Source organism: Falco biarmicus, chromosome 3 (genome assembly GCF_023638135.1).
Source record: "Falco biarmicus isolate bFalBia1 chromosome 3, bFalBia1.pri, whole genome shotgun sequence".
In the NCBI taxonomy this organism is placed as follows: Eukaryota; Metazoa; Chordata; class Aves; order Falconiformes; family Falconidae; genus Falco; species Falco biarmicus.
The window spans coordinates 98,725,826-98,998,248 of NC_079290.1; the positions used below are offsets into that span (position 1 = coordinate 98,725,826).

Sequence of the window (272,423 nt, forward strand, 5' to 3'; positions counted from 1 at the left end):
ATCCTATGAAGTGTATTTCCTCTTGCCCAAGCTCTGTCTCGCCTCTTCCTATGAGCCAGGTATGACATGTCACTGAGTCACATCTCACTTCAGCTGTACAACATCTTCAGCAGCTTTTGGTCCCACCTCTTCAGCCTGTTCTCCTTGATCAGACAAGGGAAGTGGGACAGCGAGCCAGCCCATACCCACTGCTGCTCTTCCTGCTGGGCCTCCCGTGTGCCAGGCTGGGCTCTGCACACAGCTTGGCCTTGGGCTGACCAGGCTGCTTGGAGGCACCTAACAGCTCATACGGGACCACAGGGACTTGTACTGAATTGCATCAAGTAAAGGAGTTCTCGCTGCAGGCAGAGGCTTTAGAGAGCAAAAGCATGCTTTGAACAATGTGCTGTCTTTAGAAGCCAAATATGTACTGAAAGAAATCACTAAAAGCAAAAAAAACCCCCACAAATCATACTACGTAAAATGGCATAGATTTAAATTTCCTATACAGTGAGTTTAAAGTAAATATCTCATGCCTGTAAAAATACTGGAAGATATTATAAAGGTTTCAAAGTCAAGCACCCATGGTAATAAGAAACACATTAATTTGGATTAAGCTTTGCAGCTTTAATTCCTTCCCTTTGAGTGCACTTGCATCCTGGCAGTCTTCGTTTGTTTGATCACAAGTAACTTTTTCCTGAATGCAGAATGCTTGATGAAGCAGGAACTGGTTCATCTGTTTTTGTCAAATGTGCTAGAATGGGAGCAATGTCCTCCAGGTACCTGTCTTTCTCCATTAAATGCTGACAGAACCGAGGTGAGAACTTAGGTGAGATAGCTAACGCGCTGGTCAGTGAAGTAATTCCTGCTTCTAGTACAGAACGCTCTTACTGGGTGTACTAGATTTGTTCCCAGTAAAGCTCACCACCAGCTGATCCACAGCCAGTGCAACCCTTCCTCAGAGAGAAAGTGCCGTGCTTAACGGCTTCTGGTATGCTTCTGCTGCGTGGCACTCATGGCTGAGAGGCCTGTGTGGCCCAGGAACCTTCTGTCAATCAGAACTGAAACACGTCTCTCTATGCACCAGTTCATACCTTTCTGCAGTCTGGCAACCACTTTTGAAAATGCATTTTCAGGTTCTTCAGAGTCTCAAATGAACTTTATTTTAGCATGTACTTACATCTAAAAATCCAGGCTGGTTGGTGCAGCGAACATGAAAACTGTAGCTTAATTAAACTAAGGATAGAGTTTTCATGTGATTTGTATTGCTCTCACTAATGAACTAGTTCTCCAACACAGCTTCATGCTATTGTTACTGTTAGAGAAAATGACCTTCTCTACAACATACAGCTTCCTCCAGACGGCACTTTTGTAAGGGTTAGGTTGGAGCTGGGGATAAATGCTACCTGCCATACGAATTCAACATGGCACTTCAGCAAACCTGCAAGTTGCCAGAACTATGCTGTCAGCAAGTCCGGCAGCTAACTGCAAGACACTATATAAAAGGAGGCGTTCACATTCACAGAGTTTAGGCAAAGTTGCCTGGCACATCAACAACATAACATATTGTCCAAAAGAAATAAGGAGTCTCTGAGATGATGACGTAATATTCACTGGAAGAAATAAGGAGTCTCTAACAGGATGATGTAACATATTCACTAGAAGAAATAAGGAGTCTCTAACAAGCAAGTTTATCCTAGAACTCCAACCCACAGACCATTAAAATTCAGCAAACTACTTGTTTATCAAAACCTTCCTTTAATTACCAAGAACTAGCCAAGTGTGACAAATCCACGGCAACACCAAATTGTTAGTTTCCTGCAATCTTTATGTTTAGAAATAAATTCCTTTCTACCATGAGATTTAACCTAGGTGGGCCTAGGAGTACAAGAAGCATTTGCCTGTTAGCAAGCATTATGATACATTAGCAGTAAGTTAGTAATATAAAATAGAGAGCTTTTTGAGATGGAAAAGATTTGCACTCCACACTTTTCCACAACCTTCCTCAAAATATACCCAATATATTAAATATGAGGGGATCCGTACATACAGATTACTGTTTGTTCCTCTGCAAAGCCGTAACACAGAAAAGAATGCTGTCAGGTCAAATCAAATAGGTGTTGCTGATTTTCATTATTTCATTGCAAATCCTTCAATACTTGTTTCAGCTGCCAAAGTCAAGGGACTGCAGTAAGAATCCCAGCTTTGTATTTTTTAAGCAAGATTTTAATTCTTCTGTATGGCAAAAGATTGTAAATATGAAAGGAAGGTCTCCTAAAAGCTCAGAAACCAGATGGCAAATAACCAGCCACCTACCCATCCTCTCTAAATGTCTTATTTTTAAGCAAATGGGCTTTTAAGCCAACTTCATTTGTGGGTGGGCATTGACTCATGAGTTTTGAACACTTACTGTGGCACTGCAAATCTGGCTCAAAACTTACATTTTATGTTTCAAAAAGCACTGCTGAAAATGTTTTTAAAGCAACAGAAATGCTTGCATTCCAATTAGTTCTTAGGCTATCCAAATCAAATAATGTATTTTCAAACCACTCAAGCGTTCCCTTACGTTGTTACTAGTCAAAACACAGCAGAAAGCTGTTAGCGGATCAGTTGCAGGAGGTTTTAAGAAGAGTTTAAGCAAGTGCCTGTCAGGAATGCTCACAGGATAGCTGGTCTAGCCGTGGAGGGGAAGAGGAAGGCAGATAACCTCTCGGTCTTTCTCAGCATTTTGATTCCTAGAAAGGAAAACTGACTTTATTAGTAAGACACTTCCAAAGGGGGAAGCACCATGCAGCTGTAACAAATCAGTGACAATGCTGTGGCTTTTATATAGTAAAGACTTCCATATTGTACTCTCTGGCATCCTCACACAGGTAAGTTCATAAGGTAAGTTAAAAGAATTTGCCAAGTAGATAAGATTCAGTCATTTTTAAGCTGATCAAATAATATCGTTGATGACAGAGGTTAGCATAGGCGTGGCTTGGCGAACAACAATAATTGCTGATCGTATAATAATAATGTACTAGAACAGGAAGCTATTCTTCCTTCAAGCCTCTGAGCATACCCATTGCAATCATGACAGCATATATAATGGCACGTTAATCTTAAAAACAATCACCTGCAAAATCATGACCTTGTTTGAAATATTTTAATTGCTCTGTCATGCAAGTATTCCCTACGGTTACTATGACTGAACAAAGTTAGAAAAACACTGCATTTTGTCAGACGATATGCTTTGTAGATGCATGTTTTTTGTACTCTTAATATAAAAGGAGGTAACTGTCTGCACATCCTACAGGCTTCTGGTATATTTAATATATTCTATAAATTACAACATATGATCAGTCCTGTACAGTAAAATACTACTGTCTAACAAGGGCAGCAGATTTGCAGGATTTCAGATTTCAGCAGATATTGAGTATTTGAGGCTAACTTGTTTCCCTGGAACAGATTTGAAAGAGGCAAGCTGCAGATTGACAGGAGGACTGGAAGCAGCTACAATAACTAAAAATTATTAAACTCAGTGTTTTCACCTGACAGTTTCACATTCCTAATGTCCATTTTAAATCTACTTCTGACACTAAGATTAGCATGTGGAACGTTTGAATTTGTAGGTGTGAGAGATGCAGAAAGGAAAAAAATATTATATGTAAACATGTATTTTGCTGAAGAGCCAAGTGAGCCAAAGAAAAAAGCATGACGAAACTCCATCTGCGTGCAGTTCCTGGAGCCTTACTCATCTTACTTCCTGATTCTCCTTTTTGGCCTCCTTTCCCTTAGGGCCCTCCCACCTCTATAAACACTATAACAATAATTATCCCATCAGTGGAGACTTAAACATTCTTGACATCCTAACATCTAACAAGCACAGGACGTTTCACAAAGGCCTAGCCTGGCTTTCAAGAAGTGGGTCAGCTTGACACATCCCATGTGTTTCTGAAAGCCTGCAGTCTTTGAGCTTGCTCATCTATGGTAATGGGCACCCTACCAATGCACAGACTGGAAACAAAACACTGCCTAGGGTCTGCCAGAGAACTTTAAAATGTTTATTGAAAGCACGTAACTTTTAGATTTCCATCCTAAACATGATGTGGAGGATGTCCGATGGTGCCCAGCCACACAGCAGTTTCCATACTCTGCAGTTTTGTGACCCGCCTGCCCCTCGTTAGTTAAAAGGGTACTGGAACTCTTCCAGCTGCTCGAAGGAGTCAGGATGCTGATGCACCCAGCCAGGGCAAGGGGAAAAGCAGCACAGAGTTCTTCAGTCCGTTAGTCCAAGGAGGCTGGATGATTGGCTCTTTTCTTCTTTCTTCTCTTCCTGTCCTTCAACCTTACTTCACTTGGTTACATACCACAAAGGGATTTTTTCAGTCCAGGCTGATCTGGCCAAACAAACTCTTTTACTGTAGCAATTCTGGCCACTGTGATTTTGGTTTTTTTTTCAGTCAGCCTTCAATGTTTTTTCTTATATTTCAACATTTAGATCATGCCAACTTGCTTCCACCCTCGGCAGAAATTCATGATGACTCAGAAATGGATCTTGACCCGCTAGCTGAGAATCCCTTCTCTAATAGTGTTATGGTTTGATATCTGTTTTCACAAAAGGAATAAACCAATGTGTCTTATCATATTTTCTATCCTGCCCCCATATAAACTTGTCTTCTAAATAAAACACATTCTATTCAGCTTGGAGGGCATTTTATTTCTGTGCTCATTTTGACATTTTAGTTAGAATACGATGCTTGCACAGTAGTCCAGACAGTGGAGACTATAAAATCTTCTATTTATGATCTATCCTGATGAACAGATTTTCAGTTCTTTTAAAACCACCTTGTAATACTGGGCAAAAACCCGCACCCTATGCACCAGAAAATGACCAAAAATAATTGCCCTTCATTGTGGAAAGAGGATATGGTAAAGAGCTATGAATAACTTTGGAAGAAAAGCATGAAGTTAACTATGAATGAACTTTAAACTCATTAACAAAATGCAAAGAATTTCAAAGAAACAGGACTATAGAGATTAAATTTGGTGAGATTTTGTACAAAAAGTGGACCATACTTCTACAAACCTTGGGGTCCCCATAGACTACAGTGCCCACGTACATACCAGAAAGGTAAGAAAAGAATACAGCTCCCACTGTGTACACACGCTGGTGTTCAAGTATCAAAACTAAATAGAGGATTGTTTTTTATATATATATATATATATGTAAACACCACAGCTGAAGCATTGGCAAGCAAGAGATTTCTAATCACTCTTGGTCTAAGATAGGCACAGGTATAGTTGACTTGTATAACAAAATTATTTCTATTAGCCCACTGCTCAGTTTTATAAAAGCAGAAGCAATGTGTTAAGTGTGAGCAGCAACATAGTAATACTGTAAATTGGAACTTGATCACCATTTGATTCAACCAAGTTAATAGCTGGTGATGGTCTATAATTCACACATGATTCATTTTGGCAAGCCTTTCATTTGTCAGTTCATCAAGCCCATCCTATATAAAAGCAATTAAGTTAGCAGTGAGAAAAACCCAAAGTCCAAATGGCAAAGGGCTTGACAAAAAAATCCTCCAGCTTGTTGGAAGATATCTGTCCTTAACACTGTTGGAATATCACAACTTAACTACTCAGTAGTTTTCTTTTCTTATTAGGACCAGTAATTCAGCACAGTAAGTACAACAGTAAATAACACACTGCTGATTTCCAAGCAGCTTCTTGAAGCAGGGAAAATTAATTCCAAAACAGTTACAAAGAAACTATGCGCTGGAAAAACTTAATCAGGAGAAATACTAAACGAAGAATGGCAGCCACCATCACTACAAAGGGAAGGTATTAGATTTCAGACAGACAGTGCCTGGAAATTGTCAGGCTGGCAGCCGTAGCACACGCATTAAATTCACGTGTGACCAGGGGGCTTGGTCCTACCAAGGGAACAAAGGACATGCACAGAAATAGACTCCCAAGGAGAATCCTGCCTCTGTTTTTTGATGACAGCCAGAATGCTATTGGCATCACTAGCACAGATGGCCATAGCCCACTTACACACTCTTAATGAAAAGAGAGAGCAGCCAACACAGGATCCAGGAGTTAAACTAACCTCAGCAATGTTGAACCATGTAGAACGCTCCGTTGTGAGAAGAGGATGTGCTTGTGCAATCAGGAGAGCTTTATTCTTACCCATGCTGCCTGGAAGGTGTCAGGGGCTGCTCTCCCCTCTCCTCTAGCTCTGAGTTTCCCTGAGGAGAGCTGACAGGCATACCAACAGTGAGCTGATGCCCATGCAGCACATCTGCCGGGAGGGCCTGGGTCATGGAGTGACAGTCACTTTAAACCCCGTGTCTGACACGTTGACACCCTGTTGATATGTTCAACAAGAAGCCAAACACCCTCAGTTGCTGGAATGCTTGGATTGCGTTTTCTTTGGTTGAACTGGTCGCTAAAAGTAAACATAAATAAAACCTAAGCATATAGAAGAAAATCTCTGATATGGAATTAGGCCTAACAAGGCTTTTCTGCAAAGCGAAAGAACTTTTAGCTGATCCATCTACTGAAATTCTTTGAAAGTGTCAACAAAAGCCCCACCTGAAAACCAAAGAGATTTTGGTGGGCTAGTTAATGTTTTACAGTGTTTCAAAAGGCCTTTGATTAAATCCCTGAGCCAGAGACGACTCAAGCAGCTAAGTACTCACTGGGCAAAAAGTACTATCACAGCTCAGAAACTGGGGATGGAAAACAAAGAGCAGAATTCAACAGCGAGCTTCTGCGATGGCGGAAGGTTAATGACAGCCTGCTTCAGGGCTCTGTAGCAAGTCTCATATTGTTGCTGTATTTACCACTGATCTAGAAAGAGGGCTGTATTGTGAGAGTAAAATTTGCAGCTGTCATAATTATTTCAGTTAAGCAAGACAAGAGGGGACTGTGACGATGAGGAAGTCGTAACAAAATAGAATGGATTATGTAATGGTGAATATTAAGTTCAATATTGAAAACGCAAAATAATGCATGTTAGAGGGGAACACGAGTACTGCTTCTAAATCTGACAAGTTCCAATACATTTACATCAATTGAAAAGCAGAAACTGGGCATTTACGTAAATATCTATGTGCTATCTCTAATCCTCACAAAGTCAGAAAACAAATAAGCTAATAGAACACAGAAGGAATAAGTAACATATTGGTTAACACCAAGTATTATAATACCTCTACATAAAGGAATTTATTTTCTCCCCTGGCATAGTCTACAGTATATCCTACCTCAGAAAAAGTTATGTGGATGAGTCTGTCTGGGGCCATGTTTGGGGGGAAAGGCTTTTATAAAAAAACGTTTTGATAATTTGGATTATTTATCCTAGGAAGGTTGTAAATGATGGGATAAAAGCAATCAGAGTAGTGAATAACATCAAAAATTAAGCATGGAAACACCTGCTCTCCCATTTTACTGTAGAAGAAATAGGAACTTGATTGTGGCAATCTCAAAATGGATGACATGAAATATTTTTGCAGGAATGATGAGTGAGCCATAGATTCAGGAAGCAGCTATGGCAGAAATTTTGTTGACATTTGAAAAAAGTTAAGACACCTCTACAGTTTTGAACATAAACACATCTGCCGAAGTTTATGTTCATATTAACTCTAAACTACTAAGCTTCATATTTTACAACAACCTCTAGGTATTAGGAAGCAAAATTAGATCTAATGTGAGATAGCCTACCAACGCCAGGGTAATTGACCCTTGGGCATGATTCAACATGTGTTTTGACATCCATCCTAGGTATTTCTACTCCTGTATAGTTTGCAGTTCCTTTTGACAGGGTATTTTTAGATAATTGCATTTTGTCCAGCCATAGATGCTACTAAACATCACAGATCAGTCTCGTGCGGCAGGATATTTTGGTGACTATAGGTGAGAAACGTTTAGCTTGTTAAAAGCTTTTGTGAGTGTCACACCTGCATTACCTCACCAGCCATTTCACAGAGGTGAAGCATTATGAACCTGCTCTATTTCCTGCTTCTGTACCTGTTCTCCAACACGCAGCTGGCCATGGTTTGCGAAGTGCCCAATGTTTCAGGTCCCAGACCTGTCCGTGAAATTCCCTTCCTCTCCTGATGTTTTCAAAGTCACTGCTTGCCTGTCTGTAGATGCATCTCTTTCATTGCCGCCATGCGAAAGCACCAGCACAGGCAGTTTATTTATGATTAATCAATGACATTAAGTGCAGGCAAAAATACTCCCCTAAAGCACAAACCAAAGGAGGAAAAAAGACCCCGAACACAGTTCTGCTCCCCCCGTCCTCGCCAGCGGAGACACTCCCAAGCTTTCCCCTCTCCCGCGGGCCACCCCGCCCGGCTCCCGGCGGCCCTTCCCCTCGCCATCGTGCCCTAGCGGGGGCGGGCCGCCGAGGCGAGCCGGGCCTGACAGGAGCCAGCCTCCCAGACAGCTCCGAGCGCCAGACCGGGCCGGTCGCCATCTATTTTCTGTCCCCGCCGTTCCCGCCCCTTCACCTCAGCGCAACCGCCTCGCGCCCCGGCGCGCGCCGCCCGCCCGCCCAACGCGCCCGGCCTCGCACCCGCTGAGGGGTGGAGACCCCGCCCCTTTCTCCCCCCCCGCCAGCGCTGGAGGAGGAGGAGGAGGAGAAGGAAGAGGAGGAGGAAGGGCAGGCAGAGGAGGAGGAGGAGGAGAAGGAAGAGGAGGAGGAAGGGCAGGCGGGGCCGGGCCGGGCCCCGGGCTCAGCTGACGGGGCGACGCACGGCGGCGCCTCGCGCCGGGGCTGGGCAGAGAGCGCGCGCGCGCGGGACCGGGAGCGTGTAGGGGAGGGGGGGAGCCCAGCTCTGCCGCGGCGCCTGGCGCGCGCTCTCCGGCCGCCTCGCTTCCGCCAGGCGCGCGGCGCCGCTGCTCTCCCCGCCTCACTCGCTCCCTCCGCCCCGCGGCTCCCTCAGCTCAGCCCGGCCCGGCTCCGCGGCTTCCCCCGCTCCCATCGGGCCGCTCTACGGGCCGCCACCGCTGTCGTCACCGCCCCCCCGGCACCCCGCCCCCCTCCGAGACAGCTCCGGTTGGGGGTGACCCGCCGGCGGACACCTCGCTCCGCAGCGCCCGGGCCTGCCCGTCGCTCCGCCCCGGGCCCGTCCGGTGACAGTCGCGACCGCGGGAGGTGGCGGCGGAGGAGGAGGAGGCCGGAGCCGGGATGTCCGGGCAACAACAGCCGCCGCCGCCGCAGCTCCCCTTGGCCGCCGCCGCTCCCCCGCCGGCGCCGGGGATCCCCTCCGCTGGGGCCGCCAGCCCCGGCCCCGCACCGGCCGCCGCGCTCCTGCTCCACCCGCCGCCGCCGCCGCCGGCCACCGCTGCGCCGCCGCCACCCGCCGCCGGCGGCAGCGGGCCCGCAGCGACGGGGGGCGGCGGTACCGGCGCGGCGCTGGGCCTGTCGGTGGGGAGCGGCACCGGCGCCCCGGCGTCGTTCCCGCACGGCGACCCGGCCCTGAACGAGCAGGAGAAGGAGCTGAAGCGGCGGCTGAAGAGGCTCTACCCGGCCGTGGACGAGCAGGAGACGCCGTTGCCCCGTTCCTGGAGCCCGAAGGACAAATTCAGTTACATCGGCCTCTCCCAGAACAACCTGCGGGTGCACTACAAAGGTGAGGGCCGGCCCGGGCCGCCGCGACCCCCGGTGCCCCGGCGGGGTGCGGGGACCCTCCCCGGGCCGGGGGCAGCGGCCCGACCCCTCCGTCGGGCAGTGGGCACAGGAGTAACAATAACAGGAAATAACACACGCTCCTCTCCCGCTTTCTTCTCCTTCTCTGCTTTCTGATCCCCTAAATCGCCCGCAGCGTGGAGAGAAGGGGCTTGTTTTTCCTTATTTCAGCTTTATTTTCTGTCCTTTCCCCTCCCCCCGTTTCTGTCGCGGTGTGGGGAGCGGGGGGGCGGTGGGGGGCAAGGGGCCGCCCCCGCCTCCTTATGCTTCTGGAGTGGGCATTATGTAAACTCGGAGACTTCCCTCTGGATTCAGGTATCGCCACGAGATTTGGGTCTGAGGCAGGAGAATAAAGGAGAATCGACATGACGTGTCCTGTTTATGGTAATGCGGGAGAAAAGAAGTGGCTTTTTTTTTTTTTTTTTTCCTTCTGTCTAGGAGAGCAAGGGTTAAATGGAGTTAAGAGCAGCAAGCGTTAAGCTATTAAACACGGAAATGACGGGAGGGGAAAGCTCAGAGAAAAACAGGGTTTATTTTTAAACTGTGAAAAATAGAATTAAAGTCATTGGTATTAAACTGTTGTACAGCCTATGGAGTGATTTGAGGGAAGGAATGACAACAAGACTCACATTAATAAAGGTGACTTTATAACTTTCTGCCTAAAGTTACCGATCTTAAATGGTAAAAATCAGACTGTGCTTTTGTATAAATCAGCAAGAGGCGAGAGAAGAAAAACTTGTGGTGATTGTTATGAAATGTCATAAAACCTGGAAACATAAGCGTACACTCTGACCTGAAAAAACACAGACACATCTGGTGTTCTAGGCCCAAGTCCTAAAGTAGAAATGTGGATTCAAAACCACTTCTGAGTTGGCTGTGAAGAACTGGATCTGACAAAAGTCTGTAGTCAAATGAATGTAATGGGAGAGGAAAAAAACAACCTTGCAATTACCCTTTCTCAGAATTTACAGTGGGAGAAATTCAAGTGAAATCTCGATGAACATGTTACTGTTTAATCGGAGGAGGAAAACGGCAACACAAACACATGGCAGGATTTGGCTGCCATGAAAGGATTAAATGTACTCTGAGACTTTTTTTTTTTCAGTAGAGAGGCTTTATTATTACATACAAAATACTCTGTCAAAAATGCTAAATTTAATGCACCATACAAAGATAATAAAGGAGGTTGATGACTACAGAGCAGGTTTCTGGGAGGCACTGAGTGATTTAAGGACATGTAATTTAATACTCAACTCTGAATTTCCTGACTTTTGTGCAGTGTTTTATGACCTTGTATTTTTAGAAGCATTTTGTATTTTCTGGTGTTTAGTGGCAGCGGGTTGGGATTTTTTTGGTTTTTTTATAAGATGATCATAGCTTTATGGCCATCAAGTTCTGCTGGTTTGTTTTGCTTTGACCAACTCTTTGCTCATGAACTGGAATTTAGAGGTGGAACTTCTCTGGTCTGTCAGTCTAACTGTAAAAGTACATTTTCAAACTTTCTTTGGGCTATCCCTGTTTTTCCTCACTTTTCTCCTTTGCCTTAGCATTAAAAAAAATCCATTACCTCAAAGAAACCACAAGAGGCTCAGCATGTTTCTGAAGCACAGGTAGCATAGGAGATACTGTGGATACTCTGCTAGAAGTCATAAAGCACGCTTAGTAAGTTATAATAATAAAATACCTTTAGCTCTGAAATAATAGTAAGTGATTAAAGTTGAAGAATTCCTAGATCAGCCCAGAGGACTGGAAATGAGAGGTGCCCATATAACATGCCTACACTTTTCTTTCTTCTAACTGCAAGTGGGAGTGAATGGTTTCTTAAGTGGCCCATCTTCTCTTCCTGGTAATTTAATGAAGGTGGCTGCTAGGGCAGCCCCATGCCTATGTTACCAGCTGGCACCTGGAGTTGCTAACTGGACTAAGCAATGAACGGTGTCAGGGCATTCCTACCTTGAGAAGTGTGTGGGGGGAAACAGTCTAAAACATCTGCCTTTTCTCCTTCCTGGATCCTTCAGCCCTGAGAATACAATAAAAGGGAAGAAAATGAGGCGGCTCAATGAGGATACTAAGGGAAGATAGCAAGTAAGAATGTGCTTAGCACTGTGAAATGTTTCTGCAAATCAGTTGCAAATAAAGGTCTCAAAAGAAAGCATTCAAAATATCTTGTGGAATATTGGCATTTACAGCGGTTCTGAAGTTATCTCAGTAGTCACGGTAGATGTTTTTGTTGAAAGGAAATTTGAATCTCACATTGAGTGTGGATAAAGATCTGTTGTATTCTTGACCAAAATACTCAGGGAAGGGAGACAAGACAGGCCTGTCCAAAGAAGCCAGTAATGAAAAGCAAGTCTTACTGTTTCCTATTACTGTAGTATAGGTACCTTGTACACTTATGCTTTCTCTGCTGCCTCTGTAGATTTCTGGCTCTAGAGCTGTGTTTCTGGAGTAATTTCCTCCTTGTCTGTGACTGATAGGAGGTGGAAGGTTTAACATCAGAGCTTTCCTTCCACCCTGGAGGTGTTGTGGATTCATGTCTCTGCAAAAAATGTGTGGGGAAACAACTGGAGCAAAAGCTTTCAAAGTAATTTTTTCATATAACTAGCTTCATAATTTTAAGGTGCTGATGCATTGTGAGCAGTGCTATTTTTGTTTCATTGGTCTGTGAGAGACATGATGGTGTTCTCTCTGTAATTTTGAAGATTCCTTTCATTTTCTTGCATGCCAGTGGACAACTTGCATGGCAACACAAGCTGCAGTAGAGGTCTCTTTCTACCCATTGCAGCTGTGGTGCCTGGTGTACTGTGTTTCTGGACTTTTAAGCTTTTTGCAAGCATCCTAGAGAGTGCTTAAAAAAATCAAAACTGCCACAAAACCAGTCACTGAGTAAGTGGTGGAGGTTTAAAGAAAGGAGTACAGTCCAGCATCAGGATAACAGCTCTTTAAATATAGTTGGGGTCAACAGAACCCAAGGGTCAGAGCTCTTTTGTGTTATCTCTCAGAATCATAGCATTACTTACAAGAGGAAAGCAGACGTGGGAGGTGGTTGAAGGCAAGATGCATTGATTGCTGTGTTGTTAGCAGCAAGGCTAATTTCTTTCCCCAGTGACCTATTCTGTTGCACTTTTACACATTCTGACTCTTGATTAGGATTCTTTGTCAAAATCTGGATATGGAATACATATATGTTGGCACTAGTGACACTGTAATATATTAAAAGCCTATACCCGAGGGTATTTCTGTTTTTCAGATGGACAGACCTACATTTCTGTCTTGCTGTCAGTTAGCTGTGCAAGCTGATAGAAAGCGAACACTGTCCTAGTGACTGTTGTTCATGGTATACATATGTAAGGGAGACATGAAAAATGATATCAGAAAAAATCTGTCATTTCACTTAATTGTAATGTTAACAGCTCTGAGATGTAGGTAAGTGGTAAAGAAAGCATAAAGGTTCGCGCAAGTGTGTGTGACATGTAAAGCAGTTGCACAAAATATGTCGCTGTTAAGGTAGGACTTTAAAAATATTCCCATGTTTCTAAAATACTCAGAATTAACACATGGATCCTGTTGAAAAACAGGGATTTCATAAATGCCGTATGTAATATGAATGTTCCACTAGACAGACAAGTTCAGTTTCCATCAGATAATAATCTGTTATGTAGTATAAGGAAATAAAAATACCGACTCAATGCATGAAGGGAACTATATACAGAATTAGGTGAACAGACTAAATGGTCAGTGTTAAAATCATGGAAAGTTCTATAGAAATTTCACATAAGTTAGTCTTGTGACAATTGCCCAAAGAAAGCTGAGGAAAGTTATGCAATTTTGAGTAAGCTGCCATTGCGTGAACTTTCTCTGATGTATTGCAGGCCAGGAAATCTTAGCCAGACACTTATTTACAATGCAGTTGCCTTTGAACTGTGTCTAGTGCCAAACTAAAAAAAAACCAAAACAACCAAAAGCCATCTGGTGCAAACTATGCATTCCGATTTCTATAACAAACAGAAGAGAATTCTATAGTAATAGTTCTGTGTTGTCATTCAGTGATAGAAGGATGGTGTCAGTTTTTTTGGCAGAAAATACTTGAAATACATTCAGTACAGTACAGTATGCCTGTTTTGGACACTTTGTAGCTCTGAGATGTCTTGTTGCTTCAAACTGGGGAAGAAGTTGAAGTAAAACTAGTAATTTTTGCACGCCTTCTTTTTTTTCTTGTCTCAGTGAAACTTTCCTAATGAATTCAACAGAAGATTAGGCCTTGATTATTTTATTTTTGGCACTGTGAGCAAGTCCTTGAACCACCTGTTGGAAATAACCGCAGTTCAGCTTATGTAAACTTCATTTAAGGATTTGAACTGTATAAACACTTTTACTTTTGTCTAGGTAGACACTTCCGTAGACTTCTTTTGGACTATGCCGTGCATATGCATTACACACATTTATGTTCGAAGATTATATTTTTGGAGGCTAAAATGGCCTCTCCAAAAACGGTTTTACCTGAATTGGCTTTTTTCAAGTAGGTGGAATTCAAATTTTGGTTCATTTCAGTTTATTTTTGCTAAGGGGCTGATCATACTACTTTTAGTAAAAGCAATCAGTGTGAATTACTGCTTAAAAAAAAAATAAAGCTTTACTCCTTAAGCATGGTCAGCTCATGGTTAAACACTTTCAATGAAAGCCAAGTCAAAACCAATTCTGCTAATTGAACTGACCTATGATCTGATTTACAGTGTGAAGTTGAAGACTTGTACACCTGTTTTCCCTTCTCTGCCCCAATATATCTGTTTGCAGAATTCTTTTTTTAATGCTGAAAATGATTGAATTTTTTGTGTTAAATAGTACATACTTTAAAAGTATTGGTTTAAATACTTTAACTATAGCTTGTTGCTATGAAAGAGGTCTGTTTTGGGGAATGTAGGGCAGTGTTTGTGTGATCTGCTTAGGGCGTTTAGAACCTTCGATGCAGAAGTTCAGAGCTGGGTGTCAAAAGTGCCTTTTTATTCACAAGCAAGGAAGTGGGGACTCAGGTTACCAAAGAATGTGGCAGCAGTATATAATGCTAAGGTAATAGGCCACTCAGGTTAGTGTCCCATCAGTGACAGTGGCCATAAGTGAGAGCCTACAGAAAAATCTAAAACCATGCTGGGCATACATGGTGCATCCCCTCTCAGTTTCCAGCCATTTTAAGCTAAAGGTAGTTTCTCAGTTAACTTCTGTTCTAGAGGCTTGCCCAGCATCCACTTTAGCATCGGTAAAAGCCTTTGATAAGAAATTTGCAGTTCAGCTACCTGTTCTGTAAAGACCTTCTTTATTGTTTTAATGCTGTCGGATAACTAGTGTTTCTTGACTCCTCAGGTAATCAGCTGTAGCTTGGTAGTACTGAAAGTCTCAACTAGCATGTTGAGACAGTGTACAGGTATTTGGAATATTTGAAAGTGGTTAACTGCTTGGTGCTGTTGAATTTGCTGTTAGAAATAATAACTGTATCTTAACTACGAATGAAAGCAGCATACTCCAGTAGTAAAATGGGATTCACAGGAGATTATATTAAAAGGACAGCAGTTCTAAATTTAGGGTGTCTTCTGTTTTAATGGGATGAAAGTAGTTTTGGGCACTGACTTCCCAAAGCGTGTTGCTTCACCACATGAAGTGTTTGGCAATACTGGTAAGGTATCCTGTTACTTCTGCCCCTGTGTCGACCTCTTATTTGCAGTGTGACAGCTGTGTGTGGCTGTGTTGTGAACCGGAGCAGGGAACTGATCTGCTGCTTTAAAAAATCTGGTAGGTTTCTTAAACCCAGTCAGCTAATCAATCTGGCTTGTGGTATGTCCTTGCAAATAGCTGCCTGGATTGGGGAGAGGGTGGGAGAAGGGGACTGGTTTCAGAAAGAGATGCTAAGAATACCTTGTATTGGTATTATTTCCAAACACTTTAGATTGTGATTTCACAAAACAAAGTCTGCTGGGTAATAGATGTACATTTTCAATAATATTTGGCTAGTTCCTACTACTTTAGTCGTCTCTGTGGAAGACTTGCCCAAATAAGGCGCCTGACTCAGACTGAAACTACACAGATTGTCAAGTGCATAGAGTAACCAAGGGAACTTCTTCGCAGTCTATTTTAAAGTGAAAACCTAAGGACATTTAAAAACAGTGTCTTTCCTTCCCCTCCTCCCCCAACAAATGCATCATTTAATCAGAACTATCTGCATTTAAGAGATCTCTCAAGAGTTTAATGTTCTGCCCATGAAGTTTTGGGTGCCTTTTAGCTGAAGGATTTCTGCACGCTTAGGAATGATAATCTGATTTATAGTAGCTTAATGGTGAGCTACCAGCACTTGAAAACCAAGAAAACCTATGGAAGCTCTAAGGTTATGTACTTGGTTATTCGCTTCATTGACACAGCCCAAAAATAAATAGCAATCGAGGGCTCAGTTGTACAGATGTGAGGTGTTAGCTCTTTTAGGGTTCATATCACAAGCCTTTTTCAGAGACAAAGCTGATTGTGCCCTCTGGGGCTGCAGGGGCCGGCTGTTTGCTAACTTGAGCAGGTTGAAAAGGAATACTGTACCTCAGACATAATTTAAAAGTGGTGAACAATAAAACATGTGTGCTGGCTGGTGTATGGAGGAGTAAATTACTGGTTTTTCCTCATGTGAGACTTTTGAAAACAACATGCAGAAGGTAGGTAATAATATTGTAAAACCTATGAGGTGATAAAAGGATCTTTGTATAAAATGTGTTTAGTAATGACATAATGAAGTGAGCAATGCGTCTGCACCCAGGAAAGTAAGATGATGGGCTAGTTGCCTGAAGTTAGTAACACACTGAGGTGAACTAGTTGCATCAGAAAAACTTTGTAGGTTAAACCTCTTCTCAGTGAGTGAAGAATTCGTGCTGTGCTAGCAAGGTTTGAATGCAAGTGTGACTGCGATGAAATGGAGAGCTCTTCTTGGCTGAGTAGTTGCCATTTGGTAAGAGATGGTTGGTGCTAGCTTTACAGGCAGGTAAGCGTTCACTGTTCTGTCACCGTTTACACTAGAGGGCTCTGTGGTTAGAGGTTCAAGTAGTGTAGGTCAGCTTTCCGTGATCCTGCTGGCTGGCAGCGCTGTCATTTAACTGCATTCTTCCTTGCTGTGTGACCCCGACCTGCTGCACACGAGATGTGATTAATCTGTGCCTGAGCAATAATTCCAGTGCTAATGCTGCTGGAAGGAGTGAGGGCTTTTTGGTTGCATTTTTTGTTTGGCTGGTTTTTTGGCATATGCAGATCAATTGCTATGCAGGTGCAGTAGGCCTCCCTGTCTGGACTGGAGGTGACAGCTGGAGTGCTGCAGCCCAAGTGATTCGCACAGCACACTCAAAACAGTCATCTCTTTTATTCATGCCTCAGATCCACACAGAAGGTGGGCATTGGATCTATGTGAATTATTCTTATGACAATGACAATCTGTTCCTGGTTGCCATCTTGTTGAAATACCGCTTGCCAGGATCCAATATACTTTCCACCTTGCTCTCTTTTTTTTTATTTTTTATTTTATTTTTTAAACTCTGTCCTGTGACCCCATGTGTAACTTTCACACAACAGTTGAGGGATTTTTGGTGTGCCTGGGAGAGGCTGAGCTTGCTTGAACAGGCTGTTGCCAAAACAAGTCATCTGGCCAAAAGCCTGCTTCCAGGTTGCCTTTGGAACAAAGGGCTGTGCAGAGGGTGACACATGCAGGAGAGTTAGTCATAGTGGAATGGAAGTGGCTCTTGGGTTTAGGTTGAATGTCCCTAGACAGCTTAACAGAGCTGGCATTGGGCATTCTGATGGCAGAGCTGATACATAGTGAGCCTTACAAGAAAAAGGAGTAGGAGCTGCATTAGCTCAGTTACAGGCTGTACCACTAATGGTGTCCTGAAATAACATTCAGCACGTGGAAATGAATTATGAGTTGTATTTTCTATATAATGACGGATGTTTACTCTGAAGGACATTAGAATTGAAGTATCGTAAATAACTTGACAATTCAGAGTGCTAAGCAGTAGAAAAAACTCTGTTATATCATGTTTCAGTCTGTACAAATGAATAAGCCCTGTGCATTTGAGAAATCATACAGTTCTTTCAAACCCAGGTGGACTTTTATCAATTTTGTTACTGTGATGAAACTTTTTTCTAGTTTCCCTTCAAATAATTGTAGAACCTTTTAGAACAGTATATCCAGAACTTCTCATAGCATGCTCAGTGGCAATGCAGGTGCCTACAATGAAAACTTAGTGTTGGGGGAAATATTCTTGCATAAAAATGAGACTGATTAGAACATTGTATATTGTTTGCTCATTACATAAGCCTTCTGTTTTGAATAGTCAGTATGTATACTTTTGAGTCATCTTCTGCAATTATCTAAAATACATTTTTGTTGTGTTTTGAATGCAATTGTTTTTCAGGTCATGGAAAAACTCCAAAAGATGCTGCTTCTGTTCGAGCTACACATCCTATACCTGCAGCCTGTGGCATATACTATTTCGAAGTTAAAATTGTCAGTAAGGGAAGAGATGGGTAAGCATTGAGTGCATTATTAATTAATTAATTAATTATTACTTGAAATACTATCTCACATTATCTTTCAGTCAACAGATCTTTTTGGTATCAAACTTATTTCCATCTTTTTCCACGTTTTGTAGAGCTGAATCCTTATTCACGAGAAGTTGCACTCTGATATTTGCTTGTTTTAAAGGAGTTGATTGTGGTATTTATTGCCCACAAATCAGTCTACACAGTAAATACTGTAACAGCATCTTCTCATTTTCTCTTGACAGAGAAATTAGGGTTTGGATGATAATACTTTGACCCTGTTCTTACATCTAAAGGTGATGGTTTTTGACTGTATGGCTTTACAGACTTTCATGGGTTTTTTAGGAAGTTTTTAGGGTATGCAGCAGTCCAACTTACCTCCTCAGTGCAGTCTTTTCCTGGAGGTCAGATCAATTTTAAAATGGAAAGTTGTTCTTAAGGCTATTTGTTGAACAGTAATAGGAATGAGGGGGAATGTTCTGAATAGGTGCCTGGGAATCCGTCACCCTATGGAAAGAACAAGAGTTGATGAGTGAGTGCAGCTGCTGCTTCCCAGAATCCATCTGAGTTATGAATCTGTTGAAGCGCAGGTGATACCATGCTTTTAAGTCTACTGAGGCAGATAGAATCTCACCTGGGAATGTCCTGAAGTGCTAATGAAATCTGTGCTAGGCCACTTTAATTCCTCTTCATCTATCACTGCTTTTGGCAGAGGCTGTGTTTTAAACCCGAGATATTATGTTGCCTATGTAGGACTACATAAGCCATATTTCTTTCAAATATGCTGTAGTATATACTGCGGTTCTACTTTAGGGTTCTAGTCAGGATTGAATGTCCTTGTCCTAGGTACTGTACAGGCACGTTGCAGATACTTATGTCCTGTAGTGAACATAAATCTCGAGAGAAAAGAGCTATGTTGTAGCTCTTTGGATGAAGTTCAGTACCTTTGTTTTTCCTTTGTCTGTCTTGCTGCTGTTTGTTTCTTTCATTCTCCCAGTGTTCTGTAAGCCCTCTGTAAGTCAGAAGTATTACAAACTTTTTGTTTTGCTTATAGTATTACAGAGAAACTTTGAAAGAATAGCTTCTCAGTACTGCTGCTGCCTTGTAGGGGCATTTATGAGTTTATCGGCTCTGTTTCCAAAAATTATCTCTGGGAGATTTCTTTGCTATGAAAAGCTTACGTCTGTAGTTGCTTCTGGCACACTATGAAGACCTCATTATTTTAAAATCAAGACAATAGAAATTAGTGTTTCAAGTAATGTTTTACTATTGATTTTAGGAACATGTTTTGTGGGTTTTTTTAATTCCTGAAACATTTTTTAAAAATTGCCCTGCTGCTGTCAGGGAAAGATTCTTACTGTGGTTTGCTAGTGATGCACATGTCTCTTCCTGAAATGTATTTTTGTCTGCTTAGTTTGGAAGCTAGTTTTTTTTGAAGTGATGGATTTCAAAAAGTGTCCATGGGTGTCATTTTACATAGCTCCTCTAACGTTTTACCTTAGACCTCTTTGTGTTGCTTTTTAGTAATTTCTAATTCAGTAGGCCACTCAGGGCAATCCTACAAAAGTAGAAAACACCTTTGAGTAACGTGTTTCAAGGTTTTGTCATTTAAATGGTTATTTGTGAGGTGTATGTAACTAAGACTTGTGAAGTTGTTTGCTGAGATTGCTTTAAAAAAATGGAGGGGTACTTTTTTCACTTAATGATAATACATACTTCCTTGTCCTTGTTTCAGCCTTGCGACCTTTTCTTAGTGTCACTTTATAAAACATTAGCTGCATAATGAGCTGAAGTGTTGACTTTTTTCATTGCATAAGCTAGTATGGATGCTGGGGAATACTGTGCACAGAGCCAAAGCCAAATCTGGCCTAGCTGCTAAAGAGCAGGGGATGACTTGTGGAGCCTTGCTGGATATAATGTGTCTATCTCTAGATCCTGTTTTCAGGTCCGAGAGGTCTTTGACTAGATACTGTGTGAATCTCTTGCAGTTCATGTTACACTGTGTTCTAACTAAGAAAATGTTTCTGTAGTAAGTAAACTGGGGAGTTTAATGCAGACATAGACAAGTAGGTCTATAGAAACCAGTTTGTGTCTGATAGGGTTTATTAGTTCTTTCTCACTGCCTGTTGCATTTCACCTGGCTTGCTCCAAGTATATTTTTACCATTTTTTTTTTTTTCTTCTTAGCATCTGGCAATAGGAACAGAGTTCAGGAAAACTGTAGAGGACCAGCATGTAACTAATAGTGTCAATTAGTTAAAATTGCTTACTGTTGCAAAAGCATCTATTCTCAAGGCATGAGCCTAGCTGCAGAAGCACTACAGCTGTATTTTACAGTACTGTTTAAAATAAATCTTGGACTACCCGAGGCAACTCAGATAACTGTCTGCAAGCTGAAGTACAGCTTTCAACTTTCATAAATGTCAATGGATAATTTAATGGTGTTTGGAGTTCCCTTTGATAGTAGCCTTTACTACTTACATATTTTTTTATTTCTGGTAAACTCAGCTTAAAGTATTTAGTCCATGTACTGTGTTACATGGGCAAGTATAACAGCATTCTTGCTTGTGTGGTCTATGTAGCATGACTTGCCTCAAATCATCAAAACTCTTCACTAAAGACCTAGTTTAGGAGATTTAACTTTTTTGTGCTGCTGTAGCACTTGATGGCACTGCTCCTGGAATATGATCTTGGTGTATCTCAAAGTTGCTGGGCAGTCACAAAGATTATTCTCCCCCTCTGAAGGAGCACAGCTTTTTTATAGTATAGGGCATGGATATGGCATAGCTTGCCGTATGGCTTGTTGTAGCCATCTGTGTGCAAGAACAGCATTGGTTTTGTCACACTAATGACCTAGGTCATTACGTTTTTACATATTTGGGGAGTAACAGTTGAGTAGGAATCTGAAGGTGCATAATATACATTAGTTTTGCAGATGTTCATGATGATCAACTTCTAGGCATTATGGACACATTGGAGAAAGCACAAAACCAGGCTTACTGTGAAGTAAGGAATGGGTGTGGAGGTTGGTGTTGCAGAGCAGATAAACAGTGAAGTTGGTATTTGATACCTCATTGAGGGGTGATAGGGCTGTGCAGCAGCTGGTGGTAACAGATGAGAAAAAGGGAAGTGTGAATTAAAGTTAATAAAAGTAATAAGGTTGAAGTATCATTCAGACAAAAACTGCCTTAGTATTTGTACAGTGCTTGGCAATGAAGAGTCCCAAGATCTTTTGTGCACTGCTAAAGTACAGATATTTGAAATAATTATCTTAAATATTTAAAAATTCTTGTTAAAAGTGCTAACCGGCTGTCATATTGCTCTGTAAATAATTCTGTTGTTTTTTATTTCTTCAGTTTCCCTTAATATCATGTCTCCTTTTGCAATCTGAGGGCCTCTATGTATTTACATTCTGCTTTTATAGTATTTTTGTTTTGCTTTTTTTGGCTTTATGTGGAACATTGTGGACAGTGATGTGAGTGATTTGAGATCACGGTAGATGAGTAATGGGTGTAAGTGTGGGGAACAGTACCAAGGTGATGGTTAGAAAGCCTGGTAGGAAGGAGAGTGTTAACTGGAGTAAATGATATCTGCATCTCTATTGAAATCTCCAGTTAATTTAAAAATAAATAAATACATATATGTGTCAGTTAATGCAAAGTATTGCAGAAGTACTGTCAAAAATTCTGATGTAGTTGGGGAAGCTAAACATAGTTTTAGCTTTAAATTAAACCTTTGTAAGCTCTTAATGCAGCCCTCACTTTTAATTGATCTATCGAAGAACCAGAAGTAGTGTACGTGGGTTTTGTTCTGTAATTTCTTAATACAGATTCAAGGGAGTGAGTTAGGCATGGCATTGCCTTGTGCATACAACTCTATTTTTAGTTTCATCCAAATCTCTAGAATAGGAGCTAAATTAAAGCAAACTACAGTGGTGGTCTAGGAATGGGAATGAACAAGGGTGTGCTACATCCTATGGACCTGTTACTGTGATTTGGAGATATAAGCCTTAGTCTCTAAATTTGTTACAATACTATACTGTACCCTGCCTTCCCAAAAATGACCACCATGGTGGCCATTCTCTTAGCTAGGTAAGTGTACTAAATGAGACTTTTCCTAGTCTCTCTCAAATCTTTATTTCAGTCTTCTCATGCTGCTTTTTGCTCAGTTCAGTTGTGCTGGTCTACATAGCTAGGTCCTCTGGCTTTGTGTGAAGTGGTAATGCATCTGCCTTATAGCCCCACAGTTAATATTTCAGGTACCATTCAACGTTTCCCTCTTTCAGACAACTAAAGACACTTACATGATGTTGTCACAGTGTGTGTAAACTACAAGTCTGATAGCTTTGTGCTCTGTAATATCTCTTGGTTGAGGCTGTGAGCTTTGCTGTAGCCTTAGGTTGTATGTACTCTTTGGCATTTCATACTGGGCATAAGCATACTCCTGGTTCCACTTTACTGGGGGCTAGAAGCAAACTACCTTCCATTATTTCGTGTTATAAACAGCTTATGTGTATATGATTTACTGAGTGATCACCCATTTCTACATCAATTTCAGTCTTAGGCTTGTTGATTCTTGTAATGGATCTCTTCATTTCCAGTCAGGGCACTGGTTTTTGAATGTTTGTGATTCTTACTCTGAACTGTAGTTTGAAGACTTTGTGGTGATTTGGCCATGAGAAGAACCAGTCTCTGAACACTCAATATGTTCACATCCTTTGTCCCAGTTTGTGACTGCTTATGTCAGCTTCACGGTAAACCTGACTACCTCGTTCTCCAAAAGTTGACCTCAGGAGTGAGTGAGTTTTCAGCCTGGATTGTTCCCCAGTACAGCTGGTTTTGTATCGCTTCATGGGTAGCTATGGCAGCAAAAGAACTTAGGGCAGAAATGAGTATCTGGCCTCAGGAGGGTGGGAATGCTACTTTTGGTCATGGTACCAGTTTATGCCCACTTAATTTTGATTTAAATAAAGCTTTTTGTTTTCTTTTTAAATCTGTCACCAGGAGAGACTTCTTGTCTGTTTCCTTCCTGGGGAAAATGCCTTTATCCTTGGTGTCTTGAATTTCTGTCCATTCTTTATCTTATTCATTGATTTGTAAATACAATTACTAGCAATGGGCAAATGGTAGTAATGCCATTTACTTCTAGATAGCCTTTAGTGTGTTCAGAACAGCTAAGGAAGATGTATGCTTAAAATGCAAAATCCTCTAAGTGGATGTGCACTGCTATTTTTTTTAAAAGAAGAATGAAAGCAAGAATTGGAAGTGGTAAGCTATCTACAAGAAAATATGAAAACTAAGTTTAGAAAGGCTTTAGTCTGCTAGGAGATAATACTTAGTTTACACTTCTGAGCACGGTTGTTTAGTCTGTGGTGCGGTTGTACTGATGCAGATCTTCATGGGCATGCTTTATATTCCATGTGTAAGTTCTGCTAAATGTATGGCACTAAAATGTTACTACGGCAGCTCACGTAAGTAATCAGTATGCTTCTTGGTAGAGCAGTGTTAATAAGGCTCTAGACACCTGTTAGGTTATGGCTGGTTTTAACACTGGCTATACAATTGGTCATCTGTTGTTTTGGCAGTATCTTGTATTAGGTGTTGTGTAAGTGATGAAATGGGTGAAGAAATAAAAAAGGAAAAACTATCCAAAACAAAAATATCATGAGAATTAAGTTTGCATTTTTATGACACCCATGCCTATGGTTAAGCCTGAGCTCTTTTACTGCATTTGAATGATGCTTGTGGAATAAAAATGCTGTGTTGTCTTCTAAAGTATGTATGTGTAACTCTTTAAAAAGAAACCTACTTTTTTTATTGCAAATTCTGTTGCAGTAAGTTGGCTTTTCCTTTAGCATCCAGTATACCCATTTTCTTCTTCGCAACAAAAATGCGAACCAATAAACAAAATGTAGAACATTGTCAGTGGCTGTTTTGTCTTTGCACACTGCTATTCTAATACAAAAACTTTATGCAGTCTCTTAAGACCTATTTTTACAGTTTTGATATGTCCTCAGCAGTTGTTACAATAACAGGCATCTGTTACCACAACATGCAAACTTCACTCAGTTTCTGTTTACATACAAGTATGTCTTGGGGCTTTATTAGCAGAATACTTGTGTGCAGAGTAGAATCTGGTTAAGTGAAGTAGCTTTCTTGCATTGGTGTCTTCATTGGAATAGCAGCAGCTGCAAGAAGAGATTGGATCGTGAATCAGCAAGTGTATTTTTCCTTGAACTGTAGCAGTGCTTCATTTTTTTTACCGGAGTGTGGGAGACCAGGCATTTGACAGAAACTAACAGCAACTAAATGAGAATTACTTGAGGTTTGTGTTTAACTGGTCAGAAGTATGTGGAACTGGAACAAGAGAGTTTTATTTCTCTGTTGATGTTTTCTAGAAATCAAGATTTCTGATGTTAAAAGAAAATCAAGAGAATGTATTTAATTTCTTGGTCCTTGCCTCTTGCAGAATTTTTTCAGTTGCTTCCTTCTTATGAGGTTCATTGACATACAGCTTATAGATGATAATCTTACTGTAGCCTGGACTTAAGTTATCTTATTGTCTATGCAACTGTTCTGACAGTATGATCCAAAAAAAGGCTTTAGTGCTTAGGCAGGAGTGTCACAAGATTAAATTGTGCAACCTCAGAAAGCGAGAGGGATGTCAGTAAATGGGAATCTTTATAGAAACGTTACAGGAATCACAAGGAAAATGTTACAGAAATAACAGTTTCAAGCACTATGCAAGATGAGTGCCTGACTTTGTTTTGTTTTTCCTCTCTATGTAGAACTGGATTAATCTGAAACCTGGGTTTATCGTGTTCAAAGTACTGTTTCCTTGGAAACATTCCATAAAATTAAACTTGTTTTCAATTTGAAATGAAAGACTCAAACTGTCTATGGCATATTTTGAAACACTTAAATAGAGAAAAATTTAACAGCTCATTTCTTATTGTGATTGTGCAGACAATAAGGATCTTGGATTAGCATATTCCTACAAAATTTTAATGCAGAGTAATTATATCAAAGATGAAATTTAGATACCTTTTTATTGTGCTGTATTTCTGACCTTACAGTAGAGCATCAGTGAAGACAGTGCAGAAAACTGTAGGAGAACATTATTCAGACTTTTTATGTCCTTCCAGGTCAGTTGTGAAGGCCATTTTAGAAAATCAATTAGTCTTAAAATTCTTACAGTGTTGCAGTTTTTCCTACTTTTCTAAGCTACAAACTTGATAGTAAAACAAACCACCTGTTGTGTACGCCTTTTTTCAGTGTTAATTCTACTTTTCTTAATAGTCAATTTGAAACATTAGGATGTTTTCAGTTGCCTTATTTATGGGTGTAAATATCTGTTAGTGCTTGGACTTAGGCTCCTTACAGACATTATGGTAACTTAGGTTTTAACACCATGTGGTTGAAGTTATTTTCTTTAAGTGTATAGCATGTAGGTGATAAGATACCAGGTTATTTACTTGCATCATTACCAAAAGAGCTTGGATTTTGAAGCATGATGTAGCAGGTCCCCAGGTTAAACTGTCTTTAATAGAACATGTAGGCACAGTGAAAATCAGAAGGAATTTGGCACTCTGCAGATAGCAGGTTGCTAATGAAATCTCTGTCGTAGGGAGGCTATTATGTTGGTTGGGTTGAGGTTTTTTTGTTACTTAAAGGCTAATTTTTTTACTTGTCTTTACAATTACATAATGGAATATTTGTTGGTTTTTATTTTTAACTAGAGAAGTGGTTATTTAGTACTTAAATTTATCTTTAGCCACTAGTAAGCATTCAGAGGTACCTGTGATTTAGTATAGTTTTTGAGATTCTATATTCCTCTTTATGGAATGGGTGGCATAGGATGTAATTAACCTGAGTTCTGGTTATTTTCAGCTTCCATATTGAAAGATCTTCCACATACCTTCAATGCAGTGGCTAAGAGATCTAAAGGAACAGTTACACAATTCTGATTTTTATTTGAATCTTTTATAGGAACTTCAGGGTTTTTTTCTTTTTCCTTATGTTTTAGCAGTCTCCGGTTCTGTACCATGTCTTACTGCTATTTTTTCCTTCTATTTAGTTCTGGTTTTTTTATTTCTCACATTTAGTCTATTCAGGCAGCCAAGTAGAAACTTCGGGCTCCAGCAAAAAATGTGTATTTAGCTCTTTGACTGGAAAGATACTTGAGGAGAAAATAGTTATTCTGAGCTTGCTGCTGTTTATACATTTCACTGCAGAGAAGCCTAGGCTTCTCAGTCTGTTAATGGAAAAATATAGGTACCATTGTGCCTGTATTTTAGACATGGACTTGACTTTAGTTTTGTGTCAAAAAGTTGAATCTTCAGCAAATTTTAAACTCTGTACTTTTGTAGTATTCCTAAAAAGTCTGACATAGCTTGCAGTTGTGAACTGTAAACTAAAAGATAAGCCAAACATTAAAATGGTAACCTATGTCTTTAATGAACTGGGATAAGAATGAATTCAATTTGAAATTAAAATCAAGGGTATGTAAGATGCTGTTGCTTTCTTTGTCTGTAATACTAATTTGGCTGCACTTTAAATCAGTTTTCAACCATAGTTTCTTATTTCAGTCTCTCATGGGTTAATTTCATGTATTCCATGAGCGAGTTTACATGTTTGTAATCTTTGGAGCTCCTGTAAGACTTGAGCACTTTAGTGAGGTGATGAGTAGTAACCGGTGGGACCAAAATACCCACAGAGAGGGGATTTTTAGTGAAAAGGGTCCCAGGCCACTTCCTTCTGTCTGGTAAGTGATCCTCCCCCCACAGCAGCTGGGGATGTTTATGGGTGGGGGGCTGAGGTGGAGGCACTGTTCCTAGCTACCCATGGAAGTGGTGAGGGGGGTGGCTTCAGAACCACACCGTTATTCACCCTCTCCGGTCTCTTAAACCGTGCTGTGTCACAGCCGTTTTTGGAAGGGGCTACGTGTAGGCGTGAGCGTGCTGCTTGCTGGCGTTGACAGCTGTGTTTCCCTAGGCCCCTGTTACAGCATGGCATAGTCTGAGTGGGCCTGGTCCTCCCGTCTGTGGCTATCTCCTAGACCAAACCCATTTGTGTGGCAGGACAGCAGGAAATGCATCACGAACGGACTGAGGGCAGCCTGGACCTGTGTTGCACCCGGGTGCTAGCATGGGTGATTGCTGTGCCTCCCTGCTTTTTTATTGTGGGCTAAGAGGGGAAAACTGAAATACATAGCTCTGCCACTGTTCTCCTGATTCTGAGACACGTGATATGTGAACCTTAAGGAAGCAGGCAGGAGGGCAGTTTATGTCATTCTTCCCATTGAAGCAAGGCTTTTTGCAGACAATGACTCTGAACCTGAATATGGGCAAAGCTTCTTTAAAAAACAAACAAAAAAGTCTTTTGAAGCCTATGAAGCTTATAGGTGCCAGGAAAAGAAAAAAGTTACATGTAGTGGTCTGGCGTAAATACAACTCCTGTCTATGAATTTTAGAGCATCTAAAGCCTGTCTCTCATGGTACTGTTTCCCCCCTCATTTTATAGTGTACTGTATAGAGCTGAAGATGAGATGAGTTATCCATCAACTATAACAAATAATAAATTAGCTTAATTGTTGAGCCTTTAATTTTACTCACTTCCTAACCATAAATTGTAGACATTTTTTCCTTTTGAAAGATACCTATAGTGAATACCTATTTTTGTCTAATTTTACTTGAGTTTCTAGTAGTACTAAGTCTCCTTGATGAAATGGTGTTAACATTCCAAGTAGTTGTAAGTGAATCCCAGGGAAAAAATATATACTGCTGAACATTTGTTGTTGGTGAGAGATGGTGTCGGTGCGTAGTGCCTTCTACTTGTTGCCAGTGGGTAAAGAATCCTTGTTCCCAGCTGTATTACATACAGTGGGTCTGTGTTCACTGTTGTTACTGAGTTAAAGGGGAGGCTTGGAAGATACAGTATCTAAGGGAGGAAGAATAAAGGTGGTACCCAGATGTTATCTAGATGATGATTTTCTATCTAGCATTTTACATTTTTGTGTAACCTTAATTGTGTTTCTGCAAGAATACTGAAATGCAACTTTGATTGGGATGAAAGGATTTTTTAATATGACTCACATAGAAAGGCTTTTTCAGTCAGAGTTCTTTAAGTTATCTAAAATTATTTTTAAAAATAAATTTCCTTTCTTTAATATATTTTCCTTAACAGGAGACTTTATAAAAGCAGTTTTTCAGTTTTTACATGAGAATCCTTCATGCATCAAACTCCAGACCATGCTAATAATAATTCTGCCTTTATTATTTAAGACAAAATCAAGGGGTTTCCACTTGTTGCTTTCATTTGCAATTGTTTCGTTGAGTGCTACTGCAGTAATGCCTCGGTAGTCAGCAATACAGCAAAGACTAATCCTTTTGTTTGTTGCCCCTCGTTTCGGCTATTCATTATGTCTAAATGTATCTTGCCTATATGGTTCTGAGGTTCCATTTCATGCTGGTATGTTGGAGGGAGAGGAAGATGGTGTCATACATTAGAAATTATCAGAGGAGGGCTTTGTAAATATCAAACATAGAGGCAGCTAAGGTAACTGTTGGAAGTGATAAATAGAAAAAGCACAAAACTCAGTAAGTACACAAGCATATAATTTCGGAGATTTGCTGCTCAGTTTCCTTCCATGTGAAATTTATTTAAAATAGCAGATTAATCTGTATTTCCTAGTATAATAGTTGCTTAAAAATCACATTTTATGAGATGGGAATACTAAGGTAGTGTTTGTTGACTTAAACTATTTTCAAATTGGCACGGGTGAATGTGTTGTTTTTTTCATAATTTTATTATGCCATGACAAGTTTGTTAACTAATTTGAACTAGTGTCAAAATGAATGTTTTGATAAACCAGGAAATGTTAGGTTTAGGTGATTTTTGGATGCTTTTTTCAGTTGATGAAGGGGGTTTGGCTTATTTTGGGCAGGGGAAAAGCCAAGCTTTTCTTTATGCTCTTTTGCTTTTTCGATTTCTGTTGTCTTGGTCATGAAATGACCTTTGATTAAGAAACAGAAGCAAAATTGACTTCACAGACTTCAAGTAGTGTGATTTGGGTGGGGGTGGAGTGATTATTCATTTTAGTGCTCTGTTATTTGCTATTAAATTGTTAACAACTTACTGGACACTGACTTTATTAAAACTACCATTTGTAAGGCATACTTTTGGAGTTTATTGACCTAGTCATAACTTATTTAGACTTTTAGTATACTAAAAGTATTTTCCCTCTTCAGTTTGCCAACAGATTGTCAACAGCTAAGTAACGTTGCTGGTAAATTTCTCAAGATAGCATTCTGCTCTGTCATCCAGCCCCTTAATGTTTTAACGTGATCTTTTCATAAGTGCTGTGTGAGGATACATTTTGCTGCAGAAATAATGTATAGTTTTGCATGTGTTTTGTAAAATTACTTGTTCCAGATAGTCTGCAAAACATGATTAGGTGTGTTGAAGATGATGGAATTGGTATGTGTATAGCTTTACCACTACTTTCAAAATAAGGCATGGCCTTTGGTTTTCTTTATTCATGCTTTAAACTTTATGGCTAATATGAATATTCTCCATTGATAACCCAGGATGCCTAAGAGAGGAGCTGCCCTTACCTCCTGCAGGGACAGAATCTGTCTATATTAAACCATATATGCTAGGAATTGCTTTTCAGCTTCCTTGCTGTTATGCCACTATTAAATGCCACCCTCAGAAGCTTAATTGGTATATAATTAATTAGCACAGTGTTTCTTGGCAATATCCCACATATATATATATTTTTATAAGAGGCAGATAAATTTCTTTTGTTCTTTCATTTGCACAGTTACATGGGAATTGGGCTTTCGGCACAGGGTGTGAACATGAACAGACTACCAGGTATGTTTCACTATTTTTTATGTTTGATAAGTTAGTTACGTGTTTCTTAAAATATGCTTGACATTGATGGGAAGGTTCTGGTAAGCAACAGAGTGACACCTGTGTACAACCCAGGTTATCTGTTATCTGAGTTATGTAAAACTTGCAGCTAAAAAGTTTAGCTTTTACTGTACACGTGCTCCAGTACTACTTCCCTCAACTCTTAGTGTTATTTGTAACATTATGCAGGTACCTTTTAGCAAACAAATAAATGTTGATGTTTTCATCATGTGACCTGATAAATCTATAGATTACCTTGTGCTGTAAACTGAATTTCTAGCAATAAAGATGAACTACTATGATAAAGACTAGTATGATAAAGACTTTTCTGTCAAACATGACGTGAGCTCTCCTGCTGTCAGTTTCCATACCTTTCCAAACTTACTAGTAAGTTAAAAACTTACTACTACATGGTAGTAACTATGTAGCATAGTTTTAAGTTTTGACTGTTTCATTGACCTGCATGGTCAGGGATGCTGTCTTGTTACCAATTATCTGTAGTATTTCTGTATAATAAATGCTTGCACATTTGTACATGTTGGTTTTCTAAATAGATATTTAAATATGTAAGCAAACAAACAAAACAACAAAAAAACCTCCCAACTGATGTATTTTTAATTGTTGATATTAGTCAAATATAAAATCACGTTGAATTTGTCCTAGAGTATTTGTGTTCTCTTTGCATTGTTATTTGCTTGCCCAAATATTCTGGTGGAGATCCTTGGGATGGTTAAGATCCCAGTTAAGACTGTGAGCCCAGTGAAGGCTGATGAATTATTAGTGGGTGGCATTAAGTTTATTATGACTATGATTTAGGATGCATTGCAAATAATTATCAAAGATACTACTAATCAATGTAACTGCAGTAAATTGGGGTGTTTACTGAGAGATGCTTAGTGTGGTGCCAGCTGAAGCTACTGATCATACAGATTAAGGGCTTAAGTATGGAAAATACTTTCAAATTAACTTGTTAGGCAGCAGTTTGACAGAAGAAGAATAAACCCACAACCTTTTACTCTTTAAAAATAATTTGAGTTACCAGTATAAATTCCTAGTCAGAATGTGTGTGTATATATATGACAACTGGCTATTTTTGTTAAAGATTGTGCTTTATATTATTTTGTATAGGAATTTAATAGATCTGTTAAGAAGGTTTTGTTGTGCCTGAAGGTATACTCCCTTTTCTATGTGTTTTTGTGTAATACTGAATTGCAGTGTGGACAGATATTCTTAAATGAGCCCAGACTAAAATTGCTTGCTATGAATCTCATTGATTAGTGTAATGATACGAAGCTTCTTAACTGGTTCTGCAGCTTCTTCACCTGCAAAATTAGCACCATATTTGCATACATAATGACATGCCTACTGGCTGTGACTTTCACCTTTATTGATAATTTTTTCCTGTCTTTTTTGTTTTAAATTTTTAGGGGCAGCAAAGCTAGTGACACTGAAGTCTTGAGCTTCTGCTATTATGCAGAGACTGCTTGCTGCTGAATAGTCATTGAGAATAATCAGGAGTAGAAATGTGTTTCCCCAGAGATGCATGTTTGGGTTTTAGCCAGGAAGAATTTGATTATGACATATGGTAGCAATAGTTTTGCAAGATGAAAGGGAGAATACAGAATCATCACTTGCTTTGTTGGGACATATCAGATCTGCATATAGCTTTTCAGATTTCAGCATCGTAGCTGATTATTTTTTTGGTGTTGATAATTTTGTATGTTCACTTAAAGAGAAAAATGTGTTATCTGAAATTGCAGTACCTGTTATGTGCTACAAATGGAATTACCTGTTCAGCCATTTTGATAAAGAAGTTGTCGTTTTTTAAAATGAAACAGATTTGTTAGATATGTTAGAAAGCAGAAAGCTGAGGGCAGTAATTAACTGTGTTAACCTGGTTAGAATATTCTAACTTTGCCTAGTCTTTCCATTATTTCATAATAAAGGAAACAAATAAATTGCAAATGCTTTTGTCTCTAGGTTGGGATAAACATTCATATGGTTACCATGGAGATGATGGACATTCATTCTGTTCCTCTGGAACTGGACAACCCTACGGCCCAACGTTTACTACGGGTGATGTCATCGGTTGTTGTGTCAACCTCATTAATAATACCTGCTTCTACACAAAGAATGGACACAGCTTGGGTATGGAGAAACGTTGTCTTTCATGGTAACATTATGTCTGTAAGTCTGTTGTAAATATGAAACTCTCATCGTGTCAGGAGCAAAGTGAATAGTTCTTCTGATAGTCTCATAATCTATGTATGAATTCATTAAAGAGTTGGGAAGGATAACTTGTGTTCCGTTTGCACTAACACGCCTTGTGAGTTTGGAAGGATTTGTTGAGCATCTCATTCCACAGGACCTGCCTTTATGAACTCCACTACTAAATCCACAAATAATACCTGATGTTTAGAAGGTAATAGACAATAAGAGAATTGCAGAACTGCAGAACGGATATAGCTAAAATTCATTGCTGCTGTATAGGGGGATACCTAGCCTTCACTGAAACCTTACATTGGATGGGTGTTATTTTGAACGTGTTGGAGAACAGTGTATTTTGGATTCCCAGTCTGGAGTCATGCAGTGTTGGGCTAAAGCCATGCATTATATAAATTGTGCTAAAACTAAGTCCATTAAATTCTTGTGGTAAATTTTAGTATTATGCAATGCTGCAAGACAATTTTTGATTTTGAAGAAGTCAGGAGAGGGAGTAGAGTTAAAATTCTTTATACAGTATATATAATAATTCAGTTATTCAGTGAAATTTAATGAGCAAACATACAGAGTGTAACAAAAGAAGAGGAAAAACCTATTTCCTGCATTAAGGAGAGCAAAGGCCTGGGAAGAGATCTTGGAATTGTGCTTAGGGGAGTAGGAGTTTTAAGGGATGAAGCTCAGAAGGAAGAAATTAGGTTTTTGTCATGGGTGGAAATGTGATAAGAAGAGATACTATCTTGAAATGAAATAAGAGGTTGTTGAGATAGGGACTCTTGAAGTCACTGTTCTGTTTTCTCATATTGCCAAAAATGAGGAAGGTTTGGAAGGTACTAAGGGGAAGGACATGGTTTAAATTCTCCTTTTCTCTCAGAACAAGACTGCCTGTTTGCTCAGGCGCTGAGCAAACATCTAACTTTGGAGTTTTCCTGCCTCTACTCAGAGCAGGGCTTAGGTGCCTCCAGAGGTCGATTCCAAGTAATCATTTCTGTGATTCTGGTCTATCATCCCCCGATGTTACTTCTGAATTGTGTGAGTCTATATACCTGGACTTAATACCTTGACAGCTATGGCAGTGGGACGCTTGAACCACACACTGCATAGTTATTTATTTTGGCCCTGTTTCAGGTTAACATGTCAGAATGGAAGATAACAGGCTCAGGTTGTGTTTACCCAAATCTTTAACAGGGTTAAAGCTGAGAAGGGTAGTCTTACTCCCTTTTTGGGAACTAGTAACAGTGTGCCTGCAGGTAAGGTGGATCAGATTGATGAGCCACTAAACAGACACTGTTTTTCTGACTACCCTTATCACGTGCATGGAAGAGCTAAGAAGGGAGGAGCAGAACTTGCTCTTTCAGTGGAAGTCTTCAAGCAGACTGGATTAGTCTGACTGTTGAAACAACACTCCAAGTGATTAAAATCTGTTCAAAGAGAACAGAATGGCACAGGTGACAAGAGGCTAGTAAAATGTCATCTGTCATAGACAGAGTCTGACAAACACTTTATGGATTTCAGAAGGAAACCTGGCAGCTGTTCTGCTGTCGTGGGCTTTGCTAGCTTGAATTTCTGACAGAGGAAAAATGATTCTGTGTTTAGGGGAAGAAGAAATCAGAAATTTTGGCTGTGTTGCTAAGTAGTTGTTGCTGCTAGTTGTCGAGAATTCCTGTACGATCATGACTTGAAGGAGATTAATGTTTTTTCTCAGGCCCACAGATGCAGTCTAGAGTATTGGAAATCTCTGGCTTAGCCTGGGATTTGATGCTGCAAAAAGGGCTAAGCAATTATTTACGCAATTGTGAAATCCATCTTGCCTACTGCCGTGATTATTTTGGAAAAGGGTGAGCTGGATGTCAAAAATGTGCCAAACGGAGAAAGTAGTAATAGCTTAGAAAAAGTTAGGATGTAAACAGGTAATAAATAAAACAATAGCTTTAAGATATGATTGGAGGAGACAGATTCATTCTGTCTTTCTTTTGTATCAAAGATGGGTGTAAAGAATCCCAGATGCTCTTGAGATTTGAAATTTTGGTGAAAACTGAGAAGGAAAACGGGAATTTAGGACAAAAGATTAAAAGCTTTGTTTTAATCTTAAATTTGAAAAGACAGTGATGCAAAATAAATAAGAGTTTGAAGGCATAAGGGCATTTGAATCATTATGCAGTCATGAAAAAACCTGAATACTTGCAACAATAAAGGAAATTATGAAATACTGTTATCATTTGGGTGTCAGAAGGAGATTTCCTGATACTTATTTTTTTAACTGAACGCTCATCCCCACCCCCCACCCATATTGCGTAAAGTTCCTGAAGGGAAGAGGTCAGATTTTTCTCTAATCCTGAGACAGCAACATCACTGCCCTGGTCTTATGGGTAGATGAATGCTTGTAATTATATAACGAGATATTAATCTGTTCTGTTTGAAAACCAAAGCACCCTGGCATGGATTAGAGGGAAACATTTACCAGACTAGTTTGGGACATTATAGACATGTGCTGCTCGTGTAAGGATAATTCTACTTATGAAGAAAAGTAATAGCAAACAAGAAGGCACACCAATGAATCCTGGTGCTGCAGCATTGAGACATGCAAGTGAAAAAATATCTTCAGATACTCTTTTTTTTTTTTCCTCTTAATTTTAATCTGTAGCCAAGATTTTCGTAGTTTCTAATCTGCATATCTCTGAGGTTTCTAAATCTTACACCCCAAAACTGAGGGCCAGTTGAGTACTTTTGAATGACAGTTACTTTTGCCAAGTATTGCACTTTTATCACTCACGCACATCGTGGATGTCACGATACTTCACTGCTTATTTCTAAGATGGTTTGGGTGAGTTTTCTGAACATGCAATGATACACTTAAGAAAGTGAGGCCAGAATCCATACTTATGGAAATTAATCTTAATTTTCTTTTTGTTACAGGCATCGCTTTCACAGATTTACCGGTAAGATAAGTGCATTTTTGAACAGCTTTCCTTTATGTTATAAACAGCAGTTTCACATGTAACTTGGATTTACCTTACGCTTCTTGGAAATGCAATGATAATCTTCTTAACCTATTTAATATCAGATGTTTCTCCTCATTTCAGTAGTGATTTAGTTGAAGCAAAATGTTTTTGGTTTTTACACCGATCTTCACAGGGGTTTTCCTTTTCAGCTTTTTAACAGGCAGTTCTAATGGAAGTTTAGCAGAAAATAATACATACAAGTAGTTAGTACATACTTTATTTGACACATGCAGGCCTTACATGCAGGCTATAAGCTGTATTCAGCACAGTGCGTGTGTGTGCGTGTGTCAGGCTACTTCAGACGTGGTCACTATAACTCATTCTTGATGCCTCATTTTCAAAATCTTTCTCTATATTGTTCACTCCGTAAGATCAAACATATCAAATTTTTTGAAAGAAAGCTGCAGATACCTGAAGTCCAGTCAATTACATTGTACTTCCTTTAAAACTGTTATGAATATGTTCCCTGTGCTACTGGTACAGGCATGATGCTGCACTTACTTTGTTTCTTTCTCATCTGTTCGTTTCTGATTTATTTTGGTTAGGGTGCTGTGTGTGATGCACTTCCATCTGGCAGCTGCTCCGTTTGCAGTGGCCTTAGGATGCCGTATTAAGGAAATGAAGATTCCTAAGGAATAGGATACTAAGATAAATAGATCTTATTTATACTAAGGAATAATAAATATACTAAGGTACTAAGGAAAAATGAAGTCAGTAGCCTGGGGTGCCTCTCAGCCCCTGCCACTGGCTTTTTGGTCTCATTAAAAGATTTGAGATTTGTGCTTTCTTGGTTAGTCTAGACTAGCCTCTTGACTATGAGCAAGGTTTATTTAAAAAAAAAAAAAAAAAAAAAAAGTGGGTGTGTGTAGAAATGGGAGCAAGATCAGCTTGGGCATGGTTTTAACAACCAGAGTATTTTTCTTTAATTTCAGTGGGTTTGCTGGGCTTTAGTGTTCCTACCAATCTGCATATTGGTAACTTCTGATAGCTTTGACTTAATTAGCATGTGGTTCTGTAGACCAACATGCCATACCACCATTGATTGCGGTGTAAATACAATGTAGGTATATTTATAAGTAAAGAAAAACCAGCAACTATACCCCAACTGACTGCACTGCCGTTGCTGAGATGCTAGTTGCATTTAAGAAAGTTACTTTAATCCCACCAGGCAGAGTTTGTTTTTTCTCATATTTGGCATATTTCAAGTTTGCATGGAGACCTAATCTCTAAGCAGAAAATAAAACTGAGACAGCAATAAAGGCTTTAAAAATCTTTTTCTAGATACAAGTCCAGGAATTCACGAGAACTTCAATGCACTGTTACAGTTCTTTTTAGGTGCTACACTTGGACTTTGAGGCTAATGAGTTCTCTATCCTGTCAGTTCTTACTGCTAAGATTCACCCATGTTTTAAGTATTTCACCCCAAAAGGAAAATGGCCCACTTTGTAAGTTTAATTTTTGTTCTCTTTTTAAAAGAAACTTTAATCCTGGTCTTTAAAATAATTCAAAAAATGGTATTTGATATTTTGTGAAATTGAAACCAAAAGTTGTAAACTTTAGCACAGTTTAGAAAGTTTTACTAAAATTATCAGCAAGGCTTTCTTAATTCAAAATAAAAAAAATATGGCCACTGGGAATAAAATTAATCAGTCATTGTATTGCTGGAATCGTAGAAGTTGTTTTAACAGCTGGACAGATGATCCAGAGATATTTGCTTCTTCACACTACTAGTAGCATTGGGGATATTATTACAGAGATGGAAAAACAAACAAAGCGGGGAATTTAGAATAAGAGGAAAAAATAATTAAAAAATTTCTTGCAGCCAAACTTGTACCCTACAGTAGGGCTTCAAACACCAGGAGAGGTTGTGGATGCTAATTTTGGACAACACCCATTTGTATTTGATATTGAAGACTATATGCGAGAATGGAGAACCAAAATTCAAGCACAGATTGACAGATTTCCGATAGGAGATCGGGAAGGAGAGTGGCAAACAATGATTCAGAAGTAAGACTTTGAATATTGTTCATTTTAAAAAAATGTTAACAATTGCATGGTTTCAAAGATGTTTAAAACATTGTACCTGTTGTCTTATGCAAAACGTTACAGATAGTATTAAAAACTGGTACAAATAATTTTGTTAACAGGTTTGATAAACATGTATGAAATTGATCATGAATAGATGTTTGGGGAAGAGTTGTATACACCATTAATAATTAAGAGTTTATAATGATAAGCGTAAGCCTTCCATTCTGATTTGACCTATGTAATGTAGTTTGGGGAGTTTAGAAAAATTGCTGTGGTTGTAGTGGGCAGTTTTAATACTTTGGGCTCTGGAAATTTCCCTCCACATTCTCAGCCTTCGGCATGCCACGTTAAGTTGTGGGTTGTTAGTGTCTCAGTTGGAAAAACAGTGGTTGTGGCTTTGCATTTTTTATTTCTTCAGTGAAAACAAAGAAAAAGCATGCAGAATTTTCACTTCAGTGTATGTAATGGGCAAAAAAAAGAAATTTAATTAGCAGGTAATATTTTAACTGAGCCTGCCTTTAGATGATTAATGATTTTTATTATAATAAATAAAATAAAGAAATATTTATTAATTATTTTATTAAAAAATCGTAAAATGACACATCTTTTAAACTTTTTTCTGTGCAGTGTTTTGAAGAAGATACTACCTCTTAATTACTTTTGTCTGACTTGTACAGAAATTTCTGAGTTTCAAGTAGACTTCTTTTAATTCAGTCACATTTTTTTTCAGAAAAGGGTTTTTACACTCAAGAAGTTTTGGTTTTTTATCTGTATTTAATGAATGTTTCTGGGTTTTGTGTTTGTTTATTTTTAGAATGGTATCATCTTACTTAGTTCACCATGGATACTGTGCAACAGCAGAGGCATTCGCCAGATCCACAGACCAGACTGTGCTAGAAGAATTAGCTTCCATTAAAAATAGACAAAGTAAGGCTGGAAAGCACGTTACATCCTTTTTTCCTCCCTTAAACAAATATTACGTAAAACTTTATCTTACGCATCACTGTAGAATTTCCTTTCAGGACCACTCCATAGTACGGTTCTTTGCTGTCATGTAAAGTTACACACGTATGAACAGCGGGTTAACGCTTTGGAACTTGTTTGATGTAGCAGAATGTGGTACATTACCTGTTGTCTTTCTCTTGAATGGAAAATTGTGATCTGTCTCAAACAACTGTGTGTAATGTCTCTAAACGAGTGTTTGTGAGAGCTAATGGTCAGTCACAAACAGGAATATAAAACTTAGTCTTGGCAAACATTTAGACTTTTTATCTTAAGTGTGAAAAGGGGTAGAGATTAGGGAATGCTTTATAAGTTAAATCAAATTTGAGTTTTCCTGCTTAACAGATGTGAGGGGGAAGAGGACAAGGAGAACTAACAGCAGTTCAGTTCTGACTTGCTGTGGCAGTGCTGTTTGGCAGCCTGATTTAAAAACACCTTCCCCGTTCATTTAAATCCCTGCTCAGTGAACACAAGCATTTGTGTGACTGCATGCCGTACCAGATGGGGGAACTGCTCTGGCTGAAAAATAGCCCGTTCGTTGGGCAGTTTCTCATTTGGATCGATTTCTCTGTTGGTGCGGTAAGACCTGTGAGGCTGTTTGCGACTTGTGCCAGGTTACAGCAACAGAAGCATCAATTAAAGCAGGGACTGTTGTGGAAAGGTTTAGTCAACTGTAACCTGACTGGAAGTATGTCTTGTAGGTGAGAAAGACTAAATTTTGTTTTTTATTAGTCCAAATTGAACCTATGGGAGTGGGATGCAATTTGGATGTTCTTGGGTGACGATAGTTTGGTATGTGCTTATTTATAAAGGTGTGAAAATGACAAATCACAGAAGAGTGTCTGCAATCTTAAGCTAGCTCTAAATGTGCAATCTGAGTACAAAGTAGTTGTATGCTGGCAATAAATAAAAATACAGAGTACTCATTTAGATATATGTAGGTGGAGTGCAGTTCTTAAATTTTCCTGTTGAACATTTTAAGGAAGCATGATCTTTCTTTACACTATTTTTTTCTAAGAGGAAAACACCTTGTTGATTGATGGTTGCAGTGTCTTTTAATCGTTAATTTACATGTATGAATCCGTAAGCTGTCCATTTAACTGATGTTGGTTTTGGTGAACAGAAATTCAGAAACTGGTTTTGGCAGGATGAATGGAGAACCCATTGAAACAACATAACAGCTGTATCCAAGTTTACTAGAAAAAAATCCTAATCTCTTATTTGTTTTTTGGTGAACAGGAATTCAGAAATTGGTTTTAGCAGGAAGAATGGGAGAAGCCATTGAAACAACACAACAGTTGTATCCAAGTTTACTAGAAAGAAATCCTAATCTCTTATTTGCATTAAAGTGAGTCTTCAAATTATACAGATGTGTGTTTATAGATGGCACAGTACCTTCTGAGACAAGACAGTTACTCATTTAAAGCTTTCACAGAAGTTTAAACAAAGTTAAGCAGCGTTTTTTAGAAAATGTGTATACTGCACTTTTTTTATGCTATATTATTTGCTACATGTTTAACTAGGTTTTGTCATCGAGGTCCTGTTTTGCAGCATAATTCACATCTTGCTGTAGACTTGTTCTCTAGAACTAAGTTTTGTAATTTTTTGAATAAATTTTAATCGGTTTGGGTGTCAAGTAAAACTTAAAATGTAAACTGATATAGTATCATCACATTCAAGATGGTCAAGAGCCCTGTTGGCATAAGTTGGTCTGTTCCTCCAAATGGGTGACTGACTTTAAAGACCAGTTTAAATGAGCTGTTTCACTCCATGTCACTTTACTAGAAACCTGTGGCTAATACTGTGCAAATTCCATAATTCCAGAGAGATCTCTTGGCTTCCCAGGCACACAATAGTCACCTTCGTTCTGGCATTTTTACTTGCCAGCTGCGCTGATCTTCCAGAATTTTGTATCACGTTGTAGTGTTTGAATGCAGGAAAAAAAACTGTTATCTCCTGTAAGAACAAAGCACTTTAAGTTTCATGTTCAGTTAAGTAACTTGGAATGTGTTTGAAGTCTGTCACGTTCAAGTGCTGAACAGAATTCATGTGATAGTACTGCAGACTTACCACAGAATTCACAAAATGAGAACATTTTGATCAAAGACTTCACTCGATAACGTCACCTGTATGTTATCTTTTTCTCAATCTGTCTTTCTAAATTTTGCCTGCTCTATTGAGGCTATCTAAGCCTAAAAACATAAAGCAGTAGTTCTCAGCTTCCTTAAAGTCCATAGTAAAACCTCCTTATCTAAAATAAAATTGACAAAGAGCAACAGCCTCTAAAGGGAAGGTTTGTATCTGAGCTTGCTTTTCAGACCGTTTTCTAGTGCAAATGTTTAATGTTAAGTTACCGTTTAATGTCAAACTCTGTTCTCATTTACTTTGAGAGAAATGATAGACGTGACAACGTAACGACATATCCTTCTCAAGAAATAACCTTGCCCCTGCCAATAAAACCAAACAGTTAAACCAAGAAAATATAGCTTCTCTAAACTTTGAAGACTTATTGACAAAGTCTGTCCTCAGAGGACAATATTCCTGTTCTCCTCCCTCACAAATTTTGTAATTGCGTATTTTTGGCTGAATACTCCAAAGCTTATTGATGATTGGGTTACTGACATCCAGCATTTTGTTGAGTCAGACTCTTTGTATATTTAACACTAAAATTAAATCGTTGGTAAATTGAAATGTGAAAATTGTTTTATTAGCTTAACTTTTTTGCCTTTTGTTTAGGGTGCGCCAGTTTATAGAGATGGTGAATGGTACGGACAGTGAAGTGCGGTGTTTGGGAGGCCACAGTCCAAAATCTCAAGACAGTTACCCTGTTAGCCCACGATCATTCAGTAGTCCTAGCATGAGTCCCAGCCATGGAATGAATATTCACAATTTGGCAACAGGCAAAGGGAGCGGCACACACTTTTCTGGTAAGTTGGTGTGGAAGATAGAGTACATAGATTTGGATCCACCACACCGTGCAGATGATTTTTATTTTTTTTTTCAGTTAAGTATTGGGAGACCTTACAAATACTCACAGCCTGACAATTTGTTTCACTGGAGAGTTGATACTGAATACTTTGTATAGTTTTAATGATTAAAATATGTGATTCTCAGTCACTGGGAAAGGGAGAGTATATAAATAGAATCAAACCTTTTTTGCACGTGCTCTTGGTTTTACTAAGGGTTTGCAAATTAGTTTGCCACTGATTTCTAAAGAAATACTTGTTTCTGGGAGGTGAAAGGTTCTGACAAAAAATTCTGTCCTTTCAATTATAATATATGGCTTGGGCAAAATGGTTTAAATCCAGTAAGTGGTGTATACGATCAATCTCCTGTGGTGTTTAATGGAGTAGTAGGAACAGCTGCTTTTGTGTAGGAAATGCCAGGAGCTAGGTGGTGGGGTTAGGTAAAAGACTTCCTGCTGGCAGCCAAATTTCAGTCTGCGCGGTTGAAACAGTTGTGAGAAGTGTCGAGGTGGTGGGAAACCTTCGGAGCTGCCCCATGCTTGTGGGGAGACTCCCGCACCCTCCAAAGCACCCCTGCAGGGAAGGTCTTGGGCATGTTAAAATGGTACGTGAACATGTCATCTTTGAACCCAAGATTCTGAAGGTAGTAGAGGCTGTCAGTTTTCACTTTTGTTTCATTCTTAAATCCAAACTGGCGCTGACTGGGGACTTTTTATTTCTCTTGGTGGGGTTGAGTAGGAAGTCAGTGTAGCCAGGCCACCGGCACCCCTGCTGCCCCTGGAAAGGCAGTGGCTTCACCTTTCTTCCCTCTGTGCCAAGGCAATGCTATCGTGTGTGAGTGGAGATCTGCTTAGGTTTTCTGTTCTGCAGGTGGGATGTCTTGCAGAAAGTACCTCAGACTTCCTAATCTTGAAAGGAAAGGCACCACTTAATCAGCAAGTTGATGAATGTATTATTAGAATTGCGGTTTGGGATTTCCTGAATGGCCACAACTGTTTTGTTTATAATAAACCCTTCCTGTGACCTCTTTCTTACTTAGAAGATACTAGGGAGCTCCAGCTTTTGGGCTTGACAGAACTGGCAATTACATGTTTGCTTCAAAGAGTAGTTTCTCGATTGGGTTTTAGAAGGGTCAGAAGAGATTTTAGCCAAGACATCATAATTTCACAACATGGTGTAATTTTATTTAGCAAAGCAAATATTAACAATTAAAATAATTATACGGGGGAGGGAGGGAGGTTGTATTTATGTGTAGCAACATGTATTTTCAGCACTGAATTTTACTGCGTATTTATCGAGAGAATTATGTGATTAGGAATGAGTAAGATGTGTGTCTGCTTCCATTCATAAAGATTACAATGGCCTAGAAAAGATTTTCAGGTCTTTCAGAAACAGTGTATCAGTTCTAAAAAAAAAATATTATACCTTGATGCAGTTTTCTGGGTTACTGATGGCTAGGTACACCTGAAAAGCCTTCACAGGTGTGTGTTGGTACTTGTTAATGATGCTGAACTTCTGCAATGTAGAAGCCTTAAAGGTTCAAATACCTGAAATACGGAGGCTGAGTATGTTGGTTTATCTGTTTGGCAAATCGAGCGTTTCCTGACCAGGAACAATTAAGTGATACTTACTTCACTTCTATAAATCGGTACTTACAAATAAGTTTGTAGATGATGACAATTATTAAAACTTTCTTTCAGGGTTTGAAAGTAGTTGCAGTAATGGAGTAATATCGAATAAAGCGCATCAATCATACTGTCACAGTAAACACACGACTACCAGCTTGAATGTACCAGAGCTGAACAACATAAATGTATCAAGATCACAGCAGGTTAACAGCTATTCCAGGTGAACAAACTTCAGATGCTTCTAACTGACGTGAAGGCTTGTGTTGTCCATGTGTTTGTATTGCAGAGAAGAGTGTTCAGTGGGATTTGATGTGATTTTTTTTTTTTTTCCTTAAGGACAGTTAAAACATCCAGTGTAAGGGGCCAACAGCTTGTGATCACCCTAGTGTGATCTGGTTTTAACTGCTCAAGCTCAGTAGACTGTTTTCTTGTGTTTGGTTAAAGAAATGCAATGGACAAAAATAAATTACCTGGCTTATAGCTATTTATGGCCAGTTTTGAAGCTGTATAGTGAAGATTAACTAGCTCTCTGGCACTTGAGATTTTAATTTAAGCCACTGACATTGATTTAAGCATGTTGCCTGTAGGTAGTGAAAGGTTTTTTAGATACTCTGTTTGTGGCAGTATCTGCAAAGTAAACACAATTGAGATGCATATGAAATGTGAACTCCCCTCCACTGCACACACAAGAGCTGTTTGCCTTCTCCAATCACTGTCCCTTGTGCAAACACATTCAATTCAGAGCATGAAAATGGATGTATTAACCAGGGTTAACAGGGTTATTCATAACCAGTAAATACTCAGCTCTGGGTTGCACAGATGCAGCAGAACCTGACTTGATGTGAAATATATAACAGGACTCAGCTGGGCTGTCCAAAATGGATTCCCAGAACTCCCAAGGGGGATGCGATGATGTGGTGGTGATAACAAAAAAATATTTCAGTTGGATGGTGACGATAGGGGGGGACGAGTAACATTTTTTAACTTCATGATTTGTGTTTGCGTCAGCAATTGGCTCTGCCAAAAAGTCTGGCAGTGTCCGAGCAACTTTGAGATTTGTCACAGGAGGAGGACAATTCCTTGGCTGCAGTGTTGCCCACTCAGAGAGGCCTTTCCGCAAAGGAAGCTGAGTATTTCTGGTTACGTGGAAGCAAGATATTAAACTTTTAAATTGAATCTCTCTGGTCCTGAGAGAGCGTTTAGGTTGCCATTCTCCATGGCGAAACAGAACAGATTCGGATGTAACTGTCTGCAAAGCTCAGTCCCCAAAGCCGCGCTGGCATTTTCTGAAAGTGCTTCTGTGACCCGCTGCGAGCAAAGTGGTGTGAGGAGTTACATGCTCTGAATTTGCCCCTAGTATCTCTCTTCAGTGTCTTGGTTTACTCAGTATTTGCTTGGGGTTATTCTTCTTTTGCCTTGTCATTCTACTGAGAGTAAATGACAGATGAAGGCTTTTTTGGAATCCATTTACCTAAATATGATAGTCTTAAAGTAGGCTATATATTGAGTTAACTGTGGGGTTTTTTTAAAGAAGTGGGAATAGTATATTTTCTCAACGCCTTTTCTCCAGCTCTGTGTATGTAGATACCCAAACAAGGTAAGAACTTTTTGGTGTGTATTTAGAAAGTGTTATACTAACTCCTGATAATGGTGGACATGTTTAATTTTTCAGCATCTGAAACTTGTTTCAGTGGATGCTGATGCTAGTTGAGAGCGCCTTACAACCTCCCTGGTGCTCTGGTATCGCCAGTTGCTGTGGGAAAAACTTGGTAATATTTAAAAGCAGCTTTTCAGTAGCCAAGATGAGAAAGTACTGTGCTGAAGTTGTGAAGAAGAGAACACAAAGTACTTCAATGCAAGTAAAACTTTTATTTATTATTCTCTTTTCAGCAATGATGTAGACATGGAAACAGATCACTACTCCAATGGAGTTGCTGAGACTTCATCCAATGGCTTCCTAAATGGTAGTTCTAAACATGATCACGAAATGGAAGAATGTGACACAGAAATGGGTCTGCAGTGATATTTCTTACATTTTTATTAAGTGATGGCAACAAGGTTATGTTTTTACTTGCAATGCTTCCCAACTTGAAAATTAGGGGTATTAGTTCAAATCTTAATATTTTTTTTGGCTTGTTTTGCTATTAGATGTAAATTTTATAACCACTGATTTAGGTGGTCCAGTGTCAGTGTGAGAACAGGGGAAACTGGCGACTCGTGGATATTGAAATTAGCATCATTTCTAAGGAAGTACCCTTGAGAAGAAACATGCTTCTTCTCAAGAAGCAGTAGCATGCCTGGGTTCGGCTTGGCAGGTTGCTTCTCCCTCTTCCCCTAGTCCTCTTGCCATTCGTGGTTCTCATGGCACTCAACAGTAAGAGTGGAAACTCCAGATCACTTACATTGAAGAATGCAAAGTGCTAGTATTAAATGCTCAAGAAAAGAGCTGTATTTGGGAACTGAGATGTAAAAAACCAAGCAAGTTTTCCACCCAAAAAATACCCCGTTTCACATAATTGTGGTCTAACAAATAACTTCTACTTAACCTGTTTTTTTATACTGGTTGTACCTGTTGACATTAGTGACAAACGAATATTTAAATTCCCTCTGATGGCCAGCACACCATAAAAAGATCCTGTCCCCACCCAGTAAGGGCGGTCAGGTCATGTCGGTGCAGAGGGGCTGGGGCCGGGGCAGCGGTTGTTGCTGCTGCCCACCTCCCAGGGAGTGGAGGAATCCAGCCCAGCCGGTTCTGCAGTTGCAGAACTGTCTTCTCAAACCATAATGTGTCAGTTAATAATGTTTAAATGAAATGTGACACTTGGGAGGTCCCTGGTAAGCCTGGAGGATGCAGTGATACCCAGAGCCATCTGTGACCGCTGCAGAGCTGGGGGGGACGTGCTGCTGCTGACCACGCAGCTTTGCTGGTAAACACCAGATAACTGTTGCAAAGCAGCTCTAATTCTGCTCCAGCCCCGGAGGCGGGAGATGCGGATCGCCAGGCTGTTTTCCCTGCGTTACGTTCTGTAACTGGATAATAACAAGGCCTCGCTTCTTTACTCTCTTTGCAGCCTTTTCCACAGAGGCTGGCTGTGTCAGACAAGAAGCGGCTGCACAGGGCGCAGAGTTGTTTGTGGTGGTTGTTTTTTAATGTAGTTGTTTTCTGTCTTTGGAAAATGATGTCCTAGGTTGGGCTGCAGCTCACAACAAACACCGCTGCTTGAAGACTTGTGGGTGCTTCACCTTTGTAAAAAAGAAATGTGGCTCCTCAACCTACATTGTTTACCCTTCCCCACCCCCACCCCCCACCTGGTTTGAGTTTGGTGGGTTTTTTGCTTTTTGAGATATGAAGTATATACTCCTTAGTGTATGTAATGTTAAGTAGGTAGACTTTTTCCAGAGGTGATATCTAAGAGAGAAAAAAAAAAAAAGTGGCCACTTACAAATCCTTGTTTGAAATACTGGTCGAAACACATAGCATAGGTCAAAACAGAGAGCAATATTAAAATCAGAAGAATGATTTTGTAATTCAAGTGTACGTCCAAATTTTGATTTGGAACTCAATTCCGTTGCTGAAAAAAAGCGAGGAATGGATAAATGCCCCTCCCCCCTTTTTTTTTACAGGTTGCTTTAGTTGTAAATTTAAAAAAAAGAAGGCAGAACTTTCAGAGATGCCAAGGGTTGATTTACTGTTCATAAACTGCATTAATATATTTTAAAATCACTCTTGGGGGGGAATATTGTAGAAACAAAAAGAAACCAATTGTAGGGTTTGGCTTGATTACCAAATGTAACAAAATGTCCAAATTATTAAACTAATACATTCTACAAGGAGTATGAACGGTCTAAGTGACCATCTTGTGGCAACACCCACGGTGGCTGTTGGGGCAGTTCAGGGGTTTTAACCCCCTAATTAGCAGTTCCAGATTCAGTTCCAGCACTTCAGAAGTGCAACACCAAAGCATTACCAAGGTAGAACTGCGTTGACAACTGCTTATTTTTGTCGTTAATAAACTCCCATAAAATTTTAGGGTAGAACTTGGTTTATAGTCAGTTTAAAATTAACCATTGCAAAATAAACAGCGTGTGTAGACAGCCTTTGCTGTTAGTTAACTAAGTCTCTTTAACGTTCCTTAAGGAGCAGCTCAGCAGTGCTCGGTGTAGAACATTGTGGCAAGGTCTCTGCCCCCAGGGGCTTGCTTTCTGGGAAGGAGGTGTCTTCTGGGTGAAATCAGTGCAGATTCTCTAGGTCCATAGATCTGTTACTGTCCGCCCTGCTAGCGGTGATGATGACGATATCGTTTTTGCAGAAGTAGATTCAAGTCAGTTAAGACGTCAGCTATGTGGTGGCAGCCAAGCGGCGATTGAAAGAATGATCCATTTTGGAAGAGAATTGCAAGCAATGAGCGAGCAGCTAAGAAGAGAATGTGGCAAAAACACAGCAAATAAGAAAATGCTCAAGGTATGTGTGATCTTGGAATTGTGGGGGTGTTCAGGTGAACAACCGTGCCGCCCAGCAGCTTTCCGCAGCACGCGGCGCTGCAATACTGCTGGGCTTTATCTTCTGCCATTTTTAAAATTCTGTGTGTGTCTGAGAACAGTATTCTGCTCTTGGCTCCTGTCTTGCGCACACAGCGTGTTCGCAGGGAAGGTAATTTCATACTGTAAGACAATTGAAACCAGAGGTGAATTTAGCACTTCCCTCTCATTTCTGACCATGTAGCTTGGCCTTGCGAGCCAAAGTGCCACTTTCAGCTCTTGTGATCCATGAACCGCAAGGAAGAGGATTGATACAGGTGCCTGAAATGTGCTCTTGTTAGTACTCTGCGTCTTGCTCAGTTCACCTTGGTTTGAGAATGCTCTGGAAAAAATTCCCCTGCCAAAGACTGAATGCGTGCAATTTTCAGTGTTTTCTCCTTCCCCATCGCTTCCTAAAACACCTCTAACTTTTTTTCTTCCTGGTGGGCAAAACACTGCTTGCTCAAAATGGCACAGGTCCTGCTACAGTTTTTTATCCTTTTGTATTGATGAAGGACACTGACAGTCACCTTTTAATGAATCCCTGAATCAAAATAATGGGTGAAGAAAGTAGCCCTCGTTTTCGCGAGTGCAGTGTAGCTGTGAGATACAGCGAACGTCATCTTTCCGCAGGACGCCTTCAGTTTACTGGCGTATTCAGATCCCTGGAGCAGCCCTGTGGGGAATCAGCTTGACCCGATACAAAGAGAACCTGTGTGCTCTGTACTTAATAGTGCAATACTCGGTGAGTAGGGCCTGGCGGGCTGCACGGTGGTGCGGAGCGCCTCGTGTCCCGCTTGGGGCTGGGTGGCTGACCCAGTCCAGCCGCGATGGGGTACGCTCTTGGTAAAAGGGGCGGGTTAACGGAGCGGGTGTCGTCACCCTTCTGGTGCAAAGCGAATCCGGGCCAGCTCAGCAGCGGTGCTGTGCCAGGGGGTTGGAAACGTCACCTTGTTCCTGCTCTGTCTTGCTGCAGGAGCAAGAGAGACATCTGGGCAGAGTGGTTGAAGCAAGCCGAGCGGTTGTCAGTGTTCAGCGTGTTGCTCTGAAATTAATCGGGCATTTTCACTGCCCCTGTGGTGCTTTTTCAGAGACTCACAACCTGCCAAAGCAGCCGCCGCTCGCCCTGGCGATGGGACAGGCGTCGCAGTGTCTAGGATTGATGGCTCGATCGGGGATCGGATCCTGCGCCTTCGCCACAGTGGAAGACTACCTCCACTAGCTATGCATTGGAAGGTCCGAAAGGTGGGGTGGCATGCTCCACGCGGAAGGTAGACCAGCTCGGCTGACTGGAATTTGGAATTTTAATTATGTACTAAGGACAAGTCTGTTGCTTTATGTTGCTTCCTAGTTTACAGCATGATGCAAATGATTTCTAACTTAGTGTTAGGAGAAAACTTCCATCTTTAAAACCTCTTAGACAACTAAGAGTTGAAACTATCACTGATAATGTCAGACATCTGGATTGACAAGTACTGATCCTTGAAATGATTGTCCAAAACAAACCAAAAATCCTGCTACCTTGTGGTGGGACGGAAGAGGAGATGTGGATGTTTTAGCATGTGGGTGATGTAAACGTCGAGCAGGATGACTTGCCAACCTCCACCCCCATTGTTACATAGTTCAATCAGTGTAATTTGCAAAATGCATAAACACCTGATGGTTTGGATATATAGTGTTGATGGGAAGAAATGATATTTTTTAATGTGTACTGTAAAACTTGAATTACTCAGGAGCTGAGTGAATATGTTTGTTGCTACTTACAATCCCAACCTGTTGATCTTAGTAGTTTTTTGTTTTAACATGGTCTTTTCAACTTTGTTTCCTTGTTTAACTACAGACAGCTTCTGTTGTGTAGACTCACCAGTTTAACTGTTGTATTATAACAGTATTACATGTCAACAGTGTGGTTATGACCTATTTATATAAAAACCAAATATTTAGTCAATTTACAGTCTTAATTTAATCTTTGTACACCTTGCATTTTTAAAAGTGCTTAAATAGTACTATATTGCAATAAAATGTAGTGATATCATAATTAACCAGCCATTAAAAACTTACTTCGACATACACGGTAGCAGGGACTTGTATGCTACGTCTTCGTGGTTCCTGAGGGAGCTCATTCAGCGCTCCCTGAAAATGGGGCTGGGGGGGAAATGTATCTTATTTTTCAAAAGCAATCGTCGGGCTGCACAGGGCGTCCTGCGGTGTGAGCGGAGTTGATGACTGAGGCATTAAGGATCCAGCCTTTCTTTAGAGATGCGACTGAACAGCCTGCAGTAACCGACTGCTGTGAGAGTAAGTGAAGCACCCAGAGCCGTAAGTACAACGTCGTTCATCTTTATTCTCTGCAAGGGAGCTCCCTCACGGAGGCAGCTCTACATGCCTGGGGGAAACACCAGCTGTTGTCAATGAGTATTAAGGATAGAGTTGCTTCCCCAGCCACTCCGCGACTGGGGAGGGAACAGGGAAGTCTGCTGGGATGCAGCCTGGTGCCTTCCGGGGGCTTGAGCTGGAAGCCGAGCGGTGATGGAGAAGTGGGGGAAACACCTTTGCCGTGTTCAGTAACAGTCAATAGCACCTTCTGAAGAAGCTGTCCTCATACTCAGTTTTTCATGTGTGCTGCGAGCCAACGCTTTTTAAACCTTGCTGCTCTTTCCTTTTTTTCTTGCCCTTGAAAGAAAAAAGCTGTCGGTTGCTGTTTCCTTAGCCCGGCTATGGCAGAAGCAGCAGCGCACTGATCACTGCGCATTTCAGAACAAAGCTGCCTGGGCCACTGACAAAGCCCCGTCACCTCACAGACCATGGGCGCCTTCCATGACGGAGGAGCAGCGCGTGGCTATAACCGGTGTGTGTCAAGTCTGTCCCCGTTTGTCTCTGTAGGGACATTTTTTAATGGGGAGAAACAGGCGCTATTTCCCTGCGCTCACACAGCAGGTCCAGCATCTTGGCAGCCCTGCTTTACGTTCTACCTGTCTGAAATTGTTTCCAACAGCTCAGAGGTTGTTAGAACAACAGTTAGTATTTATTTCTACAGATAAACATGTTGTTTCTTAATGTACGAAAAAGGAAGAAATTTTTTCCAAGCTGTGTGTCACGGAGCGCTCGCCGCACCCACTCGGGCTGTAGCGCGCTGCTGCCCTGCCCCAGCTCAGCTTCTGCAAGTTGGGAGCGAGATCCAGCCCTCCCAGGGGAACCGTGCTGGTGCTTTTAAAGTGTATACGTAAACCCATGCACAAAGTAGTACCTAGTCTGACTTTTCTGTACTCACCCCAAGATTTGTCCACAAACTGAACTGCTGCGCTCTTAACTGGTTTTTTCTTGTTTTCAAGGGAAAAAAACTCATTTGCTGAAACAGAGATGAGTGTTAATTACCAAGCTTAACCCAGGCAAACGCAGATGCAGGACCCCCCTGAGGACACTGCTTACCCTGTGCCCGGTTGGCATGTGGGCCGTAGAGCTGCGCCTTTACGAAGTCCAAGGCGAGCTGTTGGTGGAGGCCTGTAAAACTCTGATCTTTTAAGCGCACAGCTGTATAGTTTCCTTTTGACCTAGTTAAATAAGGAGATGTAAATCCCTGGAGCGCCCTTACAGACCCAGAAGGGGCCCGTGCTTTGCTACTCAAGCACAAGAGCAGCCAGTGCTGGTTTCTGACGCTCGGCCAAGCTGTGCAGCGGTATTAACAAAAAAATCAGACCAAGACTCTCAAGCTGTCCTCATGGCTTTGCGCCCCACGCAGTCCCTTGGGACCCCTGAACTAGTCCTACCAGAGGGTGCAGTTCCTCTGTAGGGACAGCAGGGACAAGAAACGGGGGAAGGAAAAGACAACTGAAAGGGAGGAGTAACACGGTGGCTACTGCTGTGCTTGTGGCTGCCCAGTTACATATACAGGATACAGAAGGACTATTTCTCATACAAATTTTGTGTGTGTGTAATATATATAAAAAAATATAACACTTAAAGGCACCATTAGCACATAAATACACTTTCTGAGAGGAGGAGCAACGGCAATGTGAAGGGAGCACTGTGAAGGGAGCACTGCACAGCTGCTGCGCTGCCCCCTCCCCCCCCCCGTGCAGGCAGGAGCACCCCCAATGTACCTGGCACCCTTTCCTTGCTTCTCTTTCTTCACCTGCCTTTGGTCTTGGCCTTGTCTCTGCTTCACAGCCCCACCTCCACTCTGTTTACCTACAATAAATTGAATAGATAACAGAAAAAAATTCCCAAATGTTACAAATTAAGAGCTGTAAGTGAGAGGAACAGGAATGAGATGAGTTCAGCTGTGAAAAGGTGAGGGGTCTTCTGTTAACAGGCATTTTTCAGCAGCTCTGACCAGTAAGAGGTGCTCTGAGAGGGTGGGCAGAGCCTGCCTTGGGGGAGCCCCGCAAAGTCCTGCTGGGCAGCCTGCCCCTGCCCTTCCCTTGGCATCAACACCAAAACCGGGATTCAGCACAGGACAAAACCTCAACACAACAGAGCAGCCACAAGTAACACACGAAGGGGAGCGCTGCTGCGGATTCGTCCTCAAAGTACTTTGGAGGCTTGAGTATTCAAGGCACTGTCCTGAGCCCATCTTGTTTGTGCCAAAACAGTAATAAAAGGAAGAAAAAGTAGCAGTTACACCATCCAGCTACATAATTATGTAAGGAATAGATGAGAGAATTGTTTTAAAAAAAAAAACCACATATTTTTTACAAGTACAGAGGGCTAGAAACCAGCAGTCATGGATGCTCCAGACTCTTCAATTTTCAGAATTAGAAAAAGTTACCTCATTTTTTACAGATGCTATTAAATCACAGCATGATGTGTAAAGTATCACGGCAACTAACAACTCTATCCAGGAATAGCCTTTATAATTTAAAGGCTAAGTATTCATCTCCCTCACGTAATCCTGGCTTTTCTGACACCTGCCCTTTGTTTCCTTAAACACCTCGGGCTCTTTCAACTGAAACCACTGTACAGCAGACCATTTCTGTACAAGGCACAGGACTCAGATTAAACGTGGCTTTAGATTTTTCCTCAGATACTTTTCCTTGGCAATGATCTGTTCAGTCAGTTCAGGTTTTGGACTTCCAGAAGAGCTCTGCACAGGAGCGCTGCCCCGCTGCTTCTCCAGCACAGAGATGCAATCCTGAGGGATTGGGAGAGCACCACACCACCAGTGCAAGCTGCAACATACGTACCTCGCTCAGCTGCCGCAGCCTGCTCATCAGGCCTGTGGGCCAAGAAGGCAAGAGGTTATTCCAACTCACACCCCCCTCTTTCACTCAAAGCCACAAACGCTCCGGCCTCAAGCCCAACCCCACACACACCAGGGCCCACCCGGAGGGGCCATACAGGCTCACCTGTGCTCACCGGGATGGTGGGGTGGCCGTGGCTGGTGCCCACCAAGCCACTCAGCAGAATGAGGGGGGGAAAACAAGATGGCAAACACCCCAAAACTTGTGGGTCAAGATAAAGGCAGTTTAATGAAGCAACAGCCAAAGTTGTGGAAGTGAAGGAAAACAGAAGAAGTTCTTTTCTACTTCCCATGAGAGGTGATGTCCGGCCGCTTCCTGGGAAACAGGGCTTCAGTGTGTGCAGCGGATGCTCCGGAATATGGACATGGTAAATGACGAACGCTCCCCCTCCTCCCTGCTCTGAGCTTTTATATCCGAGCAGGCTGCAATGGCCCTTTGGCCACCCTGGGTCAGCTGTCCTGGCTGTGTCCGTCCCCTCCGCCCCGAGAGCTTGCCCACCTCCCGGTGAGGGGGGCTGGAGCCAGCCCTGAGGCCGTGTGAGCGCTGCCCGGCAGGAGCCAAAGCGCTGCGGTGCTGCCACTGCCTCCCCTGCGACTGGTACCAGCACAGCGCTGCTGGGGGCTCCGCCAGCCCCCCCCCCCGCGCCCCTCCCCCCCCCCCGCGCCCCTCCCCCCCCCCGCTCACCCCCTCACCCTGCGGGCGGCGCGGCGGCGGCCAGCTCCTGCAGCACGGCCTCGGGCAGCAGCTTGCGCTTCTGCGGGGAGAGAGGGGGTCAGCGGAGGTCGGGGGACGTCAGTGCGAGGGGTGCGGGCCGGGCCCCCCTACCTTCTGCTCCGCGAACAGCTCCTGCCGCCGCCGCCGCTTCTCCTTCAGCAGCTCCCGGTGCCTGCGGGGAGGCGGGAGGCGCCGTCAGCGTGGCCCCGGGGCTGGGCTGGGGCGGGGTAGGGGTGGAAGGGTCCGTACCTCCGGGCCGCCTCCCCCACGCGCTTCCGCTCGGTCTGGGCCGCCTCCCGTGCCGCGCCGAAGGCCACCTCCTCCGGGGCCTCGTCCTCCGAGGAGGCCGGGCCCAGCAGCGCCGCCGCCTTCCCCCGCCGCGCCATGGCCGCGCGCCGCCCGCCCCGCCCCCTGACCCGGCAGCGCTCCGCCGCCTTCCGGCCACGCCCCCCGCGGCCCCGGCCCGCCCCCGCCGCGCGCGCAGACACAGAGGAGGGGCGAGGGGGGGCGGAGCCCTGGGGCGCGGCGGGACCGGCCGCCCGTTTATTGCCCGGTGTGGGGGGACGGGACGGGACGGGACACACAGACATGGAACGGGGGAGGGGCGGGGCACACAGGCACGGCCCGGGGGAGCCCCCCGGCCCCCGCGGCGCTCAGGCGATGATCTCGGTCGGGTGGCGCGCCAGCGCCGGCGGCAGCGTGCTCCCGCAGGGGCCCGGGAAGTGAAACCTGCAAGGAAGCAGCCGGCTGAAGGGGCGGGCGGGCAGCCCCCGTCCACCCCCGGCACCGGGCATAGCGTTCCCCCAACCCCCGGCACCGGGCAGCGCCCCCCACCCCCCCCCCCCCCGCACCGGGCATAGCGTTCCCCCAACCCCCGGCACCGGGCAGCGCCCCCCACCCCCCCCCCCCCCCGCACCGGGCATAGCGTTCCCCCAACCCCCGGCACCGGGCAGCGCCCCCCAAACCCCGCACCGGGCAAAGCGTCACCCCCCACCTCCGCACCGGCACCGGGCAGCGCCCCGCACTCCCCACGCATCCGAGGGTGGGGGTCGGTGTCGGGGCCGCGCTGCCGCTTCCCGGTGGGCCGAGGCACGCCTGCACCCTCGGGGTGGGCCGGTCCCCCGGCAGCCCAGCGCCCGCCCGCACAACCCGCCTCTGAAGCACGGGGGCCGCGCGCCCCAAACAGCGTTTGCTTCAAACTCCCCCCACGCGTTGGGCGTTTTTAACGGAAGACGGAGCCGAACGGCCTCACCTGAACCTGCTGGTGGCGGGCGTAGCTTCCGTGTTGAACTCCGCCACCGGCACTCCCCGGGCGGACACCTGAGGGGCGAACATCGCGGCAGGGTACACCACCGAGGAGGTCCCCACCTGCAGGGCCAGGGGACACAACCACAGGTGGGGCAAGGCCGGCAGTTAACGGGCAAACCCGACCAACCCGCAAGGTGAGGACCCCCCCGGCATGCTGGATGGGCACAACCGCTAAAGCTCGGAGGATCCCTAACAGAAATGAAACCAAACCAGGATCTATATTCAGCGTCGCTGTATATATAGTTACTTAGTATAGCATAAGAACTGGGATTTTTTCCTTTGAGGCAACCCAAAGAAGCCCATTTGTGGATTATAACGGTACGTCAAAAAAAAAAAAAATATCCCAGAAACACAAAATGGCAGACTTCGCCATCAGGAAAACAAAACAAGATGTTCCTTCTGTTACTTGACATCATTCTGTGAAGGGTACACAATATTCTGGGCGAGTGCTTTGGTCAGCAATCCGGAACCTACATGGCACGTAAATAACCTCACAAAAAAAGCAGCACATGCTAACAGCTAGCTACCTTCTTAAAGCATTTTTTTTTAACTGAGCATCAAAATAATCATATAATCACTGCTTGAGAAATTCAACAGCTAAACGGTATTAGCCAGCCTCTAACACTCGAGCTGCTAACAGCCGTGCACACCAAACGCAGACTGCAGACGCCAGCTGAGCAAGATGCACCATGCCAAACCCACTGATTTCCAAGCACTACATGTAGATTTTCAAACTTCACAGTCTTCTACTATTTTACACTTGACACTAAGGAGTCCCTCCAGGGCTTTCAGTTCCCTCAGGGAAGCAGAGATGCATCTCCTTTACCCAGGAGGTACAGCTCCAGCATGGCTTCCCTGCCGGTTACGAGGCACGGTAACAAAAGCGTCACTCACTACCAAGCAGAGGTCGCAGATGTCAAGCTCCTTCTCAACCTCTGTGAGGATGTCAGGATCCAGGGTTTCGCCAAACCACACAACGTGGGGACGGAGGAGCCCGTTGCAGCCATCCTCCTCACACCTGTTCAAAGATCACAAAGGGACAGCGTTATGCTGCTGATGCAGACGCTTCAAGCTGCAACACGGCACAGCAGTTTTCATTCTCATCTGGGCTCCTCACCTGCCCTCACCTTTCTCCCTTTTCTTTCGCAGCCCTCCCCCCACCTTCCTCCACCGCGTGCGGGACTGGAGGCAGCTGATGCCGTGCTGCACACGTGTTGGACGTACACACACGCTGCCTGCTCACACCGAATGGGTTGCTGAACAGTTGTTCATCTCAAGATACTTAATCGTGTCTTCCCCTTAACTGAGCTTCTGAAATCCATGAAACATAAACCATAGCGTGTGCTACAGACCTCGGCCTCCATCAACTTTAAAAAAAATGGCCAACAGGTTTTTAAGGAGAAAGTGAACTGCAAGGCAGAAGCATCGCATTAGCCTCTTCTCCTTAGGAACCATAGGAAAACTTTGGTGGCTTCTCGCACCTGCAGCTAGCTACGGCAAAGTTCCAGCCGTTGTAAAAAAAGCACTGTGGCACACTGAGTGCCTGGCAAAGGACTACGCAGTGGTTGTACCCAGACTAACAGAAGGTGGCACCTGCAAAATAACAAAATGTTTACTGTGTAGGACATCATGCAAATCTCCTACTACTCCACTTACTACAAAACCCATGAATTTTGGCATGCTTCAGCTTGATGCTCAAGTACACAAGCATGCAATCCCTTTAGCATCATGGTAAACTTCTAGGACACACTCCTGTTGTCCACCATAACTTTAGACTCTGTTCTCTGGGGCAAAGTCCCATGCTTTTTCTCCTGTAGAATGTCTCTGCGTCCTTCCAAAACTAGGTGAGCAGTAACATAAGCCTCTGAGATGCACAAAGCATGAAGAGGTAACAGCGAAAAACAAAGCAATCCATACGTACTGAGGAAGGTCTTCAACTGGAATCACGGCGTCTTCTGTTTCAGGATCTGGAGCCCTGAAGTTACAAAATGGAAATACATATTCAATTGTACAAAGTACGCTTTATACATTAATAAAAACAGCATTCTCTAAAGCACATTCTCCAATCAAGGAATCTTTGCAACTTCAGCCAACTTCAACACCTACTACAACCCCGAAATACCACATACAGGGCGGGCAGACATTTGTCCAGAATAACCCCAGAGCTAAGCAGCTGGAACAAGCTGGTCAAAGTCTGTCAAAGGCACAACAAATATTTATGTAGCTATCTGGTGAAATGTAAAGGGAAAAAAACCCTAAAAATCTATGAGCATATGCCTGTCCTGTCCCCTTGCCCCCCTTTTTTTTAATGGCAAAAGAGGATGGCTAGAAAAAGGACTGACTGATTCTTCTGCAACTTTTTAGGTTGCAGAAATCCTGGTAACTGATGCTTCCCTCCTGATTGTGTCACACATCTGTACATTAAAGACCTGTAATCACGAGAATCTTATTGATGACTTGAAGGACAAAAGCTACTAGGTGCTCAAGAGATGCAGAAAAGGACAAGAAATGTATCAGGTGATGACAGTCCAATTATAAGGAATACGCATCTGGTTTAATAAAAAACCTGGAAGGTGAAGGAGATGGGAGTAAACACACATTGTCAAGGAGTACAGTTAGTTGATGTCCAATATAAGAGTTTCAGACCATCTGAAATAGTTCTAATTAAAACATATATAATGATGTGCTAACTTAGAGGTTAGCAGTTACTCATTCACAGGACTGATGCACCAGAAGGCTGCGCTGCCAGCCAGCCAGAGCTGGGCAGGCTGGAGAGCTGGGCAGAGAGGAACCTCATGGAGTTCAACCAAGGCAAGTGTCGGGTCCTGCCCCTGGGCAGGGACAGCCCCACGCACCAGCACGGGCTGGGCTGGCCTGCTGGGGGGCAGCTCTGCGGGGAAGGGCCTGGGAGTGCTGGGGGGCAGCAGTGTGCCCAGGTGGCCAAGGGACTGGTGGGATCCTGCGGGGCATGAGGAGGAGCGTGGAGGGGATCCTGCCCTCTGCTCTGCCCTGGTGAGGCACATCTGGAGTGCTGGGTCCAGTGCTGGGCTCCCCAGTTCAGGAGACAGGGAACTGCTGGGGAGGGTCCAGCAGAGTCTGTGAAGATGATGAGGGGTCTGGAGCACCTCCCTGACGAGGAAAGGCTGAGCGAGCTGGGCCTTTGCAGCCTGGAGAAGACTGACAGGGGATCTTGTCAAGGTCTACAAATATTTTAAGGGCGAGTGCCAAGAGCATGGGGCCGGGCTCTTTTCAGTGGTGCCAGTGACAGGACAAAGGGCAACAGGCACAAACCGCAACATGAGAAGTTCCATCTGAACATGAGGAAAAACTTTCCCTTGAGGGTGCCAGAGCACTGAACAGGCTGCCCAGAGAGGTTGCGGAGGCTCCTTCCCTGGAGACATTCAAAACCTGCCTGGACGTGACTGTGCAACCTGCTCCAGGTGACCCTGCTTGAGCAGGGGGTTGGACAGAATGATCTCCAGAGGTCCCTTCCAATCCCAACCAGTCTGTGATTCTGTGAGTTATGGTATCATGGGCTCTCACTGAAGTCACCAAGCAGTACACTCGCCTTTCAAAACAGTTGTGTAAAATTTAAGCAGTAATACTATTAAAGTAAAACGAGGTGGTTGGCTGAAACTCCTGTATGCTCCTAAAATGGCCCCTTTTCTACAAGAGCAAAGTAGAAAATACAGAGAGTTTACGAGGCAGACGTATTACCCTTTCCCAGCCAACGCAGGGCATATTGGACTCTTGTAATTCGCAGCTATGTTTCCACAGTTGGTGCATCGAGTTTTAAATAAACTACCTGAAACACAAAGAGGAAACACCAGGCAGGGATGAAGCGATTTCTCCGAGGCACGGCTGTACAAGGAAGTTGTTGTGTTCATCCTAGACGGCCTTTATTTGACTTTGAAGATTATACCTTGTGGGTAGCTTACTACAGGAACTTTAACAGCCAAGTGCTGAAAACTGGCAGCATTATGAACGAAATGCTGTTTACACAGCACTTACACATGCTTTTGTTCAGCAACCCAAGGTGAGCAGCATCACAATAACTGCACAGACCAGGCCCAGCTAAGACAGACACAAGCCTTCCAGCTAAAAGGCTGCAGTGAACAACAGCAACAGCCTCTCTAAGCTACGATTTATCGCCTTGTTCTACGTCACAACGTGAATAATACACAGCCTCCTAACAATATTTCAGAGGAAATTCATTATTTAAAGTATCACCGAGGGAGATGTTTTCCATTTATTTCCATTTATTGCTTTTCCCCCTAAATCAGAAATGTATTCTTAAAAAAAAAAAAAATACTCGTTAACACTGTTTTGTTTTACGCAAAACTCCTCAAGCCCAAGACTTTTGTAGCAGTAGTAATGTGCTGTAGAGATGTGCAATATTACCAAGACTTTAAAATAGTTTCTTTTTGTAAAGAAGGAGGACAATCAAAATTAAACTATACCCAAGGCTTTATCCTTGGATCCACAACTGCAAACAACTTCGTGCAGCTCTCCTGGGTCCAGATCACAAAGTAGCGGTACGAAATCCCATTTAAACCTCTTGTGATACTTAAGTTAAAAAGCATTATACTGCTGGATGGGACTGTGTCCTGGGAGACCTCCGCCCTGTGGCAGGGCCTGTGGAGTGGAGAAAGGAGGAGTGGGGGCACCTCAAAGGATGGGGAAGGGCCTCCCCACCCTCGTTCTTTCCACACCTGTATATTTCCTCAGACCAAAAGCCCCACTGACCCCCACCCACTGCACCTGCCTTGTGCTCCTCTGGCATTTGCACAAGAGGGCAGGAGCGAGGAATGCCACTAACAACAGTGAAGACAGAGGGAATGCCAGTGGGTGTAGGAGAGAAAGGCAAGGAAATCTCATTCATTGCCAGCCCCTTCTTCCTCCTGTAGCCAAGGACTGCACAGGTGGGTCTTTAAAGGACAGGACAGGGCACAGGGAAAGCACCGGGGCTCGTCAGACTGGTCTCGCTGGTACACCCTTTACTGGCAGCAATACTGGTCTGGCACGACCACTACCACACAGTGGAAGTCCTCATAGATTATTTTCTCCTCTTCTAAGCAAGATCAGCAAACGTCAATATCCACATGCACTCAAGTGGATCCAAGGCAAAACTAAGCAAGCAGGAAGGGAGAACCAGTTCCTGTGTACTGTCAGAATCCATTAAAAAAGAAAGATGAGAAAGAGAGGCTGTGAAGTACCCAAAACAACTTCTGAAAGACAACAGGGTGATACTGCAAATAACCTGATGTGGGTTTCTATCATTTGAAAGACAGATTTCTTTTCTCCCAGTACTTATCCCGCTCTCTCTTCTCCCCGCCCAGCTTTGCTGGCCTGCAGCAGCCAGGTAAGCTGATTCTTACCATGAATTTCTAAGAGGTGCTTTGTGCCTGCCTTTCTGTGCAGCTCATCAATATTCTGAGTAATGACCACAACGCTCCTTCCTTGCTTGCTCAGTCGCCTTTCGCACTCTGCAATGGCAACATGTGCAGGATTTGGATGTTTACTCAACATCACTTCCCGGCGGTAATGGTAAAATTCCCATACACGAGAAGGGTTTCGTGCAAAAGCCTCCGGAGTAGCCAGCTCCTGGAAAAGACATTAACAATTCATTCCACCAACAAAAGGACAAGACAATCCCCTCCCCAGGCTGAAGCCTGCTGCCATTGACACTGCTACCAGCATAACAAGATCATCAAAAGATGATTAATTATAACCAGATGCAGTTGACAAGAATATAGCTCGATAGTCCTTATGCAGATGACAAATCTAAAGTATCTTATCAAATGAGGAAATAATATCAGTAGTGTGGTACATGGCTTGACATAGTACACTCAGACCTTATTCTGTGCTGCCCTACTGAACTATTTGGAATTTAGTACATCACAAAGATGAGATATTTCAATGCACACGATTTTTAGCATTCAAAACTCTCTTTTCCACACCAGCCATAAAACTCAGCATCATGTGGATATATTTCCTTCACTAGCAATTTCTTTTCTGCCTTAACTTAATCATAACACAAGCCAAATTACAGCCATTGTCAAAACCAAAGTCTAACGCCTTGTCTTTTATGTGCCGGTAAAATCTAAGCTATACTTTTCACAACAACTTTAAATTTTGCCTTATCTTTTTTTAAAACATGGAGTAGCTCAGTCTAATGCTTCAATGCACACTTCTACGGATATAAAACCACCAAATGCAAGCTTTCTGATGCAGAAGAGCCAGGCATTTATACACACCCATGCTCTGTTTGAATTGACAGTCGCCGAAAGAAAAAACGCATCTTTAGATTTGAACCATCTTGAAAAACTCATCCCTCTGACTCCTTTACAACTTCTTCAAATCTTACATGAATGCTGCCATTAAAAACCATAATGAAAGCAAACATGATTGCAGTGTTTGGGACAGCAGTTACTGACAGTATAACAGTTACCTGGAACATCTGCGGCACCATGCAGGGTCAGACTCACAAGGCACCTATACAACTCACACATTTCGGTGCTCACCGCTGCACCACTGCACCCCACAGTGTCTGCTTCCACCTCCTCTCCCACCCCAGGGGCTCCCAGCACTGGCACGATCACACCAGCAAGAGAGAGTTTGTGGGAGAGTTCAAGCCTACGAGGAACCCTGCCCCCAAACAAACAAAAATCCTAAACCATTTTTAAAGAGTATTATAAGAAAGCGAGATTAAAACAACTAGGTGTTTTGGTAGAAGTTTCTTCAGAGTTTGAAACAGGAAAGGCCCCACGAGGTAGGAAAACAGCGAGGGTGTCAAAAGATGAGCAAACAGCTAAGCTGCAAGGCAGCAAGAAAACAAGGAAGATAGAAAGACCCAGAGCTATCTGCAAGAACACTGTTTTTCCCGAACAACCAATAAACCAAATGACAGAGAAGAAGAAGGGGCAGCTGCGCAAAGCAGGCCCCCAGGGCACGAGGGAGAGCTGCAGGCACAGCTGCAGGGAGAGCATGTTCTGTCCCTACCACAGCACTTCCACCTTCAAAGGTACCGTCCTCTGACCCCTCTCGCTCAGCTGCCCGATGGGCAGAGCAGCACAGCGACGCAGAGAGCAGCACAGCGACGCAGCTATGCAGCTGCTGCCACCAGTACCTACCTGGGCTTGCCACTTTCTCCAGAAACCTCCAGCCCCTCTGAAAGTAGGAACTCCACTCTCCGCACTGACGCCGGCTCCTGTGATAATGGCTATATGCTTCGCTTTGGCAAACACTTCTCGAAAATCGGCCATATCTGTGTGTGAGAAGAAAAAAACAAATGACCATTCAAATGCTTATACTTTTATTTAAGAGGCCATACAGACAGTGCTGGCAAAATTATGCATCCAGAAATGGCTTCCATGTACACCTCCCGCGACTTTAACTTCAGAATACTAATTTGTTTCTGTATATTAGAATTTGACAGGCAATTCCTGGAGATCCTCAAAAACGTATGTGAGCAAGCTCAGTAGGCCAGCATATATTAAACCATGACTATACTCAATATTTGAAAGACAGAGCATTATACCAAAACCCCACACTAGATGCTACCCCGATAACAACTGTTGCCAACACCAGCCAGGCACTGTTTGCTTCCTAACTGTAAGGTAAGAACCTGAGAAAAAAAAATTATTTACATTTAGCTACAAAGTATCACCTTCAAAATTAAGGTAATTTGGGAAAATACATTTCCTTCTGAGGCATCTTGCCCATTTTCTAGGTTTGCAATTGCATTTTCTATTTTTGAATGTATGTTCCCTCCATTTTTCCCTGCGTGGTAAAGTAACTGGGAAAAAGATGGGAAATCTCCTTTGTGGTTTTCTACAAGTCAAAACAAGATTAAAAAGGAACAGGTTAACCACAGAGAGAGACAAATTCTCTTCCAGTTTACCTCAGATACTAATTTTAAAGCAACATATCTTAGAATCACAGAACGGCTGAGGTGGGAAAGGACCTCTGGAGATCATCCAGTCCAAACCCGCTGCCTAAGCAGAGTCAGCCACAGCAGATCATCCAGGAGCATGTCTAGTCAGGTGGGTTTTGAGTTTTTCCCAGGATGGAGACTCCACCACCTCTTTCTGCACAACCCATTCCAGTGTGTGACCATCCTCACAGTAAAGGAAAGAAAAAAAAAAAGAAAAGAAAAAGTGTTTTCTTGTGTTCAGATGGAATCTTGTGTGTTTTCATTTGTGTCCATTGCCTCTTGTCCTGTCACTGGGCACTACTGAGAAGAGTCTGCCTTGTCTTTGTTCCCTCCCACCAGATGTGTTTATGCATTGACAAGATGCCCCCAAGCCTGGTCTCCTCCAGGCTGAAGAGCCCCGGCTCTCCCAGCCTCTCCTCATATGCCAGATGCCCCAAGTCATTAATCACCTCTGTAGCCTTTTGCTGGACTCTCCAGTACGCCTGTGTCTCTCTCATACTGGGGAGCCCAGCACTGGACCCAGCACTCCAGGTGTGTCTCACCAGGACTGAGCAGAGGGGACAATGTCTACCAGGGCCCTCAATGTCTTTTCTGCGGAGCTGCATTCCAGCAGGTTGGCCCCAGCCTGTCCTGGCGCCTGCGGTTATTCCTTGCCAGGGCAGGACCTGGCACCATCATCCATTTGCTGAAATTCAGGAGATTCCTCCCAGCCTACGTCCCCAGCCTCTCAAGGTCCCTCCGGGTGGCAGCATGACCCTCTGGTGTATCAGCCAGTCCTCCCAGCTTTGTATCTAGATACTTGCTGAGGGGGTACACTGTGCCCCATCATCGAGCTGATTAACAAAGATGTTAAACGCTACTGGCCCCATTACTGACTCCTACAATATGACCCTAGTGACTTGCCTCTAGGTGAACTTAGAGCTGCCGATCACAACCCTAACCTTCACAATTTACTATGTGGTTCATTTTGGGGTGGGGTTTTTTGGTTGGGTGGGTGGGTTTTTTTAACCAGAGGCAGGTAAGTTTTGACGAGGAGAGTCAGTCTTTGGAAAAGTCCCAAGACCCACTGGGCAGAGAACACTATGATTCTGATGCCCCATCTGCTGTCATACACCAGACCTCACAAGCTCTTGAATTTGTGAAGAACAGGCCAACAGTCCCCTTGGTCTGGTCTCCCGGCTCTGACAGCAGCTGAACACTGATGCTCAAAGCAGAGAAAACAAGTGCATCTTGGCTACCCAGCTGCCAGGGGTTTCGTTGTTCCACCTGTGCCGTTCTGCCTGCCGATCTTGAGTTAAGGCGCATCCTCAAATTAAAAAACAAAACCAAAACACACCCCACCTCACCCCCCAAACAGAGAGAGAGTATTTACTACCGCTTGAGCGAACAGTCTGCCTGGGGTTACCCAATATCCCGCTACTCAGTTGTTACAAATGCTCGAGGTCCTCCATAATTCTTGTACAAAGAAATAAGGAGCGACTTTTATTACCCATTAGGATTATGAAAAGGAAATGCAATTAACTAGCGCATGTTAATGTGCATCAATTATAAGTGCTAAAACCATGCTACCAGGCAATCGTCCTGACTATGCCAGGGTTTTGGGAACTACATGTAATACAGGCATAGAAGACAAATTTTAGCAGCTGGGGGGGGGGGGAAATCCACTTTTCACTCTTCTAAACATTTTGAATTAAACTATAGACTTCACCTATGACACGAAACCTTCTAAAATTTCAAATTAGCTTGAAAACCCACCTGGGGTACTAAAGCAAACAAACAGATATCTTACTTGAACTGGGACGAGCCATTTCCCAGCAAAACTTCTGTTTCTTTGAAGAGGCAGCCTTAAATCCAGAATACACTTGGGAAACCAGCCTTCTAGAGGTAAATTGAACGAGACTCATCAGCATCCCTCGAAAGTATTTCACCTGCAAAGAAATAAATTAAATGCCAGAGGCCTGTTCAGGGACCAAGCTCCCTGTAAGGAAACCTCTGTAAAATAAAGATGAAAGTATTATTCCTTGTTTTCTCCCACATCTTGACCTCCCCCACACACACCGCAAAGCACAGCCACCGCAAACCCAAGCCCCTCCAACCGGGATGACTGGTTTTACCTGGTTATACAAACCAAAGCCCACCGAGCCCTTAAAATAACATTTGCTAAGGCACAAAACGGTACCGTGACGGATTATTTTCTTAAATAACTGAACCTCCACCATAGCGTCTGACGGAAAAACAACTCGCAGGAAGCCGGCGGGCAGTTTCAGGGGCAGGGTTGGCCCGGGGTGCTGAGCTGAAGCGAGCGGCCACCTCACGGAGGCCTGAGGAGAACCGCGCCGGCGGAGGGAGACGCGCTGAGGGGGGGGGAAGGGGGGGCGGCGTCCCCCCCCCCCCCCCTCAGCGCGTCTCCCTCCGCCGGCGCGGTTCCCCTCAGGCCTTCCCTACGTCCGCGGGTTCGCGGCCCGCCGGGTGTCCTTACCTCAGCGGCGGCGACCGCGGCTGTAAGACGCGGAGGGCCGAGGCGTGCGGCGCCTCACGTCCCGCCCTGGGTTTCCTGAGGGGGCGGCCCTGGCTGCGCTCCGCCCTCGGTCACTGAGGTACGTGAGGAAGAGGGTGGTGTGGAGGGAGGGGAGGGATGGAGGCAGCGCAGCTCTCCCAGCGGGGAGCTTTCCCTACTTGGAGGTCTCAGGGAATGGCGCTAGGAGAACGTATTAGGTTAAATTATACATAGGTCGGGAAAAGCTGGATGTGTTTTCGAGTACCGCCTGTCTGCGGCCCACCTAGGTTGGGAAAAGCTGGATGTTTTTTCTAGTACCATCAGCCAGAGGCCCATCCTTAGGCATCCACAGTTTACGTGTTCACCCTCAAAAGTCCTGGACGCTGCTTTACTAGCACGTCTCTGACAGCTTACACTTTCCACGGTTTTTTTATGAGGAAAGCTGTTGTTAAGATTGTTTTCCAGCAGAAACATGCCAGCAACCACTTTACTCCAGCCTTTTCCCCTCCACCCTTCCCCAACAACTCACCAGTCCTTTTCACTCAGCCTGAGATTTGACGTTTTCTCCTTCCAGTTCCATCAATTGCCAGCTACACAGATGAAGAGGTCCCCAATGGACGTACCCATGCTGGGGGAGGTCAGTCCCACCACACTGAGCTCCCAGTTCCAACCTGGCCACCCTGGGGAGCCAGTGACTCCGGGGCTGGGGGACAGAACACCCACGGGGGCTCCCAGCCAGCTCCCCTGGCACCTCACTGCTTCATGGCATTTATCACTTAGACCACAACAGCAGGGAAAACCCTGCTGCTGCAAGCACAAAGCAAGCCTTTTGTGGGGGAACATCCAGCAGGACTGATTAAACGCTCTGCTTCTGCTTGTTGGACTGTACCAGCTCTGGCTGAATCTCCATAAAGGCATATATGCTTGAAAAAAACCCCACATAATAAATTCAGAAAACAAGATGGATGGCCAGTATCATCTTACTTAACACTGTAACAATCCTGATAGTGAAAATCAGGTAATTCTGTCTGGGCTGCAGGGAGATGACAGGATTGTTTTGGCAGGTCAGACAATCAAGAGATTGGCTCTGCCCTGCGTTACTCAGTGTTATGACTGGGGTTGATTTGTTGGTTTTTTAATTCAAGGTCTTAGTATGGATTGTACATCCTGCTTATTAGACAGTGTATTTTAGACTCTGGTTAAGATTAATATTAAACAAACTCCCAAACAATTAAAAGCAATGTGCAGTTGGACTATAACCATGGGGTTTTTCCACCGATTAACAAAGTTCAAGATGGCAAATGACTAGTCTGACATTGCTAGCAAACAGAAAGTGCTTCTGTTTATGTGCCAGAATTTTGAGGAGCACAAAAAGTAAAATGATTGCATTTTCACATTACCTCATTAGATATGCTCCTTCCAACTTCAAATAAATTCAGGGCAGGGCATGTTAACAGGCAAGGTTTGCTAAAGTACATCTCCTTTAATAGTAACAGAAGTCATGATAGCACAGCTTATGCAAAGCAGGTACAGCACAAAACTAGGTTGGCTTGTTTTGGTTTCTTTGGTGTGTACCGATTGTACACCCCAAGAAGCACAACTATCCCAGTGTTTCTGAAGCAGTCAATCAATCGTGCATTCTGTATTCTCAAAGGTCTAAAACCATGAAAAGCCTAGCTCAACTGATGCTAACCTGGTCTAAATACCGATTCTTTGCCATCAGAAAATGGCCACATTTTCTTTCCAAATTGTTTGTCATGGCCTTGGACAAATATGTTTATGCAAATATGTGAGCATGAGTTTTCTTAAAAGCTGTATAAAAAATATGAAAGTGACATCTAAGATTAACTTCAAGACAGTGGTGCTGGGTGCACAGCTGGCTGTGTTCCATGATCATCTCTGCCTGATAAAAAACTTCTACATAAAATGTTTTCTTCTATTACAGCAATTTCCTCCAGCAGCAGTACCATTAATGCATTGGGTGCATTATGAAGATCCAGAAGCATGAAACATTCTGCAAAGACATTCATTCCACCAAAATCAATTAACACATACAAATCCTGCCTCAGAAGAGCCAAAACCTACGTCAAGGGCAAGTACATTGACCTCATGCCCCTTCCTTTCACTACTCCCACAGCACGTTACCCTTCCAGCTGCCGTGTTGTACGCGGCTGAGGCATTTACATATTTAGCAATGGGTATGCCTTGTCCGTCTTCCAGGAACTTGTCCTGTCTCCCCTTGACCCACATAATGTCATTCCCTGGCAGGAGTTCCCCCTCCAAGCTCCGCTCCCTCTCCTAGGCGGGACAGGGAAAGCAGCTGTGAGGAACACGTATCCACAGGGGCTGCTGTTCTCCTCTTACGCTTCCTGAATCAGTCAGTGTTAAAACAGGTTAAGTACCATCCAGTCTTCCACTTGAGTCGTATTGTCCTTCAGCGTTTTTACAAAGTACTTTGCATCTGAGTACCATCACCTAGACACAGCTTACTATTTGACCGTGAAACCTGATTGTACCAAATACAAGCAAAACGTCGTTTTGTTTTTAAATCCCAAGTAAACAGTCTGTATTCTAACACACAATAGGTCTGTACCAATTAAATACAGTATGGCAGTATATAAATTACAGTTCTTTACAGTAAATAGTAAAATACAAGAGTCCACTTACTGTACACAACAATCAAAGAAAGAACAGCAGCTTTTCAGTAAGGTCCCAGGTATCTCAATCATTCACTTGCTAAGAAACAAAGAAGAACAGATACAGCAGGCCATTCACTTCACTCATTTTTACCATGTTACTTTACAAAATATCCAGAACGCTTGTACAGGCATCTACAGTATCTACATGTGGAACAACCTTCTTAGGAATTCATGAGCACCAGACACAAATCCCTCCATCATTCCCATTATTAAAATAAAACTTTACAGATTAAAATTACTTTAGCAGGTTCTATTTCATCTCAATAATAACCAGCAAGTAACAAGTGCAAAGTCTGCAATCATGATCCATTTACTGCTTCTTTGTTTCCCCATTCCCCACCTCCCCCCCCCCCCCCCCCCCAAAAAAAAAAAACAAACCACAAAACCCCAAACCCCAAAATGTTGTCCTCTCACACCCTTGCAGTAATACTGTTTTCTGCAGTCAAGCTGCCCGGCTGGCTTATGTTAACACGTGAAATGCCAGACATACAGCTTCAGGCATTGTTAGTCATTTCCATCCAATGCCAAGTCAGCACAGTGGCAGGCCTCTAGGAAGACAAGAAATACGAAGCAGTTGGATATTTCAGTGTGCTTAAACACGGAACATAAGGCTGCATGGTGCCCAGTGACTAAAAGAAATGTGGCACCAAGTTATCAGTTAAAACATTTACAATAGAAAGATATAAACAGCAAATGTGTCAGTCTAAAACAAGTTCTTTGGTAATTAAGAACAGCAAACCATAGTTGTTGTTTCTCTCCCCCCCCCCCCCCAAATATGGATTTACATCCTGGTTTTTCCACAATAAAATATTTTTTGTTGTTTAAAATATATCTCCCAAGTTGTTGCGTAACAAATAGTCCAGTACCTCAGTTATCTACAGATCAGCTTTAACTGTATTTTAGTGTGCAGCCACATCTGCCCACTGGCAGACAAACTATAGATACACATTCATATATATATAATATATATATTATTTATAAAAAAATTAGAGAATGAAGTCAAGGACTCTAGAGAATACACATTCCATATGGACAGATTAAAATGTACAATAGCTTCAAAAATCCATAAAGTTTTCTACACAGGGATGCGTGTAGTAAGTGCAAAAATACTGCAGTTTAGTTAATCCAAGATTTCCTGTTCTCCTGTTTCCTGGAAAAAGCAGAAGCTGCTGCATCTCCTGAATGGCAGAGGACTTCTCCTCCTGTTTTAGGAGCGGATGATGAGCCTTGAAGCACAGAACTTCTCCGTTTCTCCGAAGTGGAAGATGCCTGAGACCGTGAAGTGCTACTCCACTTCCTTGCAGGAGCTGGTGCTTTGCTGAGGCGCCCAGGACGAACAAAGACGCCGTGTCGTGGTTTGCAGTGGAAGTACTCTCTGCCTCTTACAACTCCATCATGCTTCCCTTCAATGAAAATAAACACACAGAATTAATTGTTGGTACTTTCATTAGCACATACAATTGTAGTGTTGCAGTGTGAATACCTTTGTTTATCTCTCAAATAATCAAGATTGTCAGTGCTGAGTGACAGAGCCAGGTGCACACACCAGGTGCTAGGGAGAGCAAAACCTCGAAAGGAGGGCTCCAATTGTGACCAAAAAGATGACTTCCTGAACTATTGTTTTGTCAACTAGCAGTTTAAAAAGTCAAACATTTGTTCATTTCACAAAATAAACTATCCTCAGAACCAATTGCTTACAAAGCCTAAACCTCAGCTCCCAGCAGATCTCTAGTACCAGTGTTACTATCTATGAAACTACTAAAAACATTTTTAGAAGATTGGAAGCATCTCTGGAGGAGCTGATTTTTTCTGACCCCTCCAAATTGAAGTTACAGAAAACCTGTGTTTTGTAATTAAGCTTTCCCCAGTGGAAAAAAAAAAATCAAAACTAAAACCTCTGAAAGCTACAGACACCAAACCAATTTGACAAGCGATGCCCACTATTAGTACTGCCCACGAACATGCACACTGATTTAAAAAAAAAAGAAATCTGCCAATTTTGGGCTTTGCTTGTTTTTCTGATCTATGAAAACAGATGGGTACAAAAAGAACTACCACAACATGCCAAAGTATTACTCTGCATACAGCCAGAAGAACAGGGCTTTAAGACAGTTAAAAATTAATCAAAGCATCCCTATAAACAGGAAGCCTAGAACTGGGCGTAGCAGGTACCAAGCTGCCGTGAAATTGGAGGCACTTTCCAGGACTGAACAGCATTATGATTGTAGTGCAACTTTAAAAATAGATCACACTAGCTGCATAGATAACCCAGAGTATATTTAGTCTTACCCAGCTGAACATTGAGTTCCACTCCAACCCAGATGCCAGCTGAAAAATCCACCGTTCCAACGTATCTCACCGTGCCCATCTTATTACTTCCAACACAGACTTGTTCACCCACGGCCATCCAGCTAGGCAAGACGTGGGCTTGATCTGCAGAAGCACCTTCTTCACAATCGGAACCATCCAAGTGGTCCTTCCCAATGAAATCGTCTATGGAAGTATCAGGATAAGCCTCGTGGCCTTTTACCAGTGCAGAACAAAAAGGGCTTTCCACAGCACCTGCAAGCCGGTCACCGACTGCTGCGGCAGAGCTCAGCTGGCCCACGTGTGCGCTCTGCTCCTTGTCAGTGCCTTGGGGTAACTCCAAGGCGCTCACTCCGTTAGAGGAGACGAGGGAACACGACTGCGGAGCTGTCGAATGGTCAAAGTCTTTTCCATCTTCAACGCCCATGAACTCTGTAAAGGAGTGATCCTCCAGAATGTCCGTTGTGTGCTCAACTGTTGCTTCACGTGCTGAAAACTCAATTATACGACAGGTATTTTTGCTGTCTGAGGAACTTAAAGCTGAAAACGATCCAGCGGTGGGTAACTGCTGAGAGTCTCTGTCAGTGGCATCGAGGGACAGTGGTACTTGTTCCGTTAAGGCACTGTTTTCTTTCAGTGGTAACACAGATAACTTTTCTCTCGCTAACTCCTTTTCTGACTCTCGACATTCCTTGTTCGAAGAAGATCTTAAATCATGTGCAAGAGATGATCCTGAGGGATCATTAGAGTCCAGCTCCTTCGTGTGACTGGCTAGCTGGTCTGTGCTATCACTACAGGGAACAAGCATGTCAGACAGAGTAGCATTAGAGGCACTGTGGGAAAAGTAGCCACTAGTAATACTGCTAGTGGTGGGGCTGCGGGATACCTCTTTCTCAAGAACACGTGAACTCATGAAGTCTGATTTAGAAGAAAACCACTCCCTGTTCTCCAGGCTAGCATTGTAAACACTGAAGTCAGCAAACTCCTCCGGTATGTAAGGCCGGAAATTTTGAAAACTTTGTGGACTTATCAGCTTCTTATTAATGGCCTCCAACTCACTGTCTTCCTCCTCTGAGTCCTGCAAAAGAAGGGAGAGTGGCATGGGATTAGGAACCTATGACAGTAAAGTTTTAAAAATAAACTAACCTTCCTTGATTTTTTCCCTTTCTGAATGTGAAGAATTATATACCTTTAATATTCTTCAACTGAATGGAAGACACTTATAAAAAGAGCTGCTGGGAACATATCCTGCCTACACTGAGCTATTCAATTTTTAGAAAATAAAGATAAATTCTAAGTATTTCAGTAAAATATAAAGCAATAGAGTTTGGTATAAGGAAAGCTCACAACATGAAGAAGTTGTATGTTGGCATATTTTCATCATACTCAAGATTTTTAAAGCCATGTACTATAAACTCCCCCCCTCAACCCCACCCTGGTTTAGACTAATTAAACCAATTAAAGGTATTCTATAGAGCTAATTGACCACCTAACAAGATAAACATATGAATGGAAGCAGCCTTACAGGGTGTCCACTGCAATCCCAATTATTGAAAACTATCCTGCACAACAGGATTTTCTGTTAATCTGATACCAGCGAAGCTAAATATTTCTGCTTACCCCTGACTATCACACCTGAACATGTTCAGGATGTTTGAAAATAAAGGCAAAAGGATCATGTACTACAGTGAATTTTCAAGGAAGCATTTGTATGCAGGGAAATAAGCATCATTAATCAACCTGGCGGAATTTGGAGGTACATCCCTGAATTTCCCTTTGCTAACGAGCGTGATGCACTGTGACCAGCCCACAAACGTGGCTTTCGGAGTCCACCTGAGGACTTCAGTCTGTCAAGACGCAGCCGAGAAAAACCCCAGCAACATGGTTAGGCTGCTCCCCCCAGCACAGAAAATACTGCAGGCAGGACTCCACATGCATGCTTTTTGAAGTACTTGATTTTTCATATAAATATATGCATGTATTTATATATATGCATATATAAACATACGTATATAGATACACAAACCTGTATTAAAAACACATACATATTAAAAATGGTTAGTTCACAGCAAATTCCTATGGGAAAGAATAGTATTTTCAGAAAAATGGAAACTGCTGCAGTACTTAAGTTTAGAGGAACTCGGGCACCTATTATTTCTCAATTCCTTTATCTGCATCATGTATTTCAGCTACTGATCAAGGCAGATCCTGTGTGATATCTGAAATAGTTCAATGCTTTCAGACACCTGCCATGAATCACCAATGGTAAAGGAAAAGCACAACACCTAAGCAGGTGACCAACGAATGAGAATACACCAAGTTTAAGATAAACAACCTCTTGAAAATGTTTCCTATACGTCATAATAGCCAAGACTGCTCAAATAACTTCGTACAACAAAGCTTCAAATACACAGACAGCAAACAGGTTTGTTCAGTTTGCACGTGTCAGAATAATCACAGAATTGTTGAGGTTGGAAGGCACCTCTGGAGATCATTTAGTCCACCCCCCTTGCTCAAGCAGGGTCAGCCAGAGCACATTGTCCAGGACTGTGTCCAGTCAGGTGAGTTTTGAGATCTCCAAGGATGGAGGTTCTATAACCTCTCTGCACAACCCATTCCAGCATTTGACCATCCTCACAGTAAAAAAACATATGTTGTGTTCAGATGGAATCTCATGTGTTTTAATTTGTGTCCATCGCCCCATGTTTTAATTTGTGTCCATCACCCCACATCCTGCCGCTGGGCACTACTGAGAAGAGTCTGCCTTGTGTTCTGTTGGGTGGTTTTATGCACTGATAAGATGTCCCCCCGAGCTTGGTCTCCTCCAGGCTGAACAGTCCCAGCTCTCCTCATACATCAGATGCTTCAAGCTATTAATCATCTTTGTGGCCCTGCACTGGACTCACTTCAGTAATTCCTATCTTTCTTGTACCAAGGAGCCCAGAAATGGACACAATACTCCAGACACAGCCTCACTAGTGCCGAGTAGAGAGCAAGGATCACCTCCTTCAACCTGCTGGCGATGTCCAGTATACTGTTGGCCTTCTCTGCTGCAAGGGTGCACTGCTGGCTCACGGCCAGCTTGCTGCCCATGAGGACCCCAAGACACTTCTAGGCACAGCTGCTCTCCAGCTGGACAGCCCCCAACGTGTACTGGTACCTGGCGTTATTTCTCCCCAGACGCAAGACACTGCATTTCCCCTTGTTGAACTTCATGAGCTTCCTCTCTGCCCAGTTCTCCAGCTTGTTGAGGTCCCTCTGAATAGTAGCACAACCTTCTGGTTTCATCTGTAAACTTGCTGGGGGGAGGCTCTGTCCAATCACCCAGGTCACTAATGAAGGTGCTGGAACAGTACTGGCCCTGGTACCGAGCCCTGGTGTAGACCGTTGCGTTACCAGCCTCCAACAGGACTTTGCACCTCAGAACACAGCCTCTGGGCCCAGGTGTTCAGCCAGCTGTTAATCCACTCTCCACCTGTCTAACCTGTACTTTGTCGGCCCATCCATGATGTTGTTATAGGAGACAGTGTCAAACGCTTTACTAAAGTGAAGGTAAACAACATCCTCTGCTCCCTCCTCATCCACCAAGCTAGTCACCTTACTGTGGAGGGCCACTGAGGTTGGTCAAGTGTGACTCCCCTTTTGTAAATCCATGCTGACTAGTCCCAACCACCTTCTTGTCCTTCATGGGTTTGGAAATGCTTTCTGGAAAGGTACTCTCCATCACCTTCCCAGAGACAGAAGTGAGGCTGTCCAGTCTGTAGTTAGCTGGATCTTTCTTCTTTGTCCTTCTTGAAGACAGGAGAGATACATTTGCTCTCTTCCAGTCTTCAGGTACCTCTCCCTATTGCTATGACATTCAAAGACAATTGAGAGTGGCCTAATAACAGTATCAGCAGCCAGCTCCCTCAGCACTGTGGGTATGATTAGTTAAACAAACATGCAGTTTGCTTAACTGCTCCCCACCCTGGAGGTACTCTACCAGGGCAAGTCATCTTTGTTCCACACTTTCTCTTGGGTCTCAGGGGCATGGGATCCCTGAAGGCTAGTTTTACATATAAAGGTTAAAAGTAAAGACGGCACTGGGTATGTTGGCCTTCTCCAAGTCATTTATGACCAGTTCCCCTGCCCTATTCAGCAGTGCAATTAACTAAAACATCCTCATAGGTATATATTAGAAAATCCATGCTTATGTAACAAGCTCTTTCTCCCAGCCTGGAGGTGGTGGTGGTTTTTTTTCCTAGTTTTTATTTGTTTGAATTGTAAAAAGAACTGTAAAAATGTTGTAAATGACTCCACTCTCCTTTCATCCTCCATTTTTTGAAGTGATCACTACTTGCTATGACCCTTATCTATAATAAGGTCTCATTTTCATTCCTACCACGTTCAAGCTCATAGCAGACATAATTCAGTCATATTACCCATGCAGAACGGCCTCTTAAGCTGAATCAAGATTTCCAGTACTATTAAAATTCACGTTGGCAGAGCAATCAGTATCTGAAGAAGATGCTTCTACTTGGGTAAGTATATCTGACAAATCCAACCAGATTTCAATTATTAATATTTGTTCAAGTAAAGGCTTGGCATCCTTTGCTTACTAGTTTTTACAGCTCTACTTCAGAGTTATTTCTCAAACAAAATTTGGATGAAGGCTTTATTTTGCAATTATATATTTCTCTGAAAAGGAGTATTATGAAAAGTCACGTAAGACTATTGAGAATGATTTATATTATTGAAGATCTTGTTCTTTACCTCTGAAATCTACAGGTAGTCCCTTTAAAATTGAAGGACAACATTAATAGCCACTTTACTGAGACTATGAATACCCTTCTCCAAGCACTGAAGCATTATACAAAATGTCTTTTTTGCATATTAGAGTATACCTGTTGCTTGTCTGTGAGGGACCTTTTCTTAATCATTCTGCTTACTCCTTCCCTTTCACCATTATTGCTCATGCAAAAGTAAGTTTTGCCCTATGCAGAAACTTGTAGTCTGCTGCTTCTAAAATATTACAAACTCTGGTGTTTATCAAATACAGTGGGTTTAAGATACTACATGAACTCCAAATCGATAAGCATTTAATGATTTCTACTTGATACTACCTAAACATCCACTTGAAACCACACCCAGAGTTCTTTGTTTCCCCTCTGCAAGATTCCTCATTCAACTGAAAGAAAAAAAATTTCTTAGTACACACAGGGCCCCTTTTCAGGTTCAGGCTGGGTAAGAGTCACTGTAACTGAGAAATGGCTCTGCAGACACACAGACATTGGTGACTTGATAAGGAAAAGTCAAACAACTAACCACATTGTCAGCTGTGTGTCATTTCAGGTTTATCTATCATCATAAACACAAAAGGTAAGGTACAAAGAACCAGTCTTATTACTAGAACATGGGTTGTAAAGAATGCTGTAACTAGGTGATGAGACATCACCTTGTGACAGACAAAAGATGCCCCATGTGGGGACAAGAAATATTTCCTTTCAAAGCCTCTCTTGAGCCTCCTGACTAGGAAATTCCAGAAACAAAGCAATTTCAGGGTTCTTCAAATTCCTGCGGATGTAAGATGTGGGGGGGGGGAAAGAAGGAAGTCACCTTGTACTGCTCAGGCTATTGGTAAGAAATGAAGATAAAATCCTTGAAAAATTGTTAAAGAAACTGCAGCCACTTCCCTGGGAAGTAACATAAAGACTATAATGAAAAATAGATTTAAGAAGGGGTAACAGAAAGAATGTGCCAGCAACAACTAAGGAGACAAGACCATATATCAAGATTTAGCGATTTCAGAAGCAAAGTAAGCAAGAACGCAGAGCAGCTTCTCTATACTTGCTTTGAAATAAAGATAATGCATAGTTAAAGTATCTCAGTTTTCAAACTCCTAGATTATACCTCCCAAATAACCTCAGAGATGTTAGTCCCCATTTTACTAATTTAAAAATCAGTAGTATTTATTTAATAGTCGTTGTACCACCAGTGCTTCAATTTTCATTGAAGCAGTTTTCATAGGAGGATTTGCTCTTAAGCCAAACCCCCCTTAGATGTGTTAATTACAGGCAGTATTCAAATACTTTCAATATGAAAACATTTCATCTGACCTTAACATAATTCCACTGTACTTGCATATTACACCAAACATGCCCTTACGTCATGCTGTTCAGCAATAGTTGCGGTATTAAATGCATGTGGAAGTACTGTCTGAAATTTTAGGTTGAATGCTCTGTTTCAGGGCAACTGAATAAAGGTATTTTTTGTTAACTGCTCCCCCCCCTTTGACAGATGTGTTTTGAATATTCAAGAAGAGTAAAGAACAGATCCCAGAGAAAAATGAGAAAAAGACCAAACATCATTCTTACGCCTACTTTGATGCAGAACATCAGTCTAGTTGATCTTGCTAGCTTCCTGCATGTTTAGTCACTTTTAATTCTACAGCATTTTTTATATGTTGTAAGATGCAAGTAAGCATCACACCAGAAGCAACACCAATCATCCAGTGATTAATTAGGAGTATGAGGCTCTGTACCTTGGTGTGATCATTTACAATATTAATTAATACTGTGTAAACTTCACTTTCCATCAGATAAAGAGGAACAGTCAGCTAAGTTTCACGTGGAGCAGTGACGCTGCCCTAGTGTAATCTCTGAATTCATTCTGAGAGCACTATTCACCCAAATATGTGAAATATATACTCTGTCCTAGTTAAAACATAGACTTGCTCCAGCTCTGAAAAATGAGAGGCAGCCTAGGAAGCCTACATCTTACAAAGGCTTCCTTCCTAAAGGGATAAAAAAAAGCCAGAAGCCATTCTTTGATAAACTCAATGCCATAAGCTAGCAAGGCTATGTAAAATAGCTGTCACAACGTCCTCCCCACTAGCGGCTGCTAGTTCTTGCCTGCCACCCCCAGTATCTTACTCAAGTGTCCATAAGGTGATCAGACAGTGCAGTAAATCCAAATGAAATACAGCTCCATAGTAGTCTAGCCATCAGCTGGATGGATCAGTTCCCTTGATGTGACTTACTATGCAACTGACCAAAACGCTATGTTGATGCAAGGGAGACGTCAGTGCAAAAGTGTAGAAGCAAGCAGCTGAGAACTGAAAGAACAAGCTCTTTTCAGGGCCCTGTTGGCTACAGCAGCTTTACGGTATTCAACAAATTAGTTCCATTCTAATTGGAAAAGCCTCATGCAGGATGTTGCCCTTTTCCAGCTCAGAAAGCTTCTGCTTATCTGTGGAAAGCAGCACAGGCAAATGCCTCAGTTAATTCAGGGCATGCGAGGGGTGGAACCCTGATTTACTCAAGGGATTAAAACTGCCCTCAAGTTGCTACAGAAAATTCTGTAACGATTTAGTTTCCAAGGGATGTTTTTCAACATGCTAGAAGATTCTGTCTTCCAAATACCTTCATACTATTTGTATCGGTAACTCAGTGTGAGTCACCATGTCAGCTACCTTATGGAAAATTAACATGACTGAAAATAAAACAGCTGCTTCTCAAAACCAGCAGCCAAGCTTCAAATATATACAATAGAACACTCAGGATACTTTGGTATAACAACCTACAAAACAGCATTAAAAATCCAGACCAGATTTTTTAATGGCTCAGCTATATGGTAGGAATGAAAATAACCGTCGAATAGGAAGAATCCATCACTAGTACTTTGTGGTGAGAGGCCTATAATACTTATGGGAAATAATTTGAAGTTTCTGAATTTTAAATCTAAAGCTCTGATTAAAGCAAGTATTTACAGCCATGTTCCACAGCCCAAAACCAGAGTCCATCATACAGCAGAAACGATGATACAACTTTTGTTGAAGCAGCAGTGAGAAAAGGATTTTTGGCAGGTGAAGATTAAAATAAAAGCCCTCCACCTCAATTCACCACTTGAATTATGACGAAGACAGGCTGCAGATTAATTAAGAGCACCAATCTTTAGTCATATTACTTCCACATCAGGCAATGAGAAGCTTTTTATAGTGTGCCCAGCACCTAAATGCATGGTTACTTACACCAAATGGGATCATTCCATTTACTCTGGGGTATAGTCACAAAATCTGGGTAACATACAAGGTATATTAGAGTGACAACAACATGGTTCATTAAACCACCCTTTACCTGAACATTTCTGCCCTGTAAAAACTAAAGCCTCCCCTCTCCCGCCCCACCCCACAAGACAAATCATATATGAATATTAAAAAAAAAAACGAACAACCCAAAACAAAACAAAAAAAACCCAAAACGTAAAAACCCAGCTGTTAGTTCCACTGACAGATCGCATTTGCAAGCCAGGCAAGCAACTGTTCATTATAACAATTACTTACAATCAATTATATCCACATGCTACCACACCCACCTACACACCATGACACACCTGCTGCGGCAGCATAAGCACTTTAAGCCCACCACCAAACGGTCCTGAGCCCACCACCAGGCCTCGTAACAGAAACCGGTACAAAACTTACAATCTTTTCCTCACGTACGCTATTACTTTCTACGGGCATGCTGCTGGCATTGCTTCCTGCAGGCACAACGCAGCCAGCGCAATGCACCCGAGACGAAGGCATGCTCTGAAAAGGTTAAGACACACAACGTATCACACAAGCCACGACTCTGACCACAGCGCTAAACGTGTGCAGGTTAGAAAGGCGTTAAGACATGACGAAACACCCGTGCTGGCCATACAGACATTAAAATTCAAGTTAATAGGTAGAGAAACTGATATAGCAGAGTTTAATGTTGAGGAATAAAAGTCAGAATTAACACCATGCTAGAACACTGTTTCACAGAATTACGTTTTACAGTATCTTGTTGGAGAAAAAAAATGCAGGTTACTGTTATTTTAAAATAGAAGTACCTTGCAAAGGAGAATACTTACCAAGAAGTGAAAAAAACCCCTACAAGACCCTTGTGTTTCAGGTAAAAACCAAAACTCCAAAACCCCACCACATATAAAGAACAGCCTAATTAATTTTACCAGAGAATTACAAAACTCTCTTGCAACAGATGCACGCTGCAATTTGTCAAGTACACAAAATCACTTGATCTCCTTCAAAAAACACAAACAACAGGTGGTTTTCAAAGATTACCTCTTGACTAAGCAGAGGTCGGCTTTCAAGCGGGGTCTTCCTTTTATGTTCCTCTTTCACTGGCATTAAGGGCTTGAAAAACTTTGGTGGCTGAGGAGAAAATGCTTTAAAAGGGCTGGCCATTAAAGCATGGGAATTCTCTGCTACAACACCTAGGTAAAAAGGCAAAAATACTGTAATTCAGCTCTTCATATCTTGACTGCAATAGCATAATTCCAAAAAACTGAAGGTTAAGCCATGCGTTTGGCAAGTTGCTGGCTACAGAAAAATGTCAGTATTTTGGTATTTAACCACCAGCCCAAGCACAAGATAACACAGAGCTCAACAAGAGGAGATTACGCCCTTCTGAGAAGTCCGGAAACAGAAGGAAAGCAAAGAATAACAGTTTCTGCCCCTCTGTTCTGAGGCTCCAATATTTCTCTTTTATATTTCAGTCATAAAAACAGTGGGAAGTGTCCTTGAAAGTGGAACTGACAGCTCTTTGTTTCCTGTGCCTCACCTGGGTTCACAACACTGCAATTCTGCCCTGGTACCAAGCCACTAATCCTGCACAGCCAGGATGATCAAAAAGGAAGTTACAGGCAAGGAAGCAATGAATAAATTCTCAGTCCCACTTTATTGCAGCAGTATCTCTACCTGTATTGCCTGATCAAGAAGAATGTGTTATCATTTGACTTGACAAAAAGAAGGCACCTGCGACACACTGACATGGCAGAGCAAATATCCAAATCAATAATGAACCTGCAAAAGGACCCTTCCCCACTTTAACAAAAGCACCTTATTTTTCAAATTCATAAAAATAACAGCAGTTCCTTTTTGTCTCTTTTTTTTTAATTTATTTTTTCCCCTCCTACTGTTGTGATTCATGTTTAGCTTGTTCTTCCGCTCTCCTCTTGGCTTTTTGGACACCCTCAACTTCCCATCCTTTCCTGGATGTCTTCATGCATTTCTCCCTTTCTCCCCTACTTCCACATTATGTTCAGCTGCGAAAGCAAGCAGCTAGATAATGCATTTAGTAGGAAAAGAGCACTGATAATTTAATTCTCTGTTTAATGCAGTAATTAAAAAAACACAAAAACTATCATTACATATATACTTTAAAGACTCACCGCTGCCATCTTTGCTCTTGCGAGGTGACTCCCTGGGTAAAGTACCATAACATGATACATCCTGATAACTGGAACAACAGTCAGATATATCTAGGTGACTTTCAGACCAACCCTAAGAAAAAAAAATACATAAATACGCATGCTGATACAGAGAAACCTGGAAAAATTAATAGGTAAACTCAAAAGCAGGTTTTTTTCTTTTAAAAAAAACAAAAGAAACCTGAAGGAATGTCAACTTACTGACTTAAGAGAGTTTTCCTGTCTCACATAAATGGATTCTTTATAAGCTAATTAGCTTTTCAGTGAGGTATATTGTTTCACTGTAACTTCCCCCCTCTTAAATCAGTTTTTACAATTCTAATATGAAGAGCAGAGAACAAGGTTTAATTAAAGATAATAGGTAATTAGTGCAGCACTCTGAAGTTACATTATGTATACATACCATTAAAAATATGTTTTCCTTTTTTTTCTCTCAAATGCTCAAATACATCTTGCTTCAAAGAGGGGGGGTAAAAAAATCTGAGAACGTGCAGCATTTGTTGTCATGTTTACATACCTTATCATCTTCATCACAGGCAGAAAGATCTAGTCGGCTACAGGATACCTACAGAACACCGACAGACAGAATGACAAAATGTCTATTTTTAGTTATAAAATGCAATGCCTTGAGGAGACACTGTGATCATTTGGTCCTAACAACTTCTCCATTACATCTTTTAGATAAGGTTATTTATAGGGACAGCTGTTTGTGCTGTATGAACAGGTGACAGCAGAACACATGAAACGCACACAAAATGGAAACTCTCTCTTCACACTATGAAAAAATTTAAAGGGATTTTGAAGAAAGTAATCTGATTCAGGGCAGATTATGCTAAACTACTTCCAAAACCATCAAAACAAATATCCTTATCAGAAGAGTTTCGCCCAACCCTCCCACTTCCCTGCCAGCTCTGTTGCCTGCTGGGATGGACAGCTGTGGGCAGGGGTTTCAAGTGCCTCGTGACAGCTTCCCTACAGGTTGGTTAGTCCTCGCTCAGAATAATCATTACTGTATCCCATTGTGCAAGCATCACATCAGCACACAAACAGCACCCCCTGCCCATTAGTACTAATTTACCAGAGGATAAAGAGTCCTTACGTTGTGGACATTTGGAGTGCTGATGCTTCTGCGGATGTTCCTCGCCTTGGTGGAGAGTGCCTCTTTGACTGTGACTGCCTGTGTAAAGAAAAGAACATGCTAAAACAATGCCATGGTCTCCTCGTGAGAAATGATCATGCAGGATAGAAACTTTTTTCCCCAGTGCGGCTAACAGCAGCAAACAGGGCTTGCATTTACAAAATCTTCATTTGCATGTACAACCACCAAAATCTGTAGCTGAAATTAATTTGCTGGCCTTTGTCTGTTCAGGTTCCTAGTACTACACCGTTGTTAGCTATAGCTACTACACCCACCACTACTGGAATTCTATATTTCACTGAAGTAACTCAGTCTTACGTTTATCTGTCCAACGTTCTCTATCAAAACCCAAACTGAAAAAAAAGCAACACTTAGTATTTTTAAAAGATCAATCATCTCTACTTGAAATCTCATGATCCAGTTCAAAAGGTGCAAGAAGTGTCTTTTCCTTGCCTGTCTTAGTCGTTCAAGGCCCAGAATGTTCTCCACTTGCAGCACACCACGGGTGTATTTCTCAATGTACGTTTCACCATCAGACGTGCCCTCATTCTCACTCCTTGCGGCCATCAGTGCTAAGGTCTCCCGATCCTCAATTTCTTCTGTAGCCTAAATTACAAGTTAGACTATTGAAGTTTTTAAAAATTAAAGCCTATTGTTTTTGATGTATTGATTCACTTCTTTAGACCTTCTCAATCCAGAAATTAATTTGGATCTATAATCCTTAACTTTATCAGTAATCCTAAATCAATGATCCAGAACTTCTCAATATAGATGTAAATGATGCTGAACTAGGAAGAGGTCATGTTCAGAAGTTTTGCACATTTGCTGTAGTCAACGTACTTCTAGAAACAATGCTTATATAACCTGAAATCACAGACATTAAGGATTAATTAATGACAACTCCCTAAGCAAGTAAATGCAACTTCCTTCCCAAATCTTAGATATGCCATGCGATTTATCTGGAGTTTAAAATTTAAGTACTGCTGCACAAAAGTGACAGCTATATGGTGACAAGAGTATGTTTTCATTTGTCCAGTTTGTGTACCTTTAAAATAAATTTTATTGTACATTTACAATTTGTGCAAGCTTTTTCTATAAAGATCAATTTATACTCCTGCGAACTCATTTTCCCAGCTATTCTGTTTTCACTGGCCTGAACATTTCCAAGTAACGTCTACAATCTTCTTGCAGACACTAACGTGATTTCAACAATAGCTCTACTACAAGAACTCAGTTAAACACAGTAGAAGAGAAAATAAAAACCCCACAGGTTTCCACTGTTTAAAGATAAACATTATCTCCTCACTGAACTTCGGTATATACACTTTGGCAAGCCGCCTCATACCAGCAAAGCAGGACATTTACTTCCCCATCGGTATCACCCACTGCGGTAAGTCATTATGTTTGTTTTGGTGAATTTGCCAGAGAAATACAGTACACCTTACCTTCGGTATATTGGATACTATTTCATATGTCACTCCACAGGCATAATATATATTTTTCAAAGATATTCTCCTTTTCAGGCTCTGGGTAAAACTCTAGGAAAAAAATGTAATTTTCAATTATTGTTTTGCTAATGATTATTTATGACATCATGACAAGAAATAAAAGACCACAATGCAAAAATGTATTTTACCACAAAAGCACATTTTTCAGGACCATAATTTAGCAAGTTCCTTTTTAGCATTAACAATAAAGTACTCTTTACATCCCTATGCTCAGTATACAATGCTACTAAGTTCAATCAGTAACAGTTTTTTCCTGTTTTGCGCTGATGCTCTCTCCTCGTGTAACAGCGAGACTGCAGCTGTATGTCTCTGATGTACAGACACCATCTTTTCTCATTTTGTCAGCCACCTGTTAAACAGGTAGAAAATTCCTTTTGCAATAGCAAAGCATAACTCTGCTTTCTAGCCACAACTGAAACAGTAACCAGAGTTTTCACTGCTGTAATTACAAGCTTAACATGCTTCAGTGTCAGGTTAGTTAGCCTTTACATCGCTAACTTAACTTTCACCTAATAAGGGATTTTAGATACACTAAACTAGCAAAGGACACTATGCCAAACACAAAAAGGCATGGAATTCAGCTGCTTAGCAAGTTGCTTAGTAGTACAACAGCTGGTTTGTGCTCCTCCCCCTATTTGCAATGCAAAAAACTGAAGCAATTCTGAAATATGTTCTAGGTCTCATCTGGGAAACAGAAAGGAACATCATTTCAGAGAGCAGCTCATTGTCTAAACTGATGAAGCAGCAAAGCAAGGGGAACAGCAACCACTCGTGGCCAAAGGAAACACCCTACCCAAAATCACCATGTTAAAGGGGGTAGCATGGCCACATTTGGGTAGTGCTGGGAAACAAACCTAGTCTATAATTGACAGAGAAAGTCGCAAAGAGGAAGAAAAAAGAAAAAAAAGATCTGTTGTGTTTACACGAACATTTGAAGGCTCCAAAGATGCTTTCAGGAGCAGAATGCCTACAGTCACCCGGTACTAGAGAATCTACCACAAACTTCCAGAATCAAAGAACGTTTCAAGTTGTATAGACAAGAAGGTAAACTTATTTTTTGTTGCAACAGGAGCACCTGTTGCATTTTGAACCAGGCTGAAAAATGGACACTTCAAAGGAATTAACCAGAAGCACACAGTTTCACTGCAACCTATAAAGATCTATTTTACATTTGTCTTTCGAGAGAATTAGAGACCAAACTTATATAAAATGAAGCAAGCAGCTAAGAAAACACATTAATAAAATTAACGCTATGAAATAAAATTAATAAAAAATTACATATACATTTTTTACCTGCTTATTATAAATATTGGCTGCGATCCTTTTGCGTAATACCAGTTCCATTGCAGCAGGATGGCTGAGCTGCACAGTAGTCTTCACTATTAAGTAAATTCTCTCATTTTGAGGTGTTACTCTATTCAGGTGCACTGAATCATGGACAGAAGAGTCCCAAGCAGCAGTGGCTGAAACCTACAAAGACAAAAGAAGTGGAGGAAGGAAAGGGAAATCAAAGATTCAACTGGTATAATCTGCAATGATGTGACATGGAATAAGACAGTTCTTCAATGAGAGAAAAAACAAGCATCACTGAACAAAGTGGAGTCAAACCTCCTTTCCATAGTAAGGAATTTATCAAAAGAAGCACAAAAGAGGTGGTAAGATATTGGGGAAAACAACTGCCAGCACGATCCCTGCACTGTGCAAACTCTGCCCCAAAAGCATGTCTTCACACAGCTGGAGACAGAAAGGAAAGCAGAAGCAGCACTGGAGGTGCTTATTATTCCTTATAACAAATCCTATTCCATCTGTATTAAAAGTTTATTAAATTCAGCGTCAAATCTCCCGTCTGTGTTTGATTAGGTTATAAGGTCCCACACAGAATAAACATGCTCCCATCCTTAAGAACATCTTTTGCCTTCCTCCTGCCTGCTCCCCAACTTCGGTGTCCCATTTATTCTGGAAATGGTCTTTAAAGCAATGGCCTGAGCTGGTGCAGTACATGGAAGAAATGAGCTAAAGCCATTACAAAATGGGTTCAGAACCATTCATTTCCAACAATTCCCAAACTTTATATTTAAAAAGTAATTGTGTACTATAAAGGAATAAGTTTTATTGAAATATTAAGATTTGCCTAGTGTGCACAATAAACAAAGTAGTTTTCTCTGAAGAATCAAGAGCCTGCACGAGGAATGATGAAAGGGTGAGGAAGGAAGAAAAAGGGATTTTGAGTCAGGCAGCTGGATTATTCTTTTGCCAAGAAAAGCTAAGACTTGTCACCTCTGAATCAAGGCAGAAGAGCTAACAAGTCATATCCTCTTAAATTCTAAGGTAATAGGCCAGAAAATCAAGGCAGCACTAAATACCAACAGTACTTGTAAGACAGAAAGATAGTAATAATGATTAAATATATACAAGTAGAAAATAAAACATACAAAGAAAGTGTTAACATAAGCTGCAGTTGTCAAGAAGGAGGCTAGCTAACAATTTACCTCATCATCACTGTGTTTTATGATCGGCAGATAAAAGAATGGACTCCCATGCTCCTTTGGTAGTATTGAGTTAACTCCTGATGCATGGGGACCTATAAGTTGTTCATTGGCACTGAGGTCATCAGCTAATGAAACAAATGTGCAAAGAATGAAATAGTTTTATATCGAAGGATATTAATATAGAAAGGCAAAGTTGTAATACAAAGCTGTAATAAAGTCCTACTCATACTTCATAATACATTTAATCCTAATAAATCTTATTACGAGACATTATTTTGAAGACTATTTCAGCATACAAAAGAAGGGAAATAAAATTAAGCTAAGACTCAGCCTGAACACATTCTCACATAACCTAAACAGAATTCAGAACTATTTATCGGTATTCATCACATCAACGTACCCAGCTGGAATATTTCTGATTTATCCACCTGTCAGCCTAACCAGCTCATCTCTTATTTAACTCACTTCTAATGTATCAGGGAATCTTTAAATTGAGAACAGCAGTTCTGGCTACATTAGGCTTTTAGCTAAACAAACAAACAAACAAAAACAAAACAAAAAGAACAAAATCCCCCAAAAAACCAACAGCAACAACAAAGAGTTGTACAATGATCCATCAATGTGTTCAAATATCCTGTTTGATCTTCTGTCTGTTAATCTCTGCTGATAATGAAAAAACAAAAAAACATTCCTTGTCAGCACAGATGAAGGGAAGAGTGCGTATAATTTTCCAAAAGCAGCTTCTAAAGCAGGTATTTATGTGCTGCCTATGTAACCACGTCTAGTAGCCCACTGCAGTGCTGGATGTGACAAGGCCTGTGGATTCTCTTCTGCTTTATGTCCAAGTTTATACTTACAGACTTGCTTCCTAAACAGCCTTTGGATGTGGTGCTAATTCTAGCCTCTCGTTGCTTACGGTGTGTATCTGTGTCTTAAGAATGTAAATGAATAGGCTTCTCACACTAAAAACTAAATATCTTCACAGGGAGAACATCTAGATTCTCTACCAAAACGCTTGTTGTAGCGCTAACACGTTCTTCATTACTCAGCTGTTTAAGACTCTACAGATACCTCAGTGGAAGGAGGTCTGAAAGCACTGGAAGTTTTTCCATCAGTGCTTTGATGACATGTGGATTTGTACATCAAAAAGTTTACCGGATTTTCTTATCAGCTGTTCAATTTAAACTAAGCTTGCTCTCTTACGCTATTTTCTGTTTTACAACCTACCCTTGTACTCAGATGTTCCCCAATTTTTATCTTTATTTTAATATAGTTATGTTTAATTATTCCACATACAGAATCAGAAGAAAAAACATTTTGCAAGCCATATCAGACAGTGTCATTGCCAGGACTTGTTTGAGTTCTTAAGCCATTTCAGATTCACTCTTCCATTTACCAATATTGATTGATTCAAACTCATTCCCCAGATCCAAGTTTCTGTTACAACATACCGTTTAAATCAAGGAAGAGGACAGGTATATGTGTTTCCATTCCTGCAGGTGGAATCCTGAAACAAAACAAACTGCTGTCAACATGGAAGGCAAATTCATACCTAAGCTAATTTGGACAAACAGATCTCCATGCAAGGTTCATTAACTGTAACCAGTGAGTAAAGCTGTCAACTTCTTGATGGCAAATATGAACGCCTATGTTGCACAGGCAATATTTTGTTTATCTACACATGCAGCTAAATGTAGCGCTTTGCCAAAACTTCATTCACACTGCCGAGCACATTCAGTTGCTGTGAAGATGAGAGTTTGAAACATCCTGTTCTGTTTCTTATGAAGTTAACTGACTGTAGTCATCTCATACATAAAGCTTAGCAACCTTTCAAACAACCAGATACGTAACTACTGGCAAGGCATAGTCTTTATATCAATAAATACACTTTTAGCTATATGACCACAGCTTGCTTCAGGCGGATAAGGGGAAAAAACGGGAGGAAAGAATATCACTACATCATTTACCCAATGAAGGAGAGATATTGGGTATTATCAGAGATTCAATGTACACTTGATTAGAGCTGTATTTCTTGTCCACACTTTCCCAAATCTAACATGTTGCAGTCCTCACTTTTGCATGTCAATTCAACTGATTTTAGTTAAAACACAGATTTGAATGAAATTAAAAGAAATGTTAGAAATTCAAATGAAACAGAAGAGAACACATCCTCTGAAATCAGAATTTCTTTGCTCTCCACCCCTTATCAAATGAAATTATCGCGTTCTACTATTCATTTTTGAGCCACTCTTTTTTCTGAAAGGTGTCAAACTACAGGATAATTTTCTCAGAATTTTGTAAAACTGTTGAATACTACGTTAAATTCAAAAGCCATCTCAAAGCTACTCTATGTAATATGCTAACTAAGCCAACCTTTCTAACATTCAAACCAGCGCCTGACCTTCTAGCCTTCTGCCAACTGAGTGTAATTGGTAGTATTACAGGAAAATGTAGAAAGCTCTAAAACATCCTCAGATTTTTACCTTGTAGTGTGCAATGCTCATGTAGAAAACGCTAACCACTCCAACAGTTTTTCTGAACATACCAATTTGCGGGGGCACCGGGAATTCCACTGCCTGGTGCTGGAACAAACACCGCATTCCTCTCTTCTGTCAGCCCTACCCACTGTTCCACCAGCCGGGCTTCTCGTTCTATGTCATCCTCAGATTTTTCTACAGTGAAAGAGAACAGTATTGTATATGAAGTACATTTTTCACGGTCTAAGCAATAAATTACTTATAACAGGGACTTTTAAGCCTCAAACCTTGTTTATTGCTGATCTTTTGAATCTGCTCATCTAAGTATTCTCTGCGTTTTATCAATGCATCAGACCACCTTTCGCGTACACAGTTTAAATCTTCTTCCTAGCGTGGAAAGAGAAAAAAAGTTATTAGGCTATGCGGTTAAGATTAAGCAGTGAATTCTGTGATCATTTTATCAGAATTAAGATGAAACAGCTTGCATGATGCAGAAAACTTTTTTCCCCAAGTGACATGCACAGTGATTAAGTACCTCATCACCCACGAATGGAAGCTTATTTGCTTTTAAGTCTCAGATTCCAACAGGAGGAAAAGAAAATGTGACTGCCTCAGTTGCTGAACAGAATTATATACCACAAGTGAATTACTCACAGAAGTGGCAATCAAACTTTTTAACAGCATGTGGAATAGGAAAAACAGGTATCATCAGTTGACTGTAAGTTCTCCTGAAGATTAGACAGGTCAGTACGCCCTCAAACCTGCCCAAAATTCCATTGCCAGCAGCTGCTATCAGTGCAATTAAAAGATTTCTCATGCAAACAAAACCCATCATGCAATCATGCTTTGTGGTATCACAGAAAATCTGGTTTGTTCTTCTCTGTGATATGTCAGGAAGCGCATAAACAGCCCGCAAGAAGTTAGTACCTTAATTGATACTTTTGAGATTGCTTTAAAACCTAACACATTATCCTAGTAAGGGATGTCAGCGTTCTCATCTAACTGGTTTTACTTCTGTAAGGCTGCCTATTAGAAATAATTCTCCCACGCAGAAGTCTGAAAGGTACTTTACTGTTTTAGGCACTTTCTCTTCTGCCCGTCATCACCTTTTAAATCTCTTCTGTTATATTGTCTAAACTGTGACTGCCTTATATTTATCACCCAAAACACCTGGCTCAAGGTTTGGTTTTGTGCAGATAAGAGAAATTGCTTCACTGAAGCTTCTGTATTCCCACTCACATCCTCCCCTCTCTCTCCCACAAGATTTTCAGAAAACTGCACAACATAAAAGGTAAGAGTGTTTTCTTTAGAAAACAAACAAAAAATCCTGTGCTCCTAATTTGGTTGGGAAAGATGCCTGCAGCTGCAGGTGGTTGCTCTTTTCCCTATTATATTCACTGGAAACTGTTTTCATTCTAAATTAAAGTTTCTAAGCTTTTATTCACATAGCAATTCATGTAGCCAGTTAGGAGAGCCGACTGCTGAGTTCTAGAGAAGAGAGCACACTGCAAGAGTACAACGTCACGAGATAAACTGAAATAGCAGTGGTTTATAGCCCAGGTAGCCTCTTTAATGCACAGCACATATCTATTTCAAAGCTGATTTTGCTTGCTCAAGTACGCTTGTTCATTTGAAAGTTGCTGGCTATTAGCATTAGCTGTGCCCCATGCCACAGGATTGACAGCAACAGCAGCAATACCTGGTAACTATCCATATCACCACCATCATCCTCCTCCTTCTGGTAGGAGAAAATAAATTTTGTAAAACACAAAAAAACCATGCATTTCTCTCAACAGAAACTCACAGAAACACCCCAAAACATGAACACAAACATTTCTGCCACAAACTTATAACACGTTAAAATTACAACATTCAAATAACCAAAGTCTTATTAACAGGTAGAAATAGATTCTTCTTCCCCACTACAGACTACAGCAGCTCAGCCATGATTTGAGTGTTAGTGAATCTATTTATTAAAGAACCAAAACCCCACGGAATACAGTGCCAGAAAAAGGACAGAATCAAGGTTTATAGTTTCATCTGTATTTACTTTACTTGTGGTTCTAAAGGTAACCCTTCTGACAAAAGCACCTTGCTTCTGTGGGTGGCCCATTCCACTTACTCCTTGCCATCACTGTTAAAAATCATGCTTTATTTCCAATATGAATTTATCCAGTATCAGATTGAAGTCATTCATATTTCTTAAGGACTTTTTCTGCTACATGAAATTGCCCTTTCACATTTAGTGATGGCTATTCTTGATTCTGCTCAAATAAAACCTCAGTCCTTTTTAAAAAGGTAAATAGTATCTCATTAAGACATTTTCTCTGCTAATATTCATTTCTTTCTGCTTTTCCCCTTCTCAACTTCTGCCATCCCTATAAGGGAGGGAAGCATGGCACTAGGAATCTAGTATTGGTCACCTCTATACAGAAAGGTAAAAACAACTTTCATATTCCTGGTGCCTTGTGTATATCCAAATAACACACTTGGTACTGTATCATTATACACTGAGTTATAAACAAAAAAAGAAGCAGATTTAGCACCATATGCTCACATTATATGTATTAACCTCAAACGTGTGTATAACTGCAAAAAAACATACCATGTACCAGTGTGCTAAGGTCCCTTTTGGAATTATATTGGGTTGGCTCTAGAACAGCAAAACCAAACCAAACTGAAGTGAACAACTGAACCGTCTCACCTGGTAGCTGTCCAAGCCCCTTTGCAGTTTGGTTGATCTGGCAGTCACACCACCTATAGAGACTGAAAGAATTGCTTCTACCATGAGAGGCAATGTTCCTGAATGTTGTACGGGTTTCACTGTCACCTGAACTCTGCGAGAATGTCCCTGAACAGGCAATGAAGAGAGAGAAAGAGAGAAAAAAAAAATATCAGAAACTAAGAATAAAAGTAAGAATCAACTTAAGCATGAGTAAGAAGACAGGGAAAAGATACATACCTGCCTAAGCTGGAAAATTCCCCCTGTGTTTACATCTTTTGCCTGATGGAGTTCAACTGCAGTATATTCTCCCATCTCATTCAATTCTTGTATGGAAATCCACATTTCTATTCTTCGAGTTACTTCATTCCACCTAAAAAGACATCCCCACAAAAACTAATGGTTGCCTCACCAAAGTATATTTTTGTGCACCACAAGTATTAGAAAGCCTTTGGAAAGCTGATGGAAGCATTCATGTATAATTTATTTGTACCTGTCTCTCAGCGTCCTAGTTTTAGCATGAAGAGAATCAACTTCCCAAACGGAGCTGCCATTGCCAGTGCATCTGTGACCCCACACCTCAATAGCAAGAGCTCCTTCTGAAATGAACTCCAAAAACTCCTCTGTGACGTTCACCACATAGTCCTGGCAATGAAAAAAAAAAAAATAAATCACATCCAATCAAATGAAATCTCAACTAGTTTGTAAGGACACACCCAACAACTAACTACCTGCATGGTAAAACCATACAGTTTGGATCACAAAGCTTGACTCTGGGCAAGAAAGTTGTGAAACTTCTCAGCAATTCCTGATTCTGCATACTGCATTTCATGCTTTGAAAATTTCTGTAAAAACAGTGTTAGAGCCCTAATGATTTTCTTAAAGTCACTGAACTTACCAAACAGGTACATAATAAATGTCATTACATAAACTACATTTTTCCCCATGCATTAAAGATGACATCTGAATTTAAGCGACCACTAATTAGAAGATTTTTTTCATTTTGTTGTATTTTGAAGAAGTGACGAAGTGAAATATTATGGCATGCTAAAATATAGTCAAAAGTCATTAGTTATATGACTTGATTCCTTCCTCCTTTCCCCAACAAAACAAGGCTCAGAGTCTAAACAGATTATCTCAAACATACCATCCTACCGGTAACACTATTTCATAATAGCAGTAGTTACCTTACAGTGAGAGAAGGTCACTGTAAAATGAGCATCTTTGCTCTGAGGTGAAGGCACATCTGGATCCACCACTGGTGCCGCTACGGTTGACTTGCATTGATCCCAAAATGTATATTGACAAAAGACAAAGTTGGAAAGATTAGGTGGCAGTCCGGTTGCTTCTTTTATTTTCACCTGAGGAGACAAACCAGACGTTGTCATAAATACGACTGTTTCTTCTTCAACTGTAAATTGTTTAAGCTCCAAGTATTTAATCCAAAAGTACCAACAGCCAAGAAGAATTTTTAAAGGACTCCTCCAATCGCTTAGTAAGGATGTTCCTATTTAGGAAACCTGTATTTTGCATATACAGAAATACAGATGCAAGGAAAACATATATCTAACTTGCCCACCCATGTACGTGTTTTCTTTGAGGAAGCTGATAAACTCAAGTGGAGAATGAAGCACTTGTGACAGAAGAAATGAAATCCAGACGCCACCCACAGATACTACATTAGATGATCAAACAAACAGTAGAGATGGTTACACAGAAAAACTGTTTCCCCTTCTGCGTCTGCCAAGGACAGCCCTTGTAACTTCAGTATTTGTGACACAGACCTGTGTATACTAGAAACTAATGCAAATTAATTCAGCCACTGGCAACCACAGACTGACCTACACTGAACTGTAAGAAAAGAAATCTCTCTTTTCTCTTCAGAGAATTTTAAGCAAGCAATAGCCTACAGAGCTTAGTACTTCACATCAGACTGACCACATAGTTACAAAGCCTTGAAACTTAACTTCACCATGTGTTCCCACTTACCCTGCAGGACAGCTTTTTTGCTCTGTGAATAATTTCTCCATTGTTATCCATGACTTCCAGACTCCCACTCTCGCTGGAGTTCTCTGACGAGTCATCTCCTTCTACTACACGTTCTGGGACAGACCCAGTGACTCGCATTACTTCAACATGCAACCGTCCTGCAACCTAAGGCAAGACAAATACTAAGAACCTGTGCACAAAGGACATAAAGGCATTAAGATGGTAGACACCTAACTCCAGGCGTGCAAAGGCAGAACTGAACAGCTCTCAACCACCAAATGAAAAGCAACAATGTCAAAAAAGAGGAGAGAGGGAGGGGGAAAAAAATATTTGTACACAGAAACACTGGCCTTTTTAATTCATGCACCACAGAAAAGGTATACAGCGGCATGACCATACATCAGAACCATCACACGCTGGGTTTTGCTCAGTTACTGACATTGATACTGGGAATTTTATTTTAGTAGCTGGGCAATTGTAAACAGTTAAAACAGAAGACATACCTAGCAATTTGGAAAACACTTACTCACTGGGAAACAAGACAATAAGCATCATTTGCTTGTTAGGACACCAGTGTACATTCAGTGTCCCTGCAGGAAGCCCCGCAGCCCGCCCCAGTGCTGCCGGGCGTTACCTCTCCCTGCTGGCTGATGATGGGCACAGCATACTGCAGCTTAACATCATAGAAAAGGCACTCCAAAAACACGTTGGCGACGCCAATTAAGTTGTGGTTCTCTTGCGCTTCGTAAAAAGGGTCACCTCTTTTGCCAATCAGCTTCCTTATCTGTTTTAAAGATCATACAAGTTATGTCAAAACCCCGTACGCTGGTTACACAAAATCAAATAACCATGTAGTAGAAGATGATGGCACAAAAAATTAAGTCTTTTAATTTAATCACTACTCATCTTTTCTGTCCCTTCCTGTTACACAAGTAGAAAGAGACTAGAAGCATATCACAAATCTGAAATGAAATCTCTGAAATGAGACTTTATACCATCCTTTCTTCACTATGGGATATAATAAAATGATGTTCTATATTTTTAGTGATGTCAAGACAAAGCAGATTTTACCATGAGCAAGCACAGTCGCCATTGATTTCAAGAAGTTTCACCTTACTTTCCTGCTCTGTTTACACTTCTTAAATGACAAGACAAATCATCCCCCGGCTGAATAGCTGGTCTGGCTGCTGGGTATCACTACAAGGGCAAACGGGAAGGTGCAGGATGACTCCCACTTAAGTGTTCTTATGACTCCCATAGGGCTGAGTTCACATCTGCAGCGTTTTCTATGCAAGTACCTCATACACAGCCACAAAGAATTCATGCAGATTTTTAGCACGATATGCACTCCTCAGTGGACTGGTTTGCTCCTTCCCTTCTCCTCCTCCTTCATCTTCAACACATGCATTTGACCTACGTGTTTCTATGTAGCACATAGAACACATGCATTACGGACAACATAGGTCATGGCAAGGACGATCCTGGCTCAGGCAGACACAATATATTCAAAGGATGCGCTATCAGTTCTTACTAAAGTCAGCAGCAAAATCATCGTTGTCTCCAATGGGCTTGACCTCCCCTGTGTTATGATTTTAGAGATTCCCATTGTCCCGTCCAAGGCATGTAACAAAGGTACAACAGCTGTTCAAACATATTTGAGAATGATTCTTGATACACGTAATTTAGGTGCTCCGTATCAGCCACAAGACAGCAAGATATACTTCCTATGCACTTCTACCTGGATACTCAGAGGACATCTGGAACGCCAAATCTCACGTCTATCTCTCGCCAGTAAACAAACAAGCTTCTGAAAAGTCTCATGCTTATTTGCCAAGGCTAAAATACTTAAATTCTCAGGAAATACCACCTAGTTTTAATGGAAATACTGACGTAGACTTCAATTGATTCCTTCACTGCTTTGAGTTTGGGGGACATACAAATGAAATCAGAGAATATTTCATATTTTAAGATCAAGTGTTACCTCACTAATATGTTCTTTACCTTGAGTGTATCTAAGCAGCATCCACAATTTAATAGTTCTATTTCTGAATCAGGCTTGCTGTTTCCATTCGGAGCTGGGGCTTATCTGCATGGCACCTATATGATTCCAGGTAAACACATGCTCTCTTAGTGGTGCCATGAGTCACTTCTGCAGCACAATTATATATAATCTCAGCACACTTACATCTGAGAATGCAAGCGAGGATAGGACACAGCTGTGTTTTATTATTCATGGGAATTTTGAATATTTAGTATTAGTCATAATTTTGGGGGGTTTTGTTGTTGGGGAGGTTTTTGGGGTTGGCATTTGTTTTGTTTTATTTTCTTTTTAAAAAGCCACAATATCATACCTTTTCATATGTAGAGTCATGGCACTTGATCTGTACATCATACTAAAAGGGGTTAAAAGAAAACAAATGCTTTTCATTCCAATCCCTTTCAGAAAACATAAACAATACCTCAGGAATTTTCTCCTTCCACTCTTGATAGAGGTCTCTCATGTCAATCAATTTGTTCTCTAGTTTCTCAATAGTCCACACTTGAGTACCTTTTCCTTTTCTTCTCACTTGAATAGCAGGCTCGCTTACTATTGCACCCCTCTAAATCAGAGGAAAAAATAATCACTGCAGGAAAGGTGCAAGTAAGTAGTTTAACTCTCTACTCAAACTGCATTCCTAAAAAAAACAAAATACAGAACATACAGCTTCTCTCGGCATGCCAGCCATACTCTCTCTGTCCTAAAACGCAGCATCCCCTATACATGTCAGAGGACCCAGACCTCTTTGTCCTTCCCAGACAAGTACCATTCACACAGGAACAGTGACATACTCAATCAAATCACTTCAGCATATTACCATAATTGCTGTCATTATATTCACAGCAGCACTACAACTACAAAGCCCTTAAGATAAAAAAATTGTAGGCATCTGTAACAAAATCCAGTAATTTTTGCAAACATAATTAAAATACGGGTTTTACAGAAACAGAACACAAATGTCTGTTCACAAACTGCATGCACATGTGGTGATCATACACTTGAAAGAACAGCAAGAGCCATACTTAATGCTATGTTCCCATTTTTACTTATAAATTATTCACCTTCAATATACTGAAGTCAGGTAGCACCTGTATTTTGCCTATGCATAGTCTAACACAAGTAACAGTTTATGCCCTTAAGTTAGATGAATGTTATATATGTCTATGTATTTTAGATTAGCCATAAAACTACATTTTCCAGCACTCTTTGTCATCATTACCTTCTTGTTGGCACTGAGGTTTTCAGCAGGAATCTGAAGTGTTACTTGATAATCTGTTAGCTTACTCATTTCTTCTGCTAAGAAGTTTGCTTCTCTCACCAGTGTATTTGCCTTTACTATCTGCTCTCGAAGTTTAGCCAGGCTCTGTCGAAACAATTCATCCCTGTGGTGCAGTAGGTAACATGAAAAATACACAGAAACCTATTTCTATTATTGGAAAGCTGCAAATGGGGGATGCTAACAAAGTCTTTTCTGAAACAAGTTTATGAAGAAATGCTGTACAGCACTACATCACCAAACATGAAACAGTGTCAGACAATCTTATTGAGGAAAAGCAGTGATCATATATTAAGCAAATGTATTACTGTTGAGGTAAGACTAGCACAATAATGCCCCAGTGAAAGGGCACAGTACGATGGGAGCTGTTACAGTGATGATCTGTTAAAAGCCCTAGGGACATGCCTAATTTTCAAGAAATGAAATAATTGCAGATGTCTTTGTCTTGAATCTGGGATTCCTGTTCCACAGAAACTACCAGTCCCAACACGTGAGACTTCATCTTGATAAAACCCTCTTCCTTTAGACCATGATGTCGGAACCTGCAATCACTGCAAGCCACGGCTTTACATCACAGCTGGGGCTTTGCAGCACTACAGACCCCAGATCTCCTCCCATATACTTAAGTCACCTCAAGTGTACACATTTGGAAAAAAAAAAGAAGTTTTTTTGAAGTTCTGTATACCCAAAGTACCTTCTAAGGAATAGACGAAGGAGCACAGGTTAAAGCTTGTGCACTCTGTACAGTTAACAGTCTCTGGACAAATTCCAAAGAGGTTTCTAAGGCCTGTCTGAGCAAATCTCTTCTAACGTAACACCTGGCAAACCTGCTATGACACATACTGTACCTCCCCCTGTGATACTGAGATACACTCTCCCCTGGGATTCTTGTCTTTAACTTGCCTTTTACAAGTATCACAATTAGCAAATGTGAAGTCCCCCTTTCTGCCTGCCTTTGTCATCCCAACAGCGCTTGCTGCATCTCATCATCTGCATAACACCCACGATCACACTTCACACATTTCAGTGACCAGCACTCTCGTGGATGACTTTTTAGCTTTTCCATGCAAAGTCCTAGTGAAATACAGCCCATGTTGTGCACATACACTTCTCATTTCTACAAAACACTTTACATTACGGACAAGCAAGGACATTCATGGGCCTTGCTGTGAATACAGGCCAAGTTTCCCTATTTGCTTTTATTCAGACAAGCCTAGATCTTCTGTATATTCTTACAGCACAAACCACAAACTGGTAATACACCTTTCAGTCCCCAACGGAATTGTCCTTGAGTGGTTATCCTTTTTCTAAATATCCCAAAGAACAGCCTGAGTAATTCAAGTTGTGCTTTGGTATGGTACCAGGGAACCAGCAAAGTGGTAAACGACCAGCAGTGCTCGCAAGCAGCCCTGAATTTTAGTGCCTTCTTCAACATGCTAAAACACGCAGCTTTGTCTCTCTCACCTATCTGGCCTACATCTTCAACAGCGGTGGGTTTTGCTGGATCTTAAAGAGCTGCTGCTACCAGCAGATATTTCATCCACTTCCTCCGTATCTGCTCCCAGCATTACACAGAAAATTCCTTTCCCTCTGCCTCTTGCTTCTGTTATCCAGGCCGTCGGGATAAAATGAGCAACTCCAGGCCATGGAAGCGACACAGTCCGGACAGCTACAATTTTGGATTCACCAGAAAATGAAGGTAGAGTCAAGAATTACTCACTCAATGGTACTTAATACTGAGAGTACACTACGCCTGCAACCACTGCAAGACAGCTGCTGGCTTGAGAAGCAGAAGGCAGCTTTGATCTGTAAGTGCTGTAAGAGCCACGGGATTCAGCTACAGCCAGTCCCTTCCTTGATCCAGGAAACTGGCATCTGGCAAGCTTTTTGGGGAGGCTCCCACAACAACTGTAGCTAGGTTCTTGAGATAGGAATAGTTTAAGACTATAAGGAGGACTTAAGAGAAACTCAACCAATTATTATGGGTAGTCCTCATTACAGTTGTGTTTTTCTACATATATAGCTGTGCCAGCATCCTTCCAGAAACTTAAACAAAAAAAAAAAATATATTTTAGATAGGATTTCTTAATTCTTACTACACAAAACATATGACAAGCCTCATCAGGATATGAATCAAAGCAAATACCCACTGAAACTGAAATCCTGAAGCAATCTTTTAAGCCAAACAAGGGAAACATATCTGACATTCACAAGGAATCACTGCAAGTCTCCACAACATGCTGAACTAAACCTCTGGTCCAGTATACCACCACACCACCTCACCTCAACAAATTAAAATTGTTTAAAGTTAGGATGGGTTAATCTTATGCCAACAAGTTCTAACACCAGGTCAGGTATCATCTGTCTTTCCCACAGCCAGTGTAAAGCTGGAATAAACCATGCAATATGTTCTAGCTGATCTGATCTGACAGAACCACATGCCTACATCTGATACCCAACAAATTCACTTTGCTGGCTGATCTGGTAGAGCTCAGCTTCATGTGTGACAGTAACAGAGCAACAGCTAAATCTGCACTAATCAAATCCCATGCAATCCAGACACTTGGCTCTTTTGCATGTCCTTCACATCCTGTTTTTCCCTGCGTTTCTTGCTCTCTGGCCAGTTGCCTGGTACACACCACCCTCTCAGCACCATGTTGCTGTGCTTTCACAGCAGAAATCCCTGAAGTACTTTTTTCTGGTTTCTTACTTAAGAAGATTCAACTTTTTCCCCTTTTTTCAGATGCCCAAACCTCTTCTAGAACTATCAATAAATAAAAAGCTACCGAAGAGGATCTTCTGGAAGACAGGAAACCGATGATCCATTCTTCCGGAAAACTGCTTATTCAATGGCAGGGTCACCAAAACATTATCAGACTCCCTCCTGATCACTACAAAAAACATTCATTCTCCTCTTTTATACAATGCAACAAAGTACAGTCTTCAAGAAGTTCAACAGCTACATAGAGCAAAGCATTCACCTACGAAATCCAGAGGCAAAAACGCTTGCTCAAAGCACAGCTCCTACTAAGAAACATCTAACTACTGAGAAGAGAAGCCTGGCAGAACACTTAGCCATGATATCACTCCAGATTCTCTTTTTTTATGTCATGATGCGGTTATGGTGGCTGGTTAATTTTAAGTTGATCAATTACAATTTTTTTGCTCTCAAGAATGGGCAAGTTTTTTGCTACTTCCTTTTCCCCTCTGTTGCATGTTTTTAGAGGTATTGTTTCCCTTGCCAGTGAGCCCAGTTCTCATCTCTGCTACTCAATGGTTTCTTGATGGCCTTGTTAAACTCAAAGCAGTTCTGAGTAGCAATGATTCCAGCTAGGGTGTTTCTCATTTTGAACTCCTTCTGCAGCCCTAAGAGAGCCTGCAAATCCCAACCATGACTCTGCAATGCTTTACATTCTGTTCCCAATGATTCTGGTTTTAGCTCTTACAGGGCCAAACAATTATTTTAATTAAAGGTGAAACACAGTACTACTACTCCCTATATTTGCCACGGAAAACATTCTAGTCATCGCTGGTCAACAGTTTGTTATTTGTTTAGGGCTTTTTCCCAGGCCAAACTGAGCAGAAATTACAAAACAGAACCTTGCACAAAAAGTAAGCCAAAATCTGTTCTACTTCTGACACTCTGAATTTGAAAGCTGCAACACAATCTTGGCTATCTTTGTTTATAGACTCCTCTTGTACATGGAATTTGTTGGTTTTTTTTTTTAAATGGTGGAGAATAAAGCAAAAATAATCAGAATAGGAAAGAGCAGTCAAACTCGCTACATACAGAAAAAAATGCTGAGTGAATAATTAAGCTTCTGTTTTAAAAGAAAATAGATTAAAGAGAAACTTACAAGAAACGTTTTAGTACACTTAGTCATTCTTCCTGCTAAGTTAACCCAATGGCAGAATACTCATTTGTATGCCAAAAACTTAAATCACCTCAGTTGCTGCCCCTAGAACTTCTCTCCACGGGGCTGTCGTCCATCTCTCCCCAATGACACCAAGAGCAAGCTTCCCTCATTGCAAAGATGCAAACACACAGGTGCTGCTACAACTCTGCTCCCATCTCCCAGCCTGCACATCTCATGACGATCCTTCCCCAAGGCTGCATTCAGGTGCCGTGCTACTCCTTTGTAAGAGAGCTGCTCACCTCACAGCAAACAGCTCAAATGTGCTCTACTCTGCAGCTCCCAAATACACAGTTTTCTTCCAAAGCTGGGCTTACTTTTAGAAACACATACATACAACATATAAGGACTCCCATTTTCCGTATTTTTTTTTTTTTTTTTTTTTTTTTAGTTTTTTAGATTGCAAAATACTGTGCTCTCATATATTCCCAACACACAATATCCTTAGTGGAGTTCCTAAGTCTTAGCTGACAAATTCATCTTTGCACTATCCTTTCTTTCCCGAACTTAAACTATTAATTGCTATACCAAACATTTCAGAAGCACTTTTCAGTTTTTTTTAAACGAAACAAAAAAACCCTATACTGCTGATCAATAAAAGTTAAATTCTTATTTCATTTATGTGTTGAACAGGAAGATCTCGTACACACAATACACATCAGAACCTAGTCCTAAATGAAATGCTAACACTTTGGTGGAGGCAGACACTGTACTGCATGTCAACTCCACAAAAAAGTATTACCAGTTTCTGACAGACGGTTCAAACCTCATCTTTCAGCCTTTGTATTTCTTATTAAGTCCTTTGTTTTAACTCCAGTATTCTCACCTCTCTTCTGTCCAGAGATTTACTTTCTGCTGTGCAGTCTGAGCCGTGTAGGAGAGTCTGTCGCTGCCATGTTGATGCTGCCTCTCTGGGGAGAGCTGCTGCCGCAGCAGCTCTAGCTCACGTTCATACATCAGCCGCTGCTCCTCAAGAGCACTCCGCTTCTCTTCCAAGTACTGTTTCTCCAAGATCTGGACCACATTGTGTACTGGATCTAAAAGAAAAAAAAAAAAAAAAAAGGAGGGGCAGGGGGGAGAGAAAGTAAAACCCCAGAAGTAAGAAAATGCCATTTCAGCATTACAGAACACTCATTATTTATTTGGTAACAGCAATCAACATACCCCAGAATCTCTGCAAATGCAAGATACCCATTGCCCCCCAAAACAAAAGCCAAAATAATAAATATTGCATTAAATAGATAAATCTAAACAAGAAAAACATGGCATGCAAAGAGGCTAGAACAAAGGTTAAAACTGTTGTCTATTGCATATTTCAGTACTGTGAAGTTATATGTTCCAGAATCCCAGTAGGAAAAAAAGAATAGATGGAAAAGTGAACAAATTAATAAGAAAACAGCAAAATACAAGGGCAGATGATGTTAACCAGAAAAGGAAACTCCTTGAGGAAGTAAAAAGCAATTTACTTTCTCCATTTTGGCAGAGAATGAAACATGTTGGAGAGCTGCAGATGACAGCTGAGACAAATTGTCGGACTAGTCACGCATCGCATTTGCCAATGCACTTCACAGCACTGAAGCAGACAAAGTCAGTCCTGGAAGGGACTTTTGCGTTTACAAACCACATTTCATCTCAGTATCAACCCAGAACAAACATCCACGTAGATACTCTATCCTGAAACAATTGTCTGTGTCAATTGGCTATGGTTAAATCCACACTGCATTTGAATTAAAGAAACATTACTCTGTCTACTCCTGGGTTTAGGTCCAATGCCAGACTGTGCTCCTTCTATATACTACTGGTATATATCTGAAAGCTTAAATAGAGCAAAAAAAGTGGTTTGCAAGAGGACCATTCTAGATGAGTATCTGAGTGACAGCACATCACCAAACAGACTGCTGATTCTGTACATCAGAAGGGAAAGGGAGAGGAGTTCCACAGTTGGAGTGGTGGATTATTAGGGGAAGCAACATTGCAGCTCTAGGACATGCCAGGATTTTCCAATGCAAAAAACTTCAGCTTTAAAATAATTGTTTGTGATGTTGCTTCCACTCTGCAAATATTAAAAAAAAAAGAAAAAAAAAAAAAAAAAAAAGAAAAGATTTGCTGTGACTTTTTGGGATGCCAGTCTGCCACAAAGGAGAGAGAAAAATAAACCTTGATTTAACTACACTGCCCCACTTCAGAACTAGATGTGTGCTGCTCAAAAAAAACAACAAAACAAAAACCCCAACCAAAACCAAAACCCCCCAAAACCACATCAGTGTGATTTATTTATAAGCCATCCTGCCTTCACTACCAAACCCCAGACCTTTTAAAATTATGTGCAAGTTTTTATGACACTACAGTGTCACATGAACCAGAAGTTGGGTTACTATAGCATGCAATAGAGATTCACGTGGAAGGTTCTGTAGGGTTTTCATCACTAGTAGTGTATGCTGGGCACCAGGACACATGCATACACTCTCCCAAAAACCACATCCCCCGTAGCTTTGCAAACCAATGTAGCGTTGCTGTATTTAGTAACCTGTAACAACTTACTTTGTACTTAAAACTGAGACCAATTTTGTTAAAGAAACTAACTCACTGCAATTCAACAGATACTGCCATTGAGGCAAGTCATTTAATAAAAATAAAAAAAATCCTTCCTATTACAAATGCTAGAGAAGCAAACAGGATCTCCAGGGTTCTGTTGTTACAGTCAGTTTGTATTTGCCTCTCAGCATCCTTTTTTGAAATACTAAGATTGATGTAAAGCACATCTTTATTTTCAGCAGAAACTTCTGCAAGTTGCTGCTGTGGCCCTAGCCTTATCCATGCAAGAGACACTGGCTTCATACAAAGGCATCACAAAATACCACCACAATGGTAATTACAAAGCACAAAGTTAAAAACCAGTCAGGATAAACAGCAACCAAATAGCAAAACAGTGATGCATAAAAGCATCTTAAAATAACCAGAAATATTACTTTTTAGTACATGACATTCTCAGAAAGTTAGCTATTTTTAGCTTTTAAACAGACAGTGTAACAAAAACAACTGAACCAAGTTCTAATATTCTAGACCACAAACCAAATTATTAATGCTGATCTGCATCATTATTATCCTCCTAACTCCTTCAGATAATAACAAAATTACCTTCACATGCATAGGTTGCAATGCATAATCTCTAAAGCAGTTTTAATTATGTGCAAGAATGGTTGAGAAATCAGGTATTACCCAGAAGACTGAGAAGAGGCATGGAAGAAATTAAAAGCCCTCTATTGTGTTTGCAAACACAGGAAATGAATCTAAGGCTGACTCATTAAGACAAGACTTTCCTAAACGGCACAAAGAGCAGCTCCAAGTTCAGGGAGCAGATTTCCTTAATAAAAGTGATCTTTTCAGCCATCTAGATTTACAGGATCACAGCCACCACAGGATCAAATTATACCATGAAAAACATAATAACCTAGTCTAAATATAACCTTGTCTAAAACCACGCAATTTCAACGAAATCCACTACTGTTTGGAGAAAAAAAGATGGGTTATGCTTGTATTGAAATGCATAAAATGCAAAAAAAAAAAAAATCTACACTTTTCTAAAAGTCTTCATTTTAACTTTGGAAAGAGTTATAATGTGAATTATAAGCCATTTGGTTAGAAGATTAAAAATTAAACAATCATGTTTTTCACAATTCAAAAGAACTACAATAGTGTTTAAGTAAGATTTAAACACCATGTTCCACAACTTTGGATTTCTCATGCAAACTCAAATAAATTAGAGAAGATCCTACCCAGTGCCTGCCAAATGCACAGCAAATTCCACACAGTGTTACAAGTTCCAAGTCCCAACCCTTTACATATTTATGTGACAAGAGTTCAATGGCCCTGAAAAGACCATTCATATCCAGTTAATCCTCTGCAAAATGTTAGAACTGAACCAGAAGAATGTATTTTCTCGATAGGATGAACAGCATTTATTACCTCGCTGCAATGTCACTTAATTCACATCTGGAATCTGTCAATCCAGTAAAAACAATGCTAAACAAATTCCTTAAGATTTCATGTAAGCGCGTTTTTCTAAGCAAGCTAGACTGTTATGACACAGGCTGCTTTGCTAAGTTTCATCAAAATCCCCGCCCTGAGCTAGAACAGTTTAGTTTGCTTCAATGAGAAGCTGCCTAACCTTATCTCACTGTTTACTTAACCACTGCACAGTATACAAGAATAAAGTAAACTTCTTTGATGTGTTCTGTGTTTGACCAGCATCACAAATTAGCAGTGCAAAGCTGATCTGACAGAATCCCACAAAAAGTTAACATGCTGAAGTGAGGAAAGAATCTGGTTGTTTTCTTTACAGCTGTTTTCAAAGTTACACATTTTCCACTGAGCTTCTTTGGAGCCGGATGCAATATGCGACACTGTTGTACTGGTTACATGCCATAAAAACAAACGTGCTGCGCCCTGGAGAAGCTAGACTATTTATTTAAAGAGGGTTACTGTTTTCAAATAGATCAAGAGGGGAAAAAAAAAAACCAAAAACCCATACCAAAGTAATACCAAAACGTCTTGCTTTGGGCTGTATCAATACATGCCTATAAAATAATTATCTAGTAAAAATATTTAAATACCCCTTTATTCTATATGGATAATAGAATTAACAGTCTTCAGTTATTTCTTCTTCCTTACCCCTATTTATTTTTCATTTTAAGGAAGAATAAATAAATGGTATTGTAACAAAGCTGCCTGCCTTACTGTAACTTACTGCCTTACTTCTTACACAAGAAACCTGAAGCCAGTTAGAAAAAAAATCATGTATTTTAGCTATACCATTGGAAGAACATAAGCTGGAAGCACTATTAGGCTGGTCTTTTGACTCAGAGCTATGATCCTCACAGTCTCTTGTTTTGCCAGGGTTTTATCACTTACTACTCCAACTTAGTTACACAACACCTATGTGGGAGGGAGCAGCAGAGACAAGAAGCAGAATAATTTGTGATGCCTCTGAAACTGTGCAACATATATGACTGCTAACGTTTGCTGTGCATTAGGGAGGGGAGAGCGCTAATGCAACAGCAAGGTCTGTAGTGTTCTTCAGCAAAAGACACAGACAAAAACTGGCCTGGACCACAATCAAAAAAAGCCTACGAAACTAAAATGTAAAAACACTTGCAATATTGTGAAGAATCATTTCCATCAACTAGATAACACACACATGAAAACCCCAAAAATGCGCCCCCCCATTCAAAGAACACTGACTCATTGTAGACCGCTACAGTTTAGTCAAGCGCCCGGTTAGTGACAAGCAGATCAAGCATCAATTAATGCTTTCAAATTTCTCCAGCAGTCTCATGCATGAGCCAATCGAGTTCAAAACCTTTGTCCCAGTTTTGGCACAGATACGGGATGGTTTGAGGCCTTAAAACAGGCAACAGAATCTTCACAAGGGATGACAACACTGAAGGCCACCAGGATGGCAGATTCATCTGAAATTCATGTCCTGGTGTGAGTGAACCATAATGAGAGTATTTCTGTTATCAAACTGTAATTTCACATAAATTTAAATGACCTGACCCTGTAACTCACTCACACAAGCAATTCCCTTAAAATCAAACTGTAAAAAACCTGCAAACTACTGCTAGAGCATCAAGCATACAAAACCATTTTGCTGTACTCAACAGCAAAACAGAGAAAGTTAATAAGCAGACACAAAGAAAAAAGTAAATACTGGTTTTCAACGAGTAAACCATAGCAAACAATGGAAATACTGCAAAAATATGGAGAAAGGAGACTAGAAAGCAATGAAACACCATCTACTGTGTCTTCTTAGTCCGTGACCAGAACTCAAGGTATTCACCTCTCAAATTCTGTGTATTAAAAAACCTGTACAAAGCATTCAATAGTTTACCAAGTTTTTCAGAATATGTCATATGAACTATGACTTGCCTTCTAGAAATCATTAAAACACTGTATTGTTATACATATACCATACCGTTATTTTACATACTGTGTTTTATTATACTGTCCAAAAAAGGCATCACAATAGGTTTTAACAAAGATGAAATAAAATACTGGGAGTGATCAAGCATTAAAAAACACACTAGCTGCCATTTGACTATTGGCTTGTTATGAGTTCAGTGTTTTTCTACTAAAGTTAAAATAGTGTCAGTAATATTTGATACAAAAGGAAGGATGAAACTAACTGAGCCGTATCTGAAGCCCTCTTTTGTCTGCAGTTAACTTGCAAAACCAAGAGGTTTAGTAGGACTTGGATGATGATTTGACAGGCATGTGATTACAACTCCGCTGCACTATAAAGGACAGCAGATGTACAGATAAAACTGTGTGTCAGGGCATAAACCAACTACTAATATGTGCATGGATTTATACCCAGGTGCATATAATTATTTTAAGATACATTAAAAAAAAAAAAATGTACCTAGCTGTCGGTGGATGTATATGCCTAATGCTGTTTCAGTAAAATATCTTTTTCTGAAAATGCTCCAAAGGCCCTCAGAGCAAGTGTACCACTTGTTTTACCCAGAAATTAGGTTCCATGCTGAATGTGTTAGACAGTCCAAAAGAACTTTTTTATCTGGCAGTTGCCTTACCATTGCTATTCAGTGTTTTCATAATAACTTCCATTTGTGCAAACTCGTAGTTGTAGTCTGGTTCTGAAGAAGCTTCACTAGCTGCATCCAGATCATGCTCTCCCAATGATGCTTCTTTCTCAAGGTCTTTCAGCCAGTCTCGCCGTTTCCTCTTTGGTAAATTGATTCTGTGTAAAAATTGAAATTCAGTTTCTAAAAAGTTTAGGCAGAACACTGGAAGAAAAAAAAAATAGGCTGAACATAAAGAGGCTGAAATGTAAATATCAACTATTACCTAAAAAAGTGGTTGTTTCCCCATAATATTCTATCTCCATGCCATAACTGAGTGACAGAACATACCAGTGCACCATTTACACAGGATCTGAAAGAAGAAAATACGACTTCAGTGAAATCCTAAAACTGAAAGGTTGAAAAGTAACTACAAGATCTAGTTTCTCCCATCTACAGACAGTGATTTGTATCACATGATGCACAAATCTGCTACGTTCTCATTAAAGAATCAGTGGGAAAGTTACTGGTCTGGTTACTACTGTCAGAATTAAACACAAAGCACCTTTCCCCTCTAGCTTTAGCTGGTACAACTCTTCAGTAAACAGACAAGGTTGCTTTTAGTTGCAGTTTTCTTTAAATGCCCTTTTCCTGAACTGGGTCACTGCCTGTTTCTTATAAACAGCCTGTAAACTTGGATACATGCAAATCCCACTGATAAAGCTCTCCAAGATACAAGCTAGTCAACACAGTGTTGTAAAACATACTGTTAACATACTCGGCATTCAGGCATACGAAGACCCTCAGATTCAAGTTCCATTCCTTCAACAAATGGAGTCTCTATTATTAACAAGGGTTTATTTTTGTGAACATCTGGTGTGCTGCTATATTTGCATGTAGGTTTCTTTGTATTCAAGTATCAATCACAAAATGGGAAAAATGGATGCGTATGTGAGCCACGAAGTGGAACATTTTATTTGAAAGAGGAAAAAAACCTTTTCAGATGCAGTGTTCTGAATTCAGCTGTGTCTCTCAAGTAAGTCAACACAAACACATAAGCATTTGATTTAAAACCAGATTTTTATTCATTTTTTTAGTGAAGTTCTGGTAACTAGATTTCTGTTGACACTATCATCTTAAAAAAAAAGCCACTTAAGCATTGGAGATCAGGCATGAGTAAAACAAAATACGTTTTCTCCACTGACATGTGCCTTTGTTCTTGCCAGTCAATATGACCGATTTCCAGTACAGTAACTCTTATCAGCACAGGTCTGAATGCCATCTGGTTCAAATTTTGCACTGTAGGCTGCAGAAGAAAAATGCCAAGTGCTAAGAGGTATGTTACTGAAGGCAGAATGAAAGACATCAGGTTTTTTAAAAGGTGTCTCTCAAACTTTTGTTTCTCCTTCTAATTCTAATTTATACATTATTTAGATATTCAGATTTCAGAGAAGCAGCATGACTATTAACTAGGACAAAGGTACTGCTTATCACACACCACTGGCGATGAAGTGATGAAGACATTTACAATTCCATCCAGGAAGCCACAGTGCCCCCAAACTGAAAAATTATAAAATTACAGAAGTAGAAACAAAAGGAAAAATGTGACTGCATATTTACTAGATGCAACAGTAATTAAAGATTTAGAAAAGAATTTCAAGATCCTGAGATCTTTATAACACCTCTTTCTCACAAAATACTGAGCTTTACAGCAGGAACTACTCACGAGGCACAATTTAAACTCCCCCACCAAGCCACAGCCTACTACCCCACTGCACAGGTCAGGATAGCCAGCAGCATCTCGGGGATCTTATTACCACCCAGGATACAGCCAAGCAATGGCCCTTCATTCCTACCGAACACCTTCTTGCAATGGTTTATTCTCAGCCACACCACTGATAGCCTGCTATACTGCAGGGTGAGTGGGTGTCTACACGTGTAGGGAAATCTCAGTTGTATCACTAAATTTCACTTCTAAGTATCTTTTCATGTATTTAAGAATCTTAAACTTATGTTTAAGTCACCTATATTGAAGCTACTTATGGATCAGAACGAACATTCTTCTGACTATGCAGGATAAAAATGCATGCAAGTTATCTTCTGGTAAAGAAAAGCCAACACTCCCCTGGAAAGTGCTGCTGATCTTCCTTACCTTGCATTTTCTTTTGGTGTGAGTGTAACTTCTCCATCTAAAGCAATATCAATCTCACAGTGCTCTGGCTGGATTCCTATGCCAAAGAGCTGTATATCCTGAGAGGTATCTGCACCAACTCTTGTGTGATCCTAGAAAATAAGCTGTTACTAAGCAACAAGCAAACTATCATTGTTTATATAACTAAGAAAATATTGGCTAAAGCACTAAGACTGCACAATCTACGTGCTCTCTTTTGCTAAGCACTTCTGTAGAGCAGAAATGGTGCCACAGCAGATTTGAAGACTGTAAAGATCAGACACAAACTGTTCTTCTGCACTTTATCATCATATGATTTTAGATAAAGCAAAATAAAACAGTTGACAAGCAAATTCAAATTTTAAAATATTCTCTGACTATTCTTGCATACAAGCAATAACTACAAATTTATTATGAAAAAAACAAGCCGTGTCATATAGGCATGTATAATAGAGGTCAACATGGATAGTAGAACAAGGCGCACAGAGTTGGCTGCTTTTCAGAAAACAGTCGTAGCAACTCAACTAAACATACTAATCTCTACTGTAAATTCTGCTGATATGCTTTACTTTGCTGTTGTTAAGAGAAGTTGTGCTTTACTTGCTACTGTTCAAATGCAGAAGCCCTATCTCAGCCACTAAAGCAGAAAAGTAACTAGAAAAACAGACAGGATAGTTTTTTGTCTCTTACTGACAAGGAGCTCACATTTCCTTACAAACTTACTAGGTCTGTATTTGACAGTATTTCACTCTGATACGAGACTATGCTAAACAGAATGGTGTGAAAGCTAGTGGCATTAGGAAAATACATTTCTGTACATTTTTAACCAATTTTCCCCTCCCTTTCCCTTAAGCTTTTCTGTCATCAAAAACTATGTTTAGTCTTACTGATTACTACTAAACATCATCTTTCTATGATTAACTCATTGAGTATTTAAAGCAATCCTCAGTTCACTAACAAAAAGAAGCATCTGACATGAAGCTCTTGCTTCAAGTTGAGCGCAAAAGACAATTCCATTCACATCCTGTCTGGAAAAGCTAGAATTTTTCTCATCACTGGCACACACAGCACTTCTCCACTGTTGGCAATCAGGAGATAATCAGGAAAACAATGAAGCTGAACTGCACAGGGAGAACAAAAGCCTAGACAGTAGAAGGAAGCCTATCCTATTGTACTGCAACTAGTCTTAAAAGTATCTAAATAGACCCTGAATAAGCAATTGAGCCAAGAATTCAGAACAATAAACAAGCATTCCTTCATTCTGTTCACATTCTTACCTTTAAATAGTAAACCAAAAGCTCATTGAGCGCAGGATCCGCATTCAGGTTCACCAGGTAACACTTGTCATCCCCCACCTTGATACCTGAAGACTCAAGGGAAATCCCCATACTTTCTAGCTGTCTCTGCCTCTCCTGCAAGCACAAACCCAGGTTCATCTTGTCTGCGGCAATACGTAGAGACCAGTATAGCAAATAAATGAAAGCAGAACTAAAGCTGAACATGCACGTGCTGAGCATGCATTCTGTATATTGCTACCAGAAACAGAACTTAAGACATTGGTGAAGTACTGCATGTTTAACAGAATTTATTTTTACATACCAACAGTAAAAAGTTAGATCTAACCTTCAAACATGTGCTTGCCCAAAGTGGAACTTACTTACCTAAGCAGCCCTATTGATTTTATTAGGGCTACTTGTAACTAACACCATGATTTATGTTGTATAATCAGGCTTTGAATCTCTGTTAGTTAAAACCTTGTCTCAGTTGCAATTACAAGGATAATCATACTTATACATCATTTAGAAAATAGCATGCCACAGTTTAGGTTTATTCTTTTGTAGTATAATTATGAATACAGCTAAGGCATCTACTCAATCACACGTGTCTTTTGCTTTGCTTCAGTTTGGGGGCTAGGATTTTTTATTTGGCTCGTTGAGTTTGGTGTTTGGTTGGGGTTTTTTTTCTAATAAATTTAAACAGGGGTTGCACCAAAGCATGCCCTCTGAAACATTACGACTAGAAAGGGAAACCAACAATACTTGTTCTCCAAGCTATAGATCATGGAAATGATGGAAAACTGCACCGGAATTCAGAGGTCTTGTTTTAAGTACAGTAATGATAAATAACCATTAGTGAATGCATGTACACATTTTCGTACATATTTTCCTTCTCTGGTTAAAAAGTCACTAAAATAAAAAACAATTACTATCACCCAAAATTCTGATCCTTCTGGAATTCTTCATTTTCTTAGTCACTTCAAGGGAAAGATGTCCTAGACCCCACTGTGGTTTTATAAATAAATGAGCTGCCCAAATATATTTTGATGTTTTAATTTAAACTAAAATATTAACTTTTATCAATGATATAATGACACAAGCTATCATTATTCTAATGCAATTTAGACTTAAAAAGAACAAAAAAAAACCCCAACCCAAAACCAGAAATGAAAGGACAAAAGTCCAGAGGAATTTTAAATAGCTGGTGGGAAAGACAGCATAGTCCACTAAAGCTCATGCAATTCACCTGACTTGCACTATCTGGGTTTTTCACCTCAAAATTTCTGAAATACCTGTGCAATTTCTTCTGTTTTCCTTAGCTTTTCTTCCCAGGTGACTGTTAGCTCTTTTATTAGTTTTTCAGATTCTTCCAATTTTTCCTTCAGTTCTGGTGCCTTCATGGCCTAAAAGATAGAAAATTAGCAAAACCCCTCAGCTGCTCTTCCCACTGCACGAGGCAACTGAACACAGCAACTGAACATGAAATTCAACAAGCAGAGATTTCAGCTGTATCCCCAGTTTATTCATGGCAAAAGATGAACAAGCAGGTCACTTGCAAAGGAAGAGGACAGAATCAACATATAATGGGCCCAAATCTGAGACAGCTGAAGATCAACAGCTCCAGAGGCTAATGGTACCAACAAAATCTCTGGGCTTGTCCACTTAAGCTTCAGTGTCTGTATAAAAGTATATGAGTATTTAAGAAATTTAAATCTTAGCTGCCTGAACTTCAACTGCAAAGTCGTTCTTCCAACAGTAGTTTCAAATACAAATTACTCTCAATATTTAGCCTTCTGTTCTATCTTGGTTTCGTAAATGTACCTAGAGTTGCATTAAAGCTTTCAGACTGACCCTGTTGGTGACCTTCAAAGGCAGGCATGCTCTGGAGCTAACACAGGCTTCTCGTTTCACAACAAGAAACAAAAGCAAAGAGCTCGAATTTGCCCAGTGCAAAGTAACAATTCAACAGGCTGGCCTGTAACTCTATAGAACTGCTTTTAACCGAAGGTATAATAGAACAAACTTTGTTAAAAATTAGTAAGACTTTGGACACCTTCCTACTGATTGTGTTCAGCCTCAGCCTGCCAACATAATTAACAACGTGCTATAGTAATATTTTCCGATTTAAAATATGGGATCAGAAGAGATCTTTATTAATGAAAAAAGTGAATGGCTCCTTTTTCTCAAAGCAGATTTTCCCATTTCAGCCTGTAAGGAACTGTTCGTAATAGGAACACTATTCCTTAAATGAACATGAAGTTTAACCACCACACTAATTTACCCTCAGACACGCTTCTGTTCTTTTTCCACCAGTATTTTGTGTCTTGCCTGAAAAGTTCAACAGTATTTTCCTACAGTGCAGTGCCTAATTTCTCCAGGTATTACCAAGTAAACTATCCTACCCTGATCCTTTACTCTCTGATGGAATGTATAAATCTAAGGTAAGTAGCAATCACACAGTGTTAACTGTTAAGGCAGTAAAGCAAACGGCAGATGGTTTCAGTGTTGCATTTTTGACAATTTCTTATAGATTTTCACAAATGTCAAGGACACATGTTTTGTGATCTAATACCAGATTTAAGGCTTTTCACACTTTTCCATTTGACATCATAAAATTATATAGTCCACTAATGCAAAAAAAAAAAATCTGCTAATAAGTACACAATGAAGCTGTACTCTAGCTCTTATCTGTGCTGCATCAATTATTGCTTGACATGAAGTTCTTCAAGAACAGTCTATTGTGACAAGGGTCACCATCAGTACAATGCTGTCCCCGTTTAGAAGTTATTAAGAATAAGCAAACAGGTTGGATTTATTTCAGGAAACAAGGTTAATAAAAAAAAAAAGTGCAAGACTTCCTTTCCTCATTTTGTAAGAAAGCTAGTCTTCCAGCCAGCATTTGACATTTCCTTGGGAAACGCAGTTTACGTTGTACTGTGAATAATGTTACCTCAGCTTGGGAGAGCTGTTCTTTCAGTTTTTCAACTTCTTCACGTAATTCTCTGATGACCCGAGCATTTGGATCTTCATTCACCACTGCATGATTAACTATCCTTTTGGCTCTGTCTGCATATCTCAGAGTAGAGAGTGTTTCTTCATAGTTGTCTGCTGCTGGACTAATTGTGGCTATCATGGCAGTTTGGCTGTTTCCTCCCAAGTTGTCCTATAAAGTGCATCCACAGGAAGTTTGAGGGTTAAAAATTGCTCTGAGGCTACACAATGTCTTTAGAAAGATACTTAAAATACAAAGCTTAATATTCAGACACAAAAAGACACTCTGGATATAAACTAACCAGTATGATCCACAAACAGTTCCAGCCACCTCCACCAGCCTTGATACTGCTATAACTGATAATAGCCAAATAGGACTCTACATAGAATTAATACAAGATACACTTAGCTGTCCATATTATTCGGTGTAACTTATAGATATGTGAGCTCCTTAGCTCACTTCTTTAAAAAAAGAGAAGTCCACGTACACAGAGGTATGCTACAATGATCCTACAAACTATTAAGCTGCCATCTTGTGAATAAGGTGAACAGGAAATATTACCTTGAGAAGCCAAGTGAGTACAGAGTCTCTGTAAGGCACAAACTTGTTTTTCCCCTTCCCTGCTGCCTGGTCAGCAAGTGATGATATAACCAAACCCAGCGTTGAAAGGGATCTACGAAGGCAACAGAGTACAACAGCTTTAACACATATTCCAAACAGATTTAATAAAACACACACACAAAAAAAGATATTTGCTAAAGAGTTTAATTTTCGCTCCACAGAACTTCACGTCTGATTTTTAAAGTATCACAGAATAATTTAAGTTGGAAATGACCACAGGAAGTTGGCTAGCCCATTTCCCTGCTCCAAACAGGGCAATGTATTTATTACTTACACATTTGGAAGAAAAAAAATGGCTATCTACAGTGTTTTATCTAATCTGGTACTAAGACCAAGTTCCAGGAAAACTGAGACAAAGTTGAAATATTCAGGTATTTAAAATAGCTTTAGAAGTATATAAAGCAGACTGCTTCAGTACATGGAGAACCAGTGCCTTTGATCGGCCATCTAGGAACAATGTTTGAAGAGCACTGGCACAACAGACCACAACTGAACAACTCTCTAGCCATAAGGAGGTGTCCTCAAGACAAAGCCCGCTATGGCCCAGCAGAACTAGTCTGCCTGGTGAACAAGTAACTAACCAGCCATCACACAACAGAAGTCTCCTCATCAAAAGAGACTGACTAGGAGGTCTCCCCTGACAAATAGGTTGACTTACAACCGAGGTGCAGCCTCGCTAGCTTCTTGGGCAGGGAACAGACCAAACAATCGCCCAGTTACAAAAATGCCACAGAAGCATGAAAAAGAAAAGCCCCCGAATTGCTTAGCAGCAAGCCACATTGCAAACGCCACTCTAGAATCGTGAAGAAAATACAGATAACTCATTCATTTGGGTATATGTCCCACTTGTAACAACAGGGGCAACTGTATCAGCAAACTGCGCAAAGTATATGTGTATTATATTATCCAATTGTTACATAAGCCTATATAAAATTTTAAGTGACACCAGCGCTCTTAGGGCGAGTATGTTTAAGATAATGAGCTAATTCAGGAGCTTGAGAATATGAAACAGATGCCTAAAGGGTTTTCAAACAGCGCTGAAGACCAAGTGCATACCCATCCATCATACTCATGCCCAAATATCCAGCTACTCTCTGTAACTACCAAGGAAAACTCCAGCAGCGCTGCAATTAAATAGTCAAATAAATCTTTAATTGTACTGTTCCACTCCATCCTTTTGCATTTTCTTTTCAAAATAGTACTGCTTTACTACTCAGGCAGTGTTTCCACGGTATTTCTAACAGGGCCTTAGTGCCAAATGAAACTACCAGTGGTTCAGAAACAACATTTAGAAAACAACAAAAATGTTGCAGAAGATTATTTCAAGGAAGATATCTGAAGGTAAGGTAACAAGACCTATTACACGTGTCACAAAAGATGTCCCATACTGCATATAGCACAAAAGCGGTATGAAGATAGCATAGACCTGAAAGCAAAATAAAAAGAAATTTAAGGAGCAGCTAGGCAATCTGATGTCCGAAGAGAGTGTTCTGTTTTGTAAAACTGCCTGTAGGATAGCTTTCCAATTCACCTCTGAAAAATTCCCAGCAAAAAGGACAGTTTGGTTTAGTCTGTGACCTAAAGAAAAGCCTAACAACCTCTGAAAGCTTGCAGGGGGAGAGAGAATTGGTTCTTCCCTCCAGCCTCTGCTCTCCGTGGACGGAGATGACAGTGTGCTAAAGGTGCACGAGTGAGCAGTAGGATGCTGTACACTCCTCCGCAGCAACCTCCTACCGCGTAACTGAAAAGCACCACCAGCACACTTCCAACCCAGTCCACCTCCAAGGAGCTTAAAGTTAAAAAAAACCCACCCTGGTCTGTTTTCCTCCAGCTCCTCTTTCCCCCTTTAAATGAGGGGAAATGTGAAAACCAAAGCCAAAAACTGAGGGAGGGGCAAGAAAAGGACAGTCAGAAAGGAGACAGCGAGGACAGGGACCTGAAAAAGTCTGTCACTGAAAACTATTTCACAACAGGGCTGCAATACCAATTTGAGTTATGGGCACTGTATTTCAATAAACAGGAAATTATAAGCTACAGTTTAACACCGCACAATTAAAAGATGTGGTAATATTTCTGCTCCTTGTAAATACTGATTTTATTTTAAGACTGTTAACATCTGCAATAAAAGCCAAACCGGAGTCATTTATGTGTTCTGCTTGAGATTTCGTAATACAAAGCTGTTTAGAAGAATTAAGGAAAGCAGTAAAAGAACTTGCTGCCCAACAAAATAATTAAAGGATTCATCAGCTGCTTTGCTTCATGCTGAATGATGCATCAGAGATCCGTCATTACTTTGGTCCCATCTCACACTACTTTATATAATGAATCATTAGATAAAGTGTATGTGTGTGTATATATATATATATGGCACACAGCAGACTGAGACCGTTTAGAAGCAGCAGAGTGAACTTACGTGGTGCAAGAGCATGGGAAAATGCCATTTCTGCATGCTTTCTGCTCTCCCTGCCACTATTCCCCAGGCATGACCGGGCTGCCCTTGCTAGCGGTAGGAAGCCTGCACACTCCCACCACTTGCCTGAGTCAGCCAGGTTCACAGGGAACTTAAGTGACACCCATTCAAGCTACTCCTGTACAATTTACAACCAAATTCTTCACTGAGGAGAATCCACCTTTCTATTATTTAACTCTGGATACAAAAAAAATCTAAAAATCAGCTTGGAGCCAGACTCATCCCAACTCATTCCTTCCCCCCACCTGCCGCCCCGCTACATTTTAAAGGCTTCCCTTTGCATTCTCAAGTTAAAATGACAACAGCTATGATTTTACTATTCAGAGTTAAAATTGCAGCCCGCTCACAGAAAGAATTCTTCTTAGCCACTAATTGAGAGGCTGTTTATTCTGCTTCCTCCTCCTATTGTATTCTAGAAGTTCTTTGACTACACCACGGAGTCGGTAAGCACCCGCGCTTCTACGCTCGCTACGGGAACTAGCACATCCTGGGGAAAAACAAGCACACACAGCTTTCCTGTGAGGTACGGCAAGTCCCCCAAAACCCGTGAGCATAAAGTGCAGACACCCAGCACCTTCACCCAGGCAACACTGCATCAGCTCTGAGAAAAACCAGAAGCAACCTTTACTAAACTTTATCAAGATGTTAACAAAATGACACAACTCTCCGTTGTTTCAGTAAGTGGGAGAGAAATCCAACAACTCCCCTCTGCAACATGCTGTCCCGAGATAGGAAAGAGTGTTTACAACAGGATGAGTTGTGGGACCAAGGTGGCAGCTACCAAAGCCCGAGCCAGGTTTCATTAGAAATAAACAGCACAGAAACCCGTAGAGACTGTCTGAATGCTACACTACACTTTTGGTACGCACAGCTGAGTGTACATTTTCCCTGTGTTGTAAATACATAAACAGGTACACTATTTCCATATTCTTCTTCAAGGTAATAAACATAGCACAAGCTGCAAATTTCTTTGCCTGTTAATTTCAGCAGCTCCATTCTTGTTCTCATTAAACATAGCACATGCTAACAATACATGTTATTGCTTTTTAATAAAAGAATAAAAAAATAATTTAAAAAGCAAAAGGAGTTGACATGGTAAGGTATATGGCTTAAGTACATTGTATTACTCCAGAAAAGATCATAGAACAATTTGTGTTGAAAGAGACCTCAAAGAGCCACGGGCAGGGACACTTCCCACCAGCCCAGGCTGCTCCCAGCCCCGTCCAGCCTGGCCTTGGGCACTGCCAGGGATGGGGCGCCCACAGCTGCTCTGGGCAGCCTGGGCCAGTGCCTCCCCATTCACGGTGAACAAAATTATTGCCTTTCCCTAAAAAGTAAGGTGCACCACACCCAAAAGATGACTGTACACAATGTTCTCTGAAGAACTAGTCTGATAAAACATCTATACCAATGTTGAGGCTTCCGGTAAAAGTCAGTCCTCATCAAAGCTCCAAGTAACAGCAAAAATCTAACAGAAAGCACCAAGCACAGCACTAAGAATTCTCATTTGCCTACCAGTTCCAAAAGAGATTTTGAACAGAGAATGCTTAAGCAATACAGATTACACCATATAACAATTTAATTGATGAGAAAATGTAGAGCTGTCCACCTTCCTTTTTAAAGTATCTTTTACAGAAAAGTTTGGTGCTTGCATCTGAAATCCTGTATTGTCAAAGAGGTTCAGCATGGGCAAAACAACCTTCTCCTACAGCATCAGCATCACAGAAGTTTAACACTGAGTAAACGTCCTAATGGAAAAAAAAAAGGAAGTCTTTCTGTATCTATAGCTACACTTGTAATTTGTTAATAGCTGTTGGGAAAGTTGGCATTTGAATTCTTCCCCAAGAATTAGAAAGAAACATTTAATTTCACCTTTGTCTATGCAAAATACAAGTACAGTTTCTAGTAAAACCAATCTGAATTTTAACTAGTAACCTGCAGGTAAAGGTACAACACCTCCCATTAGGCAAACAGAACCACATCATTTTGTTTCACGAGGACTATACCAGCGTGGCTACCAATATGATGCATTAAACACAAAGTAGATTAGAAATTAAGCTAAAAAGAGCAAACATGTTTTAACTCCAAAAAGGGGTAATTTGAAATCACTTTATGTATGAATGCTGTTCAAACACACTTTGTGCTGTCATCGTTAACTTAAAACACCAAAACATTTTGTAACATTTTAAAATTAAATTGAAAAAGCAGTAGCTTTTACTGTAACAGCTGAACTCTTTCTTTCCCAGGAAAATTAGTATATTTAAGACAGCAGTAATAGTGTGCTGAATTCTTGCTTTTGGGAAATAACACAGTAATTACGGTAAAAAAGTGCCTTGAAACTTGTCATTGCTTGAGTACAAATGCCCAAGGCAATGCTAAACTAACACAGCTTCATTCTGATTTGGTTTTCTTAAACTGTGAATTATACCCTTACACATTTTAATACATGTTGGAACAAGGCCATTCAACTCTGCAACTCTGCATTCTTCCTTAAGCAAATGATGAGACAAACACATGAGCCTGGGGACAGGGTGTATAAATGAATCACAAAAGGTTCATTCTTAATTAAAGAGCGCTGCTGTCGCTTTTTCTAGATAAAATTCATACAACCCTCATTGAGTCAAGTATGAATCAAGTTCCCTATGTCAATGCAATGAAGCACATGGTGTCTAGCACAGAGCAGCCGAAAGAGCCATACTGGACTGTTTCTGATGAGCTCTATCATTTGAACTGACTTCTGACAAGCACACCAAGAGAGGAGGCCATGGAAACAACAGTGATTCTTAAAAGATTAAGCTTTGCAACCTGCGTATGCCCATGTCTTACTTGTTTATGTTGCTGCCTTCCTTTAGGCGTTCTCCTGCAGCTCCTGTTTTGGACACTCTCTCGCTCCCAGCCAAATCCACCAAGCTGACCTTGCTGACCTTCTCTCCAGAATTCTGCAGATGGGACATGAGAGAACAACAGCTAAGAAACACAAAGCGCTAACATGTGTGATGCTGGCACCATGAAACACTGTTCATAATAATGTGGGTTAAAGTATCAAATTAAAGATATGAAAGAAGGAATTTTCAGAGTTTTCATAGTCCTTTAAGAGTCACTCATATTTTTATAGTAGAGGGCTGAAGCTGTGTGGCAGCATCAATAACCTTACTAGCAGAGTAGGCCATTAAAACATACCGACTTCAGCACCAGTTAGGACGTAAAACCTAAGGTAGGTTTCATGGTGACAATATAATCTTAAAAAGTTAGCCACTGCTTTATCTGGTGGGCTTCCTCACTCTCCCAGGGTTCTCTCAATCTTACGGTCTTGCCAATATTACTTTGGACCCCACGGCATTAAAGGTGAAGCACAGCTATACAGATTAATGTATATGTAAGAGGAAGGAAGGAGACGAATTTACCACAATTTCATAAATGAATCAACAGAAATACATACACCAGAATGCAGGTCATAAAGTGTCTGAGTCACTATAATATTGAACACAGCATGAGAGCGGCTGCTTTCTTCATTCATGTTGGTTGCAGCAACTGTTCGTGATTTGTTTCCCTCAGACATCAGTGACTCAATATCCTAGAGCAAAAAGAAGAGTGAAAAGTGATGCTAGGATAAAAGCAAGTATTGTGCTTGCTGAACAAAATCCCCATCTAGATGGAAGGGTGTGTGTATGTGTGGGAGAGAGGAAGAAGGGAAGGTAGTAATGAGAAAATTCTTTGCACATTTTGAGATGCACTGATGCAGAGGGTGTGCAATTCCACAGCACAATGTTAAATCACACCTTAAATAAGTTAAATAAGTACTGTGCTTAAAAGCCCAGCAACTACAGTCAATGCACCTTCTCCTTATCTGTTACTGAAATATGCTGGCAACACACACACATTACAAATCATACTGTTTAATGACAGTAATCAGGTCAGCACAGATCTACTTACACAAATGAACACAATGCATCTCTTTACTGAACTGCGCTGTTACCATCTTCATTTAATTGGCTCAAAAGGTTACCTCACTTAGAGCCTGTACCTTCCTGCATATGTAAAAAGCAAGACTATGCCGAGTCTGACATGTGCGCTTGCTGAGTCTTCCAAGACAGTTTCATAAAATTCATCAGCCAAAAACTAGGTATGAACAAAATTTCCTAGAATTTGAACAAAGAAGGTGTGCTTTCAAATTCACCATAAAAGCTGCAAAAGCAGTTTTTATAACTTTATAATATACACAGATGCTTCAGAAAAACACTCATAAGAAAGTAAAACATTCCCACATAATACTACACAATGAATTATTTTTTTTAAAACATTTCCAAATCAGCTTCCTCATAAAAAGAGAGGCCTACGCCATTCATACAACTGCACTGCTTCAATTACTTCCATTGTAGCTACAGTAATTCAGTAATTCAGTGGCTTCTACAGTACTGATTTATTTGAAAGTATTTTGGTAACTCAAGTGGGCCAGATGCTGTCACGACTTCAATTATAAATTACATAAGCTATGTTGCACATCCTCATGCAATACACCTTGTCCTGGTTTCAGCTGGAATAGAGTTAGTATCCTTCTTGGTAGCTGGTGCAGTGCTGTGTTTTGGCTTTGGTGTGAGAATAATGTTGATAGCACACTGATGTTTTCAGTTGTTACCAGGTAATGTTTATACTAAGTCAAGGACTTTCCAGTTTCTCAGGCCCTGCCAGCGAGAGGGCTGGAGGGGCACAAGGAGTTGGGAGGGGACACAGCCAGGACAGCTGACCTGAAGCAGCCAAGGAGGTAGTCCATACCACGGGACATCATGCTGGGTATATAAACTGGGGGGGTTGGCCAGGCTGTGCCGATCGTTGCTCAGGGACCGGCTGGGCACCAGTCAGCAGGTGAGCAGTTGTACTGTGCATCACTTGTTTTCTTTTCTCCCTTCCCTTTGGATTTCATTCCTCTCCCCTTCTCCTTCCTTTTCATTGTAATTGTTGTAATTATTAGTATTGTTGGTTTTAATTTATTTTATTTATTAATTTTTTCTTATCTCAACCCTCGAGTTTTACATTCCTTCCTGATTCTCCTCCCCCTCCCTCGGGGGGACAGCGGGGGTGACAAAGCAGCTGCATGGTACCAGCTGGGGTTAAACCACAACACACCTGTATGAAATAGAAGGTTTTATTCAACAACAAAAATCAAAGTAATTCATGCTGGAAGACTTTATTCTTATTTTGGAAGCCTCATATCTCCTGTGTCAAGGAAACATTGTGTTCTTGGTGTATACTATATGCATTGAAAACTGCAGAATAGGTACCACTATTATATTTTTAACCAACATCAAGGCAAAGCCAATGCTTTTACGCGAAATAAATCCTCCTGAAGCAGTAGAAAAGACCTTTGCAATTGCCAGAGATCATAAACACTGAAGAACCAAAATGTCTGGATAGACACTAGTTTATCTCTTATAAGATGCCTATTGCTTATGTACACAGATGTTATTTACGAAGTTGTCATTGGTTTAGATTTACCTCAAAGTTTGTAACAGCCAGCTGAGACAGGCCATCTACATACGGTCCCAACACTTTGTGCTCTCGAACCTTAAGGGACTGCCGACTCCTATGGAACAAAGTAGACTTTATGCACAATCCACTAGTGTGAACTTTATCAAAACCCAAAAATTATACTATGAAATGATAAGAATCTTCTATATAGCAGAAGTCAGTTTATGTCTTTTAATTGTAACAGGAGGCAAAAAGTCTTCCAGATTTTTTTTTATGTCAAATTAAAAATAGACTCAAATTAATCTAACCGGTTTTAATCTACATACATGAACTGTTCCTAATGCATCCTTCCACCCCAGTATTTGTGGCTGGAACAAAAGGCTGAAAAGAATGTTGACAAAAAAGGAAACCAAAAATTCTTCCTTCCTCTCCCCAGCAATTTGCTAAAGCTTCAATTCTTTTCACATTTTTCCACACTTTATTGATACGCATCAAGTAACTCTCAAATCTACCTTTTTAAACTAACTTGCATACTTCTTCACCTAGGGCAATTATATTCAAGAATCAAAAATATACACCTCATGTATCAATGCTCAGCCTAAAACCCCCCTATCTAACTATTTCTCGTCTAGACACCTCCAAGCCAGAGAACCTAACCAGTACTTTTGTGTAGACAAAACTGAAAAGAGTGCCATGAGTATATTCTGAGGTGTTACCCTTCCACATTCAAAAAGCTCAACATCTAAACCATGAGAACCAAGTTGAAAATAAGCTTCAAACTCCTCCTAGTTGATGAAAATTGTTACCTGAATACAGTCCGGTTCATATGGCAAAACCACCCCAGAACTTCCCTGCACAGTCTTGCTTTCTGGTAGTACACTACTTCATACAGTATTTGTTTGCATCATTAAGATGGTATCCTAATTCTGAATTGATCCACACCAGTTACTACTTCATATACAAGATTTACCAGATCTTCTTTCTGGTGTTTGGTATCTAATCCTTTCTAAAAAAATCATACAAATATACATTCTGAACAAGCCTCAAGGATTTCCAGAAGTGATTTCTACTGTTACAGTTTCAGACAAAAATAAGGAAGCTGTGGGGGAGAGTGAAGCTACTCACCCTTTTGGGTCAAGCAGATCTCTGACTTTCTCATTGTAGATTTCCATATAGGACACTTCGACTTTAAAAGTATGAGATTCATTTTCTTCCACAGAGATTCTCTGAAATAAAGCACAACAGAGCCGTGGGATCAGACCCAGCTGCTCTGCATTGCCCATCATTGAAAAGGATTTTCCTGAACCTAAAGGAAAAAAGGAGAAGAAAATGCTTTAGAACGTAGTCTCTCTACTTATTTGTTCATGAAGCATGTTTTAATCCTCTTTGTTCTTCCAGAAGCGTGTATCAGAACAACATGACATGCTATTCCAGACAGACGGTACATTCTTTGGACTACACGGTACAGGTAAACAAAAAGAGAAATTATCTTAAAGGTTTCTTTGAGCAGGGCTGACTGAAGGAGCCTTCGGTATGAACTTCTCCTTTCAGGCTTTGAAAGTGGCCCTGGCAGGTAGTAACGAGGAACATATAAAGGAAGCTGCTTTAAGAACTTTACATCATCACTGGCTGTGCTAAATGTTTGACATTTAGCATGATATTTCAAAATACATTTTTAAACTATCATCTAGCTTAATATTTTTGTTCTTCTCACTTCCCATGTACACAAAAAGTGTTCTTCCCCTTTAGCACAGGAGACTCACCTGTCTGTCCATAGGCAAAAATACAAGCATTATATCCCTGAAAGGCCTTTTCAAGAATTCCTTCTCCAAGGCACTTGAACACCACTTCTTGACCTAGAAAAAAATTAAGTTTATTTTAAATTTAATAACAGACTGAAATTTACTAAAAACAAGAAAAAAAAAGGTTTGCAAATTATTTTTTACTATTGAGTGCACTGATGAACAAATTATTTCAACATACAACTGAATGACAAGTTCAAAGCTGTTGCCTGAAACGAGTGTAACAGCTACTGCTTCTGTGTTTAAATACATTGCTTTAATATTAATAAATAGATATTTTCCTGTGAAAGGAGCAGTTCTTCAAAAGGTAATATGTAAGCTGAATGCTTAGAGGAAACAGATGTCTAAATTTGATAATTAATATACATCCCTTAACCACAAACTATACCCAGAAGAGTTCTGTAACAGAATTGCAATGAAATCTATTAGCAAACTAGGATATTAGAGGTGCAACAAATATTATGCTAGAAATAGTAATAGTTGCTCTCTTGCAAACTGGCCTCAAGTTTCACCATAAGCTATTACAATTCACCCGGTGTCAAGGTGATGCTGGAACCAAGATAAAAGTATTCCAACGACATTCAGGGAGGAAATGCGTATTAGGAGGCTGTGAGACTTCAACAGAGCTGTGTGAGGATAATTCTGCCAAGTCCACCATTTTAAACACCAGCTGCAAAATTTCATAGTCTGAAAATTGTCTCCCAGTGCCGGGTAGATTTTAGATGTACTTCAACCTCTCAGACGAAGAAGAAAATAGGCATCATGGCTGTTTAATAGAAAAGCTCAGAATTTGTACACAAAAAGGGTCAATGGAATGTCTGCTTGGAGTTCTGATCACACAGAATCACAGCAGTTGTGTGTACATCCAAACCAAGCAGAGCTGAGCTAAGGACAGTATTTACACACCTTCTGATGTTTGGTTTAAACTTACATTCGCTGTCTGGCGACTTTCTGAACAGCTACGATCAGTTGCATCTCTCGTTTTGGTGAGTTAAGTTTCAGCAGTTGTCAGTTATAAGAAATTATTTTGTACAGTGGATGCACTAGTGACTTCCACAGTTCTCAAAATGGAACATACCGGCATTAAAAAAAAAATAATAAAATCTAGCTATACATTTATACATCACATGAGATTATTTATATTCCATGATCCCTAAGTAATTGGTAGCCCAGAAAATTCCTGCAGAACAGCCTGAGGAATGACTGTAGAATGATTTACAGGCATATAAATAGCACTAAAAAGTACTATATCACTTTTATTTTCCTTTAACCTATTTTCTCTTCTGCTCTAAAGGAAAAGCTAGTGCAGCGGTGCCCTATCAAATGTTCTTTGTGTATCTTTCCCGTTGAATTTCTAAAACTCTGAATACAGGAATTAAAACCAGAGGAGAATCTGCTGTACTCTGGAGTAACTCCATCTCCTTCCTCGTGCACATTCATTCACTTCTCATTCAACTTAGGATCATCTGGTTACTTCATAATATCTATGGTGAGAGAGCACTGTGGAAATAGCTACAGAGAAACGTTAAACTACTGAAGAACAAACGAAGAAAATTTATCAGTGGAAGTTTTTAATAACAATGTGGAACAGACAAAAATTTGCTTTCAAACCAGCTCCTGAGGACCCATTTTGAACCTACCAAAGAGGCAGGGAGCCACTTACCACCTTGCTGAGGCAAGAATGCAAAAATCAAGCAAAGATTGAAGCCGAGTATAATTATTAAGAGAAAAAAAGCACATATACTCTGCAATGATTATGAGTGGAGAATAAAACCATTTATCAGAAGAGGGACAAACTTGGATTACCCACTTCTAACCAGCAATAAACCAGTAACCTCTTCCATGTTTCCCAAGGAAAAGAGCAGATAGCAAGATGTTATAAAACTGCACAGTCATGATAACCGTAAGATGACCTACAAAATTCCCCACCGATAAATACCAGAGACAGAAGCCAGCCTGAATCTCCCAGGCAAAGCTGAATATTTTCTTTTCCAGAAGAAATTTAATTTTCGAACAGTCAACAAACAGAAAGTCGATCAGACAGTGATACATAACTCTAAAATGGTATTTTTATTACAGTTTTTAAGAGCTCATCAATACCACCACAGACAAATAGGTCATTAAAGAGCGATGTTCACAGTAACCAGTCGAAGTATCATGGGAGAAAATTTGTTTTGTTTTTAAGTGCACTCACAGAAAAGTACACAAGACGTTAAACTTCAATTATGGGTATTTTAATTCATTTGCTAATGCAGTGCCTTGTTGAGGGTAACAGCGTATCATCTGTGAGATTTTAATATTTTTCATTACAAAACCTCAATGCTTCCCCCATGAATTTTATTAGTGGGTTTGCAAACCGATTACAAAATCTGTATTACCCAGAATTATATCTATGTGCACTTATGGTCACAAGAAATAATCCATTTCCTTTGCCTACGCTACTGCATTTTTGCTTTGCTAAATAAACCTGCAATGCCTGCAAATAATACTTTTGCTTATTTACAGGTCTTTTCTTCCACAGATACCTAGTTTTTAAAGAGGTAAGCTGGGGGTTTGAAATTGACTTAATTTACAGAAAAAGGGAAAAATAGATGGGAAAAAAATTACTCAGTTAACAGAAATATTTCCCCTACACCAACATTTATTGCCTTTAACACTGCTAGGTGTGAAACGCTACTAACACACTGTTAGGGATGCTCTGCTAATCAAAATCCAAGAAACACTGGTGGATGCCCGCTCGGCTCTGAAGATGTACTGGAAAGCAACATCAAAACAAGACGGAAACCTTTTCTGCTTTCACCGGGCAGTTCTAACTGTCTTCATACCTTCAAGACATTATCTGAACATTCTGACAATTACAACTGCAAGCCTGATGCCAACATCCAGTTTCTCAGAAAGCCACTTCTAACAGCAGACTGACCCAAGAATCTTACCATCTACTCTTAGGACTGAGTATTTTCATGTGTTCAGCACTCTGACAGGCTCTTGACATTCTTCCATAAACATATAAACCAAGATAATAAACATTTATTTTATAGCAATAACCATACTAAAGATATTGATGATTTCTGCATTCAAAATTGTACCTGTGGCTTACCTGAAAGCTAAAGGAAACCCTTCCTCCTCTTAGGTTTACATTTTTAACCTACATATATTCCTGGAACTTTCTAATGCCATGCTTGTGCTATTACCATACATCAAGGGTGTTTAGTACAACACTTTGAAGTTAAAAGTTTTTTTCACTTTACCTACATTTCAATGGTAAAAATATAAAACGAAGTAAAGATAGAAAGATATGGCAATGCACAATTTAATAGTGGCTATTATTACTAACAACTCTAAAATAAAACCTTCACATTATCTATCCACAGAGCAGCATTTCAAAATCTTAGTTTGAATCTCTAAGCCAGCATGAATTATTAAAACATTTAAATTTGTAAAATATGAAAGATAATAAAAAAATCCCTGAAAATAAAAATAAATACATACCCTGACATGCAAAAATACAACATCGATAATTTTCAGAATGAGATATTTAAGTATTCTCTCCTACATCTCTATGCTCGTTCCCCTTTTCTTCCTCCCAAATCATCCCCTTACAGTTTCTGATGCCCCGCTCGGGAGATGTGAGGTGACAGCAATCTTAGGGAAACCTGCGTGTTGCAGAGGAATCCTAGGACATGTTCTCAGAATCTGCAGAATGAAGCTATTTACAAATAACGTTCAGACATTCTCAAGTTGGCTAGACTCGTGACAGCAGACGCAGAAGAGAAAGAAGAAAAGGGAGGGGAGGAAAAAAGGTCATACCCTTTCCAACAGAACTCCCTTTTGAAAAGGCAGTTAGCACTTAGTACCTTTCCTAAGACCTGCTCACTAGGGCCAGGCTCATTCAAGAGGTACTGCAACAAAAATTTGTTTCAGTGTCTGGTTTATAGATGTCTAGCATTTCTGGTTCACAACAACTTGTCGATCTGAAATAGGGCTAATTGTCTCATGGCAGCACAGATTAATTCAGCCAGGCTGTGACTGCAAGGTTATGACACATCTCTGTCCTGACACACCCCCCCTTACACAGCAGAAATTGCTAGAGCCAAGTAACAGCTTATGTTCAACACTGAAAAATCAACTCTCTTAATGGCTTAATCTCTAACCTAGAACACTTTAATAGGCAAATCTTGACAGAAATAAACTGCAGTTGCTTCCATGATCCAATAGCTAAAATAAAACTTGATCTGTGGAGATTAGAATTATTAAAAGCTCTGGAGATAAGAGTTTTAAAAGAATCTCCCTAAAATGGGAAGATGCCTACAGTTCACCTTAACAAGAACCTAACGGCACAACAGCTAGGATTGTCTGACTACTGCAGCCCAATGCTGCAGTACTGATAAAGCACTGGAGTCTTTAATGTTCAAAGCGTTAACCAACTAAAAGGTCTCCAGTGCTTCAAATTAGGTACTGCAACATCTATGTTTTAAGTGCCTGACCCATACAGCACTAAAATCATACAGAATAGCTAAGGTTCCCCCCAAATGCACAGGTCAGGTGTCAGCTGCATGACACAAAATTAAGTCCTATATACTATGTAGAGTCTCTTCATAAGGGAAAAAAAAAAAAAAAAGTCAAGGAAACAAAGGGATAGGTTTCTCCACTGTAACAGCTTAAATGTTAGTCAGAACTACAGACAGACGCTCATGTCTGCTCAAAATCCACCTCTTACGATGTCTCACGAGGGCAGAAGCATACAGTTCTTTAAGCCAATTGCCTGGTTCGTTTCCTGTTAAATCAGCCCCTGAAAGAGCAGTAGTCAGCATACGTATCGCCTATAAAATCAAAGCTTAGCCCAAAGACAAGTGTTTAGGCTTTCAGGACAACGCAGCCTGCAGAAACAGAGGTGAGATTTTAGGCCAAACGTGGTGCAGCTTAGGGAGTTTAAGAAAAATCCACGGACGAGTCAATATAGCATGGGGTCCTTGGAATGGACATGCCTAAGCGCTCAGTATTTATACCATCTCTCGAATGCTTCCCAAACTGAAGGGTTTCTTCCCTTCCTTTTAAAAACCCACTTCACTGCAGACTTCAACAGGCTCTTACTGTTGTCCAGGCTTGTAAAAATAATTCTTTGTTCTTATCTGTAAGAATTTCTCAATGTACTCCTCTTAACCAAAATGTCAAGCTGTTTTTTGTCTCTGTGAGTTTTCCAAGGCAAGCAGGTGTGTCCTTATCCACGAACTGACTCTTGACCCATTCAAGTCAAGAAACAGACAGCAATAAGAAGCTATTTTGCTTACTCTCAAAACGCCTGTCCTATAGCCTGTAAGGCAAAGCTCATCCCTTTTCCAGATCAAAGCAAACTCATTCTGTCCTACAACCAAATCCCCTCCCTCCTCAAAAATCTACTCCATTGAACTATTACTTTTTAAGCTGTTTTTTCTTCCTTTCTGATAAGTTTCCTATTCTTGCCAAATTCCCAACTATGTCTTCAGAATTAAACCATCAGAAAAAAGGTGCAAGAACAATCATGTGATGATCAGCACAAATTCAGTGGTTTGTAACCACTCCTTGCCTGGAACCACACAGCCACAAATGGTATGGAAACATGCTGCATCAGTATTCAGAGAACTACCTGCTAACTGGTTAGATTAAAGAAAACCAACAAACAAGCCAGAACAAAAAAAATACTACCCCCTCTTAATAACACTGATTATAAACACTTCATTTTCAGTCTTTACAGCAATTCAGAGGGCGGTCTGCATCTTGCAATCCCTAAGATGGGATACCAAGTTGTTAAAGAGCCTCCATCTCTTGCAGCATCTGAAACCAAAGTGCCTCTTCCACCAAGGTATTGTAAAGAGCTCACTCCCCTTCCGTGCTCCGGACTCCCTGCTGGTTTTGAGAGACACGGTCCCTGCAAGGACCGCTTCAAAGATGCCCTCTAGATGTTTTTTGTCACATTAAGGTTACCTTCACTGTTTCTGTTAATGATATTGCTAGATCACTTTAGAATTTTAGAACCTAATTTCCACTTCAGTGGAAAAAAAAAGAAAGTAAAAAAGCAGCTCTGCTTCCAACAGCAACAATCCCCATGTTTTCAAATGCTGGAAAAAGAAAGCAAGATTCAAACTGGAATAAGATCCCTCACACTTCCTGAACATGAGTTCAGAAAGAAAATCAGTACGTACAAAATAAGCCTCATGTTCAGCCAAAAAAAGTTGAAGATATCTCACAGAATAGTTTATTGTAAGAGAAAGAGATGCCTCATACCATTTCAGGGTCAACTCTGCTCCCCCACAGCCTGAAAATTGTTGCCAGTTGCCCATGCGATTAAGTTTATTCAAACAACAACCTCTCTCATGCAAAAACTATTAATAAGTGCTGGTAGTAGTACAGATCAATCAGCAAAGTGAAAAATGAAGCCAGACCATAATCATATATAATAGCTTCAAGTATCCTGTAACAAATGTAATTTCAAGGACAGCACAAACTTCAGTTTTGTTGACATTAAAAAAAAAAAATAACATGGAAGAGTTATCCATATAAGTCTGAATTCTGTGTTGACTTATGTTGTCTGTGGCACACACCATTCCCTGGGTTTTCCGATATCCCACATGTCAATCGACAAGACCTTTAACATAGCATAATATACACAACAATAGAACAATTCAACATAATGCAATATGAGCATGTTTTGGTTTTGTGCAGAGAGCCATGACTGACAGGGCAGTCTTGTTAAACGTCTCACTGTCACATCTTCCACTGTGTTTCTGTGATGCAGATAAAAAGGTTTTTCAGGTAATTAGATTTGTCTCACTGTTTTTATTTCAAGAATTTTACTTAAGCTTGAAGCTCATGTATTAACATATTTACAAGCACTCTGGACTTAGCTTTCAAGCTTTATACATGTTCCCTTCTAACTGTGCAACTAATCACTGCTCTTGCCAATGACGTTAAACTTTCGCATACACAGAGTTACTTCGGGCAGTGAGCATTTAATGCATCGGTCTAGCTTCTGGATCAGCATCCCCCTTCTGCAGTCCAGCATCCAACCAAGAAATTACAGTTTAGCTCAAAAACTCAGGCTGATGGATGACTCCTTTGGACTCTTGAAGCTTGTTAATTCTGTAACAGTCTCTGGACACAGATAGACAATTTGCAAGGTGTCTAGGACACGGGGCAAAGGAATTATCAAAAATCCCAAGCTAAACCAGTTACAATATTTTTCTGTTTAGTACAGTAATTCAGGACAAGCTGTGAAAAAGATTTAGGGTACCTTAATACTACAGATACATAAAAACTGAAATCTTGCCATTTTTGGCATTTGGTTTGTTGGCTCTGAAACAAGAAATGCTACTGTACTATAGAATACTATAGAACAGTATCACTTCATGCACAGGCAAGTGAACAAGTCAACAACCTAGTAACTTAGGCCTGAAACAATTTTATTTTGTTTTGTTTTTTACTTTTATTTTGATATTCTGCCAAATTCATTATGTTCTAGAACATGAGGGCTGGAAGTCACAAGTTAATTTCAAGACCATACAAAATAAAAAAGTAAAATCAGTGAAAGCATTGTGGGTTTTTTATATGCCCTGAAGCTCACATTCTTAACATATTTCTGAAAAAAACCCAAGGAAAACAGTTTTGGGGTTTTCTTCCCAGCAGGAACATTATCTGGAATGAGCAAAAGAACACCTTATAGCTTTCTGGCCAGTAAGAAAATGCAAGAGTTGTGGACAACAGCTTTCTAGCGTCCAGTCCAACACGACGTTCAACTGTATACAGATAATAAAACTTCAGCACTCAGATTAAGACAGATTCAATGCTAATTTCTGAAACAGGCCAGAGAAATCTAATTTTTATTCAAATTAAAAATATATCGACCTACAATCCCCCTGAATTCACCTGGAGATGGGTTAAACAGATAGAAACCAGTTTAACTGGTCAGGGGTGTTTCTCCAGTCTGTCTCTTCTCTACAAGTGGTCAGTACCACCGTGCACCCCACCAAAGGCGCAGCTCCCACCTGCACACGGGGCCAACATCTGGGTGCATAATATCGCCTCTTTCCTTGATAAGGAGATGGAGGCATGCGGGCACAAAAGCAGCTCTGCATGCTTTGACGGCTCTGCCTGCCTGAGCTATGCATACTGTCCAGTGCAGACACAGTTACCGAAAGATGAACAGACACAGAACTTTTTTTCCTGAAGAAACCCAGCTTCACTCAGGCAAGACAGACACACAGTGGAATCTATGATCCAGTGCAACCCCTATGGTTTCGGATTCGATACCAGAAGCTGCAGCAGTCAGCGATATATTTTAACAGAAGTATATGACAGTTAATTTATTAGACCACTGATCTCAAACTTTGATCTAATTAACCCTATCAACCTTCACGATTTCTTATGTGCCACAAAACTTCAATGTGAATAACTAAACAGAATGCTGCTTTTATTTCTCCTTTCCATGGGACCACAGCTTTGAAATGCCACTGTTCAGAGCTGTCTCCTTCAAAACTTAAAAAAAGTCCTCTTATAAAGCATGAATATGCTAATACACAAATCCTGTTATGAGAAAACTAACTACTGAGATTACAGTCTTGCCTGGATTATCCAGCTTTTGGGAGGAAGAAGTCACAAAGCTGATCACTCAAAAACATCAGGGGTCTGAATGACTGGACTATGAATGACTTAAGAGACCTGAAATAACCACACTGTCTGAGAAGAACATGTTTTATTCCTCTCTCATGCATGGGAATGCAGAGCATTGAAAACAGACATGCTTATCACTAGCATTAGTTGGAAATAATTCTGATGCAGAACTGAAATCTTGTTTTAAGTGACAGAAACAATCCTCGCAAAAGGCTCTTCCAGGGGATGAAAAAAGAACACTATAGCTTAGATGTAAAACCATTCCTCCTGAACAGTGTACTGGCCACCTTAAAGCTTTCATTCTTTTCAAACTAAGGCAGTAGCACTCATAAGACTCAAACCCTGAAAAAAATGAGTATTTTCTTCTGTGAAGCTGTCACTTAAGCACACAGTACAAAATGCAAAAAACCTCCACAAAAAAAAAGCCCCTAAGCTGTCATATGTTCTCAAATTATTTATACTGTCAAATGTTCAGAAAATTGTTTACCTGCATATTTTGTGGTGTTTGATTCATCCATGGACCAGAAGCAGTGATCAAAGGCAAACACCTGTAGAAGCACATAAGATGAAAATTAGGAACTCTGGCTACAAGACATTTCTCAAAGCAGTACAAATCCATGACTGTTTAACTGCAGTTAGGCTTACTGTTTCTATGGATCCTAAATCAGAACTGTAAAAAGGCTTCATCAGCAGGAATAATTTTGGGAAATCTTAATAGCTGCAGAACCACAACACTTCTTTTCTAGCTCCATTATACACAATACTGCTTACTGTATCCCTTATTACAGATTTCAAAGCACAGTCAAAACCCAATAATTTTCTCCACTCTTCTCCACGCACTAATGCTGACAAAAGTTTCTGCCAACAGTAATGAAACAGCACCAAAAAGACTCAATATACAGAATTTGGTGAGATGACTACTTAGCAGACATCAATATAAGATGCACAAAAGTTTTACCACATATTGGACTTCTAATGTTCAAAGAAGAGCATTACTACTTTCAAGCCCTATGAAGCAAATAAATAGTATCAGATCACCTGCCTAAAATAAAGAGTACAGTATTGGATCTCAGTAGAGGAAGCTCAAAAACTACAAATAGAAAATACAACTCTATTAAGCAAGCTATCAGAGCCTTCTCTCATGAAAAGACTAAATATCATTTTAGTCAAGACTTCTGGCTGAGTAGAAATTGAATGAAATTCGATGTTGTGCTCCTGAAATAGTGTCCTGTAAAACTACTTAACATGTTGGGATTTGATTTAAGTTACTTCTTTGCATTTCAGAGAGGTTAGTGTATTTTTATACACTATATTATATATATATAATATTTTTGTTTTGACAGCTTTATACGGCCACAAACACACTTCAAGCTGCAGTGTATTTTTTACATTTTACCATGGTAAACTGACTGTGGATGAGTTAGTGATACAGATTCTGTTTATATTTTTTCTTGGGGGGGGGGAGGAGGTCCCAAGAGATGGGGGAAAAAACCAAACAACCCTTCTCTATTAAAACTTTGCCTGGGCCAAGATTTTCTTTATCTGGTCCTCCAACAGCTGACCTCCTTAGTGAGACAAACCATGAAAGTCGATGTAGAGCAAGCGCCACAGGCTTTATTAGCAGAAACGCCAAATTCCCTGTGACACAAACCCTGAAGTGAAGAAAGAAGATGGATCATTTCCTTTTGGCTTTTGGGGATGTAGAACATCTTGGATTCCCTGCTATTGCAGAATTACTTTGCAATCTAATCTATATATTTATTGTAACCTAACTCTTCCCAAAATGACTGTTGCTGCAAATATTCCGGAGGATAAAACCAAGTGGCACAGTAACCTCACCTTCTTCTCCTTCCCCAAATTAATGCAGAACACATCAAATAGGCTGAGAGAAGACTCCATACTGAGACAACATTTAGCTTACAAGAGTGAAATGCGTTCTGGAATTCCCTTCTGAAGGGAAAACAAACAAACAACCCCCCCCATAATTCTAATAATCTAACAGGGAGGTCTGAGTCACCTCCTGCAGCACAAATAGAGCCAACATCATGAGTCAGAACATCCCCTGATGTGACTGAGTCCAAGATGTAGTTTTGCCACTGAACTGCAAGCAGAATGCAGGGGTTACTTCACCTTATCTTCAGATCTCCACATAAGCAGAGAGCATTTTAAATTACTTCTGTGCATTTGTTCATTGTGCTTCAAATCTGAGCATAAAAAACTCTGTCATTAATAAGAATGCTCTAACCCTTTTCCTAACTTTTCTAGTCCAAGAACTACTGCTTCTCTTCTCACATTCCACTTCTACAGAAGTTTTCCTCACAAGACTTGGTAACGATACCTAATTTTGCAGTGATCAAAAAGCAAGCAGTTCAATTATAAAAAAAACAACCAATCACCCAACTGTAAGGATCCAAATCTACCAGTTTCAAGTGGGAAGAATGGCTAAGCGCTGTCTGCAGTGGATCACACAGCCCGGTTAAAAAGGTTACTCAGCCATACATGCTCATGTGTAATGACTTAAATGTCAATACAGAAGTACTGCAGGCCAATTTAATCTATTGTCCTACACATTTTCCCCTTGGTTAACGTGGAAAATCATGACAGGATTGTTCAATGACTCCTAATTTAAACACTGATCTTGCAAAGAGACTTCAAAAATTAAAACATGTTCTCAGAGCCAAGTGTTTGTTACAGAAAAGCAGTTTTTATTTGGATTTTTTTTAAAGGTAAAAATTGGTCAGACTGATTTTGAAAAATTCAAAAATAGTTATGCAATAGAGGAAGAAAATGATATCTCAAGACAACCCAAATATAAATATAGCATTTTAGTATGTTTTTATACTAAACATAAAGTCAGGGCATGGACTTGGTTTATTTATAAAATTTGTTCTGGAAAACTGCCAAATCCTTCTAATAGAAGTAACAAGATTACTTTTTTTAAAAAAAAAAAAAAAGTCTCAGGCAAAAAAGTGGAAGCTGCTGGGGCATGCACTACCTGCAAAACATGTAGAGCAACTGCAGTAAAACTCCCCTCTCCATTAAAACAGGTGGACAAATGTTTAGAAGTTACTTTGGTGACGACAAAACAGCAACCTTGAACATTTGCAAAAACATTAATTTAAGGAAGCATCCAACCCAAGCGATTTTCAAGACAACTCAGACCTTTGGGAAAACAGATTCCAAATGCAAGAATTAACAGAATAAGAAATAAGGCATACAAGCGCAAGAAATTTGGTCCCAATCAGTGAGGCTCTTCCTCCACAAATACATAATGAAGGCATTTTATGGCCAAACCTGAACAGTGACCCCTTTGGTCATCTTTTCTGTACAAAGGTGACACTCCAGTTTATATTTTCCTGACCTGCAGAACGTGCAGTCCCAAGAAGAACGTGCAAGCATACTTGGGGTCAAGATACAGAACTTAAGTTATGATGAGTAAGAAAAATCCCTCTAAGTCTCATCTAAGATGCTCCCTTCCTTCTCCCACCTTCAGTGATTACTCTTCCTTGAAAATGAAAATGGTGCGTATTACTTTTGATAGGTATATGCCGAATAATAATTTTTTTAAATAATTTTTTTCTCCCTAAGATCCATTTCCCTGAAGAAGGTATTAAACCCTCTGTCATTACGACTATCAAAGCTATCAGAAACTGTTAATGCTGAAGTCTCAGACTCAGTAGCTAATTCTCAAACTGGGCATTACTGGGCACTGAAAGTGCCTATTTTGCTTTTTGAAGAAAGCAACAATCTTTACCAACTTATATCAAAACTGTGTCAACTAACTGTACCAAAACTGCTATTGAAATGTATTTGAACAGAGATCTGTGAGGGCGGCGAGGCGCTGGCCCAGGCTGCCCAGAGCAGCTGTGTGTGCCCCATCCCTGGCAGTGACCAAGGCCAGGCTGGATGGGGCTGGGAGCAGCCTGGGCTGGTGGGGGGTGTCCCTGCCCATGGCAGGGTGATGGGAACTAGGTGATCTTTAAAATTCCTTCCAACCCAAACCATTCTGTGATTCCATGATCTGTGACAAACAGAACTTTTTAAACTTCAAGCAACCTCTGCGAATTAATTTTGAAGTACATTTTGGAAAATCTATTCCATTTAGGCATTTTTAACATTAAAAGAAAAAAATGCAAATATTTTTTTGTTTGAAACTCAAAGTTTAAAATTGCTACCTGTATCTCCACTAAGATTTCTTGAACTTTCAGTTATTCTTCTAAGAATTTTGAGTAAGTCTCTGTGGCTCTGTGGATGAGTATTCCTGCTTTCCTACTGCTCTGATGTCAATCCCATAGCCGCTGTACCAGGAAGCTTAACGTATCTTCAGAAGGTAAGCAAAATGGGAAAACCACAGAAGACAGGTGTACACCTACTTCAAGTGTCTGCAGAGGCTGGCATTCAACCACAAGCAGACGTAAGTTCACACAGGTGTTGGCCAGTTCTCACAACCAGACCCAAAATTATTCTGGGCTTGTAAATTATAGCAGGAACTAACAAACAAGCATTAAAATTTTCTCATTTTTGTAAGATTCTATACTTCATAATTCAGCCTAGCTTCTCAAAGAGAAAGCTAGATAAAAGGAAGCTGCCAAGATCCTGCTAGATTAAGGTAATGGCTTCTAAACCAAAAACTTTGAGTGGAGCTAAGGGATCAGCTGGGTGGTTTTTTTTCCCCAGCTCTATTATTCCAGTGTTTAACATAGCATAGTATTTTCAGTGGTGGTGTGATGGTTGTAAAAAAGCTTGGACATTGCATTTTAGACATCTAGAAACAGTCAAATAACAGACAGAACTACAAGTAATGGAATGTGACTCACCAGGACGGATCTTGCCTAATTGGAAGTCCCCAGTGAAAATATAAGCTTGAGTATGTACTTGTATATTCATTAAAAGAATTCTAACTCACAAGCACAAACATAGAAAAATGGAGAGTTATGAGAAAAAATTAGCCAGGAGTGCTAGATCCTGGTACTAATGTATCCAGAGTCATTGTTAGCGTGCTCACTACCATAGATATAAGTTATGTAGGCCATTTCTAGGTTATAGAGAACAATACTTGCAGTGTTAATAACCATTAGAAATTAAAAAAAAGACTTGTTCTGGTAACCACAACCTTTCAGTAAAGAAAAGATACAGGGCTTTTTTTCAGATTTTTTTCAGCAAATACCTACAGCAGTTTAAAGACAGCTGTTGGTTATTATTTTGCCAAGGAGGCAGCTAAATGTTATGGCTATCACAGCAAAACAAAGTGATGCAGCTCTACACATCCACCACATCAGTGAAAAAATCTGGAATTTTGTCTCAAATTTACCTATACCCATAGCTTAAAATGATATTGCACATTTTAAACTAGAAGCCATTGTGCCTGACTGCTACACACCAGTAACTTCTCACAGAATCAGAAAACAGCCAAGAGTAACTCACATTTTAAATAGCCAAAACAATATTCTGCAGAACTAATTTTTATTAAAGCCCCTATAATCAATGGCTTGAAGAATCAATAATTTTAAGGGTTTATGCATGCAAGTATACTTCAGTGAACCACCTACAGGTAATGACCAACACACCCAATATTAGCTACTTGCCAGATTAAGACAAATGACATAATTAGTTTAGAAAGGAGTCTAATTTCACATTCATTATTAGTTGTTTTGAAGCCTAATCCTCAGTATAGACTAGAGTCTGAGGCTTCCAGCATTTAACAGTGCATTACCCAGACGGAACATAATCCCTAACATACTGTCTGAGTAGCTATAAACCACTGTGAATGCATAGCTAACATTCAATAGCCATTTCTATCTGACCCACAGATTGCCAATTAAGTATGTTTTGTTTTTACAAAAAAAAAAGGTATGCTGGACTGGTGCAGGTATCGCTTACGCAAGTCTCAGTGAAGCAGTCTGACTTGTAGAGTGACCTACAGGGCTACCTGGTTGCTAAAATAAAAGCAAGGGAGAACTGAGGAAGGGAAATCTTCATTCACCAGGCAGCTCTTCCTACACCCCTAGTACAACTGCTGATGGAGGTAAGTGGTAAAGCAGATACATTAGGAAATGGCAAACAAAGTCTACAGCAGTAAGCTTAATGTAAATGGAAGTCAGAGAACCCAGGGTGGGGTGGGGATGGAGCTGGTCACTGTATGACAGGCGCAAGACCTACCACAGGCCTGAAGAAGCACGGGCAGAAATCTGAGGGAGGCCTAGGGCACAGCTTGTAAATCTCAGCTCAGAATAGCCATTTTACCTTTGTCACAAAATTACACTAGAAGCCCAAGATTAGTAATATAGCTCACGTTAAAATAGAGTTTGTTCCATTCTTCCCTGCCTATTGGGAGTAACAATAGTAATACATGTCAGTTACTGAGATGCTGGCATCTTCTGACACTTAAAAAAATCATTCAAAACAATAGATATTTGAATTATATATTTAAATGCGCACACACATAAAATAGCTGTCTGAACCATAAAGTACATAGATATCCATGTAAGACAGATCTATGGATCAATATCCGTCCCAATTTCTCTTCCCAGAAGCCCTACAGAATGCTCTGCTACACCTGCAGAAGTCACGTCAGACTTGCACGCACTGCTTCTTGAAGATCTACAAACCAAAGAAAATAATGTAAAATAAAACCTTACTCAGAGCCAACTACAGCTTTCTGCTGTGAAAAGTACTATCCAAAAGAGACAGAAAGAATAAAGTTATCATTAGATTGCCAAAGCAAAATACCAATACAGTGTTTTGCATGTGCTGACAGGTAGTTCACGCAGTCCTTCCACCCCATCATTGCTACCAGCCCTGTACCAATACTGTATTTGTTATCCCAGTAAAGCTCCTTCTCTATCCTTGTCTCTCCCTTCCCTTGCATTCAAACACCACAGAGAACCTTTTCTAGACAAATTCCAGTGCACTTTGGCCACTTTTACACAAATTAATAAATTTTTGAATATCATCAATTACAAATAAGAAGAGTTTGTTTCTTACTAGATGTATTTTGCCATCTTTTAAAAACAGTATTTTAAGTCTTAAGTAGAATTATGTGCAATTAAATGTTTTACACACAATACTTATTTACTCTTTCAAATGTTTTTATGAATTCATTAAAATCATGGTTTGTTCTGGTCACAGCTTTATGTCATCTGCCTTGCCTGCATGTTAGTTGGATTAAAATGTATTCTTCTGTAATGAAGTCTTTAACTGAGAAGTATAAGGGATAGATTTTTTAAAAAAAGATGTGTTTTCCTTTATCAAAACTGTGTTGATCACATACTGTGGTAACACCCCCAACACTTCTGCATTGCTCAACATTTTCAAGCAGGTACAAATGCAAAAAGAAACAAAATACTTACCTTAGGTGGTTTTCTAGATGATTGGGAAAAAAATAAAAATAAATCGGCAGCGATGATGAGAAGCACGGATACACCATTCACATAAGGGGAAGGGAGGAAAGAAAAAGAAAAGAAACAGTGTCAGTGTACATCATCACTATAACCTGAATATTTTTTTGTAATCCACAATCCATTTAAGAATAATCAGATCAGAAGATATTTATGTAATATACCACAGATATTTTTTTTTAACCAGCAATTACTTTATTACTAATGCAGCCCCACATGAAAAAGAAAGGAAAATGTCAGATTCCTTATAGGTATAAAAATCTAACAGCACTGAGTTCCAGAAGGAAGACAAGCATCTGTTTTGTCATGGAACTCAAAACACCTTTGGTGGCAAACAAACTGAGCCTGCAAACTGGCAGACCAAGGTGCGAGGGTGAAGTCGTGCTGACTTTAGCAGTGCTACCTGCATGCAAGACCAAGGTAAGAGTCAAACAAATGTTTCTTGTAGGGATTACAGAAGTGTAAAGAAAAACAAACCTGTGTTTTCCCCAGCCACTGAAAACCTACGCAAAGCACAGGAAGCCAATGCAAAACCACCATTACCCTTCACACACAACTCCAATGCATGCTGACAGAAACAAAACAGAAACAACAATCCCCCAAACCAAAGACACCAGCTCAGAGTACTTTAACTTGTCCTTAAGTGCTTTTATGCTTATGCGGGCAGCCATATGGCCACAAAGTAAATAAATCAGTTCAGGGTTTTTTGGTGGGATTGGTTTCAACTGAGATTGCTGCCCTGTGTCACTGTGCAGCCCTGTGCTTGCTAATGCCAGTGCAAGAGAGGAAGCAAAAATATGGTGCAGAATTAGACTGACTTAGGCCATTCATGAAAATTACAACCTCAGGCATATGTCTAAATTACGTATTGACATAAGCCTGAAATGATACACAGAAGAAATTTCCACTTGCTCTTCCTATCAAGAAAAAAAAACACACAAATGTGGATGAAGAGAAAACACAACCAGAAAAGTCTACAGACAAAACAGCACAAGCAGAGAACACAGTAAGATAAGGAGATGGATTAAAGCTCTGTAACTACCCAGCAACTGACACACTACGCAAAAATCAGATACCACGAGGCTACGGCCTCAGTGCAGAACACACACGCTCTGACTCCAGCAAGGCAAAGGGGATAACACTTGGAGCAGTTCTCTTAGCAACCCACAACACAACAGCTCAGCAAAAAGACCTGAAAACACACAAACCCACAAACACATCTTACACAATTTTTTCTGCTTACTCTCAGCTCATACCTTAGATGGCACGTCTGTGTAAACTAGAATTTACATAGCTGGTACACGGTACTAGTCTAATGCAAATACACTTTACCTCTGAGCCAAACCACTCATGCATTGCAGCTTTACCCTGTCATTAACAATGGCTGCACAGGCTCAGCTCACTGCTAGCTCATGTCCAGGTGGCTCAAGAGCACATTCTGCACAAGTTCTATCTAATTGAAAAATTCATTTAGCTGTACCTTGAATATTTTTTACTTTAATAAATTTTCAGATGTGATGAAAGTCCAACGTTATTAGCTTGTCTAGCCAGAGTCCCAGCACCAGCTGTAAACTTCCAGCTCTACTTGGAAGAGAAGTTCCTATCCCAGGAAGTCATCCAAGTTTTTTTGGACAGCTTTTAAATACACTCGTGTCTTGAAAAATAATTCCAGAATACAACAGCTTTCCACAGTAATTCCTGATAGATTGCTGTACAAATTCAGCAGAAGCCCTAAACAGTTTAACTGATGTAAAAACCAACAGAATGTTAATCAACTGCTTCTTTCTGAGATCATTCTTAGAAACCCCAGTTGGAAAAGGTACAGAACATCACTGAAGTAAAGAAATGGTTTGACACATTTCTTAAGATATTTACTCCAGCAGTGTAAGCCACTACCTTTTAGGGAATTTCCTCTGATGCCTATTTTAAGAAAAGCATAATAGCAACTTTTTAAACTGCTGGTGGACAGCAGAGCTTCCCAGTTGGAAGCCAGATGTTCATCACCGATCTCCTGGATTTCAAAGCACAAGGAGCTGCTCCAAACTCTTTGGCTATTGAGACCAAACTAGGAACACCAAAAGTCACCTGCTAGCAACACCAGCACCAGTAAGATCAAGGGTTTCTGGAATAAGTCAGCTATATTGGCTCGCAAGATAGATTATTTTTTTTAAGCTATTTGGAAATTCCAGCTCACTGTAACCATTATCCTGGCAGTGATTCAGATGGAGACACTCCGAAACATTTGCTTCAATCAAAGAACCCAGACTAATAAAGAACTGATTACCATAAATCACATCTGTAGCAGCTTAAAGATATGCTATAAAACCTGCATTAGCCTCAATCAATTTTTCACGTAAGTTTTTGGTTTGCCTTTTTTTTATTATTATTAGTACATGCTTCATGGTTTCTTTCCTTCCCCAGAAGCCAGCAGTTTTCAGCTTCATAAATAATTGAGTTTGTCTCAATTTTTACCAGACACTGACCATGCAAATGTGATGATTTAGTGTCACAGCTGGGGCTGGGGAGGGAGGGACAACAGATCACGGAAATATAACAATTGGAATTTTTATTTCCCAGAATTTTTAATTCCATGTCTAGTCATCCATGGTGTCAACAACAACATGCAGGCACACCTTTTGAATGACAATAAAAATCTCCTCTAAAGTGGACAGTTCGTACACTTCAGGAAATTATCAGAGTTACCTAACCTTGTAATGCATCTACACCACAGCAGATTTTGGTTTAACCTGACGACGAGCATCTTCCATCTGCACACTCGGATGGAAGACTGACTTCTCTCACATGCCTAGAACTCAAAACCAAAGTAAATACCACCAACAGCCTGACAAATATTCTCACAGGTCAGAGGCAAAGTATGAATTTCAATGACCACAAAGAGCACTGAGCTTCTGAACTTCTTCCTGTCTTTGCCCTTAAGTCATTCTGACTTTGGTAAAATATCACTAGAATAATTTTCTACCTTTACTGAGCAGTATGCCTGCTGCAGCCACCTACTCAGGCTTTAACTTTCACTGCAGCACTAAGCCTCTCCTGTCCTGCTTGGCTAACACACATCAAGTTCACAGAGTGCATAGCCACCTGAAATCTCTATCCAGATGGAGAAAACTAGTTTCTAGAAAGCTCTGTGCTAATGCAAACTGCATTATTCCCTGTTGTCTCTTGCTAAAACTAAACTCATAATGCTTCTCACGTTTACTAAGAGAAGTGATTAGCAAAATGTCAGTTCTCATGTTCTGTGCTAGAACATGAATAAGAAGGCTTCTTGACGGCATCCATATTTTCTCTCTACCGTCCACCCACTGCCTGTGACAGCACACAAGGAGTGTGCTTTGCTAGTAGTTTAACAGCAGCAAAGGTTGTTTCTTCTTTTCCTCCCCACCCACCCCCACCCCACCCCCTCTTTTTTTTAAACTACCTACACTATTTCTCCTTCTCTGGAGACAAAACTCACCTTGACACGATTCTGTGCATGCTCTAGGCAAACTTGCTTTAGCAGGGAGGTCCCTTCCAACCCTGACCATTCTGTGACTTCATGGAAGCCTCCCTTTGTCACACAAAAAGTTAATATAAACTGGCATTACATATTCTGACTAGAAAACTAGGCCCATGCAATAGGAAGCCACAGAAGACACTCTTGCACTGCGAGCATCCAGAAGTAGACGATATTGCCATCAAAGACTTAATAATTTTCAGAACTTGCACCTGTTTTAGTCCCTTAGCAAGTGTTGTCAGCATTCCCAACCAAACGTCACTTCCACCAGAAGGAAGAACATTTTATACATCAAAAATCTTGAAAGAATTGTTTTTTCTTTTCCTTCCATATAATGTGGTTTCACCACCCCACCCATCCCCAATCAAGAAAGTCACCTTCAGGAGGGCCAAGGTACATTTAAAAATGAGAACGTAGGTGTACAATCAGGTACTTCACATTGAAGAAGACAAGGCATCTTTGAAAAACAGGTCTTAGATTCTTCAGAACAACATCCACACAGCCCAATTCATCCCCAATTCAGCTGTGCTAAGAAGCCAAGTAGGTCATAGTTGTACTATAATTAGTTCACATTTTGGAAAGTATTTGGTGAATTCTCTTCCTTTCTCACAACTAGTTAATGAAGATGAAGCAATAACAACTGGCTACATAAGCAACTGCACATAGTATCTAAACCAGATGATGAATGAACCACAGGACTTTGGCAGCTTGATCTTCTAAGCTGACTACACCAGAAATCATCAACTAAGACATCTGAGCTTGAAATACCTTTTTGCTCTTGTCACATGTCCAACCACAGCAAATTCATAGTACTCGCTGTTTTCCCTAATATATAATTAAGTATTTACATGTAGTGGCTATATAATCATCGATGTACTCCTCATGATCATGGGTCAAAATAATTACTACAAGCAACTACCAACACTAGAAAAGGGAGGGAAGCCTTCAGGTTTTTATATGATGAATTGAAAAATCAAATGCTCTTTCCTCTGTAAGCATAGAGTCGAGCACATTGAAAAGATCATCCCAACAGATAAAATCAGGTTTTTTTACATTCCGCTACTCCAGCATCTCTGGAATCTAAAGACCAGCTATTCAAAACAAATATTATAGTATTTTTTAAGTGGTTTTAAATTTTTTGTTATTTTTTTGGCATCAGGCTGCCCGACAACTCAGGCTGGGAATATCCCCAGCAGTGCATGTTTGCCTCACTCCAAGGCAGTGTGCAAGGGAACAAACCAGTGGTAGGACCATCATAATGGATCAAAGTAATTGTACTGTTTGTTTATCCAAATATATAAAGCTTTCAGAGTGGCTGCAGCACAGACAGCAGACATTGAGCACTACCCCCACAAACGGCGTAAATTATGTAGAAGCAAAGAGATGCTGTTTCTCCTATCTTTCACAGTACGGTCACACAGCTCTAGGACCCTTCGTTGTCTCATGGTTTATCACTGCAGGCTGATACATGAAGGCTTGATACCAAGCATCTTAAAGAGCATGCCTATATATTATTAATGGGCACTGTACTCAACAGAAGCACCTACCTAGAAAAAGATCGTGGTCTGTCACAGTTAACAGTTTCAGATGACAGTGTACCTCAAACTACTGGCAATACACGATTTTCTCTACAAAGAGCACAGAAAAAGAACATTTATTTGCCCATTTCCCCCTTCTGTTTTCTAAATGCAGTAGATCAAAGGAATGTCAGGGGCAATGCCCTTAAAGAGAACTGTGTCCCATCTTTGTGCTTGGCTGGGGCACCTCCTGTAGAGCTGACTAATGAACTGGGCATCACAGTTCAATACTAGGATTCCTGGAGGAGTTACTTTACATCCTGTATGAGCACACATACATACACAAATATAGATAATTAGTTATTTTATATTCTTGCATAAGGCATATCTGTTTAACCCTCCTACCCAGCAAGTCTGTTCTATAGATGACAAAATCCCTTGAAGGACAGCAAAAGAAAAACATTTTCACAAGCAAAGCAATTTGAAGAAGTGCCTGCCTAATAAAGTAGTAGCTCATGATAATCAAGAAACACCACCAGAAACAGATGCATACGATAAAAATGATAAAAATAACATCGCACTCTCACACTTTATGGAAACACTGTCTCAGGAAGCTGTGCTACTCATTGCAAACCCACCATATGGAAAGAGAGAAAAGTCAGACACTGAAATCAGAATGACAAATCCTGCAGTGCAAGTTAAGTAAAACAGACATTCAGTATAAGTAGTGACTTCCATGACACAAAAACCTAGAAAATGCCTGGATATTTCATGTAACAAGGTTCCACTCCAAGAACTTCTGTTCATTCACTACAGAAATGATAAACTAACTCCACCACCACCACCACCCCCCAAAAAAAAAGTTATGAAACCAACACAACCTCATTAAAATAAGTGAAAGGCATTATATTCTGACATTTACAAGATGGAAAACAGAAAGTGACAACTGCCCTGGAGTACCACAAGTCCCTAACTTGCCTTCAAATTATTTTTACTGCCCAAAGCATTATTATTTCAATGCCAGCAATTTTGACGTGAAGTTCAAGTGGTTCTAATCTTTACACAGAAGCCTTGGTGTTCATATAAAAACAACTTTTACTGACAGCCTGAAAAAGAGCTGATACCTGTCCTGCATGCAACAGCACGCCACTCTCAAATCAGCAATCAGCTTAGGAGAGCAGCCACCGCCCACAAGCAGAAAATGTTATCACTTTGCTAGAAAGTTCACTAAAAATATAGTAATTCTCTGTCTATTCTCCTACATAAAAATTAAAAAAAAAAACTCATTGCAGTTTGTTTCATTTTACTGAAAAGGCAAAAACTGACTAAAATTCTCATCCTGCTCTGCCATAAAAGAACTCAATCCTGAGAGCTGAGACCCCATCCAGAACTACCACATTAAATAATCTATTCTCCCCAAGTCTTTAGCCATACTCATTCAATACTTATCCAAGACTGTAGTTATTGTAATGAAAACCTGCTACACCTATTTAAGTACAGCATAACCACAATCAAAGTATATTAAGCTTGTTCTTATTAACATCTAACATAACAAAACAGCAAAGAAAGGCAAGTCTACCTAATGATTCCTATTAATGATAGTTATGCTACCAAATACCCCTGGTCCTTTTGAAACAGGTTCTTTTTCCCTCCTTTCCAATAAAACTGATTGCAAAAGAGTCTAAATAAGAAGATTTTTACTAACTAATCAGGATAAGGAAAAGAGGGAGGGGAAAAAAAAATCCAGTCTCTGAAGCCAAGCTCTATTAGTTCTTAAGACTAGTCTCGAACGAGTCTTAGCCTGAATGCAACGCAACGGCTGTCAGGGCAAACATACTGTAGTTCTGGAATGTATGTGGAAACACATTCTAGAAATGTTAGTAAAATTACTGTGGCATTTATTAGGCAACCGTTATTCTTAGCCTGTTGCATTTATTACTAGTGTTCTCGAGGAGAACACCACCCCAAGCATTAACTGGCATTTCAGCTCTGTGCCAGCTCTGTTGACTCTGACACCCACCCACCCAGTCACTTGGGTTAGCTACTTGCGCTATTAACTACCTCAGTAAGTCTCCAATGTTAACGGAAAACGTTCCCTTTCAACACTACTGCTCCCTAGAAACTCATTCAGAAATGCCATCTGTAAAAACCATCAAAACACTAAGCTGTAGTGAAGATATACCCCTTGTGCAGGTCATGTTCAAAGCTATTTGAAAAATATACTGCTATTTTATCACTGTATACAGCATTTATTGCAAGACAAACTGCTGGAAGAAGGGTTCGCCAGAGTCAAGAAGACGCTCAATATGAGTTATGCATCTTGCTCAACTTTATTAGTTTCTAACACTACTTATATAGAACCAATACATATGCACATTCGTAAAGCAGAAATATAATTGCTTAGTAGTCTCTAAATGCACATGGTTCTCACACCCCTAATTATCATGACTAAAATAAGCATTCTATCCATGTAGCTAATTGTGTTGCTGTGCTTCAGCCTTGTAGTTTGTTACTCCCTATTTTCCCATACCGGTCCCTATCTTTCTTGGCCCTGCACCTGCTTTCCCAGCAGCTGTAGCCTGTTACAGCCACGGCCTGTTGGCACAACATAATTACTTGGTCTCCGGATTCAAGAGTAGCTCAAGGCTACCTTTCTTGTTAACTTCAGCACAGCAACTTCAGTACAATTCTGATTACAGGCCTATTCTAATACCAGGCCTGGATTGTGCAGATCTTCAGAGATTCTAAGGCAATGCTTCTGCAGCCATTCTTCTACAACAAACCACCTTCAAATGTATCTGAAGGAAATCTGATAAGCAATACAGCAATTAATAAATTAAATTTGACTTTGTTAGTTTGCCTGGTCAAAATGCAAGCGTTACAATTTGCTACAGAGATACAAACAGCGAATAGCAGCTTCGCTGACGATGGTCAAGACAGAAGATCTCTAGTCAGTGGAAAGACTACAGGAAGGATGAACTGTAGATGTTATCTGAGTAACTGGATCTGAACCTTGGTTGTAACACCTTATCTCAGTATGTGGAAAAAAGAAAAAAATGAGAAAAAAATCACTTTTTGCTGAGCGGTAAGCATATTCTTTCTTATTCAATCAGCACAAGAATATAGTTAAGAAGTCACTGAAGGTGTTTGTGCAATGCACATGTTCAGGCTGGACAACAGGCAAGAACCCCCAAGTCTCACAGTCACATTCCTTTACCACAACAGGGAAAACTATCATTCAAATTTCATCTACTTTATGTTACTAATGAGATATCAGAAGAGATGCTAATCAGGCTTGACACTTCATCTTTTCACGCAGCTCTGCAAATGTATGTTAGCATTCTTTAGATTTAACAGTAGCACGAAAAAGTTGTCTGACATGCAGCAAAATTCACAAATCACTATTTCTGTTTCATCCTAGCTTATGTTTTTAGTGATGTGAATATTAAGTGAACTTGGAAAGAAAATACTGATTGTTAATTTGTATCAAAAAAAAAACTTTCCCCAGGTTTGATGGCAATACACATTGGCATAGCAATTTCCATCACTTCACTAAAAGTATGTTGCAGAAGAGAGTCTATCTCAGCTGGCTGCCACACCAGCTATTTTGGTGACTTTGAGAAGACATTATTTGCTTTAACAGACAGCATTAAAAACTGCTACCATTTGCCAGAAAGTGGACACTATGCAGAGAAAAATGAGGATGATTCATGGGATAAGAAAAGGTTATTGTATGGAACAATACACTAAGAATGTAAACTCACATCAGCTCTACATAAATAGACGAAGTGAGGAAGGTCTCCTGACTGTTGCAGGACTAACACCTAAAAGTACTGAGGAGACTTTATTCCTGTATAGCACTCATACAATTAAGATCTCTATAGAGATCTCTTCACTGATCTCTACAAAGCTTAGGCAGTAATCTAGGTAGCTCTAGTAACCTAGCATCCCGTGAAACGAACCACAAAAGTTACCCCAAAGGCTAGAAAAATTCTTCAGTGTATGCTCCAAGTTTATCAGTCAACAAAAGGAGAACTGCCAAGTCAGCTAACAATCTTCACTGAGAGAGGACATCAAGCACTAAGTTACTGAACCTAGCCGGCAAAAGCACAACCTGAACTCATTTCTAGGATCCAAGAATAGATAATTTCCAGCAGAGAAGGGTGGCAACTGCAATGGCACTCAGATTTTCCATGAGGGCTTCAGACAGATGGTAGATGCCTTCCTGGTAAGCACCAGAGAGGTAAACGTGTTACTGGGCTGAATACCTTGCCAGAGAACACCCCTATACAGCAGGGGCGGTGAAACCAACACATTTTAATGGACTCCCCCTTCCCCAGTAAGCCGTGAATTTGTGATGGTTTGTATAAACATTATGTTGCTTTGAGCCACAAACATTTCCTTCTTTTACAGCAAAGCTTACAGGCCAGACCTCCCTAGCAGGCATGATGTTACGCATGTAGTTAAACATGCACTTGGCAGTAATGACAACCACCTCCTCACCACGTGCCACGCAGTAAGGCATAAATGGGAGGAGTGACAAACACTCCGGACTTCTTTGCAACCACTACAACTAGCACTGTGGAAAAATAAACAAGATCCGTAAATTTTACCGGACTGAAAAATGATATACACACCACTTATGTACAACAAAATCGGAAATATTTAGACCTGTAGCAACAATAAGGGCCTAACATCTTTCCAGGGCTAAAAAAAACAGAGATCATTTTATGACTGAAATATATTACCTTAACAGATCACAGATTAAAAGACCCAAATGATATTCCAATCCAGTACTATGCAAATGCTTTTTCTAGATAGAACTGTATCCTAAATGGTTGAATTAATGTTCTCAAGAAAGCCTGGCTTTACATGCTGCAGGACAGAACTGGGGGGCAAATTTAAAAGAAAAAAAAAAAAAATAGAAACAGGAGCCTTTTTCCCATGAGGCTGAGAGAGCTGGCACTGTCCCACCTGGAGAAGAGAAGGCTCAAGGGGGGAGATCTTATCAATGTGTATAAATACCTGAAGGGAGGGGGCAAAGAGGGCAGAGCCAGGCTCTTTTCAGTGGTGCCCAGTGACAGGACCAGAGGCAGTGGGCACAAGCCGAAATTCCCCCTGAACATCAGGCAACACGTTTTCACTGTGGGTGACTGAGCACTGGCACAGGTTGCCAGAGAGGTGGTGGAGGCTCCATCCTTAGGGATCCTCAAAAGCTGTCTGGGCATGGTCCTGTGGAGCCCACGTCAGGGGCGTGGACCAGATGACCTCCAGAGGTCCCTGCCAACCTCAACCTCTCTGTGAAAAATGCTAAAATCAATTAAGATGTTGTGGCTTAGAGTAGCAGCATCTTAGAGTAGCAGCATGAACATTAGTATAAGAGATGATCTGCAATGTTTGCGATCAGAGAATTTGTAACCATTACTTTCATCCTAGACTTGGGTCAATTAAAGTCAATTAAAAAAATACCCCAAAATCCTTAGATTATGTGCTCCCCACACCAACCCATATATATCAGTTTCACAGAAAAACACTTTCAACATGAAATATAAAGTTTGTTGCAGCCCAGCAACCTTCAGTGGGGTTTCACACCTGTTTTTCACTTCTGAAATTTCTTCACATCTCCAAAAAGACAGTCTGCCTTGAAGAATGTTATTCATTGTGCTCATCCAAGTGACACTATCAGGCAAGGGCTGGCATCCAGGTTTCACCTATTTATTTTCAGTGAACGAGTTTGGACAGTACTACTTTAACACCACAGTAACAACTTTTAATTTGCTCTGGCAGGTAAAGGGGGTTTAATTTACTCTCTATTTTCTTTAGTTGAAGCAGATCGCCTCAGTCATTGCTAAGAATGTCATGGTTCTGTACAGCTCCAATGGAAATTAAATGCTTAAAGACAAAGTCTGAAAGAAAACTCTTTGTAAAATCCAGAAGGGGTAAGGTACAAATTCCGAGTAATTCTTAAAAAAAAAAAAAAATTTTGCATGTGCAAGTCAGAAATATCATGAATGGTTAAAACAGACAAAGTTGATTTACTGCTGACTTTACATAGAGACTCTGCCGATAAAGTTAAGGGAAGACAGATGTAGCTTTGAAGTGCCTTGGTGGAGAATGCGTTCACGGCCAAATTCAAGCAATTGTAGTGTCTCATTCACATTTAGAAAAGGGGCATAATTTATAATTATTTGTTTGATTAAAATAAACTTCATTTTTATAATACACACAAAAAAGCCTCTGTCCCATAAAAACTGCAGTCTGAAAACATACACCAATACTACAGTGTAAGTTAAAAGTTAAACTGCAGATGCAAGTATAACAAGCAGCTACCAATATAAGAAATGTTTATTTCAAAGAATAAATGTGGACATAGGAAGCACAGGATCACAAGCACAGCAAGAACACAGTTTCAGTGAGCATTACAAGATAGCATAAGAGAAACAGAAGTAATCTCAGACTTCATAGACATTGTTGGCTTTTAAGAAAATCTAGAAGGACATCACAATATATTACGGTGCACAAGTCAATGCGCTCAAAGAATTACCTAAGAACTGAAATGTATTTTCAGGATTTCCTGAAAAGACTGGAAACAAAAAAAGTCAGTTATGTCTGTTCTTACAGCTGAAAAGTGAGATCCATCTGCCAATATTCATTAACTGGCTGAATAAAGCAGTAAAACAGAGAGCAAGGATCTCCAGGTCATGTAGTCTCCAACTATCAAAGGCAACAATGCCAAGAAGTCTTTTGAGATGATTCTGAACAACTCAAAGTCAGTTATGTTGTTCTGCCTCATGGAAGACTATTCATTCTCCTGCTGTCCAAAAAGCTTTCCCGATTTTTCGTATTGAAGAAATGTATTTGTTCTTGTATCAACAGTATTCTGTAACTTAGCACTTCAATCCCACTCAGCCTTCTACGCATGCTCTCATGTGTTACGCTTCCCTCCTAGCTTTAAGTACATTTTTACATAGAGGACTGCAGTCCGCTGGCCATCTTAACTTCAAAACAGTTTGAATTCATATTTCTTAAGCATAGTGAATCTGAAACACAGAGAACGTTCCAAAAGAGGTTCTACTGTCTTCTAGAATGGCATAGTTCCTATGTTGTATTCACACTACACTGCTTATGAAGTAACATTCACATTTAAGCAGTTTGGAAAATATGTATATTCATAGAAACAAAAATATTTTTGCACAGAAAGCGTAACTCCTTCTACCCTTTGCTATATTCCTACAGCACTCTTGAAGAACCACTGCCTAGGTTTTCTGTGGATTGCAAACAGATGAATTATGACAAAATCCTGTTTGCATTGGAGATCAGAAAGAAAGGAGGCGGCAAGAACCATAGAAACTGCTTAATATTTGAAAGCTGAAGAACTACTTTAGCTAGCCAATTCTTTCCCAGAACATCTCAGAAACAGAGAAGGGAAAACTTTGAAAGCACAGATTGTATCTTTAATTAGGCTACAGGTGAAATAGTTTTATCTCCGCAGGTCATGGGGGAGGAGGAAAAACAGGTAGGGTTTCAAGGGTTGCATGCTCTGTTTCAGGTCTGAGGTAGAATGAGTAAGCTTCAGACTAACAGAATTGGCAACAGTTGCCCTAAGAATACCTCACCACAATCCTACAGTAGGCTAAGCCAGTATAAGAAATTTCTGCTCTTCTCCAGCTTCTTGTTCCCAGCTCCATGCCACAGCCTGTCACATTCAGCTGCACCCTGACAGATAACTGCAGGGCGAGGGGGTCAGAGCATCAGCAGGAAGCAATAGGTTGTTCTGCCATTCTTTGTTTTAAAAATTATCTTCACTGATTCAGTTTACAGAACCAGAAATCAGCTGTAGCAAATGCAGGGCACGTGCACAGTCAATGTCAGAATGCAGTTGGGAATATGAACCCCGGAGAGAGAACTTGTGCTAACAGCTAGGCCGCTGGCGTACCACAAAAGGGACAGATCTTGCCTCTGACAGTCATCAGACCTGTTAATGAAGCCACCTGATGAACACAGCAGAAAACTCAGCAGCAGCCTGGTGCAGCTGCAGAACATAGGCACTCCCACCTGCCACAGGCAACGAGAAACTCGAGACAAAATTAACTGGTATGCCTGAGCTTAACAGCCTTTCCTCTCCCATACTAATTTACCTAAACATTTTTTTAATCATATGGACCTTAAAAAGTGACACTATCCTGTCACAAAGTCTGCAGTTTAATTATGGGCATATCTTTGTATTTGTTCTGAACCCACCTCATGATAACTTAAGGCAAAGCCCCACAGTTCCTGTAGCAGGCAGTAAATCATTCCTCCTGCTATTCACGGATGTGCAGATCTCAACCATACCCCTTCTTCCCCTCCCCAGCTGTCATCTTCCAGACCAAAGACCTCTCACTTTTTTTTTTGGTTCCCCATGTAAAAGCAGTCTGTAAGCTTGCCACCCTTACTGCCATTCTCTACTTCTCCCTAGCTCCAGCACACCTTTTTGGGACAGGAGGGCCAGAGTAAAGCACAGCAGTCAAGATCACTTTGCAGCTGCAAAGACACGAAGCTTCCTCCCTCATTCCCCAATCTTTCCCAACATGCTTCCCCAGTAACATAAGAGTCCCTTGCTGTTTTTCACCCATTTGCTGAGCACTAAGCTTGTTTCCCTAGAACAAGCATAACTCCAAGATAATTCTCCTGAGAACAGGGAGTCCAGAAGCCACGGCTGGGTACATAAGGTCAGAAGAGTTTTGAATTTCACAGCGAGTTTCACGTACCCTTTTATCAGCCAGCCACAACCCACCTGAAGGTCCTCCCACGGCTTTCTGTGGGTGCCACATTCCAACAACAGCAGCAGCACAGGGCTGCCAATATATTCTGTCACACCAGTACTCACCCCTTCTCCAGTTCATTTATTGATGAAATACCAGACCAAACAGAGATGTCTTCAGTACTCCATGTGAGATGTGCAGGCTTGGGAAGAAGATTTTAGTTGAACACGTGGCTCATCCCTACAGAGTCTGTGATTCTTATGAACCAAGAGAAATCAAAAGCTGCAGTCCATGGATTGTGACTGGCTCCTTTTCCTCCAAAACACTTGAAGCACAAATATCAGTGCCTTGTTAGCTTAAAATAACTCACTAGAACCTGTAAAATTATTTTGAATCTTCCAGAAGTCTTTTAACATATGCAAAAAAGAGTATGTCCTTTCCAAAGGGGACAAAATCATGTGCAAGACCTCAGCCAAACTATCCACCCAATACCACGCACGTAGGAATTGCTGAATAACACTGCAGAAAATAATGAAGTCTGACTTTAAAATGCTATCAATACTTTTGCTAGACACTTATTTTTTAAATACATTAACAGTGTTGATAAATTAACTGCAAAATCATAAAATGGTTTAGGTTGGAAGGGACCTTCAGCTTTCTCCAATTACCTGAAACAACAATGCCATTACTAAAACACCATTAACCATTGTTTCAGAAGAAAAAGTTGCAGATTAAAAAATGCAGCAATTTGAAAAAGGGCGATACAAAGTCAACAAACAAAACGACAGTACCAAGTTGTGAAATACAGCAAAAATATCCTTCTACCTTAGGACCTGTCTGCTCAATCAAATCTAAAGCTTGGGACATCAAGCTATATTCAATACTCCTGCTTTTTGTTTTATTTATTATTTTTAATATGCTACAAAAAGATTTGTGGCATCATCCAATTCAAAAGCTGCATCTAAGAAATACTACTCCAGGAAAAATGCTAGGCTAGAGACAGTATTTTTGCCTCATAAAGGACTAAAAATATTTGCTTTATTCACAGTTGTCTTCTTAGTAGGTTGGAATGGATAATCTTACAGGCATCTTAGCTTTTTCCGTCCCTCACTTCCTAAACACTGAGTATCAAGATAAATGAAACATACAAAAGCTTCCTCCGGATACAGACACATCTTTCCATCTCCGTTACTATACTATAAACTAAGCTGCTACATTTTGGGGTTGCAATTCTGTTTCTACTTAATGTACCTTGTGCCACCTGCCACAAAAACGAATGTTCTCTGCATATCTTACTGAACACACCTGCATCTACTCCTCTGTGCAACACTTGTAGCAAACTAGTCAACAGAAAAGCAATTATATCATATTTAATGTGTCTTTCCTAATCTAACCCCCCTCTTTTTAGGCAGTGGAATCTGCCCCTAACAGGTACAATCAAAACTTAAAAGCTCAATATAGTATTTCCTTTGGTTATACAGCAGTTGTATAAAAACTACTGTCAAGCTAAGCCAAAAATAAGTTAACTGCAAAAAATAGGAATACATTAAAATTTTATACATTTTTTTACAGATGTATAATTTGTATACATATACAATGTGTAAAAAAACCCCACCTTTTAACAGAAACCTAGCTTTTCCAAATGGCACTTTTTTTGAACTAATCTGTATGAAGATATTCCAGGTTAGTAGGTTAGCTACTATGAGAACAGCAACTCTTGACTCTTGGGCAGTTACAAATAGAGATAATTTTTGTAGAGCACTGCAGGAAGCATCAAGAATTATTAAATCCTCTCTCATTCAAAAAATTCTCTGGAAGACAATATTGCATACATCAAATCAAACATAATCCCAGTCTGTCAAACTGAATAATCATTGGTACCATACTAGTTCCTTTAGAGGGAGGGCGGGCCTCCTCTGTACAGCAAGAAGTCTCACCAAATCCTCTCCTGACTTTGTTCTGTTAATGGGGATTCCACGCTTAAATCCCCTTTCTAAAATGACTTCATTCTTTATTTCAAGCATGATGAATTAATTCTTCAACCTTTTGGATAGGGGAAGGGGATAATAGGAGGGCAAATGGAAGAGAAAGATTCTTTTTTCCTTAAAGAAAATTACAACCAGCGGTCATCTCTTCGTGTATTCCAGCGGTAGAGGCAGCAGAAGCAGATAGTGCTCGGTATCTCCAACTTTTACCTCACAGGACCTAGTTGCAGCAGCAGGAGCACCCGTAAGCAAAGGTCCCTGCGTATGTGGCTGAAGGTATAAAGGGCGACAGATGAATCCACAGGCCCTCAACTGCAATCTCGACACAAGACCCCACAGTGACAGACAGCACTGCGGACTCATGCCTGCACAAGCATAGCTACTGCCTTTTCTGTCGCCCAGGCGTGCTGCTTCAGAGGACCACCTTAACAGAAGAGACATGTAAAGAGCAAACATAAAATAGCCTCTTCAAAATCTGCATTGACAAGCAATGCTGTCACAGCGGTGTGGTGCTGAGCAAAGAGAATGGAGCACCAAGACGCTGCTCTGTGCATCTGAAGTCGGGAGAAATGTTCACAAAGGTAATTGTAAAAGCCTGGGCCTAATTATAAAAAATATCCTTTTTTCAAGTATCACATTTGCTGTTGTTGTAAGACAATTTGTTCAGTGTTGTAACAATACACCACTCTGAGAATATAATGGCTGAGTTTCTGCTCATAACCAGCGGAAAATAGATCTTCTGAGCAACTGAGACTTTAGAAAGAAGATTATTAGTAAATGTAAGGGTTTTTTTAATGCAGGTGAACTTCTGAAGCTGCTTTTGGAGCTTTATAAGAACAACTAGAAGAGATGAAAGGAGATTCCACAAAAAAATTTAACTCCTCCCTCCCACTGTTTGTTACTGAGATTAACTTGGCAATAAAGATGAATTCTTTAGAACAGAAAGTAAGTGCTCAAGATCCAAAAGCTGACCAGCAAGATTTCTCAAAATTTAAACTAAAATTAAGAAGGACCAAGTTAATTAGCTTGTAAGCCCCAAGTTTAAATGCACAAAAGTACCCTTTGCTACACAAAGCTGCTTCTTCACATCTCGCTGTGTTGTAAATTAAGCTGGTGGAATGGTACTAGAGAATAAAACTGAAGGTTAGTAAATACAGAAGATACAAAATTCAGCCTTGAATACTTTACAAGACGAACACAGGGAAGCCTTACCTCACTTAACCAAAGATCAATACCCTAAAGTGAAAAGTAAGCAATCCAAGCCATTTTAGCAAGACAGGCGAAAAAAAAACAGGCTAGGTAGAAGGAAGACAGAAAAATGCCATTAAAGAGCCAAAACCAAAAAAAAAAAAAAATAAATTGGTTTTTGCCTTTATGTACTTTATTATAACTATATAAGTAGTACTCTTTTCCTGCTACCTTGGTTATGTTCTGTTCCTCCTTTTCTAACTCTCTTCAAATCAAGTTCTTTTTTTTGGTGGTGTTTTTTTGGGTTTTTTTTTTTTTTTTCTTCTTTTTAATCACTGTGCTGAAGAACTGGCAAGAACCTAAGCTAATAAAACTAAAGAACACTTTGAAACAAAATGCTGACATATTGCCAATGTTAATTTTGGCCTATATTTTCAACAGGGCCTCACTAACCCAGCTCAAAATCTGTTGTGCCTTTGACATTTTGAACTCCACTGTACTACAGTGATCTCACATACAAACTGCAACCTTTAAGTTTCAGTTTTGTCTGTTCTTTGACCGTTTTTCCATGAATACTTTTCAGATCCTGTTTTAACCTCCATGTGTTTTAATATTTGTTGTAGCAACACAATAATGAAATACACAGGTCACTGCAATCACATAGCTCTTTCAAAAACAAGACAATTGCATTTATTCCACTTGCAAAGGAGGTACATCCCCAGTCTCCAAACCAAGCTTTATGTTAGGCACCAGGTATATGGCTTGGAAACAGAACTGTATAATGGAAATACTGAGAAGCTCTTTGCCATAGCATTGCTGGCAATTTAAATACCCAAGACTACAAACAGTATCATCATGTGAGCATTCCAGGCCGGCCTATAAATAGCAATTCAGAAAGAGCTGGCCTCTCACAACTACAGTGTCTCAGTACAATGTGTATCTGCTAAAAATATCAAGTATGTTCAGCATATTCAGCATGCAATGAAAATAGGTCTGCCTGAATTTTGTGAATTAAATACCTATTTACCCACCCCATCTCATTTATTAAACTGATGATAATTCACAGGACTACTGTGATGGACTTCCAATTGAACAAATGTACACTTTGCATGTATTGTTATCAGCATTTGATTTATCCAGGAACATCCATATTCACAATACTTCCCTTAATAAAGTCCTACTCCAGAGCTTCTTCAGAAACAGCATACCTAAGTGGCTGTCTTTATATTGCGATCAGAATTTATGATTCAGAAATTAACCTAGGATTCCAGCAACAAAAGCAAAAGGACACGTGATATTATGCAAAGATTCTTAGAGTTAAGCTCCTCATCTACATCTACCTACATAGATTATAAAAACATACATTCAGAGAAAATCATTGCTTTGCACAAGACAGTGTACTGTTTTGATACCTTTAATTATTTTTCCAGAAAGAACTGAACAACAGATTCATCTTAACGGTTACACCACGTATTTATACAATAGAGGGAGTGGACACATTCCTCAGGTAGCAGATCAGTAGTACGCAAGGTTTTAGAAACAATCTGAACTTCCTGAGAGATAATGGAAAAGATAATTCATGTATTACTCAGGATAGGCTTAGTCATTTTGCTTTGCCAAAAGAGGCAGGCTTTAGTGTTAGGGGAAGAAAATGGCCATTTACTTGGAACTACTAATGACTTTAAAGTTTATCAGTGGCTTCAAATGTCAATTTAAGCAATTCATATAGATAGAGCCAAAGAAAAAACTACTCGTGTCCCTGTAGCACGCCTCACCCCACTTACTTTTATACTTCAGCCACTTCTGTTACACTGTTTCACAAGTCAACTACTTCATTCACTGCACCCCACCAGGACAACAAAAAAGTCGAATAAATGAAGGTCGAGAAAAGAAAAAAAAAAAAAAAAAAAAAGAAAAAAAAAGACTGAGTTAAACATGTGTCCCAAACTCATCATCTTAATTTGTGGTGGCACCTATCAAGCTGTTCCTGGGAGCAACATGACTGAAATTAGTTCTCCTTGTACGCACATCCCTCAGCTTTGTCATTATCTTTGAAGTCTTAATGGCAACGTGTATGCCAAGACTTTTCGAACTTTCGCAGACCTATTACTGATTTCACCTTTGCACAGGAGGAGGAGTAGCAAGGAGCGCTCTGAATGTCAGTGCAGGTGACTGTACATCCCTGAGTGAGCAGCAGGCAGCCCCCTTTATCGTAAGACCCAGAACAAGGACAGGCTGCCACAGCTCAGAAACTAGTTCTGGAGAGATTGGCAGCAAAGTACCAACGCATGACCAACAGCGCACCACGCTACCACAGAAAGCAGTGAGCAACCCAGCAGCTGAGGACCAGCGGGACGGTCAGGGTTAATTAGCTGGACATCCAGCCAGCACAGCATGTGCCACTGTGCCAGGTAGTGGTAGCACCCCTGGAGAGCTACCAATCTGGTATTCTCCTCCCTCTCACCAACCATTATATGTTTTTTGAATACAAGCTGCACGGATAGAAGACTTCACTGTTTAGAAAACTAGAGACTGGGTAACCTTCAGCAAGCAGCTTCTAGAGAGTAAGAGGAAAAAAAGATGGGGGGCAGGTCTAGGGAACCGTAACGCTGTATTCCACTTTTTTAGTCATGAACAAGTTTTATTTATTTACCATACAGCATTAAAGATTCAACTTACCAGACAAGCTATTAAATGTAAACTGAGAAAAAAAACCCATAAGTAACCATAAAAGACATAAAAATCCCTTTAGATGAGTAATAATGCTGAGCCAGTGCCAAATAATTTTGCAGCATCCTGGCACATTTTTACAATCTTCTGTTTCATTGCAGTTATAGACCTGTTTCAGAAACTCAGATATTATATAGATACTGGAAATAAATATAAGGCAATCCTTTTTAGGAGAAGAAATATAAAATATAAATAAATATAAAGTATATAATTGGAAACTACAGCATTCTCAGTGTTTAAGACAACTAATTAAGTCTCTGTGAAGGACAAAAGATGGAAGTGTAAATACTAATTGGTTCTTTTTTGACAGATACATGCAGAGCTTTTAACAAAGTCCAAAACAGCTACCCTTGTTGATTACATCAGTTGATTACAGAATTTATTTAAAGCAAATAAAGAATAGGAATTTCAAAGTACAGATTTTATTCCTAACTAGCAGGACAGATCTGTGTCCTGTTACCAAAAAGTGCTATGAAATACAGAGAATGTATGTGAGACAGTTTCAGTTTCCAAGTTGCATGTTGAAACAGGAATGTGCTCTTTTGTTCTATTTTTTTTCCCCTCATTTAATCATAATGAAGTCACTTGTGACATTACAACGGTTTCCAGAGCAGCAGTCCAGTCAGAAGTGATGAACAGAAGATAAGGGTGTGCACTGGAGTTCTGTAACCCACCGGTGGTTTTGACTGGAAATTCAGCATAAATCTGTTTAGGCCAAAGCAGCAACTGGATCTGTCTTCTTCTGTATGCAAGGATAGGTTCATATAATGGGATCCAATTTTAGATCAATATTAAAAGAAATACAAGGTGAGAGAATGTTTTCTTTTCTAAAATATTTGAAAAGAATGTGCAGCTCACCTGGCCTGTTCCATAGGGAAAATACATGATTATTTTAAAAAAAGCAGAAGCTACTGTAACACAGCGTTTCCAGTTGCAGTAACATGAATTAATCCAATGGCCGGCTAGGTTCATCAGCCTTCAGTACTTGGCTACCAGATTTCCCAAGAACTTAAAGACATAGTGTTTTATGAATCCAAAGCAGAAAAGGGCAAGGTCCAAGCAATAACCCTAGATCAAGTCAGGTGTCAGGTGTCTATACAAACCAGAGACTGTCAGAAATATGAGAAACAGAGGACTGTGCCTTGAAAGGCAGGACCTTAAGCATGAGAAACACAGCCCAAATTCATCCAGAGATACACTTAGGCCCGTATCTGTAGACAAATCACCTTCAGGGGTTTCATGAGGTGTCTGCAGTCTTTCAAAACAGAGAGCTTGAAATGCCATGGGTTAACCAACTTATGTGTCTGTGTCCTGGGGCATGTTATGCATATATACTACATATTAATGATTAACCCACAGCACAAACAACATGAAAACTACACAGTCAGCATCATTTAAATATGCGAGGCACAGGAGAGCTTTTCTTTTACTGTACACACAAATTTACTCACAAATTATTAATATTTTTCCAAATTACTCTCCTCAGAAAAAGTGATAGAAATATGCTGTAATAGTCTCCATCAAAGCATGTGTCCTTCTAAAGAAACAGCCCCAAACAAGCATTTGAAGGAACAATTATCAGCAAAAGCAATTGTTTCCTTATTGGCACGGTCTAACTATTGGCATGAAAGCTAACCAGGAATCCTGCTTCAAAAGCAAACCAGTCCTTGAACAATCCCCCAGACCTTCTATTCCCATGAAAGCTTCATACTTCAGGTCAAACATAACATCAAATTACAGTAAAAGGAAAGCTCTGTGGAAATGGAGCAAAGCTGTGAAAAAAAGTTCTGATTAAGACCTGTATAAACAAGTGATACAACTCAAGTTTATTTACTATGCTAACCAAAGGCCGGGGAAAAAAAGAGATTGTTAATTTCTCTGTTGAAAGAGTAGAAAAACAGAGAGCTTTAGGAAAATATCTAAGTTTGGATAGTACCATGAGCACGGACACACAGCATTATTTCTGCTTCTAAGGGTACTTCTACCCTACTGTGCAGCCTTCTAACGTAGACAAACACCCACCTACAAAACCATAGGTCTGCGAAAAGGGGTGAAATTTCACGTGCCACATCAGGTCCCAAACCAGCATGATCTTTAAATTAAAGTCATATTTTATCAATTTCATGGTTTGGGATAAATAACTACAACAGACAAATGACGGCACCCTTGGTAAACTTGGTATCTTGGTCATTAATTTTCCAGAGAAGGAATAAAATCCATCCAATGCTAGTCCTAGAGAGCAGTTTAGTGTATCTAAAGTAAACTTTATCATTACTACAATATGAGTAGCTAGCTCCTAGTTAAGCTTTCAGAGGGGCATATAAGCAACTGACTGCAAGAGAGATTTTGGAAATGCATGTTTTAGTTTGAGGAAGGAATAGCAATGAAAAGAATATAGGAAAATATAAGTAGTAATTTCCAAATAACTAAGCAGTTTAAAAGTACATTTTTACAAACCTGAAATCTCTCTAAGCTTGTTTTCAAAAAATTTAACTATACAGCCCATTTAAAGAGCTGTCTCAAAACTGGTTTTCTTAAGAGGTCTCACCATGATCAAATATCAGCTCTCTTTCAGAAACACATCTCACACATGAAGAGGGGTGGGGGAGGTAACAAATAAAACGGTGTACTCTATACACTGACTAACCCTCAGCAATCCGCGAGTCCCCGTTGTACTTTCACGGTCAAACCTGAGTTGTCCTGTAGGAAGCCACAGTGAAATATACCCCAGCTTTCCATGAATGAAAGATTACCGTTCTCACACACCTCACCTTGGTACCAAAACCTGGCACAGCCTGGAACATAAACCCAAAGCTAGGCTTCAACCCCTTTACACTAACTGTCCTCCAGAAGGGATGCACAACACGGCAATGTTAGACAGAGCCTTGAGCACCTCTGTCACTCAACAGCAACAGATATACCTACGCCCAGGCTACCTTTGCTCTTCTTTCATCGTAAACAGCAATGCTAGATTAACAGTGAGAGATCTGCTAAGAACCCTTAAAACACCTCAACCTTAGAAATATACTTCCAAAATGTCATCTGAACTATTAACAACTTAGGTGAACAACTGTAATTCAAAGCCATACCAAATATATACGCTCAATCCATTTTCCCTGTAGAGTAAATCTCATCTTGTGTGAGATGCCAGAGCTTCTGCATGGTGCTCTACAGCAAGGGAAGGCTCAGTGACTCTGGCAGGGAAACAATGGAAAAGCCCATCTTTGCCCTCCAAGTGTTGCTCAATTGTTTCCTTTGCCCACATCCTGCAAAGAGCTCTACAGTCAAAGAAATATTTAATGGTTTCTTCTCCTCTATGCCATAAATGAAAAACAGTTAAGTCTGGAGGGTTGGGGTTGTTTTAATGAGTTACTACTGTTCCTATGCTAGTCACTTTTGTATATCTTTACCACTCACTTCATTTACTCATTTTTCAAAGATAACAGAGAATAATCTTTTCTGCACAGCTGTCTCACCACCAAGTACATAAAGTTATTTGAATTGATGGTATTATCTGTTGATCTAAAAAAATGCTGAACAAAAACACTAAGGTACTGTATAGAACAAAGATATGAAATATAGAATACAAAACCCCAAAACTTAAGAGCGTAAAGCATAATTACAAAGATATACTTTATCATGTCTTCACAGAGGATAAAAAAAAAAAAGAGAAAAGGAATAAACTTCAAAAAAAACAACACACAGATGCACTTCTTCAGAAAACACATTTCAAATGTTTTTGTATTCACAGAAAGCCAAAACAGAGAAGTTCCTTTCATGAACTTTTTCTTTTTTCAAACTAATTCCTGAAGAGCTTTTAAAAGCCGTCAATTCTTCATTACAGCAAATTACTTCCATAATCTCGGAAAATTGTGATAAGGGATTTACAACAATTTTCCCATCCCAACAGACCACCAGTGCCTTCCGACCCAATTCCAACTAAATCACCTCATCTAAGCTTCAATTTCTATCAGAGTATTTTTTTCTTCCAGTGCTAAACACTGACTATTCTATTTGCAGCTTCCTGCAGTCCCTATGTGAGACATTGCCTCCATTCTCCACCTCCGCCACAAGCTGAGGAAAAAGAAAACATTTCTCAACAATGCAGTCTCCATTTTTTCCTCCAAATTCAAGACACTGATGATTCTAATTTACTGTAACTGCACATACACACTGTCTGATCCATTGCACCTTGTCTATTTACAAACACTTCACTTCTCTGTCATCTTGAAGTTTATTTTTTATTAAAAAGGTGCTTTTCTTAACATCAAGGTTGTCAATAATAATGAAGTTCACAAAAATTTAGTATAGTTTGCTTCAGGACTTGGTCTTACAGATACTCAGTGTCTTAATGAATACTAGCAAATAGATTACTTGGGATCTCTAACACTCCTCCATGTTTACAACAGAGCAGTCATTTATCTTTGCCCAGTGATGGAAACTATTACTGCCATCTGTGCTGACTCCAGCTGGTGTAAGACTAATATAAAATTCTGTTAGCTGCTTATTCAGCTGGCAATAATAAAAGTCAAGCTCATTACCAGCAGCCTTGCACAGCAAAGTTTCTGCTTATCTCAAGAGAAGGGCCTAAGCACCACCATGAACCTTTTCACCATTTAATAAAAAAACACCTTCTATTTTCTTGGCACCTGTTTTTAATAACAATCTCAAAAAGCAATACAAATACTTTTTTTCAAACGTGTCAATCAACTAGGCTAACATTACTTAAAAAGATGAAAAGCTGCTACATGAAGGTAATATGTAGTTTCCTGTATATAACTGGAAATAGATTTCTAAGATCAGAGGCATCCCTAATGTTTCAAAGGTGCTCATTCTCCAACTGCCTCTTGAAGCAAGTGTCCAGGAAACAGTTTTTCTCTCTCACACACAATACTTAATTGAACACTGATTAAGATTTTAAATGTCCTTTTATATTTTAAACACACAAGAGACAAACTACTGAAGAACACCCAACCAATCCATCATCTTGAATACACACTGGGGAATTCTATGTTCCTCTGCTTGCAAATTGCAGACTTCTGGGACTATGATCTGGGAGATATTAAAAATGAAATTTAACCACAATTTTAGTGGGCTTTCCATCCTCCCTTCTCCCTGAAGTCACAGCAGTGTTACTGTAGGCATGAGTAAGCATCAAAACCAAGGAAACAAAACTTGAACAGTTTGAATATGTGCCACTTACTCGTAATTTATCTTATTTATTAAATACACATGTGCAGTAGAAATTCTCTTGTGAACTGTCACCAGCTCTTGACTATCATGCTCCCCCAAAACTAAACAACACTTCTTCCTCATCCTCTTGACACAGCTCACAATCCATAATGCTCTTCTATCTTTTGTCCTTCTACAGGTTCTGTCCAAAGTCGTACATGTGTTAGAGCAGTCCATCTTCTGCCTGCACAAGGCTTCCATTTTCCATATCCAAGTCATTCCTGATCCTTATCTTTCAGTAAACTGAGCCCAAACACACAGGGCACCCTACTGTTAAAAAAAGATGGTCCCAGCTGATAGACATGGACAATGAAAAAAGATTAACCATCTTATATTTGATGGTAACCAAAATGCATTACCACGTACCTCCTCCCAAACCTATGAAATCCCATATTGTGACCATTTCTTCATTTTCCTACTATACTCCTCCTGATTTGCCAATACCACCCCACTAGCACCCTGAAACATAGTATTAAAGAAAGAAAATGTTAAAGGTGTAACTCTTAGCGCAGGCTTTGAAGACAAAGACATCTTCTGTGACACCAGAAACCCAGAGGATGGCAATCACCATCCCAGGTTTGTCCAAGCCAGCAGGTCAAAGCCTTCTACATTTCAGAAAAGAGGCTGACTTGTCTCACCCACCACACAATCCAGAAAGAGGAGAAGCACAAGACTGTCAAAGGCAAAAGGAAAGACCTATCTTGTTTCCTCAAGTTAGCAGCTACACTCTTTCTTTCCTTGAGCATTATTCTTCCAATAATGAAGTACAATGAAATAACTGTACTTGTGCCCCTCCCTTCACAGGACTTGAGCTTTTAGCTGTTAGTCATTGGTACACTAAGAAACCTTCCGTTCTTGGTATATCTGTGAAGTTATTAATTTACCATTAGCAAAATAAAAATATTTTTTTAAAAAAGTATTTTATTATTTTTTTAAGTATCACAGTTGAAAAAAAATACTGAAATGCTACAAAGCACCTGTTCTTCAAGCGAAGAATTAACACTGAAATTAACTCTCAGGGCACAGTAATAAACAGCTGAAGGGTAGTAACTTAATATAATAATAATAAGTGTTATTATATATTCAATATTAATATCAATATTATAATAATTAATAATGCTGCACATCACCTCAGCTGATGTGCAGAGCACTACCTGATCACACTCTGGAGTTCAAGCTCAGTTGTTCATCCAGACTTAGATATCTAAAGTTTCACTCACTTTTCTGCAGAAGCCTGAAACCTTCAGTCTTAAATTATACAGCATTTCATTTTAGGAAGCTAGAAGTATAGGTACTATGCCTCTCCTCAACTGCGAGGAATTCAAAAGCACTGCTCCTCACGTGGACTGAATATATAGAAAAAGGTACAATTCAGAACGAATAGGTAAAACTTTTGCTAATAAATGAATGTTGTCTGAATTTTCTTTAATAGAAAGGAATCCATATCTCGTACATCACAATAGATTTGTCAGCATTTTGCTCCCCTTCACAACCAATTTGTAAGGTTTAATACTGCACAGGAGCCACTGGAATATATTATGAAATGGAAAACTTTCCTAGAAGTAGTAAAAAAACTTATGTGTCTGCCAGCAGTAAAGACCTTTCAGCCTTTGAAAATATGCCATGAAAGCAAGGATCAGACTGTGCCTTTTATTAAATAAAAATTAAACTAATGTTGATTCTTCTCTATTTAGATTTTTTCAAAGGTTTTACTTTTCCTATTATAAAATCAGAATGGTTTTACTATTTACTAATAAACTCACAATTATAAGACAGTACAGTTAAATACAGGGATTTTTTTGGGCTATGTTTAAGAATCTATGTTGATAAATACACTAAAGAGCCATCTCATCTTATTTTGTAACTTCCAGTTGCCTCAAACATTTACTCCTAAGCTACTACATCAAACTGTCTGATAAACTGCACTGAAATTAAGGACTGACCTCTCACATGGTGATCCTTTGCAATGCCTTCTAAAAATGCATCTTCCCTGTCCCCCTAAAATATTGCTACTAACACCACAATCAAATCTCAGTTAAAACTTACGTGATTGATGGCTCTTCCTACGTGCCTTACCAACATAGGTACAGCACAGTCTGAAAACCAGTAGTGTACCTTATTTTGTAGGTATGAAAACTGAAGGAAGGCAACGCTACTCCCAGAGGACTAATCAAACTTGCCAGCTTTCATTCGTAGATTTCTCAGTGCTCAACTTAAATGATCACACTTAATGTGATCACACTTAAATGATCAACTTAAATGAAAGTGATATACAATAACCTGAGCAACTTCAAGGAAGAAAGAAACTTTGATCTAAAGTCAGTATGTCAGCTACAACAGATTTTTATAAAACATCAACAAAAAATGTGATCAGTCAATACCTTGTCTTCACAATCAAAGAAGGGCTGGCTGCAGATGTGAAGGTTGGAGGCAGCCTTAGCTGCACTGACCACAAGAGGGTGGGATTCACGATCCCACATGGAGGAAGCAGGGCAAGAAGTAGGATTGCAACCCTGGACTTCAGGAGAGCTAACTTTGGCCTCTTCAAGGACCTACTTGGAAGAAGTTCATGGGTTTGGGTCCCAGAAGGTAGGGGGGGGTCCAAGAGAGCTGGCTGATATTCAAGTATCACCTCCTCCAAGCTCAAGATAGGTACACCCCCGTGAGTAGTAAATCAAGCAAGGGGGGCAGGATGAGCAAGGAGCTTCTGGCAAACCTCAAACAAAAGAAGAAAGGTTATGGTATGTGGGAAAAGGGACAGCCACTTGGAAGGAATACAGGGATGTTGTCAGAACATGCAGGGAGACAAGGAAGGCTAAGGTCCATTTGCAATTAAATCTGGCAAGGGATGTCAAGGACAACATGAAGGGCTTCTTCAACTACATCAGTAGGAAAAGGATGACTAGGGAAAATGTGGGTCTGCTGCTGAATGAGGCTGGTGCTCTGGTGATGAGATCACAGAGAAGGTGGAGTTATTGAATGCCTTCTTTGCTTCAGTCTTCACTGCCAAGGCCACTCCCCTGGTTTCCCAGACCTTGGAAGCAAAAGAGGAAGTCTGGAGAAAAGATTTTGCCTTGGTTAAGGAGAATCATGTTACAGATCACTTAAGCAAACGTGATGTCCACAAATCCATGGGCCCTGATGGGATGCAGCCCTGAGTGCTGAGGGAGCTGGCAGATGTTATTGCTAAGCCACTCTCCATCACCTTGGAAAGGTCATGGAGAACAAGAGAGGTGTCTGAGGACTGGTGGAAATCCAGTGTCATTCCAGTCTTCAGACAGGGCAAGAAGGAGGACCCAGGAAACTACAGGCCTGTCAGCCTCACCTCCATCCCTGGAAAGGTGATGGAATAGATCATCCTGGAGGTCATCTCTAAGCATGTGAAGGAACAGAAGGTTATCAGGAGCAGTCAGCATGGATTCACCAAGGGGAAATCATGCCTGACCAAACTGGTAGCCTTCTATGATGGAATGACCAGCTGGGTAGACTAGGGGAGAGCAGTGGATGTTGTCTGCCTTGACCTCAGCAAGGATTTTGACACTGTCTCCCATAACATCCTTACAGGTCAGCTCAAGAAACGTGGGTTCGAGGGTGGACAGCGAGATGGACTGAGAGCTGGCTGAGTGGCAGAGCTCAGAGGGTTGTGACCCACAGCACAGAGTCCAGCTGGAGGGCTGTAGCTCACAGTGTTCCGCAGGGTCACTGCTGGGTCCAGTCCTGTCCAACTTACTAATCGGTGACCTGGATGAAGGGACTGGATGAAGGGACTGGGTGTGCCATCAGCAAGTTTGCTGATGATACAGAACTGGCAAGAGCACCCAGTACCCCAGAGGCTGCGCTGCCATCCAGCCACACCTCAGCAGGCTGGAGAGCTGGGCAGAGAGGAACCTCATGGAGTTCAACCAAGGCAAGCGTCAGGTCCTGCCCCTGGGCAGGGACAGCCCCACGCACCAGTACACACTGGGGCAGAGCTGCCCCCCAGGAGGTCAGCAGGGAAGGGCCTGGGAGTGCTGGGGGGCAGCAGTGTGCCCAGGTGGCCAAGGGACTGGTGGGATCCTGCGGGGCATGAGGAGGAGCGTGGAGGGGATCCTGCCCTCTGCTCTGCCCTGGTGAGGCACATCTGGAGTGCTGGGTCCAGTGCTGGGCTCCCCAGTTCAGGAGACAGGGAACTGCTGGGGAGGGTCCAGCAGAGTCTGTGAAGATGATGAGGGGTCTGGAGCACCTCCCTGACGAGGAAAGGCTGAGCGAGCTGGGCCTTTGTAGCCTGGAGAAGACTGACAGGGGATCTTGTCAAGGTCTACAAATATTCCAGGCACACGCCAAGAGCATGGGGCCGGGCTCTTTTCAGCAGTGCCCAGTGACAGGACAAGGGGCAACAGGCACAAACCACAACGTGGGAAGTTCCATCTGAACACGAGGAAAAACTTCTTTCCCTTGAGGGTGCCAGAGCACTGAACAGGCTGCCCAGAGAGGCTGTGGAGGCTCCTTCCCTGGAGACATTCAAAACCTGCCTGGACGTGACTGTGCAACCTGCTCCAGGTGACCCTGCTTGAGCAGGGGGTTGGACAGAATGATCTCCAGAGGTCCCTTCCAACCTCGACCAGTCTGTGATTCTGTAGCAGAGCAAAGCTTGGATTTTAACAATGGAGAGAACTCCAGGATAAGAGAGTCTAATACTAAATCACTGTATCATGATTTGGGGAGCTCTCATGATCATCTTATTACAAACATCCAAAACCAGTCAACAGAAATGTGTGAGGAGGAGGAACACTCACTTTTAGACAAGTTTTATTAAATACTAAACAGTATGCAAACCTAGTGCTCAGTGCATAAACCCCCTTCAAAGAATCTTTCCTTCACAGATATAATTTCTGCATAATTTATTATGTTGTACAGTAATGTAAACAACCATTAATTGTCTATATCTCAATACTTTGAGTAAGTACATACATAGTGAGTTACCAAGAATCAGCTGAGCCACAGTAGCTGCAAACAGCAATTGCAAGGTGGCAAATTTTGCCTGGCCAACAGACACTTAAGACAGCACACGTCACTTACATAAAACTGTTGCTTTTGATTGGTTTTTCTTTTACTTTTTTGCTACTTGTTCCTTTCAACAGCTTTATATTTTAAGTTTAGCATTGATGCACGGAATAGCTTGCAGGCCTGGGCTTTCTGCCATCATGTGTAAATTAAAAAGCTACAGCCATCTAAAGCTGTTAGCTATTTCCCCAAATAGGTGTTATTTTATACTTACTATTAACATGTTGCAGTAAGAAGAGAGTCAGGAAAAAAAAAACTTATTGGAGAGCTGATGCGTGCCTACCAGACAAGTCTCCTGAAGCAATTTGCAACCTGAATTTATTCTTGAGAGAATACAGTATTTTACCTCTGTAAATTCCTGAAAAAGAATTACGTATATGGGATATGTTCTCCTTTAAACTCTCGCAATGCATTCAGAGGAGCTGCATGATGAAAGGATTGTATTGTATATGATTGCCAATTTGACCACTATTTTAAGCCCTTAGAAATGCCACATTTCATATTTCCAGGTTATGTGAAAGAGATTCCAGCATGTAAGGCATAAATTGTTAGGACAATTTTGAACACATTTTTATCCAATTCCAGCACTCATTCATATCTTGCTCTTTCAAACTCTAATGTTCCACACAAAACAGCATCCACAATGTTTTTCTTCCTGACCTGAAGCTCTAAGGTCTGCCATATGCAGAATTATTAGACTACAATACATTTTAATAATCTTACCTCTCAAAAAAAACCCCAAACCCACAGATCATAATCTGATTTGCCCCATTAATTACTTGTAATTGATGATATCTTTACTGAATAAAAAAGCTGGAACACTTTGTTCAAGGAAACAGGGAACATGATGAAAAATACTCCTCTGACAGCAAGAATATGCTCAGAACTGATTACTCTTCACCTGCCTCTGAGTTCACCAGAGAACCGAGTGCTCAGAAAAGGCAATTCTAGAAAACGGACAGAAAATAGGAGCTAGTTGACATCTACTTTAAAAACATTACCTCAAATATTATTTTTTTTAAAAAAAAGGAATGCCCTGCTTTTAAAACCTCTTAAAATCAAAACTTGTACACAACCTACTGAGACCTGTAACTTACTACTACATTTGTTTACTAAAGCCTCTGATTTATTCTTTTTGGTTCTTGACCTGTGAACTTAACAACTTCGAAAAGAAGTATTTAAGTTTATGAAGCCATTTCATACTAAAAAACAGTTTAAAATGTAACTTTAAGAGAAGCATTAAAAATTTATTTTAATTTTCAACTCAAGCCTGTCTCATTCCCCCAAAACCCCAGCATTTCACACAGGCATGCCCAGCCCAGCTACTCCTATAACTCCTTTCACATGCTTCAGCAAACCTCTGCTCAGCAATGTATTCTATGCATTGTTCTGCATAAAAGCACAGTAACGTGCTTGAAATAAGCACCTAGCAAATTAGCTTAGAAGGTAATTTTGCTCTGAAAAATGACCACTTGAGATCAACAACTTCTCTCTCCACAGAACTTCACTAGCGGATTTGCAGCAACGTCCTGACTTTGGTAGCAAAATTACTATTCTGATACTCAAAGCCACTACAAGAAAGGTTGACAGGTATAAAGCTCAAAGAGACATGGTGATGGACAATACAGTCACCATTAACTGACAACAGGAAATAGAGATTAAGAATCTAAATTCTAAAATTCCAGAGAGCTGTAATTATTAACAAAAGTTTGATTTTGCATCTTTTCAGATCTTATGAAGACCCTATTGATGGACTAAGCAACTTTGATACCAAATACAAAGACTGCTGGTTATCATAATCACCTTCCCACACTGACTTCCTACACTTTGGTAACTCTCGTATTTATTGATGGCAGACACCATCACACAGGAATCTTTACAGAATACACAAGTGGAGACATCCTGAACTCTAACTTAACAGCCTGCACAGCATACCCGTGTTAAGTAGTTGTTTCCTTGAACAATGTTTCTCTCCAGATACATTTTACGTTTAAAACTCATGTTCAAAAACGTGCAGTGTTCTCAACAGAATTTTACTCAAATAGCCCAAAGTCTATCTACAGTTCAAATATGTTAAAGATGCGATAATCATTCTTTTTTGAAAAACTTTTCATTTTTATTTAAGTCCTTCCTCAATCTTTTCCCCCCTCCTAGGCTCGCAACAAATAGCATCATCCCCTCAAAATGTTTTTTTGAGCTGTGAACTCAGAATGCACAGCCAGGTTTATATCCCAAACTCATTTTATGAACATTTGTTTAGAGAGAGTGGAACACTACTGTATTGTTATACTGAAAGGTAAAAGTTGTTTGAAATATCTTCCCACTGCCATGACCTGTGAGAATTTTATCCACGTTGCAGGTTTACTGTGCAGACAAAAAGCAGACAGAGTCCAACCAGGCTTTTATTAGCTCAGGCACAAAATAAAGCAGAAAAGCGGCAGAGATAAGCCCATATCTAACAATATAGAGGTAAATGGACACTTTTGATGGTGAAGAGCATCTGATTAGGTACCAAATGAGCATATACTCTCCATCTGGACACTGTGCAAAGGAGCACTCCAAGTTAAGGGAGCGAGAGTCTGAGAACATGAGACTCTAATTCACCCTGCAGAAACTCACTGGGGTCTAGGTGAATGTTTTAGCTCCCATTCAACAGTAGCATGCTAAGCACAGTTGCACTGTGAAAAAGAAAAGTTATTCTCTTATTAAGATTTGTCTTATTGCAGCAGAAAAACAGAAAAAACCAACCAACCAAACTCTAAATTAGAAAACATGGTCATCTTACAATGGAATCAAGCTGCCAGCCCTGACAAGTTTGAGAACAGGAGACAGATATTTAGCAATTAGCACAAAGAAACATAAATACAAAGCAGTTGATAATAGAAGAAAAAAAACCAACCCCTGTCAGCAAGTACTACACCATTAAGTTACCCAGAGGAATGAGACACAGAAAGCAGACAAAGGAGCCGAGACAAGCAACACACACATGCTACCATACTAAATGCAGACAACCAAATGTAATCAAAGCTTCCAATTTAGAATAAGCAGCAGAGCGCTGCCACAAGTTGCTAACAACACTCAACTTCTCTATTCTGAAACACCACCATTCCTGGAGATAACACTTTATATAAAATCTTTAAAGAGCTTGGGAGAATGCAGGTAGAAGGCCATGAGGAGGAAAGGTAGTAGAAGAAGAATGTTAAATTGAAGAAGAACAGGGAAAGGAAGAAACTATCTATCGATATGCTTGCACAGAAATTATGAGGTTTAGCATTAAGATTAGCTATGTACGCTTAAAGAGCCTGCATGCTAAGTCAACCCTGGCTGCTGGGCCCAGCCATCTGCACGCTAACCCAGAGGCTGCCATAGTCTGTGGCCTGTGCTGGCATCTATTCAGAGGCAGTTAAGAAGGGAAAACTAGGTTTCTGCGCTGGGATGCGAAGTGTGTGCAAGCGATCCTGTACTGCAGTTGCACAATGGAATGTGTTCTCTCTTCACAGAGAGTACAGTGAAAAAAAAAGTATTCTTTCCCAATTAATGCTTCTTTTCCTGGTACTGCAAATACCCATGCTTTAAATGTAACATTCTGCTCAATCAGCAAGGTCAAAAGGTGTATTTAAATCGAACTGGGAGTTTTACCCCACTTTTCAGCAAAGTACTTCAACTACTTTGTTTCTAATATTTAATGAAGTACTTTAAATTCCACTTAAAATGTTCATACACAGCTCTGTAGTTCCTTTTAGTACCATCTGTGTTGCAATCTGCAGTCAACTCTGCTACTCACGATGAACGTAGACTGAAACACTCTTGACAACAGAAAATCCCACATAACAGAGTTCATGCTTGGGAGCATGTTGCATACTCCCAAACACCAAATCAACACTGCGGAGTCAGTTAGTTATCTTTGTAAAGCCAGTACCCACACACTTTTGAAAGTTTTAGGAGACCACCCCATCAGCTTTGCCTCATTACCTGAACATGCGCTCATCCTGTACTGCATGTGAACTAGTGAAACTGTAGCAGAAGCCCACACCCACTGATTTTTTGCCCTTTCCTATCCCTGGCAGTGCTCTTGACTCCATCACTGCCACCTCCTCCCATTTCCAAGCTCACACAGCCAGCCACGAACAACAGGTACAGCATGGACAGCACAGGCTAACAACGCCTTGCCAGACACCCAGTATTTGCGCTGTGAGAGTCCAGCACTGAGTATTCTGATCTGACTCTGCACAGGAGGAGGTGCGGCCCCGCAAAGCTTATCAGCTAAACTTCCACAACACCGAGCCACAATTCTTCTGTTTCAGGAGCGGCAATTCAGCTAATTATCTCTGCTATAAATAACCCACAGCCTACATGATCTACCTAGATATCTGCCTGCATAGGGAATAGAGTTACACAAAACAAGTTCAAGAAATAAAGCAGAATTACATGTGGTCTCTCAAGAAGTTGTCAAAAAATCCTCAGAAGAGAATGAGGAGTCATATATTAAGGAAGAAGAAAGAACAAGTAGATCAGTCTGAAACACCACTGAAAGCCACATGAAAGGGTACACAGGTTCTGAATGCTGGTAAGCATTAATTAGTGATCCGAGAAAGCAAATATTACTGAGGTCAGCAGTTTTTGGTTAGTAACATTAGGATAAGAACGTGAAGGAGCAAGGTACGTGAGCAGCAATACTGCAAACAAAAATCAGGTTTGACAAATATAGAATTAAGTTTAAAATTATTCAAAAAGCTTATCACATTAATTTTTCAGTGTAGCTTTCCCACTTTGTCCATCACCACTAATATTTTAAATAAAGGGCGGCAGCAGCACTCAATTGTCAACAATTTTCAATGTAATAGGAAACAGTCGACTCCTTTTTTGCTTAAATAGCCAGTCTACTCCAAAAATGGCTAAAAGTCATGTTGTGTGATCAGTAACTCTAGACCAGTTCAATTTATCTTCGTCTACTACATCTGCAAACTGAGACATGAAAGTAAAAGAGCATGAGTAGAAAGATCTGGTACAAGAGAAGCTGAACCTAAGGCAAGCATCCCATTTCAAATACGCTTAGATTACCAATACTGGGCCAAAGAAGTGACCTGCCTCATATGCAGAAACAGCTATGGGGAGAGAATTAAAACAAACAAAAACACCACAACAACAAACCAAAAAGTAACATGATTTTTGAAAGTGACCAATTACCCAATCTAGATCTTTTAAGAGAAAAACAACAACGTAAAACCTACGTAGCACCCTTTGCTCCTTCCATTTAAAGCAAAAGTTCTGTAGAGAATCTAGAACTTTCCTACTATTCTGGATGCAAAGTAGAATGATAATTATTAAAAGTATTTCAAGTAAAGGTTTTCCCCATTATTTGAAAAAAAACATATAGGTTTCCTAGTCTAATCAAACACGCACCTTGAGCCCACTAAACTCTGATGCTGCTCATTACAGTTACCAGTCAACAGATTGTCAGACTCCTATCACCCCTAAATGTTTCTCGAAACTAAGAAAATAAGCCAATTTAGTTTTTCTTTTCCTACAAAACAACTGCAAATCATCATTAATATTTCTATTTTCCTTCATTTATATACACTGATGAAAAATTCCTCCCTCAAAATTCAGTTCTGCAATTTGTAACATCTCATTTCAAAGTCCACAAACAAATATCCAGCATTTACTTTCCCTTTTTAATCACAGCAAAGGCAAGCAGGCAAGAGGTCACAAACATGAGTGACTTGCTTGCCTCTGTCTTTTCTGAATCATGATGAAGATGCACACCTTGGAAAAACATGTAACCATTTAAACTGCAAGATACTCCAGAAGTCATCCTACAATACCCTTCTTGACTAAGGATGACACATTAAGATCAAGTTGGCTTTAAGAGATTTTTTTATAAAATTAATTTTACACCTTGGTCATGTGAGTGCAAGGGTGTTTTCAATGTCTGTTTGATCTGTCTTGCACGAGCCATGAATTTCTTCCTCATTCAGATGAGAAATTCTCTAATACCAACCAATAATATGGGTCAGACCACACAGAACCACTGTAACTGAAAACACATAAGCACTACAAAACACAAAGGACTTTCAGCCCACCCGACACTATGGATCTGCAGTTCTGGGTTTAAACTAGCACAAAGTTGCAAGATGCTATTCTGAAATTTCAAATAAAAGCACACCACATTGCACGAGGTATACGCAAAGCTTCTATCTGTGAGTGTAGATGGCAGTAAGGATAGATTACACTAAGGGCACAAAGCTTGCACACCATTAGTATTTCTGGAAAAAAGTTTCCCATTGCCACACTGGCATCTGCAAAACCAACACTTCAAAAACTACTTGAGAGGATGCAGCCTGCCCCAAACAGTAAGTAAACAAGAGAGATTAGACTGATGTCGACCTAGGTTCAGTACTCATTCACTATACCCTGCTGAGCACTTGAAAACAGAACTGACAGGAGCTAACTTACTGACTTTCGCGGTGGGGAAGTCAGGCATCCCCCTCCTTCAGTACACAGGACTTCTGACACTAATGGGGAATCCAACCATGGAACTGGGATGCTGAGGAGAACAGAACAGCTACTGAATTTATTAAAAAAATCCAACCAAAACATCAAGATACTGTCCCACTGAAACAGACCTTAGGAGAGCACTTAAACACTGCATCTTCAAACATACTTTCATCATCCTTTTGATGGGGACACAAGTGTTTTCAATTAGTTTGCTTCACAGCCAATTTAAAAAGATTCTCAATCATGACGTTTAATGTCATAAACAGTAAAAATTCAGTGTTAAAATATGAGTTACAACCATGCAAAGAAAATCAGGTACATGACATGAACTCAGCTACAACGTTATAAACACCTCAAACAATAAACATACTCAGGACTTGGAAGCTCTTGACAAGAAAACTACATGGCAAGCTGTCCAGCGTTCAGTGGGCTGCCTACAAGAACTGATTTTCCCTATTGTTTTCAACTTGGATCTCAACCAGAACACACATGAAGACTGTAGTACCACCCCAAAGAATGCCAGTTTCTCATACACATTTTTCAGGAGGATGGAAAAAAGCTTACTGGATGTTGTTGGGTTTTGTTGGTTGGTTGGTTTCCCTCAAAGACATACTTTGAGGAATTTCATCTTGTTGTTGGGCATCCATTTCTGTACCTCTCTTTTGCCTTTCGTTATCCTTCCAGTCCTAGTCCCCAAGTATCCTTTCCCTATATTCTACCATGTCAGCAGCAAATCCATTAACGAACCATCTTTTGCAATTCCTTGTGTGTCAGTTTCTCTGTATACACTGAAGCAGCATTTCTCAAGGGCACTCTTAACAAGAATGCAGGTAGGATTAGATTTACACCAGAAGAATGAGAACTATTCAAAACTTTCTTCTTTTTAAACGTAATGGGCACTATGGAAAACACCATATTCTGTTTCAGACAGTTTGTTTCAGAATAGCATGCCAACTGTGGTCACAGTAAGAAGTTCCAAGACAGCAAAACCTGAGTGGTGGGATGATGTTCCGCCATATACTTGTAACAAAATCTTCAGGACCATCTTTTTATCCCAATAGTGTATAATAGCGAAGTGCAGGAAGATGGCAAATGGTTTCTGCTCTTACTCCCTTACACAACTGCAAAGTTCTCTTAAAAAAATAAACTCAAACTCCACTACTACTTGCTGATTCTTCAGAGGACAAATATGTATTAATGTCTTAGCTACATACAGTGAATATAGGAACTTTATTTTACCAAATGGCTGATTTTTGTTTCAGCCTGATTTTACAAGACAAAATTATCTGAAAACACATTTGAAGTCTAAAGGAAATTTACAAACATCTCAGAATAGGGAGTGACAACATGGTACGACGGGAAGGAAAATACCAATAAACATCAAAATGCTTAGGACTTGACTAGCATCATTCAGGGAGGTGGCACTACTGAACTAAAACAAGTCTGGAGCACTGCAGACTTACATCACATTGCATACATAAAAAACTCACATCGACACATGCTGACAAAGAAACTTTCCAAAGCAGACCAGGATGCTGCTCATTCAGGGCTGTAAAGCAGTTTTGCCGGCAGAAAACTTTCGCCAGCTCTGTGCCTCCACTGGAATGCTCTGTTGACTTATGTTTAGCAAAAGCTCATCTACTGTAAAACAAGCCTTGGGTTTTGATCAGAAAGTAAAACTGGAGTAAATATTCAGCAAAAACAAGAACTCCAAATTATTAAAAATTACATGGCGACCAGTGCCACTCACTGCACAAACCCATTCATTTTGCAGATAAACTTCCTCTTTCACCTCACCTAGTCCTTTTTCCTTCAACTCTTGAAAAAATCATATTTGTGAAAGGCCTTCTCAGCTATACTGCACATGATTTTAATCATAAAGTCAGACAAAAAGTGGAAACCATGTAGGAAGAAGTATCAAGTACTGCAGTTCCTTATCTAAAATCTGCTGTTCCTTGTCATCATATAAGAAATATTAAGCAAAACAGGCAGCTGCACATACTTGTATTTAATGCTAGAAAAAATATTCCAGTCGCTCAAGAGACAGATTCAGAATTTTGAAGCCTTACACTTAGAGGAAAATCTAATCTTGCCTGGAGGCTTTTGTACACTACTTACTTAGGATTGGCATTTATGTTTAAAATGGGATTGTGGAATAAACTAAGACAATGCAAGTTCAATAAATAGGTTATCATGTACATTTTTTCATCTTATTTGCAAGTCTAAAATATTCTCTAATACAAAAAAAAAATCAGAAAAAATATTTAAACGTTGACATTTTCAGCAATGTGTTTTTCAAACAAAGCATCAAATTACTCTATAGAAAGTTTACAGTTTCCAGTGCATCCTGGTATTTTTTTAAACATATTGAACAGTATCTTCATAAACACATGCAGAGATAAGCATGCTATTCCAGCCACAGCAGCTGCTTTGATTCATGTTTATGAAATGCTTAAAATTCTTGGAATATACATACACTGCAAAAAGAAGATGCAGTGTTGCCACAAATCGCCAAGTAAGCCAGTACTAGCCTACTATCTGTGCTGTTGAACACGAAGAGGCAGCAGCATAGACTGGTAGGGGCTAGCATCTAGAAAACAGACCATACATAAATAAGTATGTATCCTGTTGCTAGCGCACAATGAACCTCTTTGCCCCATCTTCAGCATCATCATTAACTGTGCCAGTTACCATGCACTAACGCAAGCACACAGCAATGTTTCAGACCCACCCTTCTACTGCTGTGCCAACTGATATACCTCAAAATAAGTACTGTACCACTAATAAGCACCAAAATATATTCATGGTTTAATCTGTCAAAAGAGTCATTGTGGTATAAATCTTTGCCCTGAGTTATAACACTCAAATAGCAAATAAGTTACTATAGGACAATAAATCATTAGCGACTTCATTAGGGGCTGTTACCATATAGATTGCCCTATGGTGAGCTATGTGAAATGAGACTGAACATTCAGATTACCTCCTAGGGAAAAGCTGCACCTTACAAGCCACTGACTTCACATTATCTGAGGAAGACGAAGGTGTATTTGATAAGCGTGCACATGCTTGAGGATGTCTCTATTTAGGATGTAACAAAATGCCAGATAAAGGTTGTGCCTGATGACGAAGGGATTGTCCTGGTTTCAGCTGGGATAGAATTAATTGTATTGGTTTGGGATATGGTTATGAATTTGATTAGATGTTTTGATGATGGAAGATTAAGTTTTTTAATTATTATTTTTAGATTAAAAGACAGCTATCAAAGGCCAGAACTGCAGGGGTTAATTAACACAAACCAAGTACAGCAGCATCAGAAAGCCATTGAGTCCCTTTTTCCCCCAAAACGAGGAATGACATAAGGGGACACTCTCCCACGGCACTGAAGACAGCTTGAGGAACTCCTACTCTTCATCAACATGTATCTTGAGTTCATGTCATTGATTTTCAACTCCCGTCAGCAATGCATTTTTCTGATTGACCTTCATACAGCAAATTTTCAATCTGCTTGTTGTTAACTTACTGAGCTCCTCCCTCAGCCCTCAGTGAACACCCATCGCATGCCACGAAAAGATCATAAAGACACACACAACCAACTCAAGCTCCAGCAGACCTCAAACTCCGATGACTAACTTCATATCAACACACAAAGTCAGGTACTGACTGGACAAGCTGACATCCCTGATACTGTCTCTTGTAAAAAGACACACAGGAACGTTATATCCAGGCAACAGCATGACTGAGTTAATTTGGTGCTTTGGGTCACAAGTTAACTTGATAGTTGAGTCCTCTGGTACACGTCATTGCACAGCGGGGACCTTTTCTTTGTAGGCTGCACTTACTGAAGACATAAAATTCACTGTCTCCAGCCAACACTTTCACAATCCCTTAAAGAGCCTTCTACGCGCTGCCGTCAGTAACAGACCGCCTCACAAAATACAAGGAACCAACAAATCTGAGAAGTTACTCAGTTAAGCAACAGCATCTGCACAGCACTGCTGCAGCAGCTGGCATTTCGCTATAGTAGGCAGTAATTGTTTCCATTAATAGATTCAAACCATGCCCAGGGTGGGCCAAATAAGCAAAGACACAGTACTACTTTCCCACCATTTGGGACAGTCTGTCCATGCCAGAGACACCAGCAACACAGCCAGAGGCAGCTATTGCTACTGCTACTCAGTCTGCACCCAACTCTAGGGGAATGAAGGACTTAAATCTGGTAACATCTCTAGCACAACAGCAACAAGTACATTTGTCAGTTTAAAGATTTAGCTCTAATCTTATTACTAGCAGTACCACCATGCTGACTCCCCGAACAGCAGGTGCCTGCCTGTGCACGCTGCGCTGGAGGCCTGAGACCAAGAAGGGATTTGCTTTGTCCACAAAACTCTGTACCAAGATTCACACCCCAGCTCTGTGCACCACACTGACCTGCACAAAGGGCAGCTGGTGTGTAGTGCTTCGCTCTGAGCTCAGATTCTGCAGAACAGTGACTTCTTAAGCACGTCCTAAGGTATTTTGAATCTAGACCACACCTGGGTCACTAAAGTATGCTTACAAGTTTCATTTGACTTTGTATTTTTTAATTATTACATGACAGTGAGTCTAATCAGAAGTCTGAAATTTTATCATATGCACATTTAATAAACCAATGTGATGCACAATACAGCAAAGAATCTTGTTTTCAAAAGAAGAAAGCTGTCTTCACTATTTATACTAACAGGGCGAAGGAGGTAAAAATAAAACTTTTTCCTTTAATCCTGATCTCAAAGAAAAGGGCCCCAAAAACCAAATCCATTTTAAAAGAGCTGTACATGTTTTAAATTCGTAATTCATTTCAATAAACAATATATTCAAGGTGTATCAACTGGTAATCCAGACCTCAAAACACACCTCCAGCTGCAGTAATAAGGAAGCGCATGCATACCTGCCCTTCTTAAACACAGAAGCTAATTGTGACTGAAGGCCTCATCTTTTTAACAAATCTTTTCATGTTCCACAATGTAGGCATTTTTAACATCATAAGACAGAAAAACTGGACAGGTTCAAAGCTGAACCTCATTCTGCTGTGTTCTACTCCAGAAATATTTGAACTTAATACTCAGTAGTCCAAAAGAAGAGAATGGCTACAAAGCCATGATTGCCTAAACATGGTCATACCAAGCACAGGTTTCTTTTTCTTCAAACACTTTATTTTTGTTCTGAAATACTGCCAGCTAAGTACTACTAGCTGCTTACCCGCAATCCCAACAGCCTCCAACAGTTGTTTCCTCTTACAATGCCATTTAAAGACCAAAGCACAAGGTCCTAACAGCTGTCTGGATCTTATAAACATGGTAAAATAATGGATGTTGCATTTATTCACAGATCAGGCCACCTTAGGAAGAGCCAACAGCCGTTCCACTGAGTGTTTTGGATTACAAATTTGTGTCTCATTTTGTTTCAAATTACATGGAATTTGGAAACAGAGATTTTTTCAAGGAACTGCATCTAGTGTCCATCTGAGCCATGAATGAATTAAAGCACTGCAAAAATAGCTCCCCAAAATGATGTCTTCCAACCACACATTTCATAATTCAAATACCCCTCTTCTGTAACAGTTCACATCCTGAATACTGATGTCTAACAGGAAAGTTAACAGAAGAGGTCAAAATCAGATTACTTTTACAATTTCCTGCGAAGATAAAAGCTGCTGCCTGCTATTACTTCATGATCTACCTCAGGTGATAATTTGAATACATGATCAAAGACATGGTCTCATTGATCATTCCCTCAGATATTGAAATAATTAGCAGCTGTCCTATTTTGGCTTCTACAAGTTCCAGTTTGAAAAAGTGACCCTTACCAGAAATGCATATCCCCTCCCTACAACAGTGCTCTTATCTCTGATGCTAGTCAAAACAACATATCAAAAACCATGAAGTGCCACAACCACCACATGAAGGACTATACACTAATGACCATCCAAAATCATGTTTTCTCCAAGGCAGGGGGAGCAACAGCTGTTTTCAGGAAAGAAGAGTTTTAGGACAAGCTGCCTAGGGATGAAATCTGTGCTTCAGATATTCAAACTTTGAAAGAATCATGACCTACAAAAACTAGGTAAGACACACACACATCTGTTCCTAGCTATTTATTTTATTAAAGAGCTTAAGTCTACTCAAAAAAGCCCTCATATATTCTGGAATCTTTAGTAATTTAGAGCTATAAGAAGAGTTTTACATAAGTAGCACTGGGTCTTGGTGCTACTTGTCTGTTATCAAAATGAGGACTGAAGAACACAGAGCATGCAAGTCATAAATATATATTTTTTAAAAGTTAAGTCAGGCAAGAAAGATACTTTCAGAGAAAAGTAGTAATTTTAAGTTCAGCTCTACATTCTGATTATTTCTCATTTTCTGACCTGAGATTTTAATAAGGCAAAGTTTGCACAAGGCTACTGTGCTTTAAGGGAATAAATTGCCCAATAGACAAATTTTTGCTTCTGTCAAAAGTACAACTGAAATAGTATTTCAGTTCTACTGTCTCCATAGTTCCTTGTTTATTTCTGTCAAGACAAATATTTTGCTTACTGAAGGAAAAATCATGTCATGAAGAACTGTTGTCAGGGAACTAAATCAAAACTTTTCTTCACAGATCCTATGCGTTAAAAAGTGTAGCTGAAAGGACAGGTTGCAGCAAAGCATATTTGAACAATCAAAAGCAAAGAAGGATCCCAGAAAAATCTAATTTGTCTTACTAAAAAATAACATCCCTAACACAAAATCAAATCTTTCATAGATGTAGAGAGAGGTGTGAAATTTCCATTGTAAAATATTACTCAAATATTTTGAAAGACTGTAACTCCATACTGTAATTATCTCATCATTACATTTTAATACTGCACCTTATTGCCAACAGCCAAATGAAAACATTTATAGCAAGACAGCAGGATGTAGACAATTGGCTCTGAAACATAATACCCATTCCTAAAAGACCAAGTTAGAACAATTTTTTTCAGGAAGAGTATACTTTGAGAAAGGAAATTCAGACTCCCAGGTGAAAGCAGAAAAAAATTAGAGGGCTCACAGAAAGACAAGATATTCTTCTGGGGAAGAAAGGGAAATCTCTATTGGTTTTGGGGAGGAGACAGACAACTAAAACAACACACAAGCACACTTAGGGCAGCTATCAAGGAAACTACTGCTACGAATAATAGTAGAACAAGGGTTAAAGGTATAAAGTCCAACAATCAACTTGCAAAAACTTGACCAGCACCAGAGACTGTACCTGATAGCAGCTAACGAAAACTGTTCCTTTCTGAACTCTGTCCCCTATTATTTCAGTCAATAAAGATTTCCCTGTGCCTTTCAGACTCAGATTGTTCAGTTTTACTATTTTCTGGTTTTCCTCCCTCGTTAGTGTAGAATGCCAGAAGTCGTGTGTCTGTGGGAACGGCAAGCCTATTGCTTATAAAAAGACAGAACACTTGTATTTAATAACAATTGCTGTTTTGTAGCTGTGTTTGTTAAGGTGCAGATGCTGTGTGGTCTAGCAGTTAGAAGATGCAGTCAGAACCCGGTTCTAATTTATATTTAGAACTTAACTGCTTTACCTCTAATACAATAGTGAAAGTTGGACAAATGACAGCACTGTCTGGGATTTTAGGTTTTTTTCACCACTTTTAAAACTAGCCTTACTTGCCCATCTAAAATCGTTCAGAGCTATCCTTAATAAAACCTAAAGACTGATGACCAACACGCATCTGAACTCAGATTTAATTCAAGGACTCCTTACAGCATAGGCAAAGCTAGTATTTTTTTTTTCCTAACTTGGGATATCCTTCCCAGAACAAATTCTATAATGTTATAATAATTAAAGAGGTATTAAATTTTACTTTAAAAATTCTGTCAGTATCTTCAAAGTTATAACTGAGAGAACAATGCAAATAAAGAGCGTGGTCCTGAATTCTATTCCCCCACACCCTATAGTCTCTTGGCTTCAACTGAATTAAGAAAAGCAGCCCTGGAAACCAAATTTGCTTTAGAAGGCTACTTATTCTTATTCCAAAGCGCAGTACAAACTTGTACTTCCATTCAGCTAGAAAAAGGAAATTTCCATATAAAAAGATAAAAAGTAAAAAGGGGAAGATAAGACTAAACAGAATATTAAAATAATGTATATAGTAGAGAAAGACCAATTAATCACCCTAACAAGTGAAATCATTTCTGCAATGACATGGTTGCTCTGAAAGAAAAATCCAGTTGAGCTATATAAAAACAAGCTACACAAAGAAAACCAAAAATCCATTTGACATCTCTAGCCCTGCCAAGGCATTGATCCAAGTACAAGCAGCAACTACTCAGCAGTTCAGAGCCAGTTTATACAGACATTTTATGGTGGGTACACATAGAAGAACAGAATTTATTTTTCATCATGAGAAATTACACTATTTATCTTGAGTAAAAAAATAGAAATGAACAGTTTAGCAGTGAAGAAAATGTAAGGATCCTCACAAGGCACTAGAAAGTCCATCAGGCATCTCAACAGGTTACATACAACACCTGCATTAAGCAGGTATCCAAACTATATGTCTGCACTAGCAAGAGTTACTTCTGATCAGTATTTCTGACTGTTATTTCCAATAACACATCAAGGAGTTGTTTCAGACACAAATTACACTTGTGACAGCCAGCCAAATTGCAGCCTCACACTGGGCTGCAAGCAGGACAACTATCACTTGCCAACACAGCTGTTGATGGCAAGGCTGCACACAAGCATCACAGCTCACCCGTAAGGCCCTTGGTGCAGAACCATAAGCCAATTCCAACCAAGTAAGTGAATTTATATTACAGGTGTTAAAGCCCAATAAACACGACCCACACAAGCTCTCAAAAGACAGATAATTACTGCACAGTCTCACTGAAACCTGCAGGACAACGTGCACAACAAGCAAAATTCACAAGTTACAGGCTCTTTATTAAACCATCTGGCCCTTAGACTCTTCAGTCTATTGAAATAATGGCTTTAAAATCTTCTGTTCTTGCTTTGTAAACTCAATTTGTATTCCATGTTTTATACCTGTCAAATCCACTCACTTTAAAGAGTTAATTCTTATTATAGCAGTGGTGTGATGAAGGGCATATAAATGCTTCATTAAACAGGAGGAAAAAAACCCCCATGCTTTCTAAAATAGAATAGTCTCAAGAAAAACAAGATTTCCATTTTACAGATGGGATGCTAAGACCCACAGAGACAGCATGACTTCTGGAAGATCACACACACAAAAAAAAAAAATCTGTTGAAGGGGCAGGAAACAAGCACAGATCTTTAAAGACCCAGGCCAGCACATCAGCCACAACAATGGTTCTGAAGAAAATACAAGTGGGATTTAAGTTAAACTGGTGCAATTGCAGCTATATTCCAGTATGTGGATTACTGTGAGAAGCACCTTCGCATCTTTGATGTGTAAAAATAGAAAAGGTCTCAACTTTTTCTGCTGGAAAACTATAAAAGCCTGACATACCACCTTTGAAAAAAAAAAAAAAACGTATTCTCACAACTGTGGTTTCTTTGTAACTACTATGAACCCGATCAAAAATGTTCTTAGTAAAACTTCGAGTGGTAGGGACATGTTCAGATTAAAAATGCCATAACCATGCAGATTATTTCATGCTCCTTGGCATTAAATACATTTAACAGATCAACTTCAGTTGAGCAGTCCGCAGGTAATTGAACAAATAAGCATACAACGCCACTATTCCACTTGCACCTCCCTGTCTTTCCCCACACTCCCTCAAAGGAAAGAAATCTTTTCCTGTTCTGATCTATTTTTACAGTCTAGTGCATTGGTATTTTGGATTATTTCCAAGGGTATTCTTTACTGGGGCATCACAACTAAACGCCAGATTTCAAAATTATTTTAGCAAATTCTCATATGCTACTTCACAGAACAACACTGAATTAATAAAGGATCTAGCAATTACAGCCTTTTCAAATGCAAATACATTAAAACTAGTAAACAAACTTAAAAAAATACCACCACTAGCATAAAATTCAGATTCTGCTTCTTCCCCCCTGCGACACACACAGGTTACATCAAGTTTATTTGCAGCCTGTGCTGAAGGGAAATTTCTGAAAACTGCGAGCACAGGCAGTTTAGGTCTCCTCACCTTATCAACAGATTATTTTTTGAGAAGTTAATGAAGAATCAGGGAGGCCAACAGGGCTGGTCTGTCTCCACATCCCAAGCCGGGTCCCTCCCGACCCCGCTCTGGAAGCCGCCTGACCCCGCAGGGATGCAGCCCCGGGCAGGGACCCCCGGCTGGCGCTCGCCCGCCGCCCCCCCCCCGCAGCACCTGAAGGCACGGAGGGAGCGCTCCAGGACCCCGCCGCGCCCCGAACAAAGGCAGGCGATGCCTCTGCGAGGCTGAGGCTGAGGAACCGGGGCCGGGTTTTCCCTTGGGGCACGGCGGCTGGGGTTTTTACCTTTCTCCCTGCTTGGTGTTGGAAGGCGGAGGGTGAAGCACAGTCTGGTTGCCTTCCATCTCCACGATGCACTTGGTATTCAGGTCCAGCTCTGCAAGGCGACACGGCGGGGGGCTCAGAGGGCGAGCGCACCCCGCCTTCCCCCTCACACGCCGGGGCAGCTCGCCCCCCGGCCGCTCCCCCTCGCCGGGGGCAGCCGTGCCCGTGCGAGGCAGCCAGGGGTGCCTGAGGGGGCCCGTCCTCCCGCCAGCCCCGGGGAGAAGCCTCAGGCGCGCACCGGTGCCGCCCCCTCCCCACAGACACACACGCCCCCCCTCAGCCTCCGCGCCCCCACCCCCGCCGCCCCCTCGCCCGGCGCCGCCCGCCGGTTACCTCTCCTGTTCATCGGCCGGACCCTGACGGCAACTTTCACCTTGGTGTCCGACATCTTCCCCCCCTTCCCGGGAGCGGCGGGCGGCCCCGCTCAGCGGCAGCGGCGGCTCACGGCCTCGCAGCGCCGCGCACAGCGACACGGCGGAGCGCCAGCGTCCATGCCGGGCCGGGGCGAGGGCGGGGGGCCGGGGCAGGCGGGGATGGCGAGAGGCGGCGAGGGAGGGAGGGAAGGAGGGAGGGAGGGAGGGAGAGGAGGAGGGTCCGGCGCCGGGGAGGGCGGTGGTGGCGCAGCCCCAGCCGCCTTGCTCAGCCGCGATCCACACCGGCTCTGACGCTGGCTGCCGACGGCCTCGTTTGCATAACCGCTGCTGCTACTGCAGCTGCTGCCGCCGCCTCCCCGCCAATCCCAACCGCCATCTTCCGCCTCCTCCTGCCGCGCCGCCGGGATTGCGGCGCCCAGGCAAGCGGCGAGAGGCGGGGAAAGGCCACGGTGCCGGAAAGGAACGGAAACACCCGAGCGCCTTCGGTACGGGGAGGGGGAACCCCCCTCCCACCTCGGCCGGCCGCTTCCTCCGAGTGAGCACGCGCGAGGGGCCGCTCCTTGCAGTGGCGACGCGGGCGGGAAGGTGGCGCTGGCGGCCGCGCATGCGCAGAGAGGGCGGGGGAAGCCCGGCCGTGCGCTTCGCCCCGGCGCTGCCTGCCCGACCCTGGGCGGGAGCGGGGCCGCTGAGGGGCCGCCCGCCTCCTCTGGGCTGCCCTCGTAGTTTGTGCGAGGCAAAGCCACCAGCTTGTCCGACCTAGTTCCCTTGTGGCAAGGAAGGGCCATAAAGAAAAGCCCATAAACTGCCCACAACGAAACGTCGTGGTGCTAGGGTATTTTTTTCTTTTTTGACAAAAATATGTGTAATGCGTAATGCTCTATTAGAAAATAATGACCTGCCTGGCCTGGAAGTGGTGCTACACCTCGAGGTGACGGAGCGAGGCCTGCCCGGGCCCAGCCAGTGCGTCACCTTGGCAAGGGGCTGCCTGCCCAGCCCTGAGGCCCCTCATGCCCTGTTGTGTCTCCAGGCGGTGACAGGCCACCACTGGCAAGTGCCGGTCCACCACAGGACGGAGGTTTGTCCATCTGCCAGCAGCGAGCTCAACATCAGTGAAAAGCGTTACAAAGAGCAGTGCACTGCTCCAGAAATCACGAGCCCCAAGGATGGCTGAGCTTCCACTGGACAAGACAGGATCTTTAGTTATAACTGCAGTAGGCTTACAAGCTCAAGATAGTCTTCTTTTTTTTTGAAGTGTCCAGTTAAAACTTTGGGTTTTCCACGGAAGCGTTCCTTAGCTTCAGTAAAACACCTTCCAAAGAATCAATCCTTGTCATCGATGCAGCTAACTGGCAGGAATCCCACTGCAAAACAACGTCTATAACATTTTCTTTACAGAAAAGACAGGCTCAAACCCAAATGGGATTATTCTGTCTACTCTGGGGCTAAACCACTGCAGGGAGAATGGGCTAAACAACAAATGATGAATAGATAGCTGCACTGAGAAAGAACAGACCTTTTCAAACAGAGGTGAAAACGAATGGCACTTAGGTCAACCCAACACACACACACTCAGCTGCCAGCACATCAGCAAAGTGACGGAGAGGAACACCTCTGGAGGAGGCTCGGCTGCCCCGAATGGCCATGGCTTGCAGAAGTGCTGAAAGGAAATGAGAGACGCACTTAGTGCAGTGAAAGAGAAATGTTACCAAATAGAGCTAGGCATCTGGAGAACGTCGGCAGCAGAAGCTGGTGCACGTGGATTTCTTGCCTGTGGAAGCAGGCATAAGGAATGAAGTTCGTTATGAAATGCATCGTAAGCATGTGGCTCAACAAGTAAAGAAAAGGAACGATGTTGAAATGAGACATCCTACTTATGACTATAGACTGTAAGAACCCAGATCAAAGTAAGCTCTGGCTCAAGATAAGGCGTGAAGTCTGAAATGGCTGTGCAGAAGGGAGTTGTTCAGTGAAACTTGGACACTGTTGGGAAAGAGAAGACAGCCAACAGATGGAAGGAAAAATATTCCCTTCCATCTCAATTTTCCACCTCTTAGTGGAAAAACTACATCATTGCAAGATTAAATAAAAACAAAGACATTAGCTGAAGAGAAACTCAAGGGAGTCTTTATGAGATTGACTATGATTTTGGCTGTGGGAAGAGTCTTGGGAAAAAATTTCACTAATGTCTGGAATAGGCTTGTGAATTATATTCTACTATTTGCAGGTACAGAAAGCCAGCCACACAAAGGCATTTGAAAAAGGAGATGTGACCTAGTTTGTTCTAATACAGACTGTAGCTGTTCTCTTCTTGTGAAATCCTGATTTTTTTCTAGTGTTAGGTAACTGGGAAAAGAATTTTTCCTCTTTCATTCCTATCAATGTGCCCTGAGAAACAACTGCCAAGAATGAGGTGCTGGTTCCACCAAGATTTTCTGTCCTCTTGAGGAAGGGCTTTTGGCAACACCTGTACCATGACCTGACAACACCTGTTAGGCAGCATGCGTGTAGCAGAACATATTTCTGGTCTCCCCTAAACCTTTGGCATTATGGCAGAATAGGAAGAGTTAGTTACATTATAGAAGCCCCATCAGATTGTTAGGTAGCCCAAAGAGCAGCCTGTGAAGGACTGTGGGAAGTGAGTGCAATTCAGGCCAATGAGATGCTTCTCTTCTGGCATTGTATCTCCCCATTGAACACAGATACCATATGGAACCCTTTACATCTCTGTCTTCACTACTGGTAGTAACTGTGAATGAATGCCTCTCACCTGTCAGCATTTGTTAGCTTGATCATTTTACGTGCCCTGTGGGAACTGTGGAGGGATACTGATGGGTTGTTCACCCTTCAGAATTAGCTGCCAGCTATCCCAGACATGCTGATCGATGGATAGGAGATACCAGATGAGAAATGACAGCTTACTGCGTCAGCAATGAGAAAAGATGAGAGCTGGAGAAAGTGGCGACTGATGGTGAGCAAAGGGAATGGGGATGGGAACACGGGGACAAAATAATCTGAAGCCATCCTTCCCTAATTTCCTTTTCCTCTCCTTGCTTTCCTCCACCCCCTATTTTGTTGTGGTTCTGCACCACTGCAGTCAACAGGAATTTTGCAGCTTTACTAGGGCCAGGATCAAATCTTTTTCTCTTGCTTTCCATCTGTTTCATTTTTGTTTCTTCCCTTTCAGCATTTCCATACACTTGTCCTTCCATCCATCCACAGTTCAGCAGAGCGCAAAGAAAATCTCTCTCCTTAGTCAGGTGGGAAGTTCCAACTGCTCCTCATCTTCCCAAGGCATAACATAGATAATGTGATTTGATATGAAGGCATGCCCATGTCTTCCCATATATTCCGAGCAGAAGGATCAATTGCTCTGATTCATGACATGGAAACAGGGGAGCGATGCTGTGCACCCAGAGTTGATGCCTGAAGCCCTGCCGGTAGGGCAGAGCAATCCACTGACCTCCTTTCTTCAGCAAAGGGCAGGCAGAAATGTCACCGTGCCTGCCAAGAATATCCATCTTGTCAGCAGTGTCCCCAGTGCCTATCCTGCTGTGCCTGACTGGTGCACGCTGTCACCAGCACATCTTAACTTCATCTCATGTCACAGGAGCCAGAGAAGAGGAGGAGCTGGCAGCAGTGACAGCATGGGAAGCAAAGCACTGGGGTTTTTTTGGTGTTGAAAGTGTCAAAAGAAAGACAAAATGTTTAATTTTACAGCACCTGAAGTTCAAAAGATGCTTACAGTGAAAGTTTTTACTACTAAGTCTAACCCTAGGCACATATTTTATAAGATTGACCAAAATTTAAGTTTTCTTTGGGTTTCCAATTTTTTACTGAGCATTTTTAAAAATTAGAATTAACAGAGGAAACAAAACTTTATTTTTAACCCAAACACATTACAGCATCATCCAGTCTGAAAGAAAGAGGTAAAATCAACACATGCTGTATAATGAAACCAACAGATAGTTTTAAGGTTAATAATCTAATATGTATATCCTTAGATTACAAAAAAGTGTAGGAAGAAATCATAGCTCTAACAAAAGAATTGATAAATCTTCCAGTGGTGTTAGTGAAAAAGAAGAATGGATAATAATTTGGCTTTTTTAAAGTGGCATTTAGCATGTAGGAAGGAGGTCTGGACATTCTAGAAGGGAAAAATATTTCATATTGGAGGGGTGGGTTAAAATATTAATTAATATTTGTGACAGGACACAAATGCACACAAACTTGCATTTTTCACTGAATAAAATGCATTGAGAGAGCACCTAGGGAAGCAAGCGCCTGCCTGATTATACACTGGGAACCAAATTTCTGTCTCACAGCCATCACTAGGCTTTTCGAGTGACCCCACTGGACAGGTACATTGGATTTATAACAGAGTCCATGAGAGCAGGGCTTTACCCCATGGCTTAGCTAAGGGCACTCTTCAGGCTGCTTTTCCATTTCCTTTTTGCTCCAAATTCAAGCTGGATGTTAGTCAGACTGGATGTTTGCCACCTCTGTCTTATCGAAGATCTGTTTTGACTGTCTCTAAAGCTGTGCTGGAGGCATGAAAATCATCCTTTATGTCCAGCATATTTATGGCAACACTCTGGGCCCAGAAAGGGGCTGTGGTGACAAATGCTCTTCTGAACACTCAGAAAGGAAATAAGTAGTTTTAATTGCCAGCGTTCAGAATAAATGCAGAATATATGCACCTAAACATTATCCTGCCTGAGCAACGCTGCTCTTTTTCTGACATTCAGAAAGAAAAGTAGTTTTAATTGTCAGCGTTAGGAATAAATACAGAATGTATGCACCTAAATATTATCCTGCCTGAGCAACACTGCTCATAGCTGCCAGCTGCCTCATGTAGCTTTGAGCAGCATTGCTCAGGCAGGATAATGTTTCTTCAGGATTCCTGCATGGTGTGTTGCAGGCACGGCAGTTTAAACCTACCCCAGCTCTGAGCAGTTGGCTTACAGGCTGTTTCAGTGGTGGATAGACTAAATCTGTTCTTGCAGGCTAACTTACGTGTTTTGAATGATCTCTTTGGCTTTACCTGGATGGGGTCCTCAGCTCTGCTAGGATCCACCCTGGGTGCCTGAGAGTAAATCTGCTCTGGGCTCAGAGGTGAACAATTACTGCCAACATCCCCACACGATGGCATCTCCATCAAGCTGAAACGTTCCTTGCTGTGGTGGAGGGGGCGGGGGGGGAACCCAAATGCAATTTCACTGATCAGATCCCACGTTTTCTCCCTGCCTCTGATACAAAATTGCAATTGTCTTCTAGAAACTGCAGCCCAATATTGAGCACAGTGGCTGAGACTAACCCAGTCTGTGAGAGGAGCTCCTCAATTTTAGCTACTTTTAACTGGATGACCATTCTGCAGAGGATAATCCCTTCATTCCGCTCACTGAAGAACCTGAGGCAGGGAGCTCTGTTCCCCATCTCCTGTCACTCAGCAGGAAGAAAGTGTCAAATTACTGTGGGAACTTTAATGGTCATTGCTACCTACAGATGAAAACTCATATTAATAGAAATAAATCAGCTTAGAAGCAGACTAATGCAGCTATAGCCAAGAAACTGGTGGGAAGCAAAAAAAAAGGGGGGAAACAGTAGCAAGAATAATCCTTTATATTGCTCAGATACATTTCCCTATACTCTGGAAGTCTGACTGAATGTTTTACTGAATCCAAAGTGAACCTTTTTGTCATCTCAGGAGGGATTTGGTTTATGGCAGGGAATGTGACACCCCTGCAGTTGTACCCTCAGATACAGGCAACAGTTCTGTCCTCCTCCAACAGCTTGTTGTGTGTTATGTAGCTCACATTCCTTAGCTGTCAGGGAAAGAAATTATAAACTGGCAAGTTTATTTACATTTTTGTTGCTATTGATGTTAATTATCTGTATGTCATCCCTTTTTCACCTCAGGAAACACCACACCCCCGACTCAAGTGCCTTCCTAAATGTGTTTATACTGGGGAGAGCAGGGCTGTGGGTATTCAGCCTGGGTTCACAACCAAGTGATACCCTAACAAAAACAGGTGTAGTTGGGGCTGTTGTCACTTCAGTGAGGAGGTATGGATCACATCATAGAAAGCATTGCTGAGACTTCACCTGGAAAACGCAGTACAGCATTTAGGGAAGAGGAGTTCAAACTGGAACAGACCCAGAAAACTGTTTCTGGGAGGACTGGAGAGTGGTGAATATTATCAAACCGGCAGACTAGAGATGTTCGGTTTGTTTAGTCTAGCAAAATGAAGACTGAGGGGGGATATGGTTGTTTATGCTTCCTTTCAGGCCAGTTAAAAGCATGGTGCTACTCAAGTTCAAGGAAAACATTAGCACAAGAACAAATGGGTGTAAACTGTCTTTTCATGCAGCTCTTTTATTGTGGGCTGCCTTAGAAAGAAAGCTGCCAGCAGGTCAAAGGAGGTGATCCTTCACCCCTACTAAGCACCAGTGAGCCCCATCTGGAGCGCTGGGTCCCGTTCTGGGCTCCCCAGTAGAAGAAAGACATGGGCTTACTGGAGTGAGACCAGTGAAGGGCCACAAAGATGATTAAGGGATGGGCACATCTCTCCTGTGAGGAAAGACTGAGAGAGCTGGGGCTGTCCCACCTGGAGAAGAGAAGGCTCGAGGGGGGAGATCTTATCAATGTGTATAAATACCTGAAGGGAGGGGGCAAAGAGGGCAGAGCCAGGCTCTTTTCAGTGGTGCCCAGTGACAGGACCAGAGGCAGTGGGCACAAGCCGAAATTCCCCCTGAACATCAGGCAACACGTTTTCACTGTGGGTGACTGAGCACTGGTACAGGTTGCCAGAGAGGTGGTGGAGGCTCCATCCTTGGGGATCCTCAAAAGCTGTCTGGGCATGGTCCTGTGGAGCCCACGTCAGGGGGGTGGACCAGATGACCTCCAGAGGTCCCTGCCAACCTCAAACCTTCCATGATTCTGTCTTGAAACACACTCAGGCTGGAAATGAGCTGACTTCTACCCCCAGAGGAATGAATAGAATGAAGACCAGAGGACTAAACCTAGCTAACTTTAAGAGCGAATTGATTGTATTAGATGCCACAATAGCAGGGAACTGTCCTTCTGACCCTACCAAACACACGCTACTAGACAGTTTTATGGTAGTGGAAAGGGAAGGGAAAGAAAACAGTTTTGTGCCCTTAAAAAAGTAAGATCACAGTGTCCCAAGGGAACTGACATCACCTACCTGCAGTTAATATAACTATTACGTTATGAAAAGGGATTAATGTTAAATTAGCAGAGACTGGTAAATTTTTCCTCTTTTTTTTTTTTTTTACTATATATTAGTAGAAATCAGATGCTTCTTCTAAGAAAGAACCAACCACCACAGCTGGTTTGTAACATTATTTACAATTTAAATCAGTAGGCAGGCCCCAGTGGACTGAAGGAAATGACAACCCTCCCATTCTTCCCCCTACCCAGAAAGCTCTCACCCCTCTTCATTTTTCTGATAAGGAATGTCTGGTATGCAAGCGGCACTCCAGCACAACCCTGCAGTTCTCTTGTGACTATGAGTCCCAAATCGAGACTAAAGGCCCTTGTGAGCAGGGAGAGGGCTCACAAACACTGCCCAGAGCATCGCTAATTATTATGCATCTGCTAAGTGTAGGCATGTGCCTTAGGACAGGTAGCAGAAGTGAGTCTGCAGTCTTTGAGTCTCTTCTGTTAGCAATCAGCTACTACACCCAGTCTGTCTAACATACAGCAATGCTCAGGCTCTGGTTTCAGAGGCTGCTTTTTGTAGGGATGAATGGGAAAGCTATAAATATAAACAGCCTGATTAGTGGCCGAAGCGTCTCTGAGCAGAAGTGCAGCATTCCTATTAACCCTTCTGCACTCACAGTCCCCTTGTTGGTTTACTTTCTGCTTTCAGAGATCAGCTGAACTTTGCTGGCTTCCCTGCGTGAGACTTGGAACCTGAGCTCTGCCCCTGGGAGGAGGAGGAGGGTGGGGAGGGAGGAGTGCATCCACCAAGCTTGCTTACTAAGTAAGCTGAGCTAGTCACCATGCTGGCCAAGCCAAAATTTCTCCTTGCGCAATTACTTTTTAGTGATGCCTGCAAATATGCGCTCTAGCCAAACATGCGTTATCTTTCTAATGTGTGGATAAGAAAATAAACTCTTGCTTGAAATAGATTAGAAAGGAGAACAGTACGCACTGGGAGGTCAGCGCGTAAGGAAGCTGAGTGAGGCAAAGCCTTGGAAGAGGAGGTGGAACTGCATTTGTTAAGACATGGGGAAGTCAGCTCAGCACAGATCTTGGGTCCATCTGCTGCCTATTGAAGTCTACAGGAAGATTCGCATTCAGTTCAACAGGTTTCATCAGTTCCTGTATAAAGTGCTGAAGGTGCTAATTAAGGTGCATTAACAAGGCTCAGGATCTTTTATTTAGATAACAAAACACCCAACCCCTCCTTCTCCTAGTTCTCCCCAGCCTGAAGAAAACATACCAAATATAATCAACAACAAAACAATTATCAGCAACAGGTCATACTCTCATTTTTAGATTTAAGACTGTCAACCAGTGCAACCACTGGGTGCCCTTTGTTGTCATGTCATTTCAAATTTCAACTTCTCTGATTCATGGCAAAAATTAGAGGAACTGATGGCCCACACAGGCTTCCAAGCTTCTTGTAGTTTGTCTTCACCAGCATTTGACAGGGAAACTCAGAACAGTTACAGGAGTCATCCACAAAATCCAGTACAGTAGGACCTCTGGATCACTGGGACCAGCCTGCTGTCATTGCAGAGAACCACAAAAAAAGCCAGCAACTTGCGAGTTAGTGACTTGTGATCCTGTTTCTCCCACAGCCACTATTAAAAATGGAGCTGCACAGGGGGAGCTGGGGAGAAGGGTTCCTGCAGCTGTTAGTCCACACACAGTTTAAATTGTACAGTCTTTCACCGTTTTCTCTCCTGTAATAAGGCTCACATGCCTGTCTCCCAAACGCATCCCCTGAATGATTTAAGTCCTTTCCCACCATTCATATTGTGATCTGAGGTTTCCTCCCCTTAATCTGACAGTAAAGATGAAACGTTGTTTTAGAAAAGCAACACAGCAAAACAAAACCAGACAGAACCTCTGGGGGAATTAATCTTTCTTCTGAAATAAGAGTGGTGTGAATGCACATACACACCACACGGTTTGACTGAACAACAGCTAATGAGAAATACAGTTCTGGAATGGACTAAGCAACCAACTGGGAAGGATGAGGATTGTGCAAAAGGGACAAATAGGAACAGTGTGGTTGAATTCCAGAAATCAAGCATTTAGGCTTATTGTCAAGAAAACTGATTTGAGATTTAAGTTCAACACAAGCAAAAGGGTGAAAGTCCATCACTCAGTACAGATGTCTGAAAATAATTCAGTTGCATGGCTTTTATTTCTCCAGTGAAAGAGATACAAGAAAGACCTTCTACCTCCAAGGTACTCTTTCTAAATGGCTGGTTTGGGTTTTTATCTCAGTAACACTGACACAGTGGAAGTATAAGAAGAATAATATCAGCTGCATTTAATGATAACACCATCCAAATACTGAGCAGCTTTATGAATGTCACAAAATAAATGATAAATAGGACCGCAGCTCTAGTCTTACGCCTGGAGCAACTTCAGTTCCACTTTGCCATACTAGGGAAAAACCAGTGTGCTCTTCACGTCGTCCAGAATTCCTCCATCTGAAATGAAATAAAAAGTGGTTACCTACCCTGCAACCTTAGAAATCCTTTCACATAGTCTTCTTGGGACCTAAAGCCTACACTGTCATCCCTACCACAGTGAAGACACTATAACTTTCACAATTTGTTGCCTAAAACCCATGACCTCCTCTTCAGGATCTGCAAGAGCAGGTCGGGTATAAGGTCTCCACTGGTGATGCCAGTCCAGAGTGAGTCTTGCCCCAGATTGCTGGTTACTGAGCAACAGCACATCCCAAAAGGGAATTGTGGTACTGCTCCACTGAGTCTGATGGACCTTTAGGAACCAGGCAAAGGTTCAGTATGTTATGAAAGAATAAATAAGAAAAGCTAAACCATTACATTACATTTGTTTCACAAAAGATTTCTGATGTTGCAAATCATAATTAGCTATAATATATTCCAAACATGCACAGGGCTTTCAGCATGTAAAAGAAAGAAAGCAGCATTCCCAGAAATTGTCACCATAAAGTCTGCCGCTAAGACTTCTCCAGGGCAAACCTCTGCACTAGCCTGAATCTCCCTGACTTCAAGCCCAGTCCTGTGGCGTTTATTTATATGGCCAATTCCATCTACAGTACTCATGACTGCACAGATAAACTATTCATGACAGAGCATGCCGCAACTCAAACAAGTCACTTCAAGGAATAATAAGGATAGAAAAGAACTAAGACATGTATTTGAAATACTTCTGGCTCCATAATATCACGCTGTAAGTTGAGTGGACGTTGGTGCAGAACTCACTGAAGAGCCCTATTTCCTACCTAATTAAGGACAATGACAAATGAGGGAGCCAGGCACATGCTTTTCAGATGAAGATGATTATACATTTTTAATACTTAATCTGTCTGACTTTTTTTGATAGGTTTCTTATAAAGCATATCTTTAATGACACTATATTTCTTCTCATGTTAGCTCCCTAGTCTGTGATAGTAAAAGACATACTGGTTAATACTGGTTGAATTCCACAATCCATATTATTCAGGAAATCATGCAAGCATGAGCATTAATACTTCCATATGGGTTTTATCTTTCATATTTGGAATAAAAATCAGTAAATGAGTTACCTCCTTCTGTGATTATGTAGATGTGATAGTTCTTTCAAGATCATCTTTGTATTAGAAGTTCTAAAACCAAGCTTTGATAAGGGACATCTTTTTTTTTTCTTTTTATCTTCACAGTTTTCTCAAAATAAATTATTTCATTTTCCCAGCTATAATTTTATCTCTGTAATCCTATATCCTGCTTAAAATTACCTACTCTTTATTAATTACAAAGTATATAACCATATTTAGAGTATTTAAAATGGTTTACAGAATCTTCTGACTAGCAATAGTTTCCTGGCTTAAAAAACAACATAGTCCATGAAAGCAGGATTTGTTCTCACCTGAGCTCACTGCTCATATAGTGCTTACCTGTGAAAAAAGAGCAAAATTTGCCTACATTAAAAGAGATCTTTAGAAAAATGCTATATATGTATTCATTCAAGTATAGGGAGCATACTTCCTTGAAGTGCTTAGTTTGCTCCAGATCTTCATTTCCCACAGATTTTTCCTGCAAATACAGAGCTGAAAGTAATAAATAGCTCTTCTAAGGATTAGCATCTGAAAAGTCCCCAACTGTGGCTGGCAAATCTATTCAAATGTAGGTTATCCCCCTGCCAGAGGTCAATACTAATCAAAAGGCAGCAGCCCTTATCATCTTGTTCATTTTCCAAGCTGAAATGCTTCACCTCTTAAGAATGCATTCCCTTTACTGGAACGATGGGTGTGCTCTGTGCTCTGATTTGGTGAAGTTCACCCTCTGCTTAAGCCACAGACACCTTTCATTACTTTTTTCTCCTTTTCAGAGTGATCTCTTCTCCTTCTTTCTACCCTCAACATGAAATGAGTACCTTGATCCCTGCCGTGGGGCTTCGCAGCAGTAGTACACCTCCTTACAGAGCATTTCAAAACTCTGAAACCACACACCTTCATGGAGCACACTGGAGCAATTGCCTAGGAATACACTGTGGTCTAGAAAATTATTAATTCCCATGATTTGTAGGAAACACCAAAAGAATTAGTAACAAGAAGATCAACAGTAAAAAGTCAAAACTTCTTCCAAAATCAGGAGGGCAACTCCCAGACAAGAGGATAATTAAACACAGACTCTCCCTGCTTTATTAAGGCACCAGACTTGTAATGGGAAGTCTGAGTTGTAGTCTTAAGTCTGCCAAAGGCTCCCCTTGATTCTCAGCTCTCCTGTCTGCAGCTGCAGGGCCAGGACATTTATAATGCATTTGCCTCAAAGAGAGGTTGGAGCACCAATTCAAAATTATCTGTAAATCTCTTGGAAAGCAGTGGCGAGAAAGAGGCGTAAGTGCAACACATGATCTGCTCACTGCAAACCTCCCCAGTATGAGATAGCTTTGAAACCATCCAGGAGAATCAGACAGGTTATACTAAAGGAAGCACTCTAGAGAAAGCATATATGTTTATGTAACAGTATCAAATATAAACATGTTATTATTAACACATTTGGTTGCCATAATGACGTTGAAAATGTAATGTGAAATGGAGGCATGGTCAATGCCTGCTTCAATGGAGAAACACAGAACTGGTGAATATTCTTGCCCCCCAGACTGCAGTGCATGGCAAAGGGGAAAATGCTGAGTAGGTCTTTGGTTTAATGTACTTAAAGGTTTACATGTTTTGTACATTTGGAATTTTTATATGCAGGTAATAATTCCCCATTGCATTCAGTAGCATGAAGGGTTTACCGAAGAGGAATCACGCAGACAGTATACATTCTCAGCTCCTCTCCAGTGGGGCTGAGCCAGCCTTCTGCCTGGTGATGGCTGGGTATTGCATGGCGAGACAGACCGATACCTTATTTCAGGTCTGCCTGGCCCGCTCCTCTTTACGGTCAGTGACTGCATATATGACATGACAAATTTTGAATTCTTTCAGCAATTTCAAACTCTGTACGTACCTATTTCAGAAGGTAACCTCTACTCTGTTTCTGGAGCCAAGTTTGTGCCTTCATGCTGGCTCTGCAGCTTTCACATCAACTTAAAACAAGTAGGCAAGGTTGGGAGAAAGCCCCCCTGTTGCTGGGGGCTTATACTTTCTGCCTGGAAGATCCTCTGTTCAGATGGAGGCACTTTTGGACACAGTTAGCCAAACCAAGAGAGCCTGCTGCATCAGGTGAGATGGCAACTCAAACAGCAATTGCTGGGGCTGGACAGGGCTGATCAAGAAATGCATGATAGACCTGACAAGAAAGTCAGAAAAAGCCACCTCTTACGAGTCATTTCCCACCAGACTTTTACAGAGTAGGACAGTGGATTCTATACAGAGGCTTCTGGTGTACTTAGAGGGGGACTGAAGGTAACGAGGGGAGAAAATCCTATTATCGGTAAATTTAAACTGTCTACACAGGGACTAGGCCTTAGGCTCTTGCTGCTGTCTGATCTGTCACTTCTCCTGAGATGTCTGAAGGAAGTGTGAGGTTTCAGAACCCATTTGCAAAATCTGTGCATTTTTGCTTTGGTTTTATTATACTCCTGTGGAGGCAACCTGTGACTCGCAGGTGACTTGCAAACTGTAAGGATGGGCCTCTGAGAAGAGTCAGAAAAACACCCTGGAGACTGAAGAGAAAGAAAGAAAGGCAAATTCCTCTAGTGCAGGGTGCAACAGCACTATAACCCATGGTCCCAGGGGAGAAAGCTGCTGCTTTACCCCTGTCAACCCTTCCAGAAAGGAAAGATCTCCTGTATCCGAGGCCGTAACTTTGATGGACCCTGCTCTATTAAACTCTTACTGGTTTGGGGGCTGGCCATTACAGGAGATATCCTTACACCTGAAATCAAAAAATGCTACAGTGGTGTTACTCCATGCTTTGTGAAAATATAAACATCCAGCTGATGAGCGCAGCAAAGTGGCTGGAGGGAACAGACAGATGGTCAAAACAGACAACGGCCAAAATTAAGTATATTTTACCTTTTTTTTGTTTCCTGTATTTCTTTCTTCTTTTTATTCATCGATCTGAAAATTGAGTATAGTCTTAATCTAAAATTATTTTCTTCACAAGCAAAACAGAAAAATATGTATGTTACAGAACACAATTTCAATACACATTTCTGAAACTCCTCTTGCCTCCTTTACTCCTAAACTCTGTCAACATACCCTGGTATATTTATATGCAACGATAGCAACCTGACATCAGTGCTTAAAAATACACCACATAGGAATTGCAGTGTGTGTGTAACAGACGTACCAATCTATAGCAGGGGCTGAAGAGGTGGCATTAGGGGAATACTGTCCATTATATTTCTTTGTGTTTAATCCAGATTGTTAAAGCATGAGGTGTAGAAGTTTAGCTAGGTTCCTTTTTTTTTATTGTTTTTTTTAAATAAACGCAACAGTCAGTATCACTGAAGAAACTAGCCACAGTTCCACATTACTTTCTAGATGAAATGGCCACAGTTCTTTTCTAAAAAGTAAGCACACATCTAGCTATTCCGGTTTTGAACACACCCAGTCAGACCCCCGAAAGCATCACCTACCTAATGACATCTGTTCAAGTATGGGCACCACATCCTTTGCCATCCCTCTCTCAGAACACAAGTTTTTGTTCTGTGGAAATCTGTGACTAAATTCCAACAGATTTGCAGATGGATAGGAGCAGTACACATCCCCTTGGCCTTTGAAAAGCAGACAGCATTAAGGTATCAGCCTGAAGGCAATGGGTATGTACAGCAGCTATAGAGGAAATGTGCACATATGCATAAAGGAAGAGCCAAGAATAAGTAAAAATGTTAAAGGCTTTTTAGCTTATCAGCATATTGGTGGATCTCTGTCATATCGGTGGATCTCTGCCTCTCATTACCTCTTAAATTCTCTTGTGTGATGAAAGATTTCAGGTTTGCTGCATTTTCCCTTGTACACTGAAGAACTCAGAATTTTTAATACATGGTTTTATACAGTTCTTTATGGCTTCTCAATTTAGGCACCTGCATCAAAAAAATTAAGACAGAATGTAATTGTTTCTTTGATGCAGTGTTGTACAACACTAAGCATCAATCTTTATAGTAAACCAGCTGCATCAATCACAGAAAAAGTCTGTATTTGCTTTCAGTAGGTAGGTAAAGCAGAGACTACAGGCAGGGGATGGCATACAGCAAACTAGGTGGAATAAAGGCACAAAGTTTATTTTGCTTAGATGCCCAAACATCAAGTGATTTCTAGTCATATACCAAAGGAGACAGAGGCAGAATGGAGAACAATGGGAGTTTCTGTAGATTTTAAAACAGCATGAGTGAAATATTTAAAAATCAGCGTTTCAGCTGCTGGAAGGTTGCCTACGTTCCCAGGTGCTAGGAAATTTGCCCATCCATGAGCTCAGCAGCAAAACCAAGATCCTAGTGCACATAAAGGTTTGAGAGGATGAAAGCTCACAGCCTATGGTTCAGAGGAAGTGCTATTGCGATATACTATTAATTATGCATGAATATAGCATTGATGGTATTGCATGCATTTTGAAACACAGCAGTCCCCAAAGGAAGTGTTATCTAACTGTTTTTATATCCCTCAAAGACAGACATCTCCTTGGCACCTAGAAAGGAATATATAATCCAGGGGGCTGCTTCTCTGAGCAAATTTCCTTCCTGCCTGCTCAAGAGGGCTCCTGCTCAGGGCTGTACACCTCCTACTGTAAGGAGCGGTGTACAACACAAGGAGTAATTCTGGTCTGACCAAAGGCACTTACTGTGTGGCCTGGCAGTAGAGAAAGCTCAAAAAGACCAAATTTGCAGATCCGTCTATTTTCAATAGCAACAAATGACCCTACAAGAACTTTAGTGGGGTATTTCCAAATAAAAAAAGAAACCACCTGCAGGGCAACTGCAACAGAGAAATCGGATTGTAACAGAGAAACCCATGATAATAAGGTATGAGTAGTGTTCACTAAATCATTCAACATAGGAGTAAGCAAATCACACTTTATTGGCAGGTCACTGTTCAATTAACCTTTACAAACAGCCACATTTGATAATTTGTTTGTTTATATACATGTTAACATAAGACAGATTAATACATTTTCTGAATTAGAGGGCTAAACTGGGCCAGTTTAAAGTAAGCATTTGGTAAATCACCGGCGCAGCAATACATGCAGTTATTAAATGCCCTGAAGTCAGACCAAAAGCCAGATTGAAAGTTTACTGATAGAAAGATCACCTGTGAATTTCAAATTATGTGAGTTAGTAGTAATGATTTCAGTGACCAAACAAAATAAATGACCCCAAAGGTTTTATGCCATTTTAATCTACTTGTCACTACCTCAGACAGCATTTACATCTAAATTCCTTTTAATGCTGAATCACTTAAGCAATCGTTTTAGCAGCAGGTAAATGCCTAAAAATGCCGCAGTGACTTCTAGTGGGGGTGTTAAATCCTTCTCAAAATAATTCATACACACACACACACACACACATGGTAGAGATACCTTAATTTCCATTGTGTAATAAGGCAAGAGAAGTCATGTCCACAGTGAAACTGTCTGCAAAAAATATAACTGATCTAAATGTGCTGTGTATTCACAATCAACAAAAACTCATTTGGAAGCTATAGGAAAAAAAATGAGGCTTACGTCCCCCTTTCCCTATTACTTCTCACCAACATTTCAATTTTCAGTTGAATCTTGGAGTTTGGGGCACAAAAGTACCATATTAATGACAAGACAGAGGCAGTACTGGAAACCTCCCAAGCATAGCTGTGTTAGCAGCACAGCCAACTCAATTTTATATTGGCGTTAAGTACTTGTGATATAAACACAAATACTTGAAGGGGCTTTTAGGGAAAGCTGCCCATGCTGGTAACCACACACCAAATTATCCCCAGGTAGACACCGACTCGTGCATTATGCAGGAAGATCCAAGTGCTCCAGTACAACTCTAATAAAGGTGGGAATAAACTAGTACAGAGAAGAGTGCTTCCAGAAGCACATTTCCCCAGTACGGGAAAAATAGGCTTTGAGCACCAGTTCACGTAACTCACTCAGCAGTGGTAGCTCCTCCATTGCAATGATCTTAGCCAGATGCAGGCAACCTTGAACTGAAGCTTCCATTTCTCCAATCATTTCGTTAAGCCAGTCTCTTTTTTCTTGCAGAAATTGTGGAAACAGAAACTGTCACCCTCATGACTGTATCTATGCTTAACGAGGAATAATGAAAACTACGTGCTGGGAAAGTGAAAAAACGATGCAACCCTTCCTGTCCCAGGTGGCGGTCTCTGATTACTCCATTCCAGATGTCTTTGTCAAAACGTACCAAAAACGTTTAGTTGTCAAGGTATGGAAGTTTTAAAATGCCAAATTATTTGTTTGATTCATTGCTGACTACAGCCTGCAACGGCCAAGTCTTCTCCTGCAGACAGGCAAGAGATTCGATGCAAGCTTTGCAGGAAGCACAGCGCGCTGGTCAGAGGGCAGTACCACCTAAAGTAAAGCCCGGACAACGCCTCCTCCCTACATGCCAACTAACACCAGAACTTTGCGTCCTTTATGGCCAAAAGCAGCTTGAACTTGTAGCAGTAAGCATCTAAGCCCAATCAGATGGAGCTATATATTTTTATTGAATGATCACCGCTGTCTAAAACGACGAGGGAATTGTTTGCCATGTAAGCCAGTCCTACAGGATAAGAAAGCCCATGGCTAATTAAAGGGTTAAAGGTGGGAAACTCCTCAGGTTTCCCTAAGCATATTACCGCTTGGCTACAGATATCGGTTACTATAACTCGACCCTCTTTATCAAAGGCCACAGCTGTAGTATATATTTTGGAGGGGAAAACAAGGTTCAGACCAAAGCTGTCCATCTGACTGATGAGATCCATCTCCGCACTGAATATCTTCACTCGGGTGCTGCTGCTGTTCGGTCCTTGAGCTTTCAGATGCTCTATGACCACGATAGCACCCGAGGTCTGGGAGACCGCGACCCCTCTCGGGCTGATGAGCTGAGACCGGATCATATGGCACTTCTTTAATTTCCCCGTCTTGAAGTCGGCCGTCAAGCGGTACAGCGCGCCTGCCTCCGAGTCCGTCAGGATTATATCACTCTCAGGGGTGGCATCCAAGCCCCAGGGTAAACAGAAACCTTCCCGGACAGCCAGGACCCCCCTTCCCTCAAAATCAAAGGCCTTCACAGAGCAGTCCCCGCCATCGGTGACCACCACATGCCCATCCAACGTGATGGTCACATCAAGTGGGTACTTGATATCGTTGCCCGCGTCCCCCCGCTCCCCGAACCGCTGCAGGCAGGATCCGCTCGGCCCAAAGACGTGGATCCTCTTCTTGCCATCGTGTGCCACTGCCAGGCGCCCCGACCGCCGGCAGGCCGCCACGCCGGTGGGGTTCACCAGTGACCCCCAGCCCCCCAGCGCCAGCCGCAGCCCGAGCCCCGCGGGGGCCGGCCCGGCCCTGCCGCCGCCGCCCGGGGCCGAGGGGCCGCAGCCCAGGGCCGAGGGGCCGCGGGCGGCGGGGCCGAGCAGCTCCAGCAGCTGCAGCAGCGGCAGGCAGTCGCTGGTCTCGGCGGGGCCGCAGGCCCGCCGGCAGAAAGGGCACTCCAGCCGCCGCCGCTCGGGGCCGCTCAGGGCCTCGACGCAGCCCCGGCAGAGGACGTGCCCGCAGGGCAGGTTCCGCGGCCGCCGCTGCCCGCCGGGGCCGTACCGCTCGAAGCACACCCGGCACTCCAGCAGGCTCAGCTCCGCCTCGTCCTCCGCCGCCATCCCCGCCGCGGCCGGGCTGCGGGAGGCCGGCGGCCGCCGAGGGAAGGCGGGCGGCGGCGGGGGCGGCCGGGCGCCCCCTGCGGGCGAGCTGCGGTGCTGCGGGAGCTGGAGGCCGCCCCGCCCGCCCCGCTGAGGCCGCCCCGGGTCCCGCCAGGCCTCGGCCGCCGCCGCGCCGGTCCACGGCGATGTCAGCCCGCAGCGCGGTACGGAGCCGCTCGCACTTCCCCAAGATGCCTCTTGCTGTCCTGGGAAGCTTTAAGAAAGGCAGTGAACGTGTTTCCGCCGATCACTAGCGGCCGCTTTTCTCAAAGGGACATAGCACACCTTGTAAAGTGCATGGATAGCAGGTGCTCGTCAGGCTGCGTGTATCTGCAGAGTATCCTCAGAGTAACTGTACGGTATGCACACAGAGGGTGGAGGTGCTCGAACCTCATGGCTGCAGTCCCGGCCAGGAGTGAAAATATACACAAACAGAAGCTTGCACCGGCCCGCCGGCTACAGCCTTCCGTCAACTGATCTTGAAGCACCAGTTGCTACAAGCAATATTGAGACTTGCAACAGGGTGTAGCATGGGACCTGCTGTGCTAAAATCATCAGACCCACCTGCAACTCAAGGGCTGCAACACTCTGAAAAGCCCCACGGCTTTTCCTTACCTTCTGGTCTTGGTGAGTTACGATACACTATATGGCAATTGTGCCTTCCCAGCATTTTTTAATAGCTGCCAAGAAAAGGTCACGGCAAGAGAGGGTTTTGAGAGCTCATAATTTTCTAATTTTTAAAAATTGCAGTAGTATCCATACAAGAGCGATATTAGGAAAAATTTCTTCCCTGAAAGGGTGGTCAAGCACTGGAACAGGCTGCCCGGGGAGGTGATGGAGTCACCGTCCCTGGAAGCGTTTGAAAAACACACAGATGTGATGCTTAGGGATGTGGTTTAGTGGTGGCCTTGGCAGTGCTGGGTTAACAGTTGGACTTGATGAGCTGAAAGGTCCTTTCCAACCTAAATGATTCTAAAACCCACAAAGAAACGTTTGTGTCCGGATGAACACACAGCAGCTCCGCAGGCTTCCCCTGAACCCTCTCGCCCTACAAGCCCAGTGCTGGTTTGCCTGCTCATAGCTGTGCTCTTGAGGGAGGGAGCAGCACACTCACAAGCAACCACAGGGACATTTTCTCCCCATGCTCCCTCCTATATTGTCATCTGGTTTGCTTCCTTCCTGCTCGATGGTAGTTCCCCCCAGGCAGCTGCTGCGGAGCGTTCCTGCCCGCTTGCTGCCAGCTTGTCACTTGACTTGTACTCACGACTAATGGGGATGGAGACAAGTGACTTGCACCAGCTTCCCGCCTCCCTCGCCCAGCTGCCCAGCCTGGCGCAAGGCCCGTGTCGCAGGAAACACTCTGAACAGCAGCTGCCATTGCTCCGGGGCTGCCAGCCGATGGGGCCAACCTGCGGAGCGCCGGGCAGACAGCATCGACTGACATCGGCTGAAAAGGAACGGGCACCTTTCTTTTTCCAAGCCCTGATGATTTGAATTGATATGGAAGAAAAAGATAAGACCTTAAAAACGCTTCTTTCTGCATGGTGTTCCAGAAAAGCAATGTGCATCTCAAGACGGTGAAGGCCATTAGATAGGAGAACTGACTTGGTAAGCAAAATGGACAAAAATGTTCCAGAGGCATTTTTCCCTACACTGAAGCCTGCTTTAAGAGTGCCCCAAAATATGCCTCAATTTGAAAGATGAGATAAAAATAAAAGCGAGATGGGAGGCAAGTTATTTCAATTAATTTTAATCAGGCTACAAACTTCAATACATACAGCACCTCCAGAAAATAATCTAGTCCCCATTGTCTGTGTCTGTCTGAGAAATCATCGACTTTTTCAAGACACTTAATTTCACAGTGGTTGCCTGAAAAGGAGGAAAGAGTAACAAATTACTGAATGATCAGTCACTGAAAAATGCAAACTGTCAAGGGCAAAAAAAGTAATAAAATCTTATCCACATCCACATATTTCTTCACAATCCCTAATGCAGTGACACAAATGCACAGGGGAAAACTATGTGTCTTTCATGTTGGGATGCTCCTGCTCATGCCCATGACTCGCTGTATACAGGCACTGCAGGGGTCTCAGAGAGCTGTGAATTTCAAAGAGGTGCAATATCAAAGCATATCAGGAGGAACTTTTAAAATTAAATTCCCACCATAATTCCAAATTTCATTGTTTTGATGGATTTGAATTATACATTTAGCATTTTCTCTGCATGGCATGTTACTTTTCTTTGGCTACAAAACTACAGCAGAAACAACTGTAGCACTGGTATGCAAAGGCCTTATATTAAAGCCAGGGTAGCTGGTGATGAGGTGCAGAGACACAAAATGGTCAAACAGGACTAAGATTGCGGCTACAAGATCCGTGAATGCAGTATGAATCCTGGGAGAATTAAAAGATGCCAAGAGGAGGAGAGACACTGTCTGTCCCTTGGGTTTTAGTCATATCTTCTGAAGAGCTGAGAATCTTCCTGGACAGCAAGATCCCTGTGGCTAAATGAGATTTATTTTCCCTGTAATATTTCCATGACTCCACCCCTTAGATAAAAAGCAAACAACTATCACTTGTCACATGGTGAGGCAGAAGCACATAAACACGTTTATGTATTTTGGAAAAAATTCCTAAGGGTTAGCTGAACTATTACTTACCAAACAAGCTTTTAATTTCAGATTCAGGAACATAAAATGGTGGACCTGAAAGAAAATGGATGAAGCTAATCAAAGAGAAGACACGGAAAGGGGACAAACATTTACGCTGCAGCAGGAGAGCCAGCGCCATCACTCACAGCACCTGGCCTGCAATCGGGCCCCAGGGTGCAGCACCACCTGCAAGAACCAGAAAACGCCATGTCCAAGAACTGGTGGCACTTTGATGGGCCACCAGACAGCTTCACGTGTTGCCACAGCAGCATCTCCAGGCTGCAGCCAGGGTAGCCACATTGTCTGAAGTCATGGACGTGCTGTGGATACAACCGCTTGCAGCGTGCTGTGTGAATCTGGCCTACAGTCTCATTATACCACATGGCATAATTAAAGCTAAAAGCTGAATAATGTGAAAGGGAGAGCAATGACTTAAACTATTGCTGCTTATGACAACAAGACCTATTTTTTCAGGGACAAATATGCTAAAGAGCCCAAAAGCAGCAAGAAATCTCTTTCTTTTGGGAGTTAGTAATTAACACACACACACAAAAATTTTTTTTAAAAGACCTCAGACCTCAGTATGTAATAACAGTTATAAAAGGAAAAAACACTTTATGATTTCACAGAATTTCCCTTCTTCCAAGCATATGCAGACCGTGGCAGCGGCTGGGAGAGGCACAAGATGGGCAACACGCTGGGTTGCAAATCCTGGGTAAACAGAGCAAAGCCAGTGTTCTCTTCAAGCTCCCCGGGCCAGACAGGATGTTACTCTAAGCATTCGCTCTTCCAGCTTCATTGCCACAGCCACACTTTTGGTTTCATTTCATTCTTAATATACCATGTCCATCCTCCGCTTACCCTTAGCATGCCCAAATGCTAGCGAGAATGCAAAGTTAGTCTCAAGCTTGGTCAACATCTAAAATTTGTAACACACAGTTGTATTGGTGTGATCAGCTAACAAAGCTCTGCTGACAAAAAACCTGGGGAAGATACCAATATATCTGCCACATCTATATACAATTTGTATTAAAGCATGCAAAATCAAAACATGAACAGTGTGAAGTTCTCACCTTTGTGTTTGTTTGGATCGTATGAAACCGTAACAAGGAGGTAAGAAGAATTTTTCTCCATTAGGCTGATCATCAAACTGACATAGCTAAAAGAAAGTTATTATTTTGGAACTGTACAAACATTCAAGCGTAGCATTCGAAATACTCAACAAAAGAGGTAACGTGTATTTCTATGCAGAGGCAACTTGAACTGAACTGCACAGAAACAAAGCAAAGCTTGGAATTTCATGAGCATGAAATTCATGCTACACATAAAACAAAGGTTACTGTTTACTCCTCATAAACAAGCATTTATCTCTTTTTGCATATTCATCTCAAAACTAACAGACAAAACAGTATTCATCTGCCACAGTCTAGAATACAGTCCACGACACAGGACTGACCTTTTTAAATTATTGTGAATTCAAGATTATGTATCGAATTCAAAAATCCTGGGGGTAGGGTCAAACTACATGTGGCTTGGCTATAGGCAAAAATGAAAAAATGGAATAAAGGGAAGTGAGGGGAAAGAGAACAAAGAGAGGAGAAGCAGGTGGGGTCAAAAGGAAATAAAAAATTCAGATGAGGCTTGCAGCTCTGCTTCTGCTGGGTTGGAACAAACCACATATTTTCCCACCATGAGGCAGGGTGGCTTCCTGAAAGAAGCTCACAAATCTAGAGCAGAGCATTCTGCGACTGCAGCTGATGCTTGTGGTAGAGAAGAACTTGTGTAGGTCAGTTCTTTGAATGAAAGAGGACTCACTGACAAATGGCAGGAGGAAAAACATGTCACTGCATACATTAAGAAGATAATAACAAAGCAAACTTACTAACCGTTGTCTGTCGCATGGATTCACAGCTACTAAAGCTCCTCTATCCCAAACCCCATCAAACTTGCCAAGTATTGAGCTACAGGGAGAGGAAAAAAAAGCTTAAAAATACCAAAAGGCACCTTAATCTTCATTCAGATACTTCTGTGAAGTCACAAGGATTCTCCAGCCAGCTGTGCAGGTTCCCCACCACCTTTTTGTTCCTGTCTGGCATTTGCATGATCTAAACCAATACAATCTGGAACCCAAGAAACCCCCCTGGTACACGGCCCTGCTGCAACAGCAAAGAGGTGCTGGAATTGCTCAGCATTTCCCCATCATTAGGGGGTGCTGAGAGAAGACAGGGAGGAAGGAAAGTCGCTTAAAAGCATTTGGGCTACAAGCCTGTGGTTTTGGCGATCATAGCCTGCTGCAACCCTTGAAGCAGCACTAACACGCACTCAGCACGTCCATAGCTCTTGACCACCTTCTAAACCCACGCACAATTTCAAATGTAGGTTAAGGAAGGTGCCTCGTTGCTTCACTATTGCTGAACTCAGCACACCCAGTACTTCTAGACACCTCAATTCGCAGCTACGTGCCCAGGGTAGTTAGCTTCAGCTTGCAATTTGTTTGATGTGGGGAAAGCTAAGTTACTTTGCTGCTTGCTGCAGTCTAACACCACCACAGACATTATTCTTCCTCCTGTATATGCTGGCAGCTGGCTTCAGTGACCACCTAGAACCTGCAAACGGCCAAGGCCATTGGGATGTGCCTTTATTGATGGGTAGTAAGAGCAGCCAGGGTGATGCCAAAGATGAGGACGTTTGGGGGGAAAGGAAGAGTGTTGGTTCTGGTAATTATCAAAATAGAAGCTTAGAGCACAAGGTAGTCATAATTTAAACGGTGTAATTTTAAAGATTGTCTGAAATAAGTTTACTTAGTGAGGAAAAATGTAGTATGGAATTGTGCAACACCTTTCTGCCTGACGGGAGGGTGTCAGAGTCCTATTGCACCACCTCTTTCTTCACTGCTGTGCTGGTTTTGGCTGGGGTAGAGTTACATGTCCTCCCAGTAGCTTGTATGGGGCTACATTCTGGGTTTGTGCTGAAAACAGTGTTGATAACACAGGGGTGTTGTAGTTACTGCTGAGCAGGGCTTACACAGAGCCAAGGCCTTTCCTGCTCCTCACCCCACCCCACCAGTGAGCAGGCTGGGGGGACACAAGAAGCTGGGAGGGAACACAGTTGGGATGGCTGACCCCAAGTAACCAAAGGAATATTCTAGACCATATGACATCATGCTCAGCAATAAAACTGGGCGGAAGGTTGGGAGGGGAGCCACTGCTTGGGGACTGGCTGGGCATCGGTCAGTTGGTGGTGGGCAATTGTGTTCATCTGCATCACTTGTCTTTCTTGGGCTTAATTTTCCTGTCTCTTTGGTTGTTGGCTGGGGGGGGGGGAGTTCCTTAATTATTTTTTTTTAATTTCTTTTTAATTATTGAACTGTTTTTATCTCAGCCCACAAGTTTCTTTTCTCACTTTTACCCTTCTTATTGTCCCTGACATCCCACTGGGGTGGGGAGTGGGGAAGGGGGGCTCTGTGGTGCTTAGTTGCCAGCTGGGGTTAAACCACGACAAACTTTTCCCTGCTCACTTCAATGAAATGGTATTGCTAAGTCTCTGGCATCTAGCCTAGAAGCTGATCCTGGATTTCCCACTCTACTGTGATGAGACACGATAACAGTTTTAAGTCCTGACTTTTATAGTTTGCCAAGACTAAGCATCTAATTTAAATAACCAGCCTCTTAAATGAAAGGAGGATTTTAAAGAGACAGTTAAACGTGCAATGGGCATGAGGGGGACAAAAAGTCTAGTGAGGCAGGTGACAAACTTGACCTTCTGAGGCTTGAAGGCTATTCTCTGTGCATAGCTGAGTCTGCTGCACAGCCTTAGGCAAGCCCCTGAAGTTTTCTGCACTTTTTTTTTTCCCCAGCTTTGATCTGGTCTAACTGGAAAGGTGGCAGTGGCTCCATACAGGCATTTCTTGTATTTTACTCCCCACTGATTTCATCAGGGCCTACAGACATCACAGGCTGCAGGCAGCTTCATGCTGTGGCCTTCCCCCAGTCCTGCAGGGTCTCCCGGTTGCCCAGATCTCGGGACCTCACGAGCATCTGGGTGTTCCCTGCCCATCTGTACCTCCAATTTCCTTCTGAGGAGAACCAAGCCTTGAGGAAAAGGTCAAAAAAGGTACAACAGCTCTTTTTCATCCTGACGTAGAGTCAGGATGTAGCTAAGGTGTTAGGAAGTGCTCCGCTTGGATGCACCTTTCACTGTATCACTGCCCAATCTTTTAGCCCTACATCATCTCCTGCTATGTGTTTATATGCTATGTGGCACAAGAGATCACAGTCTAGATAATACTAGAACTAATAAAAATTAACACTTAAAGCAGAAATTCACATATCTGCAGCAGTCCCACTGGATTTAAGCAGCAAAAGTTGTGAATTTCTATCTCTGTATATGTTAAATAGTTCCACTTAATGCAATTTTTAATTTTTTTTTTTAAAGTCTTGCAGCCATAATTGTATTAGGAGGTACAATGGTTGTGTAATATAACCATTTTACATATGTCCCAGAGTTCCCACAAAGAGCAGTAATTCCTGTTACTCTTTAACTAGCAAGATCTTTGAAATGTCTTGTTCTGACAAAGGTCAGGAGCACATCTGAGTTCTCCTCTAATGAATGCTGGGCTAATGGAGATCAAAAGGATTGGTTAGCAGGCCAGCCTCGGCAAGAGAGAAGTAAGTTTAATTACTGGGTAATTAATCAAATCATCTCTACATAGAAACTAGAAGAGTGTGTGCATTTTTCTAGTCACAGGTATCTGCTGACTGCTTCAGGGAATGCAGTTCATACTCTCACCGCTTCTGCACCCAGTACAGAACCATCCATCCAGAACGTGTAGTTGCCAGTTTATTTTGTGGATGATGAACCATGTACTGGACCTAGTCAAATGCACCGAACGGGTAATTAATTACCTATTTTTGGTTTATTTCTTAACATTATTCCACCATGTTATGATTGAAGTTACAGGTTTCACCATGCCACTTGGTACAAAACTTAGAACCGAATTTTTTAAAAATTGCTGATAAGAAGCTTAAGCAATCCCTGGGCAACTTGTCAGCTCACAGTAAGGATTTATAGGGATCTACACAGCTGTAGCTACACTTCAGGGGCAAGGTGGGGAAGAAGCCAGGCAGTACCTACAAAGTCACATTCATATCCAGTCCACCTGTTCCAAGGCACTCACTTTGCAGCACTAATTATATACACACTATTCAAATCAACTGGAGTCAGCTGCACCAGCAGAAGTCTTAGCAATGCTCTATTGTCTAAAAGACTTTTGATCGTAGTAACAGATATTTTTTTTTTCCCCAGTTTATGCAGATGGGGGCAGGGGGGAGGAGATGATACCATAAACAACATGTTCTGGTACCCTAAACTACCTATTATGCCCATGTATGTAATCTCTCTAAAAAGCCCGTCCAAATAAACATTAACACTTGACTTCCTTCTTCTTACTGAACAGCCACGGAACAAATCCTTGTATCCTTGTTCCTGATAGTCATATGTAAGAAAAGCAAAGAAACAGAAAACTTCACCAAAACCTTATAATCTAGGCAAAATCGTATCTGAGTAAGAGGAGGGAACTACAGAGCAGGACTCTGGACACCTTCAGTTTCCTACAAGATACATTACAAACCCAGAAACAACACCACCTTCTTGGATGCCCTCCAGTCTCCAGCCACCCTAGCACCAGTCTAGGTCCGAGGATGTTTTAGGACAGATTTAAATATGCCTGTTGCTAACACCACTAGGAAACTACTCTGCGCAAATAAAGATGCCGGGTGCCTTACTGTCCAAGGCAGAGGACTCTCTCCAGCCCCTAGCACAGAAGACTAAGTCCTCCTGTAGTCTCTGAACAACTTTGTAATTTTCAAAATTCCTCCACTGGCTGCACTTGGGCGGAAGGTCAGTGCAGAGCCACCACAAAATCTGAGAAGTGACACTTGAGGCCACAGAGCAAAATGGGTTGAAACACTTTCCAGGAGTCAGTAGTGCAGACTATTAATAAAGTATTTTGCATTTTCTCTTAAGTCTTAACTACAAAATAAGGAATTTTTTTCACTAAAAAGCCTTCACAAGACATTCGTAAGCCAAGCCACATTTGTCAAGACACTTGCAGAGTCAGTGTTTGACAATATATTATGCAGTCACAAAGTACGTTAAGTAAAGCAATAGATACATATAATCAGTGGGTACAGCTTATCTATGCATACGTTAATCAACGGTTGGGGGAAAAATACATTTAGAACTCAGTTAAAGGAAAAGCTGACTAAGATGACACCTCTAGGTATATTCTCTTCACTTTTACCAGGCTGCTCTAAGTAAGTGATTGTGCTAGGGTTTTGCTTTGTAGAATCCATCAGTAATGTTAAAGGCAATTTGTTTTTACTGTAAAAGCAAACACATTTTTCTGTAACTTTCACAGGGCGGCTTAGAACAAGAAGCCCATTTACATTAGTTGGCACCTTTATCTAGTGGTCAACAAGAGTCAATTTTTGTTGGAGACAAAATTTACATTTCTTATACAAGTTAGTGAGAGTTTTCTTGAGAGGACCTGTCCCAAATCTTTAAGGCTGATTCAAATAAAGTAATGTGACAGTATCATGACATGTATCAATAGATGTTTCATCATAGAGAGTTGTGAAACACACTGTATATTCCTACCTGGACAAGTCATAAATACTGCAGCAGTAGAGAGAAATGTTACCACAGGTACTCTACAACAAAAAGCAAAGGAAACAATACTTATCAGCAAACTACCTTTAAATATGCATTTATAAGTGTACATTTATATTTCATAGCTTAAAATATCCACATATACTATTTTAAAATATACACTTTGGTGTAATAGGGAAAAAACTGTGAGAAACTTTTTAAGTTTTAATTTACTGAGGTACCTCTCCTGATTCCTTCTGGAGAGGCTCTGATCTATCAAGGCATGCAACTGTCCAATATTAAAATACGTTTACTTTACATTCAGGTGCTTCAATGTCGTAAGAAAAGGCGGCCAAAGTAATAAACTCAGAAGAAGAACTTCTCAGTCCAAAATTACAACTCGGAGCCTCCTTTCAGACCTCTTCAGGTGAGGTGAATGACTACCAGTAAGACAGAGGCATAAAAGCACAATGACTTGTTTGCTCAGTGATGCCCAGTAATTGCATGATTAACCACACCAGATCATTCCACAATGCAGGAAACGTACCTGCAGCTTTTTTGCTCCCGAAATCTCTGGGACTGGCTGCTCACAATAAGGCAGTCCATAGTCTGAAAAAAATTCCTTCAGCGCTTGCTCACTGACTTCCACACCAACAACGCTGTGTCCCATGTCCACCAGCCTGCACACAGCAGAGAGAGGTGCCACATTTATGCGAAGCCCACAGTTGGGCCATTACCAAACACCTATCTCCCATGCAGCAGTTATTCCTTAGGGAAACCCTGGTTTTCGGATGCACTGCTATGTCTAATCCTTTCTGGAGCGTTCACATTTTATTGCACACTTCTCCCCTATGATCTGAGCTTAAATTAGCACCATTCGCCACACAGCTGATGCGCACTTACAGGCTTGACTTAAGATCCAATGGATTATTCATTTACTTCCATGCACTCGATGAAAACAAAGGTGATGTCACAGATGACATCCATTTCAGCTCACAGAAACATGGTTTGCTCTGAACTGCAGTGGCTGGGGCACGCTGCCTGCCCAGCTGCCTCTGCGGCTTGCAGCCACAGCCGGGGTGCTGCAGCAGCCCACACAGCCTGCAGTCAGCCTAGGCAGCAGCTATCACGATAAAACCTGATAACTGGGACAAACTTGACTCCTTGAGGATGCAGCTCAGGCAGTGTTTTTTGGTTTGCATCCCCTCCCATCAAGAGAAAACCCTGGCCTACCCACCCCCAGAAAATAAATAATAAACTTAGAAAATAGGAAGTTATATTTAACCCAAATCATTTCAGTTCCCAGTGTGACACACAATGCAGACCTTTGAAAACACGCTCTGGCACAACCAACCTCATTGCAGGCAATTTAAGCTGGCATCACCGTCCCCCCTACCCCCCCCCCACCCCTGCCAAAAGCAGCAGGGGTAAGGGCACAGCTTCAGTCACACTGTCCCTCATAGACTGAGCACTCCCTAGGCTGAACTTGGGACAATCAGGAGGACTTTCAGGTTAGTCCTTATCCATCCCATTTATGCTACTGTACGAATATCCAGGAAATGAAACCAAACTTCCTCCTGCCTTCAGGCTCCGGTGACGCGCTCTCCTACCAGCCAGATGCGGCAGATTTCCATTGGCCAACATAAGGCTGGGAATTCCCCCTCTCCCTCCCTCCCTCCCCACATCAAATAAGATTTTTGCTCTCATAATCTGTGCTTTACCATTTCATCTCTACCGCTTTACCACAAAGTGGGAAAAATATCCTCAGTCCACTCCTGCCATTTAAAAGAACATCCAGGTACTTCTGGAAGAGCCTGCAAAGAGACAGACGTGCTTTACTCAGCACCACAAGTATCTGTGCCCGCACATTAAAAGCCAAGTGCTACATACACCAGGTAGTACATGAATTCCAGGTGCTTAGCTCAACCTGCTTCATACCATTAGAAGTAAAAACATAAAAAAAAATATCCGTTCACCTTCCACGTACTTCGAAAGTATATTTAATTTCTGTTAGAAACGAATGCATTTCTGTTTGTTCCATTTTCTGTTTTATCTCTTCAAGTACACAAAAAACCAACCCAGCTCTAGGATGGCCACGAAGCTTAAACAAAACGATTATTGAACCTTCATATCAATCAAATCACTACAAAGGTCCTAAATTCAAGTTTCATTGACTGAAAGGCTGTATGATCCCGTTTGCTCCCTTAGGTCCCAGTGCTCCGGTGCCCTCAGCGTGTTTTAGGCCCCAGTTTCATAACTTAGCAGCAGCAGCACCGAGCTTCTGCATCGGAAAATTTCAGATTTTTAGCGAAACTACACAAGCTTTGCAATTTAAAACCCGATTCAAGAGTAAAAGATCAAAAATCACTTCAAGCCTTTCTTTTTCTCTGCCCTTTTTTGACAGATGTAGGCCACAAAAATAGGCGTATTTATTTTAGTATCAAGCTGTGCCTGCATAAAATCATTCTCCTTTTGTAAACGCTCAATTTTCGATTAAGAGTTTCTTGACTAAGTCACTCATCTGACATCTGTACACAGCTCTGAGTAGTAAAGTCACGTACGGATGTCCTTGCTCCTTGTGAAACCCGATGTTCCCCATTTCCCATTTTTGCAGCCATTCCTCCTCGGTCACCACTCTGTCCCTCTGTGCTCCAATATCCGAGCCATCCATTGTCCCCAGGGAGTGCCAGCAGCTGCAAAAAAACCCACGAAACATCCAAAAAACGGAGAGAAAAATTACCCCCACCCAACGAATGGTCTGGAACCGACTCTTCCAAGAATCAAATAAAAATTTAGTACAGCTGAGATGATAATTTGGTGACTACCGGCTCTTATTTACTAGAATCAAATAAAAATTTAGCACAGCTGAGGAGATGACAATTCAGCGACTATTGATTGTCACTTCCTAGAATCAAATAAAAATTTAGCAGAGCTGAAAAGATGATACTTTGGTGACTAGTGGCTCTTAACTAGAATAAAATAAAGTTTAGAACAGCTGAGGAGATAATTTGGTGATTGTTGGCTCCTACTTTTTAGAATCAAATAAAAATACAGTAGAGCTGAAGAGACGATGCTTTGGCGACTATTGGCACTTACTAGAATCGGATAAAAATTTAGCAGAGCTGAAGAGATAATTCAGTGACTCTTGGTTCTTACTTACTAGAAGCAAATAAAAATCTAGCAGAGCAGAAGAGCTGATATTTTGGCGACCACTGGCTCTTACTAGAATGAAATAAAAATTCAGCAGAGCTGAAAAGATAATACTTTGGTGACTATTGGCTCTTACTTACTAGAGTCAAATAAAAATTTAGCACAGCCGCGGAGATGATAATTTGGTGATTACTGGGTCTTACTTTTTAGAATCAAACAAAAATATAGCAGAGCTGAAGAGATGATAATTTGGCCACTATTGGCTCTTAACAGAATCGAATAAAAATTTATCAGAGCTGAAGGGATGATAACTTGGTGACTATTGGCTCTTACTTACTAGAACTGAATAAAAATTAGCAGAGCTGAGGAGATAATAATTCAGTGGCTCTTGGTTCTTACTTACTAGAATCAAATAAAAATATAGCAGAGCTGAAGAGATGATAATTTGGCGACTGTTGGCTCTTAATTACTAGAATCGAATAAAAATTGAGCCAAGCTGAAGAGACGATAATTCGGTGGCCACTGGCTCTTACCTCCCAGACCCACAGACAGACTCGGCCGCGCTGCCGCGGCGGTAACCGGGCGGTAACCGGTGGCTGCGGCCAGATGCCCCCCGGCTCAGCCCCGGGTGCCCCCCCGTTCCCTCTCTCTCACGCAGACTCGCGGGGGCGAGAAGCGGCCCAGGGCAGGGGTCCGCCGGCGCTCAATCCCCCCCCCCCCCCGACACACACCGGCGCTCAATCCCCCCCCCCCCCCCCGACACACACCGGCGCTCAATCCCCCCCCCTCCCCCGACACACACCGGCGGGTACCTGGGGGCGGCGGGGCCGGGCCAGGCCTGTCTCCGCCCCCCGCTGCGCACGGCGGAGAAGCGGAAGCGGCGGCAGGAGGAGGCGGGCTGGGGCGGCGCGGTACCGGGGGAGGCGGCGGATGGCGGTGGTGAGTGACCCCCTTCCCTCCGCTGCAGGAGCCCCCTCCGCGGCTGGCGGGGCGGCTGCGAGCGCTGCCCCGTCGCCACCTCTCCCCTCACCACGTCTCTTTCCCTCCCCACGTCTCTTTCCCTCCCCCGCTGCAGCTGTAGCAGGAGGCGGCGCGGACACGCGTGGATGTCTCCGGCCCCCCAGTGACCCGGCCCTGAGGTGAGTGCCAGGCAGCTCCCCGCCCCCCCCCCTCTCACCGGTACCCTCCCCCCGGGACTCCCCCCCCCTCCCCGGGACTCCGCTGCCGCTGCCAGGGCGCCGCGGGCGGGGCGGCAGTTACCGGCTGTCAGCCGCCGCCCCGCGCCGGGGCTGTGAGGGGCGGGCGCCCCGTTGAGGGGGAGGGGGGGCGGGCGCCCTTCGTGCCCTCCCGCCGCCAGGCTGCTCGCCGCCCTCTCCCCACCAGGCCCGGGGTGTCCCTGCCCTTTCTTTTTTTCTCTTAGATATGTTATTTTTTTCCCCTAAAGACAAACTTGCTGTCAGCTGAGGAGGTAACACCCCCCCCACCCCCCCAGCTTTCCGACGGAGGCCACGGCTGAAGCGTTATCAGATGTGACAGCACATTATGCGTTTCTCTCCCTGTCCGTTTAAAGTGCTTATTTTCTCAGCCGATAGTATTTATAGGATGCAGAGTCACGTAAACCTAAACCAAGTCAGCAACGTTTGCATATTCTTTAAAAAGCTGTGGGTTTTTAGGGCGGGGGTTGGTTTTGGGGAGGGGAAGTGGGGCGCAGGGGTGTACTGCGCTGGAGGCACTGGCCTGGCGTGCACTTCTGTGCACGAGCTGATCTTTTTTGCTCTCTTTCTCCCCACCTCCCCCTTCCCCCACCCGTCACGCTTACAGCAAAAATATGTTTGTGATTCTGCACGACTGGCCTCCACCTTTCGAAACGGGACGTCTCCCTGCATCTTAAATATTTTACCCAACTTCTTAGCGAACGCTAATGGCCACCTTTTCTTTTTCTAACCCCCTGTACGCAGTGAAACAGCAGCCTGTCCTTTTTACCTTGGTGGGTAAAGGGCCTCCACGCAGCTGCTGCCGCCTGCGATCACCTGGCGCTCGCCAAAATGGGCGGCCTGGTGCCTTGCTCGGTGCTGAGGTGGTTCGTAGCCTCTGACCGTAATGGCAACATAGGAACGATGAAGCTAAGGTGGTACAGAGCGATGCTGTTGTGCTGCTGATCCAGGAGGAAAGCTCTGGGTGGTGGTGGGAAGCCACCATTTCCTGGGGTGTAACGCAGCAGGTTAGGGAAATTTCATGTAAATGAAACTGGGGTGGGTTTCCTTTCTCTACTCTCCAACTTCATCCGCCCCCATACAGTGGTAAGTTATGGTGGAGTGATGCTTTTTTTCCAGGTAATAAAGGTTGACTTAATTATTTTTTCTCTCCCTCTAATGAGTTATAATTGCAGGGGGGAAGGGGGTTGCATGCAAAAAAGAAATTATTATTTTTTTTATTGGGTTGTCTGAACTGATTTTTCACTTGTGTGGATATCATCATGTGATTTCCCTTCCCCTGCCAAATCAATTTCTGCTGTCTTCAGAGGAGAAGGAAGCACTAATTTGCTTGATTTGCATCAGCCTAATTTGAAACTTTGTAAAAATACCCATTCTCTCCTCCTCTTAGCTTTACTTTTAGCAGAATTCCTGAACGAAGCTACTGCTACCACGTCCACCACGGTCAGCTTGAACAAGGAAGATACAGCCTGAAATTGAGATTTCTAAATTGAGAAGTCTAAAATATATTTTAAAAAACCCCACAAAACCAAACACCAAACTGATCCCTATAAATAAAAGCTGATCCCTATTACAAGATAACATTGGTGATACAGTGCCATAGTTGAAGGATTTTATTTCCACCTCCTTTCTGTATGTGGTGGAATGCATTTAGATTAAATTCTTCCTCCAGGCTCTCTTTATTTGTGTTTTGCTCCCTGTGAAAAGAATGCCTTTGATAATACCATTTTAAATCTGTTTTCATATTTCTGTGGCATACTTTCTCACACTCCGTGCTTTCCAGCTTGCGTGATAAACTGGTCTTTTCCGCGTTCCCACTGATGTAGTCAGAGACGGCTATAGAGCTTTCTTATGGCATAAACCTCTTATTTTTTCCTGTAGTACGCTTAATGACGAAGTCTGTAATATTCCAGTCACCTATAATTGCCATGCAACTACAGTTTAGTCTTTAAATTCTAATGTACTTTCATAGGAGGGTGTGCAAGTCTTGGAACTGATGGTTTACCTCCTATTAAACATCTCTTCAGTTTGCTGTTTGGAAAAGTGCTTTACAGTGTGAATGTTTTGCTACCAGTAAGTAAATCAGCAGTAAGCAGGATGAGCCTTACACTGAGTGGTATTTCAATGCTTGCGTTATGATCTGATGTCTGTTCACTTTGCCAGCGCAAATTCTGGTCCAGGTCTTCACATGACGCAAATCAGATTATTGAAATCCAGGGTATGCTGATCTGGAACTGCCTGTCAAGATGTACTCAAGGCTCTAATCTTAACTCCAAATTTAGTTTAAAATAGTAGCGTTGTTCCTTCCCTATAATGCCTCATTCTCATTTTGCTCCTGAAGTCAAGCTATACAGATTCTTAACTAGGTAACTCTTGACAAAAGTAGCATTACGAGTGGCTGTACTGCCCAAGTGATTAGACAGCTCTACAGTGTCAAGCAATTCAATTTTTTTTAACTACTGCCTCTCTTTTTTTGTAGATCTAATAATACAATGTCAACTGGAAGGGTACGAACGAAAAAAAAGGCATGTTCTTCAGACCACTCTCCAGACAACCTTCCTCTGAGGAGCTCTGGAAGACAGGTATTTATAATAATTTAAAAACACATGGGTTCGTACTCTGGTATTTTGTATTTTCTGTTGATGTTTATAAAGAAAGTAGGCTTCGTTGTGGGTAAGTTAGAACTTGGAGCACTTATCCAGAGAGAGGAAGAATTAGTTAATTCTGTGAATAAGTAGGCAAAGTGTCTCGTCTGTGAACAATATTCAGAGAAGATAATTTCTCAGTATAACTTGTAAATACTTGATGTGTTAAAAATACTATCACAGATTTCTGTACAGCCAGACAAAGCTGTCTATCTATCCAGACGGAGGCTTAAAACACCACAATACGCGGCACCTTTGAGGCCCAGAAGAGACATTTGGTGTACAGCTTTGTATCTGGAGTCTAAAAAAAGCCCCAAGGATACCCTAGTATTTTATGTGAGGTGCAGATAAGATTGCTGCTAATTAATATCAGTAAGTATGTGAAGAAGAGATTTTCTGAAGGAGAAATAGAATGAACGCATGAGGCTTGGCTCATTAGCATGTGATGGAGCTTAAAATATAATTTAAACTGGAAGCTTTGCTTATAATTTCTTCAGTGGCATCGGTTAGTCTAAGGCAAGACATTTTTAGCTTCAAATTATATTTCCAGCCTTACTGGTTTTGGTTTTTTTGGATTTTTTTTGTTTTGTTTTTGGTAGAAATACTGACCTATTTTGACAGCTGTTTCATGCTGCAGCTATTTCACAATGGATACAAAAATTTTCATTAGCGCCCTTTTAACCCACAAGCTGCAAAACTGTCTGAATGCTATTTTGTAGAAAATGCATTTATGTAATACCCGATCAGATTTCAGCTATTCTTTATTAGGTGAAGAAGAAAGCGGCTGAAGCAGCAGATGATGATGATGAAGCATCAGAGAAGAAATATAGAAAGTGTGAAAAAGCTGGATGCACTGCAACATGTCCCGTTTGCTTTGCCAGTGCAGCTGAAAGGTTTGATTCTTTCTGTTTGCATTTTCCATGGACTTCTCTAAACTTGCCGCTGAAGTTTAGGATCCTGGCTATATTCTGAAAAATCCCTTCATTTCTATGTGTAGAGGGAGAGTTGAAAGGTACTAATAAGAGTCTTACAATGCCAGGAAAGTTTCACAAGTTATTCTTGTTGTGGATAACTTTCTACTGTGCAAGTTGCTAATTCGGATATAGAATATCTTTAGAATACGCTTATTTATGTTGTTCATGGTGTCTTCTGGAACATGCCTTGCTTCTGTGAAACTGAGCGCGTGTTAGTGTAATCTGAGGCAGCTAAACTTGCTTTCAAGATGGAAAATGAAACTGTCATTTACTGTAGAAAGTCTTCATCACTCCTTTGCTGGAGTGCTTTGCAGTCCGCAGTGGGATTCTGACCTTGCAGTTTTAGGGTTTGAGAGACAGTCATTTGAACTCTTTGTTTTTTCATTGTTCGTGGCTTTCTGTGTGCTCACACGAGTCCTGTGTTCTGACCCTGGTGGTACTGAACGCGTGATTCTGGCAAGATGCGTCTATAATAAGCAACACGTTAGACCTCATTATGCCGTAGGCAGGCTGTAATTATACAGCATTCCTCCCTGGGTAGTTGAGACGAATTTTCCTATTTTTATTTATTTTCCAGTGATACAAAATAATTCAATGCTTCATCTAGGTATCTGTGTGGATTTTTTTCCGTGGCAGGGGGGTATTTTCATAGGAAATCCAAGTGTTTTGGCAGTTGCGTGAGTGACTTGTAGAAGAAATAAGCATCTGACAGATCAGCATTGGTGATACTACATAATTTAGTTAGGAAACAATAGATACTGCTTAGTCATCTTTTTAAGTTGTTATTTTAACGCTTTGATTTCCGCCCCTCCCCCCACCCCGTACATATTTTCAACATTATTTGAAATGAGATAATCTCATGGCTAGCTGTTTTGGTGAGTGGCTTAGGTCAAGGCTTTTTACCTCGTGCATTTACCTTGAATCATTTCAGTGAGTTTAATGAGAGTTTTCTAAGTGAAGAGCGGTTGTTTTGTCTGATGAATATTATCGTTGCTAATGGATATTTCTGAGAGTAATAAAGAATGAATGTCCAGAATGTGTAACTGCTTCCTCAGGGTTTTCTCTCATTGGGTTAAAATCGCAGCCAAGTCGGTCACGTGAAAAAATACAGGCAACATCTGTTTTGTGTTCAGATTTGCCTTTATAGTTTTGTCAGTTGTTCTGGGGATGGGATATTGTAACGATTTACGAATCAATTGATCACACATACAGGAAAAATCCTGATTTAAATGATCCCTCCCACCCTTGCACTAATATCAGAACAAAATGGAACAAAGTAAAGGAACTGTAAGTTCCTGTGGAGGGGGACATTGTCGTCTTATACATTAGCGAAACACTTAATGTGTTACAGCACGTATTGTAAAAGCGAATGTATTTCATGTTCAGGAAACGTCTGATTAAAGGGTTCTGAAGAGAGGCTCCATTGACCATTGTTAGCGGGAGGTTGCTGGAAGCCAGAGCAACTATAAAACTGCGCATTGTGTACGTCGTGCCTCCTTTGCATCTGGTGTTGCTTAGTTGGGAAACTGGAAGTGTTGGAGACAATTGAAATCTTATTGTTATTTGTATGACTGTAAGTGCCCTCTGCAAGTCAGCCTTCACGAATGTAACATAAAGCCCTGGCTTGTCCTGAGTATTTTTTTCACATTCTAGAATGTGCTACAGTCAGTAGAAAGATCTTTTTTTCTAAATGTTTTGTAAAACTATTTCTATGTCTCCTGCATTACAGGTGTGCTAAAAATGGGTATACGTCTAGATGGTATCATCTTTCCTGTGGGGAACACTTCTGCAATGAATGTTTTGACCACTATTACCGAAGGTAGATTTGCCAATTAAAGTTGTGCCTTTTCAGTGCTTATTAAAATTTGACAGATGTTACAACTGTTGAAACATCATGTACATAAACATAATACAGGACTTGTGCTCATTTTATTCAAAGCAAGGCTTAGACACTGACGCTAAAACTGCAGGTTTATGGACTAGTCATCAACTCAAACGTAGCAGTGTGGGCAAAACTGGTTACTTCAGGCAGGCTGGTTTGGATGTATGGTTATCTGAAGCTTTTGTCTCAAAACAACAGAGACTTTTAAGGGATGAGAACAGTTTTAAGTAAATCTATTTTCCTTTATAAAGGACATTCACTTTACAGTGTGAATTCAGGAGACTTGCCGCTCCATAACATTAAATCAGTGAGCAGATTTAACTCTTGCGGTTCAGTGACTGTGAAGTGAAGACTCTGCTCGGGCTTACAGAGTGCTTTCAGCTCCAAGCTCCTTCCCACCTAGAGTGGGAGTTGAGTCCAGGTCTACTAAAGCTTTTGGGTGCTTATGTGCTCAGCAGTACCTGTGACTCAGGCCAGGCCTTGGGTGCTGGAAGTGTGCTTATGATCGAGAGGACACAGTAGTCGGGATGCAATTTATTACTATCGTAAGAACCATGACTTTCTCCTTATTTTAACGGGAAAGGTAGGACTCTACAGCCTTATTTCTCTGTCCTTACGTAAAATGTTTAATTTTAGAATAACTGCTGTTGCTCGAAATGAACTAAATATCCAATTTTCTGACTGCTTGTCATTTTATTTTCCTCTTCTTTCTTAGCCATAAGGATGGTTATGAGAAATACACTGCCTGGAAAAGGATTTGGACAAGTAATGGTAAAAGTGAGCCCAGTCCAAAAGCCTTCATGGCTGATCAACAGCTTCCTTACTGGGTAAGATGGAGGGTGATCTGTTTAATATCATCCATTTCAGTGTGATGTTCTAGTGTGAGTTTCTGATATTGTATGTTCAAGCAGCAGGTCAGCTGAGGTTTTGAGGGGATTTTCTGGTATTAGAGTGCGTTGGGAAAGCTCAAGATAATAATTCTGATCAGCCTTTCTGTTGTTAGAGACCTCCATACCCCACAAAGAACCACCTTCTGTTGTTTTTCAGTGAAGTAGCAGTTAAGATGTGTGACGTTCAAGAGTGCGCCAGCTATAGGAAAGTACGAGTGTGAAAGACTTCCAGAACAGATTTTGTATTTCCCTGCTAAAAAGAGCAGCAGCAGAGAGACTGGAGTGGAAGGAAGTTGGGTGGTGGTGTCTTTTTTTGTTGTTGCTGGGTTTTTGAAGTGGTGAACAATGTGTTTTTGCAGTAATGCTTACAAAACCCACTGAAGACCATAGTAACTGGGTGTTGAATTGATTTTGGAGTTAGGTTCTGCGGAGAAATTCAGTGTTACAGGAGATGGGCACAAGATTTCTGTGTACCAAATGTCTGTCTTATGACCTGAAAATTACATGAGAACAAATTTAACAATTGTATTTGACAACTTTCTCACATCTCGCTGCTTTCTAATTGGTTAGTTATGCTTCATTAATCTTACCTGTCATCAGACAGCAACTAGTAAAAACATGTTTGTGTGTTGCCTTGTAGGTGCAGTGCACAAAGCCAGAGTGTGGTAAATGGCGTCAGCTGACAAAGGAAATCCAGCTGACACCACAAATAGCAAAAACTTACAGATGTGGTATGAAACTGAACAATTCTACCAAGGTAACACAGAAGAGTTTTGCTCATGTTGAAACTAACAAGTTGATATTTCTTGTTTGCAGATACTAATTTCTTGTTTGCTGCTTAATGTTTCTCATGTTGAAATGGTTGTCCGATAGCCTGGAGAACTGTGTGGTGACAGGCCTACATGCTGTTTGGATTTTTTTTTCCCTAGCTGGAGATGTCAAAACAGAAGTACCTGGAATGTTTTTTGTCTGCACAGTCAACTGTAAAATCCTTCATTCTGAAGCTACAGAAAGATTATCAGCATGTACAAGCCAAACATGCACCAGGAAGTTTATTTTGGTTTTGTTTGGCCATACTTTGTTATTGAGGAAAGAATCTGAAAAACTCAATGAGCTTTTATTAATTTCTAGCAACTCTGTCATGGGGCTTTACATGAAAACTCCTGAAATTTGAAAGAGTCCTTAGAGTGCCATAGTATCTATACAGTTAAAAACATAACGTGAAAATACTGATCATGTGAAGATCAGAAGGGTCAGCATTTAATCTTGAAACTTTGTGATAAAGATACTCTTAAAATAAATGAGGAACTTTCTTCTATAGTCTAGACTGGAAGAGCTTCTCTGGCAAATGTGGGCTATTTGCAGAATTTTTCTATAAAATTCCTGTTTGTTTGTTTGAGCATTCCACTCCAGTTCATGTAATCGAATGTATATTTTACTGTCTGATCAGTAGAAACTAACTTAACAAGTGTGTTTTAACTATGCATTTCTCTACTATTTATTTTTATTAGCATTATCATCTTGGCTACAGAAGGCTAACACTAACGCATTTTTCGTTTGTTTTTTAAGCTTCGAGAACTATGCCATAGACAAGTCACTTTGTTTTATATTTAATTTTTGTTGTACAACTTATGAATAGCTCTGATACCGTTCACTTTTCTTTCAGACTGAGGGCTCAGACCAGTGTTCCATGCCTGAGGACTTGGTGAGTAGTGGCTGTTCCTCTTCCTTTGTCCTAGAATATGAAAGCAATCTTAAAGCACAGCGTATTTCTTTCCTTTTCTCGGGCCTTTGGCCAATTGTGGTGGTATTTTGCTCAGGAAACTGTCAGACACTATTTGCAACAGAGCCTAGGGCCTTCTACTTTTTCATCTTTCTCCTCTTTTTCCCTTACCATACCAACTAGCTTTCAGGTGGTTTGTGGTGTCTTTGAGTTGTGGCCTGTGATTCAAGGTTTACTCCTAATTCTCTTTTTTGATCAAGCAAAATAGCATTCAGTTGCCAGCTTTCAAATAAAATTCCCCATCCTAAAATTTCCCTATCTTTCAGGTAGTTTCTATCTTTAGTCAAGATAGTCTCCTGTTTTTGAAGACTGCAAGAGAGCATCAAACCATGTTTTCTCTCTCCTCTCCCTTATAATACAAAACTAAACTCCATGTATGTTGGTGTTTCAATGGGCTTATGATCATGTAACGCTGCATTTCAGATTTGGTACGATCTGATGTTCAATAAGTCAATGTTGACAAGTGTACCTGAGGTACCCCTATCCCAGGAAACGTGTTCAAGGCTACTGTTGATTTGTAGAAGCTTTGTGGTTTTGTTTTCTTAATGCATGTTTGATTTGTAAATGAAGGCTGAATTAGTGTTTTTTAGGGTTTTAGAGGGTCTTTGATGGAGACAGCAGAATCTAAACTAAATTCATCAGTCAGTTGTAGGCATTTCTAAGTTCAGATTTCTGGATGCATAAATGACCGTAAGTGTTTTATAAAGGGTCTGTTAAGGCATAGATGTGTTGTCATGGCACGTCTCATCTGTTTGCTTTCCACGTGCGTGTGGAGTTTGTGAAGTTTCAGCTCCATTTCTGAGGAAGAGATTAATGCTACAGGTTTTCTGTGTCAGGCTGAGGAAGGGGAAAGAGGGAGAGAAAATGTCTTTATGACTGGCAATTCTGAGATTTGTACTTCTAGTGCTTTTTGGTCTCAGTTTTGGAGGGAGGGGGGGGAACTGGTTCATTTTCCATCGTTTTCAAAGTACTGACGTGTTCTCTTCTCCCCTCTTTCCTTCACTTCTCCGCTTGGCCAGAGAGTGGCTGAAGTTTCAGACCATTGGTGGTACTCCATGCTCATACTCCCTCCTTTGCTGAAAGACAGTGTGGCAGCTCCCTTTCTAGCTGCATATTATCCAGACTGCGTGGGCATGAGTCCATCCTGTACCAGCACTAATCGGTTACCTGGTGAATCCAGCCTTGTGAAGTTAGAGCACTTAAAGAGCGTGCCTAATTTGACTGGTAAGGGCCATCTGCAGGGCTCTGTTGCTTAAATAGGTGTGATAAATTTTGCCTTATAACTGAGTTTATAAGGCACATAAATGCTCCTGATTCAGAAATACTGGTTCTGTTCTCAGCACTAATACACACTCTCTGTGTGACTGCTTCTGTACTTCTTTGATGCAATTTACTCGTTTGTAAGGTAAAGGTAATACATTTTGTATGGCACTTCTTTAGGGAGTAAGCACAGACTGCGTAGGCTTTTTGTTTACCACCTGCCATTTGTTTCTAGAAATGGGAAATGGACATGCGGGTACTTAAAGATTGTTTGCGTTAAGGAAATGAAGATTTAGCAAAACAAAACATGATTCTGCTAGTTTTGATTTTGTGGATCTTTGGGGCTTTGGAGAGAAGGATTTAATTTCTTAAGGCACTGAGATTCTTTGTAGGTTAATTTTTTTGCTAAGGACAGCTCTGAGACTGACAGCCTGGGAGTGCGGATCTGCAGCGTAGGTCAGGTACGGAGAAAGGTAATTCAGGATTCCCACACTCATCTCTAAGAGTGCTTTGAGGCAAGGTCAGCTTCTGCGTTGTCTTAGCAGGCTTTGCTCTCCTTAGGTGCTGAAAATAAATCTGTTCATCTATTTATCTGCTTAACAAACAGGAAACTTTTATTACACAGAGCTACCAATACTGCGTGTGGAAGATGGCTACTTCTGGTTGCTACCCACTCTGGGCAGTATTGGGAGTTGAAGATGAAAGGGGTTCAGAGTCCTGCATAAGCCTGTGCAGTGATGCTAGATCTTAGACTTGGGTTTAGATCCTGTTCCTTGTTGGACTCGTCATGGCATCTGAGGGCACGCACAGTTTGTCTGACAAAACTTAAGCTCTCATAGGTGCAAGACATACCCATCAGGTAGCAGGACAATTAATATTCCACAGCCTAGAGGACAGGAGAGGGGAGAGCAATAGAAATGAAATCGTTCTGAAGGTGGCTAGAGGCTGGAAGGCTTTGTTACTTGTTTATCTGTGTGAGGTCAATGGATCGTCTTAAGAGGGAGAAGGATGTAATGAAGGTAACGATGGAGTATGACTAGTTCTTGGTGTGTCTTTGTTCAGTTGCAGGTATGAACAAGTATTTCCAGCCTTTTTACCAGCCCAATGAATGTGGGAAAGCACTTTGTGTGAGGCCAGATGTCATGGAACTGGATGAGCTCTATGAGTTCCCAGAATATTCACGAGACCCTACCATGTACTTGGCTTTGAGAAACCTGATTTTGGCTCTGTGGTACACAAACTGCAAGGTAAGAGATGCTAATAGTTAATTTGTTTGTTTATAAATAATAGCTACTTTTTTGGGATGTGGACTCTCTTCTTATGGATTGGACTCTCTTCTTAGATGACAACTTATGCACCAGAAAAACTGCTGCCATCTTTTTGAAAATCCATTCTAAGATTGGCTGTTTTTTTGGTTTTGTTTGTTTGTTTGTTTTAGTTCTTTTTACAGTAAAAGACAAAAGTTTTAGAAGTATTAAAACTCTACTGAGTCTGCCCAACTATTAACTTTTAAAGGGGTGCTTGAACATTTTCTAAATACTGCTTGTGAGTATTTGATGGGGGTTTTTGGTTTTTTTTTTCCATATGACTTATACAGGGAAGAGATTGTCTTTTTACTTACGCTAGCTATGACGCTGCCTTCAATGGAATTGCTGGAATTTCATGTACTGAAGCTGTCAGATACTGTTGTGTGTATTTATGTGAAGGTTTCAGATATTAATCTGGTTTTTTAGTTGGAATGCCAGTTTGGAATGGGTTTTACTTGAATGTCATTGTGAGCATTGCCATCAGGTAGATTCATTTTGCAGTCGGGGATGCTTTTCAATACCGTTTTTGCACTAATGCAGCACACCATGGAGTTTGCAAGAGTATCTTGTAGACTTATGTGCTAATCAATTGCATGGATAATATTCCATGTTAATCTAGCTTAATAAATTGTTACCTTACTGTAAAGCTGGCTAGCAAGAAACTTCCACCAAACTTGCCTTTAAAATGCTCTCAGAAGCCTGATTTGTGATTGATTTCTACAGCCTGGTTTACAGTTTAAGTACGATGTAAACACGTGAAAAATTGAGTATTAGAAAATAAACTTTCTGTCCTTTGTTTCTGCTTTGCAGGAGGCTCTTACCCCTCAGAAATGTATCCATCACATCATTGTTCGGGGGCTTGTGCGTATTCGCTGTGTACAGGAAATGGAGAGGATACTTCATTTTATGACAAGGAAAGGGCTAATTAATACAGGGATTTTATCAGTCAGTCCTGACCAGTATCTTCTTCCTAAAGAATACCACAATGTAAGTTGCTGTAATAATCTCTACATTATTAGTTCTTTAAAACTACATGGCACATGTCGTAGCTTTTTTTTTTTTGGAATGGCAGGTAAAATTACATCTAAAAGCAAATACACTGCGTGTCTTTCACATGGTTCTCATCTGCCTTCAATGGTTGTGGAAACTACAGACATGGGATTCTTGCCAGCAAGGTTTTTGTTCCCACTAAAATCTGTGGAACTCAGTCCTATGGATTTCTGCTTCCTATGAGCTTTCCAGATGGATGGGAACTGTGTGAAAAATATACAACAGACTTAGGTTCTTCTCATGGCTTAACCGTGTAATACATAGTTATATACAACCGCTCGCATAGGCGAGGAAACTATTCCGTATTGGTTTGCAAGATCTATGATTGAAGGGTACGCACTTCACTTGTGACTAGCAATTTGCTTGATAGCACACAAACTTATCAAAATAATGTATTCTGTAATGGAGTATCTCCTAGAAATTGCAAGTTGATTGATGTTTGGAAACTATATATTTTAAATTTATAAAATATTTTTTACTGGTCAACCCAATCTGTGATTGAAATCATTACGAGGTAAGTGTGTTTCTTGGCTGATAACTTCAGTTAGATTTTGTTACTTATAAGTTCAGCTGTTTCTGTTAAAAGAAATTGAGACATCTGCTTTTAAAGTCCTTAAAAATTGTAACTATTTCCAAAGCTACAATTGAGCTTTTCTCCCTATTAAGTGCACTATCCTCTTTAAAAGTTACCACTGATTGCTTTAGAGGACAAGAGAGCCTAGACTTCTGAAACCTACAGGTATTTTTAACTTTACCAAGAAGAAAAATAACTGTGTGATGATAAGTTCTGTTTTAGTTCTTACTATTTGTTTAAATCTTTTATTACTTTTTAGAAATCTGTCATTATTGTTGGGGCTGGTGCAGCAGGATTAGCAGCAGCCCGACAGCTGCACAATTTTGGAATTAAGGTGAGAAACTTTAGAGTACATTACTGAAAATCAGACTTCCTCTGCTTTGAAAGTGTTCTTCATCAAAATGAAAAAAATTACATTCTTGTTACAAACATTTATATACAGGGCATCCTAACTGATTTGTAAAATCTGGGGTTTTATTGAGTGAATCTGCTGTTTGAAAACAGCATTTATTTGTATCTATAATTCAACAAAGCATGCAGTGAATATTTTTACATAAACTTAGGTTGGGAAGATAGGGGAGACATGGATATTCACATCCAAATAATGGGACTGTAGATGATGATGATGGCTGTTTAAATGAGGTGAAGTGTTCTTTTATTTGTGCACTTCACTGTACTTAGCTGTTGCTTATTAAAAACAAGCAAATCACATTTCCCTTTTCGCTGATATTTATCATAGACAGTGTGATCTCACAAGATTTACATGTTGACATGATTTTACACATCAGAATACTCTTATGAAAATCTATTGGACTCCTAACATGTGAGGCGTTTGCAGGGCTGATGCTTAAGGAACTGAATGAGCATCTGACTTTCTGGATTTATGTGTTACATATGTCTGTATTTTTATGAATCCCTGAATCCTATAGGGCCGTTATCTTGTTCCTTTATGGCTAAACAGCAAATTGCAGTGCAGCCTTTCTGTACATCAGGTCCTGTGGAAAGCTATCCTGCAGTAAAATACACGAATATCAACTGGCAGGACCTTTTTTAATATATGAAGTATGACATATGTATTTTTATATATACACACTGTTGCTTTCTACTGTGCTGGAGAGATGAGTTTCTCTAAAAAGACTAAAAATAAAAAGATAATACAAGTAAGGGTAAACATTTAGTCAGACATCCATCTAGTCTGGTGTCCTGTGTCTATCTGTGACAAGTAGTGGGTGCTGAAGGAGGTACAAATGCATGGTGGAAATATGTGAGAATGGGGTTTTCTTGGAATACCCCAGGAATAAATTTCTCCAAAAGGTGTATGGACTTCCTCAGATGGACACTGCGTATAGATCACTGTGTTTAATAGCCTGTAGCATGCCTTAAACTCCAGTTTGGAGATTTCCTGAATAGGTCTTAAGCTTTTTAAAAAAGACAACAAAAATAAGGTGGTTTCTTAAAGTAACAGTTATTTATATGAGTATATCCCAAAAGGTAACCTTTTGATAACAATTTAAATGCATAAATGAACTATATACACAAATGAAAACAGTGTGTTAAGATTGTTAGCGTTGCTGGATTGCTTGGCATTTTTTTGTGTTTTGTTTTCTCCTTTGCTCTGGAGTTCAACAGATAATGTTTAATATAACTGAATCTTACAATTTACTGAGCTGCATTTGTGTCATAGGTTATTGTCTTAGAAGCTAAAGACAGAATTGGTGGCCGAGTGTGGGATGATAAGACGTTCAAAGGAGTCACTGTTGGAAGAGGTGCACAAATCGTCAACGGATGTGTCAACAACCCAGTGGCACTAATGTGTGAGCAAGTGGGTTCCCTGCAGCGGTCACGCATTATCACTAGTGAAAAACTGTCGTTAAAGCCAGGCTTGGGTGGCTGGGTGAGGGTGGGACTCCTTTTTCATGACATGATTAAAACCACTGTTCTGTGTTGTGAGTGAGCTCTGTGTTGCTGTTCTATCTTTGGTAGCAGCTGGGGACAGAGGAGGGCTGTAGAGTGGTTTGGGGCACATTATGTAAAGATTAAACAAGGCAGCTCCAGCTGCAGGACCAGAAGAAACCGCTTTTTTTCCCCCTTTTCTGGAGATAGTCATGTAAAAGGACCCCAGCAGACTTCCTTAGAGCTGAGAAAAGCTGTACAGTGGGAGGCTATTGCTGTGTTGTTGTAAGAAACATTTCTGTGACAGACTTGCCTTTGCACAGCCTCTGTATTTCTAGTTCAGTTCTGCACAGGTTAAGACGCGTAAGTCTAACAGCTACTGATGCAAACACGCTGCAGTTTGATTATGTATTTAATTTGTTGATTTGCTTTTGGGTTTTTGTGGGCAGGAAGCTGAATATCTCCAAGTGGAACTCGAGTATGGATTTTGTTCAGAGAGGCATGTAAATCCAGCCCATGCTGCTTTAACTCTAGTGCTCTGTAGTGTCATGAGGAAATGTTTTTGTAATCACGTTTTAGTTATGAGATGAGGAGAAATGACTTCTGAATACACCTTGGGTGCCCATCCCTTTGTGGTCTTTTCATGTCATTTCTCAAAGTACAGCTGTATCTTGAGATGAGACCTGCAGGGGTGACCAACAGCCTAGGGAGATGTGAGAAACACTGGAGCACACCCTCAGGAACAAGTCCCTAGGAAGAAGTTAGCGCTATATTTGTCCTATTTTCTCTAGACTGACTCTGTAAAACATACTTTTCCGATTTAGCTCTGTTGTGTGTTCGATGCAAGCTGGACAAACAGAGCAAGACACTAGGTTTAATTCCAAATAATTTCTTTCTTGGCTTGTTTGTTAATAAAATTGGTGGTAACTGGCAAGCAACATCCTGTCAATTCCTGAACACAGGGAACTGTTTGCGCATCAGGCACTAGAAAGTTGTAGAAAAGAATTTATTTTAATGGCGATTTAGAGAAGAGGGTGAGGTAGAAATGAAGATGACTGGTTCATCATGTTTGGTTTCCAGACCCAACATCTCTGTACTAGCTCCTGGCCTGATAGGAAAGTTGGAGATAAGGTTTCTGGGAATGCCCAATAAAGAAAAGGATGAAAGAGTGGGGAAAAACAATTTGTGGACCATTAACGGATAGAAGGACTGTTGGTATTCCAGTTTTAGGAGAACGAGAGTTTGAGTTAATCTGACTAATTATTTGAAGTCATGGATGTTTCCTAAGTGGCATCGCTTACCTTTGAGGGATTCACCTTACTTGAAATAATTTTGAGCAGGCTAGGCACTGTAGTTTTTCCATACTTAAAAAGCAATAAAATGTCTTTTTCTTAAGCTTGGCATTAAAATGCACAAACTAGGGGAGAAATGTGACTTGATCCAGGAAGGTGGAAGGATAACAGATCCCACTATTGATAAACGTATGGACTTTCATTTCAATGCCATCCTAGATGTCGTCTCTGAGTGGAGAAAAGATAAAACCCAACATCAAGATGTTCCTCTTGGTGGTAAGTGGGAAATGTATTGCAAAGGGAAGTCGCTGGCTGCATTCATAGAGTTTTATATTAAATTGGCTTTATGTTGGGCATTTTTAGAAGCGTGTGGCTGTCCATCTGACCTGAAATCCAACAGTGATAACCTGGCTCTGTGGATGACAAAGAGAGATTGACTATCGTGTACACACAGACCAAAATAGCACTTTTAAGGAAGCCTAATTTGATGGCTTTTACAATACTGTACAACTTCTGATGTGATGTCTTGTTTTCACGAGGTAGCGTTTTTGGTATACCTAGTGCTGTTACCAGTTCAGAAGCCTTGCCTCTTGCCGAAGCAGACCATAGCTAGCTGTAACTCTTACACTTTTTGACTAAACTGTCTCAGAAAGAGCCTGATCAAAGCCTTCTGCTGGCAACTATAGTCCCATCTCCACTGGTAACACTTCCCACCGCACTGACAGCATGCAGGCACATTCAGTAACAAAAAATAAACTTGCTCAGAAACATCTGCCTCCTTTATCTTTCTAGCGCAGATTCTCTGTAAGACAGAATTAGCAATTCTTATGTTCTTCAGTGAGCTCTGGATCAAATTTCTTAGCTCTTCGGCTTTTGTAAAAATTAAGCAGGATTAATTGGCAAAGATTCTCCATTATCTTGAAGTGTATTTTCCTTGAAATAACTTTGACTGTATATTGATGACAGCTGTCCAGCTGTCCTGTTGTGCAGTGTGTTTTGGTTTTCTCTTTTTTCTTTGAAATCATTTTAACCCCTTTTTTTCCTGAAGCTATGTATGTTTCCTTTTTGAAGGAAATCATAGGATAATCTCTGATTAAACAACAAAGTTGGATTTTATCACTGGAAAGATCTTACTGGGTTTTTTTCTACAAGAAGAAAAACATCTTGGTGCAAATTAACAATAAGCTTGAAAAACTTCATGATCCAGAGAATAGCAGAGTGAAATGCAGTAGGACTTCTGGCAGATTGTGATCTATTCTTACTTTAAACATGTTCTTTCACAGAAAAAATACAAGAGATCTATAAAGCGTTTATTCAGGAGTCTGGTATCCAGTTCAGTGAGCTGGAAGAAAAAGTACTACAGTTCCATCTCAGTAATCTGGAGTATGCCTGTGGCAGCAATCTCTCTCAGGTGAGTTTTGACAGCCAGTGTTCTGAAGTGGCTGAGCTTCATAGAAAATAGGGTTGGAAGTAACACTGAGAAGTCATCTGATCCATCCCACAGCCCCAGAGGGACAATCAGCTATCCCTAAACTGTTCCTACGTCCCTAACCTGTTCTTTAAAAACACCGAGACCCAGATGCCAGCACTGCCTTAGATAATCTGACAGTTCATGACGTGCTTCCAGTGAGATCCTCCTGAACGGAGAAGTTGAGAGTAGGTGGTGCAGTGGAGCAGGGCATTTTGCGGAGATGCTGGGTGGTAGGATTTACAGTAGAGTTATTCTTCCTCAGATGTTGCATGTGATTTCTGCTTCTCAGGCCTGTGTTTAAAAACTGAGGTATTTCTCTACTTGCTAGGTATCTTGAGAATAAATGCATTTAACTTCTGAAGTGTTCCAACACCCTGATGGTGGGCCCCAGTTCACCACTCCTAGGTATTCCATTGACTATGTGATACTCTGCTTTCCTTGTGACTTGGTTTTAACCAAGCAGGTTCAGGAAATACCAAAGTACGACGTTGTTTGCAGTGTGTTATTTACTCAGACCTGTTGCTTGGGTTAAAGAAGTTTACGGTCAACCATACTGTGGTAGCGGGACAGCTGATGGATACATGCAGATGCACAAATCTGATCTGAACTGAGAAGCACATAAGAACAAGACAGTGCTACACCAGGGCAGCCAAGGGAAAATCTTTTGCTATGTCAAGCTTTCACACTTCACGAGCACCCAGGGGAAGTGAGAAAGATGTTAAAATCGATCTTACCTTCAATTTTTAAATGAAAATACGAAGTCAGCGCAACCGCAGTGATAGGAATTGGCATTTGAATAGCAGTTTGAGAATTGCTTCAGATTTTTCACTGCTCAGTGGTGATTGCTTAGTGCAAGTATCACTGTTGCACTAACTATGAGCTTGCAGGGGTGAGGGGAGAAGGTCAATGAATGATACCATGGAAGAACCTCCAAGGTCTCAGAAAAATTCCGTTGAGTTTTTGTCTATCTTATTTTCCCCTTCATGTTGGGAAATAAAATATTTCCTATTTATTTGAAATCGTAAGACTGTAAAACAGGTTTTCTTTGCTAGAGACTGAAAACTGAAATAAAATACACTGCAATCCACCTGAATTTTTGTACTACCTGCCTTGTTCCCTCTACCAAGCAGAACCTGCTAATGACCAGCCCATGTTAGGACGTTTCTTAATCCAGTATTTCATGTGTTGCATAGCGGCTGTTGGCCTTTGCCAGCATTGCCATACATTCTGGTGATACACCTTTTTTTCCCAGTTGTGAAGGGAATTGGGTGGCTCCCTCTAAACTGTGGGACTTTTGCTAGTACCCATGTCACCTCCCCAGTAGAGACAGCTAGTTGTGTTCTGTCCACAGGTATCTGCACGCTCATGGGACCACAATGAATTTTTTGCCCAGTTTGCTGGAGATCACACTCTTCTAACTGTGGGATATTCTACTGTGATTGATAAATTGGCAGAAGGGCTGGACATCCGGCTGAATTTCCCAGTGAGTCTGGAAAATGCTGATGCAGTGCCTGTCTTGGATGCACCCAATGCTTTGAAGCACCCAGTCATATCTTTGTGTTCTTTTGGACCAGGCAAATCTGTGCTTGTGAATATTTTGATTTGTCTAAAAGAAAAAGAGGAAAATTCCAACATTTCTGAAATCCTCTTTGAGGACTATCAGTATTTAAATATTACGATATGATGAGCTTATATGTTAGAATCATGATGATTTTTCTTTTTCAGCTTCCATGGAGGCAATTTTTTTTTTTTCTTTCAGTATTTCTCTGGAAATTTGTGTTTCTCAGTTTTTGGTTTGCAGACTAGTGCTGTATTAGCTATTTTTATCTGAATTCACATTGCATGTGTAGACTTTGTAGCATAATCTTCAATTTGTCTTCAATAGGTACAGAGTATTGACTATTCTGGTGAAGAAGTACAGGTCACTACTGCAGATGGAACAGTGTGGACAACACAAAAGGTACCCAATACATGTTGAGATTAAGAATTTTAGGGAACACAAGAACAATATTGACAACAGTACATGTCCTTTTCGTTGTTCTCCCCCTGCCCCTGAAGACTATTTAGTCCAATTTCTCCCCATTCGAAGATGAAAACTCATATGTATTTAGATGTCTTGGAGCCTACTTTTCATTGAGCATGCTAGAGTTTTGGGTACTAGCTGATCTGAAGAACTAAGACCTATAAAGGTTACTTCACTAAAAATGTGAAGCAAACAGATTTTTGTGGGTCTTTGAAGTAAGTTATGTTTTCTGGTTCCATTCTCTGCTCAGCTTTACTCCATTTAGCATGTGAATCTGCCCTATAAAAATGTTTCCCTTTGGTATGAAGTACTCGACAACCTGTACTTCCCAGTCTTCCTTATTCCCTGTATCCCCACCTGCTTCATGCTGTATAACTTAGGTTTTAGTAATTTTTAAAATGGTATCAATCCAATCTCAATCAAGTTTATGCATCGACGGTGTTACTGAGCATATTTTAAAGGGAAGGGATCTGTGAAGGAAGAAGAAACAAGCCAAAACAATGACCATCTTTTCTCCTTTCAAAAAGACAGTTTTGTTAATCTGAGAGCCATCGACTCTAATTTACAGGAGGTATTAAAATTAGCGTCATGGTTAGCTACTCTGATACAAGCAATTCAACAGACTGTAACTTAAACCCAGTGAACTGCAGGGTCTGTCTTCACCTGAATGTAAGGCACGTGGTTCCCCTTAATGGGGAGTAAAACCAGACACTAATCTAGAGATGTGAGTATTACACTGCATCCTACAAGAATAATCCATGTTAAGAGGATGCTGTGAGGCTTAAGTGCAGTGTTCAGCTTTTGCTACTGTTGTAATGGCAATTATTTCTTTCAGGTATTAGTGACTGTACCACTGGCCCTTCTTCAGAAAAATGCCATTCAGTTTAATCCCCCACTGTCAGAAAAGAAAATTAAAGCCATTAATAGTTTGGGAGCAGGAGTCATTGAGAAGGTAAGTAATCTCAGATAATATTTCTTTTTCTTTTCATAGAAACATTTGCTGCTTTGTCCCCACTGCTTTTGCTGTGTATTTCTCAGGATTTATTATGCATTTGGTTTTATTGCCCAGAAGAGCAAAATGCTATTGGGAATAACATGTATTTCTGTTTCTTTGATTTCCCAGTTTAATGGTTTTTTAAAAGAAATTGTTTGCAGAATTGCTTCGCAGCTTAAATGCTTCGCACATAATTTTGAGCACGCCTTCATGATGGTCTTAGAGCTTCCAAAATTCTAACAATATGCTTATTCCAGGTCCTTTCAACCTAATAAATACAAAAACTGTTTCAGAAGAATACTGGAAGTTGTGTATTTGTCCAGTGTAAAATCTCCTACCCTTTCCCAGTGCAAAAAGACAGCCTCTCCTGCAGAGATCCCTAGTAAGACGTGTGCTTAGAACAAAACAGTAACAGCAGTAATGCCACAAACAGGAATATAACAATGCTGAAACTTAAAAGCAAGATCCAGAAACCCCACGCACAGGATGGGGATCGCTAAGTTCTATGTCAGGCTTGTAAAAATTATGTCTTGAGCATTTTCCATAGTGAATTCCATTGTGAATCTGACAGTCTGTGCATTTGCAATTTGTGAGACCAGCTTTTTTCTTTTTCCTTCCCTGTCCCCCTTGGAGAACAGGCCCATACATTCTCTGTTGAAACCCTCTCATAGAACTGGGTGTCTCTTAATTGAGTGGAAAAGAACAAAACCATATACCATGCCTAGTTCCGAGTTTTGTGATGTGAAATGCTTTAATTCAATCTCTCTCTCTCTAGATTGCCTTGCAGTTTCCTTATAGATTTTGGGACAGTAAAATTCAAGGAGCTGATTTTTTTGGTCATGTTCCACCCAATTCCAGCCAACGTGGGCTCTTCAGTGTTTTCTATGACATGGATCCAGAGGTACCATATTCCAGCTGTGTTTTCTGTTGGCCCTTTGGAAATTCAGTTTGGAAACTAGGTGCAATAATTACTGAACAATGAAAGTTTATTTCTTCCCCCCCACCCCTGCACCTGTTAAAAGAAGTGGAAGCAGGGTTATTTATCCAGAAAAAGCTGATTGATACTTCACTGTAGTAAATGGGAATGTTTTCCTGTGTTCAGATACAAAATATTATACAAGCAAGTTAATGTTTTTATTCTCAAACTATCCTGAAAACAAGTCTGTAATACCTGACTGTAGATGTACTAATATGGGAAAAAGTCTACTGGTCACTTACAGTTTCGGGCTTTTGTCCCTTATTTAAATCAGCTAAAAATCCTGTTAAGAAGACCATGCTGCTCTGTTAATACTTGCTGGCTTGCACTAGCCTGAGTAATTATGTGGAATGGCAGAAGAAAAGACCCACACTATGTTTTGTATGAGACTGAGGTCTGTAGGGTCAGTCCCGAACTCATGAATTTCAAACCAAGTTCAGACCAGTGCACTGACGTCACGTTTCTCTTCCTCACCCGTTTCAAGCAGACACATTAGATGTTTATATCTTACTTTTTCGTGCTCTTACAACAACTGCTGCTTCCTACTTGGCCACAATTAAAAGGCCATTCTGTAGCCTTATGGCTTACTCCATAAGGAAACCATCCTGTGAAGACTGTGCTCTGTTGCTACACAATGCATATCTGTACCTGTCCGTGACTTCCCTTAAACAAGGAATCTTCAATACTTCTAAGCTCCGTGCTCCATGAGGTTCAGTGCTCTGGTGCTGCCAGGGACACTCAATACAGTTCTTAATTTGCTTGATAGCTATTCTCTGCTAGCGATCAAGTTTAGTAACAACAGAATTGCCTTATATAAACGAGAGAGGGACAGTTCTTTAAGAGAGTTGAGAACCTGTACGCTATTTTATAGTCACCACTTCATCTTCGAAACTTCTGCATGGTAGTAGAGATTTCTTGAAGCAGAAGGAAACATCAGTAGAACTGAGCTTTCATTTCTTGGGCCAAAATTTGCTGGTTAGAACTTAGTACTGGCCTAATCCAAAACATATCTAACTAGTATTTAAGTACTTTGTTACCACCTTTTGACATTTCAGTACAGTTGAGGTGGAATTTTGGCATGGAACTGCAGCTTAAGAGGTCTGTCACAAAGAGTAACACCATAAATGTCAAATCTTTCAGTGTTGCCTTTAAGTAGGTAGAGATAGGAATTTTTCCGTTGATTTAGCAAGTGGTAAAAGGGGCTGACCGTAACACAGATCTTGAACAAGTTCTCAGAGATGTTGATGATTTGAGCATAAATACTGATAAATACTGTGAAATAGGAATCAAACCCACTTTAGAACAAAAGTCGCTCTGCAACTGAAAATCTGTCAATACCAATTAAAAGGGACTCTTCGAGAAATACTTCATAACCTAATCATTTAAAAATGGTCTCACATTAATATCTTGTTTTTAGAGCAAACAAAGCATTTTAATGTCAGTGGTCACTGGAGATGCTGTGACGACCATTAAGAATTTAGATGATAAACAAATACTGCAACAGTGTATGACTGTACTTCGAGAGCTCTTCAAGGAGCAGGTAAGAGAAGCCTCTTTTATTAAGAGATGAATTAACTTGCTGACAGACAGACCTTTTGATTGTATTACTTCATGATGTATAGCAAAACCTTTGACACTTTAAACTATTTTTCTTTTCTTGTCAATCTGAGGGAATATGCTTCCTTCGAGACACTCTGGAAACACAATGTTTGGTCTCGTGTGAAAAATGTGAATTGAGATATCTTAGATCTGCCTGAAGGAAAACAGTAATGAATGGAAAACCAGAAATGAACTATCATCCTTTAAAGTGCTTTTAGAAAGGAAAAATAATTAAAATCAGTGCTTTAGGCAGGTAACGCAAATACACTTCCTTCTTAGATGTCACTTTTTCCAAATGTTGTTTTCTTGGGGGGATGTTTGTGTGCATGTTCGGTCATCACCACTTAAAATGCACGATAAGAGCTTTAAGCAAGGTGAATTTGACTATGATTTACTCACACCCATGTAAAAAGTAGCTGAAATTACAACACCCCCAAACCAAGTGAAACAAACCCTGTACTCTTCTAGTAAGAACCAGCCCTTCCAGAGCTGTCTTGGGATAGAGGTACAGGCACAATCATCAATCACGGGCCCTACATCCTGACCGTAAAAAGAAATTAAGATAAAAATTTCTACCTTTCCTTCCCCCAGCTCATCATTAGGATAAAAACAAATAGGAAAATCAGAGAAGCCTGAGGCAAGCCAAAACCACTGCTTAGCAATGTTACGTGCCTCCCACTCTATAGACAGCAGAGCCTTCGATCAATTCCTTAGAGCAGTTAGATCCCAAGGAATGCTCGCGTTCATGTTCATGGGTGACCTCTCAAGCCTTACGGATGGTGCAGATGCTAGGCATCTGAAAGCTCCGGTTTTCCTAGAAAACATACTTTTGGTAATGCTTTAGAATTAACCACATCATGTGCGGTGTAAGTCCACATACCTGCTCTTTTGACTTCACAAGAGTGTAGAGGTAGCGAACAGGTCTGTGGTTTTGGTGCCACTCAAGTCTAGAAGAGACATTTTCCTGTCTGTCTCCCTGGTTTGTCGCAGCTGTGAATTTCAGGCATCTGTCCCCAGCGCAGCGGGATTTTCAAAGACAAGATAGCTTCCGCGGCTGCACCAGAACCTGGGGTGCCTGCGCACCTCGCCACACGTGGCTGGCCCCCGACTGCTTGAGCTTCAGCCCCTCACGTGCCACCTGAGCAGAGCAGCCTGTTGTTGGTACCACACGCTGTGTAAGAGGAGCCAGGGGTGCTTCTCTTTACTTGTCACGAGTTCCTCAAGAGTAAGATGCATTTGTAGTTGACTAAGCTGTCATACAACTGTCAGCCAGGCCCTTTTTGGTAGAATTGTGTGGAAATGTGGCTGCCAGGTGACAGAGCACGCAGGATTACTGTCGTGGCTTAGCTACAAACACTCTGGCCTTCTGTTCTCTCCCTGACCCTAGCTTTCAAGCCAGCTCCTTTGCTTATCTATGATCAGAAACGTTATTTCTCCATCGGAATAAAATGATGAAGATTACATTTTGAGATTTAACCAGCTAGAAGTAGGAAAGTGGCATGCCTTATGAAGATAAGAAGTGCTTACATTATACATAGAAACATATTGAATGATGTTAATATCGGTATTTTATCTGTTTGCAAGAGTATCTGTATTTTGAAGAGAACTCTTTAACCTTTGTGGTTAGTACTATAATAAATAAAACAGGAACTTAATTCTGGAAGGTGATCTAATCTGTATCATCCTGCTACTACATACTCTAAAAGGTTACATGAGACTGTTTATGACAACAAGCTATGCAATTATGAGCTTTTCTTTGCAGTGCATAACTTTTCTTTTGATTATGCAGGAGGTTCCTGACCCAGTGAAGTTTTTTGTTACTCAGTGGAGCAAAGACCCTTGGCTCCAGATGGCATATAGTTTTGTGAAAACAGGGGGCAGTGGTGAAGCTTATGACATTATAGCTGAAGACATACAAGGGAAAATTTTTTTTGCTGGTGAGGTAAGTATCTTTGTTACTGTTGATTTAAGGTTTTTGGAGAACTATTTCTTATTAAAGAACTTTTGCTAACACCGCTAACCTAAAGCTAGCATAAACTCTGTTACACAAACATGCTAATGTTTCTGGGTTTATTGATACAGAACCCTCTTTATTTGTATTATTACTGGGCATGGAAAGTCTAATAAATATTTCAGGTCAGCAGTGAACTGCATAACCAGTAAGTGCAGAACACGGCGAGACTGTACAATCCACTTCTATTTTTACTTAAATTGTCTTTCTGTTACTCCGTGTGCAGGTAACATAACAAATATATGCTGCTGATAGTATAGGTGCATCCTATACCGAAACAGAAATTACCTGCCCTACTTAAGTGCAACTGATAATTTTGCTAGCCGACATGCTTGCAAGTTTTGAAGTTGCTGAAAGTCTTAAATATTTCCTCCTAAATCCCTTCTAAGTTTTCTGTGGCTTTTAAAATTGTTGGTATATGCTTAAGGAAAACAAAGCTGATCTTATAAACTGAAATTCTGTCTGTTCTAATACTTTTAGAAACTTTTGTTTGTTTGTTTGTTTTTAAATACAGGCCACAAATAGGCACTTTCCTCAGACGGTGACAGGAGCTTACTTGAGTGGGGTTCGAGAAGCAAGCAAAATTGCAGCATTTTAAGTACCGAAATTTTGTGTTTATAGATATATTTTGAATTGTTTTCTGTGGGTAAAACAATCTTCAAGTTTCCTATTGCTGCCTTTTTCCTAAGTGGTACTTAAATAGTATATGGTACCTGAAGAGAAAATCTTCACCTTCCTTTCCCTCCTCCTGCCCCACCCCCTCTAAGCCCTGCCGATGCAGCCTGGTGGGGGGTTGCCAGCTAAGGTATCACTAGCAAGAGTGACACTGGCATCCCCGGCCACAGCTTCACTAGTGGAACTTTTGTTGAGGGTCCTCCTCCGTATGGCTCAAGTCATGCTGTTGTAAACCTTCATTTCAGAAGGTCCAGTTAAGACGAGACTAAGTTAACGTACAGCATTAAAAATGCTGGCAGTTAGTAACCGTGACGGGAATTTTCCACTAACTGTGCTTCTCAGGTCGATTATGCTCATAGGAGTTCCAGCTTGCTCCCAAAAGCCTGAATAGCCTAGACAAATTCTAGAATGATTGTAGGAAGGAACTCAACTAGAACTTTTTCCACTTGCAATCAATAACCTTTTCTATAATATTTTTCATATTCTTAGCCTCCACTAAGTGGGCTTTGGAATATCAAGTTTGTTCCTTTAAATGAGACGGCTGGAACAGTTTACAGTGCAATCATAGAAGGGTTATTGTAGCTAATGAAAACTTGAAAAATTAACTTTTGCATTACTTTTAAAAACTTTGAAATATTGTCTCTGATACTTGTTCAGAGAAGTTCTTGTTACAAGGATAGGCTAAGTTTAGATTTGCTTCGTGCTTCTGATAATGTAGAAACAGGACAGTTTAAAAAGACTATATTTCTATGATTATTTTGAAAACAAACTTCCAAATTCATTTGGGCTGAGTAGAGGAATTGTTTACTGATACGAGTGCACAGAGGGGGGGACTGTAAGTTCCTAACAGCTCATTCAGCTTTTCTATTTAAAAAATAAGTGAAGATGGATGAGGAAAAATCTTAACACTTTTACGAAGGGCTAAAACAAGGTGGCTTGCACTTTGACTTGAAGGTGGTTTTTTTTCTTTTATTATTAAAGTATTATTAAAAAAAAACAACACTTGAGGGAGTAATTCAGTAAGGGCTACGCATCTACCCAGTAGATTTTCCATGGGGCGGGGAAAAAAATAAAAAAATTTCCAACAGAAATAAGACAGATGCAACCAGGATATGTGTTGTAATACTGTTCCACTAAAATGGTATATAAAAAAAAAAAATCCACCAACTTTTAGATCTCTTCCCCCAGACCTTCCCTGTAACTTTACTGCCTAGACCTTATTATTTCTGGAAGGAAATTAAGCACTTATTTCTGCCCCCCCCCAATTCTCATGCATAGGCTCTTTTTCTTAATCTCATTTAAGAATGACGCAGCAACCTTTTTTTGAGTTATATTTCCGTAAAGCTGTATCCTTGGAAAATACCAACAAGCAACCTTTAGAAAAATCCTACTGAATAAACGCAACTCTTCTGTTAAAATACCTAATATTTTGTTGTTAGAGTAGCTATATTGTTAAATAACTTTATTTAATCTCTAATTTACAAAGTGAAGATGTTTATATAACTAGATGTTTTTCAGATATATATTCTGTTCTGCTTCTTAAAGCTGAATTATATGGAATAATAGGAAAAGTGTAACTGTTCATAATTTTCCTCTACATAAATGCTAGTATGTACAGTTCTAAAGTATTTCCAAGTATTAAATTGTAATTTAAAGGCTATAAGAAGCAAGACAAAATCCTCTGATGATAAAAGATAATCAGACATCAGATTTTGCTTTTAGTAATCATTTGCACTTTGTTAATTTCATATATTACAGGCCAATTTATAGCATAACTAGAAAGATTAAGAGCTGCATACGTTTGAGTTCAAAGTTTCTTTCCCAGTTTATTGTATATGACAAAATTGTTAGGTGACGAGTTTCTGGAGGTGGGGAAAGAGCTTATTACTACAAGACCAAAACATTCTATTCAATGGCTGCTTCAGCTGACCTCGGTCAAAACTTCACAGTCAGCTTAGTAATGACATAACCACATCGCGTTTCAGGTCGGGAGTGTCTGGGAAGTTGAGCTCAGCGTCCATCTCTGCAGTCCAAAGTTTGTGTGAACGCACTTGATTTTAGGCACATGCTTCCATTCTGTTAATTTGTACTCGGGGTTTTAACTCCAGCTACAGCTCTGCAGGTAGCTTAATGCTGTATTCTAGAGAAAAAGAGATGGACGTGAACAAATACTGTCACATTGGGCTTTAGCTGCTGCACACTTCTTAAAGCACTAAAAAAAGGATAACAAATGATAAATTTACCGATGGCCTAGTCTGTTAATTATTTGTATATTATTTTGGTGCCAAGGCACTTAAACTGTGTTGTGCTGCACTTAAGTTTGAGGAGTAAATAAAGTAAGTATGTTCCATTTTAATTTACGTTCATTTGAAATGTATGAGAACATCAGGCTGGTTCTGAGACTTCATTCTTTAATTAATGTTCCCCAAAAATGTTTTTAATACTTATGTTAAAATTTATTTCAAGCATGTATATGTTTTTTCTTTTGTGTTTAATTTTTTCCCTGCAAATAAAAAACTGGGGATTGTTTTGAGTAATTTGTTTAAATGTTATCAAAAATATTTGAATGCAGAGCATGATCTGTTACACTTCAACTCTTCTGTGTGACTATGTTAACGGCAGCAGAATAAAACTGGAAAGTATCCACAGGATGCTCATGTTTGGGGTTTTTGTTGTTTCCTCCCACCCCCCCACCCCTTTAAATTTAAACTAGTGGCTACATTGGATATTGTTTTAAGATTTCATTTTTCTGTATTCCTACATCTTGACACTTCAGCAGTACTGCTCTACAGCCTTCCCTGAGCATCAAGTACTGACAACACCATAACAGTCAGTGTCTTTTGCCTCGAAGGTGTACAAAGCCATTTATGAGCCTCTCTCACATTACTTCCTTACCCAGAAGAAAATACTAAAATGGTAATTGTTTGGAAGTGCTGCCCATGATTTTAAAATAGCCAGAAAAATCACCAGAGAACCACCTAAAGCTTTTCCCTGAGTGACTGCAGTATGAACACCTTGTAGGATCATGGGCCTGAGAGGTTCCTACTAGCAGAGATCACTATAAGCATGTGCAAGCCTGATTAGCTCCCAAAATAATTCAAATACATTGACAAATTCTGGTAACACCTATTTGGTTCTTCTTCAGTGGGAGATTAGATGTTTACTTAAGTCTGACTGCAGGCAACTTGACAAAGGATGAATTCCCACCCCCTTTGAAAGTTTATTTCAACCCGTGTGTAGGTCTGAACGGGTGAGAGCGTGACTGTGGGGAAGATTCCCTGCCTTCCCCAGCCCTGCTGCAGTGGATGAGCACTTCAAAGTCTGTATCCCAAGGATGTGCCTCCTTCTCCTACTGCTCACTCCCTGCAGGAAATAGTTTTCATTACACCTGACACTTACCTTGAAAGACATTAACTTCATTTTAAGAATAACAATCTTTAAAAGGGGAAGAAGATCCTAATGCTGCAAAGGACAAGTCAGTAGATTTTACCACACGCCCCCAAAGAATGACTGTCCTTCACGAAAAGGGTGTGAGGGGGGGTTGGTTTTTTCCTTTTAGCCCAGCTGTCTAAAACGCAGCTCAGAGAAGTGAAGTAGCAAATCTGCAGCCAAGCGCGGTCCCGTGAACAAGGTCAGGTGAAAAGGCAGGGCAGGTTAGGTAATGCTGCCATCCTTTATCCCCGGAACCTCTGGAGACCATCTGGTTTAAGCCACTACTCGGAGCAGGCTGCTCAGGGCCCTGCCCAGCTGAGTTCTCAACACCCCCAACACCAAGGATTCCACCACAGCTCCAGGCCCCATTCTGTGCCACTACCCTCGTGGGGAAGTTTGCCTTCCCCTAACCCTAATCCCAACTCCCTTTGTGGCAGCTTGTGCCTGGCATCTGCTCCAGCTGCACCTCGGTGGCCCCACGGACTCGCTCTGGTCTGTCCCTGCCCGCCCCGCGCCGGGGAGCAGATGCTGCATTCGCTTTTGTTGACCTTTACGAAGCTCCTGTCAGCCCCTTTCTCCTGCAAGTCAAGGTCCATCTGAATAAACTTTTAGACCTCTAATTTCCAGCTACTCACTTTAATAAATAGTTCCAAATTGAAAGGCAGGAGACTTACTTCTTTGCAGAAGGAAAATAACGCACTTGCCAGCATTCAAGATGTTTCTGAACTTTTTTCAGCTAGTGAAACAGATTTTATTAAATTTCTCATTGCAAGTTTTCAGACAGCATTCTGGTGCCTTACACATCTTCCCTCCCCCTGCCCCCGTTTCCCCTAAATTAAAAGGAACTAAAATAACGGCAACAACCACTAGAAGTCATTTCAGGAGTTGAAATGTCCGCTTTCACCTAGCTCAGCCAAAGCTGCTTGATTATAGTCAACTTTCTGATTTGGAAACAGGAATAATTACATCTACCCCAGTGGCCATGCGCCACCCTCTCTGAAACAGCACCAGAGCTGACCAGCCTCACTGGAACCAGCACACTGGCTGCCGGGGCCATTATTTGGCCAGATTAAGCACCGGCCTCCAAAAGGGGTGTTGTCAAGGCCAGCTTGGCATGGCTCATCTAAACCCAGACATTCACACATCTGGCTTTGTCGTGTGCCTTATGACAGGGTAGTGCAGGAAGAACACAAATGCCATAAGCAGCCTGCTCCTGTCTGAAAAGGCTGTTAGTCTAGAGCTCCTGGAGAAAAGCGGGATGGCGCACCATGCTGTTTCTTCCTCATTTTGTCTTGGTTACCCGTGTCCGAGCAGCACACTTTGGGAGTTGGGCAGTAACCCGAGGACATGCAACCTCTCTTCCCTCAGAACATTTTCTCTTCCCTTTCCCCACCTGGCCCTTCCCCCCTCCTCCCACAGGGCGACACACCAGGCCAAGCTCCCTCCCCCGAACAGCTGTTCGTTAAGGGGGGTATCCAGGTTAGGGTGTGGGATTTTGCAGTCTCAGACCAAAATACTGGATACCAAAACCTCAGCTCAACAGAGAAACCACCACACTGGACTGCAGGAATTACGCTGTAAGCAGTCAAACCAAGATGTTAGTACTACAGTTCTAGCATACAATGGTCACGACATAATCTTAAGCACCTAAAAGGTATACGCCTGAACATTTTATTCAGTTACCTTTTATCCACTTAGCCAGTTTCTGTTTTTTAGGAACATCTCTGATAGAATTTAAAGCCCTGATCAGCTGTGTTTTTAATCCAATAGCATCAGGATAAGCAGGACATTTTATTTGCCTTTTAGTATTGTCTTGCAGCCTTTCTCCCAGTTGTAGAAGGAACTGGAATCTTGTATCAGCTGCAGCCAGACTGTTATGGATTATCAGGAGACAGCTCAGACACTGCTTACTCTGTTGAGGGCTACACTGAGTTGTAGTGAAGAGATCTAAAAGTATTTGAAGGATGCTGAGTTCATTCCCATTCCATCTGCACAATTCCAAAGTGGCAAGTAATGTGTATATACAATCCATAGAAGTACACTATCCTTTAAGTTTTCATCAGGATTTACACTATAAAAAAAATGTTTATATTGGGAGTCACTCCTCTTAAAAACACTTCCCGACCTGCATAATTAAAACCAAGTGGTATATTTACATTAAAATCACAAGGCAGTTCAAGTATTTGTAGAAAATCCATCTGAAAATCACACAAGTCTCGACACAATTAACTTTCCCCCTTTAAGCGGGGCGTGGAAACTTCTGATGTTTTTAATTAGAAATGAAAAAGTGTTCTTTATGCCAAGTAGTTCAGAGAAAAACCCCAAAATGAAACAAAACAAAACCAGCCTCCCAGAAGATACAAAATCTTATCCTGGTGCAACAACGTACACTTCAGCAATAGTATCTTTAAAGTAGAGAAGCCTGCTAAATCAGGCTTGAATCGCTTCTACCAGATCAGGTAAAGACAACCACCTTGTTTCTGTATAGATTTTTTTTTTTCTGTATATTTAAGCAAATGTTAGATCATCAAAATTTATTTACATTTTTGTGAAAGACATTTATTGAATACAAAAAACCCCCTATTACATTCAGCCTTCTTATAAATGATTACACACAAAGAAATTCAGAAAGTGTGTGAAGATTAATAGTCTAACTGGCTGAACATTTTCAGAATTTAGATCATTTGTGAACCCTTATTTCTCAACTGTACAATAATACAATTCAAAAAATATGTTTTGTCATCTTTCCAGCAATACTACAGTCAGAGAGATTCTGTGCTTATGGCATTAATGGCAGCCCACACTTTGGCAACTATTCATCTTACGATTTTAAGCGTAGGACTCTTCCTGTATTAGCAACAAGGTGTACGGAGGACAGAAACCTAAACAACAGAAAGTTATGCAAAGAGTTCACTTTGATCTGAAAAGCTATGGGCCACAGTTTGAGACTGCAGGCTTAACGGTACCATAGTCCATGTTGAGGCACCAAGGTTCAGGTTCGGAAGAGCTTTCCCTTACAGAAGAGCTTAACCACACGTCAGCACTGCCCGACTCAGAAGCCCCACTGCGGCTTTCCAAACCTATCGAGCCTCCCAGCTGCACATCTTGGATACCAACTTCGGAGACGCTAGACCATCAAGGCAAGACAAAAGTAAAAGATTTTTTGCCAAGTGAACTTTAGAAATTTTCCTGTAGCCTTTGGAGGGATTTTATTTACTGTGTCAAGCCATGGGAACAAATGTATCTGTAGTCTTTTGTACAAAGTTAAACACTGAAAAGTTTAAGTATAAAACTGCAGTTTCATTTCTGTACAAGGTAAGATGGAACAAACATCATAAAACCTCAACCCATTTGTAGTTTCGTGAAACTTCTGCATACCACTTTTCATCACAGCCTCACTGCTGACATTTCATGTCATAAAATCTAAGATAACAAGATTAAAAAACTGATTTGCACAACAGAAACCTGAAATAACTTTATATACAGAACAGAAAGGCTTTTAAAAGTACAAAAATAACATCTATATGCCAATTAGTTAACCATGCTTTGACAGCTCTCTCTCAGTGCCTACACATGCAAGACAGTAATCTAGATTTAGAGTAATTCTGCATCTGTAGAATGTATCAGAATATAAAAGAGATTAACATGTGACTAACTCTTGGTTATTTTCAGAATGGATATGTATTCAAAATATCTTTATAACCAATACTGCAATATTCCAGTCTCTGCATGTATATGTGTAGATAAGCAGCTTTCATCTTGATTTTAAAGTCACCTGGCAAGCTAGGAATCCACGCTAAAAAGCTACAACAGTCCTAATAATCTAGTTATACAAAGCAATTCAAAATGTACAAAAACTATAAAAAAGGGAACATTTATTGCCATGCACGAAACTTAAGTATGTTCAACTAAAAGCTGCATCAAATGCAGTTTTTTTTTTAAAAAAAAAAAAGAAAAAAGACACACAAAGCAATTTACATCAACACTCTTAACATTAGATCAGCAGAATCAGGTCTGACTAAATACCACAAGGGTAATACACATTCCTTTTGCTGGTGCCTATCAGATCTTCCAATCCATGGGAACATAAAACCAGGAATCTTCATTTCCCACAGTCAAATCAGATCATGAGATCAACTGAAAAGAGAAGTGTGTTAGTTTTCTCCTTTCTCTCAACCCACTTACATACAGCCTCTCCTTTGGCATCACACTACCAAGAAAATACACTCTACTTTTGCTATCACCAAAAAAAATAATCAAGGACATCCCTACAGCAGACAAATTGCTCTCCTGTACCTTTGCTGACAGTGACACATGTATGCACAGCACGAGACATAACTACTTCTAGATAGCCACATATCAACAACTGCAAATGAAGCCACAAGAAAAGTTACTTTATTGACCCCACTAAGTGAACCTCACTTCCCTAGTTCCATTTTTAGTTTTGGGGCCAGCAAAAGTAACGGACCTTGAAAATTTACATGTTACCAACCACAGCCTGGACAATAAATAAACTCTTTGTCATGAATACATTACATCAAGCCTGATCTTCAGTGCAGCAAACTCAAAGGCAACACTATAACTGTGCTACCAGGAGCACACAGAGAGAGCAGCGATCCATCTGTACCCTCTCTCGCCTTCTCTCATTGCCAGAGCCTGCAGGTCTGCCGACCTTATACAACCTCCTGCATTATAACCTACAAATGTATGTCAACAGTGCATGAATTATAGTGCACCTTGCAGCCAAGGCTGTAATTTAAAGCAAATGCATAGCTTTCAGAAAGCAAGTATCATCAAAAATTACGATAGCTTTTAGTTCTGCTTAACCAAAGGAATCTGTAATAGTAGCGGCATGCTAAGAAAATAGTCTGAAGCGATTATAAAGTCTTTTACCTCTTTGACTGTTTTTTTAATGAAGTCTTTCCTGTCAGATAAATCGTAACTAGGATAGTTTTCATACACCTAAAAAAAAAGTAAAAAAAACAAAAACAAAACCACAAGCCTCAAATTACTTTCATTCAATGTATTGTATGAATAGAAGAAGCTTAAATAAAATTAGGGCAAATATTGGTGTGGTACTTCCAGTATTACAACTGCTGAAATGCCCTCTGTTAATTATGGGAAGTGACAAGCTTATTTTCACCACTTAAATATTTAAATGTATGTGGGTTTTTTACATTTGGTCATTGACTGAACTGGTACTATAATTTCTCACATCAACAAATCAGAATGCCTGCCTTGCCATGTCAGGCAAATAATCCCCCAGTCTTCGTCTTGCACGCTCCCTAAGCGGTCAGATACACCTACATTACTGTAGGAAGCTGAACAAGTATCAAATCCCCAAGCTTATTTCTTTCTTTGGTTATAAGTAAAATTGTGATCCTTTCAAGTGACTAATAAAAGAGTTGACATTTGAGTGCTATTGTACAACTATTCTTTGGTTAACTGGGTGGGAGAGGACCAAAGAAACAAAAACCAGATGCCAACACTGACAACCAATGCAGAATATTTTATTTCAGTACACCAAATTTCAGACTTCCAGAATGACTATACACATGACAAAAAGTTTGTAGAGAATATAAACATGCAGTTTTCTTTAAGAATAATTTCTGCTTTAATTTTCTCAAGACAACTTCTTGGAAGTACCAGGAAAACAAACATGTGAGTTAACTAACTGTAGAAAATATACAGGTAAAAAGTATTGTCTGTGTTTTGGTCACCTCTTCCCACCTTTCCCTTTTCTGGCCACATGCTCCTTTCCTGGCACCCATCCTGCTAATTAATGGATTCCTGGCTGCACTGAGTCAACTCATGAATGCAGCTGAGAACTGTTCATTTTTTCCTAATAGATGAGAGTTGAAGGGACTCTTGAGGACAGCAAAAGAACGAGAGCAAGGTGAGCAGGACATAGCCCTCCCCTTTTGACAGTAGCAAGCTGCTACGTCATCAAAATGCCAAATATTTTCACTTTAATATATGGCAGTTGTTTTGGAGGTAATACTCCTGCTTTCCGTGTAGCTAATTTTTCTTTGGAGACTTCACTTCTAATGTTGCAGGTATCAGTGTTGCATACCTTAAAATTAAGGCTCTCCTTGTTAGAGCTCTTAACAAGCAAGTAAAACAATGCCCAATGCCGAACTACTTTGTTCCTGAACCGCAGAGCGGAGTGCAAGCCTCCATTTCTGAAACAACGACAAAAGCCAGTCCACAGGCAACCCACTGCCTAAAAAGAAACCGCAAAACTGTATTTGCTTACCTCCTTGCAGATTTGTTTCATCGTGACCTCCTCCAAATTTGCATTGGCCAACAAGTTCTTGACAGTTTCCTTAAGTTCTTCATCTGTGGGTGGCTTCTTCAGCTTTTTAATTAAAGGTTCATCATCTGAACTATCCTCAGACTCACTTTCTAAATACAAAGAACAACCTGAACTGTAGTAAAAGATTTTCAATTTGTCTGCTTTCTTCCTCCAAAACAGAAGCCATCAGAACTTCCCCAAACATCTAATGCAGATGTCTGCCCTTAAAATGGACAACCTGCTAGATCACCTATTTCAAAACAAAGCTAATGCTATCAGTACTACATTTATTTATGAATCTGCATCATTGCTGATGAACTATCAGTTTACAAATCAGTACGTACTCCAGAAAGTATAAGACACAAACCTATCAAACTAAAAAAAAAAAAATTACAACAATTTAAATTGAGGCATTATGGCCCTAAAAAAGTACTTATTTGCTTTAAAAAGGAGTTTGTATTTTTTATTCCCCCAGCACCACTGTGCTTTAGGATCTTGTAATTTTGCAATACTGTGTTATTCAACATGCTACCAGAAACACCATGACAACAAACGAAGAGAGTCATAAAGGAAGCGAAGACGCAAAGGACACTCCTACAATCTTTTGCAGCAGCAAAAAAATTAGACCGAATGACTCCAACTCAGTTCCTCTGCTGCCAACAAAACAGAATTCAGAGCAGATGTCAAACAGTCTAGATAAGCTTAGAGAAAGACCTACACAACATTTTGATTTTTGTACTGCAAGCATACGCTCAAAACACACAGAAGAAATTATGAATAGATTATAACTTCTACGTAAAATACACGTTATATAGCTATATACACTCACATGTGATAAAAAGTGTACACACACGCACACAGTCAGCCACATCAGCACTGCCAGCAGCCAATTTGAAAATACCGTGAGTTCAGCACAAGCAAGTTTTCCGAGAAATAAGGCTGTGAAAGAACTTCAGCCTAACCCTATGCCTAAGAGTTTAACCGTTCATTTTCTTAATATGGTGACAAGCAGGGTAATTAATCTGATGTCTCTGCTACAGCATACATATGATGATGCTGGCATTAAAGAATGTTTGCAGTATGGTTATATGCTGTATTAGTAACTCATACTACAATTGTGACAGAGACGTGGCTGTTATGTCAGAGTGCCAGAGAACTTAACGCGGGAAAAGACCTCTGGAGACCATCTGGTTTAAGCCACTACTCGGAGCAGGTTGCTCAGGGCCCTGCCCAGCTGAGTTCTCAACACCCCCAACACCAAGGATTCCACCACAGCTCCAGGCCCCATTCTGTGCCACTACCCTCGTGGGGAAGTTTGCCTTCCCCTAACCCTAATCCCAACTCCCTTTGTGGCAGCTTGTGCCTGGCATCTGCTCCAGCTGCACCTCGGTGGCCCCACGGACTCGCTCTGGTCTGTCCCTGCCCGCCCCGTGCCAGGGAGCCCAAAGCCGGCCCCAGCCCTCCCGAGGCAGGCTCACAAGTGCGAAACGGGGAGGAGGGGGGGTAACGCTCACGCCCCCCCGCCTGCTGGCTGCACATGTGCTGGAAGAGCCAGAGTGCTGCCTGTGTTCCTCATCACAAGGGCACACTGCTGAAACGCCTTCAGCTTGTTGTCTGCGAGAATCCTCTGCCCCCACCCTGGGCCTTTTCTGCAAAGCTGCTTAGAAAGAAACCACTGTCCCCACCAGCAGTGCTGCAATCTTTTCATAGGTACTAAGAAACTCAACGTATGTAAACCTTTTTACAGACTATATCGTCAGATATGAGAAAGTCATTAGCAACAGGATGGATGTAGAACCTGTATCTATGTTAACAAAAAACACATCAAGCTGCTGAACAGAAGACATACACAGTGGGATACACACTACTGGATCAATTACAAGATTCACATGAAGTCACTATAGAATTTTGGTAATGTTCTTCCATCAGAAAGGAGATCTAGACTGATACTTCCAGTTTATATGCAAATAAAAAGTATATATATGTACACAACAGAAATTACATAAAATAAACCCAAACTAAGAATTTTTTTTTAATTACTGTTGCGAGGTAGCAAGCCAACAATTCACCAAATTCTGTTTTCTTTCACAAACAGGTGCAAAAAGCTTGCTTTCTACGAAGCATGCCAGTTATGCTACAAGACAACATATGATGAAAAATTTAAAGAATTTACCTTTTCTAGAACTGTTCTGATTTTTTTTAGTAGTGCTGCTATCTGCCTTCTTGACATTTGCACCCTTCACAGCTTTCTTGGTTTTAGAAGTAGTCTTCTTAGATTTTTCTCTTTTGGATGCTTTTCTAGGGGGCTATAAAGAAGAAAAACAGAAGATTAAAATATAGTTTCTACCCAAACAACCTGTACCTCTTTTCCACAACGGAAACTATCCTAGGTATCAAATCAAACCCTACACAGAAAAAAAGACAGACTAGATATTGGGAATTTTTATGATAAAGTCATCACAAAATGATACAAGAAATTAAATCAATTATGTTTGAAATCCTGTCTGCCCCAAAACAACACACAGCAAATGATTTTAAGGTGCATATATACATCCAAGAATCAGAACCTTTGCCTTTTATCTTACTGATTAGCTAATGTCAATGCACTAAGAAAGTATGAAAATTTCTTTAAATGCCAGATGTGATCCCTTTTCTTTCAAACCATTCATTCCGCTAACTATCACTGAACCCCCCAACTCTGTGTGTTCCAAGAACTACCAATCGACAGCCACCACATAATGACAAACTGCAGACAAATGTTTTTAGCCCTGTGTTTAAAAACAAACAACAATCCTAACTACCTCATCTTCACTTTCTTTTTCTTCTGAAGAGTCATCCTTTTCCTTCTTTTCATCTTCTTCACTACTGGATTCATCTGACAAGATCTCTGGGTACTTGGTGCGTTTGGCTTTTCTTGTTGTTCCAGTGCTACTGCGTTCTTTTTTGCCACCTTTGCTTGGTGTTTTTTTGGACTTTGGCAATGGCTGAGAGGCAGGGATGTGTGAAATACAAGCAGGAATACAAAAGTGAATTTTAAAAATATAAACTCCTTCAAGTCTCATGAAAGAACAAATACAGAGGTTTCTAAGACTTGATAACAAAATCCAGGACTATTTTATGTACTACGCTTAACCCATACCATTTGGCAGTAAGCAGAAATTCATTACAGAAATGGAGCAGAGTAAGATGAAATTCTGGTTCTAAGCTAAGCACCCCCTCTATCCCCTAACCAAACAAACCTTCAAAGGTTGGGGGTTAGGGAAGGGAAGCAAGAAAGAAGAATCCAAAAGGAACCTTTTACCTACCTATGCCCTCCCAACCCATAAAAGCAAGCTTTTCTTCTGGTAACAAATTAGCTGACAACTCTTCTGAAAACTTAAAGGCAGGAATTCTGTCACGTCTTATGCAAAACTGCATTTTGTTGCCACTCAGTACCAATGTGCCTAAATCAGGAGGCAGAGTCCTTGTTTATATCACTTACCAGTGTTTGCTGGGAGAAAAATTAATTTCCTGAGCAACAGTCTAACTATTTAAGTACTGCTTTTAGATTAAAAACTGTCCGATAAGACATTAATAATAAAAGTTCAGTAGTCTTGGCAGCTGAATCAAGTGCACCAGCATACACTAGTTAAAGCAAGTTTTCCTAGCCTTGCAACAAATCCCATTTTGTGATTCCCAAATGTGATCACATACCTAGGTGTACTACAATTAGTCAAGTGTAATATATGACAGCTTATTTTCCTGTCCTGTCAGTTTTATTTCCTTGCTCTGACACCTTTTTCTTTGTCATTTCCTGCTCACATACTATGTCTATTCCACTCCATTCACCCACAAAGCAGAAGCTACTTGGGTATTTGGCTATGGACATCTCTTAATGAGCTCCATGTGTTGACCACACACACTTTTGTGCACTAACACCATATAACCAGTGCACTTACAGGTAAGCATATAGTTTCTAAGTCCTCACCCCATTATGGATGCCTGCAGGAGTAGAGCTACTCTGTTTTGAGAAGCCATTGCTACTTCAGTAAGTTAGAACAGCAATCACATCACCACTGGTAACAAACAAATAATAAGCAATGGAGACAAACTGCTTTTTTCATCAGAACAGAACTATAAAAGCAAGTATAACAACCCACACCTCACCTTGCCTGAAGATTTTGGGTGCATTAAGAAGTTTAAGATTCTGGTTACCAGCTCACTATTAACTCCTGATCTTTCCAAGTCGAGAACTTCACAGATACTTTTCAACATTGCATTTCTAAATCTGGAGAAAGAAAAAAACAACACCAAAACCCCCCAAAAGATTCAGTATCACATCCAAAACAATCAGGAAACATTTGACTGCTAGATGCTGCTCTCTGGTTTGTCTGCAACCTGACAATAAACATGAATACGTACACTTAACTACATTTCCAGTCTTAACAATAGTTAAGCAAAGAACCACCACCACTACATAAAGCAAAATAAAACAGAATTCCCAAATCCACATACATATATATCCTACTCTACACATATAAGTAAAATCCCCAGAATCTCTCCTCATCTACCACACCAGAAAGAATCAGTCTTGGAAAAAAAGTCCAGTGGGTACAAGACTTGAACTCTAAAAGGAGGAAGGACATTTCCCTTTATTTTCTCTGGTTCCTTATCCCTTTATGGAAGTACCTCTGATGATGACAGAGGTTAAAAGAAACTCTCATATCCACCCCCTTTACTTCAAAAGGACCTTAAACCAATTGTTCCACTTTATCATTTGTCTCACTGGTATTGAAAAGTCAAATCCTGCGTGGGTATGACATCACAAAGCAAGCTTAATGAGATTTTAAAACCAAAACCCCCCTACTTATTCTACTTGTAACCTCCCTTTAAATGCTTATGCTTCCCTCTTCACTCATTTTGTACAATGCTGCCTGAAAAGTAGTCTGTCTGACCACTTTTCATGAGTTTAATAGCTACTTCGGGTAATCAAAAAGTCCAAGGAAACCTATTTTTCATGTTGATTTAAAAAGTCAGTGCAACTGTTTCAAGGTGGCCTACAACTTCTCTAAAGCAGCATTTAATTTCAGACTATCTGTTCAGCTTTTGGGAGTACATGAATACTTGTAAGGTATTCCTGCAGGATCAAAATTCAGTCTTTCGCATTTTAAAAGTCATTAATACTAGAGAGTTAAAACCACTTGCTGGCAAATTTAAAAACTGCACAACACTGAAGTTTCTATTTAAGACTTTCAAGACCTTGTAGACTGAATTTAGGATTTTATGGTTCTACTACTGCTTTAAGTAAAATTCCTTATGACTTGTTACATGTGGCACTTATCCTTGTATTTTAACTTAGGTTAGAACTAATATATACAAAGAATAAATATCACCTCCCAAATCCTTTCATATTTTTCATGCATTGAAGGTACATCTGCAGGTAATAGCAAACAATGTACTAAGTCTTAAAATGCACTTCAAGTGTGCAATAAACAAGTGCACACAAGTTTTGAGTCAGTAACTTCCAGAGCAAGTAGTTCCGACTTACAAAATCCAAGAACTCTACTCCACACAACAACCTCAACCCTCATCCTTTTTAGTTTATAACCTAAACAGTAAGATTCTGCAAAATAAATGTTGCCCTTCATTCATTTCATTCAGTGCTGTTAAAACATGTTGACATGCAAGCATACTGTGTGGCCAGAAATCAACCACATCGAATAAATGAACAACCTCATCAGCAATGTTTGATACACAGCTATGAACAGTGGCAGAACTTCCTACCGCAACACAAGCTCAGTACCTTGATATAAGAGTGACAATGCAACCAGTTTTCAGAATATTTCCTGAAGACTGAAGGGTAACAAAACTAGCAGTTCTTTCATATGGAAAATACGAAAAAACCATGCAAAAATACTTTATTTTGTGACCTTTTGCAGATAAAGGCAATTATTATCCAATTAAAGCAGTGGGAAATGGTCAAAACTCCCACTCGTAAGACTGTTTGTCTTTTAGATTCACGTGTATTTGACAAACCCTACTCTAGAAAACTGCATATCAGAGGAAGGAAGATTTGCAAATTCAGATTCTGGAAGCCCTCCCGCTATCAACAAGCTAACACTAAAAAAAAAATAAATTTAGAACCAATTGTGCAGAAGTTATTAGTTCTTTCACTTGCTACAATTAGCTGTGCAAATATGCAAGGGCAATTTAAAACCCTTTCAGTCCAAAGCCAAACTGCAGGAGCTTTTCCTGTTAATAGCAAAGCAGCTTATGTATGGAGACAGTAAAAAAAAAAAAAAGAAAAAAAGAAAAAAAAAAAGATTTGTTAAGACTAGTTACTAGGGCAATTCTAGCAATAAGGCTGTATTTCTAATATACAATAAGCAGAAATGGCCATGATTCTGAAGAAGGAAGGTTTTGAGGCACAGAAGGATGTAAGCTCACACCGTGAATAGAGCACAACGTATTCACAACACTATGCTTGTGCTGGGAAAACGATGTTTTCCTCCCACTTGGCAGAAGAATCTGCTCTATAGCATGCAATAGTTAAAGCCAGGACTGTATGAATTGTCAATAAAATGTTCGCATTTTAGCTCTTTTTAATACATTTCAAGTCTTCTTAAGAGACCAGTTTACGTGATTAAAGTGAGTCCAGAAACAGATCATAGAGCTCTAGGAAATAGCCACTCAGCTTAAAGTTTAAATTTAACCTGAAATAAAATTTTGGAGATAAAAAGGTGTGTATAGCATGAGTCCAGCTATGTTAAGTAGCAATAGAGATCATTACTTTTTTAACATTTCTTCCTTCTTTTTGTATTGGTCACTTCCTTTTTCAAATGGGAACCCGCTGAACTGACCCACATTCTTCTTTAGGGAAGCAACCTAGAACAGAACACACAATTACTTTCCATTGCAAGTAGGTTTGAAAGGTTTCATCCAATTACATTTGTTAACATTTCATACAAGAAAAAACCTATTCTAGCATTTTGTTAAAAGAAAGCTAAACTTTACAGCCTTTAAGTTAAAACCTACATGGATTATGCCTTTATTTATCTCATGACAGCCAAACTACAACAATTAAATTCTCGCAATCTTGATACTTTTAATTCTTCTTAATAACTTACTAGGTAAAATCACCTGCCATTTCAAACTCGTTCAGAATGTACTGCATGATTATTTACAGGTTTACACAACTAAGATCATATGAAGCCTGCTGCATGCTTTATACAGTGGAATTTGTTATAGTAAATTTTACTTTTACTATATAATCTGCTGAAGTAGCTTTGATTTTCTTGCTTTTCTAAAATCTTACATAGGATCACGACTGTACTTTTGAACCTTTTATTTAGCATGACCATTTTTTGCATTTACATACCACCCAATTTAAAACTACCATTATAGCTGCAGCCTAAACAGGGTTGAACTCTCATTGCAACAGGCCTTATAATAGGAAATTACTCCCATCAAGATCCCAGATATATTAAATTATTTGTTTTCACTCCATCTACCAAAAAAAGAAGTTAAAAAACATCCCCAAATTCTTCATTCTTCTGAGATCTTTTCAACACTATCAAGAATAATTTGAACTCCCTTTCAATAGTTCTACAAATTTTGTTCCTGGTGTTTCTCCATTAGTTTATAATTTTACCAAAGCTAAGCTCCTTTTGCGAAGAGAATTATCTTTGTCCAGCACCTAGAGAAAATTTGCAGATGGTATTGGTATGTTTTATTAAAAATGTTAATTTCAATCCAAAGCACATACAGAATGTGCACACAAGACAACATCTGACCTTCACTATATTAAACAGCATTCTGAATTCCCAACAATTCTGATTAAATATAGTTCTGGATAAAACCATACCAATGTATTTCCAAGCAAATAACATTCTCATATCTTTGGATTCAAACCACTGGGACGCTGCAGCAATCCAGCTGGACTTTCCAATAAGTCTACGTCCAAAAGACTAAATGTGGGAGGGCAGAGCAAGGACAGGTGGAATTACAACCAATTAAGTGGTGTGGGAGGAAAGGGTAGGAGCTGTATCTAACAGAAGTTGTGTCTAATTAGATGATTTAGGAGTATTAAGTACCAATTTACAATTACCTCATTTGCACATAATTATGAAACTGCAAATAGTTGTGTGCCTATTAGTTAATTAGATTATTACTGGTTACTGAATTAATTATTAATAACAGTATCATTGTGAGTTTCTTTATAGGGTGTTGCATAACCAATAAACAACACAGTCTCTTAAAACAGTTATGTCTCAGATCTGCAATCTAAAGTGGGAAAGACACTGAGGTAATGATACCCTGGTACCTCTACCCAAAGATGGTAGAAAAGCGTTACTGGTTTCATGAAGGGTAAATAGATGCAGTTTCACAACTTCCACGGTAAAGCCAGTTAAATCAGAAACTTACATAGTTCTGTCACTGTACCTTTTCTATCAAACAATTACATACTGCAGGAAAATCCAGAAGTTTGCAAAATTCTGTATGCACCAAGACAAAAATTCTCTGGTCTGGTTTATTGCCATACTGAATAAATAGCATAATTCACAGAAGTAGGTTTTAATGAATATACACTGTTCTCTTTTCTGAATACTCAAGGCAACAGGTCTTTCTTTGCCATTTAAACAAGCGCTGCACTTGCAGCAGTAGTCTGAGACCCTACAGCTAGTATGGACGTGTATAGCACTATCCAGTTTCTAGTTTCTGTGCTAGCTGTTCTAAGGTTCCAAAATACACAGAGATTAAAAACAAATTCCTATTTATATGGTAAGTGTACTGAAATAGTAAAAGTTAATCTGCCTTATTTTCTCCACATCTATTTTATGACAAGGAAACTAGTCATATTTACCGTGAAATTTAGGACACAATTAATGATCCATTAAAAGCTCTCCAAGAAAGATTTGCTATTATATTTTCTTTAAGTTTTATCCTTAAATACAAAAGCATATCAGTTTTTAGTAACATTTTAATAGTCTTAGACATATGCGACAAAAATAGTTATTAAGATTTTACATATAACGTAGTTTTACTTTCTACTACTTGGTGCAAACTAGAGGAGAAAATTACTTGGTAAGCAGCAACGTATTAAAACCCACTAACAGGTTTCAAACATAAAAGAAATAGAAGTACTAAGAAAAAGCCATGTTAAACAGAGTAACTACATGGAGTATTTTGACTATAATCCACACTAGCAGCTTTTAGCATATGAACCATAAATTATTTTGAACTCATCCTCATAAGGTCAACCACCCATCTCTCCACTAAAAATAACTAACTCACTCTATAAAGCAGACTCACAATTCAGTACACCTTTCAGTAAGATCTTTAGGGAAGAGTAGTTTACAGGAGTTAGAAAAATTATGGGCTTGCTTAACTGGTCCTGCAGTATTCGTTTTCTAAGCAGTTTGCAATAAATGACACTTAAGAAGTAGATCCACATGTGCAAATGTAAAAAACTATACTACAAACATTTTCACTGTGCATGAGAACTAACAGATATACAAGACTGATTTTACGTTCTTACAGTGCCTGGCCTGTTGTAGAGGAGTTTGTGCAGGTTCCTAAGTTCGTCTGTCTTCTTTTTACTCAGAAAGAATTGTATCCTTTCAATTTCACAGAGTTTTTGTCCTTTTCCTGAAACAGTTAAAATCAATTATGCTATTCATGACATTCATATTTACCTATGTGTTTATAACTTCAAACATAGACTGGTTTTTAAAAAAGCAAAAAAAAGTTTTAGAATAGCATCAGACATTATAGTAGGTCAAACATTAATCAGGCCTTTCCCTATCAATTAGGCACCCTCACAGTCTCTTTATCTTTCTTACTTGATACTACCTAGACCAGGGTACAAGGACTTGGCATTTCTTTTTATTCTAGCTGCTCCTGCCTTTGTTAATGGTGGCTACTAAAGATCCTATTCTAGATAAGTTTAAACACGTAACTTTTATGGTTTAAATTGCTGCTACAGAATAAAAAAAGGTTTTCATATAATTATAATAGGCTTATTATTTTAAAACGGATCATGACTCTTAATTTGTTGTAGGTGAGACCTAACTTAATAAATTGAATATTTTAAGAGGTTTCATTATAATTCCCAACACTCACAATTCTTACAAGAGAGGACAAACTTACCTGGTGTAATTGTAAAAGGTTCCTTTTGCAACGAGGACACTTGCATGGTCAGTCGGTCAACCTTCTTCTTCTCCCTTTTTCCTTCAACAATGAGACTCTTTTCTGCAAGAGACAGCTTCCTTAAGCACAATATTTTTCATAACGTGAGCAGATTTGACTGTAGGGACAGGCAATACAACACTGAATCTTTGAAAAGGCAAACCAAAAATGGATTGCAGTATAGCCAGGCGCTTTCAAACCTTTAGCTAGTAAGTCAATGGGATTCTATGGAGCTGTATACACATAACTAGAGGAGTCTCTAGTTCTTGACCACAATCCTGTACCCAACTTAACCTTGAAGAAAAGGCTGGACATTTCCTAAAGAGAACTTCACCCCACAATGGAGACTGCAGCACCAGGGATTTTCAGAAACCCATCCTCCTCTTCCTTCACTGCCTTTCTGAGGTACAGAACTGGCACTGATTGCCCAGTCTCCTTGGATGCTGCAGCCCCTACATGCACAGCCCCAGTTTAGCTCTCCCAGGGAGTCTACTACCACCACATGGGCAAAAGGAGAGTCCAACATGCCAGCACACACTCTCCCTTCCCACTACTGGACCAAAGGACCCACACACATCAGCAGGAGAGGCAGAAGCACAAGCTACATCTCACAAGGCTACACAATGTGGTAGTCTGCAGGGCACAATATGAGTGCCACAGGCTACAAGAATAATATTCCCAGTAATTCTGGTACTGCTTAGTAATGTATACATTTAGATTTCTTTAATGTATACATACATATCATTACTTCAATGACACCATGTCTGGAGAAAACCCCAAAGCTTTTACCTAAACATTTCATACTGAAATACTTGACCTCACATCAAACTACCCTTAGCACTAAACAGATGGGCTACCCTGGCTGTAACATCTGAAAGCAGCTTCAAAATCTGTAACAACCAAAACTCTGTACCTTTCTGCTGAAAACAGAGTAAAATATGCTGGTGCATAGACAAGAAACAGTTGCTTCTAAAAATCTAATTGATTACTCTATTGTTTCCCCAACAGCATAATCCCTCCTCCTTCTGCCACGTTTCCTGAAAACAAACTTCAGCTCTTCTAAGAATCCAAGACCATCAGTGACTTAGTTTTCACTGTACCGTATTGCAGCTCTATTTCCATGGATGCTTTTATTTGCCAAACAGGTGCCTAAGAATTTCATGATGGAAATTAACATATTTGCATAGTAGTTCCTTCATCACATCTTGTATTCCTCGACTACCCTCTTCAATTACATGCAACACAAAACCTGCCTTTCTTGCTTGTCCTATGACAGCACCATGATCATTATTGACAAAATTAGTCAAATGGAGTATTTCCCCTCCAATATAATTAAATTTTGATACCCAGTAGATTAATTCACAGTACTTAAGCAAAGACATCTGTATTGTCTCCACAATTTTCTACAAAGATTTTTCAAGCTTCTCTTTTGCAACATGGATCACTTCAGAGTGTTACTGACAATAAAGGATTCTTTTTTGGATATGCTTTTTTATACAAATAATTTTGATAAAGGACGCTACCTCTTATAGTCGCCCAGAAGTTCATACAACAACAAAAATCTCTAGGATGCTGGCAATTCCTTCAATTTCCTGAGGAACATCAGCATTGCTGTTTCTAGTGTTGCCTGTTAAGAGTCTACTGGGAAGTGAGTTATGACCCACAAGATAGATGTACCACAAAATCTCCTAAACGGTAATTGTATAATTAGCCAGAGACTGCATTCAGTAAGTCTGGCATTTCTTAAAGGACAAGTTATTCAGTGGAAAAACAAGTACCCTTTTCTTCTTCCTCCTCCTCCTCTTCCTCTTCTTCTTCTTCATCGCTTTCCTCAGCTTTGTTTTCAGTTTCAGGTTGCTTCTCATCTGCTTTTTCAGATGACATTGTATCTTCTTTTGATGAAGCAACAGAAGACATGCTGTACGGTTCTGTAAAAAGCAGTCAGGGAAACCATTGTCAATATAGCATTACACAAGAAAAATACAGGAATCTTTTTTCTTAAAAAGGTATCTACTTGTATGACAGAAGTAATGTCACAGTGCTTGTTTAGTGATTGATCACATTCTTTAAGAGGATAAAGTATTCTGCATACTCCCATTACATAAAATTTTTCAGGAGCAGTTGCCATCCATTCTGCAACTAGCCTAGTTAAGAACAGTTTAAAAGGTTATAAATTCTTTCCACACAAGCCTTCCAAGCTTTCTTTGTAAAGCATTCGGAAACACCCACTCAAAGCAGCTAATGCTGTTATCTATTAAGGACTGTAAAGTTTTAAGACATCACAATTTTAGAGCACCATATTACAAACTGAACAGTTACGGTTCAGATCATGGTTAGCTATACATTAAAGTTTCCTAGTAAGTTAGAAAAGCTACCTATTTAGATGGGAAATGGGAACAGGAAAATAAAAAATAAAAGTTACAAGCAATTTGGAAAAAATTAACAGTGCTTTCAGAATGCAAGTAACTGCAACACCTATGGTCTTGAAAACCCTTTTTGGTTTTAATCTGCAGATCTACAATGAAAAAGACTATGTGCTTCATACTTGTTATATTTAAGAGGAGTATTTCTTAGCATTTGAAGTGGCTTAAATGTCAACTTTAAAATTAAAGTATCTCCCTTTGGCAAGTATTGTTAGATAGACATTCTCTGACAGTAGGAGAATAAAGGCAGATAACCCTATCTGTTCATTTTACAAACATTCTAGCTTTCAACATATTTCACTGTTTACAGATCTGGAACAGCATGCAGCACCGGTTGTATAAGCCCTTGTGGAAAAAATATCACATGATCAACCATTTTCTTTTTCTGATATAAAAGCCAATACTATGTGCAAGAGGTCAGACTCTGTAAACAATGAAATCAACTGCTTATAAGCAGGTGCCAGAGAACAGCAGCACTCCAAATGACAGAAAACACGAGTTCTATTACCAGTTTAAAGACAGTTTACCAGTCCTCTGCTAAATCACTAGGGGAAAAACACCAAACATAAAAACCTCTTCCAGGGTATTACTTTTCAGCATCAAATGAAATGCTGGTAGTAATCTGACTTCTATAGTATTACTCTCTTAAGTTTTACTTGTCCGCACAAGTGAAAAAGCAAGCAAAGTACTACAAGTTGCTTTTCCTTCCCCTTTCAATGGGAGCAGAAGGGGAACAGGAAAGCTAGAGACTTTTTAGCAACCAGGTCCGTGAGGACGACTTGCTTATGGAAAAAGGGTTCAGCTGGGGGTATTTTCGGCCGGGGGAGGTTATCTTGCAAGCCGCCCCGAGAAGGATTCTCGCGCACAACTGCACCTCCCACCCTCGTCCAGGACTTTCCAGACGCGGACTCGCCACCTGTCCCTTCCCGACTTGCGAGCAGGAGGCCGGGGAAAGCGGCGCCGACGATGTGCAGCGCCCGGAGGGGCGGGCGGCCGCGCAGGGCGGCGAGGGCAGCGGCGAGCGCCATCCGCTGCCCGAGCCAGGCGGCAGCCAGACCGTCCCGCCCCCTGCCGCCGCCGGGCCGCAGGCCAGCACGGAGCGCCCGGGAACACCTCAGGCGGAAAGCGCTCCGGAGGCCCGGGAGGGAGGCGGCCCCGGCGGCTCGGTGACAAGCCGGCGCCCGGCGGCCCCGCGGCGGAACAGGAGCCCGGCGACGCAGCGGCCCCCTCTCGTTGCCCCTCATGGGCCCCCTCACTGGGCCGCTCGGCCCGGCCCAGCCGCGGCGTGGAGGGGGAGAGGCGGGAGCGCGCTCTCGGGCGCCGTTACGGCCATGGCGGCAGGACCCACCTCAGCTCGAGCCCCGGCTTCTGGCTCCTTCCTCGGGGCGCGGCTGCGGCAGCAACGGCGGCTGGAGGCGGCGGTTACAGGAGAAGGGAGAAGGCGGAGGAAGGCAGCGGGCCCGGGCACACAGCACCACACACACGCCCCCGAGGCGCGCGTCCCGCGGCCGGTCACTCTCTCCCCTCTCTCTCCCCGCCGGAATCAACAAGGTTTTCAAAATGGCGGGTTCTCGGACGAGGAGAAGGAAGCGGGAAGGCGACGGCCAATCAGCGGCCGCCGGGGGGGCCGGGTGCGCGCGCAGGGAGGGCCGCTGTGGCGGGGCGTGTGGATGTGCGTAGCGTCCGCCCGCGGTGACGTCATCCTGCGCGCACCGCCCCGAGGGCCGCGCACTCCGCTGAGGAGAGGAGCGGGGCAGGGCGGGCGCCGTGAGGCGGGGCTCGGTGCGCCGCCTTGGCGGCATCTGTCCGTCCTGCGGGTGCTGCTTCAAAGCACCCTTTCCCTCCCGTGCAGCCCCGGCGGTCCTGCCTCCTTCCTTCCCGTGCGGCGGGGGAGGGCTCGGCGACTCCTGTAACGGCCGCGTCTCTATCCCGGCTGTGGGTGCCGGAGAAGCGCAGGGCGCGGCCGCGGTGCTGATAGGCTGAGGGGATGCGGCCAACGGAAGGAACCGGCCGCTGGAGTAGGAGCTGGAGCTGAGGAGTGAGGCTTCCCTCTTACCTCTGAGAATTGGGGGGTCACGGGCGGACCCCAAAAGAGGAGAGGCCCTCTCCCGCTCCCTGTGCTGTGCCCTGCCAGGGTTTAAGACACACTCTTCAAACCAGAGGGGAGGTCTGGCTGGGCTTAACATGCCTTCAGTGGGAGCCAGCAGTACTCAAAAATAGGTTGGAGATAGAAGTAGCCCGAACTTGCCGGTACTGATGACTGTCTCGAAGCCACTGGCAGTAGCTTTTTGGCTTGTGTGTATAGCTATAGGTAGGTGGCTTTTTGGGAGGGAGTAGGTAAAGGAGTAAGAAAAGTAAGGAAATGAGAAAAATTTCAGTATGTGGATTGTTAAATCTTAGGCATGTGTAAAGCGTGGTCATGTAGAACTGGTAATAAAACTAGGAAATACATGTAACACGACTACTACAAAATAATACTTTATGGAATAGCATAATAAGGAAATACTACCATTCATAGACTGTGCACAAAAGTAAAGTCTGGGGACTGTATGTTAATCACCACCCAATTTAGACAACAGGGATGCGGATTCTGTTTTTGAAAGTTTTTAAAGCTGGTGCAACCATAGATGGTGGTGGTCTTAAAATGTAAATTATTTACCAGCAATACATAATTAGATAAGCCTGAAGTTAGCACACAATAAGAAGACAAAAATATCTCATCATTAAGCAGTGGGCTACAACAAGTAGCACAAGACAGATGTCTGAAGACAACAGACTACTTCCTATAAGATGAATAGGTTTGAATTAGTTCAGAATCATGACATAAGACATCCAACCTGCTGTGCTTCAGGTTGTGATGATAAATTAGACCATCATCTTGTAAAGAGGGATGTGTTTACCTAATGGAGATAATTTACCAAATTAAACTACCTATGTTCTACACATATTACATTAGAGCTGCATCTTGAGAAGAAATAGAAGACAATGGCTTCATTGATCCTTTTAGTGAAGACATACCAAGGAAGAGGGGTGTGAAGGCAGACTGTTAAACATAGACTGAATCCAGCCTTTTAGGAACTGATATGGTCAGTGCAGGTAAATTGCATTTTGTCACAGGTTTCTTCTGGCACAACTTCACAGCTGTGGTAACTTTTCTTGAATCTATGTTTTGAAACCGTCTCTGCCCTTCATAGTATGTTTTTGATTTATAACTTTATGGAGTAGTTTCAGTATGCTGTTAAGAGTTTAATAATTGCATCTCCCAGGCAAGACTGAGACAACATGGATTAAAAAGGCTTTTAGAAAAAAAATATCTGCAAAGCTAGAATTTGGGAGAAGGAAGGGGGAAAATTTGAGAATATTTTAGAAACGTGTTAAAGGCGAATTGCTAAATTCAAGAGAAGAGACCAAAACTGGCTTATCATCTAATTTTTACTATGAGTAAGAATGCTCGTTCCTAATATGCTGCTCTGTGATGCTTCACGGTTATCAGCAGTTCTGTATTGCTGTCCTTTCTCCACCCAGTTTTGAAGTTCACTTAATGATGCAGTTTGAGCTGAGCGTTGAAAGACCTGGATGAGATAATTGTATTGGTATAAAATGTTAGCATTAACTAAGGTGTTTAGATGGTGTAGTGGAAGGTACTAAACACAACTTTAAAACCTTGGTTCTGGAAGAAGGCTAAATTGGAAAGGGATAAATGGTTCTAAGAGGTTCTTACAATAGCCTGCTCTTCTATTGCCATAGTCCCAATGTTAAGGTCACTTTCTCAGTTTTGATGGCTAGCTCCACCTTCAAACACTAGCTATCCTGGAGGTACCTTGGGCTCACTTTTAGATACCAAAGGGTATGTTTCTTAGGTGTCATAACTCAGTAGGATTAAATGATGGAAAATGGTGTGAAGCTGCTGCAAAAAGAAGCAGCTGGTATGTTTGGAGATGCATTACAAGCTTGTACTGTGTGCTAGAGTGCACCAGGCAGTGCAATTTTAAACATGGTTATCAGCCTCTGTTAGTATAAAGAGCTCTTTTCAGTTAGTTCAGAGCAGCTTGTATTAACAAGCAATGTTTTTTGGCTTTCAGCATACAGCATGTGGCACATTTTGAGAAGATTTTTGGAACAGAAATGTAGGCTTCACAGATTATGCAGTCCCCCAGCACTGCTTTTATTTTGTTTCCAAAGTGACTGGTTACTGCAGTGTCCTGCCATCAACACAGAAACTAGCAGACCTGCTGTGGGCAAAGTTACGGAAAAGGTCATCTGTAGATTGCAGAGAAAATGCCCGGCATCAAAGTGAGTACTCAGTAACTCTCATTAGGAATTTTATTTGTAGAGTAAATACCACAGCAACTAATTATGGGAGGCTACTTTTCAATAATGTAGGTACTGTTACTTTGTGTTCTCATATAGGTCATATAAGTATGCATATACACTTCGGTTTCTCTGTAACAGTCATGTGACCACATATTTCCTAGAAATGTCAAAGCGGCTTGTTTATGACATGCTGAGAAAAGTCCTGTGTAAATGCCAAGTACATCTTTATTAACATTAGAAGCATTATATGGCTTTTGAATCTACAGGCTATGTAATTGCTACTGAAAGCAGGAATCTACATATGAACTGATAACTGAGCTAATTAACACAACTTGCAGAACTAGAGAAACTTGAAAACTATTTGAGCAGCATGTAGTTAACTTATGGTGCGATAATAACATACACTGAGTATCGCCAAGTGTTCATGCGTATTTCTGCGAGATGTTTTACATTTGTTGACTGGTAAGAATACCTGATTTACAAAGTGTTTCCTAAGGGGGTGCTTCTCACTTCTGACATTCTGTGCTCCCCTTTTCATTCCCCGTCTAAGTATTTCAGTATTAGCAGACTATTGCATTGTCCACACCTGTCCCTGCAGAAGCTTAAAGCGTTGTCCTTGTAAACACAAATTCTCATAAACATGAGTAGTTGATATGAATGGATCTAAGCAGTTCCACTGTATTTTAGAAATATCTGTGTGAGTCATGTTTCAGGGTAAGTATATGCAAAGATTCAACAAAGCTGTAAAGTAGTAAGGTGCATAAGAGATAGACAATGAATCAAAATAGTACATAAAGTCACATTTTTCATCTGTGTGCAAATGACAACACTGTACACAGTAAGGATTTCTGTTAACCTTCCAGTTACCATGAAGTTAAACCTCTGCAGGGTTTGAAAACTACTGCTTTGTGTGTTTAATAACAACTACAACTGGATGTTCAGTCAGAGCACGCATGGCTGTTACGTGGTCTATAAAGTACTTAGATCTAGTACCGGATCTGCAGGTACAGCCTGGGAACTGTAACAGCCAGCACGTAGCTCTCGCAGGCAATAGCATCCCTCCGCTGATGCTGAGGGTCAGGGTGGTAAAAGGGCTGTCACCCCAAGGTCCCCGCTCACCGGTCACGAACTGTTAGCGGGATTGCTTCCTTGGTGAAGTACCGCCAGGACAGAGCCTGACCTGCGGTGAACACTTGCTGAGTCGCTGCCTGCCTGCTACTTTTGAGAGACTTTTGCAATGAATGGTGCGTGTATGTGCCAGTGAACCATGTAAACGTTATGGAACTCACACTTCAGAAAAAGAAACACTGTCAATTCATTTATGCTTTGAGTCGGTAAATTTCCATTTGACAGGTCTATAGGTTTTGATACAGTTGGTAACTTAGAGTTAATGCATTTTCAGACTCATTGTAAATGGAAAACGTTTCCAGGGTATTACTACTTTGCATTAGGACAAGTTTGCACTTAGATCTGAAGTCAGGCTGCGGAGTGAAAACTGGTGGTTTTCCACGTGCATTGGGTGTCGCTAGTGGCAACCTGTGCTTAAAAAAAAAAATACACCAACCAACCAAAAACGAGAAAAGGGAAAA

At 41.0% G+C, this 272,423-nt stretch overlaps 8 protein-coding genes across 26 annotated transcripts; 2 read left to right on the forward strand and 6 right to left on the reverse strand.

Moving 5' to 3' along the window:
* The first annotated feature begins 8,678 nt into the window (after positions 1–8,678).
* On the forward strand, positions 8,679–49,571 carry RANBP9 (RAN binding protein 9). 3 transcript variants are annotated; one of them, XM_056332383.1, is made up of 14 exons: positions 8,683–9,608; positions 18,097–18,208; positions 30,046–30,098; positions 32,118–32,285; positions 35,274–35,296; positions 37,182–37,366; positions 38,202–38,314; positions 39,629–39,737; positions 41,126–41,316; positions 43,056–43,203; positions 44,874–44,947; positions 47,294–47,445; positions 48,135–48,246; positions 48,593–49,571. In XM_056332383.1, the coding sequence occupies exons 1-14, from the start codon at positions 9,164–9,166 to the stop codon at positions 48,721–48,723; spliced, it is 2,016 nt and encodes a 671-aa protein (XP_056188358.1). In that variant the 5' UTR covers positions 8,683–9,163; the 3' UTR covers positions 48,724–49,571. The 3 variants fall into 3 exon arrangements, with proteins under 3 accessions (XP_056188359.1, XP_056188358.1, XP_056188357.1); XM_056332382.1 differs by having other exon boundaries at positions 8,684–9,608; positions 44,874–44,995; XM_056332384.1 differs by lacking the exons at positions 48,135–48,246; positions 48,593–49,571 and having other exon boundaries at positions 8,679–9,608; positions 44,874–45,041; positions 47,294–47,427.
* A 254-nt stretch (positions 49,572–49,825) lies between these two features.
* NOL7 (nucleolar protein 7) lies at positions 49,826–53,841 on the reverse strand. The gene is made up of 8 exons (XM_056332389.1): positions 53,705–53,841; positions 53,567–53,627; positions 53,434–53,495; positions 52,685–52,716; positions 51,602–51,689; positions 50,931–51,052; positions 50,773–50,850; positions 49,826–50,174 (listed from the first exon to the last, which is right to left on the reverse strand). Exons 1-8 carry the CDS (start codon positions 53,839–53,841, stop codon positions 50,107–50,109), a joined length of 648 nt encoding a protein of 215 aa, XP_056188364.1. The 3' UTR covers positions 49,826–50,106.
* Positions 53,842–54,052: 211 nt separating this feature from the next.
* SIRT5 (sirtuin 5) lies at positions 54,053–65,291 on the reverse strand. 3 transcript variants are annotated; one of them, XM_056332388.1, is made up of 9 exons: positions 65,179–65,291; positions 64,489–64,627; positions 61,897–62,030; positions 60,142–60,367; positions 58,481–58,568; positions 56,685–56,738; positions 55,658–55,781; positions 54,708–54,823; positions 54,053–54,184 (listed from the first exon to the last, which is right to left on the reverse strand). In XM_056332388.1, exons 2-9 carry the CDS (start codon positions 64,607–64,609, stop codon positions 54,109–54,111), a joined length of 939 nt encoding a protein of 312 aa, XP_056188363.1. In that variant the 5' UTR covers positions 64,610–64,627; positions 65,179–65,291; the 3' UTR covers positions 54,053–54,108. The 3 variants fall into 3 exon arrangements, with proteins under 3 accessions (XP_056188363.1, XP_056188361.1, XP_056188360.1); XM_056332386.1 differs by lacking the exon at positions 65,179–65,291 and adding an exon at positions 64,910–65,040; XM_056332385.1 differs by lacking the exon at positions 65,179–65,291 and adding an exon at positions 64,814–65,016.
* A 1,368-nt stretch (positions 65,292–66,659) lies between these two features.
* On the reverse strand, positions 66,660–187,117 carry KIF13A (kinesin family member 13A). 7 transcript variants are annotated; one of them, XM_056332375.1, is made up of 40 exons: positions 186,690–187,111; positions 186,318–186,408; positions 139,358–139,370; positions 132,496–132,556; positions 123,327–123,419; positions 122,689–122,869; positions 121,591–121,678; positions 119,537–119,671; positions 118,924–119,036; positions 113,568–113,679; positions 112,965–113,177; positions 111,307–111,417; positions 110,015–110,149; positions 108,720–108,850; positions 106,854–106,940; positions 106,580–106,746; positions 100,813–101,023; positions 96,016–96,178; positions 95,218–95,358; positions 93,393–93,542; positions 92,759–92,923; positions 91,957–92,130; positions 91,263–91,414; positions 91,010–91,142; positions 90,752–90,898; positions 89,747–89,782; positions 88,335–88,434; positions 88,116–88,242; positions 87,022–87,077; positions 85,571–85,695; positions 84,375–84,551; positions 83,019–83,111; positions 82,027–82,179; positions 81,535–81,612; positions 80,953–81,000; positions 80,397–80,508; positions 79,288–79,439; positions 78,664–78,768; positions 70,185–71,280; positions 66,660–69,298 (listed from the first exon to the last, which is right to left on the reverse strand). In XM_056332375.1, exons 1-40 carry the CDS (start codon positions 186,742–186,744, stop codon positions 69,012–69,014), a joined length of 5,967 nt encoding a protein of 1,988 aa, XP_056188350.1. In that variant the 5' UTR covers positions 186,745–187,111; the 3' UTR covers positions 66,660–69,011. The 7 variants fall into 7 exon arrangements, with proteins under 7 accessions (XP_056188350.1, XP_056188349.1, XP_056188351.1 ...); XM_056332374.1 differs by having other exon boundaries at positions 89,747–89,785; XM_056332380.1 differs by lacking the exon at positions 66,660–69,298 and having other exon boundaries at positions 70,856–70,993; positions 71,089–71,280; positions 89,747–89,785; positions 186,690–187,117.
* Positions 187,118–202,404: 15,287 nt separating this feature from the next.
* On the reverse strand, positions 202,405–206,620 carry NHLRC1 (NHL repeat containing E3 ubiquitin protein ligase 1). The gene is made up of 2 exons (XM_056331511.1): positions 206,539–206,620; positions 202,405–205,448 (listed from the first exon to the last, which is right to left on the reverse strand). The coding sequence occupies exons 1-2, from the start codon at positions 206,618–206,620 to the stop codon at positions 204,031–204,033; spliced, it is 1,500 nt and encodes a 499-aa protein (XP_056187486.1). The 3' UTR covers positions 202,405–204,030.
* Positions 206,621–206,976: 356 nt separating this feature from the next.
* On the reverse strand, positions 206,977–219,812 carry TPMT (thiopurine S-methyltransferase). 4 transcript variants are annotated; one of them, XM_056331709.1, is made up of 9 exons: positions 219,674–219,812; positions 217,102–217,233; positions 216,262–216,354; positions 215,088–215,220; positions 214,550–214,602; positions 209,779–209,853; positions 208,966–209,051; positions 207,902–207,946; positions 206,977–207,111 (listed from the first exon to the last, which is right to left on the reverse strand). In XM_056331709.1, exons 2-9 carry the CDS (start codon positions 217,209–217,211, stop codon positions 206,996–206,998), a joined length of 711 nt encoding a protein of 236 aa, XP_056187684.1. In that variant the 5' UTR covers positions 217,212–217,233; positions 219,674–219,812; the 3' UTR covers positions 206,977–206,995. The 4 variants fall into 4 exon arrangements, with proteins under 4 accessions (XP_056187684.1, XP_056187682.1, XP_056187683.1 ...); XM_056331707.1 differs by lacking the exon at positions 219,674–219,812 and adding an exon at positions 218,503–218,633; XM_056331708.1 differs by lacking the exon at positions 219,674–219,812 and adding an exon at positions 218,493–218,551.
* KDM1B (lysine demethylase 1B) lies at positions 218,523–246,854 on the forward strand. Of its 3 annotated transcripts, none has more exons than XM_056331697.1 (22): positions 218,523–218,629; positions 218,766–218,829; positions 221,384–221,486; positions 222,318–222,442; positions 224,253–224,342; positions 225,121–225,232; positions 225,936–226,052; positions 226,962–227,000; positions 228,098–228,302; positions 229,401–229,585; positions 230,456–230,632; positions 231,529–231,603; positions 232,954–233,091; positions 234,559–234,730; positions 235,738–235,865; positions 237,277–237,408; positions 237,811–237,885; positions 238,784–238,900; positions 239,718–239,843; positions 241,336–241,458; positions 243,307–243,459; positions 244,043–246,854. In XM_056331697.1, the coding sequence occupies exons 3-22, from the start codon at positions 221,397–221,399 to the stop codon at positions 244,124–244,126; spliced, it is 2,463 nt and encodes an 820-aa protein (XP_056187672.1). In that variant the 5' UTR covers positions 218,523–218,629; positions 218,766–218,829; positions 221,384–221,396; the 3' UTR covers positions 244,127–246,854. The 3 variants fall into 3 exon arrangements, with proteins under 3 accessions (XP_056187672.1, XP_056187670.1, XP_056187671.1); XM_056331695.1 differs by having other exon boundaries at positions 218,568–218,629; positions 232,954–233,083; positions 234,674–234,730; XM_056331696.1 differs by lacking the exon at positions 237,277–237,408 and having other exon boundaries at positions 218,568–218,629.
* On the reverse strand, positions 246,010–268,071 carry DEK (DEK proto-oncogene). 4 transcript variants are annotated; one of them, XM_056331698.1, is made up of 11 exons: positions 267,869–268,070; positions 265,876–266,025; positions 264,059–264,160; positions 263,448–263,557; positions 260,700–260,794; positions 258,077–258,197; positions 256,732–256,914; positions 256,104–256,236; positions 253,892–254,040; positions 252,529–252,597; positions 246,010–246,343 (listed from the first exon to the last, which is right to left on the reverse strand). In XM_056331698.1, the coding sequence occupies exons 2-11, from the start codon at positions 266,012–266,014 to the stop codon at positions 246,302–246,304; spliced, it is 1,143 nt and encodes a 380-aa protein (XP_056187673.1). In that variant the 5' UTR covers positions 266,015–266,025; positions 267,869–268,070; the 3' UTR covers positions 246,010–246,301. The 4 variants fall into 4 exon arrangements, with proteins under 4 accessions (XP_056187673.1, XP_056187675.1, XP_056187677.1 ...); XM_056331699.1 differs by lacking the exon at positions 246,010–246,343 and adding an exon at positions 251,584–251,772 and having other exon boundaries at positions 267,869–268,068; XM_056331700.1 differs by lacking the exon at positions 252,529–252,597.
* Between the last annotated feature and the right edge of the window lie 4,352 nt (positions 268,072–272,423).

Excerpts from the sequence above, each read along its gene's own strand:
- RANBP9 (XM_056332382.1), top strand. The coding sequence starts at position 9,164 with ATGTCCGGGCAACAACAGCCGCCGCCGCCGCAGCTCCCCTTGGCCGCC. Across the intron at positions 35,297-37,181 it reads TCGCTTTCACAGATTTACCG|CCAAACTTGTACCCTACAGT; the intron begins GTAAGATAAGTG and ends AATTTCTTGCAG. Across the intron at positions 38,315-39,628 it reads TTCCATTAAAAATAGACAAA|GAATTCAGAAATTGGTTTTA; the intron begins GTAAGGCTGGAA and ends TTTGGTGAACAG.
- NOL7 (XM_056332389.1), bottom strand. The coding sequence starts at position 53,841 with ATGGCGCGGCGGGGGAAGGCGGCGGCGCTGCTGGGCCCGGCCTCCTCG. Across the intron at positions 50,851-50,930 it reads ACATGCCAACCGGGCACAGG|CAAATGAGTTTTTTTCCCTT; the intron begins GTAAGCAGTGTC and ends TCTCTGTTTCAG. Across the intron at positions 50,175-50,772 it reads GTTTGTGGACAAATCTTGGG|GGCAAGAAAAAAAGGAAAGA; the intron begins GTGAGTACAGAA and ends TTTTCTTTCAAG.
- SIRT5 (XM_056332385.1), bottom strand. The coding sequence starts at position 64,918 with ATGGTGGAGGTTCAGTTATTTAAGAAAATAATCCGTCACGGTACCGTT. Across the intron at positions 64,628-64,813 it reads GCTTTGGTTTGTATAACCAG|GTGAAATACTTTCGAGGGAT; the intron begins GTAAAACCAGTC and ends ATTTCTTTGCAG. Across the intron at positions 56,739-58,480 it reads CCTGCGTTGGCTGGGAAAGG|GGCTCCAGATCCTGAAACAG; the intron begins GTAATACGTCTG and ends TTGTAACTTCAG.
- KIF13A (XM_056332374.1), bottom strand. The coding sequence starts at position 186,744 with ATGTCGGACACCAAGGTGAAAGTTGCCGTCAGGGTCCGGCCGATGAAC. Across the intron at positions 119,037-119,536 it reads TTTATGACCTGCATTCTGGT|AATTCTGGAGAGAAGGTCAG; the intron begins GTATGTATTTCT and ends TCCCATCTGCAG. Across the intron at positions 81,001-81,534 it reads GCACTCCAAATGTCCACAAC|GTATCCTGTAGCCGACTAGA; the intron begins GTAAGGACTCTT and ends GGTGTTCTGTAG.
- NHLRC1 (XM_056331511.1), bottom strand. The coding sequence starts at position 206,620 with ATGGCAGCTGCTGTTCAGAGTGTTTCCTGCGACACGGGCCTTGCGCCA. Across the intron at positions 205,449-206,538 it reads GCGAGGGAGGCGGGAAGCTG|GACAGCAAGAGGCATCTTGG; the intron begins GTGCAAGTCACT and ends AAAGCTTCCCAG.
- TPMT (XM_056331709.1), bottom strand. The coding sequence starts at position 217,211 with ATGGATGGCTCGGATATTGGAGCACAGAGGGACAGAGTGGTGACCGAG. Across the intron at positions 216,355-217,101 it reads CACAAGGAGCAAGGACATCC|GCTCTTCCAGAAGTACCTGG; the intron begins GTACGTGACTTT and ends GTCTCTTTGCAG. Across the intron at positions 215,221-216,261 it reads AAAGCGGTAGAGATGAAATG|GCTGGTGGACATGGGACACA; the intron begins GTAAAGCACAGA and ends TGCTGTGTGCAG.
- KDM1B (XM_056331697.1), top strand. The coding sequence starts at position 221,397 with ATGTCAACTGGAAGGGTACGAACGAAAAAAAAGGCATGTTCTTCAGAC. Across the intron at positions 222,443-224,252 it reads TTTGCCAGTGCAGCTGAAAG|GTGTGCTAAAAATGGGTATA; the intron begins GTTTGATTCTTT and ends CCTGCATTACAG. Across the intron at positions 243,460-244,042 it reads AAATTTTTTTTGCTGGTGAG|GCCACAAATAGGCACTTTCC; the intron begins GTAAGTATCTTT and ends TTTTAAATACAG.
- DEK (XM_056331698.1), bottom strand. The coding sequence starts at position 266,014 with ATGTCTTCTGTTGCTTCATCAAAAGAAGATACAATGTCATCTGAAAAA. Across the intron at positions 263,558-264,058 it reads ACCTTTTACAATTACACCAG|GAAAAGGACAAAAACTCTGT; the intron begins GTAAGTTTGTCC and ends TAACTGTTTCAG. Across the intron at positions 256,237-256,731 it reads AAAAAGAAAGTGAAGATGAG|CCCCCTAGAAAAGCATCCAA; the intron begins GTAGTTAGGATT and ends TCTTCTTTATAG.